Genomic DNA, 288,358 nt, shown 5'->3' with positions numbered 1-288,358 from the left:
CACTTTGTTGGTTGAACTACATGGACTTATCTTTTTAACCTGACTATGTAACTATTAAGTGGAGTATCTTTAAAGAGGGGGATTTTGACAGCTGACACCATAGTTCACTATATTGCCAGCAGTGTTGTGTCCGTAGGGTCTTAGTCCGTAGGGTTCAATATTGAGTTGGCCCACCCTTTGCAGCTATAACAGCTTCAACTCTTCTGGGAAGGCCACCCACAAGGTTTAGGATTGTGTCTATGGGAATGTTTGACCATTCTTCCAGAAGCGCACTTGTGAGGTCAGGTGGATGAGAAGGCCTGGCTCTCAGTTTCCGCTCAAATTCATCCCAAAGGTGTTCTATTGGGTTGAGGTCAGGACTCTGTGCATGCCAGTCAAGTTCCTCCACCCCAAACTCTCTCATCCATGGCTTTATCGTCCTTTCTTTGTGCCATGGTCCACATTATTTGGTGCAGGGTGGATTATGGTGTGGGGTGGTTTTTCAGAGGTTGGGCTTGACCCCTTAGTTCTGGCTTGCAGTCTCAACTATAAGTAATCCCAAAGGGGTTCTATTGGGTTGAGGTCAGGACTCTTTGCAGGCCAGTCAAGTTCCTTCATCCTCGTCCTGACCTCAACCCGATAAAACACTTTTGGGATAAATTGGAGCCGAGACTGCGAGCCAGTCCTTCTCTCCAACATCCATGCCTGACTTCACAAATGTGCTCCTGGAAGAATGGTCAAACATTCCAATAGACACACTCCTAAACCTTGTGGGCGGCCTTCCCAGAAGAGTTGAAGCTGTTATAGCTGCAAAGGTTGGGCCAACTCATTATTGAACCCTACGAACCAAGACTGGGATGCCATTTAAGTTCATGTGCGTGTAAAGGCAAGAAGCATAATACTTTTGGCCATATAGTGTAGATGTCCTCAATAGACTATTTCCCCTCTAGCTTTAGACTGTGGTAAATGTTTAGGCTGCTTTCACACTGAGGCGGTTTTCAGGCATTTTAGCATTGGAAATGGCCTCCAACGCCTGAAAACCGCCTCACCATTAATTTCAGTGTGACTTTCACACTGGGGCGGTGCGCTTGCGGGACTTTCTGAAAAGTCCTGCAAGCAGCATCTTTGTCATGGTTTGGGAGAAGTGTATACACCGCTCCCATGCTTGAAAAAGGAGCGCGCTTAGCCAATCACAAGCGCTAGCTCCGAAACGTTGTTGCATTCTAGTGACGTCATCGCGACTCACGCTGCGCTCCATGCCTCGTTCTCAACAGTGTAACTGCACCAGCAGCCTGTGCTGCTCTATGGGCGGTGCTACACAGAGTGGGGACAAGAGCAAATATCAGCCATAACATCCAGCGCGATAGGATGCCAGTCTAGGGATCAGTTACAGGATCTACATGCCGGATCTTCAATATTTTAATGTAAGTGGATGCTGTTCACCTATAAGTTATTAAAGCTTTTTTTTGTAAACTTGGAGGCGCCTTCTCTTCTGTATGTGTATCAGCTGAGGCCAGTCACTTCACTGGGTATATAAGGGTTTTAGAGACAGCTTATCAGGGCTGTATTGAAGGTGGTGGAAAACGGCAGTAAATACTGGCAAGGGATTGTTCATAGCTGGACCACACCCAAAACAGAAAAAAGCATTTTTGGTTTGCCCTTGATGAAAAGCCAGCTTTTCTTATGGAAATGTGATGATTAGATAATTGTGTGCTTAGTTTCTAGTGCAATTAAAAATCATGGACTATAGTCTGCTGCTGGGAATCCATGATGTCTCCAGAGCAGAGCAAGAGGAGGAAGAAGAGATGGACGAAGAGGATGCTGAAACGGAGGGTCCAGGACAATACGTCGCTGTTGGTTCTTATGGGACTTCCCCAGAAGGAATTGCAGGATACCTGAACTCGCATAAACCTCTGGGCCCTGGAGAATTTGACCCTTACATTGATGTATATGCAGTCAAAAGCTCTGATGGTAAGTCTGCTTTTCTTTCTGATACTCATGATTTTGGTTTTATGGGATATTTCTCTCATTAGGAGAGGGTGCCATAGGAAGTGATAAGCTGGACTTGACACCACCTTAATCCCTTGGTAGTATTTAAAAATAAAATGGGGTTCCATCCTATGCGTCTCCTGACAATGGTATGGTAAAGAAGTAGTGGTATTACTGTGTTTTCACGCCATCATTAATTGAACTATTGTGATCTAGTGAAAAAGCAGAATGCATAAGAATGAATAGATTTTTTCTCAGGTGGTGATTCAATATTGCATAATATAATTGTTTTGTATTCTATCAAGTCAGCAGTTGGAGCTGTATTTTGCTTTTCGTTTGTGAAGTATTGTATAATCATCATAGGAGCATTTCATCCATTATTAGAGGTTTTGATCGGATAAGTGAGACCTCAAAGCAAGTAGTGTCTTCTGTGTGTCTCACAAGACAGGATTGACAGCACTGCTTGGGATTTCATTGCACTGTTGTCATCCCACTAAAGAAAGTTGGGAGGTGACTAAATTTTTGGCAGGATCTCCAGTGTTTTTTTTTTTTTTAGCATGTGCAGCAATTTTAAGGCAACAACATGAGGAAATGTGCATGTAATGGAGAACTGCACACCCACACCTTAACCTTAAAACAGGATTTTGGAAGAGTTTAGAGATGAGGTATCCAATGCTCTGAGTATTGTGGAAGTTCAGGTTCTTTCACCCATTTTCTTTGCAGAGCTCGCCAGTAGCTGGAAATCTGGGGTGTTCTGCAAAGGACTTTGCAAACCAGAGCTTTCAGGGTTGCTGTGTATATACCCCTATATTTTTCTTTGCCTTTTACTTTTCTTTTTGGTGAACAGTATATGGTAAGTGACTTTGTCTACCACCATGAAGACATGGATAGTGGAAGTGTTGTGGCAACAGGGCAACCTAGCAAGCTCTAATAGCACTTTCCATTAATAGACCCTGACATTTTAAGGTGCTGTGTAAAAGGAGTTGTAAATGCAGAAGGTTTTTCATCTTCATGCATTCTGTGCATGAAGATGAGCCTTCTGTGTGTAGCAGCCTCCCCAGCACCCCCTAATACTTACCTGAGCCCCATCTCTGTCCAGCGATGTCCATGAGTCCCTCAGCCGTCTGGGACTTTCCCTCCTGATTGGCTGAGACACAGCAGCGGCATTATTGGCTCCCTCTGCTCTCGATCAGTCAGTTAGCCAATAAGTGGAGAGGGGGCGGGCCGAACGATCGCACCGTGTCTGAATGGACACCTGGAGCTGCAGCTCGGCTCGGATGCCCCCATAGCAAACTGCTTGCTGTGGGGGCACTATTAAAAAAACAAAAGAGAGACTTTACAGTCGCTTTAAGAATCTAAAATGTGTTGGTACTCAAAGATGACTGCTGTTAGAGGAAGAAAGACAAAAAGAGGGAAGCGCCTCTGAGTATACTGCTTTTAATTTAAAACATAAAAATATATATCCAGCACTTACATCATAATAATATGGTGCAGTCGTGGAGGCTGGCGTGCATCTGTAGCAGACAGTCCGCAAAGCGTCAGAGCTGGGCAGCCGGAGAGAGCCGGGGAGAGAGACGGCTGAGTCCTGGTTGTTGTGCCGCTGCTGGGCAATGGATTCGTCAGCTGTTGCGTGACGTCAGGTCGGACGGTGGCTGAGGGGGACCACAACGCGTTTCAGAGCCGGCGCACGGAAAAGACCAGCGCGCTCCTTTTTCAAGTGGCTGTTAGAGGAAGAAGACATCATTTTCAGGGTTTGACAAATTTGCTTGGAATCTAGGAGCCAGCTAAAAAAGTTAGGAGCCAGAAAACGCTCCCCGTCCCGCCAAGCTTGCGCGCAGAAGCAAACGCATACGTGAGTAGCGCCCGCATATGTAAATGATATTCAAACCACACATGTGAGGTATCGCCGCGATTGGTAGAGCGAGAGAAATAATTCTAGCCCTAGACCTCCTCTGTAACTCAAAACAAGCAACCCTTTAGAATTTTTTAAACATCGCCTATGGGGATTTCTTTATCGTACATCACGGGACACAGAGCGGCATTCATTACTATATGGGTTATATGGAGTACCTTCAGGTGTAGACACTGGCAATCTCAAACAGGAAATGCCCCTCCCTATATAACCCCCTCCCATAGGAGGAGTACCTCAGTTTTTCCGCCAGTGTCTTAGGTGTTAGTCATGGTTTAGCTTGCCTCCACATCCTTGGGATTAGGTGAGCTAACCGGTTCTGTCCAAAAAAGCCTCAGCGCTAAAGTGGTCAGTAACCGGACCCCAAACCCTTGGGGTATAGCCCATAATGCTTTTCTTTTTAGAGAGCTGGACCCTGGGCCCAGAACTTAGAAACCTTTGGGTGCCTAATGTTTCTGTTGCCAGAGTGCTATATGGGCCCAGGACAGTGGATCCTTCATAGGAACCCAGGGCCTGAAGGTCTAGACATCCCCACCGAGATGGGGGAAGATTGGGCCTCTTGCTTGGCAAAGTCCTGCGGCATGGAGCAGGTAAGTGAGGGGAAAACTTGCGGAACTTGGTTCTTAGCAGGTTTTTTCTGGGGGGTCACAGGGGACATGCCTAAAGTTATGCACTGCATCTGGCAAACTAGTCACATATCATAAAGATAGAATGGCTCTATATGTATTATTCCCCATAAGATGTGACCTCCCTTGTAGTGTTGGAAAAGCATTGAGTGGGGCCTGTGTGATATAAAAGTATATGTGTGTGTCAGAGAGCTGTGCTTACCTGCAAGCCTCCAGGCGATGCTCCATTCAGTCTTCCTCCTCACGGCCTGCAAAGCAGGCAAAACGCTGACCTCCTCATGGTTCCAGGCTGCAGGCTGCAGTTTGCTGGAGCAGAGAGGTCCCTTCCTCCCAACCCCACCCCCCCCCTGTCGGGAGGGGCATTTCCTGTTTGAGATTGCTGGGGGGGAAGGGCGGGTCAGTGGCTTAAGGAAGGGGCGGCCCTTCCTTGTTTGTTCCATATAGCTCATTCAATACTTTGGAACTGAGGAGGAAAGACCAGAACGGCAAGCACGGGGCGCCGAGGACACACAGTGGCCAGAAAGAATATTGCAGTCTTCAGAAAGACTGTTTTCAAGCCTAGGAATAGGCTGTTTCTTTTCCATCTCATAGTTTTTCTTGCAATACTACTCAGGGGGACAGAATGTTTTTTCTTTCCTAGATTTGAAAAAAAAAAAAAAAAAAAAAAAAGATTTTTTTTTTGAAAAAAAAAAAAAAAAAAAAAAAAAAAGTGTCATCTAGGGGAGAGGAAGCATTTTTTTATCCCCCAAACAGGTGTTTGGGCATTTAACTATTTATAAGTCCCAGGTACCAATAAGTAGCAGGTGTACCTCGGTATTGTACCATGGCATCAAAAAACAAGGGTACAAGAGGTGGGGATTCCCCCAGAGAGTCTGAGGTCTCGGACAAAGCTATGCCGCTGCTTTCCCCACAGGGAGCCTTGGGGCCATCGGGATCTGGGGCTGGAGCTGACGCGGGTCAGTCCAACCCTAAGATGGTCACGGAGGAGGTATTACTCACCTCTTTAAAAGAGATGCAGAAAAGCATGGGTAAAATGATAGCCGCAGCTATGCGGGGCAGTAAGCGGAATAGATCTCCGTCGCCCGAGCGCGGACCCTCAGAAGAGGAGGTCCTTTCCTCAGGGGAATTGGACGACCTCTTGGACAAGGACCAAGTAGGTTCAGGGATCGAGGATCCGGATACAGAGGAGTCTGGGGCAGTCTCCCTGAGGGAGAGCTGGTGGATTCAAGGATTGTCGGACTTGGTCCATAGGGCATTCAACTTGCCAGTACCAGATCTCCAGGTATCGACGGTTTCAGCTTTGGGCTCACTGAGGGCGCCTCAAAGCAATGCTGTGTTTCCGATCCATCCTCTATTAGAGGGAGTTTTGTTCCAAGATTGGAACAAGCCAGATAAGATCTTCTTACCACCTAAGAAGTTCTCTGTCCTATATCCTATGGAAGAAAAATTTTCCAAAAGATGGGCTACTCCTGCAGTGGACGCAGCCATCTCATGTGTTAACAAATCGTTAACATGCCCTGTAGAAAACATACAGGTGTTCAAGGATCCAGTTGATAAGCGCTTGGAAGCACTACTTAAGAACTCCTTCACTACTGCAGGGGCAGTAGTACAGCCAGCTGTGGCTGCGATTGGGGTCGCTCAAGCATTATCGGATCAATTTAAGCAGATGCTTAAACTTATTCCTGCCCAGCAGGCAGAAGAATTTTCGGATGTCCCTAAGGCCATATGTTTTACGGTAGACGCAATCAAGGATTCTATCCAGCAAGCGTCACGTTTATCGTTATCCCTTATCCATATGAGAAGACTCTTATGGTTAAAAAGCTGGGAGGCTGAGCCCCCATGCAAGAAGCTCCTGGTAGGGTTCCCCTTCCATGGAGGACGACTCTTCGGAGAAGACCTAGATAAATACATTCAGACCATTTCAAACGGCAAGAGTACTCTCTTGCCAACTAAGAAGAAGGTTCAGGGGCCTGCGTTTAAACGACAGTATTCCCCTGGGCAGGGGCCCTCTAATGCCAAGCAGTATCGACGGCCTCCTGCAAAAGCAAACTTCGGCTTCAACAGCAAATCACAAGGACAGGCTGTTAGAGGCAAAAGGCAGTGGTTTCGCAAACCAGCAAAACCAGCCCCCAAGCCAACCTTATGAAGGGGCGCCCCCACCCACGAAGGTGGGGGGAAGGCTGCGACTCTTTTCAGAGATTTGGGAAGCCAGCATTCCCGACGAGTGGGTACGGTCTTCCGTGGCCACAGGCTACAAATTAGATTTCCTAAGGTTTCCTCCTCCTCATTTCCAGAAGTCGAGGATTCCAAACGATCCGGAAAAGGGAGCCGCATTAAGATCGGCATTAGATCATCTACTTTCCCAGGAAGTAATAGTAGAGGTACCAGTCCTGGAACAGGGGCTGGGTTTCTACTCCAACCTATTCATCATCCCAAAATCCAATGGAGATGTCAGGCCAATTTTGGACCTAAAGATGGTAAATGCATATCTAAAGATCCGCTCATTTCGGATGGAATCCGTGCGGTCAGCAGCTGCCACACTCCAGAAGGACGACTTCATGGCGTCCATAGACATAAAGGATGCCTACCTTCATGTTCCAATTTATCAGCCACATCAAAGATATCTACGCTTCATGGTGGCTTCGCGTCACTTCCAATTCGTGGCGCTTCCCTTCGGGTTGGCTACGGCCCCCCGGGTGTTCACGAAGGTCCTAGCTCCGATCCTAGCCAAGCTAAGGATCCAAGGGGTCACGATCCTAGCATACCTGGACGACCTCCTAGTCATAGACCACTCGTCTCCCGGCTTGGAGCGAGCAGTGGCCCTCACGGTCCAATACCTCGAGAGGTTCGGCTGGGTCCTAAATCGAGAAAAGTCAGCTTTCCAGCCCACAAGGCAGTTGGAATATCTCGGCATTAGATTAGACACAGAACAACAAGGAGTGTTCCTACCTCTGAGGAAGGTAAAAGCCATCAAGGAATTAATCCTACTGGTTCTAAGCACTCGCATCCTACAGGCAGCCATCCTGTCAGCATGGAGCAGAAGGCCACAGGCCTTGGATATCCCGTTGCCGCTCTTATCAAGAGTCCGACAAAGTCTGTGTTGGTGGTTAGACCCTCAGAATCTACTGAAGGGGAAGTCTTTCAGCCCAGTGGCTTGGAAGATAGTGACCACAGATGCCAGCCTGACGGGCTGGGGAGCAATTTTGGATGGTTGCACTCGCCAAGGTACTTGGGCAAAGCCAGAGAAGCAGTTGCCCATCAACATCTTGGAGCTCAGAGCTGCTCGACTAGCCCTCAGGGCTTGGACGTCAAAATTGCAGGGGTTCCCGGTGAGAATTCAATCAGACAATGCCACGGCCGTGGCATACATAAATCACCAAGGGGGAACCAGGAGTCAAGCCGCTCAGAGAGAGGTGAGCTTGATTCTCCTATGGGCAGAGGCGCATGTGCCCTGCATATCGGCAATATTCATTCCAGGAGTGGACAACTTTCAGGCGGACTTCTTAAGCCGCCAGACTCTATGGCCGGGGGAATGGTCTCTGCATCCACAAGTCTTTCAAGCACTCTGCCAAAGATAGGGAGTGCCGGACGTGGATATCATGGCATCGAGACTCAACAAGAAACTAGACAGGTTCATATCCCGCTCAAGGGATCCGATGGCCTGCGGAACCGATGCGTTGGTTTGCCCTTGGCATCAGTTCAAACTTCTTTATGCGTTTCCCCCGCTCCAGTTACTACCCCGCCTGCTGCGCAGGATCCGGGTGGAACACATACCAGTCATCCTGGTAGCTCCAGCATGGCCCAGAAGGGCATGGTACTCACTCATCCTAAAGATGGTAGTGGGAGACCCTTGGACTCTTCCTCTACGGCCAGACCTGCTATCGCAAGGTCCGATCCTCCACCCTGCCTTACGGCATCTAAATTTGACGGCCTGGAAGCTGAATCCCTGATTCTCAGGGGTAGAGGTCTGTCTCAGAAAGTAGTCTCTACCCTAATCAGAGCCAGGAAACCGGTCTCTAGGGTGATTTATTACAGGGTCTGGAAGGCCTATGTAGGCTGGTGTGAGTCCAAGCGATGGCTTTCTCGCAAATTTACCATCGATAGAGTATTAAGTTTTCTCCAGCTAGGAGTGGATAAAGGATTGGCATTAAGCACAATCAAAGGACAGATTTCTGCTCTGTCAGTGTGGTTTCAGCGGCCGCTGGCCACCCACTCGCTGGTTAAGACCTTCCTTCAAGGGGTCTTACGTATTAGACCTCCAGTTAAATCCCCGCTTTGTCCGTGGGATTTAAATCTTGTTCTGTCAAGTTTACAGAAACAACCGTTTGAGCCGTTGGCTGAAATTCCTTTGGTTCTACTGACAAGGAAGTTAGTATTTTTGGTTGCCATAGTTTCCGCAAGAAGAGTTTCGGAGCTAGCGGCCTTATCCTGTAAGGAACCATATCTTGTTTTTCATAAGGACAGGGTCGTTCTCCGCCCTCATCCTTCCTACCGAAGGTCATATCCAGTTTTCATTTGAACCAGGATTTGGTATTACCATCCTTCTTCCCTAAACCTACTTCCAGAAAGGAAGGGTTGCTGCATACCTTGGATATTGTCAGGGCCATGAAGGCCTATCTTAAAGCTACAAAGAAGATCCGGAAAACAGATGTGCTGTTCATTCTACCGGATGGGCCCAAGAAGGGGCAGGCAGCTGCAAAGTCCACCATTTCTAGGTGGATTAAGCAATTAATCACTCAGGCCTACGGCTTGAAAGGGTTGCCTCCTCCAGTATCATTAAAGGCTCATTCTACTAGAGCCATGGGCGCCTCCTGGGCAGCACACCACCAGATCTCTATGGCTCAAGTTTGCAAGGCGGCAACCTGGTCTTCTGTCCACACGTTTACAAAATTCTACAAGTTGGACGTAAGAAGGAATACTGATACTGCCTTCGGGCAGGCAGTGCTGCAGGCTGCAGTTTGAGACCCTCGGATTCCGGGGGCTCCTCTTTTTTGAGTTAAATTTAAAATTTAAAATTATTTTTCTCAACTAAGTTGGATTTATTATGATTTGAGTATATCTCTAAATTAAATCCTTTTGTCTTGGAGATGTTCTCCCTCCCCTCATTGTAAGCATTGCTTTGGGACATCCCATATAGTAATGAATGCCGCTCTGTGTCCCGTGATGTACGATAAAGAAAAAGAGATTTTTAATACAGCTTACCTGTAAAATCTTTTTCTTGGAGTACATCACGGGACACAGAGCTCCCACCCCTCTTTTTTGAGGACCATTTTGGGAGGCATACTGCTTGCTACAAAACTGAGGTACTCCTCCTATGGGAGGGGGTTATATAGGGAGGGGCATTTCCTGTTTGAGATTGCCAGTGTCTACACCTGAAGGTACTCCATATAACCCATATAGTAATGAATGCCGCTCTGTGTCCCGTGATGTACTCCAAGAAAAAGATTTTACAGGTAAGCTGTATTAAAAATCTCTTTTTTATTCTCTAGAGTGTTAGAATAAAAAATATATATGTTTGGGGGCTCTAATTAGAGGGAAAGAGATGGCAGTGAAAAAATACATTAGAATTGCTGGTTTAATTGTCATGCCAACGGCCACCACAAGATGGCGCCAGATCACAGAAGGAAGCTTAGGCCTGCAGAAGGGCGCAAAGTCGTGGCCTCAATTACCGGCCAGGCGCAGGCCTGCCGTGTTCGCGCGGTGGGGGCACGGAGACACAGGATGGGGTATCCTGTGTCTCCATGCGCCCCCACCTCGCGAGCGCGTCGGGCCGCGCCGGCCGGTAATTACCGGGCGCCTGGTCACTATTTCTTGTCGCAATTGCGACCGGACGCCCGCATTTTGTCGAACCCTGATGTGTGTGTGTGTGTGTGTGTGTGTGTGTGTATATATATATATGTGTATGTGTGTGTGTGTGTGTATGTGTGTGTGTGTGTGTGTGTGTGTATGTGTGTGTGTGTGTGTGTATATATATATATATATATATATATATATATATATATATATATATATATATATATATATATATACTTAAAGGGGGCTCCCAGATTCCGATAAGCCCCCCGCCCGCAGACCCCGACGGCCAGGGTTGTCGGGAAGAGGCCCTGTCCTTATCAACATGGGGACAGGGTGCTTTGGGGTGGGGGGGCCTCAGGGCGCCCCCCTGCCCCAGAGCACCCAACCACCCATGTTGAGGGCATGCGGCCGGGCGGCGTGCTTGGATACGAGTATGGTATGGATTGTGGGGAACCCCCGCGCCGTTTTTTCGGCGTAGGGGGTTTTCCTTACAATTCATACCAGACCTAAGGGCCTTTTATGCCCCTGGGGGGGGGAACCCATGCCAGTTTTTTATTTAAAATTTGGCGTGGAGTTCCCCCTCATGATTCATACCAAATGCTGCGGCTAGAATTGGCAGGAATCCAAGTCGGATTCCCGTCCCTTCTATGACGGTTTTATCCCATCGCGGCGAGCCGGCTCGGCACTGGCTCCCGCGACGGGGCTCGTAGGTGGTCAATCTCAACGAGAAAGGGAGCGAGATTGACACAATATCGCGGTCACCTACTGTATATGAATGCCGCTGGCCTAAACTATGTACATATGAATGCTGCCGCTATTGACATATGAATTCTCCTGTTTACATATGAATGATGGTTATTTATATGTAAACACAGGGTCTGCAGGTGAGTCATCTGTACACTACAATAGGGCAGAGCTGGGCAGCATTAGTAGCGGCACTTCACACTGAGATATCAGGACACAGCGAAAGACTAAAACTTCAAGAGACAAGGGAATTTGAACTGGGATAGTTGGCAAGTATGAGGCCGCTGCTTTGGGCCCCACAACAATGACAGGGCCCAGGGCAGCTTCCCCTTTTGCCCTGCCTTAAAGCTGGCCCTGCTAAAACTGTTACCTGTGGCCTTGCACTATTATCAGAATGGCTTTGTGGATATGTTTCCTCAGATCTCCTACTTTTGAGGCTGAGAAGTCACTTTTTCCCCTCCAGTTCCAAGCCTAAAGCTGGCTATACAGTATTAAAAAAAATTCGAGCGAGGTGTGTGTGTGTGTGTGTGTGTGTGTGTGTGTGTGTGTGTGTATATATTGACAGGGAATTTGCTGTTTTTTTCAGATCTGGAAATAAAAATAATTTCCAGTCAAGAAGCAGTTGAAGACATGTAAGCATTTTTTTCGGCCTCAAAGTTCAGCAGGAAGGTAAAACGCAAGGAAAAGGGAAACCATTGTCTTTCCAGAAGCCCAAAGGTAGGAGTGGAGTGCTCTTCAAGCTTCCTCTGACTTCCGGAAAGTCGCAGTGACTCCTTCATCCTAGTCGGAGGAAGACTCCAGGAGTTTTTTCCGCAGTGGAGAGGCATTACACCAAACCAATTTATTCTAAACATGCTCTCCCAGGGAGATGTGATCGAATTCATGGAGGAACCTGCAAAAAGCTTCTTGGTGATAAACGCCCCAAGGGATCCAGCCAAGGCTCTCACCATGAAGTGAAGTCCCTAATCCATGAACGGAGATCCTTGTAGGGACCGGAACAAGGACTCTCTGGGGAGTTCTTCCAAGGGTTCTACTCACACTTTTTCCTCGTTCAGAAACCATCAGGCAAGTTCTATCTCATCCTAAATCTCAAGAAGCTAAATCGATCTGTACAGAATATTTTGGATGGATTCAATTTTCGCAGTCAAAAGCCTCCTGAACTAAGGGTGCTACATGGCATCAATAGACTTACAGGATGCCTACATGACCTTTTGCTTTCAGGTCCCAAAAAATATCTGAGGTTGGCACTGAAAGTAAGGAAAAAGGTGGTACATCTGCAGTTCAGAGCACTCCCATTTTGGTCTGTCATCGTCCCCAAGAGTGTTCACAAAGGTAATGGCCGAAGCAATGGCACCTTTGTGTCTAGAAGGAATCTCAGTGATTCCTTATCTGGACGACCTGTTTTTTTTTTCTCCAACCAGAGAAAAGCTTTAGAAAAACTTGGTCAGAGCTCGTGCCCTACCTAGAGTTCAAAAGTTGGATCTTAAACCTCCAGAAGTCAAATCTGATTCCCTCACAGGTGTTATTCTTGGGGTACCCGATCAACTCGGTGGAACAAAAGGAGAAAAAGCTGGTGTAAGTAGTGTCATTGTTGCAGTCCAATCAACTCCTGTCCATCAGGAAGGTCATGCCAGCATTGGGAACTCTGACCTCTTCCATACCTGCAATTCAGTGGACAAGACTTCACTTCAGACCCCTGCACAGTTTCTTGTTAAAAGTCTGGGATCAACAGCAAGATTCGATAGTGAGGATCCCCACCTCGGTGAAAAGAAGTCTTTGGTGGTGGAAGAACCAGACAAGGATTTTCACCAGGTCTGTTATGGTCCTTCTCGGTCCAGTTAAGGTTAACAATGGATGCTAGCTCCTGGGGTTGGGGCGCTGACATGAGAGCTCATGGTCCACAAGAGAAGCAGTAAGATCCTTGATTTGGAGGGAACTAAAAGCAATAGAAATGGCTTTGCTAACGTTTGCCAGAGAAGTGCCAGGACTTCGTATAAAGGTTCTGTCTGACAGGGGGCACCAGAAGCAGAGCTCTTCAGTGCCTAGCAGGAAGTATTCTAAGATGGGCATAGCTCCATATTCTATCCTTGTCTGTGGCCCATCTAAGAGTCTCTAAACAGGGTAGCGGACCTCCTCAGCAGAAACCAGGTGTACAAGGCAGAGTGAAGATTTAACCCAGAAATCTTCCATATGATCGTGAAGAAATGGGGGCAACCAAAAGTGTCTCTCTTCGCAACTCAGGAAAATGCCCAAGATAGCTTGGTTTACATCCCTTCCCCAGATGCAACTCGAAACGTATTGGCACCTTCCGTTGAGACAAGACCTGTTGATACAAGGTCCCTTCACCAGGAAGTAGCAAAGCTAAAGCTCACAGCTTGGCTTCTGACGAGCAGCTCCTAAGGAAGAAGGGGTTTTCCGATAGATTGGTTGCTGCCCTCCTATCTAGAAGAAAGTGTTACCAGAGAAATTTTATTCCAAAGTTTGGAAAGTTTTCAACTCCTGGTGTACTGCATCCAGCAGATCCTTAAAATTATATTTCTTCTATTTTAGAATTCCTGCAAGGAGGAGTGGATTAGGGCTTAGCAGTCAGTACCCTTAAAGTTAAGTTGTTGTGCTGGGGTTATTTTTGGAAAAATTAATCTCGTCAGTACCCCTAGTGATCAGGATCTTCAAGGCCCTTGCCTGGTCCAGACCGTTAGGGATCAGAAGCTGTCCAAAGTGGGACTTATCGATTGTTCTACAGGCCCTGACCAGGGAACCATTTAAACCCCTTAATTTGGCCTCCCTGAGACTGGTTACTTTTATAAACTGTTTTTTTTTTTTTTTTTTGCTATAACGACAGCTTGAAGAAATGGTGAGCTTCAAGCCCTGTCAATCAGGGAGCCATTTTTTTCCATTTTTGCAGGCCGAATTGTTTAAGACCGATCCTAATTTTTTACCGAAGGTCGCTTCGGTCCAAAATCGAGCTCGGGGAATACTTCATACGTTTTGCTCCATTCCATCGGGAAAGAAGAATAATTCCATACTTTGGATGTTAAAGCGGAGTTACACCCAAAATTGGAACTTCCGCTTATCCCACTCCTCACCCCCTTACATGCCACATTTGGCATGTAATTTTTTTGGGGGGGTGTGGGGGCTTCAGGAGGAGTGGGACTTCCTGTCCCACTTCCTCCTTCCACCGAGAGGCTGGTTAGGCGATTAAGCTTAATCGCCTACAGCTGCCCCTCCCTGTAGGCGATCGCCTAGGACACGTCACAGGTCCTAGGCGATCTCCTGTCCAATCAGACGGCGCCTGGCCGTGCCGCTCGCGCATGCGCAGTGGGTGCCCGGCCATGAAGCCGAAAGCTGTCACGGCCGGGTGCCCACAGTTGAAATCAAGACGCCGGCCGTGGAGGGGGGGGGGAGGAGCGGAGCCCCTGGAACGCTGGAGCAGGTAAGTGTATGTTTATTAAAAGCCAGCAGCTACACTTTTTGTAGCTGCTGACTTTTAATAAACATAAAAATTGGCTGGAACACCCCTTTAAGACTGCTTTTTTATGTTACCTGGAAGCCACTAAGGACTTTGGACGCATTATTTGTTTCATATGTTGGTAGTAAGAAAGGTAGACAAGCTACCAGAGGAACCATTGCCAGATGGTTGAGAATGGCAATCACAGAGGCCTATTCTCTTTCAGGCCAGAAGAGTCAAGTTGGTATTCGGGCTCATTCTACAAGAGCTTTGGCAGTGAGCTGGGTGCAAAGAGCTGGTACCACCCCCGAACAGATCTGTAAGGCAGCTACCTGGACGAGTCTGACAACCTTTGCCTGTCATAGGTTAGGCCTCCTGACGGCTGGGGACCAGGCAGGACAGTCATGCAGGCTGTTGTTCCCACCCTAAATGGGGAAAGTCTTGATTATCCTCTTGGGTGCTGTCCTGAAAGATGTTTTGGGAAAATTCAGTTGGACTTACTAACTTGGTTTCCCATCTTTCAGAATAGCAATAACCTGCCCTTTTTTTGTTGCTGTAAGTGTAATACTATAACTGTTTCCTACGTGTTGCAGCTGGAGCTGGAGGTTCTCTACAAACAACTAAAGGAAGCTGTGTGTAAGCCTCCTGTTAAAGCTTGGAATGATGAGGTATCTTTTCATGCAACAACACTGAAGAAATTACACTTTGCTACAATGTAAAGTAGTGAGTGTACAGCTTGTATAACAGTGTAAATTTGCTGTCCCCTCAAAATAACTCAACATACAGCCATTAATGTCTAAACCGCTGTCAACAAAAGTGAGTACAACCCTAGGTGAAAATGTCCAAATTGGGCCCAAAGTGTCAATATTTTGTGTGGCCACCATTATTTTCCAGCGCTGCCTTAACCCTCTTGGGCATGGAGTTCACCAGAGCTTCACAGGTTGCCCCTGGAGTACTCTTCCATGTCGACATCACAAAGCTGGTGGATGTTGGAGACCTTGCGCTTAGGTTTAGGTCTGGAGACATGCTTGGACAGTCACCTTTACCCTCAACTTCTTTAGCAAGGCAGTAGTCATCTTGGAGGTGTGTTTGGGGTGGTTTTGTTGGAATTCTTCCCTGCGGCCCAGTCTCCAAAGGGAGGGGATCATGTTCTGCTTCAGTATGTCACAATACATGTTGGCATTCATGGTTCCCTCAATTGTAGCTCCCCAGTGTCTGCAGCACTTATGCAGCCCCAGACCATGACACTCACTACCATACTTGACTGTAGGCAAGACACACCTGGTCTTTGTACTCCTCACCTGGTTGCCGCCACACACGCTTGTTTGTGGGCATATGGTCTGAGCGCTGACAGGCTGACCCCCCACCACCCCTTCAACCTCTGCAGCAATGCTGGCAGCACTCACACGTTTATTTCCCAAAGATAACCTCTGGATATGATATAATTTAACACACCTGGTCCCCATTCACACCTGACACCTTGTAACGCTAGCAAGTCACATGACATCGGGGAGGGAAAATGGCTAATTGGGCCCAATTTGGACATTTTCACTTAGGGGTATACTCCCTTTTGTTGCCAGCAGTTTAGAAATTAATGGCTGTGTTGAGTTATTTTGAGGGGATAGAACATTTACACTGTTATACAAGCTTTACACTCATACTACATTGTAGTAAAGTGTCATTTCAGCAGTGTTGTCACATGAAAAGATATATAATAAAATATTTACAGAAATGTGAGGGGTGTACTCACTTTTGTGAGAAACTGTGTGTGTGTGTGTGTGTGTGTGTGTGTATATATATATATGTGTGTATGTATGTATGTGTGTGTGTGTGTGTGTGTGTGTGTGTGTGTGTGTGTGTATATGTATATATATAATTCGTTTTGATTTTGTAATTGTTACTGGGGTCAAATCGATATATGTATTAAATCGTAGTGGTGAGAAAATTTAAAGGAGCAGGATGAAAGTGTTTTTTTTTTTTTTCTCTCAAATCACCAGCTCAGCTCACCACTGATGGTATTAGAAAAATATCCGGACAGCTTCACATCCTGAAAGTCTCCTTTTTATCAACAATAATTTTTATTGGTTTATATATTTCTTTTACAATACCAACAGTCGTAAAATCCAGTTAGTTAAATTTCAATATAATTATAAACCTTCTAGAAATGTAATTATCCAAATACCATGTTAAATCACTCTTAGGACCGATTCACGCTGGTGCGACATACGCTCCGACTTTGGGAGCACATGTCACATGACATGTATAAATCAATGGTCCCCTATGAGAACCGTCTTAACTGGTTTGACTTTGAAAAAGGTTCCTGCACTACTTTACTCTGACTTTGGTCCTATTTCTGCCCATTCAATATCATTGAAGTTGGATGAGTCAGATTATCATCTTAACTGATCCAACTTTGGCATGCAACTTGTACTCTGAGGATCTTGAAGGGGAGCCCCACGCCAAAATGAAAAACGTGTGGGGTTCTCCCCTGATTCCTGACCAGGCCCTTCGGTCTAGTATGGATTTTAGGGGGAACCCTAATGCCAAAAAAATATCCATACCAGACCCTAATCTGAGCACACAACCGGTAGGTCAGAAAAGGGGGGGCGAGTGAGCCCCCGCGGACCAAACTTGGCCACATGCCCTCAACATGGGGTGCATTGAAGAGCCGGCACCACTGGAAATTCAGTCTTTTATTGTCATATGACCATAGTAAAAGACCACGCACACGCATTTTGGCACACAGGCCTTGTTCACAGCACAGGCCCTCCAAAAGTGGGGGGTGCTTTGGGGCAAGTTGGCATCTGTGACCCCCACCCCAAGGCACCAGACCAGACTCCAAAGGGCCTGGTACTGTCGGTTCCTGTTTATTGAAGTAGCATGGAAGGTTGGACATGAAGTCGTAGGGCAAAGTCAGAGCGGAAGCCATCTGACTTCTATGTCGTACCAGTGTGAACCCGGCCTTGTACAAGAACAAAGAGAAAATCCAATATACATATACTAAACACTCAAACGAAGCAAAACGAGAACAAAAAACAGTCGGTGCCTTGACTTGTATTTCATACAGCCATAAACAATATAACTGTCTGATCAATACCCAAATACCCTCCAGTATAGGATACACCAGCCAGTCTCCCCCTATTTTAAACCAATTATCTATTCCGAATTAATAAAATCTGAGCTAAACCCAGGGTAGCAGGCCACCTATTCCAAATTTGCTTGGACAAATTCTGTGTTGGTAGCTTACCTTTTCTTTAGGTATAGTATGATCTATTTGTGTTTTCAGTTCTTCCAAGGTGGGGGAATTGGGGGATTTTCTGGCAGTTACATTTTCAGACTTGAAATGACACTCCAGTGATGGGGACACGGCTTATTTTCCAGATGGAACTTTTGATCTGACACTTGGCACTTTATGTTGTATTTAGCACATATTCTTATTGCACACTTCCCTTTATGAATTTTTATAATATATTAACCGCTTCCCGACCGCCGCATGGAGATATACGTCGGCAGAATGGCACGTACAGGCACATTGGCGTACCTGTACGTCCCTGCCTTTCCGGCGGGTCGGGGGTCCGTTCGGGACCCCCCCCCCCCCGCTACATGCGGCGGTCGGATTCCCGCGGGGAGCGATCTGGGACGACGGCGCGGCTATTCGTTTATAGCCGCTCCGTTGCGATCGCTCCCCGGAGCTGAAGAACGGGGAGAGCCGTATGTAAACACGACTTCCCCGTACTTCACTGTGGCGGCTGCATCGATCGAGTGATCCCTTTTATAGGGAGACTCGATCGATGATGTCAGTCCTACAGCCACACCCCCCTACAGTTGTAAACACACACTCCTAACTCCTACAGCGCCCCCTGTGGTTAACTCCCAAACTGCAACTGTCATTTTCACAATAAACAATGCAATTTAAATGCATTTTTTGCTGTGAAAATGACAATTGTCCCAAAAATGTGTCAAAATTGTCCGAAGTGTCCGCCATAATGTCGCAGTCGCGAAAAAAAACGCTGATCGCCGCCATTAGTAGTAAAAAAAAAAAAAAATGCAATAAAACTATCCCCTATTTTGTAAACGCTATAAATTTTGCGCAAACCAACCGATAAACGATTATTGCGATTTTTTTTATTTTTATTTTTTTACCAAAAATAGGTAGAAGAATACGTATCGGCCTAAACTGAGGAAAAATTTTTTTTTTATATATATATGTTTTTGGGGGATATTTATTATAGCAAAAAGTAAAAAATATTGCATTTTTTTTCAAAATTGTCGCTCTATTTTTGTTTATAGCGCAAAAAATAAAAACCGCAGAGGTGATCAAATACCACCAAAAGAAAGCTCTATTTGTGGGGAAAAGGACGCCAATTTTGTTTGGAAGCCACGTCGCACGACCGCGCAATTGTCTGTTAAAGCGACGCAGTGCCGAATTGTAAAAACCCCTTGGGTCATTTAGCAGCATATTGGTCCGGTCCTTAAGTGGTTAACTCATGCTTGTAAACTAAGGATCCTGTGTCCTGTACGCTACTCCAGAAAAGGATTTTATTGGTGCTATAGGTCAAAAATCTTATTTTACTGTTCTTTCTGCAGTATATTTGACATGGGACAAGGCGCAACATAAATCATACTTAATAAAACCACATACTGGACTTCACTTTGACATATCTGCTCTGTCTTCATTTTTACAGGTGCTCCACAGAAAGAGGTCTATTTCATGGGACTCATCGATATTTTAACACAGTATGATGCAAAGAAGAAAGCAGCTCATGCAGCGAAAACCGTAAAGCATGGGGTAATGTCTGAGTATTTCTGTTGTGTATACTGCATTAGAGAAATCTGCTGGGAATAACAAACATATATTATATACATAACACTTTTTATTACATAAGTAATTTTTTTTTTGGCACAGTTCCATTGAAATGATTCACCCAGCAGCTCACATTTTACTAGTGGGGCATATGCCTGGGTCTTTTTTTCTGACCAACCGCTGCCACTGCTGCAGGAGGTTATTGTTGTCTTGTAAATTTCTCTTTCGTTCATGGACAGACACAGCCTTAATCTTGACTTAGTGGGTATTAGCCTTCCTTTAGGAGTGACTAGGCAGAAACTTATAGAAAAGGTTAAACTTATCATACAAACCCTACAGCCTCGCCCAGGGGGCAGGCCCTCTTGGTATAACCCCTCTCTCTGCATCTCGCAGGTCAGTTTTTTTTCTGCCTAGTTTAGGAGAAGACATGGCTCCCTTCAGGCCCATAGGCTTGGAGGCTGTTAGTTCAAATTCTGTTTTTGGATTTTTTTTTTAAAGTTTTTTCCTGCGATCTTCGATCAACTGTCGACTGGGCGACAGGCTGGATCTCAGATCCTTGTATTCTTTCCAGTTTCGGCCATCGAGCGTGTGCCGACCATAGCTGCGCGCTGGGTCATCCACGACATGCCCGTCGCTCTACGGGTGGCCGGTGAGCTATACGCTTCAGGGCTTGCATAAGGACCGGTCTGCAGGGCCGAGTCGCAGTAGCCTGGCCGACAGTCACCTCCGTCACCAAGCGGTAGATGTACTGTCCAGGATGCTTCCAGCATAAATCCACAGGAGGGTAAGTAGTTTCTACCTTGCTTTAGCAGAAGACACAGCTGGGCATCCCTGGAGAGGTCAGTAAAGGGCTCCATATTCCCTTCCCCTTCCCTCCCTAGACTGCTGAGGTGGGGGTTCCCCTGGGGAGCTCCACCTGGGGGGAACCAACTTTGTTTAAGATAAATGTATAAGTGCCAAAGGAGATTGTTAACTTGTGTTTTGCTCCATACTGTCGGCATGCTGCCTTTCCTTCTTGCAATGAATAGAGCTGCATAAGAGATTCTGCTACTGTGTGTCCGCCGACCATTTTTCCTGTGACCATATTCTGGATTGTTTGTATACTTGGCGGCCATTTTCTTGTAGCCGCACTGTAATTGGCATCTACTTGACTCGATTGGCAGCCATACTTTTGGGGTCTACAGGTTTACCTACTGGCGGCCATTTTCTTGTAGTCGCCCAGGGTTCCGGAGGTGTTGCACACGCTCGGCGCCCAAGGGGGCTGTGCTGCGTCTATCGGCCGCTCAGCGGCCTGCGCGGTACGCCCCAAGGACTGGCCTTAAACGGTAACGTTTCCGGCAGCCTTACCATGAAGCTGGGGCCTCTAGCGTCCCGTTTTTTTGTAGCCTAAGCCTATCTAGATAACATTGGCGACCATGCTTTTGGGGCCTCAGTGTGGTTGGCCTCTAGCGCCTGAGTGGCGGCCATCTTCATAAATCCACAGCTAGACAGACGCGCTGCTGGCTAGCAAACAAAAGCTGATTAAAAGCAGCAGCCTTATAATAATAGCAGCCATTTCAGCAGACCGACAGACCTTAGCTCTGCTAGATTCAGCAGAAAAGAAGCAGCTCAGTACTGGTTCCTGGGTGGTGAGTCCTCTGGGGACCAACCCCTCATCTCTGCTGCAGTTAGGAGGGTGGGTTGTCGCACCTTGCTTGGAAATCCCTGTGTCAGGCGTGTGGGTGGCATGACCTCAGAAACAGACGTTTTTTTTTTCCCCCTGAAACACCTGAGCTGGCAATTGATGCCCCTGCACCCGATGTATCGGACGCTATGTCGGCAATCCTAGGTGCCAGGGTTGAAGAACGGGGGCTAGAAAGCGCCCCCTCCCCCCGCCAACTTCTGGGGACAACTCCGATGCGGAGCCGGGTCTAGCTACGGCTCAAGACCCTAACTCTGAGGTATCTGACAATGCGGACCAAGATCGGCCAGACAGTGAGGATGATTCTGGACCCAGGTCAGCACGCGAGAAGGCTCTGGTGAGTGACCTTATCACCGCAGTGCGAGATACCCTAAAGATAGAGGGGTCTGTAGAAGCAACAGAAGCGCCGCTCCCCTTTGGGTAATGTAAGGCGACCCGTACTGCTAAGGTGTTCCCTTGTGTGTCTTACTTGGACAAACTTTTATACAAGGAATGGGACAAACCACAAAAGACCTTTTTTAGTACCTAAGAACCTGGCGCTACGTTACCCACTGGAGGAGAGTTTCTTGAAGAAATGGACCTCGCCCCCCATAGTGGACCCTCCTGTGTCCAGACTAAACAAGCTAACCACCATTCCGGTGGAGGGGGCTCCTGCCTTCAAGGACCCGGCGGACAAGAAGGCTGAGGCGATATCCCATAACCTATACACTGTAGTAGGTTCGGCGGTACGCCCAACCATAGTTGGGGCGCTGGTGTCCCAGACACTCACGGAATGGGCAAAGATGCTGCTCAATGGGTTACAAACACATCACGCTTCCTCCCACAAGGTAGCCCTAGCGGAACAACTAGTACAGGGCCTAAAATGTGTTTGTGAATCAGCCTTGGACACTATTCCTCTGCTGGCCAGCGCTTCTGCTCAGGCAGTGATGTTACGCCATCTACTTTGGTTAAAGAATTGGTCGGCGGACCAAGCTTCCAAAAAGGGACTTTCTGGCATCCTTGGAAATCAGGGATGCCTATTTACATGTCCCCATATGCACAAAGCATCAGAAACGTCTGCGCTTTGCGGTCGGGGAAGACCACTATCAATTCGTGGCTCTCTCCTTTGGCCTGGCATCGGCACCAAGGGCATACCTCCCAACTTTTCAACTTCAGGATGAGGGACAAATGAGCATACCTCCCAACGAAGTTGTTGAGCTGGGGGGGGGAGGAATTCCGTGGATCGGAGTTGTTGAGGGGGGGGAGTTTATCGCCAATTGCGGGACCGTGGGATTTACCGCTAATCGGGGGTGGGGGTGCCGCGTAATCGCGGGACTCTAGCACTGATCACGGGATTTACCGTAAATCGTGGGACATTCCCGCGAAATCCGGGACGGTTGGGAGGTATGCAAGGGTGTTCACCAAGGTGCTTGCCCCAATTCTCGCCCTAAGACAATCTGGCATCGCTATCGTGGGCTACTTGGACGACCTGCTTCTGAGGGCCGCTTCAGCCTCAGAATTAGAAGTGAGCGCGTCTATAACCTGTCGGACCCTCAGATATTTTGGGTGGATACTGAACATTCAGAAGTCAGTAATGGTACCGACTCAACGCCTAGTATATCTGGGGTTGATTCTGGACTCCTGGGCCTCATGGTTGCCTCCTTCGAGGCGGTACCATATGCGCAATCTTACACGCGAGTGCTACAGAGGGAAATTCTGTCCAGATGGGACAAGTGCCCATCATCCCTGGATTATCAGATCCGGGTGAGCCACCTGGTCAGGGCCTCCCTGGTTTGGTGGCTGACCTCACCGGCACTTCTGTCCGGGAAGTCGTTCCTTCCTTATCACTGGACAGTCATCACGACGGACGCCAGCCTTACTGGGTGGGGGGGGGGGGGGAGTCTGGGAGGTTCAGTCGACCCAGGGTCACTGGTCCCCGGAGGATTCCCACTTGCCGATCAATGCCCTGCAACTTCGGGCGATCAGGCTGTGCCTCTCCTCATGGTCTCAGAGACTACAGGGGCGTCCAGTCAGGATCCAGTCGGACAACGCCACGGCGGTGGCATATGTCAACCATCAAGGAGGAACAAAAAGCTTGGCTGCAGCGTCTGAAGCCGCTCACATCCTAAGGTGGGCAGAAAGGAGCATACCGGCACTGTCGGCCATATACATTCCGGGTGTGAAATACTGGCAGGCGGACTACCTGAGTCGCCAGATGTTGGACCAGGGAGAATGGTCTCTGCACCCGGAGGTGTTTCAGCTCCTTTGCCAAAGATGGGGCACGCCAGATGTAGATCTGGCGTCTCGACTCAATCTGAAGGTATTGAGGTTTGTGGCCAGTTTGAAACACCCATTGACGGACGCCACAGATGCGTTAGTGGCGCTGTGGAGTCAGTATCGGCTAATCTATGCCTTTCTCTAAAGCTCCTGCCTCTTCTGCTTTGCAGAGTGGAGGCAGAGGGGATCCCGATGATCCTAATCGCCCCAGATTGGCATACCAAGGACGCCGAGGCCAATCTAGTGCGGCTAGTAGCAGACGTCCCTTGGCGTCTACCGCTATGCTGTCACAAGGTCCCATACTACATCCTGCTTCAGTCGCTGGCTTTAACGGCATGGCTATTGAAAGCCAGGTGCTAAGAGACCGGGGCCTATCGGATTCTGTAATTTCTACCAGGGCTAGGAAGTTATCCTTTAGGAGGATTTTTTATCTCACTTGGAGAGCTTACTTGGCGCTTTGCGAAGAAATTAAGTGGAATCCACTGACTTATTTGGTGTCCAGGGTACAACTGTTCTTACAGCGCGGGGTGGACCAAAAGCTTGCCTTAAGCACTATTAAGGGGCAGATATCTGCCCTGGCTGTTTTTTTTCAGTGACCCCTGGCGACTCACTCTCTAGTGAGAACATTTGTACAGGGGGTTCGGCATGTGGCCCCTCCGATCTGTCCTCCACTACCTCCGTGGGTCTTGAACCTGGTTCTCTCGGTGCTTCAGAAGGCACCGTTTGAAGAAATTAGGGAGTTTTCCTTGTTGACACTTTCTCAGAAGGTGGTCTTTTTGGTGGCGATCACGTCAGTTAGACAAGTCTGAGCTGGCCACCTTATCATGTAGGGCTCCCTACCTAATTTTCCACAAGGATAAGGTGGTGCTGTGTCCGCAGCCATCTTTTCTACCCAAGGTCGTCTCGGCATTCCATCTCTATGAAGACATTGTACTTCCATCCTTGTGTCCTAATCTGTCGCACCCTAGAGAGACGGCAATGCATTCCTTGGACGTTGTCCGAGCTCTGAGAGTATACTTGGCTGTCACTGCTCCGTTCCGGAGGTCAGACTCACTGTTTGTTTCGGTGGCTGGTCCCAAGAAGGGCCTAGCGGTCTCATCGGCCACCATCTCAAGGTGGATTCGACAGATGGTGATTCAGGCTTACGCCATAAGGGGTCGGACGCCCCCCTTTCCTGTCACGGCGCATTCGACCCGGGCAATAGGTGCCTTCTGGGCTTTCCCACATAAAGCGTATGTTTCTCAGGTGTGTAAAGCAGCGACTTGGTCGTCCGCTCACACTTTCACTAAATTCTATAAGATTGATGTGAGTGCATCTTCGGATGCTTCTTTCGGCCGCAAAGTTTTGCAGGCAGCTTTTTAGAGTTGCAACTCCTCAGTGGAGCAGCTCTGTTTGTTTTGGGGTGACGTTTAAGTTTATGCTGTTTCCACCCCTCATTTTTTATTACACTGCTTTGGGACGTCCCACTTTGTCAAGATTAAGGCTGTGTCCGTTTATGAACGAAAGAGAAAATAGGATTTTATGCTCACCGTAAAATCTTTTTCTCTGAGTTCATGGACTGACACAGCACCAACCCCTCCTTTTTATGTTTGTACTACTTTTTGACGAACTGACCTGCGAGATGCAGAGAGAGGGGTTATACCCAGAGGGCCCGCCCCCTGGGCGGGGCTGTAGGGTGTGTATGATAAGTTTAACCTTTTCTTTAAGTTTCTGCCTAGTCACTCCTAATAGAACGCCAATACCCACTATGTTGAGATTAAGGCTGTGTCCGTCCATGAACTCAGAGAAAAAGATTTTATCGAGAGCATAAAATCCGCTTTTTTTTTTTTTTTTTATATATATATTAACCACTTCCATACAGGGCACTTATACACCTTCCCGCCCAGACCAATTTTTAGCTTTCAGCGCTGTTGCACTTTGAGTGACAATTGCGCGGTTATGCTACACTGTACCCAAACTAAATTTTTATCATTTTGTACCCACAAATAGAGCTTTCTTTTGGTGGTATTTTGATCACCTCTGGGATATTTATTTTCTGCAAAAATAAATAAAAAATGACCGAAAATTTTGAAAAAAAAAAAACGTTTTTTTTTCTATTCTAAAACATTGTAAATACGTTTTCTCCTTCACTGATGGGCACTGATGGTACGGCACTGACGGGAACTGATAAGGCGGCACTGATGGGCACCGATGAGGTGGCACTGATGTGGTGGCATTGATGGGCACTAATGGGCGGCACGGATAGGCGGCACTGGGCAGCACGGATGGGCACTGATAGGTGGCACGGATGGGCATAGATGGGCACTATTGTATGTGTTTTACTAATGGATGCCACTCAGTGCCAAACAATGCCTGCCAATCAGTGATGCCAATTGTGGGCACTGATTGGCATCCATTGCGGCACTGATTGGCATCCATTTTTTGTGTCCTCATCCCTGGTGGTCTAGCACTTTACATATCTTTATTTTAATTTTTTTAATCCCTGGTGGTCCAGTGGGCATCCCTGGTGGTCCAGTGGGCATCCTCGGGCGGGGCTGTGCTGATAATCGATGAGCACAAACCCCCCTGTCACAGGAGCAGCCGATCGGCTCTCCTCTACTCGCGTCTGACAGATGCGAGTGAGGAAAAGCCGATTACCGGCTTTTCCTGTTTACATCGTGATCAGCCGTGATTGGACACGGCTGATCACGTGGTAAAGAGTCTCTGTGAGAGACTCTTTACCTTGATCGGTGTTGCGGGGTGTCAGACTGACGCCCTGCAACAACGATCGCCGCGATGCGCGCCCCTGGGGGTGCGCAGCGGCTCAGAATCCTGAGGACGTCATATTACGTCCAGTCAGTATTCTACAACCACTTTGCCAACGTCAATTTGTCATTGGCGGGCGGCAAGTGGTTAAAAGAAGTATGAGTTTATTAATATGTATATTTATATAATATATTAGGGTTGTCCCGATACCACTTTTTTAGGACCGAGTACGAGTACCGATACTTTTTTTCAAGTAGTCGCCGATACCGAATACCGATACTTTTTTTAAATGTGTCCCCAAATGCAGCGATGTCCCCCCACATATGCAGCCATTGTCTCCCCCCATGCAGCCATTGTCTCCCCCCATGCAGCCATTGTCTCCCCCCATGCAGCCATTGTCTCCCCCCATGCAGCCATTGTCTCCCCCCATGCAGCCATTGTCTCCCCCCATGCAGCCATTGTCTCCCCCCATGCAGCCATTGTCTCCCCCATGCAGCCATTGTCTCCCCCATGCAGCCATTGTCTCCCCCCATCCAGCCATTGTCTCCCCCCATCCAGCCATTGTCACCCCCCATCCAGCAATGTATTCCCCCCATGCAGCCATTGTCACCCCCCCATGCAGCCATTGTCACCCCCCATGCAGCCATTGTCACCCCCCATGCAGCCATTGTCACCCCCCATCCAGCCATTGTCACCCCCCATCCAGCCATTGTCTCCCCCCATCCAGCCATTGTCTCCCCCCATCCAGCGTCTCCCCCCATGCAGCCATTGTCACCCCCATGCAGCCATTGTCACCCCCATGCAGCCATTGTCACCCCCCCATCCAGCCATTGTCACCCCCCCCATCCAGCCATTGTCACCCCCCATCCAGCCATTGTCACCCCCCATCCAGCCATTGTCACCCCCCATGCAGCCATTGTCTCCCCCCATGCAGCCATTGTCTCCCCCCATGCAGCCATTGTCTCCCCCCATGCAGCCAGCGTCTCCCCCCATGTATCCAGCGTCTCCCCCCCATGTATCCAGCGTCTCCCCCCCATGTATCCAGCGTCTCCCCCCCATGTATCCAGCGTCTCCCCCCATCCAGCGTCTCCCCCCCATGTATCCAGCGTCTCCCCCCCATGTATCCATGTCCCACTTACCTGCATCCTCGCTGCCGCTGACTGTGTCATACGCCGGGAACATTACAACTTTGAATCGCTGTAATGATTGGCGCTGCGTATAGACACTCCCCCTCGCTCGGGATTGGACAGTTCACCCGAGCGAGGGGGAGTGTCTATGCGCGGCGCCAATCATTACAGCTATTCAAAGCTGTAATGTTCCCGGCGTATGACACAGTCGGCGGCAGCGGGGATGCGGCGAATGGCGGCGGGATGCGGCGTCGCGGAGGAGGGGGAGGGGGGGTTTAGTATTCTATTTGGGTATCGGGGGTATTTGCGGGAGTACGAGTACTCCCGCAAATACTCGGAATCGGTCCGGATACCGATACTAGTATCGGTATCGGGACAACCCTAATATATATATATATATATATATATATATATATATATATATATATATATATATATATATATATATATATAATTTCTTTTATTCATACTTACCTCGGTGCATGGAGCATCAGACCGATGCTCCATCTGTCCCCTGCCGTCTCTGCACTGAGAACTGAGCCACCGAACATCGCTGATGGCTCGGTTCTCACTCCTCCCAGAGAGGAAAGATGCTGTCAGTCAGCGTCTTTCCTCTCTGCTTCTCCACGCTTATTGGAGCGCTGAGCTGTGGAGGGGTGGGGATGGACTGTCTCAGCTGTTCGCTGAGATTGCCATCAATCGGGGCAACTGGCGTGTCCCAACTTGGAAGTCGTGATGATGCGCTGCCCCGACTGATGACAGTGACGTCAGCGGAGAGCGGACTTCAGACCCCTCTCCGCTGAAAACAGGTCACAGGAGTGAAGAAGAATAGATTGCACTTCTGTGACCCAGAGGAGAAGCCCAGCCTAAAAAGTTCAGGCTGGACCCCTCTCCTTTAAAAATGTAAAGGTAGAAGTGGTACAGAAAACATTTGTGGCTGTAAAAAGAAGTAAGAGTACTATGAATCTGTTTCAAAGAAGTATCTTACCAATGTTACCTCTGTTTTCTAGGCTGGAGCTGAGATTTCTACTGTTCATCCTGACCAGTATGGGAAGAGATTCCTGGAATTTGTCACAAACGTCTTTGCATAAGGCTTCAAAGTTGACAACACAGGATTAGCATCTCAGATGTATATAATCTGACAGCAGTATTGCAAATCTGTTAAGAAGACTATATCAAAACTCAATTTTAGGAGGCCAAGGATTTCTTTTTGCCTTTTAGCTTTGTTACTTTTCAAACAACATAATTTTAATTTGAAAGCATTTACCAACAAACTGGCCAATATTCATGAAGCCACTTACTGAAGTGTTTTGAAAACTACTGCTGGAGGAAATTTTGATGGACTGAATAAATAGAAAATATATATATAGAGAGAGAGGGAGTTTTTTCCCATGTTACTAATAAGCTGTTTATTTCTGGCTTAATGCAGAATTAGAAATTGGATGCTTGATCACTGGTTCAAGTCATTTAAGCTACATACAATATTATTGCTGGTCTTATCTTCAATCTTTTTGTCATATTTCCTATTTATTTAAATAGATGTTTTCTGACAACTTCTGTTTTTATAGTCTTGCCTCCACTTTCTTGTTATAGTGGTTATCCAGTGAGCATAAAGGCACCAGCGTTTGATCACTCCGTTCAGTGCGCTTTGTAGTCTTTATGTCAGATATGGTCAAATAGCCTCCTTCCTTCCCCTTTCTCAGCACTATAAAGTCAGCCATAGATGGTGTGAACCTAAGCCGGTTCAACAGGGATTGGCCAAGATTCGAGCCATGTATGGGCAGGCTGATTGTACCCAAGTCGATCCAGCATGTCAGATTTTTCATGCCGCAATAGCCACTAGCAGTAATCACTGTGTTCTCCCTGGACGGACGGATTTCCCCACCGTTAGGAAAACACAGTAGCTCCATGTTGATGGGGAAATCGAGCTATTTTCTTTTCTGCAACCTGTGGTTGTAGGAAAGAATATTGCACCATCTATGGCCGGCTTAAGTATGCATGAGGACACTTGTGATTAGAAGATGTGGAGGAGGGGGCAGGGAGGTACTTTCTACTTTCCAAGCAAATATATGAAATAACACACAGCAGTACTGGACTAAAAAGAGGTAAAAAGTGTTAAACCTTTAATATGTGCTTTTACAGTTAACAATGTAAATCCACTTCTATTGATGTGGATAGGCTGCTGACGTTAAGCTTCTGGCACATTTATAACTTGGCACGTGTGACTGGTAAATGTCTTCTTTTTTTTTTTTTTTTTCACAGGCATTTTAACAGAAGTCTTTAAACTGTTAGTGTTGCTTCTGCATAAAAACATATATTTACTCTTTTTTTTTTGCTTTGGTTTTCAATGCAGCTCCACCATGTATATCTGCTGAACAGTTTTCTGCTAACATTGGGTAGAACCAGCACCCTGGAACAGTGACAATGAGCTGCAGGAGGAGGTTTTTTTTTTTTTTGTTCTTTGCCATTTCAAGTAGATATGACATTTTTTCTTTGCATTCCTGTAAAATACTGTTTCCAGTGAGTGCTTTCATTCCGGTAGGGTAAATATGGTTTCCTTGGAGATCAACATAATAACCAATGTGCCTTGATGGTGCTCTTTGAGGTCACGTAGTACAAGGGTTATGTTATTTTTATTTTCTGGTGGGTGGTATAATTGGCTTTATTATTAAATATATCAGATTTGTAATGCTTTTCTTACGCTTTTATTTCTTTACTGTAGACAACAGGCCAAATTTAAAGCAGACAAGTCGTTAGAGTAGACTTCAAGTGAATCAGTACAAGTATGATCATTATCAAAGCATATGCATCTTTTCTGGTATGAATAAAAACACTGCATTTTAGTTTTGCAACATTACCTAAATCCTTGGTAGAGATCACATGGCCTCAGGTTACCTGTAACAGTGTATGTTTAACACTGTTAGATACTTGAGCAAGCCATTGTAAGACAGACTTGTAATGAAATAATAGGATCCGCATGACAAAACCATTGCATGGAACGCAGCCACATTAAAATGGTTGTAAACCCTTACAACACACTTTTTGCTACAGGTAAGCCTATAATGAGGCTTACCTGTAGCTACTGCACGGTTTAGCAGTTATCACCTGTGTCTGCATGTGCTGAAGTCATCGCCATATGCGCACTGAAGCAATGGCACATCGTGCCGTTGCTTCAGTTGAACTGTGCCATTACCGGCGGCTCCCGCACGCATGAAAGCGAGTGACGTCAACGCGGCTCCGGCCAATCACAGCGCCGGAGTTGCAATACCCGGAAGTAACACCCGGGAGTGATGTCAGCGGCCGGTGCTATGTACGGGCACCGCAGCGAGGGCTTTAATCTCATGTGAGTATTACATAATGAGCTAGTATGCTATGCATACTAGCTCATTATGCCTTTAATTGTCTTGCAGGTGTTAATTATTTTTTTTCCAAAGTGGCTTTACAACCACTTTTAAGTTTAATTTGAAAAATACATTGAGTGTGCAGCAAAATGGTAAGGTCTCATTTAGAAGAAACAGGATGAAATCATTGTTCTTAAACTAAATTCCAACAACAGATGTTTTTGTTTGGGAAGGCCCATTCATTCTGAAAGCAAATGTTAAAAGCAAACACAATTTTAAAGCAAACGATATCTATCAAGCCGATGGATCACATGCTTTCGCTTTAGAATTTTTTAATATTTTTTATAACCCACAATGAACCTCAATAAAATGTATTTATAAGGCCTTTTTTAGATGTAGATTTACCAACTGCACTTTTAGCACCTACCTTTCTAGTCTATGCCCATGCACTGAGGTGGGAAATATTTAAACTCTAATGAAGTTGTCACTTACATAAAACCTATGACACCGTTTATAGTGGTTCATTGGTTATATTCAAATGTTGCTTTTAAAATGTTACTGTAAGAAAAGGACTAAAATCTTTTTGTTGTGGATGCTTTTTTGGAGTTTTAGATTTTGAACACTTGTTTTTATAGAACGAGCCACATGCTTTTTTTCTTCTCGAGGTGAAGTAAAAAGGAATAACTTTAAGGTCTGCCCTTGGAACAAGACCCACGCCACTGTTGCCTGTTGTTTTCGTATTGCATGGAGGATGATAGGCAGGGCTTGGCTCTGACATCAATATCTTGGTATCAAAATGACCCTATAAAAAGTGAAACCAATTTCCGAGAAAATTGGAATTGTTTACTGCAATCAGGGTGTGCTTCAGGCTAGTGACTGTATTGTACAATTCTGCAAGCAAACATAAATAGTTGGATAGATGCACACCTATAAATTGATCACTTTTTTTTTTTTTTTGTTATCTCAAAGTTGAACCCCATTAATGTCCATACATAAATGGCAATAAAATAAGATAATACCAAGATGGTATAGGGGGGGGTTCTACATAAACACATTTGGTATTGGAATTCTGTTACTAGTAAGGACATTTGGATTGATATATTTATGTATTGCCCCCTATTGATATTGATTTTGATTTGCAACAAGTGTATTTACACTGGGGAGGCAGCTTATAATTTAAATACACCGTGCCAGGGGATGTTTGATAAAATACTAAAATGAAACTCTGTGCAAGTGGAAGCATATACAACTATATGTGTTGCTTTTAATTTCTAAATATATTTTAAGCAGTTTTGTGGGCCGTTTTTCGATTATATTTAGAGGTGTATAACGATCTAGCAGTCGATGGCAATCGGGGACTTGATGTTCTTGTGAAGGATTTTCTGACAGTGAGAGCTGCAGACAACTTATAATACTGAAAGACCGTATTTAGGCTGTACCATGTAACATATCATTTTTATTACCTCTATGCATGTCTAACCCTGTCAAATGAAGCTTTATTTAAAGTGGAGGTTCACCCTAAAAAAAAATTCTAACAATACATTGAGAAGACTGATTACACTGCGGGTATGCTGTGTTTTTTTTTCGTACATACCTCGTTATCGCCGTTTCATCCCTCGGCTTCCGGGTATGATCCTTGCTGGACTGGGCATTCCTAGTTGATTGACGTTCCTCCGACCGGCGCATACTGCGCGTCACGACTTTCTGACAGAAGCCGAACGTCATTGCGCAGGCGCCGTATAGAGTCGGCTCTATACGGCGCCTGCGCAGCGACGTTCGGCTTCTTTCGGAAAGTCGGTCGGAGGAACGTCAATCAACTAGGAACGCCCAGACCCGCAAGAATCATACCCGGAAGCCGAGGGATGAAACGGCGATAACGAGGTATGTACGAAAAAAAAAAAAAACAGCATACCCGCAGTGTAATCGGTCTTCTCAATGTATTGTTAGAAAAATTTTGTAGGGTGAACCTCCACTTTAACCTTGTGTACAGTATATAGAACTTTATTGTGATTTGCCTTTACTATTTTAGATGGTGACTTGGGTACCTGTCTCATGGGGTGGAGCTTGCCTGCTCAGTGGGGGATCTGTCCGCTGGTCCATGTACATTTCGCTTATGCAGAGCAGACACAGCCCACTCTCCTCTATGGGTGGTCGGATGTAAATGGACCACCTGTCTGTCTACACCCTACTGCCGTCTGATCTGATCCACTAGACCAGGGATATGCAATTAGCGGACCTCCAGATGTTGCAGAACTACAATTCCCATGAGGCATAGCAAGACTCTGACAGCCACAAGCATGACACCCAGAGCCAGAGGCATGATGGAACTTGTAGTTTTGCAACAGCTGGAGGTCCGCTAATTGCTTATCCCTGCACTAGACTGAAGGGGATTCCATTCTTCCTTAGGGTCGGATGTAGGTGGGTGTAAACGGACATGTGTTTACATCTGCCTCTCTATAGAGGAAAATAAAGGGTCCGCCTAAGAAACTGGCAGGTGGACCCGATTTGTCTACTAGTGTGAAAGAGGCCTTCTTAAATGGGAAACACACCACAGAGTTTTATACACTTTACACATGGTTAAATAAATTAAGTTTCACTTTGATCGGGGTATAATAAAAGATGAAAACTGATGGAAAAATAAATCTTTATAGAATATTTGTAACATGTTAAGCAAACTCCACCATCCCACTTGACACTGGGTGGGGGTTCTTCCTTGCACCAGCTCTCAATCCAACACAATTGTGTTAATCCCCCTGCATTTGTAGTCCAATAACATTTCCTCCAGCTCCCGTATCTCCGGAATGGACAGGAAGCTGAAGAAAGTGTCTGAAAGATCCTGGCATTCTGCCCACGACCCACTGATCGCAGGTGCAATGCTCCTAAAAAAAAGCTTTCTGTAAAAATGTGCATTCATTATTTTATTTTTTAATGGTGAACTTGGCCTTTTACATTTTTGGCAGGTTAGTATTAATAACCCATGTAATATCAAATACTGACCCTGCAAAAAAAAGTATAAACTTGCATTACAGCAGTGAAAAACAAACACCTGTGCTAAGAAGTTAGATAATCCTTACACCTGGCTTGTGCACTGGAGTGTGATATCATATTCCTTCTGCTGACATCCTGTGAACGCTGAGATGATGCTCCAGCGTAATGCAGAATCATCTTAAGGGATTTGTATTCTTCAGTGTTCCTAGGATTTCGTCAGAAGGATCAAAACATCACTCTTGCCTAGGCACCGCCGTCAGGAGCTGAATGTTTGTTTCCCTCGAATATTCATCTTTTCTCTTTGTGGTTACATGGCGGTAGGTGCTTGTCTTTGAAGTGAGTACATTTTTGTTCTGTTGAAATTAAGTAAAATTTAGGTATTTATACTGGTTGCATCATAAAATGTATTAATTTTGTAATGCATAAGTTCATTAATTGGCATTTTGTACCGGTTTGGAGTTCAGCTTTTACCTTTACAGTAGGCAAAAAATAAAGATTGTGTTTCTGACTGCCTACTACATTCAACTACTTTTCTGTGGGGTTACTGAAAAATAGTTTCATGTATTTTGTTAAACCATAACTTTTTCAGGGTTCCAAGAATGATTCAGGAAAGATATACTACATGCTGGTCTTTATTTTATAACTGACAATTTTCATGAAAGTGCCTTATGCTATTTTTCTGTAAATAAACTATTTTCAATGGTCTTGTTTTCATACCTTTTTGTTAACTGCATAATTCAATTTAGAGTAATAAGTACATTTACTTAAGACTATGCATTATGTTTGGACATTGTGTTGCACCAAGGACACAAGTACAGTTATAGTTTTGCAGTGTTTTAAGCTGGTTCTAGGAAAACGGTACTATGTGAATTCATGTAGTGATATGTTCAATATCTATGCAATTTGAATTAAATTGTATCAGTAGCCAGAAATGTTTTGGACAGAGTGAAGTAGGTTTAGAACTAGGGATGCACCGAAATTTCGGCCGCTGAAACATATTGGCCGAAAATTGTGTTTCTCTTGTCGTCCATGGACGGACACAGCCTCTTCATTCATGACAAAGTGGGTTATGTTCCCTGTTTACAGGAGAGGACTAGGCAGAACATGTTAGATACATATACATGTCATTTTAAAAACAGAGCTGAACAGCCCCGCCCAGGGGGCGGTCCCTCCGGACATAACCCTCCTCCCAGCAGCATGCAGCCTCAGTTTCGTTCTGCCTAGCAAAGGAGAAGGACGTATGGCTCCCTTTGGGCCCAACGCCCGAAGAAGGATTTTGTTTTATTTTTCTATTTATTTTTATTTTTCTACAACCGTCGGCTGAGAGACAGGCTGGATATTATAGATCCTTGTAGTCTTCTCAGTTCGGCCAGCGAGCGTGGGCACACCCTTGCAAAGAGGCTGGGTCTGCCACGACATGCCCCATGACTCCTGGGGTGGCCAGTGAGCTTTGCTCCGAGGTCCGCATATGACTGAGCTGTAGTGTTGTCTCACTCACAGTGGACCGGGCTGACGGCTACCTCCATTGCGGTTGTATGCCTGTCTGGAATGCACCAGTGAGTCGTCGCAAGGACGGGTAAGTACAGTCCCTTCCTCTGAGGTGGGGTGGTACGGCTGGGCATTCCTGGGGTTTGGGTATCCTCCCTTCCCTGCTCCCCCTTTTTTCCCTCTGCTGTGCATGCTGTCGGGATGGGGTGGGGGTGGGGACACCTGGTGGAGTGTACTGTGCGCCTGGCCTATGTGTCTTTTTTCTTTTTTTTTTTTTCTTTTTACTTTGGAGTGTCACTTTTTTTAAGGTTTGGGGGCTGAGCAGCCTTTCCTGGCTTTCTCCCCTTTTTAAATGCTGTGTTTGCCGCGTTCTGGCGGCGCTGGAGCCATTTTTTAGTGGGTTTTCAATTAACATTGAAAATCCCATTGGCGGCCATTTTACTGTAGCCGCACCAGGCTCCACGTGGACGCTCGGCGGCCATCTTGCTTGAGTCTATCGGCCTCTAGCGGTGGTTTTCACGGCGCGCAACGCCGTTCTCCTCACAGCATTCCACTACCTCACGACTTCTCCACACATCACACACGCTGTGTGCAGGACACGGGCAGCGGCGCGGAGCAGTTCTTCTCCGGTGGTGAGTCCCCTGTACACCTCCCCCCCCCGGTCAGCGCAGCAGGAGTGGTGGGTGGCTTTTGTGTTCATTCTGAACTGGGCCCTGGGAGCTTTTTTCCTCAGGTTTAAAGGAGTCAGTATCTAGTCCTACTTCCCCCCCAGCATGGCAGAGGCAGCTGGTACCTCTGCTTCTGCACTCACTATAGACTCCTTGTCGGCAGTCCTGGAGACATTTGTGGCCAGGGTGGAAGCGGCTTGTGGCAGTAAAGGGGGTAAAAAGCGCCCCCTCCCTCCGCTATCCCCAGGGGAATGTTCAGACTCAGACCAGGACCTGGCTGCGCAGGTGCCTGGTTCTGTTGTATCTGAAGACGTGGACCAGGACCTTCCTGAGGAAGACACTGTAACTGGGTCTGGGCATGATAAGGCACTTGTCAGGGAGCTTATCAATGCTGTAAGGGACTCCCTTAAGCTAGATAGTACAGCTGAGGTATCCGCTGAGGGCTCGGTCTCTTTTGGTTCTCACAAATTAGACCGCTCTGTTAAGGTTTTTCCTTATGTGCCCTTCTTTGATAAATTCATTGATGCGGAATGGGAAAAGCCGCAGAAGGCTTTTGTAGTCCCTCACCGCCTGGCGGTTCGATACCCCTTTGAGGAGAACGTCTTAAAGAAGTGGGCTTCTCCTCCGGTGGTGGACCCTCCGGTCGCCCGGTTAAACAAAGTGACCACTCTCCCTGTAGAGGGAGTTCCTGCTTTTAAGGATCAGACTGATAGAAGATCTGAAGCACTGACCCGCTCCATGTTTACCATGCTGGGGTCTGCCTTGCGGCCTATTGTGGCCACTGCCCTGGTGTCTCAGACACTTACTGAGTGGGCAAAGATTTTGCGCCAGGCTGCGGAAGAGCACCAGCTCCCATCCGAGGTAATTAGACTGGCTGACCAACTGGTCCAGGGCCTTGTCTATGTTTGTGACGCTTCACTAGATGCAGCACCCTTGGTATCCAGGGCCTCTGTCTCGGCGGTGGTTTTACGCCGCCTCCTTTGGCTAAAATGCTGGTCTGCGGACCAGGCCTCTAAGAAGGCCCTGGCGGATTTGCCCTTCAAGGGTGAGAGGCTTTTTGGGTCTTCTCTGGACGACATTATCAAGGATGTCACAGGAGGGAAAAGCACTTTCCTCCCTCAGTCCTCCAAGGGGAAGGGACCCCGCCGCAAGCCGGGTCCTTCTTTTCCCGCACAGAAGCGCTTTTTTCGTCAGTCAGGGCCCGCGGGTAAACCCTCCCAGCCCGACAGGGGCCCAGCTGGGGGACAGAAACGTCCCTGGGTGCGTAAGCCAAACACGCCGGCACCCAAGCCCGCAACTGCATGAAGGCCTGCCCCCGCCCGACTCATGGGTGGGGGGACGGCTTCGCAGGTTCACAGCTCGGTGGACCTCTCTGCTCTCCGACCGATGGGTCTGCGAGGTGGTCTCTTCGGGGTACAAAATAGAGTTTCTTTCCTATCCCCCAAACAGATTCTTTCCCTCAAGTCTCCCTCTCCTACCAGCTCGTCGGGCTGCCCTGTTAGGGGCAGTAAGGGACCTGCTAGGTTGCGGAGTAATTTTACCTGTTCCGCAGGACGAGAGGTTTCAGGGTTTTTACTCAAATCTGTTTGTGGTCCCGAAGAAGGACGGGTTCCGCCCGATCCTGGACCTCAAGGCTTTGAACGTCTTTGTGAAGGTCAGAAAGTTCCGCATGGAATCGATTCGCTCGGTGGTAGCTGCGCTCCACTCGGGGGACTTTCTGGCGTCCTTGGACATCAAGGACGCATACTTGCATGTCCCAATCTGCGCAAGTCACCAAAGGTTTCTGCGTTTTGCTATCGGGGAGGATCACTATCAGTTTGTGGCCCTCCCTTTTGGCCTGGCGTCAGCGCCAAGAGTTTTCACCAAGGTGCTCGCGCCGATCCTAGCTTTGCTGAGACAGCGAGGCATTGCCATCGTGGGCTACTTAGACGACCTCCTTCTGAGAGCAGCTTCTGCCTCGGAATTAAGGGAGGACGTGTCTATAACCAGCCAGACCCTCCAAGAGTTCGGGTGGGTCTTGAACATTCAGAAATCGGTCCTGGTTCCGACTCAGCGCTTGGAATACCTGGGACTGATTCTGGACTCCTCGATGGCGAGGGTTTTTCTACCCCTGGAAAAATTGCAGACGCTCCAGTCTGCTGTGAGAGTTTTGACATCCCGAAAGTGGTCGTCTCTTCGGTTTTGTATGCGGGTTCTGGGCCTCATGGTAGCCTCGTTCGAGGCGGTACCGTACGCCCAGTTCCATACCCGAGTACTACAGAGGGAGATCCTGTCCAAGTGGAACAGATCCCCATTGTCTCTGGATCGTCAGATTCAGGTCAGCAATCTGGTCAGGACTTCTCTGAATTGGTGGTTGAGGTCCCCGGCTCTTCGAGCAGGGAAGTCTTTTCTCCCCCTCCAGTGGACCGTGGTTACGACGGATGCCAGCCTCTCGGGCTGGGGGGGCGTCTGGGGGGTCCAGTCGGCCCAGGGTCGTTGGACCCTAGCAGAGTCCCGTCTACCGATCAATGTCTTGGAACTTCGGGCAATCAGGCTATGCCTCTCCTCGTGGTCAAGGAGGTTACAGGGCCGCCCGATCAGGATTCAGTCGGACAACGCTACGGCGGTGGCTTATATCAACCATCAGGGGGGAACCCGAAGCTCGACTGCAGCGTCCGAGGTCGCTCACATCCTAAGGTGGGCAGAAAGAAGCGTGCCGGCTCTGTCGGCGGTCTACATCCCAGGCGTGGAGAACTGGCAGGCAGACTACCTGAGTCGCCAGATGTTGGACCAGGGAGAATGGTCGTTGCATCAGGAGGTGTTTCAACTCATTTGCAGGAGATGGGGATATCCGGATGTGGATCTCCTGGCCTCTCGTCTCAACCGCAAGGTGTCGAGGTTCGTGGCCAGGTCCAGGGATCCCTGGGCAGATGCGTCAGACGCGTTGGTAGCTCCATGGGGTCAGTATCGATTGATCTATGCATTTCCCCCACTGAAGTTGCTGCCTCGACTGCTCCGCAGAGTGGAGGCCGAGGGGATCCCGATGATCCTAATCGCCCCGGATTGGCCCCGGCGTCCGTGGTACGCCGATCTCGTGCGCCTAGTGGCGGATACGCCCTGGCGGCTGCCAGTGCGGGAGGACCTACTGTCCCAAGGTCCTATACTCCATCCTGCTTTACAGTCGCTGGCTTTAACGGCATGGCTATTGAAAGCCAGGTTTTAAGGGACCGAGGTCTTTCCGACTCGGTCATTCCAACTATGCTGCGGGCTAGGAAGTCTTCCTCTAGGAAGATTTACCATCGCACTTGGAAGGCCTACATCTCTATGTGCGAGGAGATGGGTTGGCGTCCACGGACGTATTTGGTATCCAGAATCCTGCTGTTTTTACAGCGTGGCGTGGATCAAAAGCTCGCCTTAAGCACCATTAAGGGTCAGATTTCAGCCCTGGCTGTGTTCTTTCAGCGGCCTTTGGCGGCCCATTCGCTGGTGGGTACTTTTGTGCAGGGGGTTCGTCATATTCTTCCCCCTTTGAGACCACCTCTTCCCCCATGGGATTTGAATCTGGTGCTCTCGGTTCTTCAGAAATCTCCCTTCGAGGACATCAGAGAGATCCCTCTCTTGACGCTTTCTCAGAAGGTGGCCTTCTTGGTGGCGATTACATCTGTCAGAAGGGTTTCTGAGCTGGCGGCCTTGTCCTGCAAGTCACCATACTTAGTTCTCCATAGGGACAAGGCGGTGTTACGTCCGCGACCTTCCTTTCTTCCGAAGGTGATTTCATCTTTTCACCTTAACGAGGACATTGTACTTCCGTCCTTGTGCCCTAAGCCGGTGCATCCTAGGGAGGTTGCACTTCATTCCTTGGATGTGGTACGCGCCCTGCGGGTGTACCTGTCAGCTACGGCTCCGTTTCGGAGGTCGGACTCACTTTTTGTGTCGGTATCTGGTCCACAAAGGGGCCTGGCGGTCTCGTCAGCCACCATTTCTCGGTGGATCAGACAGATTGTCATACAGGCTTATGCTCTTAGGGGGCGGGCGCCCCCGTTTCCGGTCACGGCACATTCCACCAGGGCAATTGGTGCTTCCTGGGCTTTCCGACATCAGGCGTCTGTCTCACAGGTGTGTAAGGCGGCGACTTGGTCGTCCGTTCACACCTTCTCAAAATTTTACAAGGTTGATGTGAGTGCGTCTTCAGATGCTTCCTTCGGCCGCAAGATTTTACAGGCGGCCGTTTAAAGTTGCATCTCCTCCGTTGAGGAGCTCTGCCTGTTTGGGGTGAAGTTGTGTGTGTTTTTATTGACTGATACTGTTCCCACCCCTCATTTTTTTGACACTGCTTGGGGACGTCCCACTTTGTCATGAATGAAGAGGCTGTGTCCGTCCATGGACGACAAGAGAAAATAGGATTTTTTGTACTCACCGTAAAATCCTTTTCTTTGTCGTCCATGGACGGACACAGCACCCACCCCTCCTTTTTTTGGGTTTGTACTGCTTGTTACGAACTGAGGCTGCATGCTGCTGGGAGGAGGGTTATGTCCGGAGGGACCGCCCCCTGGGCGGGGCTGTTCAGCTCTGTTTTTAAAATGACATGTATATGTATCTAACATGTTCTGCCTAGTCCTCTCCTGTAAACAGGGAACATAACCCACTTTGTCATGAATGAAGAGGCTGTGTCCGTCCATGGACGACAAAGAAAAGGATTTTACGGTGAGTACAAAAAATCCTATTTTTCCCCACTTTGCCGAAACAGAAAATGTTACCGATAATGGTGCCGAAAAAGTTGCGGGGTCATCCCGCTGGGTTCCGCCCCTCAGAGTCTCTCCTTCTCACTCCTCAGTCTCTCCTCCTCCTCCTCCTCACTCCGTGCAGCAGCTGTAACGAGTGAGCATCGCTGGCCGCCTCTCTCCGCCGGACACAGCCCGGCGAATGAGGTGGCTGATGCTGTGACATTTCTTTTATTGGCGAGGCGGGGCCACCCGTCACATGACCCCGCCCCCTCTGACGCAAGGGGGAAGCCAGGCTTCCCCAGTGACATAGCAGAGGGGGATGGGGTCACGTGACGGGTGGCCCCGCCTCACCAATAAAAGAAATGTCACGGCTTCAGCCGCATCATTTGCCGGGCTGTGTCCGGCGGAGAGAGGCGGCTGGCGATGCTGGATCAGAGACATCGTTACAGCTGCTGCACGGAGTGAGAAGGAGGAGGAGAGAGGGGAGACTGAGGGGCGGCACCCAGCGGGATGACACGTGCGGCACCCAGTGGGATGACCCGCTGGATCAGAGACATCGTTATAGCAGCTGCTGCAGGGCAATTCAGATCCAGCTTTGACACAGTGTGACCTCATGGGCACTGATAAGCTGTACCTCATGGGCACTAGCAAGCTGCACATGATGGGCACTGGCAGGCTCCATGTCATGGGCACTGGCAGGCTCCATGTCATGGGCACTGGCAGGCTCCATGTCATGGGCACTGGCAGGCTCCATGTCATGGGCACTGGCGGGAGGCTGCATGTCATGGGCACTGGCGGGCGGCTGCATGTCATGGGCACTGGCGGGCGGCTGCATGTCATGGGCACTGGCGGGAGGCTGCATGTCATGGGCACTGGCGGGCGGCTGCATGTCATGGGCACTGGCGGGCGGCTGCATGTCATGGGCACTGGCGGGCGGCTGCATGTCATGGGCGGGCTGCTGCATCTGATGGGCACAGGCACTGGTGAGGCTGCATCTGATGGGCACAGGCACTGGTGAGGCTGCTACATATGGGCACAGGCACTGGTGAGGCTGCTACATATGGGCACAGGCACTGGTGAGGCTGCTACATATGGGCACAGGCACTGGTGAGGCTGCTACATATGGGCACAGGCACTGGTGAGGCTGCTACATATGGGCACTGGCGGGCTGCTACATATGGGCACAGGAACTGGTGAGGCTGCATGACGGGCACCGACAGGCTGCTGCATCTAATGGGCACAGACACTGGTGAGGCTGCATGAAGGGCACAGGCAGGCTGCTGCATCTGATTGGTAGGCTGCATCTGACAGGCACTGGTGAAGCTGCATTTGATGGACACGGGTGAGGCTGCATTCATCTCCTGTACCACGTCTGCAGTCTCTGACCATCTCCTCTACCACGTCGGCAGCCTCTGACCATCTCCTGTACCACGTCGGCAGTCTCTGACCATCTCCTGCATCATATCTTCTAGAGGTACACCGCATGGAAATTTTGCTAATTTAACATTAGCAATGTGTTATATAAAAATGTATACATTTTATTTAAAATATATACAGTCATTTTTGGTATGGGTCATTTTCGGTTTCGGCCTTTGTTTCGGTTCTGAAATTTCCATTTCGGTGCACCTCTATTTAGAACCCTGTCATGTTTTATTGCTGTCTGTCTTGGTAGATACCAGCTCTGTTTTTCTTGGTGACTATGGTCATGAAAGGAGAAGTACAACCAAAGCTTGTTTGGCTGTACTTCTCCTGTGGATCACAGCAGTACAGTCAGGGCCGGATTAACAATGGGGCTGATGGAGCTGCAGCTCCAGACCCCTTTCTCAAGATAGGCCCATTTGCCCAAAAAAAAAAAAAAAAGTTTTTTTTTTTTTTTTAAGAATTTTTTTTTAAGATCGAATTTGGGGGGTTGTAGCTCGATGACCAGAGGTCACAGAAACCCCACATTTGGGGGTAGGCATGGGAAGAGCTACCCCACAACTGGTTAAAATATGGGACAGCTATCATTTATGGTTCCGGAGATACGGGCCTGCTTGCACAGCCTGTCAGAAGCTACATTCAGAGCGGCCAATATAAATACAAGCTGACACACTACAGCAGACTGATAGGATCACAGTGCTTATAATAATTATTTGTATATTACTCATGGTAATTAACCCCTTGCCACCCAGGCCAATTCTGACACTTCTCTCCTACATGTAAAAATCATCAATTGTTTTTTGCTAGAAAATTACTCTATGGTGGTCTTTGCACTTTTTATGTTGCACGGTGAAGAGCTGCACGATTCTGGCTAAAATGAGAATTGCAATTTTTTTGCTTAGAAGATAGATCACGATTCTCTCACGATTGTTGCGGCGTAACATCATCTTTCACATTAAAACAACAAAAAAAAAAAAATGGGCTAACTTCACTGTTTTGTTTTTATGGTTTTTATTATTCATTGAAGTGGGAAAATGCAGTGTGACATAAAATATTGCAGCAATAGCCATTGTATTCCCTAGAGTCTCTGCTAAAATATATATAATGTTTGGCAGTTCCAAGTAATTTTCTAGCAAATAATATTGCTTTCTAACTTAAGAAACAAGTGTTGGACTTTAAGTGGTTAAATTTAGTTACAATGTTAGTTGGTTACAATGTTTCATTTTGTTTACAAACTTCGCAGACTGCCCAGATTTGTTCTTTACACACAGAAGTTCATCCCTTTGATCTAAGAAGGAAGCGTTAGTTACAATGTTTCCTGTTAAAAACTTGGCAGACTGCCCAGATATTTTCTTTTGACAGCTGAAAGTCTCTCCACTTGTTATATGAAAGAATCAGCAAACTCTGCATTGAAGATCGTCAGGGGGGTTGAATCGAGATCACGATTTTTTTAACGATTAATTGTGCAGCTCTAGCACGGTATTTGCGCAGCAATTTTTCAAACATGTTTTTTTGGAAAAAAATGTTTCATTCATTAAAAAAACAGTTAGTTAGTTAAGTTAGCACAATTTTTTTTGGTATCCTAAGCGAAGCTTTACATTTTTTTAGGTTACATGTTTAGAGTTACAGAGGAGGTCTAGTACTAGAATTATTGTTCTCGCTCTAACGATCGTGTCGTATGTAACCTGTGTGTATCTGGCTCTGATACTACCAGTGCCTACCCAGCCACTGACTAGTATCTCTCCCCAGCCTGTCCCCACACACCCTCTCACCTGCTGACCTGTGGATGGGGGAATCACTCCTGCAGTGTTATTGTGTTCTGCCAGTGCGTACAATGATCAGTGTTGCTAACTTTAGCTGGCAGCACTGATTGTTTTAAGAAAAAAAAAAAAAAACAGGCTGGTTGTACTCAAGTTGATTAATAGATTGACTTGTGTAAAACCAGCTAGCCCATACATAGATTGACTATGGCTGGTCTCTGCATAATTGGCGTAATTTCAATCCATGTATGACCCGCTTAACCACTACTCAGTCCCTAAATATCCTTCCACTCCTGTACATAGTGCTCACTGTCATACTCTCCACCAGTGGCGGCCCGTCCATAGAGGGCGCCCGGGCGCCGCCCCCCTCCCCCAATCAGTAAAAAAAAAAAAAAAAATCTAAAAAAAAAATATATATATATTTATTTAAACATGTCCCTTTAAGGAAATTTTTTTTCCAAAAAAGGTACTTAGGTGCACTGTGTCCGAGCGCCGGGCGCTGGACACAGTGTTGTGTGGGTAGCGCCACGTCTGTGCAATCACGGGATTGCAGACGAGGCGCTACATTGGCAAAAAAAAATGCCTTTGTGCCGTTCTCCATCGCGCCACTTGCTTCCGGCGCGATGGACTGTCTTGTTATGGCTTGGGTGCACACTTTCTGTGTGCACCCGCACGTCTCTGTGCTAGTCCCGACGTCTCAGGAAGAACCAGAAGTGACGTTGGGACTCAGGAGCTGAGTGCGCCTCGAAGCTATCTGCCAGCATGCCTGCAGTAACAGGTATGAACCCCCTCCCTGCCTAATTAAAGTGTGTCAGATAGCGGGCATTCAGATGATTCAGATGTTTTTTTGTCAATAGGTGGAAAGAGCAGCAGTAACGGCACCACCCAAACCAGGCTTGTTAAAAAAAAAAAAAAAAGTATTTAACATTGTTTTTATTTAATTTAACTGGTGGAAATAGCAGCTGTGACGGCACCCAACCCCCCCCCCCCCACTTATTCATTTTTTTATTTGGACCCCATCCAATCCCCCCCCCCCCCGGCTTGTTAAAAAAAAAGTATTTAACATTGTTTTTTTTTATTTAATTGGTGGAAATAGACAAACCATCCCCCCGCTTATTTATTCATTTCTTTTTGGACCTTATCCAATCCCCCCCCCCCCCCCCCTCCGGGCTTGTTAAAATGTTATATTTTTTTATTTATTTAATTGGTGGAAATAGCGGCAGGAAGGGAACCCATACTCCACCCCCCCCCCCCCGCGTATTCAATTGGTTTTTATATTTAATTGGTGGAAATAGCGACTTGGGACTGGAAAGTTGCAGGATAAGTTGGACCTGATCAGAACCGTTCTTATCTGTGCAACTTCAAGTCACAGCGACTTCGAAGTAGTCCCTGCATTACTTTTGTCCCACTTTGATGTGACTTGAGGTCCATAGACCTCCAGAATACACAGGCATTGCTTCAAGTCGCTGCAAAATCGCAGCAAAAAATTGTGGCAGAATCTTGCGACTTTCAGGCTAAAACAGTCAAAAAAGTTTGATGCGACTTAAAGCAATGCCTGTGTATTCTGGGGGTCTATGGACCTCAAGTTGCATCAAAGTGCGACCAAAGTAATGCAGGGACTACTTTGAAGTCGCTGTGACTTGAAGTCGCACAGATATGGGGTACGACTTGTCATGCAACGTTGAATTCCCAAGTCGCAGGACAAGTAATGCAGTATGTCTTCAGTCTCTGGTAATCTTGTGCAGTATGTCCGCAGTCTCTGATAATTTCGTGCAGTATGTGTGCAGTCTCTGATCATCTCGTGCAGTATGTCCGCAGTCTCTGGTAATCTCGTGCAGTATGTCCGCAGTCTCTGGTAATCTCGTGCAGTATGTCCGCAGTCTCTGGTAATCTTGTGCAGTATGTCCGCAGTCTCTGATAATCTCGTGCAGTATGTCCGCAGTCTCTGATAATCTTGTGCAGTATGTCCGCAGTCTCTGATAATCTCGTGCAGTATGTCCGCAGTCTCTGATAATCTCGTGCAGTATGTCCGCAGTCTCTGATAATCTCGTGCAGTATGTCCGCAGTCTCTGGTAATCTCGTGCAGTATGTCCGCAGTCTCTGATAATCTTGTGCAGTATGTCCGCAGTCTCTGATAATCTCATGCAGTATGTCGGCAGTCTCTGATAATCTCATGCCCATTTAGAGTCCTTCATAACTAACTGTGTAATTTTTTAGTTTGTTTGCGCCAATCTGTAAGCCTACGCTATATACCATGATTTGTGATGCTGGGGCTATATACTCTGTGCTGTGATGCTGAGCTGTATACTCCTGACACTATGAGTGGAAGCAAGTGGAATACAGGGGACGGAGTGGGTGTATTCTATAGGGGGTGTGGCTTATGAGAAGTGGGAGGGACCAAATGTGGAGGGGCAGGGTCTTGCGCCCCCCCCATCCTAAAATGTCACCAGCCGCCACTGCTCTCCACACTCCTCTCCTGTACATAGTGCCCACTGTCATACTCTCCACACTTCTCTCCTATACATAGTACCCACTGTCATACCCTACACACTCCTCTCCTGTACATAGTGCCCACTGTCATACCCTCCACACTCCTCTCCTATACATAGCGCCCACTGTCATACCCTTCACACTCCTCTCCTGTACATAGTGCCTGCTGTCATACACTTCTCTCCTGTACTTAGTGCCCACTGTCGCACCCTCCACACTCCTCTCCTGTACATACTGCTCACTGTCATACCCTCCACACTCCTCTCCTATACATAGTGCCCACTGTCATACCCTCCACACTCCTCTCCTATACATAGTGTTCACTGTCATACCCTCCACACTCCTCTCCTATACATAGAGCCCACTATCATACCGTCTACATTCCTCTCCTGTACATACTGCCCACTGTCATACCCTCCACACTCCTCTCCTGTACATACTGCCCCATCATACCCTCCACACTTCTCTCTGGTACGTACTACCCTCTGTCATACCCCCTCACTCTTCCTGTACATACTGCCCATTGTCATACCCTTCACACTCCTCTCCTGTACATAGTGCTTTTTTTCCGTACCCTTTGTACTCCTCTCCTGTACATAGTGCCCACTGTTAGACCCTCCACATTCCTCTCCCTCACCTGCACATACTTCCCACTTATTATTACCGTCCATACTCCTCCCCTATGTCGCTTAACCACAAAAACAGTTCTTTAAAATTATACTGAATATCCTCAATGTTACCAGCTCTAGAATGGACACACTTTTGTTAGTTCAACTAAAGGAAATCTCAGTTCTCATATTTGTTCAGCCCCATTATTAGTACTTTTGTGATTACTACTATGATGTATAGAGGAACATCGGGGATCTCAGCTACTCTAAATATAGCACTTATATAAAAAAGTGGCCCTGAAAATATTTTTTAAATGTTGGCAACTGTGCACTTAGGCACTGCCCAAGGGCCACCGTCCACCGGGTCAGTAGGGGGCCCCATGAGAGGCTCCTGGGATCCTGTGATAATAAAGCGGTAGTAAACTTTCCTGACATTACTACTTTTTAGAGGCCCTGGGGTAGGTTATGCCACAACGTACAAGTATGCACAGCATATTAGCACATTAGTGTACACTTACATTTTCAGACTGAGCCCTCCAGTGCTGCGATGAATCAGGCGGGGCCTGGACACTTCCATCTTCACCCGGTCTTCCTTCTGGGTTCTGTGCCTTTGGTCACTTGCCTTGGCTGGGCTGCGTTCATGTCATTCCCACGCATTTATTTATTATTTATTACACCCCATTCACACCTCTGCGACAAAACGCCCGACGCCGGCCGCTCGTGCCGCTGGAGGGGAGAATTCCCATTGCTGTCTATGAGATGGTTCACATCTCATAGACGCCGTACACCTGCGGCATGAAAAAAAAGTCCCGGACCCTTTTTTTTCAGGCGGCATTGGCGTTCGGCCATACAAAGCAATAGGAAGGATTTGTAAAAAAAAAGTTACACTATTCGCGGCAAAATACGCCGCATACGCGGCGTTACTTGTCGCGGAGGTGTGAATGCAGCCTAAAAGGCCCCACCAAAATCCTCAGCACCAGGCCCATGATGTTCTTAATCTGGCCCTGAGTACAGTTAGTTCTGCACTCCTGTGACCCGTTTTCAGCCAATGGCAGGCTAAAGTCAGAGCTGATCCAGGCTGGGAAAGATTACAACCATATGATCGAGATCCACCCAGGAGCCTGGACTGGCACCTTGGCCCAGCCTCCCAGGGAGCTGCTGAGAGACAGCTACGCCTGTCCCCTCCACATCCGAGTGCTCCAGTGAGAACAGGGGGCAGGGCAGAGAGCCAGATATTGACAGTCACCAGCTGTCTGCTCATGGAACACTGAGAACCAAGCAATTGACGATCTTTAATGTGAAGTACGGTAGCTGCGCTTTGGGGGAGGGAATGGGAAGTGAAAAGGGAATGCGAAGTAAAGGGATCATGGGTGAACTAAACGGTGAAAAAAAAAAGAGGGTATCTGATGATACTACAATGAACAATACAGATGAAAGACTGTTCTGTGGAGGAATTACTGGACTGCTAGATCTGATCTTTATTTATGGACAGGACTTTATCACATATGTGATTTTTGTTAGTTTTGCACTTTTTTCCACTTTATTTTATGCTAGTTTTGATGTTTGTATATGTAGTAGCCATTTTACTATGTATTTTCACTGTTTAATCTTTACAGGATTATAGGTGTTGGTTCACTTTCATCTGTATTATTAATTGTAGTATCAGATACCCTCTTTTTTTTGCTCACTGTTTAGTTCACCCATGATCCCTTTACTTTGCATTCCCTTTTCACTTCCCATTCCCTCCCCTACAGTGCAGCTACCATACTTCACATTATCACTTTTTCTGTTAGGATCAGATCCACAGGTGCTGCTGCAGCCCCCCCCCCCCCCCCAGTCCATCAGACAGCGCAGGAGTTCTCCATTTCTATATAATTGACCATCTTTAATCGCTCGGTTCTCGATCATAAAGCTGGCAGTGGGCAGATGCAACATCAGACCAATGCTACATCTAGGTAGGCAAGTATGATTCTTTAAAAGAGAAGTTTGGGGGGGAAAACATGTTTATCAATTTCAAAGCTTTATGATTATCAGCAGAATAGAAGACTGATATTGAAGCCAGTGGGGACCCATAGAAACTCTTTCATGTATTTATTTTTTTAACAATTCCTACCCTAACCAAAACTGAAGTCTGGGCTATAGAAACACTTTAAAGAATTGTTATCACTTTTATTTTTGTAATGATTCTAATTGAATAAAGTACCTGTAGTACTTTTCCCATCTTCCTTGGTGCCTTGCATCACTAGCTGTGATGTTGGCCAAGGCAACAGAATTCCCCCCCCCCCCCCCCCCCCAGTGCACAATCCTCCAACACCACACCTAGCAGGGAAACATTCTTTGCCAGTGAGCACCTTTCTGTGGCTCCACGCACTTACCCAAAGCAAACATCGGCAAGAGATGCAGAGGAATGGGAGGCTGACACCTCCGGCATTCTACTCCTCTACAGTTGATGCTTTGTTCCAATTGCAGTCACTGAGTAAATGGAAACATAACCTCAGAACATTCTTTCTGGTCAGGTTCTGTCATAGTATTGCATTGAGACTATTTAAAGAATGGTACTTGTCAGATTCTGTTATTCTGTTATAGTATTGCATACTAACTGAAAGGTAAAAAGAGCCCTGGAATAAAAATAATTTATAAAATGGATGCATTTCTGTGTGTATTTGCAAGAATTGTGAAAGTGTGATACATTGTGAAAGTTTTTCTAAAACCTGAGGGGCCTGGTTAAATTATGTTTGGAAATCCAGAATCCAACTGTGGATGTGATCATTTAGGGGCTTTGATGGCGTCTAAAATGTGATCTGACCTTCATCTAGGTTGCAAACCATGTATTTAAATTGTACAGTACCTAATACAGGCTAAATATCCAGACACTTTGTTATAGGCTGCTATATTCAGTTGATTGGACATTGGCCTTGGATGATGGACCTCTTCTCCCCTACTGAGAAATCATTCTATGCTAAACTAGGTTATTTTAATTCAGATTATTTAATCAACTCCTCATTGTCCTGTAATCCAGCAAAAGAAGCAGTGCCAACCTCAGTAAATCAGTGTGAGCCATATCCAGACCCCACACCATTGGGTGGCCAGTAATGTCTCTTCAGGAATTGGATCCAGCTTGGGTGCCCAACCGTGGCACTTGGTCACAGGGTGCTGATAGGATATATAGTAATAATCGGTGCAATGAAAAATATATCAACATATGTGAACATAATAAACGATATAACTCGGATAAGTAGCTCAAAATTATTTCAAAATTGTTGCACGCTAAACACTTGGTGATCTTACAACACCAAACAATTTATACCTTCATAGTGCAGTGCAGCAAGTGTGTGTGTATATGTATGTGTGTATATATATATATATATATATATACACACACACACACACCGCCTTTTGCAAACAAAACAAATATAGTGTTATTCTCTCCCAGTGTGATAGTTGCACAGAAAATAATCGCTGTGAAGCCCTTTCCGAGGGGCCTATATGCTGTCATGCTTTGCATCAGGAAAGAAAAATTACCATCAGGTAAGTATAACATTTTCCTCTTTCCTGACACAGCATATACGTATGGGATGTACAAAATCACCAAACAAGGGTGGGTACTGCTGGAGTGTTTAACCACTTTAGGACTACCGCACAACGATATATGTCGACAAAATGGCACAGCTGGGCACAGGGGCATACATGTACGTCCCCTTTTTAAGATCCCAGCCATGGGTCCTCTTCTCCGTGACCGTCCCCGCGGGAACAGCGGACCCGATCACCGCTGGTGTCCCGCGATCAGGTCACAGAGAGGAAGAACGGAGAGAGGTAAGTGTAAACAAACCTCTCCCCATGCTTCTTAGTGAGCCTGTATCTGATCGTCTGTTCCCTGTCATAGGGAACGATGATCAGTGATGTCACACGCCAAGCCACGCCTCCCCCCCCCCCACAGTAAGAATCACACATTAGGGCGCACTTAACCCCTACAGCACCCCCACCTTGTTAACCCCTTCCCTTCAGTGTAATTTTTACAGTAACCGGTGCATTTTTATAGTACTGTTCGCTGTAAAAATGACAATGGTCCCAAAATAGTATCAAAGGTGTCCGATGTGTCCATTACTAGAAAAAAAAAATTATTAATAAAAATGCAATAAAACTATCTTCTATTTGGTAGACGCTATAAATTTTGCGCCAACAAATCAATAAATGCTTATTGCGATTTTATTTTATTTTTTTACCAAAAATATGTAGAAGAATATGTATCTGCCTAAACTGAGGAAAAAACGTTTTTTTTTCCATATATATATATATATATATATATATATATTCGTGATATTTATTATAGCAAAAAGTAAAAAATATTGCATTTTTTTTCAAAATTGTCGCTCTATTTTTGTTTATAGCACAAAAAATAAAAACCGCAGAGGTGATCAAATACCACCAAAAGAAAGCTCTATTTGTGGGGAAAAAAGGACGCCAATTTTGTTTGGGAGCCACGTCGCACGACCGCTCAATTGTCAGTTAAAGCGATGCAGTGCCGAATCGCAAAAAGGGGCAAGGTCCTTAACCTGCATAATGGTCCGGGTCTTAAGTGGTTAAGCTGCATAATGGTCTGGGGCTTAAGTTGAGGATTAGATCTATCCCCACTGACGTCTGAGATGTTTTGTAGCTAAGGCTGCTGGGTCAACAAAATGGGCCCACAACGTGTTGAATGTAGACCAGGTCGTATTTGCCCTCAATTGATGGATTTGTCCTAGCCATCCAAGCCCCTTGGCTAACTTGATCCGCACCACTGCGATTGTCTTCATTGGACAGCGATTGTTTTTTTCTGATGTCATTAGGCCTGACGAGCCTATTGTTTTCTCCTTGAAGGGCCAATTCTATGTCTCTCTTCAACCTTGAATCATTTTTAATGCTTGTGGTACGTCAAACACTTTAGTTTGGCTAAGCCAGAAGGATGATGTTCTAACCCAGGCTGCAAAGATGCAGACCTCTGTATAGTGTTAAAGAGACTAGAGCCATTTTGCCTGATAATTTCAGCAACAAGGTAGTTTATGGCTTGAGACTTGGAAATCTGAGATCCTTCTAGACATATTAGCCATACAAAATACTTTTCTCTTGTCATCCATGGACGGACACAGCTCCTTAAATCTTGACAAGTGGGTTATGTTCCCTGTTTACAGTAGAGGACTAGGCAGAAACATGTTAAATACATGTTACATTAAGAATTGAATAGCCCCGCCCAGGGGGCGGTCCCTCCAGACATAACCCTCCTCACTGCAGCTTGCAGCCTCAGTTTCGTTCTGCCTAGCAAAGGAGAAGGACGTATGGCTCCCTTTGGGCCCAGCGCCCTGAGGTAGGGTTGTCCCGATACCGATACTAGTATCGGTATCGGGACCGATTCTGAGTTTTTTCGGCGGTACTCAGACGCCGATACCCTGCCCCGATACACAAATAGAATACTTAACCCCCCCGCCACCGGAGCCGCAAACCACCGCCGCGATTCGCTGCCGTTACGCCGCATCCCCGCTACCGCCGACTGTGTAATACGGGCGGGAACATTACAGCTTTGAATAGCTGTAATGATTGGCACCGCGCATAGACACTCCCCCTTGCTCGGGTGAACTGTCCAATCCCGAGCGAGGGGGAGTGTCTATACACGCAGCGTGGCTCCAATCATTAAAGCTATTCAAAGCTGTAATGTTCCTGGCCGTAGTACTGTACACAGTCGGCGGTAGCAGGTAAGCGGGCCATGGCTGCATATGGGGGGGAAACATGGCTGGATGGGGGGGAGACAGATGGCTGGATGGGGGGGAGACAGATGGCTGGATGGGGGGGGGAGACAGATGGCTGGATGGGGGGGAGACAGATGGCTGGATGGGGGGGAGACAGATGGCTGGATGGGGGGGAGACAGATGGCTGGATGGGGGGGGGAGACAGCCGCGCTTCCGTAGTGTACTTTTGCAGTTACTGTGGAGATGTAGGCATGGGCAGTAAAGCCCATTGTCACTATATCAGACCAATTGCTTTCTGGGGGAAGTGATTTATTGGAAAGTTTTATGATTACCATAGTTCCCATCAAAGAGATAATGGTGCAGGCAGTGTCTGGCCATTTCTGCATCCTCCCCTTGCATAGTTTGAAAAAAAAAAAAAAACACTTGGCCAAGTGTTTATGGAAGATCAAGATGACCACATTGCCTTAGGGTAGTTGAATGTTGACTACACATCCAAGTTTCCCTTTAAACCAAAGCTGAAGTTTTGCATATAGCTTTGTTAGCACATGGCAGACTCCTTGAGGAGCCTGCACATTGTCATTTCTCTTGTGACCATAATGCTCAAGCGCTATGATGTACACTTCCTGGTTTGATAGGTCTGTAACCTGGCCTCACTCCTTTTCACTACATAAACTTGCGTACACTACCTACTGTACCGCATTAACAGGCCACAAAGAAGCCTTAGAAAATATGTAGGAGCAAAATTCTAAATTTGACACATGGCTGGATGGGGGGGAGACACATGGCTGGATGGGGGGAGACAGATGGCTGGATGGGGGGGAGACAGATGCCTGGATGGGGGGGAGACAGATGCCTGGATGGGGGGGAGACAGATGGCTGGATGGGGGGGGGGGGAGACACATGGCTGGATGGGGGGGGGGAGACACATGGCTGGATGGGGGGGGGGAGACACATGGCTGGATGGGGGGGAGACACAAGGCTGGATGGGGGGGGAGACACATGGCTGGATGGGGGGGAGACAGATGGCTGGATGGGGGGAGACAGATGGCTGGATGGGGGGAGACAGATGGGGGGGGGGAGACACATGGCTGGATGGGGGGGAGACACAAGGCTGGATGGGGGGGAGACACATGGCTGGATGGGGGGGAGACACATGGCTGGATGGGGGGGAGACAGATGGCTGGATGGGGGGAGACAGATGGCTGGATGGGGGGGAGACAGATGGGGGGGGGGGGAGACACATGGCTGGATGGGGGGGAGACACAAGGCTGGATGGGGGGAGACAGATGGCTGGATGGGGGGGAGACACAAGGCTGGATGGGGGGGAGACACAAGGCTGGATGGGGGGGAGACACAAGGCTGAATGGGGGGGAGACACATGGCTGGATGGGGGGAGACAGATGGCTGGATGGGGGGGAGACAGATGGCTGGATGGGGGGAGACAGATGGCTGGATAATGGGGGGACATGGCTGGATATGGGGGGGACATGGCTGCATCTGTGGGGGGACATGGCTGCATTTGTGGGGAGACATGGCTGCATTTGGGGACACATTAAAAAAAAGTATCGGTATTCGGTATCGGCGACTACTTGAAAAAAAGTATCGGTACTTGTACTCAGTCCTAAAAAAGTGGTATCGGGACAACCCTACCCTGAGGAAAAGATTTTATTTTTATTTTGACTTCTATCAACTGTCGGCTGAGAGACAGGCTGGATATTATAGATCCCTGTAGTCTTCTCAGTTCGGCCAGCGAGCATGAGCACACACCCTTGCAAAGAGGCTGGGTCTGCCACGACATACCCCATGACTCCTGGGGAGGTCAGTGAGCTTTGCTCCAAGGTCCGCACATGACTGGGCTGTGGTGTTCTCATTCACAGCGGACCAGGCCGACGGCTACATCCATTGCGGTTGTTTGCCTGTCTGGAATGCGTCAGCGAGTCGTCGCGTGGACGGGTAAGTACAGTCCCCCTCCCTCTTAGGGGGGTGTTATGGCTGAGCATTCCTGGGGTTTGAGTATCCTCTCTTTTTTTCCCTCTGCTAATTGGGGGGGGGGGGGCACCTGGGTGAGGGGACTGTGCGCCTGGCCTGTGTGTATTTTACTGTGAGAGTCCGCTTTTCTGGACGTTTTGGGGTGCTGTGTAGCCTTTCTAGGTGTTCCCCCTTTTGAAATCCTGTGTTTTGCCGCCGTTCTGAGGGGCTGGCGACATTTTTTTTGTGGATTTTCAGTTTCTATTGAAACATTGTATAAAGTGAATCTCTCGCGCTACTGTGAGTATATAAATAAATGTGTAGAAGTAAAATAACAAGCTGCTGAATCTCGTGACGTTCACCGAACATAAAATAGAAATGTGTAAAAAAATGATTAGCGCTAAAGTACAAACATACATATAAATAATGCTGACACCATGTGTCGTATTGCTGATAAATCAAGCAGGCAATATAATACAAACCTGTAGAGTCAGATAGATATATAGATTATATATATATATATATATATATATATATATATATATAAATATAAAGGACATATGCAAAAGTGCTCCTGTGTCAAACAGTGACTTAAAACATAAATGTGAACTGTTGCTGTATGCAACGACTCTATAATCCAGTGCAAAACGTGAATTGTTGCTGAATGCAACTACTCTATAATAAAGTGCAGTCCGTGCCTCCTTAACCATAAATGTCCGTGATGAAAATGGTTCAATAATGCAAAAAAATTAAAAAAATAGATAATGCAATAATTCCCATGGATAAGAGGCTCAAAAACCTCCTGCCAGTCCAAATTTCAGATCCTCCCCTGGTTTAGTTGTAATATTGAACCATGCTGGTGCTCCTCTACCTGTCTCCCAAAACTCTCACCTCCTTTTTGTTGGGCACATAGGTTTAATAACCGCCTCCTTGTATCTGTGGAGTGTCCAAACGAATGGTCCACTGTACTCCGTGATCCGGTATCCTTAAATAGGTAGCTGGAATAGGGGGAGGGGGTGGCGGAGGATCGCTCCCGCCCAAGCCCAGCAAGAGGAGAAAAGGCCACTATAGTGTAGTATTATCGGTAAAAAGTTTAATGGTACAATAAAAATCGGAATCTTACAATTATAATAAATAAAGTCAGCAGGGTATAATTGCAGTGTATTCACACTGTCTTACTGTGACCTCCGGCTGCTCCTGGTCTGCGCTGTCGGCCTCGATTTCCCTACGGCGTTACGTCACACTCCACGTGACTTCTTCAGGGGACCCTTCAGCGGAGGTCACAGTAAGACAGTATGAATACACTGCAATCATACCCTGCTGACTTTATTTATTATAATTGTAAGAGTCCGATTTTTATTGTACCATTAACCACTTCCGGACCGCCGCATGTACATTTACGTCGGCAGAATGGCACGGACAGGCACATTGGCGTACCATGTACGTCCCTGCCTAGACGTGGGTCGGGGGTCCGATCGGGACCCCCCCCCGTACATGCGGCGGTTCCCGTGGCTTCAGGAGCGATCCGGGACGAGGGCTCGTTTCTAGCCGCCCCCTCGCGATCGCTCCCCGGAGCTGAAGAACGGGGAGAGCCGTATGAAAACACGGCTTCCCCGTGCTTCACAGCTGCATCGATCGAGTGATCCCTTTTATAGGGAGACTCGGTCGATGACGTCAGACCTACAGCCACACCCCCCTACAGTTGTAAACACACACTAGGTGAACCCTAACTCCTACAGCGCCCCCTGTGGTTAACTCCCAAACTGCAACTCTCATTTTCACAATAAACAATGTAATTTAAATGCATTTTTTGCTGTGGTCCCAAAAATGTGTCAAAATTGTCCGAAGTGTCCGCCATAATGTCGCAGTCACGAAAAAAATCGCTGATCGCCGCCATTAGTAGTAAAATAATAATAAAACTATCCCCTATTTTGTAAACGCTATAAATTTTGCGCAAACCAATCGATAAACGCTTATTGCGATTTTTTTTTTTTTATAACAAAAATAGGTAGAAGAATACGTATCGGCCTAAACTGAGGAAAACAAAAAATTTTATATATGTTTTTGGGGGATATTTATTATAGCAAAACGTAAAAAATATTGATTTTTTTTCAAAATTGTCGCTCTATTTTTGTTTATAGCGCAAAAAATAAAAATCACAGAGGTGATCAAATACCACCAAAAGAAAGCTCTATTTGTGGGGGAAAAAGGACGCCACGTTTACGGACTGCAATGCTTTCCAATGGGATAGCGTACGTTGGCGGATGAGCATCCGCTAACGTCCGTTAACATCCGTCTCCGTTAAGCTCCGTTTTTTTGAACGGAAGAAAACCCTATTTTTCTTCCGTCAAAAAAACAGAACGGACGAAAAACGGATGTTAGCGGACGATCCGTTTAACATCCGATCCGCTAACATCCGTTTTTCACCAAAATCTGTAATAAAAATAAAGTTCTACCAAAAAAAAAAACGGATGACAACTGTTGAAAAACGGATGTAAAACAGATCTAAAAAACGGTCTGCACGTGTGAAAGGACCCTAAACCAGGGGACGATCTGAAATTTGGACTGTCGGGAGGTTTTTGAGCCTCTTATCCATGGGAATTATTGCACTATCTATTTATTAAATTTTTTTGCATTATTGAACCATTTTCATCACGGACATTTATGGTTAAGGAGGCACGGACTGCACTTTATTATAGAGTAGTTGCATTCAGCAACAATTCACGTTCTGCACTGGATTATAGAGTCGTTGCATACAGCAACAGTTCACATTTATGTTTTAAGTCACTGTTTGACACAGGAGCACTTTTGCATATGTCTTTTATATTTATTTATTTATTTATTTATATATATCTGACTCTACACGTTTGTATTATATTGCCTGCTTGATTTATCAGCAATACGACACATGGTGTCAGCATTATTTATATGTATGTTTGTACTTTAGCGCTAAACATTTTTTTTACACATTTCTATTGAAACGTTGGCGGCCATTTTGTTGTAGCCTGCCATGATGCAGCATATTTTGGATGTGCTGCGCTCGGCGGCCATCTTGCCTGAGTCCTCGGCCTCTAGCGTTGATTCCTACGGCGTGCAGCGCCGTTATCTTCACACAGCATCTCACAGCTTCCTCACAATTTTTTTCCCCACACACACAGCAGTTGTGCGGGACACGGGCGGCGCTGGGCAGTCCCCTCTGGTGTGGTGAGTCCTGGACCCCTCTCCTTCCTCTCACCCCCCCCCCCCCCCCGGGGCAGCGCAGCAGGAGTGTGGCTGGGAGGTTTTTCTACTTAAATAGTCAGTGGTAGCTGCAGTTTGTCTGCATGGACAGGTGCTGCATGCACCTGCATGTTTGCATATGTGTCTTAAGCTACGAAGCAATATCTGGGTCCTTCCCCAACTTGATTCCCACACAGGGTTCATTATTGGTCCTGGACACTTTTGTGCCAGGGTGGGGGTGGAATGCGGACGGGGGTCAAAAGGAGTGCCCCCTCCCCCCCTTATCCCCTGGGGAATGCTCTGTAATGGAGCCGTGGACCAGATATCTGGGTCAGTGCAGGTTAATGCATTATGGGTGCGCTTCTCACTGCTGTACGGGACTCTTCGGCTGGTTAGTGCAGCTGGGTTTCCGCCAGGGGCTCTGTCTTTTTTGATTCACAATTCAGACCGCTATGTGTAGGTTTTTTCCCTTCTGTGCCCTTCTTTGATAATTTCTTAGATGCCGAAATGAGAAAAGCCGCTGAGGGCTTTTGTAGTCCCTCACCGCCGGGCAGTTCAGTGCTCCTTTGAGGGGAGCCCTTTCCAGAGGTGGGCTTCCTCTCCGGTGGTGGACTCTCCGGGCATGTATAGGTGATGCTCTCCCTATTGCACGGGACCCCCGCTTATATGGATCTGACTGATAGCAGACCCGAAGTATTGACCCTTTCCATGTTTTCATGCTGGGGTCTGACTAGCGGCCTATTGGGCCACTACTCTGGGGTCTCATTTACTCACGGACCTGTTCCTCCTTATGGAGAAACAGACATGATGAATGGAGGAGGATGAGTGCTGATTACACTATCTCTCCCACTGCCTTGAATGACAACTCAGGGTGGTGTAATTCTGATGCTAATCACTGATAATCACGATGTGGCATTTTGCACTGGACAGGGGAGGAGCGCGACTCTCTCCCGAAGTGATTAGGCTAGCGGACCAGCTGGTCCAGGGCCTCATATAGGTCTGTTTCAGAATGGTTTTACGCACACGGCGGTGTAGTGGTTAATTTCATTACTTGGCAGCAAGTGAGCCATTCGTTTGAATCGGACACTGACACCAATCTGCCTGGAGCTTGCATTGTCGCTCCCTGTATCTGCGTGCGTTTCCTACGGGCACTCCGGTTTCCTCCAAGGGTGTGTGCATGCACCTACCTAATATACATACACACTATGTGTGTGTATTAATTAGGGGCAACCCTCCCAGCCCGTCAAGGGCCCAGCTGGGGGTCTAATCTGTCCCTGGGTACGTATGCGACCACACCGGCACCCAGTAGCCGGCCAATGTATGTAGCCTTCCCACCCTGTCTCTAGGTGAGGGGGCAGCTGGCAGGTTCACAATTCGGTAAAACCTTTCTGCTCTCCGACCGGTGGGTCTGCGAGGTGGTCTCTTCGGAGTACTAGATAGGGTTTCTCCTATCCACAGAACAAAGTTCTTTCCTCGTGTCTTCCTCTCCCGGCCCATCGGTCTGCCTTGGGCAGTGTTGTTAAACTGCGGGGTAATTTTACTTTCCCTGCAGGACGAGAGGTTGGGGGTGTTTTCTAGGGGCCTCAGGCCCTGAATACCTTTGTAAACATTGGGTAGTTTTGCATGGAACCATTTGTTTGGTAGCTGCGCTCCATCCGGGGGACGTCCTGGAGTCCTCTGACATCAGGGATGCATGCATGTCCCGTTTTGCGCATGTCACAGTGTTCTTTCTGTGCTTTATGGTGAGAGAGGGTCTCTGTTGTGGCCCTCCCTGTCGATCTGGCATTAGCATCATGGGTTTCCAGCTAGGACCTCGCACTTATCCTAACTCTGTTGGGACAGCGAGGTTTTGCCTCGTTGACTACTTGGACGACCTTCTTCTGAGAGTAACTTCTGTCTCAGACTTAGTGGATGTGTTATTCCCATTTGGACCCTCCAAAGACTTGGATGGGCGTTAAACACCGGAAGGTGTAGCTCAGTGGTGGCAAGTCCGCCTTCCATGCGTGCAACCCAGGATTCAAATTCTGGGCATCCTAGGTTCCGACTCAGCATTGGTGTATCTAGGGTTGATCCGGACTCCTCAGCGGCGAAGGTCCTTCTTTCCCTGGAGAAATTGCAGACTCTTCAGTCTGCAGTGATGGTATTGAGATCATGCAATCGGTCTTCCTGCTGGTCCGGGGCCTGTGGGTAGCCTCTTTCAAGGCGGTACCGTATGCCCAGCTCCACACTCGGGTTTTCCGGGGGAAGTATTATCCAGGTGTTAAAGATCGCTTGTTTCTGAAATCATCAGATTCCGGCTTCCTTCCAGTGGTTGGTATTTACGACGGATGCCAGCCTCAAGGGTTGTGGGCCTGGGGGGGTCCCGTCGGGTCTGAGTCGATGGACTTGCGTGGATCTGCGGTCACACCTCTCTGTATGTGCCCGCTCTCGTCTGGTCTCGGTTGTTACCCAGGGTCAGCCCTGGCTAGTGCCTGGGTGGGTGTCTGCCTGGATCCACCAGGTGTTGTGGACCCTGTCTACCGGTCTTTGTCCTATTTTAGGCGATGTCGCTCCTCGTGGTCGAGGAGGTTGCAAGGTCGTCCGATCTGGTTTTGGCCAGACAATGCCAGGTAGTGACTTCCGTCTATCTTCAGGTATACCAGCAGGCGGGCTACTGGACTCGCCAGATGCTGGACCAGGATTTCTGTTCTTCGTGCGGGGCTCCCTTGCAGGTTAACCTCACAGGGCTCCTGGCCGCTCACCCCCCACCACAGGGGTGTCAAGCTAGTGGCCAGGTCTAGTGGTCTGGTACAGACGCGCCAGTCACGCTGGTGGCCCTGCAGGGTCTGTATCGGCAATTTTTTTTTGCCACCCTGCCATTGTAGTGTTTCCTCAGCTGCTCCACTAAGTGGAGGTTTAGGAGATCCCAATGCCTCTAATCGCTCCAGTTTGGCCTTGGCGTCCTTGGCTCGTCTACCCTGGCGGTTGCCAGGGCGGGAGGCACCTCTGTTCCAAGGTCCCATGGTTCGTCCTGTTGTAAAGTCACTGACTTGCTCAATATGACTATTGGAAGCCGGACTTTGAGAGACCGGGGTCTGTCAGATTCGGTCATCTCCACAATGCTGAGGGCACGGTAGTCTTCTTCCGTGGGATCTACCGTCGCGCCTGGCAGGCTTACATCTCTTGGCGCGAAGAGATGAAGTGGCGTCCACGGACGTACTCAGTGTCCAGGGTCCTGCTGTTTTTACAGCTTGGAGTGGACTAAGAGTTGCTTAAAGAAGCACCATTTGGGGCAGATTTCAGCCTTGGCTGTGTTCTGTCAGTGGCCTTTGTTTGCGGCCCGTTCCCTGGTTGGCCCCTTGTTTGTGCAGGGGGTTGTCATATATACTTTCCCCTCTCGGCTCATCTCTCCTCCCATGAGTTTTGATTCTGGTGCTCTCGGTTCTTCTGGAATCTTCCTTTTGGTATCATCAGAGAGATTCTCTCTTGACACTATCTCAGAAGGTGGTCCCTTTAGTGGCCTTTACCTCTGTTAGAGGGGTTTTTGAGGCGGCGGTCTTGTCTTGCAGGCCGCCATGCTTGATCCTCCATAAGGATTAGGTGGTGGTTTTGGCCTTTCGCAGGAATAAGGACATTGTTCTTCCATCCTTCTGTCCTCGGCCAGCGCATCCTATGGAGGTTGTCTTTCATACTTTAGTCCACAAAAGGGCCTGACGGTCTCGTCGACCACCATTTCTCGGTGTATCAGTTAGACTGTTACACAGGCCTATGCTCTTAAAGGGCAGGCTCCCTTTCTAGTCACGGCACTTTTGACCAGGGAAATTGGTGTTTCCTTGGGGGGGGGGGGTTCCGACATCATGCGGCGGTTTTACAGATACTCGAGGAGGCGACTTGGTCGTCTGTTCACGTTTTTTTTTTCAGAATTTACGTGGTTACTGTGAGTGCATCTTCTGATGCTGCTTTCGCCCGCCAGTTTTTGCAGGCGGCTGTTTGAAGTTGCACCTCCTCCGTTGAGGAGCTCTGCTTGTTTTGGGGTGAAATTAAATATGGTTTTACTGACTTATTTCCCACCCCTCGTTTTTTTGACACTGCTTGGGGACGTCCCACTTGTCAAGATTTAAGGAGCTGTGTCCGTCCATGGATGATAAGAGAAAATAGGATTTTTTGTACTCACCGTAAAATCCTTTTTCTCTGAAGTTTATGGACGGACACAGCTCCCACCCCTCATTTTTAGGTTTGTACTGCTTGTTACGAACTGAGGCTGCAAGCTGCAGTGAGGAGGGTTATGTCTGGAGGGACCGTTCAACTTTGTTAATGTAACATGTATTTAACATGTTTCTGCCTAGTCCTCTCCTGTAAACAGGGAACATAACCCACTTGTCATGATTTAAGGAGCTGTGTCCATCCATGGACTTCAGAGAAAAGGATTTTACGGTGAGTACAAAAAACCCTATTTTTCTGTGTTACTGCCCATATTGAGGATGTCTTATCCCTCCTGAATGGAGGGTGAGACAATGTGTCTTACACTATTTGGAAGTGGAAGACCCCAGGGGGTGAAGAATTATCTGCCCTGGTCTTTCAGAATTGGTTTGCCAAGATGAGCAACAGTTTCTGTATCCCAGAGAGTGAGGACATGATGAGTGTCATCTATCCGTTCAATGCCGTCTCTAGGCTTACTTGTATACATATCAATCCTTACAGCAAGGAGCAGATAATTCCATCCTTTAAATTCTGTAGGGTTTTTCCTCTGATCTAATGTACTTTAAGTCTGAAGTAGGTGCTCTGACCTCCATAGGATTTCAAACACCAACAGTGAGACCTCCATGTGAAACTTCACTTCTTGGTCTCCAGCATCTAGATAGAACGTGTCTGAATTTGTAAGGTAACGTCGGTCACGCTGTATGAGGTATTGGCTCTTGGGAAGGAGAATTGGAGGTTCTCGGATCTGAGACTGTACCGCGGCTATCATGGTGCAGGAAGCAAGTCTTTCCTTACTCCAAAACCAGTTAATACAGTTGTCAACCTTCCCTTGTGCCTTTCAAACCACATGGGTTAATACAGGCTACTTGGAATACATGGAAAACACTGTGCATGCATTTTGTGCAGGAAAAAGTCACACATAACTGAACCGAACTGCGTCTGGTGTGAAATGGCCTTTAATACACAGGACCTACGGGTCCTAAGATCAAATTTACATATAATTCTGTCAGCTGACCCTACTGGTCGTCTTGGGTAGACTTGAGTTTAGGCAGACAAATAAAGATGATTATTGATTCTTTATTCTCTATAGTTTTCTCAAGTTTAACCTGTCATTCACTCTTCATTGTGATAAAAATGGAAATAGATGTGCAACCCGATGTTAGTGCAAATGTGTGAATATTATTATTTACACACACACACACAAAAACAAACTAACAAAGGTATAAATTCTATGAAAAACAAACAAAAAGCAGTGTCCATTTTCAAATCGGCTACAAAAGTTTTGCTGTAATCAAAATCTACAAATTGTACACATACAAATCTTCATCCTATGCTTCCACCAGGCAGATGAAAAATAGTAGGTATACAAAAGGGCTGCTTACTGGATCCGTTGGATCTCTATCACGAAGATCAAATGCGCTCAGACACACGGGATGACTCTGGTAACCGCAACAGCTGGTCATGCATTCATCCAGATCCTCTCCTCCACTAGCCGTCTAAGGACTGCAACCGATCTCCTTCAGAGTTTTAGTATGGGCAGGATCGCTCAAAGGGCATAGGGGAGGAGCATGTTAAAAAGAGGAAAGAAATGCTTCATGGTGCAGTAGGTTCTTTTAAAAAAAAAATGATATTTAATAGAGCTTACCTGTAAAATCCTTTTCTTGGGAATACATCACAGGACCCAGAGCCTTAATTAATGGGTTATGTAGTCACCACAGGTGATTGGACACCCTTGAGCACAGGGATCTCTTGTTTTTGGCACAAAGCTGTCCAGCTTTGCGTTGAACCTGGAAGCCAACAGGTCCACATCCCTGGTTCCCCATTTCTGACATATGATTTGAAACATGTTGGGGTGTAGAGACCATTCAACAAAGGCCATGGGGAATGCCTAGGAAAAAACCAAGCCTACTTACTGACCAGCTCGCAGACAACCAATTAACCTGTCTAACAGTATGCGTTAAAAACGGGTTTTGTCCGCACGCATTTGCAAACGCATGCGTGAGCCACGTCATGGCACCCTGGAGTCTGTGGTCACAACACTAAACTATGAGTGTCCCCACAATGGAGGCACATTTATTCTGATGGATAGATGAGAACAGGTGGACTGAAGGGCACCCCTTCTTAAAGGTACAGGAGCACACCAAACACTCAGCATGTAGCACAGTGACTGCAAAGGTGCTGGTGCGCTGCTGGACCAATACACACACCACAGGTGAAACAGACTTGTCCACCGCCCTCATCTATAGCTGGCCATCGCAGTAAGCAGCATTGGAAGGCTGAAACAGGTATCAATAAAGGCCTGGACTCAGTTGCTGGTGGCTCAAAAAATCCACCTGCCAATTTTCTACCCCTGGAATGAAGACCGCAGATAGGCGAGGAATATACCTTTCTGCCCAGGCCAAGATGTGATTCACCTCTTTTTGGGCATCCAGACTTCTGGTGCCTCCTTGGTGATTGATATAGGCCACGGCCGTAGCATTGTCGGACTGAACCCAAACAGGCCAGCTTTGCAGTCTGTAAGACCAAACTTTGAGGGCCAAATGAATTGCCCGAATTTCCAGAACGTTGATGGGTAGGAGGTTTTCGGACGCGGACCACTTTCCCTGGGCAGATGCTTCTTCTAGCACTGCCCCCCCAGCCGAGAAGGCTGGCATCTGTGGTCACCACTTTCCAGGTAACTGGAGTAAAGGATTTTCCTTCTGACAGATTTTGGGGGAAGCAACCACCAATTGAGGCTTCGGCGAACCCCTGGAGATAATATCATAGGAAGATCCAGGGCCTGAACATCTTTGTTCCAAGCTGACAGAATTCCGCCCTGTAGCGGTCTCAAGTGAAACTGAGAATAAGGGACAGCGAATGAGGCTTCCATCTGTCCCAATAATCTCCTGCATAGACGGATGGAAGGCCTTCTTTTTGCCTTTACCACTCGGACCAAGTCTCCTATGGCTTTTGCCTTCGGCTTGGGAAGTAATACCTTGCTTTGGGACGTGTCTATAATCATGCCCAAGTACTCCAGCCTTCTTTGAGGCTGAAAGGAAGAATTTTCCAGATTGAGGATCCAGCATAGGTACTCTAAATATTCCACTGTGCACAGGGCGGAGCCAACGGCCGACATGTGAACAGCGCTGGTCCGGAGCTCCGTGCAGGGCAGACGAATCCTGGGCGATAGAGCAGCCAAACACCGCAGGCAGAGACATCCCCCGACTCCTAGTCCTGTGCTGCCCACGTAGGGATGGTCAAATACGGCCGTGCACCGATGGCAACTCCGGAACAGCGCACGGTCCACTTTGCCTGGAAGTCCCAAGATGGCGGCCGCCATGAGGCAGAGGGACAGGGCCCCAGCGCGGAGCGGCCTCCGGACGACGAATGGCCCTCACTGTCTGACACCCAGGTGAGCCAGCTACCTCCCAGAACTAAGGGGCCGAAGTGGGGCACACAGCAGGCCGGATCACAACCACAGGAGGGGGGTGATGAGGCTTCTGAAGCCGGAGGAGGGGAGCCCTCCCTGAAGCAGATCATGGAGGCCATATACACCTGCCAGGCCACCCTCACTGACCACATAGATGGCATTAAGACTGAACTGTCGTTCCTTAAACATGACGTGCAGACCATCAGGGAAAGAGCTGGGGAAGCTGAGCAGAGAATTAGTGACCTGGAGGATGTGGTGCGCCCTTTGGAGAATAAACTGCAGACCGTCCACTGTGAGGTGGGAGCTCATACAGATAAGTTATGGGACATGGAAGACCGCCAGAGAAGGAATAACATACGTTTGGTAGGCTTCCCTGAGAAGGCAGAGGGCAAGCAGCCTGAGGACTTCCTTGAGCTCTGGCTAAAAGATACTTTGGCTGACACTACTTTCTCCCGTCTGTTTGCTATAGAGAGGGCACACCGCATTCCGTCTAAACCCCCTCCACCGGGCGCCCATCCGCGTCCTATGATTGCACGTATCCTACACTTTAGAGATCGTGAAAATATTCTGAGGGCAGCTCGCACTGTAGGGGACCTCCAATTTAATGGGAATAGGATCTCTATTTATCCTGATTTCTCTGCAGCTACGCAGAAACAGAGAGCCAGTTTCCTGCATGTTAAAAAGAGACTGAGAGATATGCACATGGCCTACAGTATGATGTACCCTGCGAAGCTCAGAGTGGTCGACGAGGGCAAAGTGTTCTTTTTCAATTCCCCTACAGAGGCTTCATGATGGTTGGACACTAGGGGGCGACCTAGTCCAAGAAATGATCACTAACTGCATTACATAGGCTTGGCTCTTAATCTGGGCCGTTTGTTTCTGCCTGCGCTCTGTTTGCCGCTGGGACGGGTGTGGTCAATCCCACTGCGATTGTTTTGCTCTGAAGCCTCGGTCTTCCTGGACTGAGCCCTGCCCGGATTCACCAGCATTCTTTCTCTATCGGTTTTTGTGTGGTTTGGGTTTTTTTTTTCTCCCCCTTTTTTTTTTTTTTGCTTTTTTGGAACTTTGACTTACTGAGTCCGTGTCAACGGCAATGTCAACATAGACTCCCTGGAGGGAGTTGGTGGTTGGGGGGTGAGACTGTTATAATCCCCTGACAATTTGTTTGCTGAAGTTATGGGATACAGGCACTCGGCAGGTTGGGGCTGTGTGCAGGGTGGGGGGTGGGGTTCTGTTTCTCTCTGTGAACGTAGGTCGTGTGTCGTTGTCTCTCTTTTGTTCAATCTCCACAGGTTGATATGGTTGACCGCACCGGAGGTGTGCGGGGAGTCCCTGGGTATGCACCTGCGATTCGTTACTTTACAGGATGACGGGTAAGATAAATGTGTTGTCCTGGAATGTCTGGGGTATGAATTCAAGGATTAAGCGTTCCCTTGTCTTTGACTTCATAAAGAGGTACAAACCCCATATTATTATGTTGCAGGAGACACATCTCCAAGGTTCTAAGGTATTAGCGTTGAAAAAAGCTAACGTGATGAGGGTAATACATGCTGAGTATTCTACTTATTCTAGAGGAGTGGCCATTCTAGTCACTAAGAAGGCGGCTGCACATATTTTACAGGTTAAGAGTGACCCAAAGGGGAGGTATGCTGTTCTTGTCTGCCAAATGTTCGGGATCTGTATGACGCTGGTGTGTGTATATGTCCCTCCCCCTTTTTCCTTCCAGGTACTGGAAGAAATCCTTACAGCTGCAATACAGGTGGCCCAGGGCCCACTACTACTGTTAGGAGATTTTAATGCGGTGTCAGATGGGTCACTCGATAGACATGGGAGTGTGACTGGTCCACGCCATACTCTTTCCGCCTGGTTGGACAGCTACGCCCTCACTGATGTGTGCCGTTGTCGCAACCCTGGGGTCAGAGAATACTCATGTCACTCGGGGACGCATAGGACACTATCTAGAATTGATATGGTGCTGACCTCTGTGGATGCATTACCCCTGGTTTCAGGAGTTAGATACCTCCCCAGAGCTTTATCTGATCACTCTCCTATGGAGGTCACGCTGACTTTAGGTGTGCCTGCTGGGAGACGATTATGGCGTATGAAAACGCAGTGGTTGGAGGAGGAATATGTAAAGATCAAATGTAAGACGGCTATTGACCTATATTGGAGGGAGAATAGCTCCGGCACCTCGGTCCCGATTCAATGGGACGCTTTTAAAGCAACTTTGAGAGGGGTGTTTGCCAAGGAAACTAGGGACTTTGCAAGGGCCTTAAATTTAGATGTGAAACAGGCTGAACAGGCTACTGTAACTGCTGAACGACAGTATATTCAGGCCCCATCCCCGCATACCTATAGCTCATGGCAGGACTTAACGAGACAATATAAACTACTACTAACGGATCAGACTATGAAACTGCAACTGAAACAGGCTAGGTCCATTATTGAGTTTGGGGACAAAAGCGGCCATTTGCTGGCATTTTTGGCAAAACCCTTATATGCCCCTACATCGATACTGCAGATTAAGCGCCCGACCGGGGAATTAGTGAGCGACTCTCAGGATATCCTGTCCACGTTCCGGGACTTTTATAATGCACTATACCAGTCCCAATCTAGCTCTACAGTTCAGGACGTCTCTTCCTATCTAGACGCTATGACACTCCCATCTTTGACGCAGGGTGAAAGCGCTGCTCTTGATCAACCCATAACATCAGAAGAGGTGGCTGGTGCCATTGCTTCTTTTAAACCGGGAAAGTCGCCAGGCTTGGATGGCCTCCCGGCCGAATGGTATCAGTTGCACAAGGAGAGCTTAACCCCACGCCTCCAAACGGTGTTTAGCAACGCAGAAAAGGAGGGCATATTACCAGAGTCGATGCGTGAAGCACTGATTGTGGTAATTCCGAAACCGGGTAAGGACCCGCTGGAGTGCGAGTCGTATCGGCCAGATTTTGGCAGGTAGATTGCAGTCGGTAATACTGAAATTAATTCACTCAGACCAAACCGGCTTTATACCGGGGAGATGCACTCAGATGAATCTAAGGAGGTTGTATGTCAATTTGCAAGTGTCCCATGCTAACTGTGGTCAGAGGGTGGTGGCATCACTAGACACAAAAAAGGCATTCAACTCCGTAGAATGGACTTACCTTTTTCCCCTACTTCTAAAACTGGGCCTGGGACCGAGGTTTGTGAACTGGGTCAGGTTGCTCTATGCTGAGCCGAGGGCTAGTGTCAGGGTCAATGGCCTCATCTCGGACTCATTTCCGATCAGGCGGGGAACTAGGCAGGGTTGCCCCCTGTCACCACTTTTATTCGCACTAGCCATAGAACCTCTGGCGACTAGGCTCAGGGATCGAGCTGACATTGCCGGGCTGCTGGTGGGGGATCTGGAGGAACGTGTGTCACTATACGCGGATGATATGCTCCTATACTTGGGTGACCCCGGGGACTCCCTGGCAACCGCGTTTTCCTTGATCCGGGAGTTCGGTGATTTCTCTGGATTCCGGATCAATTGGTCCAAGTCGGCGCTCTTCTGGACCCACAGCCAGATTTAGCTCTCCCTGCTCAGTTCCCCCTGCAGGTCACGGACCGCTTTAAATACTTAGGAATAACCATAGAATTGCCTATAGAGAAATTTTCGAAGACAAATTTATGGCCAGTCATACGAGACTTCGAGGACAGGGTGAAAAAATGGAAGGACCTCCCGCTTACAATGCTGGGGAGAGCCAACCTGTTTAAAATGATCTTCCTCCCAAAATTCCTGTACATTCTTTCTAATGCCCCCTTAGGCATCCCCAGGAAGACCTTTAGATACATCGACTCCCTGCTGACCTCCTTTCTGTGGGGTAGTGGGGCAGTTCGGGTGGCGCTGGCTGTGCTGCAGTTGCCGGTGGGGAGAGGAGGTCTGGCGATTCCTGACCTCCGTCTATACTACCTGGCGTCACAGCTTGTTCATGCCCACTGGCGTATGTTCCCCCAGCTGAACAATGCCGCTGTGGCGGTGGAGGCGGCTGTGGCAACCTCATATGAGACATTGCTGAACTTTTTTCATAGAGGGGAGGTCCCGACAACAGATGGAATGGTGATCCTTAGATCAGCCAAAGCGGTGCTTGAGATATGTAGGAGACACACTCTGGACACCCCCCTGTACTTGTCCCCTAATGCTCCACTGTGGTTTAACCCCAGATTAACCGACATCTTTCTGCTGGAAGATGGACATAGGTGGGCCAAATTTGGCCTGGTTTATTTACATCAACTGTTTGACAGGGGAGAGTTGAAAACGTTTACGCACTTGAGAAGGGAGCTGGGGGTGCCCGAAACTTGGAGATTTCAGTACACAAGATTGAGACATGCCACTCAGGCGCAGTTTGGTACGGGGGTAGTGGTGTTAGAAAACACTAAGTTAGAATCATTATTGTTGAATCCTGAACATACCAAGTTAGTCTCTACCTACTATACTATGCTCATGAGTAAGATACGACCGAGGGAGGAAAAGACGAGACTTAAGTGGACTACGATAATACCAGAACTGACGGAACCCCAGTGGGAGGAAGTCCTAGTGTCATATCTCCCTACTGTGATCTCGGCAAGGGACAAACTGATACAGCTGCGATACCTGCATCAAATGTATTACACACCACACAGATTATATAGAATGGGCAGAAGAGAGAACCCTGTTTGTCATAAGTGCTTGGTGGCAGAGGGCACCTTTATGCATATGGTGTGGGACTGTAATAGGATTCGACCGTTTTGGTCGCAGGTTACGCAGTTTATTGCCGACACCTTTGATCTCCCGAACATATGCAGTCCACTCTTGTGTCTTCTGGGTATTATAGAGGATGATATCATGAGTAACAATATGCGAATTTTCCTGAGACTGCTATGCCAGGAAGCTCATTGTCTTGAACTGGATAAAGAGGGAATTCCTCACTCTCTCTGCTTGGAAGGGGTTAATCAATGCTAATATTACGATGTACAAAATGACCTATGAAGCGAGGGGAAGCAAGAAAAAATTTCATAAAGTGTGGGGTAGCTGGGTAGACTCCAGGGACACTAACTCTGGAGAAGTGTAAGGGACTCTGTTCCTCGTCCTCTGTATACAATGTATGAGACGTATTGTGCAGCTCTAGTGCGGGCGGATCTGGGGAGATGGGGAGACAACGACACACGACACTTGGGAGAGAGGGTTCTTTTTTCTATGTTTGTTTATATGCCCTAGTTTTGTGGTTTTTATTATTTTAGTTTCTGATGGGTATGGTGCTCTGAACTTATGATATATGCTATAATCTAGCTACACTGCTCAGTTTTTTTTGGTCAGGAGCCCGAAGTTTGAATAACTAGTTCTCTGTTAATAAAATAAAAGGCTATATGCACTTTAGAAGAATCCATGTTAGGATTGTTCCCTATCACTTTTACGAACATGGAAATGTACAATGGGGGAATTTTATTTTCCCTTTGATTTTTTTTTTTCTCTTCTCCTTTTGACTGTCCTACATGAGTACTTGTCATTTCTATGCAATGCTATTTCCTGTAACCGTGTATATGGCTAATAATAAAAACCTTTTAAAAAAAAAAAAAATATTCCACTGTGCTGTGCACATTGTGGTCCAAGCGTGCGGTGGACTGATCTATGATCAACAGATCGTCCAGGTAGGCTGTTACTGCTATGCCTCGTGCCCTTAGCCTTGCCAGGGTCAGGGCCAGTATTTCTGTGAACACTCGAGGTGCTGTAGCCAGCCCGGAAGGAAGGGCCACAAACTGAAAGTGGCGCTGATCTACTGCAAACCTTAGAAACTTTTGGTGGGCGGGAAATATTGGCACATGTAGATATGCATCTCTAATGTCTATTGATGCCAGGAATTCTCCTCCCTGAAGGGTGGAAACAACTGAACGGACAGACTCCATGCGGAAGGAGCGAATGTTCAGAAACTGATTCAGACTTTTCAGATCTAGAATAGGTCTGACATCCCTGTTTAGTTTTGGAACCGTAAACAGGTTTGAACAGAATCCTGATCCCTGATCCTCTAACTCCAAGATTACCCCTTGGGACAACAGGTGTTCCAAGGCCAGCAGTAAAGGCCTTCTTTTTTTTTGGATCTTTGGCAACTCCTGATCTCAGAAAACGGGGTGGCGGAGGTTCTCTGAATTCTAGCTTGTAGCCTGAGGACACTGTGGCGATGACCCACTTGTCCCGAACTTTGTTTCTCCAGGCGTTTGCAAAATGCAGCAGCCTTCCCCCCACTTGGGCCGAGCGGGGGCATCCCTTCATAGGGAAGTTTTGGGGGTCTGTTTAGACTTTGAACCCCAAGTTCTTTTCTGCCCTTGGGCTTGGCTCTGGGCTTTTCCCATGTGTACCTGCCGGAGATTCAAGCGAGATGCTTGTTTAACAGAGTCCATAATCGCATCAATCGCAAAGCACAAGGCCTTAGAAAGGTCCTCATAAACCTCAATCTCCTCTGTAGGGAGAAGGTTAATCATCTGCTTCATTTGTTCCTTGAGGAACTGACATACAACAATGGCTGCAACTGCAGGTTGTACTGCAACTGCAGCCATGGAAGAGGAGGCTTTTAATCGGGACTCCAGCTTTTTATCAGTTGGATCCTTAAAACCCTGCCCTTTTTCTAAAGGACAGGTCAGGTTTTTGTTTGCACAAGAAATAGCTGCATCAATAGCAGGTACTCCCCATTTCTTAGTGAAACCTTCCTCCATAGGATAAAGGAGGGAAAACTGCCTAGGAGGAGAAAACAGTTTATCTGGGTGAACCTAGTCATCATACACGGTTTATCCAGCAAGGGATGAACTGGAAAGGCGCATCCAGCCTGCAGGGATTTCCGGGATCCCAAAGAGGAAATAAAGGGCCTAGAAGCTTCAACAGGAGGCAATTTGTAAGTGGCACGCACCATCTCTGCATAATATTGCACCTGCATATTTAGCGACTGAGAAGTCGCAGGTTTACTTTCATCCTCTGAGTCCTCAGACTGCACATGATCCTCATCTCCAGAGAGGGATTTTTCACCCTCAGAAGGCTCATCTGAAAAGAGTGCCAGAGCAGATGAAGGGGATCTACCCCGTTTTCTGCCATCTCTCAAGAAGGTTGCGACAATATTAGCAATCCTTCCTTCTAAGCCATCCAAAGCAACTTTTAAAGCGTCCTCAGTGACGTATACAGGAGCTGCCATTGGAGAAGCTGCAAAACCAGACAGAGGCTTATCCTGTATGGCTGCTATCAGGCTGACAGAGGGGATGGTAAACTGCAGGCAAGCTCAGAATCCTTAGCCGTACGCAGGGATTTTCTGGTGCCTCTTTTACTCGCCCTAGACCATGGGTGCTCAACCTGTGGCCCTCCAGCTGTTGTGGAACTACAAGTCCCATGAGGCATTGCAAGCTGCTGACAGTTACAAGCATGACTCCCAAAGGCAGAGGCATGATGGTAGTTGTAGTTCTGCAACAGTTGGAGGGCCACAGGTTTAGCACCCATGCCCTAGACCCTCTTCTCAGGGACATAGTCCTTATTGCAAAGCAAAAGTACTATCCACAAATACAAATGCAATCACTGTTGTGCTATAGTCTTACAATACACAAAATATCAGCTCATTGCACAACCTGATGCAAAGTAGAAGTCTTATGCCGCGTGCACACGATCATTTTTCGGCATAAAAAAAAACAAAGTTTTTCGGCATGTAGAAAAAACTAAGTTTTTCGGCATGTAGAAAAAACAAAGTTTTTCCAACTTCATCATTAAAACGACGTTGCCCACACACCATCGTTTTTAAAAAATGCTCTAGCAAAGCGCGGTGACGTTCAACGCGTATGACGGCACTATTAAGGGGAAGTTCCATGCGGATGACTCCACCCTTGGGGCTGCTTTAGCTGATTCCGTGTTAGTAAAAGACGATTCACGCTTTTATGTCTGTTACAGCGTGATGAATGTGCTTACTCCATTATGAATGATAGTTTTACTAGAACGAGCGCTCCCATCTCATAACTTGCTTCTGAGCATGCGCTGGTTTTTAACGTAGTTTTAGCTCACACACGATCATTTTTTACAACCCGAAAAAACGACAAAAAAAAATGCAGCATGCTCGGGAAAAAAAATGTGTCAATTTTCAGAAGCCGAAAAATGATGTGAAGCCCACACACGATCATTTTAAATGACATTTTTTTAAAACAACGTTTTTATCATGCCGAAAAATGATCATGTGTACGCGGCATCAGGTTTGCCTGGTTCAATCCACAGGGATGCTTACAGCCCACAGCTCTGTGTCCATGCAGCTTACAGAAGGCTCTGGTGTGATGGGCTTTTGAATCAGCCTCTTGGTTCCTGCACACAGGTGTCCTGCGTTTGTGCACGGATCACTAGCAACCACTTGGCCCTCCCCCATCCATGTCTCATTCAGACAGTAAAAGCACGCTCCCGCTGTTGTCATGGCGCACTCAGGAGACGAGAAAGAGGGGGGAGAGATTACTGGGGGGCATAATTATGGACCACTGTATGCGTATTGTGGCAGAGTCTGCAACGGAAGGAGGTGAATGGTGTTATATTTGACCGACTTCACTGAGCATGTATCCTGGAAGGCTATGTAAGAAAATACCAGGTTTGCACTTACTCCTTCCAGTGGTGAGAACCAGTAAGACATCCTATTCAAAAGGAAGATAATGCATAAATAAAACTATCCTCCTCTTTCCTTATCCACGCCGCAGGAAAGCTACTAAAAGTAGTTCCAGCTTTCACCCATCACAGTGGGCAAGTTGTGCCAATCTTCAGGTTTACCAGGGGTTTTATTAGAAAAAAAACTCATACCTGGACCTGTAGAAGACTCTGCCAAAAACTTTTCCTGCCACAGATGTATTAGTACACCAAAGTCTGGATCCCGGAGCCCAGACCTCCGCAGAGAGAAATTACAGGCAAACCTTGTTTCTTCTTACATGAAGCCTGGGTACCAACCATCTTAGACCTTTGATATCAGCCAGAGGAATGGATCCGGTTAGTTATAGCTCCTAGGTCTCTGCAGCCAGACCATCAAAAGAGCATTTTTCTTCTTAGCACGTGTTGAACGGTCTGGAGTACCTTAACACTGGCGAAAAAACTGAGGTACTCTCCATTTGGGAGGGGTTATATAGGGGAGGAACTCAATTTTAATTGGGTTTGCCAGTGTCCAACCACCTGTGGTGACTACATAACCCATTAAGTAATTAAGGCTCTGTGTCCCGTGATGTATGATCAAGAAAAATGTATGATCGAGAAAAACCTTTATTCCAAGTAATGGATTACTGACATCAAGAAGCTTTTGATAAAAAAAGTTTTCAAATGAACAAACAAAAAACAAACAGCTAGCCACGGCTCAAGCCAGCCAGCTGGGGCGTGGTGACGTCAGGATCTTTGGCTCTGCCCGACGCTGTGTTTCTCCGTATGGGGCGTATACTGGGAAAGAAGACTCCTCATACAGAGAAATGCAGCTTCGGGCGGAGCCAAAGATCCTGATGTCACAACGCCCCAGCTTGCTGGCTTGAGATGCGGCTGGCTGTTTGTTTTTTGTCTGTTCATTTGAAAACTTTCTTTTATCAAAAGCTTCTTGATGTCAGTAACCAATTACTTGGAATAAAGTTTTTTCTTTTAAATAACCTACTGCACCATGAAGCATTTATTTCCTCTTTTTAACATGCTTCTCCCCTATGCCCTGTGAGCGATCCTGTCCATACTAAAACTCTGAAGGAGATGTTTGCTGTCCTGACCGCTAGTGGAGGAGAGGATCTGAATGAATGCATGACCAGCTGTTGCGGTTACCAGAGTGATCCCGTGTGTCTGAGCGCATTTGATCTCTGTGATAGAGATCCAACGGATCCGGTAAGCGGCCCTTTTGTATACCTACTATTTTTCATCCGCCTGGTGGAAGCAGAGGATGAAGATTTGTATCTCTGCTCCTTTGATTACAGCAAAACTTTTGTAGCTGATTTAAAAAATGTTGTTTGTTTTTTTCATATCATTTTTCCATTTTTTTGTTACTTCTTGTGTGTGTATATATATATATATGTTCATATTCATGCATTTTCACTTTGTCTGTACTAACACCAGGTTGCGCATCTATTTCCATTTTTATCACATTTACTGATTATTCAAGCTACCTAGTAGTTGCAGGACCGTCACATATTGGTTTAGATTTAAGATACTTATATTTCTTTTTATAAAAAAGTACAGTTGTATTCAAAATTATTCAACCCCCACTGAAATTGATTGTTTTGCCCAGTTTGACATTGATTTTGATTATTCAGTCATCCTGCTTACAATTAAATCAAAGAGGCACGTGTAGGTCAGACAAATATAACATAACATTTATAATGAAATAACCACAAATGTCTTTTCTGTGTTCACATCATTATCAGTTTTATTCAACCCCCAATTGACATTCAATCTTAGTACTTAGTACAACATCCTTTTACAGTTATAACAGCTTTTAAACTTGAAGCATAGCTTGACACAAGTGTCTTGCAGCGATCTACGGGTATCTTCGCCCATTCGTGATGGGCAAAAGCCTCCAGTTCAGTCACATTCTTAGGCTTGCGCACTGCAACTGCTTTCTTTAAGTCCCACCAGAGGTTCTCAATCGGAATTTAAGTCTGGTGACTGCGATGGCCACTCCAAAATGTTCCCGCCTTTAATCTGCAACCATGCTCTAGTGGACTTGGAGGTATGCTTGGGATCATTGTCCTGTTGAAAGGTCCAACGTCTCCCAAGCCTCAGGTTTGTGACGGACTGCATCACATTGTTATCCACTATCTCCTGGTACTGAAGAGAATTCATGGTACCTTGCACACGCTGAAGCTTCCCTGTACCTGCAGAAGCAAAACAGCCCCAAAGCATGATTGACCCCCCGCCATGCTTCACAGTAGGCAAGGTGTTCTTTTCATCATAGGCCTTGTTCTTCCTCCTCCAAACATAGCGTTGATCCATGGGCCCAAACACTTCTAATTTTGTTTCATCAGTCCACAGAACACAATCCCAAAACTTCTGTGGTTTGTCCACATGATTTTTGCATACTGCAGTCGACTCTACTTTGGAGACAGCAAGGGGGTGCGCCTGGGAGTTCTGGCATGGAGGCCTTCATTACGCAGTGTGCGCCGTATTGTCTGAGCAGAAACTTCAGTACCCACATCTGACAAATCTTTTCTCAGTTCCTCAGCAGTCACAAGGGGACTTTTCTCCACTCTACGCTTCAGGTAGCGCACAGCAGTCGAAGTCAGCATCTTCTTTCTGCCATGACCAGGTAGCGTTTCAACAGTGCCCTTTGCCTTGAATTTGTGAATGATGCTTCCTATGGTGTCTCTTGGTATGTTTAACATCTTTGCAATCTTCTTATAGCCATTGCCCTTCCTGTGAAGAGTAATCACCTCTTCTCTTGTCTTCCCCGACCATTCTCTTGACTTCACCATGTTTGTAACCACACCAGTAAATGTCTAGAAGGAGCTGAGTACCACAGTCATTTTAAAGCTGCCTGATTAGTGCTTATTAGGCTTTATTGCTGCTCCCTGACATCCACAGGTGTTTTCAATACCTGATTGAAAACACTTCAATGAACCTCTGTTCTTCAGAGTGGTAGTCGTTAAGGGGTTGAGTAATTGTGTAAATGAAGAATTCACAAAATAAACATTTACTACTGTATTACAAAACCAATTGATGTCATTTTAGTTGCATATGGTTCTTTAAGAAGTCCTTGTAGGATTTCATTCTGAATACAATTACAAATGTACACTAAATTCCCTAAAACCCTTTACAGCATTGGGGGGTTGAATAAATTTGAACACAACTGTATGTAAGATTCTTTGCACAATTGCCCTTTTTTGCATTATTGCACTTTTGCTTCTTGGGGGGATTGTCCACGCCACACATTCACTCTTCGTTACTTTGCCTTTTGGCTATCCTCTGGTCATTGGCGATAAACATAAGGGATTAATCCACTTCTAGATATCACTGGATCTGACTTGAACAGTCACCACTCTGACTTAAAGCGGTATATGTTACTTGTGGGATGAGCCATAAGGGTTAACTGACTACAACGGACTAACAGAGAAACAGCGTACAGTCTTGTATCCACAGTGGCTGAACTGCATCATTGGCTACTTAAATGTCACTCTAGGATCCGCCATCATAGATAGTTTTGCAAATAAGTAATTTTCTTCTTCACTGCTGGGCACTGATGAAGAGGCACTGATGAGGCTGCACTGATAAGGTGGCATTGATGGGCACTGATATGGTGCACTGATGGGACTGCACTGATAATTAGCTGTGATGATCACAGCTTTGATTATCAGTGTAAATGCCCCTGTTACCCAAGGAAAGCTGGTTAGCTGCTTTCCTGTTCTCAGACACTGACAGCGCTGAGGAAAAGAAATGCCGATAACTGGCATTTGTTTACATGTGATCAGCTGTAATTGGACACAGCTGATCACATGGTAAAGAGCCTACGTCATTGGCTCTTTCCCGCGATCGATGATGCCCTGTGTCCGAGGGACACAGCGCACTACTGGTCACTGCGCTGCTGCCCCCCCCCCCGGGGCATCGCACGTGTGGCAAGAATGGGAGGACGTCGTATGAGCTATCCTGCCTGGCTCTACAATATTGCGTGTGGGAAGCAGTTAAATGGCACCGTAGGGTTAGGTATTTTCACATTCTAGGGATGCATTGTAGAACAGTTCAAATCAGTGTTTTTCAACCTTTTTATAGTTAAGGCACCCTTTAAAATTATACACAATCTCAAGGCACCCTGTTTGAAAATGTTGAAACTTATTCTTCGCACCCGAGCCTTTCCCTTGTGGTCTTCGATCTATGAGACCCATGATGCTCCGTCTACCAAATTATTTTGTTATATTCAGCTGCAACACTTTATAGCCTTCCTTCGGCGCCTTGGCTCCTTCTCGTATCAAATCACTGCCCTTGAGCGCATTTGTCAGCATTGCCCAGGTGCTCGCGGCACCATCTCTATGATCTATTCTTTACTTGCTTCCGGTAGCTCTTCTACTACCCTTACTTATATGCTTAAATGGGAGCGTGATCTATCCCCTATAGATCTTGCAGACTGGAGTAAGGCCTGGTCCAGCATAGAAAAATGTTCCTTCAACACTGCCACATTGGAGGCTGCTTATAAGTTCCTCCTACACTGGTACTGGGTCCCAGCTCGCAGAGCTCTTCGTGTACTGACAGGTGCTTTCGAGGTTGTGGTCAACGAGGAGATGAACTGCACATATGATGGACCTGCCCCCGCTTAGTTAGATTTTGTTCAAGGGTCTTTGGCCTATTATCCTCCCTATTTTATATCCCCTTCCGTAAGGAGGCCAAATATGCATTACTCCATTGCCCAATCCCGGGCCTCTTCTCTCATCAGTAGAAATTAGCCACATACCTATTTATCGCTGCCAAGCAGACAATAGCGAGGGCCTGGAAAAAAACTACTGTTTCATTCCCAGAGGTCAAGAATATCCTGACGACTCTTATGATCCATGAAAAGATGTCCAGTGTCCTCCATGACTCTCATGCTAAATTTCCTAGGGTATGGGCCCTGTGGTGGTCCTATACACTCCCTAGTTTGCACCCGTCTAGTCTGGGGCTCTAAATTTAATTTGTCCTTACTTCCAGCCTGAGGGTTCTTCCTTTCTCTTTCTTTGTTTCTGAGCTTTTGCTCGCTGTTCTGCTCTTTTCTTCCCCTCTTTCTCCCTTCGTTGTGTGTGTTTTTTTTCCTCCGCCCCCTCCCCCTTTTACCTGCCTTGGCCCCTGGGTCTTCTGGCTCAGGCATAACGCACTGCCCCCCTGCCCCGGCTGGGGAGACGGTGGTAATTTATCATTTGTTCCTTTAATAGTATATATTCTATTATGTGCTTTTATGTATACTTATGTTTTATGTCCATATCCCCTGCGTGGGAACTTGTCTGTTTTTCCTCTTTTTTTTAATATATATTTTAATAAAAAATATTGTACCAGAAAATGTAGAAACTTAAATTGGTAGTTTTACATATTGCAACAGCATCCACAGACATAGAACACCCAACATCAGAGGTGATTCATTTTTTATAAAGCAACATACCTTTGCACACTGGTACAGACTAGTATTCTAGAGTTTGACGTAACCCTAGGGTGGGCAGGAAAGGGGCCAACAAGAATGTCTTCAGGTCCCAATTGGTGCCCAAAGGCCCCAAAACCTGTGGCTTTATGTAACAGAAAAAAGAAGGCTTGATCCACTTGTTGACAATTTATGTTCAATTTTGTTATTCATTTTGCCAAGGTACCCCCAAAGAATCCAAAAGGCATCCCAGGGTGACAATGACGCAATGGTTGAAATGACCTGGCTTAAGCAAACCCGCCATGTATGTTTTTGTAGTTAAAATGTTTCCTGCTGGATAACAAATGTACAAAGAATGTCTTCCCACAATCCAACAGAACCTAACCAGCCATAGATTTTTACTGTTGAAGTGGCAATCTGACAGTAAATAGAAGATTCTGTTCAACAAAGCAGCTTTCTGTAATGTTGCTTCCTAATCAGTTCACATTGCAAATGACATTTACTAAATAAAAAAAATATACAATGGAACCTTGGATTACGAGCATAATCAGTTCCAGGAGAATGCTCGTAATCCAAAGTACTTGCATATCAAAGCGAGGTCTGCCTGTGTGAAAGGGGCCCATGTCTAGGCATGGAATAAACAAGCTGGCGACATATTGCAACATCTATCTTTTTCCATTCTTCAAGAATTTTAGAGCCCGGATTCTGGATGGAGAGTGATGCTCAAGGTGTCTCTACAGAATTTCCCATAGGTATTCGATTGGGTTCAGATCAGGAGACATACTTGGCCTCTGAATTACTGTCACCCTGTTCTTCAGTAATGCAACCGTGGCCTTAGATGTGTGTTTTGGATCATTGTCATGTTGGAAAAATGCACGACAACCAAGGGCACAAAGGGAAGGTAGCATCTTCTCTTTCAATATGGAGCAGTACAACTTACCTACACTTCCATCGGATACCCTTGCTACCCTGGAAGGGGAGTTCACCACCTCAGAGATGAGCGCTGCCCTGAAAGCCATGGCCAATGGCAAGGCGCCTGGCCCTGATGGATTCATGGTAGCGTACTACCGCTCTTTTGCAGACGTCCTGCTACCACGCTTGACCTTCTATGCCAATGCGATCTCCGCTGGTGGTACCCTCCGACCTGTGACTGTCCACGTGCACATTACTGTAATACCCAAACCCGGCAAAGACCCCAGCACTTGTGGGAGTTACCGTTCCATCTCGTTGTTGAATATTGATGCTAAATTGTATGCCAAAGTTATTGCTAACAGGCTCCTCCCCCTGATCCCGCAGTGGGTCTCCAGAGACCAAACGGGATTTATCCCGGGCAGGGAGGCACTTGATAACTCCCCCCGCACCCTGTCCTTAATGGCGTATGCACATGGATCTTCCCATGGATCTTCCACCCTATCAAACGCGGAAAAGACGTTTTATAGGGTGGACTGGGAGTATCTCATGGCAGCGCTGTCTCATCTGGGTATTGGTGAGTTCCTCCTACGCCAAATTTCAGCCGTCTATAACTTCCCCACAGCCCAATTGCATGTCAATGGCACCCTCGGTGACTCTTTCACGTTATACAATGGCACTTGTCAGGGCTGCCCCCTTTCGCCTATCTTATTTGCCTTATCACTAGAGCCATTTTTGTCAACAGTCAGACACAACCCATGCATTCATGGGATTACTGTGGGAGACTCGGAACACAAATACGCTGCATATGCGGATGACATTCTGTTCTACATCTATATCCTTTCCAAACCTCATGTCGGCATTCTCAGAGTTTAGTGACATCTCCAATTTAAAAATTAACATGATGAAATCGTAAATCTTAAATGTATCGGTCCCAGGTAAATTGGTAGCCCACCTGAAAAGATCCTTCCTCTTTAACTGGCAGGCACGTAAGATGAAATACTTAGGTATATATCTCACCCCTAACCCGGCCTCCTTATTCCGCACTAATTTTATGCCCCTGTTAATGTTGGAGATGCAACAAACTACAGCTTAGACTATATCAGATGCAGTTTACAAAAAGGACACAAGATGTCGCTAATGCTTAATAATATGCTATGCTGTGTGTTCTTTATGATATGTTGTATTTTCTATCCCCAGTGATCTACTTGTTGGTTTCTTCTTCCTGCCTTGTTGTCTGTGTGTGTTCTTCTTACCATGATGTGGTGACATCTTTGTCTGTGTGATGATGTTCCAATAAAGAAGCCAGTTCCTGATTACTACACAATGTCTGATCTGAATTAGACTCCGCTGCACCTATCAATCGTACTCTGCAACAGGTTATGGGCCCAGAGTCCGGATAAAGTCTTATGACCAGGTGCGGCCTAAGCAGAACAAAGCCTTGAACGGAAGACAGCGTGGCTGATGCGGAGATCGACATAAGGAAGCTTTCCAGTGACATCTCCTATAGACAAGTACGACTGTTTATATATAAAGGAGGGATAAAATGGCCGGAAACTCAGAGCTTAAACTCTCAGTGGCAAAGCTGAACAATGATAATTATCAGCTATGGAAGTTTAAAGTGGAAATGCTGTTATCCAGAGATTACTTGTGGGAGGTTACCACTACAGAGAGGCCACAGGATAATAATCAGGACTGGGACAAGAATAACAGACAAGCACGGGCCACCATAAGCTTACTAGTGGCGGATGATCAGCTCATTCATATATGCAATGAGGACACAGCGAAAGGCATGTGGGATGTACTGAAAAGACTGAATGAAAGATCCAGTTTAAACAACAAGCTGTTTATGCTGCGGAAACTTTACAAAATGAGACTTGGCAGAGAACAGGACATGCAGGAGCATATAAACGCAATGCTGGAAGTGATTGCACAACTCGGATCAAGCGGGGAGAATATAACAGACAGTCACATTGCAGCCATGTTGTTATGCAGTTTACCCGACACATACACTGCATTAATCAATGCACTGGAGACACGACCTTAAACAGATCTGACGATAGCATTTGTAAAAACCAGGCTCATAGATGAGTATCAGAGAAGAAAGGAATTAGTGCATGACTCCTCAGAATCCGAAACCAGCACCGCTCCTAAAGCTACAGACGCAAGGTTACACAGGAAAGAGACCAGAGTGTGTTTCAGATGCCACAAACAGGGACACATAAAGAAAGACTGTACTATATGGAGAGCAGAGCAAATGAGACAACGTCCCTCTTATGCTAAACAAAAGGTCAAAACCACAATCAGTGACCCAAGAGAAGGCAACTGGAATGCCACATTTAAAGCGACAGGCAACAATAAATGCCAAGACTGGTGCATCGATTCAGGGGCAACCAGTCACATGACGAGTGATAGAAATTTCTTCACAGAACTTGATCAGAACAACAAAGAAACTATTTACCTTGCAGATGGAAGCAAAATACATGCAGAAGGATGTGGGCATGGAACCCTTGTATGCCCTGATGATGGACACAATTTAACCATACCAGTGAAAGATGTGCTTTATGTTCTTAATCTAGAAGGAGGACTCCTATCTGTGAAACGTCTAACAGCCAGAGGACTCACCGTAAAATTCCAAGGTGACAAGTGTTCCATTCTAAACGGCAAACAGACAATAGCAAGTGCCAAGCTGGATGATCATCTATATCACCTCAACACAGTGAAGGAAAAGGTGAGACTATGTACACACAAGCACAATGACTGTACACATATATGGCACAGACATCTAGGTCACAGACACCCGGAATGAAAACAGGAACTACAGAGGAGGAATCTGACAAGGGATCTGATAATATCCCCTTGTCCAGTCACTGTCAAATGTGAGTGTTGCATCAAATCCAAAGCTACAAGAGCAACACTTCCCAAAGTCAGCCAGAAGAGAGCCTCAAGACCACTTGACTTAGTTCACAGTGACGTGTGTGGTCCCCTGAACCCACCAACACCTGGAGGCAACAGGTACATAGTGAATTTCATAGACGACTATTCAAGATATACAGTCACCTACCTAATGCAACACAAGAGTGAAGTTTTCGACAAATTACAAGACTATATAACAAAGACAAGTAACAAGTTTCAGAGGAAGCCTCTCATACTTCGGAGCGATAATGGAGGTGAATTCACAGGAGGTAAGATACAAGAGGGCCATATTCTGAGTAAAGTTACGATGGAGTATCTCAGGATACTCCATCGTATCTCTCTTTTTTGGCCAGTGTATCTATGCGAGTGATTCTTAGAATCATTTTCGCATAGATACGCTGAAGATCCGACATGTGTAAGTCACTTACACTGTCGGATCTTAAATGTAATTACTCCGCCAGCCGCTAGGTGGCGTTTACGTTCAAGTCTCATTTGTTTATGCAAATGAGCCTGATACGCCGATTCCCGAACGAATTTGCGTTGCGTAACCATCTCTTACGTCGTTTGCGTAGGCGTAAGGTTACCCCTGCTATATGAGGGGTAACCTTACGCCATTCCCACGTAGGCCATGTTAAGTATGGCGTCGGGTCCGCGTCGTGTTTTCCCGTCGGGTACGTCATTTTACCAATTCGTTCTTGAATACGACTTTGGAGTGGAGTAGCTGAAACAAAGAACAGAACTCTGACCGAAATGATCACATGTATGCTGACAGACTCTGGACTACCACAAAAATACTGGGGTGAGGCAGCCATGACAGCTACATATTTGCAGAACAGACTTCTTTCCAGAACCGTGGAGAAAACCCCATATGAACTATGGCACAATGAGAAACCAAGTGTAAAACATCTAAGAGTTTTTGGATGCAAAGTATTCGTCTACATACCTGAAGAAAAACGCACCAAACTCCAAAACAGAGCATTTGAAGGTATCTTCGTTGGATACAGTGACAATGTCAAGGGTTACAGAATCCTAAATCCCAAAACAGCCAAGGTTATCATTAGCAACAGCGTAACTTTTGTTGAAGATTTAAGAGACAATGTAATGACAACAGTAGAAGCAAGAATACAAGAGAAAACTGACATTGACCAGCCCATTTCTGTAACTTCCGAAGAAACAGTTGAAGTGAGTGTAGACTCAACCAGAATTGAAGAGCAGACACAAGAAGGCTCAGACACAAAAATGAGACGGTCAACAAGAGAAAACAAAGGTAAACCACCTATACGTCTATCATACAAGGCAAGTACTGCCAGTATCAACGAACCTGTAAACTGGGAAGATATATCTCAACATTCAGAACAAGAAGCAACTAAATGGATAAAGGCTGCTGAGGAAGAGATAAAATACATGCATGACACTAAAACATGGACACTTACAGAACTACCACCCTTAAGGAAAGCCATAGGCTGTAAATGGACTTTTAAAGTGAAATACAATGCAGATGGCACAATTGAACAGTACAAAGCAAGACTAGTAGCCAAAGGCTATTCTCAAAAATATGGAGAGGACTACGATGAGACATTTGCACCAGTAGTCAAGCACACTACAATACGGACTCTACTGACAGTAGCCGTCACAAGGAAAATGCAAGTGAAACATTTTGATGTGAAAACCGCGTTTCTACATGATGATTTAACAGAAGAAATCTACATGGAACAGCCGCCAGGATTCAAAGATGAACAAAGGTCAGACCTAGTATGCAAACTTTGCAGGAGTATATATGGCCTAAAGCAAGCCGCCAGAGCGTGGAATATAAAAATAAATGAAGTGCTTACACATCAAAACTTTCAAAGGAGTAAAGCAGACCCCTGCTTATACACAAAGAGATTGGCAAACAGATGGGTCGATATGCTTATTTATGTGGATGATATCCTGATTTGTTTTGAGCAAGAAGGGGATGAAGCAGAAATACTTGAAAAACTAAATCAGCACTTTGACACCAAAGACCTCGTCAACATAAAGAATTACCTCGGCATCCAGATCGAGAGAGAGGAAGATGGCAGCTTTCTTCTGAATCAAAGACACAAAATACAAGAAATAATTGAAACTTTTGGAATGGAAGACGCCAAACCAGTGAAATCTCCCATGGAAACCAACTACCTAAAGGAGATGAATTGTCAAGATAACCCATTACCTACTAATACTCAATACAGGAAAGCAATGGGGAAATTGCTGTACCTTACCACAGCTACAATGCCTGACATTGCAGCAACAGTTGGAATCCTATGCAGAAAGGAGACTGCCTCCTTTCCCAGTTGAAGCCTGCTTTAGGAGAAACGCCGCGTAGGGTGGAGCTGTTTGTTTCAAAATGTTGCCATTATCTAGCCTGTCGGTGGACCGAGGCTGAAAGGATTTTGATATCCCCTATTTTGCTTTTTTTGTTTCTGTATTTTTTTTTTCATCTCAAAGTTGTCAAAACTGTGATGTTTTAATAAGAAACTTCTTGTATTAAAGAGGTATTACTGAAAAGTACTACACTATGAAGTCCTCCTTTTTTTCCTTTATCTCTACTTTTTAACATCCGGGAGAGAGCTGTGTATGCTGATTATCCTACAACACAGGAGTGGGCTGAAAGCGCTGCTGCACCTGGAGAGCACAGAACGCCAGACCCTATCCACCTGCAGGAACTACAGCTCCCAGATCCTTTGTGATATGCCTTTATGATCTTCTCTCTGGTAAGGGGCTATTCTGCCTGCTTTTTATCTTATTGCCTACATTGCATGGATGTTCATATATTTCCATACTGAAGAAAGACGATACATCGCTGTTGTCAAAACCAAGAATGTGATTGTGTGGACTTTCAATTGTTTCCAGGCACTCACTACCACTATCACACACTTTTTGGACGGTTTCACATAGATGGTTTTGATATAGATTTTTCTCATTTCTTGTTCAAATTTATTCCTTTTTGATATTTTTGTGTATATTTTTGTGGGTTGCGCAGATTTTTTCACTTACATACAGAAAGGTTTCAATGCCAAATCAATCATACCTTTAATTTGTTTGTGTACTGTATATAAATCTGCCAGTGTATCTATCACGCCCCTCCCCACACATTAACAATTCTGCTGACCAAAGGTGTTTCTCTTGTTCCTTCATCCAGAGTGTAGACACCCTAAGGCGGGCGGTATGTTACTGGACAGATCACCAGGTTAAAACAGAGGGGGGGGGGGGGGGTTTGCGTATAAAAAAACAAATGCAGCCAACACAACACTCACAAATATTGGTGAACTGCAATATGTTAAATTTTGGGTTTTGGGTTTAATACTGGTTTAAGAATTAAAGCCGATAGGCTACAGGAGAGATGTAAGTAAATTACTATGCATTTGTTGTTGGGGACAGTGCATTGTTTTTTTACCATGAGAAAAAAATTTAAAATCTCAGAACAGTGCAGAAAACAAAATGGTGTTTAATCTGTAACACACTGTACATAAAACAATATAGCACACATTAAACATTTAGAAATGAAAGCTGATGTGAATGCAGTTAAGCCATTTTAAAGGCATGTTTCTATAGGTACATACTTTACGTGAATTAACAGAACAGTGTTAACCCTGCCAAATCACATTATCTTAAAAATGAGCTCCAGGCTCACCCCAAAAAATACTGTAGCTGCTGACTTTTAATATAAGGACCTGTCCAAGGATCCAGCTATATCCTCACCTGAACCAGTTCTTCAATCAGCTTTGGGTGCAGGCGTTGGCATCTTGACTAAGTGAAAACAGCAGTGAAGCCTTGCGGCTTCACAACCGGCTTCTAACTGTGCATTTGCGAGCTGTGCTGCATTTTGTTAATGTTCCAGCAGTCTTCTGGGACATGTGAAGACTGCTGGGGAAAAGAGGGGGGAGGCCAAACCTATGGATCATATCAGCCTGGAAATTTGAGCCGAAGGTGGGAGCAGTTACCTGTAAAAACTAGGTACCCGCTCCCCCCAAAAAAAGTGCCTAATGTGGCAGTGGAGGGAGGGGAAGGGTGCAAACAAGCAAAACTCCCTCTTTTGGGTGGAGCTCCACTTTAAGTAAAAAAAAAATGAAAAGTAAAAAAAGCTTTCCTCAAGATCCAAAGCCTAGGAAGCACAGATCACATGGCCTCTGTCTTTCTACATCTCACACTTTCAAATATGGTGAATAACCCAACAAAAAATATTTTTTAAGCATGATGCAAAAATATTCAACATTTACTAAGGATTGACTTGTGTGGATATCGCTGTCCTCATCTGCATACAGGTATGCACAAGCCCCCCCCCCCAAAAAAAAAACACAAGCTCTGTAGTAGATCACACACTGATAATGTTCACTCCATTGGGACAACACTGTGATAAAAACAGTGTAGCCTGGGGGTGGCAAGTATTGGATATTCATTTCAACGCCTTTTACCCTTAAAAATCTCCATAGGTCAACCCTTATGCCTCGTACACATGACCAGTTTTCCCGTTGGATAAAAAAACGATGGTTTTCCAGACGGAATTCCTCTCAAGCCTGCCGTGCATACACACGGTCACACAAAAGTCCGGTAAACTTTTGACTGCCAAGAACGCGGTGACGTAAAAGACTACGACGAGCTGACAAAATGAAGTTCTATGCTTCCGAGCATGCGTCAAATTGTTTCTGAGCATGCACACTTTTTTTTCCCGTCGGAAAAGCATACAGATGAACGGTTTTCCTGCTAGGATTTTTTCCTGGCGGCAAAAAAGAGATCCTGCTCTCCTTTTTTTTTCTGGCAATTTTCTCTTCGGAAAAACTGCGATGGAGCATACACACGTTCGGAATTCCCGTCCAAAAGCTCTAATTGCAACTTTTCCGAGGGGAAAACCGGTCGTGTGTACGAGGCATTAGAATAGAAGGACACAAAATGGAGCAGTTTCCCCAAAGGTTTTTTTTTTTAGCAGCAAATTAAGTCTTTTGTTTTAGCAAAAAATACAATTCAAATTCACTATGAGTTTAGAATATGAGCTCTGGTTCATGACATGTACAAAACATAATCCATCATTCCAAGCAATAAATTGCACCGTGGAGGCAGTAGTTTACAATACATTACAACATTGCTATCCACATGTGTACCCCAACGTGGGTTGACCCCTACAGTTGTGGTCTTCTTCAGGGAATCTTTGTTCTAGGAGATATATAGGGAGAATTCTTTTTAGAAAGCATTACACATTTCATATTATAAGAAACATGTCTCCATAAGTTTGGTGATATATTTACCATTTAGTAGAAGGAAGAGAAGAAACATATCCCATAACCAGAGTTGTTTTAAAAAGTTGGATTCAGTGATCCCCAAACCTCCATGTGTCCTCTCCACCTCCTCCAGGTGGGCCTCAGCTTCGAAGAGGCTTGTAAGGAGTTACACACTAGGAATGATGGATTATGTTTTCTACATTAAAAATCAAATACATTAAAATTCAAATCCTCTACAATCCATTTGCTGTTAAAAACCCCTTGGGGAAACTGCTTCATTTTATATCCAACCTTTAGACCTGGTTCACACCTATGCAGGTTGCATATTCCAGGTGCATTCTGCATTTTTCAATACCTTCTTTTGATCTATTGAAATCTATGGAACCAAAAACCAGAAAAAAGTCCCTGGTCCTTTTCATAAAATGCACAGATGTGAACGTGACCCATAGGAAAACATGTTAAAGGGTCACCAAAGGATTTTTTTTTAGCTAAATAGCTTCCTTTACCTTACTGCAGTCCTGGTTTCATGTCCTCATTGTTTGTTTTTGCTCTGATGTTGCTGTAATTCCTCTCTGTTCTGAGCACTTCCTGGTTGTCTGTTTCCTGATGAAAAAAGCCATGGGAGCTTTCTCTCTGTGGTCACTAATCAAGGATGTGTGATTACTGTGTGTCTAAAACCCCTCAACACCAATCAGTTTCGTTTTACAAACCATCACTGCCCTGTATTGGCTCTGAGTCTCTGTACATCACAGAACCAGGAAACAGCATGCAAAAACGAAACTGAAACTGTAGGTACATTATATGATTGATTTGTATCTAGTTTTAATCATTTTTAAAAGGAATCAGTTAACTATTATGTCTCTATACCCTGTAAACGGTCATTTCAGAAAGAAACATTTTCCTTTACAACTCCTTTAACTGCTTCCATACCACGCCATAGGGAAATGACGGCGGCAGGAACCCTTCGCCGATTCGGGTGGACGTCATATGACGTCCTGTGTTCCCGGCGATCTAGGGCGCACGCGGCAGCGCTCGTGACCCGGCGGCCGCGATTGCCGCCGGGCACCCGCGATTGACGGTAATCACGGCAGGGGTGTGGATCTGTGTGTGTAAACACACAGATCCACCTCCTGTCAGCGGTGAGGAGACCAATGTGTGTTCCCAGTACAGAGGAACACACATCGGTCTCCTCCCCTTGAGAGTCCCCTCCCCCCTACAGTTATAACACATCTTAGGGAACATATTAACCCCTTCAACGCCCCCTAGTGGTTAACCCCTTCCCTGCCAGTCACATTTACACAGTAATCAATGCATATTTATAGCATTAATCGCTGTATAAATGTGAATGGTCCCAAAAACGTGTCAAAAGTGTCCAATGTGTTCGCCGCAATGTCACGGTCACAGTAAAAAAAAAATCGCAAATCGCCGCCAATACTAGTTAAAAAAATAATAAAATAAAAATGCCATAAATCTATCACCTATTTTGTAGACGCTATAACTTTTGCGCAAACCAATCAATATACGATCATTGCGTTTTTTTTTTACCAACAATATGTAGAAGAATACGTATCGGCCTAAACTGAGGGAAAAATTGTTATTTTATTTTTTAAATTGTGATATTTATTAAATAAAAAAGTAAAAAATATTGTGTTTTTTTAAAAAATTGTCGCTCTTCTTTTGTTTATAGCGCAAAAAATAAAAAACGCAGAGATGATCAAATACCACCAAACGAAAGCTCTATTTGTGGGGGGAAAAAAACATAAAGATTTAGTTTGGGTACAGTGTTGCATGACCACGCAATTGTCATTCAAAGTGCAACAGCGCTGAAAACTAAAAATTGGTCTGGGCAGGAAGGGGGTGAAAATGCCCTGTATGGAAAGGGGTTAAATTGACTGTAGTGTGTCTCTGCAAAACTAAAAACGCACAAAAAAATGCATAGGTGTGAACCAGGTCTTGTCTCTCTCACAGGAAACAGCAATTATTTCAGCTGATCAAATGTTTTATGGCCCCCTCCCCCAGCATCTCTCAAAGCCCTTCGCTAATGGTCATGGATTTTTCCTGAGTGAAAACAAAGTTTCTCTTGGCAGAGCATACCTAGAAAGATGTCCAAGTTCTATTCCAATTTATGTTATATATTAGCGTAGTTTATTCTAAATCATTACTACTATAGAGATTAAAAAAAATGTAAATGCTAGACTAGAAAATGTAGTTGATCATTTACTTTTTTATTTCACTTGACTCATGTAAGATGTGTTAATTAGCAACAAGAATGGATAAAACACTTCAATTACAATGCAGAAATGGCTTGTAATTTACAGAACGAATATCATTTTTGAACTTGCTTTTATCACACGCTGTTTTCATGGTAAATATGTTTTTGCTACTGCCAGAATTAGGATGATGTATAATAGGCAACCATCCAAGACACCATTATGAACACAGAGGGACAATGTCAGAAGTTGTTTTGTTTTTTGTTTTTAATCCATGTAGCTCAATTAAAACAACAAGTTTCGATTATAAAATGTTGTTCTATTGTATTATTCCTACATACAGCTTGTCCTTGCTTTGGGGCAAATTGCTCTCTGATAACTGGTTTACACCCATGTATGCAAAATGGATGATGCAATGTACTTGAACTGCATTAGGAGAGCAGAGAGATGAAGAAAGCACCATACGTTTAATTGTAGAGAATTTACTGTTTTAAAACTGTAAAACTTTTAATGGAACTTAAGCTATCCAATTTTGAGTTAGAGGATGCTGAAGGAGGAATGGCTTGTCTGAATTGCCTCACGGTTCTTTTGCAGTTGGTGGTCCTGGCACACACACTCAACCATCAAAAGTGCAATAAATGGCAGTAAAAGCGGCACTTAACTCTCCCTGACACTACATTTGATACCCCATAAAGTAGACAAGGTATCTTAAAATAAAAAAGATAAGTTTGCTCGCCATGCTAATCTCACGCTAAAGTGTTACAGGACCCTGCATTCACTATATCTGGTCTCCCACAGAACACGGAAATGCAATTTTAGTAAATATAAACTGCTAAATACCCTTTCTCATCAGCAGTAATGTGACGTATATCAGTTCCTAAAAAAGCTTGTAGGAGAAGTGCTGCGCTGAGCTGTCCTATCAGAATCCAGGGCCCCTGACCCTCTGTCTGGACAGTGCTGATTTTCCATGTGCTGATGCACTCTTCCAAGAAAAATAAAAAACCTCTCTAGCAATACACACCAAACTGAGCATGTGCAGCCTGACTCCAGCAGCTTTGTTTTATCTGAAGTTCTGGAGTCAGTAGAAGAAGAGGAGGATCTGTGCATACAGGATTAAACAGCCTTTTTACACAATGCAGAGGATTAACCTATTAGTTTCAAAGGTGAGTATAACAAGCATGCCATACTGCATATACAGACTGATTTTACTGTTGTGGGTTTAGTAACACTTTGAGCAGGGGCGGCTCATCCCTTAAGGGTGCACAAGTGCCGCTCCCTCTATCTACGCCGTCGCCATGCCCTATATGGTTAATAGGTTGATTCAGGTGTAGCTTGAATCTATCCAAGGCCGCGGCCATCCTCTATTCCTGCGTTTTACCCCTTTCAGGACGCCGGGCGCATGAATTACAGTGACGGGGGTGTTTTTTTGAAGCACCTGATTAGAGCCAGAGGCTCTAATAGGCTTCAAATTAGGGTGGGCTTCAGACTCAGAGCATTGCGCTCGGAGCCCACCCAGGTGTGTTAGAAAAGCAAATGAAAGATATGGGTTTGATACCCGTTTCCCGATTGGCTGAAAGGTCAGGCGATCCTATTGGATACCTAGGAGGAGGGGGATGCCTGGCTGAAGGTGCCGTGATCCACACCACAAGAGGAGGAAGAATGCCGCCGGACACGTTGCCCACCCTCTTCCTAGATGGGGTAAGTGCGGGGCTTTGATGTCCCTGCTGTCCTCTCGGGGGTCTATTTACCCCCAAAAGAAAAACACACCAGCCTCCACTGACTTTAGGGCTCTGAAACTCCAAAATGCAAAAACCAGCACCATCCAAACCACCACCAGCAAAATCAGCTTTGAAAGAAGCAGCTGCCACTCATTACCAGGCCTGCTATTAGAAATCATGGGGCTCCGTACAGCCCTCCTGACAGCCCCCCCCCCCAATATCAAAAGAATATTTTCACCAAAACATACATTACAGTCATTACTGATGGACAACAACATAACATAACTTACAAAATTCCTACTAATCCTAAAAGATAAAATTGTATTGAGTTAATAAATAAAGTTCTGTGTGTAAACGAGGTCTTGGGGCGCATTCTGTGTCCTGTATGGTGTGAATCTGCATTTTTGTCATTTGAATGTGGCTACTGCTGTGTGCAGGCAACCTATGTTACACTATGGGGATGCAGCAGCTGTATGAACAAAGCCACAGGTCCTAATTTGACAGGTGAGCGAATGCAGATGTACGGACCCAAGCACAGTATGAATTTGGGGCCACTCACCAATACCTGCGCAGTTATAAAATTAGGACCTACAGCTGAGTTCATCCCCATAGAGTCACAGATGGCAACACATCACTCATTCACACAATATGGGTCAAATAACCCATGTGAATGCACCCTTCATTTTTGCAATAATTTTTTTCAATTTTTTAAAAATAATCTTTTACCATTTTAATTTTTTTACAATTTGATATTTTTTTTATATATTCTCTTTTTAATGCTGTTGGGGGGGGGGGGGTACTGTGGTGTGAAAGACCCTTGACATCACATTTGAAACAGAGAAAGGAATTGAGGACACAGATTCTCCAATTCCTTTCTCTTTAGCTTTAGCATTGAAGATGAATGAACAGGAGACAGAGGCTCCTGTTAATTCATAAGTTGAAGCACAGTAAACACAATTTACTTTGTTCAGTTATCAATGGACACAAAAGCTATCATTACCGATCGCTCACTGTGTCCATTCAGAAAAAGAAGGGACTGGTAAATACATATTTACTGACCCCCTTCCCACTCTCTCAGTCCTGAAAGCTGACCCATCTCCCTGTCTACCCGCAGCGCCTAATGGAAGAGGAAAACTGGTGCCCCCCCATCGGCGGCCCTGCCTATTACCAACATCACTGCTATATCCTAGGCATGTTCACTTTACAAAATCTAAGCCTTTGAATCAGATCATAAGTCCAGAGTCTTGAGCAGGGCCGGATTAACAATGGGGCTGATGGAGCTGCAGCTCCAGGCCCCTTTCTCAAGATAGGCCCATTTGCCCAAAAAAAAATGATTTTTTTTTTTTTTCTAAGATCGAATTTTGGGGGTTGTAGCTCGATGACCAGAGGTCACAGAAACCCCACATTTGGGGGTAGGCATGGGAAGAGCTACCCCACAACTGGTTAAAATATGGGACGGCTATCATTTATGGTTCCGGAGATACGGGCCTGCTTGCACAGCCTGTCAGAAGCTACATTCAGAGCGGCCAATATAAATACAAGCTGACACACTACAGCAAACTGATAGGATCACAGTGCTTATAATAATTATTTGCATATTACTCATGGTAATTAACCCCTTGCCACCCAGGCCAATTCTGACACTTCTCTACTACATGTAAAAATCATCATTTGTTTTTTGCTAGAAAATTACTCTATGGTGGTCTTTGCACCTTTTATGTTGCAGGGTACAGAGCTGCACGATTCTGGCTAAAATGAGAATTGCAATTTTTTTGCTTAGAAGATAGATCACGATTCTCTCACGATTGTTGCGGCATAACATCATCTTTCACATAAAAAAAAAAAAAAAAAAATTGCAGCAATAGCCATTGTATTCCCTAGAGTCTCTGCTAAAATATATATAATGTTTGGCAGTTCCAAGTAATTTTCTAGCAAATAATATTGCTTTTTAACTTAAGAAACAAGTGTTGGACTTTAAGTGGTTAAATTTAGTTACAATGTTAGTTAGTTACAATGTTTCATTTTGTTTACAAACTTCGCAGACTGCCCAGATTTGTTCTTTACACACAGAAGTGTATCCCTTTGATCTAAGAAGGAAGTGTCAGTTACAATGTTTCCTGTTAAAAACTTGGCAGACTGCCCAGATATTTTCTTTTGACAGCTGAAAGTCTCTCCACTTGTTATATGAAAGAATCAGCAAACTCTGCATTGAAGATCGTCAGGGGGGTTGAATCGAGATCCCGATTTTTTTAACGATTAATTGTGCAGCTCTAGCACGGTATTTGCGCAGTCATTTTTCAAACATGTTTTTTTGGAAAAAAATGTTTCATTCATTAAAAAAACAGTTAGTTAGTTAAGTTAGCACAATTTTTTTTGGTATCCTAAGCGATGCTTTACATTTTTTTTGGTTACATGTTTAGAGTTACAGAGGAGGTCTAGTGCTAGAATTATTGTTCTCGCTCTAACGATCGTGGCGCATGTAACCTGTGTGTATCTGGCTCTGATACTACCAGTGCCTACCCAGCCACTGACTAGTATCTCTCCCCAGTCTGTCCCCACACACCCTCTCACCTGCTGACCTGTGGATGGGGGAATCACTCCTGCAGTGTTATTGTGTTCTGCCAGTGCGTACAATGATCAGTGTTGCTAACTTTAGCTGGCAGCACTGATTGTTTTAAGAAAAAAAAAACAGGCTGGTTGTACTCAAGTTGATTAACAGATTGACTTGTGTAAAACCAGCTAGCCCATACATAGATTGACTATGGCTGGTCTCTGCATAATTGGCGTAATTTCAATCCATGTATGACCCGCTTAACCACTACTCAGTCCCTAAATATCCTTCCACTCCTGTACATAGTGCTCACTGTCATACTCTCCACACTCCTCTCCTGTACATAGTGCCCACTGTCATACTCTCCACACTTCTCTCCTATACATATTACCCACTGTCATACTCTCCACACTCCTCTCCTGTACATAGTGCCCACTGTCATACTCTTCACACTTCTCTCCTTTACATAGTACCCACTGTCATACCCTACACACTCCTCTCCTGTACATAGTGCCCACTGTCATACCCTCCACACTCCTCTCCTATACATAGCGCCCACTGTCATACCCTTCACACTCCTCTCCTGTACATAGTGCCTGCTGTCATACACTTCTCTCCTGTACTTAGTGCCCACTGTCGCACCCTCCACACTCCTCTCCTGTACATACTGCTCACTGTCATACCCTCCACACTCCTCTCCTATACATAGTGCCCACTGTCATACCCTCCACACTCCTCTCCTATACATAGTGTTCACTGTCATACCCTCCACACTCCTCTCCTATACATAGAGCCCACTATCATACCGTCTACATTCCTCTCCTGTACATACTGCCCACTGTCATACCCTCCACACTCCTCTCCTGTACATACTGCCCCATCATACCCTCCACACTTCTCTCTGGTACGTACTACCCTGTCATACCCCCTCACTCTTCCTGTACATACTGCCCATTGTCATACCCTTCACACTCCTCTCCTGTACATAGTGCTTTTTTCCGTACCCTTTGTACTCCTCTCCTGTACATAGTGCCCACTGTTAGACCCTCCACATTCCTCTCCCTCACCTGCACATACTTCCCACTTATATACTGTCCATACTCCTCCCCTATGTCTCTTACCCACAAAAACAGTTCTTTAAAATTATACTGAATATCCTCAATGTTACCAGCTCTAGAATGGACACACTTTTGTTAGTTCAACTAAAGGAAATCTCAGTTCTCATATTTGTTCTGCCCCATTATTAGTACTCCTTTAATTTTGTGATTACTACTATGATGTATAGAGGAACATAGGGGATCTCAGCTACTCTAAATATAGCACTTATATAAAAAAGTGGCCCTGAAAATATTTTTAAATGTTGGCAACTGTGCACTTAGGCACTGCCCAAGGGCCACCGTCCACCGGGTCAGTAGGGGGCCCCATGAGAGGCTCCTGGGATCCTGTGATAATAAAGCGGTAGTAAACTTTCCTGACATTACTACTTTTTAGAGGCCCTGGGGTAGGTTATGCCACAACGTACAAGTATGCACAGCATATTAGCACATTAGTGTACACTTCAATTTTCAGACTGAGCCCTCCAGTGCTGCGATGAATCAGGCGGGGCCTGGACACTTCCATCTTCACCCGGTCTTCCTTCTGGGTTCTGTGCCTTTGGTCACTTGCCTTGGCTGGGCTGCGTTCATGTCATTCCCACGCATTTATTTATTATTTATTACACCCCATTCACACCTCCGCGACAAAATGCCTGACGCCGGCCACTCGTGCCGCTGGAGGGGAGAATTCCCATTGCTGTCTATCAGATGGTTCACATCTCATAGATGCCGTACACCTGCGGCATGAAAAAAAGTCCTGGACCCTTTTTTTCAGGCGGCATTGGCGTTCGGCCATACAAAGCAATAGGAAGGATTTGTAAAAAAAAAGTTACACTATTCGTGGCAAAATACGCCGCGTACGCGGCGTTACTTGTCGCGGAGGTGTGAATGCAGCCTAAAAGGCCCCACCAAAATCCTCAGCACCAGGCCCATGATGTTCTTAATCTGGCCCTGGTCTTGAGAATGCAGCAGAAGTTGCTAATAAGCTACTTGGGGGCATGAGAGCAAAGAAAATCTCAATGGAATGTTTTCTATTGCCTTGATCACTATTGAATGCTTGCAAGTTGTTCTATCATATGGGATCATCCCACTTATTTTTTTTAATACAAACACTTTGTAATATCAGCAAAGACCCTCAAGAAGAGTTTTGGTGGAATTGTGCACATACTGTATGCCCAGATATACACTGAGCAAATCTGTCTAAATCTGTGTTAGTGAGCACTTCTCCTTTCCCGAGAGAATCCATCTACCTCACAGGTGTGTCATATCAAGATGCTAATTAGACAGCATGATTATTGCACAGGTGTGCCTTAGGCTGGCCACAATAAAAGGCCACTCTAAAATGTGCAGTTTTGCTGTATTGGGAGGGTCGGGGGTCCAAAACCTAGTATCTGGTGGGACCACCATTTGCCTCGCGTAGTGCAGCACATTTCCTTTGCATAGTGTTAATCAGGTTGTTGATTGTGACCTGTAGAATGTTGGTCCATTCCTCTTTAATGGCTGTGCTAAGTTGCTGGATACTGGAGGACGCTGTCATATACGCCGATCCAGAGCATCCCAAACATGCTCAATGGGTGACAGGTGAGTATGCTGGCCATGCAAGAACTGGGATGTTTTCAGCTTCCAGGAATTGTGTACAGATCCTTGCAATATGGGGCCATGCATTTTCATGCTGCAACATGAGGTGATGGTCGTGGATGAATGGCACAACAATGGGCCTCAGGATCTCGTCACGGTATCTCTGTGCATTTAAAATGCACCTGTGTTCGTTTTCCATAGCATACACCTGCCCATACCATAACCCCACCACCACCATGGGCCACTCAATCCACAAAGTTGACATCAGCAAACCGCTCACCCACATGATGCCATACATCCTGTCTGCCATCTGCCTTGTGCAGTGTAAACCGGGATTCATCTGTGAAGAGAACACCTCTCCAAAGTGCCAGACACCATCGAATGTGAGCATTTTCCCACTCAAGTCGGTTACTAAGACTAACTGCATTCAGATCGAGACCCCGATGAGGATGACGAGCATGCAGATGAACTTCCCTGAGATGGTTTCTGACAATTTGTGCAGAAATTTTTGGGTTATGCAAAGCAATTGTTGCAGCAGCTGCCTGGGTAGCTGTTCTCAGATGATCTTGGCGGTGATGCTGGATGTGGAGGTGATGGGCTGGTGTGGTTAGTCTGCAGTTGTGAGGCCAGTTGGATGTACTGCCAAATTCTCTGAAGCACCTTTGGAGACGGCTTATGGTAGAGAAATGAACATTCAATTCAAGGGCAACAGCTCTGGTGGACATTCCTGCAGTCAGCATGCCAATTGTGCGCTCCCTCAAAACGTGCGACATCTGTGGCATTGTGCTAAAACTGCACTGTTAAGAATGGGCTTTCATTGTGGCCAGCCTAAGGCACACCCGTGCAATAATCATGCTGTCTAATCAGCATCTTTATATGCCACACCTATGAGGGGGATGGATTATCTCGGCAAAGGAGAAGTGCTCACTAACACAGATTTAGACAGATTTGTGAACAATATTTGAGAGAAATAGGCCTTTTGTGTACATAGAAAAAGTCATAGATTTTTACGTTCAGCTCATGATAAATAGGGGTAAACACAAAAGTGTTGCGTTTAGAATTTTGCTCAGTGTATATAGTGTGGGGTGGGGCACACGTAAAGGGTTACCTTCCCTGGGAAAGAGGCAGTCCAAGTAGCAGGTTTCTTTGACTCTGACTTGCAGTCAGTTTTATTTAAAATAAATCCTTGCTATCCAGTCACTAACTAAACAAGACAGACACCTCTCTGACCAGCCATGGGCTTCTCCATATCACTGATAAAACTGAAAAAGCTTTTTGCAAACCATTTTTTCCCTCTTGCAGAGCAATCTCCACATACAGCTCTCTCAGGCAGCTTTCCAGAGTTCCAGTTCAGAGCACCCTCTTATTCCAGGCAACGGCGGGTCCAGGGGGGGCAACAGGGCAATTGCCCCCCCGAGACAATCATGTCACATTGGCTTTTTTAAAACTGCTTTGCGGTGCCTGAAGCTGCCGCTGCCGAGTCTCTCACTCTCTCTCTCTCTCTCATCACTAGGGCTGGACTGGCCCAGCCCGGTAGGCTGCCTGTCCTGAGGCTGCTTTGAGCTGTAGCTGACTGCAGCGCTCCCCCTCTCTCCTGCATGTATGACACCGGGCATCTCTCGCTGTGTGTGAGAGCTGGGTCTGTGTTCGGCTGTGCTGCCTGTGCTAGACCTGCTTGTGTGATAGTAGATGGAGATGAAACACTGATTGAATCACACAAGCCCGTCTAGGGGGGGACCTTGCTAGAGCACATTGCCCTGCCAAACACAGACCTACAGCTCCTGTTTGTTCCATGACAAACGTCGGGAGAGGAGATACCTGCTGTGTGTGATCGAGGCAATGCCATGGTGAGTGCCATGCACAGTGGGGCTTCATTCATATACAAAAGTGGGGCTGCATTAATATACAAAGTGGGACTGCATTCATATACAAAGTGGGGCTGCATTCATATACAAAGTGGGACTGCATTCATATACAAAAGTGGGACTGCATTCATAGACAAAAGTGGGACTGCATTCATAGACAAAAGTGGGTCTGCATTCATAGACAAAAGTGGGGCTGCATTTATATACAAAAGTGGGGCTGCATTAATATACAAAAGTGGGACTGAATTTGTATACAAAAGTGGGACTGCATTCATATTCAAAAGTGGGACTGCATTCATATACAAAAGTGGGACTGCATTCATATACAAAAGTGGGGCTGTATTTATATATACAGTGGGGCTGCATTTATATACAAAAGTGGGACTGCATTTATATACAAAAGTGGGACTGAATTTATATACAAAAGTGGGGCTGCATTCATATACAAAAGTGGGGCTGCGTGTATATACAAAAGTGGGACTGCATTTATATACAAAAGTGGGGCTGCATTTATATACAAAAGTGGGACTGAATTTATTTACAAAAGTGGGACTGAATTTGTATACAAAAGTGGGACTGCATTCATATACAAAAGTGGGACTGCATTCATATACAAAAGTGGGGCTGTATTTATATATACAGTGGGGCTGCATTTATATACAAAAGTGGGACTGCATTTATATACAAAAGTGGGACTGAATTTATATACAAAAGTGGGACTGCATGTATATACAAAAGTGGGGCTGTATTAATATACAAAAGTGGGACTGCATTCATATACAAAAGTGGGACTGCATTCATATACAAAAGTGGGGCTGTATTTATATATACAGTGGGGCTGCATTTATATACAAAAGTGGGACTGCATTTATATACAAAAGTGGGACTGAATTTATATACAAAAGTGGGACTGCGTTTATATACAAAAGTGGGGCTGCATTAATATACAAAAGTGGGGCTGCATTCATATACAAAAGTGGGGCTGCATGTATATACAAAAGTGGGACTGCATTTATATACAAAAGTGGGGCTGCATTTATATACAAAAGTGGGACTGCATTCATATACAAAAGTGGGGCTGCATTTATATACAAAAGTGGGACTGAATGTATTTACAAAAGTGGGACTGAATGTATTTACAAAAGTGGGACTGAATTTATATACAAAAGTGGGGCTGCATTCATATACAAAAGTGGGACTGCATTTATATACAAAAGTGGGACTGCATTTATATACAAAAGTGGGACTGCATTTATATATAAAAGTGGGACTGAATTTATATACAAAAGTGGGACTGCATTTATATACAAAAGTGGGACTGCATTTATATACAAAAGTGGGACTGCATTTATATATAAAAGTGGGACTGAATTTATATACAAAAGTGGGACTGAATTTATATACAAAAGTGGGACTGCATTTATATACAAAAGTGGGGCTGCATTCATATACAAAAGTGGGACTGAATTTATATACAAAAGTGGGACTGCGTTCATATATACAGTGGGGCTGCATTCATATGTACAGTGAGGCTGCAATGATGGGCACTGATGAGGCTGCATTGATCTCTTGTACCATGTCTTCAGTCTCTGACCATCTCTTGTACCATGTCTCCAGTCTCTGACCATTCCTTGTACCATGGCCATCCCTTGTACCACGTCTGCAGTCTCTGACCATCCCTTGTACCATGTCTGCAGTCTCTGACCATTCCTTGTACCATGTCTGCAGTCTCTGACCATCCCTTGTACCATGTCTGTAGTCTCTGACCATCTCTTGTACCATGTCTGCAGTCTCTGACCATCCCCTGTACCATGTCTGCAGTCTCTGATCATCTCTTGTACCATGTCTGCAGTCTCTGACCATCTCTTGTACCATGTCTACAGTCTCTGACCATCTCTTGTACCATGTCTGCAGTCTCTGACCATCCCTTGTACCACGTCTGCAGTTTCTGACATCTCCTGTATCATGTCTGCAGTCTCTGACCATCTCTTGTACCACGTCTGCAGTCTCTGACCATCTCTTGTACCACGTCTGCCGTCTCTCACCATCTCTTGTACCACGTCTGCATTCTCTGACCATCTCTTGTACCACGTCTGCAGTCTCTGACCATCTCTTGTACCATGTCTGCAGTTCCTGACAATCGTCTACAAACTATGGGATAGATTTATGGCATTTATATGTAAATATTTTTTACTAGTAATGGCGGCAATCATTGATTTTTTAGCGGTACAGCAACATTGCAGCGGACACACCGAACACCTAATTAAGTTCTGTAAGCAACACCCTATTTTCTGGCAGTGCCCCTCCCGAGACTAGACTCCAGCCCACCCTTCTTTATCTCACCTGCTGCTGTTTAACCACTTCCCGACCGCCGCATGTATATGTACGTCCACAGAATGGCACGTACAGGCAAATGGGCGTACAGGTACGTCCTTGCCTTCTAGCGAGTGGGGGGTCCGATCGGGACCCCCCCGCGCTACATGCGGCGGTCGGATTCCTGCTGGGAGCTATCCGGGACGACGGCGCGGCTATTCGTTTATAGCCGCTCCGTCGCGATCGCTCCCCGGAGCTGAAGAACGGGGAGAGCCGTATGTAAACACGGCTTCCCCGTGCTTCACTGTGGCGGCGTATCGATCGAGTGTTCCCTTTTATAAGGGAGACTCGATCGATGACATCAGTCCTACAGCCACACCCCCCTACAGTTGTAAACACACACTAGCAGAACCCTAACTCCTACAGCGCCCCCTGTGGTTAACTCCCAAACTGCAACTGTCATTTTCACAATAAACAATGCAATTTAAATGCATTTTTTGCTGTGAAAATGACAATGGTCCCAAAAATGTGTCAAAATTGTCCGAAGTGTCCGCCATAATGTCGCAGTCACGAATAAAATCGCTGATCGCCGCCATTTGTAGTAAAAAAAAAATTTTTTATAAAAATGCAATAAAACTATCCCCTATTTTGTAAACGCTATACATTTTGCGCAAACCAATCGATAAACGCCTATTGCAATTTTTTTTACCAAAAATAGGTAGAAGAATACGTATCGGCCTAAACTGAGAAAATGTTTTATATATGTTTTTGGGGGATAATTATTATAGCAAAAAGTAAAAAATATTGAATTTTTTTCAAAATTGTCGCTATATTTTTGTTTATAGCGCAAAAAATAAAAACCGCAGAGGTGATCAAATACCACCAAAAGACAGCTCTATTTGTGGGGAAAAAAGGACGCCAATTTTGTTGTTGGAGCCACGTCGCACGACCGCGCAATTGTCTGTTAAAGCGACGCAGTGCCGAATCGCAAAACCTGGCCTGGGCATTTAGCTGCCTAAAGGTCCGGGGCTTAAGTGGTTAAAAATGAGAAGCAAAACCTGTCTCGGACTCCACATTACCACACATAGCTTAGCCAGGGGTATGGATTTTAGGCCGCAATTCTTCCATGAAGATAGGGTTGTCATTTCATCCTTTTAAACCCAAACACATATTAAAGCAGAGTTTTGCCCAAAAGTGGAAATTCCGCTTAATCCACTCCTTGCTCCCTTACATGCCACATTTGGCATGTAATTTGTTTGGGGGGGAGTGGGGGCTTCAGGAAGAGTGGGACTTCCTGTCCCACTACCTCCTTCCGCCCAGGGACCGCCTAGGCAATAAGTCATATCGCCTACAGCGGCCCCTCCCTGTAGGTGAACGCCTGGGACACGTGACAGGTCCCAGGCGATCGCCTGACCAATCGCAGTGCGCAGCGCCACTCGCACATGCGCAGTGAGTGCCCGGCCGTGAAGCCGAAAGCTGTCACGGCCGGGTGCCCACAATTAGAATGAAGACGCCTGCCGGAGAGGGGGGAGAGGAGCGGAGCTCCGGCCGGCGCGTCGCTGGACCGTGGAGCAGGTGAGTTTCTGTTTATTAAAAGCCAGCAGCTACACTTTTTGTAGCTGCTGACTTTTAATAATCAGTAAAAAAGACTGAAACTCCCATTTAACTACACAGGTCTGAGGCTAATATAATGAAGATAAGACACTAAGTGAGTTAAATTACCACCTTAACCAGCCTCAGAACCTGTGTAATTAATGTGTTTGTGTTTAAAGAAACTAGATGGCAAGACCACTTCTAGACAGATTTATCCGAACAACAGATGGGTGTACCAGGGTCCCACTGGTTTCCACCAGTTCTGCCCGATGGCACTCCTGGACATCTTCCAATGTGGAAGGGAAATAAACATGTTATGTATTTCATCTGCTGCATTACGTTTCCTTAGCTGACCACTATGTCCACAATCCTTAACGTTGCCCATTTCTTTCTGCTTCTTCAAAAGATTTTAAACACCACATCCTGAAACCCCAGTGTGCTTTGACATTTTTGCCTGGGAGAGACCTTGCTGATGCAGTATAATTACCTTGTGTCTTGTTGCTGTGCTCAGTCATGCCATGATTTATGACCTGTGACATGAAACTGTCTTCCACAACCTCACCTTAGTAGCAGAGTCTGGCTGTTCCTCGCCCAATTTTAAGCCTGCTACAAAGCTGTTTCTGTTTCAGTTAATGACTGTGTTTCAACCTACAAATTATGATCATTAGCACCTTATTGGTATAATTTATTAATTATACATCTGACTCTAATCGTACCAAATCTCTAAGTTTGTGTAAATGTACAGTGTGCAAGTGTAAGAATTGATGCTGGTTTGAAGTCAAAGGGTAGTCATGCCTAATATTGAATTGATTTAGAGTTTTCTTATGTTTGCTCACTTTGCATTTTGTAATTAAAAAAATATATATATATACATATTGTGACAGGAAGTCAGGTAAATCTGTGGGTGTTGTCACAGTCGGGACATACATTTCTGCCTTGTTAGACAATACACCAATCATTATTAGGCGTCGGCTGCCAGAAATAGCCAGGAAGGCTAAGGGCCGTTGGAAGACTCCAGCTGTTCAGAGTTGTAGTGATAATGTATAGAGTATATTGTGCCCAGTACTCCGGTTAGATAATTGATATCTTAGATGTTAGTATGATGACCATAAATTAAGTTGTTTCGCAGCAACACACCAGGCTCTCCAGAGAACGCAAAATTTAATTAACTTCCAATAACATACAAAGTCCAAAGTCCACAGACGATACAAAGATCCAACAGAGTACTGTGTTTATCGGCATATATCGCGCACTTTTTTGCCCTGAAAATCAGGGCAAAATCGTGGGTGCGCGATATACGCCGATACCCGCTTTCCCGCGCCGAGTTTTGAATACTGCGCCGACATATACCGAGCGCAGTACACTCGGGTATAGTCGGCCAGTCTCGGCTTCTTTCGTGCTCACGTCCTGACGTCCACGTCACGATGTACAGGACGTACAGGACGTGAGCGCGACAGTTGCCGAGCCTGCCCGAGTGTACTGCGCTCAGTATATGCTGGCGCAGTATTCAAAACTTGGCGCGGGAAACGAGCGGGGAGGACGCCGGACCCGACGAAGAGGACACCCGAAGCCGCAGACGGACGCCGGATTCGCCGATGGACGCCGCGCAAGACACCAAAACTGTAAGTACAAAAAACATTTTTTTTCCACAGGAATGGGGGCAACTTTAGGGGTGCGCGCTATACGCGGGAGGGCGCTATACCCCGATAAATACGGTATTTCAGAATCCCATCTTTTCCTAGACCTGTGCAATATTCATCATAGAGTGACAAAACTACACTACTTGAATGCCAGCTTGAGTGTTTCAAATATTGGTCTCATACTCAAGGGAGTGGTTCTCTGAATGAATGGAAACTTCCCCAAGTCTAATTACCATCAATAAATACTTCCTTATGTAAGGAAGTACCAGGCCATCTCACACAACTAGTCTTAGATAAGATTAACACATCAAAGGATCTTCAGCTGTCCCTTTGATCTGTGTTTGACCACTAACCCTTTTGGTCAGCAAACACCTTTTCATGTGTAAGCTTGAATGCCTGTATGTAAACCATGCCATATATATATATATATATATATATATATATACATATATATATATATATATATATATATAACATAATATTTTAAATACCTACACATCTATATTAATATTACAACATATTCCCCCACTTGGATCGGTTCTAACTACTAGAACTGATCCATAAATCAAGCATTATGGTTTGAGGTACTGGATGCTTTACAATGGCTCATATGAAATGTTAAGTTGAGACTGGTTTCATCTCTCTTCACCAACCTCTAAAATATCCCCATGAAACAGTTATTAGATAATATAACTTTAGACCATGACTGGAAAAGGATTCAGCAAACATTTGTGGCCAGTATAGCTGTTAGGCCTCATTTCAAAGATTGCTCCTTGTTTTGTAAATCACATCACGATCTTGAATATTGTGCAAAACCGAGCTGATGTCACTGTCCATTCTGACTTCATCACATCTCTCACCATCTCACTGAAAGTAAAGCTTGGTATGTTTTGGGAGGTCCAATCCACATAAGTCCAGGATTCTCTCATCTCCAGGCTCAAAGTTTTCATTTTTTTTTTAAAAGATGCTTTTACACAAACACCAGCAATTCCTGAAATTCTTCCATCTTCCATCTTTGTAGTAAGAAGAACCATTAATGTATCAGCAGTCCCTTTCAAGGTCAAAAAGGTTTGGAAAAATTCTGTGCTGCAAACTATTTCCTTGCACTTGAAACCTTCAATCATTAATCCACCAATCAGGACACTTGGTTTCCTTTAACATCAATATTCTGAATTTGTTGATTGCCAGCGACAATTTGCTTTTGTAATGTGCTGTAGGCCGACCCCTCTTTGCTTTTAATTGAGCTGTTTTGTATCATTCAGTCCATAATTCCACCAGAATGGTCTACCAACATACATATATATATATATATATATATATATATATATATATATATATATATATATATATATATATATATATATATATTCCCTCATCAGTGTTTATCAGATCTTCTGTGCAGACAAATCAGCAGTGGAAATTCTTGCCAGTATTTTTTATGAAAGGTAGAAAGGTCTCTTTCATCCATATGTGTCATAGCCTTCAGCATATTATAAATAACTGATTCAACAATGTTTCAAATCATGACTAGAGTGATGAATTTCACTCACCCCTCTTATAAATTTAGGAAAACCACCCAACCTACTATAATGTATGCTATGCCCAGCCATTGTGCTGCATCACCTCAGAGGTCAAATATATTGATATCAATATGCATTATGTCATATGTACAGATGTTATAAAATTATTCTAGATTTAAATGCTTCGCTCTGGTTTTAAGATTAAGTTCAAGGAATAAAACATGAATAAAAAAAACAAAATATATCTGGGAAAGGGAGAAAATTAAAAAAAAAATAGGGCGTTGGGTAAGTCCATTGAAAAGAAAATAATAAAAAAAATGAAGAGAAAAAAATTTGAATGTTCAAAAAAAAAACTCCATTGCTTGATGAATATTGAGAGAGTGTCCATGAATTCTTTATTAATATTTTAAATACCTACACATCTATATTAATATTACAACAAGAGTGAGGCAATTAAAGGCCTCTATAAAGTAGCCCAGAGGATAATCACTAATTGGCTGCGTCACTCTTAAGGCTGTGTGAACAGGAGAGCAGTGCCAGAGAGTCTCCTGATGAGGTGAGGAGACCATTGACTTTTTCCTGTGTTATAGAAAGGAAAAGACCATTGTTTGTGCTGTATGAGCAGCACTGTCTATTAGGGGTGCAACGGATCAAAAAACTCACGGATCGGATCGATCCTCGGATCAGGAGTCACGGATCGGATCATTTTCGGATCAGCAAAAAAAAAAAAAAGGGTCAGTTTTTTCATTGGTCCAAAAAAAAAAAAAAAATATATATATATATATATATAATAAAATAATATATATTTTTTTTTGGACCAATTAAAAAAAGGAACCTTTTTTTTTTTTTTTTTTTTTTGCTGATCCGAAAAAAGAGCACAATAGCAATTCACAGGGGTGGATTAAAGAGGAAGCAGGTGAGGCTGTTTGGGACTTAAAGTACAATCTTGATGTTTTTACAGCAAAATATATATATATATATATATATATATATATATATATATATATATATATATTTTTTTTTTTTGCTGTAAAAACATCAAGATTGTACTTTAAGTCCCAAACAGCCTCACCTGCTTCCTCTTTAATCCACCCCTGTGAATTGCTATTGTGCTCTTTTTTCCCCCTTCCCCCCCCCCCTCCTCTCACACCAGTGCTTCACTGCTAACATTCCAATTCAGCTTGCTAGAGCCCAGTGCACAGCGTGACACGCCTCCCCGGGGAGGCGGGGAGGCGTGTCACGCTGGGCTCTGGCAAGCAGACTGGCCGCCGCTCCGGAGCTAGGCCGAAGCCGGGGACTTTCCTAGGCCTAGGCTCCGGAGCGCTCCGCGGATCGCGGGGTGTGCCGATCCGAACGGGGTGGCCCGTTCGGATCACGGATCGGTGACGATCCGTTACACCCCTACTGTCTATCCAGCAGTAGGCTGTGTTAGACTTCATAGATAGGTTCCTGTGTGGAAGGTAGATGCTCAACGTGGCTAGAGTTTATTTTATGTTTAATTTTGTTTATGCTGTTTGGATGCTTGCAATTATTTTCCAGCAAGATGGAAAAATAAACCAGAAACGTTTTTTTCAACCGTCTTTGACTGGCAGTCTGTATAAATTCAGTGTGTGGTGAACCCATCCAAGGGGTCACACACCCCGCTACCGAGCTAACCCCTCACAATATATACCTCGCTCAATGCCTTTGCGGCAGCTTCTATGTCGGAAAAACAAAACTATGTTTCTTTAAGAGGATAAGGCCCCATGCACACGAGACGCTGGTAAATGCTGGTAAACGCATGTTCAGAGGCAGTTGGACAGCTTTTTCAACTGCCCCTGAACACATTTAATGTTATCCTATGTGTCCATGCACGCAGTCACGTTTTTCAGCGTTTTTCGGCAGTTGCGTTTATCCTAGTTTTTTCAGAAGCACAAATATGGGTTCAGACGCAAAAGTTTCCACGTTTCAGACGCAAAACACGGCAAAACGTGATACCGGCGTTTTGGCACGATTTCGTTTATAGGCATTTTTAAACGTTTTTTTTTACATTAGAAATCTCAAAAATTATGGCAAATGATGAAAAATCATTAAGAAAACATAAAAAACTGTAATTGCTTGCATTGCATTGTGGACAACCCACAACTTGTGGCAGGTGACGTGACAAGTGGACAATTCACAACTTGTGGCAAGTGGACAATCCACAACTTGTGGCAGGTGTCGTGGCAAGTGGACACTCCACAACTTGTGGCAGGAGACGTGGCAAGGTGACGTGGCAGGTGATGTGACCAGGTGACGTGGCAAGTGGATATTCCTCAACTTGTGGCCAGGTGACGTGGTCAGGTGACATGGCCAGTGGACATTCCACAACTTGTGGCAGGTGATGTGGCCAGGTGACGTGGCCAGGTGATGTGGCAAGTGGACAATCCACAACTTGTGGCAGGTGACGTGGCCAGTGGACAATCCACAACTTGTGGCCAGGTGACCTGGCAAGTGGACAATCCACAACTTGTTGCAGGTGACGTGGCCAGGTGATGTGGCAGGTGATGTGGCCAGTGGACAATCCACAACTGCCCCTGAACACATTTAATGTTATCCTATGTGTCCATGCACGCAGTCACGTTTTTCAGCGTTTTTCGGCAGTTGCGTTTATCCTAGTTTTTTCAGAAGCAAAAATATGGGTTCAGACGCAAAAGTTTCCACGTTTCAGACGCAAAACGCGGCAAAACGTGATACCGGCGTTTTGGCGCGATTTCGTTTATAGGCATTTTTAAACGTTTTTTTTACATTAGAAATCTCAAAAATGATGGCAAATTATGAAAAACCATTAAGAAAACATAAAAAACTGTAATTGCTTGCATTGCATTGTAGACAACCCACAACTTGTGGCAGGTGACGTGACAAGTGGACAATTCACAACTTGTGGCAAGTGGACAATCCACAACTTGTGGCAGGTGTTGTGGCAAGTGGACACTCCACAACTTGTGGCAGGAGACGTGGCAAGGTGATGTGGCAGGTGATGTGACCAGGTGACGTGGCAAGTGGATATTCCTCAACTTGTGGCCAGGTGACGTGGTCAGGTGACATGGCCAGTGGACATTCCACAACTTGTGGCCAGGTGACGTGGCCAGGTGATGTGGCAAGTGGACAATCCACAACTTGTGGCAGGTGACGTGGCCAGTGGACAATCCACAACTTGTGGCCAGGTGACCTGGCAAGTGGACAATCCACAACTTGTTGCAGGTGACGTGGCCAGGTGACGTGGCAGGTGACGTGACAAGTGGACAATCCACAACTTGTGGCCAGGTGACGTTTAAACCTTTTCTTTAAGTACATTTGTCTATAGGTTTTAGAGTTTACCGTTCATTCTCATCCCTAGGTTTTCATTCTCAACTTGGAATATATATTTATTTTTCCCGCTTCCCCTGTGTACCACATAATATGACCCCTCTTTTTTTGTCCAAGGGGCATTGGCCATTATTTGTCTAATGCAGCTTGGACTTAAACTATGGTATGCATGGAATATGCATTGGATTGTTTAATTTACTTATTGTGTCATTTAATATATATTTTTGTTTTGTATATTTATTTGTCTTAAAACTGTATTAAAATGCTTTATCATTCTCTTTATACATTGTTATTGAGTGTTTTGGGGTCTCTTGGTCATACAGGAGGGCTATGGCTGTGTGTGGTCTGTCAGCCATGTCCCCCTCCGTCATGCTTTCTCTGCTCTCGCTGCTCCTTATTGTTTGCCTCCACCTTGTGGTATGGTTGTGATCCCCCTGTGGAGTGCCCGACCTAGCCACATGGGTGCCTGGGGAGGCTTTTTTCATCCCCCATTAGCCTCCCTTTTTCGGCGCTGTGTGTTGTTTCTTGCTTCCGTAGGGTCTCTCTGCTAACCCAGTGGCATGTCAGTTTTCCATCTTTCTCCACCTTCTTGAGTTTTCTAACCCTTTTTCCATCCTGTGGTTGGAGCATTGTGAGAAGGGAAGAGTGTTGCCTTGGTTACCAGTGTCATCGGTATAGAGCTTGGCACCCCTCTCCTTTCTCGACACTATGCATCCTGGGTTCTGTAGTTTCAAGACCTGCCGGGATTCACGAGCATGTACAATAGCGCCTATCTGCCCGCCTTGCTCCCAGTGACGTCAGACGCTAGGTAGGACGCTATAAATACCCGCTCTCGCGGCTATGCCGTGCTGAGAGCAGGGGGACCTGTGCATGATGGTTTATAGCAACCTTTTGTTAAGTTTCCATCGATATGGCCAGGTGGAGTGTCAACTCTGTATCTGTAATGTCTCTTTCAACTTCTTTTGCAATTATTTTTCCTTTTTAAGTTGTTTTTGCCCCTTTTTATTAAAAAAAAAACGCCCTGGATACAGGGCCGGACTACATGTCACAATACAGGGGCAGAAAAGGTAGGTGACAGAGAGGGGGGGTTGCATGGTGCACCCCCCTCTCTCTGTCACTTTTGCTGCCCCTGCAAATTGTAATCTGGACTGTATAATCTCTCTCTCTCTCTCACCATTCCATGGTCAACCCCCCCTCTCTGCACCTACCTTTAAAAAATGTGTAATTTGAAAAAATAAAAAACAATAATCTGCCTGCGTTTAGGACCGTGAATTGGGCTGCTGCCCCCCTGGAAACCAATCCCCTAAGTCCTCATTCACACGAGGCAGACTCTGTCGCTACGGAGTCCGCCTTCTCCCGTCAGCTCAGCGGGAGATCTCCGCTGAGCCGACGGATGACAAGCTCCTCTCTGCTCACTGAGCGGGGAGGAGCTTGTTGGGCACCGCTGTCTCGCTATGGAGCGATCTGATGAAAACAGACAGCATGTCCGTTTTCATCAGATCTTACCCGATTTGATTCGCATGGACGGATGGGGACGTGGCCCCCATACGTCTGTTTTTAGCGGATCGGATAGGGTCGGATGTCAGCGGACATGTCTCCGCTGACATCCGATGCTTCATAGGGATGCATGGAGCTGCTGTTCAGGTCCGCCGTCAAAACTGACAGGCGGACCTGAACGGTCCATAGTGTGAATGAGGCCTTAATGGGGTAGGTGAACGTGATAGAAAATGTGTGAAGATTGGGGGTGATGGTGCTGCCTGTGCCTTATCCTCTTATACCATAAAGGGTGAGAAAAGGACCCAAATATAGGATCCAATAAGGTGAGCTACAAATAAGTGCACGAAATATAATAGAATATGTGAAAAAATTCAATGTATGAGCTTCCACAACAGCTGGCAGTGGTAACCTTGGCTAGATGTGTAAGCCTCCACATTAATTAACAGTGAGAAAATAAAACCGTTAGTGTGGGCCTGTGCCAGCTTATTAACAAATGCTATGTGCAGGTGAGAATCAAAATAATCATACAGTGAATGAAAGTATATAGTCCAATTGCAGACTCAGGTCTGAGGCTATACAATGTCTGACCGGTAATACCGCATGAAGGAGATCACATAAAAACATAAAACACAATAGTCTCTAGTGGGAGAAGTTCTATTGATTCCAGTCAGGGCTTATGGATACAGGTTCTTGCAGTGAGGAAAGGTGTTCCTATACAGCTGATACAGCATTCGCGGTGGTCCCGGTGCTCCCCCACAAGGGTCCCCACTCACCAGATCCAACTCCCCGCCAGGGGTACACAGCATGTAGTATAGGCTTCCCAGTTTTCCACTATACCTACATATACCTACTACATATACCTACTACTTTCATATCTGTCTTCTATATATATATATATATATATATATATATATATATATATATATATATAAAATACATTCTTCAAATGTGCTTTAAAATGTATGGTTTTCCCTTTCATGAACAAGAAAATAATGACGTTTGATGTTAGGCTGGTATAAAAATGCTATGGGGCTGGTATGAATTTTTTTCCAGGGCTGGATTTTATTCCCAGTCCGGCCCTGCCTGGATATTAATACTGCATCCTTATAAGGAATCAACATGGTGAGACATTTGTCCGCTATTGTCTCTAATGTTATAGAGACTTACTAGTATTTATTCTCTTGTTTTTTTCTTTCAAAGTTTGATATTCTTTTGCTTTGAAACTTAGCTAATCCTTTTATCTGACTTTATGTTTCCTTTTTATTTTGATGTACAGTTGTATTCAAAATTATTCAACCCCCACTGAAATTGATTGTTTTGGCCAGTTTGACACTGATTTTGATCATCCTGTCATCCTGCTTACAATTAAATCAAAGAGGCACGTGTAGGTCAGACAAATATAACATAACATTTATAATGAAATAACCACAAATGTCTTTTCTGTGCTCACATCATTATCAGTTTTATTCAACCCCCAATTGACATTCAATCTTAGTACTTAGTACAACATCCTTTTACAGTTATAACAGCTTTTAAACGTGAAGCATAGCTTGACACAAGTGTCTTGCAGCGATCTACGGGTATCTTCGCCCATTCGTCATGGGCAAAAGCCTCCAGTTCAGTCACATTCTTAGGCTTGCGCACTGCAACTGCTTTCTTTAAGTCCCACCAGAGGTTCTCAATCGGATTTAAGTCTGGTGACTGCGATGGCCACTCCAAAATGTTCCAGCGTTTAATCTGCAACCATGCTCTAGTGGACTTGGAGGTATGCTTGGGATCATTGTTCTGTTGAAAGGTCCAACGTCTCCCAAGCCTCAGGTTTGTGAAGGACAGCATCACATTGTTATCCACTATCTCCTGGTACTGAAGAGAATTCATGGTACCTTGCACACGCTGAAGCTTCCCTGTACCTGCAGAAGCAAAACAGCCCCAAAGCATGATTGACCCCCCGCCATGCTTCACAGTATGCAAGGTGTTCTTTTCATCATAGGCCTTGTTCTTCCTCCTCCAAACAAAGCGTTGATCCATGGGCCAAAACACTTCTAATTTTGTTTCATCAGTCCACAGAACACAATCCCAAAACTTCTGTGGTTTGTCCACATGATTTTTGCATACTGCAGTCGACTCTTCTTATTCTTTGGAGACAGCAAGGGGGTGCGCCTGGGAGTTCTGGCATGGAGGCCTTCATTACGCAGTGTGCGCCGTATTGTCTGAGCAGAAACTTCAGTACCCACATCTGACAAATCTTTTGTCAGTTCCTCAGCAGTCACAAGGGGACTTTTCTCCACTCTACGTTTCAGGTAGCGCTCAGCAGTCGAAGTCAGCATCTTCTTTCTGCCACGACCAGGTAGCGTTTCAACAGTGCCCTTTGGCTTGAATTTGAGAATGATGCTTCCTATGGTGTCTCTTGGTATGTTTAACATCTTTGCAATCTTCTTATAGCCATTGCCCTTCCTGTGAAGAGTAATCACCTCTTCTCTTGTCTTCCCGGACCATTCTCTTGACTTCACCATGTTTGTAACCACACCAGTAAATGTCTAGAAGGAGCTGAGTATCACAGTCACAGACATAAAGCTGCCTGATTGGTGCTTATTAGGCTTTATTGCTGCTCCCTGACATCCACAGGTGTTTTCAATACCTGATTGAAAACACTTCAATGAACCTCTGTTCTTCAGAGTGGTAGTCTTTAAGGGGTTGAATAATTGTGTAAATGAAGAATTCACAAAATAAACATTTACTACTGTATTACAAAACCAATTGATGTCATTTTAGTTGCATATGGTTCTTTAAGAAGTCCTTGTAGGATTTCATTCTGAATACAATTACAAATGTACACTAAATTCCCTAAAACCTTTTACAGCATTGGGGGTTGAATAATTTTGAGCACAACTGTATGCCCCTTGGAGAGAAGAGTGGCATATATAAATGTGCTTTTTCTTGTTTATTCGTTTATTCAGTGTCCAGACTGACATTCCTTGTTGATGTTTGTGACAAACTGTATTTCACTGTCCTCTGCCTTGATACAGTCTATATTTGTTTTTATGTAAGTACCATACTGAGTGTCATCACCAATACTATATTCAGCCTATCGTGCTGCATCCCTAAACTTAGATTGCTTTTATTCATAAATTTTTTGCAATTATTTTTTGTTTTTTGCCCATTCAGTCCCATTTAGTGTCCTTTGTGGTTTATTCGGGACGCTCCTCCTTTACCGGGGGTTTCACACTCTGATCCTATACTTTTGATGGTTGGTGGACAATGTGTTCCGTGAGCAGTTTGGGTAAGCGTGCATTTCCGGTTTGTTTTTTATGACACCCTAATCACTCATTACATTTATTTATGGTTATTGTCTGTATAATATTTTATTATTATTTCGTAATACTAATTGTATGTTTTTTTTCATCTGCATAGCTGTAATAGCATGATTTGGCATCGCATTCCCCTGAAGAAGCGGTGTTAGCGAAACATGTTGGGACCATGCGACTTTTTTCATCTTGGCCAAATTATAACCCGCTATATCATGACCACCATATTTTGCTATGTGAATTTATTAGGATCAGCGTTTTATTGATCTATATTTAAATAAAATAATTTTGTATTTTTATACATTATTGACTAAAGACGAGTTCTTTCTCATTGTTATACGAATATTCATAGCACCGAAAAAATCCCCTTTCCCTCCTTTCCCCCTAATTTCCTAATATATATATACAGTGATGAAAATAAGTATTTGAACACCCAGCTATTTTGCAAGTTCTCCCACTTGGAAATCATAGAGGGGTCTGAAATTGTTTTCGTAGGTGCATGTCCACTGTGAGAGACATAATTAAAAAAAAAAATCCAGAAATCACAATGTATGATTTTTTTAACTATTTATTTGTATGATACAGCTGCAAATAAGTATTTGAACACCTGAGAAAATCAATGTTAATATTTGGTACAGTAGCCTTTGTTTGCAATTACAGAGGTCAAACGTTTCTTGTAGTTTTTCACCAGGTTTGCACACACTGGAGGAGGGATTTTGGCCCACTCCTCCACACAGATCTTCTCTAGATCAGTCAGGTTTCTGGGCTGTCGCTGAGAAACACGGAGTTTGAGCTCCCTCCAAAGATTCTCTATTGGGTTTAGGTCTGGAGACTGGCTAGGCCACACCAGAACCTTGATATGCTTCTTACAGAGCCACTCCTTGGTTATCCTGGCTGTGTGCTTCGGGTCATTGTCATGTTGGAAGACTCAGCCTCGACCCATCTTCAAAGCTCTAACTGAGGGAAGGAGGTTGTTGCCCAAAATCTTGCAATACATGGCCCCGGTCATCCTCTCCTTAATACAGTGCACTCGCCCTGTCCCATGTGCAGAAAAACACCCCCAAAGCATGATGCTACCACCCCCATGCTTCACAGTAGGGATGGTGTTCTTGGGATGGTACTCATCATTCTTCTTCCTCCAAACACGGTTAGTGGAATTATGACCAAAAAGTTCTATTTTGGTCTCATCTGACCACATGACTTTCTCCCATGACTCCTCTGGATCATCCAAATGGTCATTGGCAAACTTAAGACGGGCCTTGACATGTGCTGGTTTAAGCAGGGGAACCTTCCGTGCCATGCATGATTTCAAACCATGACGTCTTAGTGTATTACCAACAGTAACCTTGGAAACGGTGGTCCCAGCTCTTTTCAGGTCATTGACCAGCTCCTCCCGTGTAGTCCTGGGCTGATTTCTCACCTTTCTTAGGATCATTGAGACCCCACGAGGTGAGATTTTGCATGGAGCCCCAGTCCGAGGGAGATTGACAGTCATGTTTAGCTTCTTCCATTTTCTAATGATTGCTCCAACAGTGGACCTTTTTTCACCAAGCTGCTTGGCAATTTCCCCGTAGCCCTTTCCAGCCTTGTGGAGGTGTACAATTTTGTCTCTAGTGTCTTTGGACAGCTCTTTGGTCTTGGCCATGTTAGTAGTTGGATTCTTACTGATTGTATGGGGTGGACAGGTGTCTTTATGCAGCTAATGACCTCAAACAGGTGCATCTAATTTAGGATAATAAATGGAGTGGAGGTGGACATTTTAAAGGTAGACTAACAGGTCTTTGAGGGTCAGAATTCTAGCTGATAGACATGTGTTCAAATACTTATTTGCAGCTGTATCATACAAATAAATAGTTAAAAAATCATAAATTGTGATTTCTGGATTTTTTTTTTTTGATTATGTCTCTCACAGTGGACATGCACCTACGATGACAATTTCAGACCCCTCCATGATTTCCAAGTGGGAGAACTTGCAAAATAGCAGGGTGTTCAAATACTTATTTTCCTCACTGTATATAGAGGTGAAAATAATTATTTGATCCCCTGCAGATTTTGTAAGTTTGCCCACTTACAAAGAAATAAAGGGTCTATAATTTTATCATAGGTGTATTTTAAATGATAGAGACAGAATATTAACCAAAAAGCCATAGAAAATACATGATACAACATATTATAAATTGAGTTGCAGTTTAATGAGTAAAATAAGTATTTGATCCCCTACCAACCAACAATAATTCTGGCTCCCACAGACTGGCTACAGTATATGCTTGTGTGGTACACAAATTAGTCATCTCAATTTAAGAAGGTGCTCCTAACGACAACTCGTTATGTGTATAAAAGACACCTATCCACAGAATCTCTTTCTTCCATTCAAATCTCACAATCATGGGCAAGACCAAGGAGCTGTCAAAGGACGTCAGGGACAATATTGTAGACCTGCAAAAGACTGCAATGAATTACAAGACCATTGGCAAGAAGCTTGGTGAGAAGGAGAAACCTATTGGAGCGATTCTTCGCAAATGGAAGAAATAGAAAATAACCATAAATCGCCCTCAGTCCGGAGTTCCATGCAAGATTTTGCCTCATGCGGTAAAGATGATCATGGGAAAAGTGAGGGATCAGCCCAGAACTACACGGGATATGCTTGTGAATGATCTTAATGCAGTTGGGACCACAGTCACAAATCAAACCATTGGTAACACAATATGCCGCCATGGATTGAAATCGTACAGGGCCCGCAAGGTCCCTTTCCTCAAGAAGGCACTTCAGGCTTGCCAATGAACATCTAAATGATTCAGAAAAGGATTAGGAAAAAGTGTTGTGGTCAGATGAGACCAAAACTGAGCTCTTTGGTATTAACTCGACTCGCCGTGTTTGGAGGAGAAAAATGCTGACTATGACCCCAAGAACACCATCCCTGCAGTCAAGCACGGAGGTGGAAACATTATGCTTTGGAGCTGTTTCTCTGCTAAAGGTACAGGTCGACTTTGCCGCATTGAGGGGCCAATGGACGGGGTCATGTATTGTAAGATCATGGATGAGAATCTTCTTTCCTCAGCCATAACACTGGAGATGGGTTTGGATGGGTCTTCCAGCATGAAAATGACCCAAAGCATATTGCCAAGGCAACAAAAGAGTGGCTCAGAGTCATGAAATGGCCTAGTCAGTCTTAAGACCTTAATCCTTTAGAAACCTTATAGGGGAAGCAGAAACTTAGAGTTGCCAAACGACAGCCAAGAAACTTTAAGGATTTAGAGAAGAAGATCTGTAAAGAAGAGTGGACCAAAATCCTTCCTGAGATGTGTGCAAACCTGGTAACCAACTACAAGAAACATCTTACCTCTGTGCTTGCTAACAAAGGGTTTTTCCACCAAGTACTAAGTCTTGTTTTGCTTGGGGATCAAATACTTGTTTTACTCACTGAACTGCAACTCAATTTATAATATTTGTATCATGTTTTTTTCTGGATTTTTGGTTAATATTCTGTCTCTATCACTTAAAATACACCTATGATAAAAATGATAGACCCTTAATTTTTTTGTAAGTGGGCAAACGTACAAAATCAATAAATAAATATTGTCACCATTATATATATAAATATATACAGGTGCATCTCATAAAATTAGAATATCATCAAAAAGTTAATTTATTTCAGTAATTTAATTCAAAAAGTGAAACTCATATATTTTATATTGCGTCATTACACACAGAGTGATATATTTCAAGCATTTCTTTATTTTCATTTTGATGATTATGGCTTACAGCTAGTGAAAAAACAAAATTCAGTATCTCTGAAAATTTGAATATTACATAAGACCAATAAGAAAAAGGAATTTTAATACAGAAATGTTGTCTTTTTGAAAAGTATGTCCATGTACAGTATAGTATGCACTCAATACTTGGTCAGGGCTCCTTTTTCATAAATTACTGCATCAATGAGGCGTGGCATAGAGGCGATCAGCCTGTGGCACTGCTGAGGGCTTATGGAAGCCCAGGTTTCTGGGTGTGGTGTCTCAATACCCAACAGATTCTCTATGGGGTTTAGGTAAGGTGAGTTTGCTGGCCAATCAAGCACAGTGATACCATGATCCTTAAACAAGCATGAAGTTCTCTAGAATTTCCTGGTAGAGAGCTGTGCTGACTTTGGACTTGATAAAACATAGTGGACCAACACCAGCAGATGACATGGCTCCCCAAATCATCACAGATTGTGGCAAATGTTGCATTTAATTTGGAAATCAAGGTCCCAGAGTTTGGAGGAAGAGTGGAGAGGCACAGAATTCAAGTTGCATGAGGTCCAGTGTGAAGTTTCCATAGTCAGTGATTTGGGGAGCCATGCTATCTGCTGGTGTTGGTCCACTGTGTTTCATCAAGACCAAAGTCAGTGCAACCCTCTACCAGGATATTCAATTGTACTTCATGCTTCCCTCTGTTGACCAGCTTTATGGAGATGCTGATTTCATTTTCCAGCAGGACTTGGCACCTTTCATTTTTTGGAAATTAACAAAATGCTTTTTTAACTAATTATATCTCACACACAGCATAGGCATACATATATTTACACCACAAAACACATTGTGCTACTCGTCTGGAGTATGAGGATACCACATGTGTGATCCATTTACAGCCTAGCCACATAGAGTCTAAAAATCCAAGGAGGACCTTTAGGCATTCTAGGTGCATAAATTACACATCTTATTTCTGGACCAGGACAGTAGAAACACCCACACATTGACCACATTTTGGATAGTAAACACTCCAAGGTATTTTCTGAAAGGCTTAGTGAGTCTTTAAAAAATGTAATTCTTTACAAGTTTTTGAAAAATGCCGTAAAGAAAATAAAAAATGTATTTTCTTACACAAAGTTAATCAATAAGATATTTCGAACACGCATAGACATACTTAGAATTACACCCCAAAACACATTCTGCTACTCCTGAGTATTGCGATACCACATATGTGAGACTTTTTAATGGCCTAGCCACATAGAGAGGCCCAAAATTCAAGGAGCACTTTCAGGCTATCTAGGGGCATAAAATATGCATCTAATAATGATCAGGGACACTTTAACTGGTGTGGCAGTGATTAGGGGACAATGTGACTGGTGTGTCAGTGATCAGTTACACTGGAACTGATGTAGTCGTGAGTAGGGGACAATTTGACTGGTGTGGCAGTGATCAGGCACACTGGGATTGGTCCCTGCTTGCCATGGGGGCACCCGCTCCCATAGCAGCTCACTGGCTGTAATTGACAGTAGAGGCGCCAATGGCTCCTGCTGTTGTCTCAACCAATGAGGAGGAAGAGACCCAGGAGAGATGCTACTCTCGTGCACATCGCTGGATCGAGATGGGGCTGAGGTAAGTATTAGGGGGACTCCTATGCACAGAAGGCTTTTTGCCTTCATGCAAATCCATGAAGGTAAAAAAACCTTGAGCCGTTACAACCATTTTAATGTTTGCATATTGTTCAAATGATGATTGTCTTTAGTTTTTTATACTTTCTGCCATATTTCAGTTTGCGAGAAAAAATGTGGCTTGTCAGTACATTTTCTGGGTTTTGTCAGTAAAAAAAGTTGTGAGTGGTTAGCAACACTAGGTGATGTCATCAATTTCAATGTTACCTTTTTTTTTTCTTAAAATGGTAATTTTTTTCAGTTCAGATATTTGATATAATTTCTATTGTGAATAAAATACAGGTTTATGAGATTTGCAAATCATTGCATTCTGTTTAATGCAGATTTTACACAGCATCCAAACTTTTTGGGAATTGGTACTGTAGTTTTTGACTTAAACCAGAAATGTAAGTTTCAGTAAAGTGTGTTTTACATTGTAATTTACTTAAAAGCCAAATGCAAAATGCTGTTTTATTTTTCTTAAATAATTGCAACAAACTATTTTTTGTAAGTGCGGCAGCATTTTTTAAAATTACACTGCCCAGTTAAAATGTGACACCTGATAGAGCTCAGAATAATATAGTTGGAGAGGTTTGACAAGCAACAACCTAAACCAACTTTTTGTTATAATGTGATCATTCAAGTTGACTGAGAGATCCATTACAATCAAATGAAGATGGCTAAAGCGATCAATAATATGTCCACTTTCAGAGGAAGAATTTCATCTAAAGTAATTAAACTGAAGAGGGCTCTGCTGTAATTCACAATTTTGCTGCCATGGATCTGTAAATTTGCACCTCAAAACATTTTTGCACAGTTTGTGCATAGAAAGGATTTACTTTATTTTTAACTCTATTTAAGTGGCTTATATATTTTCTTTTGGGCAGCCTTAGGGCCCTTTCACACGGAGCGGATCAGTAATGATCCGCTCCGTGTGTCCACAAAGCTCAGCGGGGATCCTTCGTAAAATCCCCGCTGAGCTGGCAGCTGACAAGGCGGTCCCCGCACCCTATGGGGGATCGGACAAACACGGACCGTATGTCCGTGTTCATCCAATCCGATCCAGCAGATGGAAGAAAAATAGTATTTCTTCCGTCCGCAAATGCGGATCTTTGCGGAGGCGGACAAATTACGGGTGTCAGCGGATGTTCATCCGCTGACACCCGTAATCACATAGGGACCCATGTATGTCCCGTTTTCATCCGCAAACGGACGGATGAAAATGCGGACATACGGTCCGTACGTGTGAAAGGGCCCTTAGGGCAATCTAAATGACAACTGTGTTTTAAAAAGGCACAGGGGCTATTCCTCCCACTGTGCTTGGAAGCACCACATGAGCTCAGCGACACCTTCAGGTTCTGGCAAGCATGTGGGCTGGAACTGCCATCCAGGATTAAGGCCAGCAGCTGAAACAATCAGCTTTTGTGTTTCAGATCTTGCTACACAGAGCTCTGTAGGAACGCTACCGTAGTAGCAGATCACTGTAAACACAATGCTACTGCTTTGTGTTTACATTTGAAGTGAAGTGTGTCCAGACAGGAATAGCTCACTAATAGTGTTGATTTTGGAAGTCTACATCAGGTCTCCTCTTAGCAGACGACCCATGAAGCAAAAAGTGTAATGCCTAGTACACACAACAAAAAAATTGGACAAAAAATACAGATTCCGTAGCAATTGTACAATAATCTGATCATTAGTACACAACTTTCAAGAGCTGATTATGATAGATTATGCGGAATTATTCGAAGGGACAAACACAACAATTTCTCGTACGATACCCGAATTAACAATTTTTGTTTTAATCAGTACAGTACTTGACAAGACCAAGACCACGCATGCTCGAAAACAATGGAATACAATACAATGCAATACAATATATTACATCACTTCCAAAGTTGTATTATGTCATATGAGAATGTTCGTAACCTATTGGTTTTAGATATGAGACTAGCATGCAAAAAAAAACGGACAATCATTCGTCCGAAATTCTCATTATGTGAACATGATTCGCGGCCGCGATTTTAACAAGACAGTCATACGATTGTGGATCCGACTTTGCCCCACGACTTGAAGTATGACTTCAATGAGCAGAGACACCGACTTTGATCCCCCAGTAATTAGGGGGAACTCCACGCCAATATTTTTTGAAAAAAAAAAACGCCATGGGTTCCCTCTTAATTGGCATTCCGGGCCCATCGCTCTGGTAAGGGTTTTAAGGGGAACCCCCACCAAAAAAACAGCGTGGGGTCCCCCAAAATCCATACCAGACCCTTATCCGAGCACCAGCCCGGCCAGTCAGGAGAGGGGGTGGGGACGAGCGACCGCCCCCCTCCTGAGCCGTACCAGGCCGCATGCCCTCAACATGGGGGGTGGGTGCTTTGGGGCAGGAGGGGCCCTGCGCCCCCCACCCCAAAGCACCTTCCCCCCATGTTGATGAGGACAAGGGCCTCTTCCCAACAACCCTGACTGTTGGTTGTCGTGGTCTGTGGGCGGGGGGCTTATCGAAATCTGACAGCCTCCTTTAATAAGGGGGCCCCCAGATCCCGGCCCCCCACCCTATGTGAATGAGTATGGGGTACCCCTACCTATTCACCTGGGGGGGGTGTCAAGGAAAAAAACACACTATACAGGTTTTCAAAGTAATTTATTAGGCAGCTCCGGTAGTCTCCTTCCGACTTCGGGGGTCTTCTTCTGACTCTCCAGTGACTTCTCCGCATTCTCCGGTGCTTTCTGCCTTCTGCCGGGCTCCGCTGTCTTCTTGGAGCTATTTTACCAGCGGCGGCCCAGTCTTCCCCATCGGCTTCTTCCCTCTTCTCTTGTCCCGATGTTGACACAACGTTTTCCCCCGCTGTAATGCCGTGTGTGCGGTGCGCAAAGACTTATATAGGCATGGGGCAGGGTCACCGGGTGATGTCACAGTCCCATCATTCCACGAAGCTGCCTAATAAATTACTTTAAAACCCTATGTAGTGTCTTTTTTTTCTTGACACTTCCCCCCCCCCGCCAGGTGAATGGGTAGGGGTGCGATATACCCCATACTCATTCACATAGGGTGGGGGGCCGGGATCTGGGGGCCCCCTTATTAAAGGGGGCTCCCAGATTCCGATAAGCCCCCTGCCCACAGACCCCGACAACCAATGGCCAAGGTTGTCGGGAAGGGCTCCTTGTCCTCATCAACATGGGGGCAAGGTGCTTTAGGGTGGGGGGCACAGGGCCCCCCTGCCCCAAAGCACCCACCCCCTCATGTTGAGGGCATATGGCCTGGTATGGCTCAGAAGGTGGGGGCACTCGCTCGTCCCCACCCCCTTTCCTGATCGGCCTGGGCTGGTGCTCGGATAAGGGTCTGGTATGGATTTTTGGGGGACCCCACGCCATTTTTCCGCCGTGGGGGTTCCCCTTAAAATCCATACCAGACCTATGTGCCCGGTATGCTCATGAAGGGGGAACCCATGCCGTTTTTTCTTTCCCAAAAAATTGATGTGGAGTTCCCCTTCATGCACAAGTGGCATGCCAGTCGGATCTGGTAAAACGGAATCCAACTTTGATCCGACTTCAGAAAAAATGTAGTGCAGGAACTACTTTGAAGTTGGCACGAATTAAAGTCATGCCAATATGAATGGTAGTCATTGAAAATCATGGAGAATGACTTGTCATACGATTTTGCCATCCAAACGCGTGGTACAAGTATTATATGTGTGAAAGGGGACTAAAGCTGAGTTCCACTAATTTTTGTGTTAATTTAAAGTCAGAAGCTACAAAAGTGTAGCTGCTGGCTTTTAATAAACACACACTCACCTGTTCCACGATCCAGCGATGCGGCCGCCCAAACCCTCGATTCTCTTCCTCTCCGGAAGCATTACAAGTGTGGGAAGCTTGTGGCTACACAGCCAGGTGTACACTACACATGTCTCGCAGTGCCTCCCCATTGGCAATCTTCTGGAACTTGTTATGTGTCCCAGAAAATTTCAAGGAGGGAGGGGAAGAGTAGAACTTTCATCATGGAGGAGTGGAAGAGGACTCCAGTAACAACCTGTGAAGCTCTGGTGAACTCCATGCCCAAGAGGGCTAAGGCAGTGCCGGAAAATAATGGTGGTCACACAAAATATTGACACTTTTGGGCCCAATTTGGACATTTTCACTTAGGGGTGTACTCACTTTAGTTGCCAGCGGTTTAGACATTAATGGCTGTGTATTGAGTTATTTTGAGGGGACAGCAAATTTACACTGTTATACAAGCTGTACACTCACTACTTTACATTGTAGCAAAGTGTAATTTCTTCAGTGTTGTCACATGAAAAGATATAATAAAATATTTACAAAAATGTGAGGCGTGTACTCACTTTTGTGAGATACTGTATATACAGCGAGTAAAATAATTATTGAACACGTCACCATTTTTCTAAGTATATATATTTCTCAAGGTGCTATGTACATGAAACTTTTACCACATGCCGGTAACAACCCATGCAATCCATGCATATAAAGAAACCAAAACAAATAAGTTCAGAAATGAAGTTATGTGTAATAAAATAGAATGACACAGGGAAAAGGTATTAAACAGATGAAGAAAGGGAGGGGCAAAAGGCATGGAAAGCCAAGATACCAGCTGAAATCTATCAGTAATCAGAAAGCAATCCAGCACCTTGTTCGTACAAATTAATATCAGCTAGTTCAGTCTCAACTGATGGTCTAAAAAAAGGTGTCTCATTACCAAGGTGTCACACAAGAAACATCTCATGATGGGTAAAAGCAAAGGGCTCTCTCAAGACCTTTGCAACCTTATTGTTGCAAAACATACTGATGGCATTGGTTACAGAAGGATTTCTAAACATCTGAATGTTTCAGTGAGCATTGTTGAAATAATGTTGAAATCTTCAAAATAACGAAAACCAATTTCACAAATTTTTCTGAAATTTCATAAATTCGAAAATCTGAAATAATAACTAACTAATAATAACTATTCCTTATTCACCATTTCAGGTCTGATTTCAGCCTGAATTTGTGGCTGAATTCAGACCTGAAATGGACCAGAAGACGCACAGGACTCCTGTGCAATTTGCACCGGAGAGGTGTAAACTGGCTCCATAGAAAGCCTGTCACAATCTCCTGACATGCACATTTGATTCTGGGAAACCCTTCACATATATCACTTTTTGTTTCTATGTCGTTGGAAGCAGTGACTTGGTACCTGTTAGGCCCTGTTCTTTCGGGGGTCTTATGTAAATACTGAATTCTGCAGTCAAGCTGTGGAATCTGTGCCCCAGCCCCTATCATCCTCTCATAAAGTATATTTTAGACTATTGGTCTAGAATTTAAAAATACTGCCTGTGTAATGACCCAATCCCACCCTCTTAATGTATGTTTGGGTATAAATTTGAATATATGGTGCTTCAATGTCCCATTATATCTTTCAATTAAAGCAGCTGCCTGTGGATAGTATGGGACATTGCATGGCCAGTAAACAGTGAAGTGTAAGCTGTTATCAAATTGGACCTGTTTGGAGCTTCTGGAGCAGTTGGAGTGTTGCGGCTTGACCCTGCATATTTGCAAGGATGAAAAAGAAAAAGTAATCAATCCCACTGCAGTGCAATAATATCCCAGTCCATTATTTACCGAAGGTAGAGGACCGATGTAGCTACTGCAGGCCTCTCGCTCCTCTGAATTGTCCCTGTAGACTACTTTTGCAATAACCCTTGTTGCTCGTCACCACACACTATGGTTTTCTACTACAGTCTATCATGCCCATGGATATGGGAAACTCTCTCTGCTAAGCCCATTCATATGTTGCTTTATGTAACGAATGTCCTGATTGCTTAACCAGTTGCCGACCGGGCCATAGCCTAATGATGGCTACAGCGTAGTCGGATAACTGTGGGAGGCCGTCATATGACGTCCTGCCCAGAATTGTCCGTGACCATTGGGTCCTCCGAACCTGGTGCATCACAGAACAGGGTAAAAGGCCAATGACAGCGGCCCTTTACCATGTGATCGCCTTTTCAATAATGGATCGATCAGTTGTCAACAGACCGGAGCATGTCCGGTTCAGCTCCTCCCATCGATTGGTACATTGTGCGAAGAGAGGAAGAAGCTGTTTGCAGCAGCGCTGGGTGCCAGATCTAAAGTGCCCACAGCGCTGATCTCTGCCCATCCATGCCAAGCCATGCTCATCCGTGGCTCATTCATGCTCATCTGTACCACATCAGTACTCATCCATGCCACATCAGTTCTCATCTGTGCCACTACAGTGCCCATCAGTGGCTCACAAAAGTGTAATAGGTAGTCAAATTTGAGGTGTAATTTATGCTCCTAGAACACCTGATGGTGCTCCCTGCATGTTGGCTCTGTTTGTGGCCAGGCTGTGTAAAAGTCCCACACATGTTGCATCGCCATACTCAGGAGGAGTAGCAGAATGTATTTTGGGGTGTAATTTTTTCTATGTACATGCTATGTGTTAGAAATATCTTATACCTGGACAACTTTGTGTAAAGAATATGCATTTTCATTTTCTTTACACATTTTCCAAAAACTTGTGGAAAAAACTGACAAGTTCAAAAGACTCATTATGCCTCATAGATTGCACATTTGGGTGTTTGCTCTACAAAAAGGGGTAATTTTTTGACATTTCTATTGTCCTGGTGCTCCGGGGCCTTCAAAAGTGTAAAGCCGTGTACACACGATCGGTTTGTCCGATGAAAAAAGACCATCGGTGTAAAAAAATAGAACATGTTTTAAATTTTTCCTATGGATAAAAAAACGATAGGAAATTCCGATCGTCTGTGTGGAACTCCATTGGAGAAAAATCCACGCATGCTCAGAATCAAGTCGACGTATACTCGGAAGCATTGAACTTCATTTTTTCGGCTCGTCGTAGTGTTTTAATTCACCGCGTTTTAGCACGGTCGGAATTTAGTCTGTTAGTGTATATGCAAGACTGATGAAAGTCAACTTCATCGGATATCCGACGAAAAAATCCATCGGATTTGATTCCATCAGAAATCCAATCGTGTGTACAGGGCATTAGAGGTAGCCAAGAATTGAAATGTGTAATTTATGTCCCTAGAACAGCTGATGGTGATCCCTGCATATTGGGTCCCTGTATGTGGTCAGGCTGTGTAAAAGTCTAACCGGAGAGGTCGGAAGAGACCCCCGAAGTCAGAAGAAGACCCCCGAAGCTGCCTAATAAATGACTTTAAAAACCTGTCTAATGTGTTTTTTTCCTCCAGGTGAATGGGTAGGGGTACGATGTACCCCATACTCATCCGCATAGGGTGGGGGGCCGGGATCTGGGGGCCCCCTTATTAAAGGGGGCTCCCAGATTCCAATAAGCCCACAGACCCCGACAACCAACGACCAGGAATGTTGGGAAGAGGCCCTTGTCCTCATCAACATGGGGACAAGGTGCTTTGAGGTGGGGGGGCCGCAGTGCGGGTAATTCAAAAGGGAGCATGCGTAGTAGGTCCGGCGCGGGAGCGCGCCTAATTTAAATGGCACACGCCCCTTTGAATTACGCGGGCTTACGCCGGAGGCCGCCGGCGTAGTTTTCATCGCAAGTGCTTTGTGAATCAGGCACTTGCGATGAAAACTTGCGTCGGTGTAACGTATCTACGATACGTTACGCCGCCGCACTTCTACCCGAATCTGGCCCTGTGTGCCTTCCCAAGTCCTTTTCTCATTGTAAATGATAGGATAGTACTGGGGGTCTCATATAAGAAATGATAGAAGAATAAAGCAGAGAGATTATTCCTGTGGAATGGGGTCTAGCCCTACATAAGCTCTAGAAAGGGGTCAAAGTATACAGGGTAGGTAGAGATTTTGTCAGTTGGCGAAGGAAGTGCCTAATTTGTAGATAACTGTAATATTCTCGTAGGGGAATATCATGGGAAGATCTAAGAGGTTCAAAAGACAATATTCTCATGGGGGTGAACAAAGAATGAATATCAGTGAAACCATTCTCAGTCCACCAGGAGAATTGCTTAGGATTATCGCAACTGGGAGGAAATAGCGGGCAATATGTAAGACGAAGTAGAGGTAAATGAGGTGATATTAAGCCTGCTGAAAATTTTATAGAGTCCCACAGGTGGAGAGAATGGGTCAAGCATGGTCCAAGTCTAGTCGGGCGATGTATAGGAGGAAGCCAGGGTAATGATGACACAGGAATGGGATGGGAGTCCACCAAGTGTATAGTAGCCCATAAAGGTAATTGGTATGTGTCATGGAGGGAAACATTGATTTTCACACGTGATGCGACATGAGCTTCCAATGTTGGAGCGTTTGTCGCACCAGTGTGAACCCGGCCTAAATGAGATAGGCCATCAGGTGTGATCAATTTTCAGAGATTGACACCATAGTTTGTAGAGTGTACATATGTAGCAGTATAAGGGCTCTTTCACACGGAGCGGACCGTTTCCGGGTCCGCTCCGTGTGTCTCCGTCAGCTCAGCGGGGATCCCCGCTCAGCTGTCGGCGGATAGGGCGGTCCCCGCACACAGTGCAGGGACCGCCCTGTCTCTGCTCCGCTGTCCCCTATGGGGAACCTGATGCAGACGGACCGTCTGTCCGTCTGCATCAGTTCCGCTCCGCCGAACGGAAGAAAAATAGGGTTTCTTCCGTTCGGAAAAGCGGATCCCGACTGACGCGGACGCTAGCGGATGCTCCATCCGCTAACGGACGCGTTCCCATAGGGATTCATTACAAGTCCGTTAACGGACTTGTAATGAACGGACAGGCGGAACGGACGTCTGAAAGGGGCCTAAATGTTGGCCAAAATTTATGAAGAAAAATTACTAATTTGCTAAATTTTATAACCGAAACAAAAAAAAAACAAATATGTTCACATATTCAGTGGTGATCAAATACCACCAAAAGAAAGCTCTATTTGTGGGGGAAAAAAGGGACAAAAATGGCATATGGGTACAATGTTGCATGACTGAGTTCATCAAGACAGGATCAACTGGCACAACTGCAACCGCCTTTGTGATTTCATTTTTCACTCTGTAGTTCTCAAAGTCTGGAATGAGGGGCACATGTGCATCAATATGCTCCACTTTTATGGTGCGGGAGTGGACTTCTTTCTAGATGTTAGTTCCAGATTTCTTTGCCTCTCCAGGTCACTTTTCCATAAATCATCCAGTCAATCGCCCTCCACACAGCCATTAAAGTTGCCAGTCCTTTAAACTTTTCGCTGCCAGAGTGGTTTTGCACACGTTTAAAAAATCATTTTAGATCTTAAGATTAAATAAAACCTTCAAAACATTATGAATTTTTTGAAAGCAGACACGATAAGGTTATCACACTTATTTGCCTAGCGTACTTGTTTGTAGCCTAAATAATGAAATTTGCACCTAAAAATGTAATTTAGTAACTTTTATGAAATGCCAGTAAAAACGTGGCTGTGCCAGTAAATTTCAGGTGTTGTGCCAGTAAATTTCAATCTGGTAGGTTGGCAACACTGGTCTGTGTGCATGTATGTGTGTGTGCGCCTGTGTACATGTATGTGTGCATGTGTGTGCATGTGTGTCTGTGTACATGTATGTGTGTGCACCTGTGTGTCTGTGTACATGTATGTGTGCATGTGTGTGCATGTGTGTCTGTGTACATGTATGTGTGTGCACCTGTGTGTCTGTGTACATGTATGTGCCTGTGTACACATGTGTGTGTGTGTCTGTGTACATATATGTGTGTGTGTCTGTTTACATGCGTGTGCCTGTGTGCACATGTGTGTCTGTGTACATGTATGTGTGTGCACCTGTGCGTGTACATGTGTGCGTCTGTTTACATGTGTGTGCCTGTGTACATGTGTGTGTATGCCTGTGTACATGTGTCTGTGTACGTGTGTGTGTCATATATATACACATGTGAGGGAGGATAAGACTGTACAGGTGTGAGGGGGGCTTAGAGTGTCTAGGTGTGAGGGGGGGCTTAGAGAGTACAGGTGTGAGGGGGGCTAAGAGCGTACAGGTGTAAGAGGGTCTGAGAGCGTACAGGTGTGAGGGGGGCTTGGAGCGTACAGGTGTGAGGGGGGCTGAGAGCGTACAGGTGTGAGGGGGGCTGAGAGCGTACAGGTGTGAGGGGGGCTGAGAGCGTACAGGTGTGAGGGGGGCTGAGAGTGTACAGGTGTGAGGGGGCTCAGAGCACACAGGTGTGAGGAGGGCTGAGAGCGTACAGGTGTGAGGGGGCTCAGAGCACACAGGTGTGAGGAGGGCTGAGAGCGTACAGGTGTGAGGAGGGCTGAGAGCGTACAGGGGTGAGGAGGCTTGAGAGCGTACAGGTGTGAGGAGGGCTGAGAGCGTACAGGGGTGAGGAGGCCTGAGAGCGTACAGGTGGGAGGAGGGCTGAGAGCGTACAGGTGTGAGGAGGGCTGAGAGCGTACAGGGGTGAGGAGGGCTGAGAGCGTACAGGTGTGAGGGAGGGGGCTGTGAGAGCGTACAGGGGTGAGGAGGGCTGAGAGCGTACAGGTGTGAGGGGGCTTGGAGCGTACAGGTGTGAGGGGGGCTGAGAGCGTACAGGTGTGAGGGGGGGCTGAGAGCGTACAGGGGTGAGGAGGGCTGAGAGCGTACAGGTGTGAGGGGGGGCTGAGAGCGTACAGGTGTGAGGAGGGCTGAGAGCGTACAGGTGTGAGGGGGGCTTGGAGCGTACAGGTGTGAGGGGGGCTGAGAGCGTACAGGTGTGAGGGGGGGCTGAGAGCGTACAGGTGTGAGGGGGGCTGAGAGCGTACAGGTGTGAGGGGGGGCTGAGAGCGTACAGGTGTGAGGAGGGCTGAGAGCGTACAGGTGTGAGGGAGGGCTGAGAGCATACAGGTGTGAGGGAGGGGGCTGTGAGAGCACAGCTCTCTCAGGGATTTTTTTTATACCAAAGACATGTAGCAGAATACATTTTGGCCTACATTTATGAAGACATGTTTTAAATGTTTCTAATTTGATATGTTTCGTAGCAAAAAGTAGAAAATATTGTACTTTAATTCTTGGGAGTAGGTGTGTAAATTGGGCAGGCTTGTAGGGGCCCCATAACATTACTTTGCCCAGGGGCCTATGATGCTATTAAGATGGCCCTGACTGAGGGGCCCCAGTGAGATGTGTCGGGATCCTGAGGGGCCCCAGTGAGGTGTGTCAGGATACTGAGGGGCCCCAGTGAGGTGTGTCAGGATGCTGAGGGGCCCCAATGAGGTGTGTCAGGATGCTGAGGGGCCCCAATGAGGTGTGTCAGGATGCTGAGGGGCCCCAGTGAGGTGTGTCAGGATACTGAGGGGCCCCAGTGAGGTGTGTCAGGATACTGAGGGGCCCCAATGAGGTGTGTCAGGATGCTGAGGGGCCCCAGTGAGGTGTGTGAAAATCCTGAGGGGCCCCAGTGAGGTGTGTCAGGATCCTGAGGGGTCCCAGTGAGGTGTGTCAGGATCCTGAGGGGCCCCAGTGAGGTGTGTCAGGATACTAAGGGGCCCCAGTGATTTGTGTCAGGATGCTGAGGGGCCCCAGTGAGGTGTGTGAAAATCCTGAGGGGCGTCAGGATCCTGAGGGGCCCCAGTGAGGTGTGTCAGGATACTGAGGGGTCCCAGTGAGGTGTGTCAGGATCCTGAGGGGTCCCAGTGAGGTGTGTCAGGATACTGAGGGGCCCCAGTGAGGTGTGTCAGGATACTAAGGGGCCCCAGTGAGGTGTGTCAGGATGCTGAGGGGCCCCAGTGAGGTGTGTGAAAATCCTGAGGGGCGTCAGGATCCTGAGGGGCCCCAGTGAGGTGTATTAGTATCCTGAGGGGCCCCAGTGAGGTGTGTCAGGATCCTGAGGGGCCCCAGTGAGGTGTATCAGTATCCTGAGGGGCCCCAGTGAGGTGTGTCAGGATCCTGAGGGGCCCCAGTGAGGTGTATTAGTATCCTGAGGGGCCCCAGTGAGGTGTGTCAGGATCCTGAGGGGCCCCAATGAGGTGTGTCAGGATACTGGAGCCAGGAGATGGAGGGGTCATTAAGGAGCCGTCATCTCCTCATCACTCCAGCCTTTCCCTCCAAGCCTCTTCCCTGTTGCTATGGCTATGACCATCATCCTGCAACGCAACGCCCATGTGACCTGCTCCAGAATGGCTGCTCTGAGGGGAGGTATGTACCACAACCGATGATCAGTAACGTCGCCTCTCACCGGCTTCTCCTGGCCTGATAGGGTTAGTAAAGGAAGCGAATCTAGACCGAACGTACCGCGCCTAACGGGTGACTACGGGCGGTCAGGATGAAGCGTTTATTAGAGCAGCGGGGAGCGCGCATCCCCTCATTCCTCGCTTGGGTGTGCGCGTCCACGCCGGCCACTAGGTGGCACTGCCTAGGTATAGTCCCCATAGCGCCCAGCAGATCTTTGTAATACGGGGAGCTCCCGGTTGGGGGCGTGCACGTTGGCGGATGCCGTATTCCGGGTAACACCATAGCATTGAGTCCGGGACATTGTGGCCTCGGACAGCGGCTCCGGTGAAGCTGATATCGGGGTGCGTATTGCTGTGTTGTATGGATGGGATGGTGTGCAGTGTGATGGAGAGCAGTGATCCGAGTCATGGGTGGGAGGGGGAGGATGGAGATGGAAGGAGAAAACCCATCACTTTGTGGTCAGGATGTGCCCGGTGGGTGTGTGGGGGGCAGCTGGGTGCTGAAGGACAGTTCATAGATGGGTGCCCCCCCATGTCCTGATCTGTGCTCTTTGTCTTCTCATTCCTCAATGGTCAGGATGACAGACAACAGACACTGATCTGCCCAACTGTCACTTGATGCATCTTTGCAGCACAAACAATGCCAAGGCCGATCTTCTTCTAATACAGAGGAACTTCCATAATGAATTAGCAGATTCCTCCGACACCTGACATGTGTATGGACTTTGATCCGTTGTGCCCTACAAAGAGCGACGGACGTGTCCGGCTCTGCGTATGTCACTAGACATTGACTGACGCAAATCTAACGGGTGGAAATATTTCTTATATTACACCGGTGACTTCTCACTATAAACAGATGTCTTTGTCTTCATCGTAAGGCATTTTATTGTTTGGAAATTAACCGTTACATTCAATTATTGTGAACAGAATGCCCCCCCAGGGATGTTAGATGACGATTTGTTGTCGGATGTTCTGTAATTAGCGTTCATGTAAGCAGACACTGATGGGTTAAAGAGATTTCTAATATCAATCATAAACATTGGCGTCTATCGAGGCCCAGAGGCCCTCCCGAGACCTGCTTTGTTACCGGGCTGGATGGAAAGGCAAAGTTTTATGTGAACAGAATATATAGTAAAGATTTAAGCTCTCAATGAACGAGTTGGGTCTTTGGCGAACCCTCCGTTTTTGGTAGATGTTGGCACTGGCTAGATTACAAGGTTGTTCCTTAGAGGTTTAGGAGTGTTTGTAAACCATTGTAGGCTCTGGAGATACAGGTGATGTTATTGATTCATATATTGCACTTCGTAGATCAGCCTTTCTCAACCAGGGTTCCCGAGTAAGGAGAAATTTCTTATTCTTAGATTAGTATCAGCTGATAAATACGATATATTTTAGTTATCTGTAAGGGTGGGGGTGTTATTCCCAATGAACACAAGTGTAAGGGACATTCTCCCCACTGACCATCACACTGATGATGAGCTGTTGTCTGGCCGCCATGGGAGAGACCTGTCAAAGTGGGACAGTCTGGATGAAGTCCAGGGCCAAATTTTTGTCCCAGTCTAGCCCTGACTGTAGATATAGTAATTATTTGCAAGGGTTCCCAGAGACCAGAAAGTTCTTTCAAGGGTTTCTCCATGTTAAATACACTATATTACCCAAAGTATTGGGACGCCTGCCTTTACACGCACATGAACTTTAATAGCATCCCAGTCTTAGTCTGTTGGGTTCAAGGAAAAGTGTTCCCAAAAGGTGTTCTATCAAGTTGAGGTCAGGAATCTGCAGGCCAGAAAAGTTCCTCCACCCCAAATACGCTCATCCATGTCTTTATGGACCTTGCTTTGTACACTGGTGCACAGTCATGTTGGAACAGGAAGGGGTCGCCCCCAAACTGTTCCCACAAAGTTGGGAGCATGAAATTGTCCAAAATGTCTTTGGTATGCTGACGCCTTAAGAGTTCCCTTCACTGGAACTAAGGGGCCAAGCCCAACCCCTCAAAAACAACGCCACACCATAATCCCCCCTCCACCAAATTATTTGGACCAGTGCACAAACCAAGGTCCATAAAGACATGGATGAACGAGTTTGGGTTCTGACCTGCACAGAATTCTGACTTTAACCTGATAAAACACCTTTGGGATGAATTGACGCAGAGACTGCGAGCCAGGCCTTCTTGTCCAACATCCATACATGACCTCACGAATGCTCTTCTGGAAGAAAGGTCAAACATTCCCATAGACACACTCCTAAACATTGCGGACAGCCTTCCCAGAAGAGTTGAAGCTGTTATAGCTGCAAAGGGTGGCCCAACTCAATATTGAACCCTACAGACTAAGACTGGAATGCCATTAAAGTTCACGTGTGTAAAGACAGGTGTCCCAATACTTTTGGTAATATAGTCTATCTTAACAAGGGGAATGTCGCCGCTGAGATTGAGGAGAAATCATGAGAAATGTAGGAAGATAAAACCATCTTATAGGGAAAGGCTGGTATAACTGATGGGAAAAGCAGAAGATTTGGTTTTTAGCTGATGGCAGCATAGACCTCCCTGAAGAGATGAGTTTTCAAGGATTGCTTAAAAGTGGACAGAGTAGGAGATAGCCAGACAAATTGGGGCAGTGAGTTTCAGAGGATGGGAGAGGCTCTGGATAAGTCCTGGAGATGAGCATGGGAGGAGGTGACAAGGGAGCTAGAGATTAGGAGGTCCTGGGAGGAGCAGAGAGGACGGTTTGGGTGATATTTGGAGACAAGATTGGTGATGTAGCTAGGGGGCGGGGTAGAGTTGTAAATGGCTTTGTATGTTATTGTTAGTGTTTTGAATTTTATTGAGGGATAGTAGGCATATTTGACACGCAGGTCTGCTCTTTACAGCAAAACTATTTGCAGTAATACTGAAATCAAAGAAATTATAATAATAGCCAGAAAATAAACAAATGCTGTGAAAATTGTAGAGCACCTATACAATAGTGGTCAGTGAAGTGCTCATTTGGGTTGGTGGTGAGTGACGTGTCCATTGGATTGGTGATCGGTAGAGAAGGGTCCCTTTTAGGCTTCATTCACATCATATGAAGAAATGTGTGTTTCGTTTTTGCACAAAAACAATTGTTCTCTATGTTCCCTGTTCAGACCACAACACTGGTATCACGTGCGGATTTATTTCTGCAATGTGTATAAAATGCACTGAAACACACATTAAGGTAAACTCGTATCTCTGCAAGCGAAATCTGCGTGTCAGTTTTTCTGCGGGTATGGTGTGAATGAGGCCCATTGGTGGTCAGTGGGAAGAATCCGCTTCCTACAGATAGATGAAAATATAATTGGTATAAGTAATATCTTATCTGATAGACATTGCTCAAGGAACCCCTCGCAACCTCTGCAGAGACCTTTGTGTTCCACAGAACCCTGATTGAGAGGCTTCTTCAGGAGCTCAAGCAGCATATGTAGTGGGAAAATAATCAGTAATGAAAAGGTGCATACACACAATCGGAAATTCTGACAGCAAAAGTTTGATGTGAGCTTCTGAATGGAAATTCCGACCGTGTGTATGCTCCATCGGATTTTAGCTGTCGGAATTTTCGCAAAAAACAAAAGATTGAGGGCTGGTTTTCAAATTTTCAGCCAGAAAAAATTCCTATCGAAAAATCCGATCGTCTGTAGCAATTCTGACGTGCAAAATTACGACGCATGCTCGAAAGCATTGAACTTCATTTTCTCGGCTCGTCGTAGTGTTGTACGTTACCACGTTCTTGACGGACAAAAAGTTCAGAGAACTTTTGTGTGACCGGGTGTATGCAAGCCAAGCTTGAGTGGAATTCTGGGAAAAGGCTATGAAGTTAAAGTTTAAGTTAACCCTCCTATTGTTTTTAGCCAAGGAAGCTGCCATCTTTGCCTCTGTTTGATCTACAACTGCCATGATGCCTTACATGTGATCAGTTATGACACCAGCCATTGGATGGTTTGACAGTTTGGTTGAGAGCACAACCAATGGGAGTATTACATTTCCAGCATGTGTCGTAAATAAAACTGTTTTATGGATGGGTTTACTTCCGCTTTAAGGGGCTCCAGTAGCTATTAAAATGGTGCAGCTTTGTAAAATGTTCATTAATACTATTGTCGTACAAGTAGGCCATTTGCCCCCATCCGAAAAACTCCCAGTTGCCATTCCCCACTACCTGTTGCTTTTCACTCCTGTAAAGCTGGTAATGAGCATCCAATGGTATTCAAGCCCTATCACCAAGGCAGGACATGGGGATTGCTAACTGGGAGTTTTGTGGCAAGGCTTATCTAGGACACCCAAATGGCCTGAAGGTATAGAAATCAAATTTTAGAACATTTTCTAAAGCGGCACAGTTTCGTAATGTCTACTGGGGCCCTGAACTGAATAGGCTAGTTTCTGAAAAAGGTGAACTTAGACTGGCCATACACCTATAGATTATCTGCAGATTTCCTATGGTCAGATGGAAAAAGTGGAACAGATTCCTCCATCTACGCTGAACTGTGTGGATGGAAGAATCTCCCACTGGCCCAAGCTTCCATATCTTGCTAGTCGGCCCCGCTTGCTCTCAGAATACCTGAATATTCTGATTGGGTGCAGGCATTGTTTAGGTTGAGAGCCATCTGGGCTGATTAGCAAGATACTAAAGCTTGGCCTAGTGGGAGATTTCTCCATCCACACAGTTTAGCGTACATGGAGAAATCTGTTGCACTTTTTCCATCTAACCATAGAAAATCTGCAGCTAATCTATAGGTGTATGGCCAGCTAAGCCTTTGGACAATTTTGTGAGGGACATGCATTCGGCTCGGGTTCACAAAGATAGCACACCAGGAGAAGGAGCGTTATTTTCAAATTAAGTGACAGTTATTTTCAGTTGGGTTCAATGAGATTTGAAAATTGTAGGTTAGGATAAAGATGTTTATCCTCCTGCTAAAGATTGGTTAATTGAGGCAAAGCCTACGGCTCATGTGGATACATTGTGGGAGAATTTAGAAACCAGGCGTGTTTATAGACGGCCAGGGGGATTTCTCAGAAATTGACATGCATTATGTTTAGTTGACACATTTTTTACCTGCCGTCTGAAAATTTTAAAATGAAGGTTACATCGAATCCCTACATCCTAAGGTGTAATATTGTTTAAAAAAAAATGTTTTAATGCACATCTTTACCTGTTTACCAATTTTCTGCAATTTTGTGCCTTTTCTGCTGCATTTTTAATGTTCATTGTACCACAAAATACAATATTACCTATTTCCTGAGAGCATATATTTTGTGTTATTTTATGTCATTGTTAACCTTAAAGTCATTTTTATATTTTATCTAATTTATATCAAGTTAATCTATTTATACATATCTGAAAAAAAACAACAACAAAACTATACTTTTAAAGTACCCAGGGGTCTATTTTACCTGCTAGCATTGTTAATTTTGATGTCAAGTTTCGATTTAGTCATAGTCTTTTGACTAAAATGCCATTTTAGTTTTAGTTGTATATTAGTTATCTGAATTGTGCGGTCATGCAACACTGTACCCAAATGAAATTCTTATCATTTTTTCCCACAAATAGAGCTTTCTTTTGGTGGTATTTGATCACCTCTGCGGTTTTTATCTCCTGCGCTATAAACAAAAAGAAGAGGGACAAGTTTGAAAAAAAATACCACAATATTTTTTACTTTTTGCTCTAAAATCCATTTTTTTTTTTTAACATTTTTTTTCTCAGTTTAGGCCGATACGTATTCTTCTAGATATTTTTGGTAAAAAAAATCGCAATAAGCTTATATTGATTGGTTTGCGCAAAAGTTATAGGGTCTACGAAATAGGGGATAGATTTATAGCATTTTTATTTTTTTACTAGTAATGGCGGCGATCAGCGATTTTTTTTTTTTATTTTTTTTATCGTGACTGCGATATTGAGGCGGACACATCGGACACTTTTGACACATTTTTGGGACCATTCACATTTTTTCACAGCGATCCCTGCTATAAAAATGCATTGATTATTGTATAAATGTGACTGGTAGGAAAGGGGTTAACACTAGGGGGCGATCAAGAGGTTAATGTATTCCCTAGGGAGTGATTCTTACTGTGGGGAGAGGGGTGTGACTGGTCGAGGTGACCGATGGTTGTCCCTATGTACAAGGTTCACACACACAGATCCACGGTCCTGCTCAGTTACTGGGCAATCACGGGTGCCCGGCGGCCATCGCGACCGCTGGGCACGCGCACCCTTTCCCCAGTAACGTGGCAGCTGTGCTCCCTAGTGGATTAAAAGGGCGCAACGTCATATGACGTCCACCCAGAACAATAGGGTCTGCCTCTCGCCATCATTTGACGGCGGGCGGTGGATAAGAGGTTAAACATTTCTTAATTTTTTTTTTTTTTTAATCACTTTCACATTTTTAAACTCATTATATACTCTTGGAGTAAAAATCAAATATATTATTATTATTTATGGTATTAAAGGAGTTGTAAAGGATTTTTTTTTCATAATAAGCATCCTTTACCTGCAGACATTCCTCTTTTCACTTCTTCATTGTTCGTTTTTGCTCAGAAGTTGCTCTATTTCTTCTCTGTTCTGTTCACTTCCTGCTTGTCTGATTTTTACTGACCACCGTGATGGGAGGCTTTACTGCAGTGGTCAGTAACGTGCTCACCCCCTCCTGGGAACTACATCTGTGCAGCAGGACGCTCTCTACGTGTTAGAGACTTCAAGGAGGTGTGAATTACTGGGCGTGCCGCAATGCATACTGGGAAATGTAGTTCTTACATGAATGAGCACCGCAAACCAGGAAGTGAATGAGAGAACAGAAACTAGAATGCCGAAAGTGATATAGATGAAGGAATTTAATAAACATTTACTCGTTTTTGAACAGAATCATTACACTATTCTGTCTACCTTGCAGACATTAATTTTAGGCAACATTTTTTTTTTTCCTTTACAACTCCTTTAAGGCTTGCACATGCACTACAGACACAGATTTAAGGACGTGGCAGCAGCAGGTGAGTGGTTGCCTGCTAACAGGTGCTGCCATGATGGATCTGAAATGACAGGTGCTCTTTAAACGTAAGGACTTATTCTTGCTGGTAGTTGAAATCTTTAATATTTGCAGACAACATGAAGGTTTCCTATTTAGAATAATAAGCTGTCGGGTTAGTAAAACAGCGATTCAATCATACAGTTTGTAGTGTACATAGATTTGCAAAACAATGGGATAAAGGAATATTCATGAACTTTGTTTTATCTAATGGTTACTGTAAAATTGTGTGAATGCATCAATGCAGTGCATGTTCTGAGCTTGCAGAGCTTGGGTTCATTAAACGAGTTTACCAAAAATGTAAATATTGCAGAATATACAGCCTCATGCTACTTAACTAAGCTCTATTTCATGCTGAATAGACAAAATTATTAGTGTATCTTAAATAGAAATATATCTTTAGATAGATTTTTTACTCCAAAAGCATTTTATTAAAATAAATTTGATAAAAATTGTGCGGTTGTGCGAGGCTGTACACAAACAAAATTTATGTCCTTTTTTCTCCACAAATAGAGCTTTCTTTTGGTGGTATTTAATCACCTCCTGTGGTTTTTATTTTTTTGTGCTATAAACAAAAATAGACCGACAATTTAGAAAAAATAACCAATATTTTTTACTTTTTGCTATAATATCCCCCAATTTTTTTTTAAGAAAGCAAATTTCTTTATCATTTTAGACCAATATGTATTCTTCTACATATTTTTGGTAAAAAAAAATCAAAATAAGCGTTCTAGTGATTGGTTTGCGCAAAAGTTATATCGTCTACAAAATTGGGGATATATTTATGGCATTTTTTATTATACATTTTTTTATTAGTAATGGCGGTGATCAGCGACAGACATGTTTGACATGTTTTTGGGACCAGTAACATTATTAGAGCAATCAAAGCTAAAAATAGCCACTGATCACTGTATAAATAGCACTGGCAGGAATGAGGTTAACACTAGGGGGAGATCAAGGGGTTGTGTTCCCTGGGAGGTGTTTCTCTCTCCTCCTCCAGTCATTCCCCCCCACAGTTAGATCACTGTTCCTGATCACTAGGAACAGACAGACAATCTCTCTCTACTCCCCTGTCAGAACGAGGATCTGTTTGTTTAGATTGACAGATCCCCGTTCTGGCTCTCTGTGGAACGATCGCTGGTGGCCAGAGGACATCAGATTTAAATTTAATTTTTTTTAAATTAATTTAGATTTTTTAACAAAAACATTGATTTTTAGCCACCCTGCCTGAATATATTACCAACATTAAATTTAAAAAAATAAATAAGAAAAGCCTTTCTTTTTTTTTTCTTTTAGCAGTTTAGTAGATGCCCCCTACTTATTCGTATGTGGTAGTGCAGTGTTATTTTTAATGTCAAATTTTGAATTAGTTATAGTCTTTTGATTAAAATGCAATTTTAGTTTTAGTTGTAAATTACCGTATTTATCGGCATATAACACGCACAGGCGTATAACACGCACCCTAACTTTAAGAGGGAAGTTTAAGGAAACATTTTTTTCACAGCCCCCTCACCCATTATACATCCCCCCATCCAGTACACATCCCCCCTTTCCAATATACATCCCCCCATCCATTATACAGCCCCCTCTCCAGTATACAGCCCCTGTCCATTATACATCCCCCCCATCCAGTACACATCCCCCTATCCAGTACACAGCCCCCCATCCACTATACATTCCCCCACATCCACTATACATCCCCCATGCAGTACACAGCCTCCCCATCCAGTACACATTCCCCCATCCAGTACACATTCCCCCATCCAGTACACATTCCCCCATCCAGTACACATTCCCCCATCCAGTACACATTCCCCCATCCAGTATACATTCCCCCATCCAGTACACATTCCCCCATCCAGTACACATTCCCCCATCCAGTACACATTCCCCCATCCAGTACACATTCCCCCATCCAGTACACATTCCCCCATCCAGTACACATTCCCCCATCCAGTACACATTCCCCCATCCAGTATACATTCCCCCATCCAGTATACATTCCCCCATCCAGTATACATTCCCCCATCCAGTATACATTCCCCCATCCAGTACACATTCCCCCATCCAGTACACATTCCCCCATCCAGTACACATTCCCCCATCCAGTACACATTCCCCCATCCAGTACACATCCCCCCATCCAGTACACATTCCCCCATCCAGTACACAGCCACACTGCACTCCCATTAGACCCCCAGTCTCCTGGGACAGCGCTGCCAGCATTCTCTACAGTTAAGTGAAAAAAAAATCACTGTTAGCCCCTTTCACACTGCTCCTCCTGTGTCACTCTCATTGCAAACTGAAGCTTCCATCTACCTCAATAGCTCCGTTTTTTTTTTTACTGACCTGGTCACATGACTGCTCTCCTCTGATGTTACACAGTAGGTCATGTGACTGCTCTCCTCCTCCAATCAAAGCTACACTCAGAGGAGGAGGAGAGCAGCCAGAAAAAAACGGAGCTATAAAGATATTTAAAAGCTTTGTTTTACAATGACACGGACACAGGAGGAGCGATGTAGACGGGGCTGGCAAGTGACTTTTTTTTCTCAACTTCAGACTATGCAGGGAGCATTGTCCGGGGCCAGGGGATGCGGGACAGCCAGCCTGACACCCCCCCATTGGGTGGCTCCTGGGGCGGACTGCCCGATCCCTGCCCTCTATTGGTGAAACATGATATCGGCATATAACACGCAGGCACTGTTTACCCTCTGTTTTCAGAATAAAAAAGTGTGTGTTATACGCCGATAAATACGGTAGTTATCTGAATTGTTTTAGTCATCATTTTATTTCAATATATTTTCATTAATGATGCATGAAAAAAGTTATAAAAAATATCCCAACAGGTGTGAAGGGTTGACAGAAGAAAAAATATATAGTTGTAAGTTGGCAACAAATTAGTTATATTTTAGTTAACTAAAATAGTGTTATTTTCAGCGATAAAATTAACACCATCTGATAGTTGGACTGTGGGTATAAACAAAGCTTACTTACCGACCAGCCTATGGACAACCGAATCTGTGGGAAATTGAATTATAATGGTAATTTATTAGAATCGTCAATTGACCAAATTAGAATTGATGCTCCATTGTTCTTCAAAGATAAACAAAGATAAATCAGCTACATATTCTAGGACTACATTATTCTTATAGGTTATCTACCATAGAGCGTATGGGTTCTGACATAAGAGGAATTCTAGACGATCGATTAGTGACACACACCACTGATCATGCAGTGCATTATGACCTTCTTTTAGACTTCTGGTTAATGGAGGTTGGCAGGTACACAGAATAGAGAAGAGCTTCAACTTGCCAAAACAGCATGCGTTATCTTGGCAGGGTGTGCGTGATGTCCCCTATTAATTCTAGATGTGAATGGAAGACGTTTTGATGAGTATGGTGAGCACCCGAGATAAATGATGTATAGTCAATTACTTTCTGTGTTATGCATTTTGACGCCAATACACATGAGTTAACACACCAAGTGAAACTTATTGTAGATGCTCGTTTAGCACTTCATATAGGCTCAAGTGTTTGGCGTCTTTGTGAACACTAATATAATTTAGTAAAAACTTTCTGTAACAAATAGGTAAAAAAAAAAAAAGTGATTTTTTTTTCCCCCTGAAACTTGTGGCAAAATATAAAATATTCCATGGACTCAACATGCCTCTCAGCAAATAGCTTAAAGTCTCTTGGGGGGTCATTTGGGGTGGGGGGTTTGTGCTATCTTGACATTTCATGTTCTCTGAAACTGTGATAGGTAGTGAGGAAGTGAAACCACCATTCTACACCCTTAGAAAGCCTGAAGGCGGTGATTGGATTTCAGGGTCCTGTACACGGCTAGGCTATCAAAAAGTCTTACACATGTGGTTACCCCGTACTCAGGAGAAGCAGCAGAATGTATGTTTGGGCGTAATTTCACAAACGCCCTTGGCATGTTTGAGCAATACCATATTTATCGGCGTATAACACGCACAGGCGTATAACACACACCCTAACTTTAAGATGGAAGTTTCAGGAAAAAAACTTTCCACAGCCCCCTGCGTATAACACGCAGGCACAGTTTACCCTTTATTTTCAGGGTAAAAAAAAATGAGTGTTATACGCCAATAAATACAGTATATCATTTAGTGACAATTTTGTGCAAAAAAAAAAAAGTTGTTTCCCTGCAATTTGTGTCAAAAAATTTTAATAATCCATTGACTCCACATGCCTCTCAGCAAATCGCTTGGGGTGTCTACTTTCCAAAATGGGGTCATTTGGAAAGTCAAGGGGTAGATATTAAAAATCGGTGCAGCTTTGTAAATTGATCATTAATTTTATTGTTTTACCTGTAAGCCATTTGGGTCCCTACATAATCTTGACTAAAAAACTCCTAGTTGTGGAGCTGCGGTGGCTCAACGCGATTGGCACTGCGCTGACAAGCCATTCACCTCTGCAGCTAGGGGTTCGGATCCCGGTCTCGGCTACATGTGAATTGAGTTTGGTGGTCTCAGCCCGGCTCCCGGTGGGTGTGCTATGCGAGGTAAGCCTGCGCTTAGTACGCCCACCCCCCTCCCACAAAAACCACCACACTTACACGCACTCGAAATTGGGTTAACATCACGCACTTTGACCACGCGGTCTCTAAAAAGAGAGGCAAAGGACTAACGGGGCTGGTTGAGCGGGCTAATCCTCTCACTCCCTTATAGGGAGTCCCTTTGCCCCGTTGGGCTTCAAAGCGGAGCAGGTAGGGCGGGCTGTGTGGGAGGACCCCCTCACACACCCGCCATTGCCACCCGGGGCATGGAGAAAGGTGGCAGATTGCCTCTGGGGGAGGCCTGCCTACTCCCAACTCCTGCAGTCCGGCTCCTCTCTCGAGTACACGCACAAAATACACTTTAAAAAAAAACAAAAAACTCCTAGTTAGTAATCTCTATGTCCTGCCTTGTTGAAAGGGCATGAGAACCATTGTTTTTCATTGCTGCAATACTGGGGTTGACAATCCAGCGATTTTTTTTTTTTTTTTTTCCACATCCTATTAACAAGTCAGGACCTGGGGGTTGCCAACTGGGAGTTTTTTAGTAAGGTCTCTGAGGGACCTACAGGTAAAACAATAAAATGAATGATTATTTTACAAAGCTGCACAGATTTTTAATATCTCATGGGGCCCCTTGACTGCATAGGCTATTTTCTGGAAAGGGTGAGCTTGGCCTTTAACTCATCAAAATGTTTTTGGTTTGCGTGATGAATTCATACTGCCCAGGGTAAGTCTACACAAAAAAAGAAAAAACACATACATACAAAGCCCATGCTATTAGTATTCACTGTGATAAATAAGTTCAGGGCTGTAGTACTGCCGTGTTTTTCTCTAAGTGGCCCTTCCATTATCCCTACAGCATCTATGATGCAGAATACATTTCAGGCTAGGGTTGCATTTGATTAGTTTTCCATTCTGTTTCTTTGCTCTTATAGTCTCATATAAATGAAAGAAAACCATTTTCTTACTAAAGATTATTATTATTAGACAGGATTTGTATAGTGGCAACAGTTTGCACAGTTCTTTACAAAATAAAGAGAGACCGTTCTATTACAATACAATTCAATACAGAAGGATTAGGCAGGCCTTGCTTGTAAGAGCATACAATCTGAAGGGAGGGGCAAGTGTTACAATAAGCATCAATTGTGAGGGATGAGCTGATGGAGAAAGTAAAAGTAAAGGTTTTAGTCGGTGTCGGGATAGACTTGAAGATGTGAGTTTTCAGAGTAGGAGATAGATATGGATAGATCAGGGTAGAGAGCTCCAGAGGAAGGCAGAGGCTCTGGGGAAGTCCTGGAGGTGACCAGGGAGTTAGAGAACAGAGTGAAAGGTCTCAGCGAATAGAGGACTGTTTGGGTGATATTTTGATATAAGTTTGACGTGGCAATGGGTAAAGTTGTAGCCTGGGAGAAATCCTACCAAAAACTAAGGGCCAGATTCAGGTACATTAGCGCCGGTGTAACGTAAGCCGTTTACGTTACACCGCCGCAAGTTTTCAGTTTTAGTGCCCGATCTACAAAGCACTTACCTGGAAACTTGCGGCGGTGTATCGTAAATACGTCCGGCGCAAGGCGGTCCAAATCGAATGGGCGGCTAACATTTAAATTAGGCGCACTCCCATGCCGGACCTACTGCGCATGCTCCGTTTCTTAACTCCCGCCGTGCTTTGCGCAAAGTGACGTCATTTTTTCGAACGGCGACGCGCGTAGCGTACTTCCGTATTCCCGGACATGTTACACAAACGACGTGAAATTTTAAATTTCGACGCGGGAACGACGGCCATATTTTAGACAGCAATACGATTGCTGACTAAAGTTAAGGCACCTAAAACAACGACGAACTTTGCGACGGGAAACTAGACTAGCGGCGACGTAGCGAACGCGAAAATCCGTCGTGGATCGCCGTAACTCCTAATTTGCATACCCGACGCTGGTTTACGACAGTGATCCGACAGTGTAAAACAATTACACCTGTCGGATCTTATGGATATCTATGCGTAACTGATTCTATTAATCAGTCTCATAGATAGAAACAGAGATACGACGGCGTATCAGGAGATACGCTGTCGTATCTCTTTTGTGAATCTAGCCCTCAGGACTTGACGGTGCTCTCATAAAGGTAGGTACCACAATGTGTCATCAAAAAATATCAGAAACTATTAAATATAGGGGTGCACCAAATGGAAATTTTGGCGCCCAAACTGAAAATGCAGGATGCACTTAGCTGAAAACTGAAACCGAAAATTACAGTTTAAAAAAATAATTATATTTTTGTATATATAAAGCCCCGTATCGATCGGACCTTTGTCTGACCAAAATCACATCGGAATTCCGACGGAATTCCATCACAGTAAAATAGAACATGTTCTCTATCTAAACTCTGATGGAATTCATCTGAATTTTCGATGGAATTACTCCAATGGGGCATACACACGGTCAGAATTTCCGATGGAAAAAGTCAGTCTGACTTTTTCCATCGGAAATTCCGATCGTGTATTCAGGGCTTAGTTGTATTATATTCAACTTTTTAATTAATATCATCATTTTAGGTTAATATGAATTTATTGTTACCCATTATTGGCATCTTTTAGTGCAAGAAAAGCTATACAGTCTCTGACCATGTCTTGTATCATATCTGCAATCTCTTACTTAAACTTTAACACAGTGCTAATTGTATTAGCAAAATTTCCATTCGGTGCACCTCTAGCAGACATGATGCAGGAGATGGTCAGAGACTAACGGCATGGTACAAGAGATCAATGCAGCCTCTCCAGTGTCCATCAAATGCAGCCTCACAGGTGCCTGTCCGATGCAGCCTCGCCAGTGCCTGTCCGATGCAGCCTTGCCAGTCCCTGGATCAGAAAGGCGATCTCCTACTGTTTCACAGAGCGGAATTTTAATTTCCTGGCTGCAGTAACAATGTCCCACCTCCTGTGATATGTCACATTGATTCAATGTCCCAGCTATGGATCAGTGTACCGTCTATCACAGGTGGTGGGACATTGTTACAGCAGCCGCCCAGACAATTGAGCTCTGTGACACGCGGAAATCGCCGCTCTGCGAGGAGGGAGTGAGGGAAGGAAGGACAGACGGACGGATGACACCCCCGCAATATGCGGCACCCGGTGCAGACCCTGCTCCCTTTTCGGTCTCTTTTTTGGCACCTTTTCTTCATTCGGTGCACCACTAATAAAATATTTTTCAAAACACAAAAAAAAAGTCCATGTAGATAGTCCAAAATATGATGCTCAGTGCAAATGAATCCAGAAAAGTGCTGAAAATGTGACACCAAGACACTAGTGTTCTTTCTCAGACTTTTTACATGGACTTTTTTGAAAATATTTAATGGTTTCCGGTGGCCCAAATATATCGCGCGGAAATGTTTTTTTCTGCATTTTGCCGATAAAGAAAAAGGTGGCAATAATGGCACTGAAACCGCTCAAGATTTTATGGCAATTTTGACGCGATTTTACTATGGTGTGTTTTTTATATGTCATGTGACTCAAAAAACACATCAAAAAGTAATATGGTGCGTTAATGATGCGTTCTTGCTGCGTTTTCAATGCATTTCAACGGGGAGGGGCGTTTTTGGTGTTTTTTTTTTTTTTTAACTAACCAAAACTGCAGTAAGCAAGATTTTTAACACCACAATGGAAGCGCAATGGACCAGTGTGAAGACATACAAAGAGTTGAGCTTTTCTTGCTCTAAAGGTGCCGATAATGTCCGTCAATAAATTCATATTAATTTTAATTCATAATATTGATAGAAAATTTGAAAATGATACAATTATGATTACAAATATATATATATATATATATATATATATATATATATATATATATATATATATATATATATATATATATATATTGTGATAGTCCAGTTCCCTGTCTTGGTAATGGTCGCCCAGGACTCTCAAATAGGCAGGAATCTCCAATCCTGGGACCGGGTTTTGGAAACAGCCAGGAGTCTGGCTGGTTGATTGAGCAGGTGGGTCCTGGGCTTATAGTAGAATCAAGACCAGTGTTCTGGACTCCACCCTCCCGAGGAGTCCAGGCAAGCAAGGGAGAAGCATGCATGTCTGCATGGTATAGACAGAGGACCCAAAGCTGTGGGCTGAGCAGCACAGAAGCTGAGAGAAGGTACAGTGATTGTACAGGTACTTTGGTACGTGGCCAAGAGGGCTGAAGTGTAAGCCTAGGGGCTGTATTTCTGAAGAGAGCCATGTGGCTTGGCATTTTCGTTTGACCATTTCTTTATTGCTGTAGAAACTTGAAACCCCCTGCGTGGGAAAGTCTGGATGGATGTTTTTCTTTCTTTTAATAAAAGTGGGTCAACAAACCCTTAAAAAGTACAACTGGCGTGGACTCTGCTGCTCACTGGTATGCTCTACCCAGATGCTAAATCACCCCAACATTACAATTGGTGCTCGAATGCGGGCATGGACTGAAGATCCTTGCAAATACCAGTGAGCTATTGCCAGAAACTGCATAATCTGTGTGTGTGCAGGTGAGGAGAACCTGCAAGAGAAAGGTGACTAGCCTTAAAGAGACAGTGCTCTAATTTGTTGCTGAACTGTGCAAATTTTTTTTTGGAGTGATTGTGAGTATGGGGCGATCAAGATGCCAAAAAGAAGCAAGGATGGCTGAGATGATAGATAGAGCTCTGAGGCTGGAGGGGTTGTTACCGCCTGATCGAACCCCATACATACCCGAACAGAGTTTTCCAAGGGAAAAGAGGGCTGCTGTTGTCCCTAGCAACCCTGGTGCAATGAGTGCACAGATGGCTAATGTGGAGCATCCACCAGCGTTTGAATCTGCAGTGGATTGGTGCAAGCGACACCTGGCAGGATTGGACCAAGCTAAAGTGGAAGCGAAGCCAACCTTTGATAAAAAGAGACATCTGCTAAATGTCCATGTCTGGGAGAGGGATGTTGTTGCCCCTGGCAACACTGCTGCAGTTAAACCAGCAGCTGTTGTAAAAATTGTGAAAGTGACACAGCTTGGGACAGGGTCCAGCAGATGCAGTGTGGGAAACCCTGACAAGACGGCAAACCAAGTGCGCTGTTTGCGGTGCAGCGAGTGGGGGCATGCAGTCTCCAAGTGTCCTTTGTCCCTGGCTCCAATGCAAAGTTACCTAGCAAAACAAAGGTCTGCGAATCCTATGTTATGTGCCAGAAGAGAGGCTGACCAAAAGCCAGGACGGAGAGTGGTTGCCCATAGCAACACAGAGGAGACCAGTCGGGCTGTCTGTGGACCATGGGGTGTGCTTGCCTGCAAGGGTCGTGACAAGTGGCTTCCGAAGGAGCCAATACAGCATGTTGGAGAGAACCAGCAAAGCTCTGCAGGGAGAGTGCGATCTCCCATGACAAGAGTGGAAGTTGTGCCTGGAGAGAAGAGCTGCAGGAGAGATTTGCCTCAACGTCCCCACAAAAAGCCCTGTGCGTTCTTGCCAGCTGGGAATCGCCAGGAGAGAAACGCACTGGAGAAAAGTCGTCCTGTTCCATGTCTGGAATGTGGCCAGCTGGGGCACGAAATATTGTCTTGCCCTAGATTCTGGGGTGCACCTGGAGGTAATGATGTTGAGCCAGTTTCCTGTAAAAATATATTCGCCGTCACCCCTGGCAACAAGGAGGAGTTTTCTGTTGTGTCTGCAGGGGGTGCGATTTCATCCCGTGGCCACCAGGGGGAGTTGGCCAGTAAATGTGTGGCTGAGGACTGTTTAAGACAACGTACTCAAATGAAGATGGTGACCCCAACTACTGCAGTGGGTAAGACTGTCTTTAATGAAATGATGTCTGGGACTGCTGATTGCAGGTATAAAAGAACTGGTTACGAGACTGTCCATGATGATGTGAGAGTGACCCCAGTTAGTGGGGCCACTAAATGTGTGCTTGAAGATTACTTCTCCCTACAAAGTGGGAATGCAGGGGTTAAAGTCCAAACAGAACCTGTATTGATGACTAAAAGTGTTGTGTCTAATGTCTGCCAGTCTCAAGTAGGCAGTGGGCTAGGACAGTCTGCAAAAACGAAAAATGCTATAAGTGTTATTGTTAATGAAAAGTTTGCTGCTGTTGGAAAAACCCCAGGTTCTTTCAGAGCAAAAGCTGTTGTCACAAATGGGCCGTTGCCTGTAGCAACTGATGGTAAGACCGCACAGTTGTCCCCAGAAATCTCCAGGGAACTTCATGTATTGAAGTCGGAGGTTGCCATGGACAACTGGTATGTCACTCTGGTGGGACAGAGTGGAACTGTACCGTATAATGGTAATGTGTTAGTGCAAGCTGCTAGTACTAAAAATGTGCAGGTAAATGGTGAGTTAAAACAACATGTGAAAAATGCAAAGGTGTGTGAGGCTTATGAAGCGCCGCCCGAGCAAGGTGGTGGTGGTTGTGGTGTATTGCAACCTGTGGTGCTAGAACATGTGTTACCAAAGTCTGCCATGATTTGTAATTTGGGTAATGAATCTGCAACTAAACCCATCTGTTCTAATGTGTGTCCTTGGGCGGATGGATCAGGGCTAAGGAGCGCCGATGAATGGAGCACAGCTACAACAGATTGGGATAGTTGGGGTAAAAATCTAATGTCCCTGATAGATGAGGCTTTCATGCATAAAAGTAAGGTGGACAAAGTTTCTGCTGTGCCAGCAGGAGGGATGGCAGAACAGCTTATACCTGAGGGCGCGGTGGCTGCTGCAGGGGTTAACCCTCGTGAGAAATATGGACCACATAAGGGCGAGCACACAGCAGACACTTTGTCCGCAACCTACAAAAATGATGCTGACGTGGCGTGTCAAAGTGATGTTGTCAATGGTAATGTGAAGCAGTTCATTGGTGCTGAACCTGAGAAGTTGAGTGTGAGTCAAGCACCTGGCAGCGCTCTGGTAGAGCACCAGGCTGTGGTCATCTCCAGCTGGGAGAAGGTTTCATTAAACCTTGCAACCTCTCGCGTCTCAGCAAGTGAGTCTGTCTGCATTCCCAGTGTCAGGAAAGTCCCCAGGAAGGACTTCAATCCGAAGCCAAGGGTAGGCTTTCTAACAAAAGTGTTAAAGGAGATGCTTACACTTTGGGATGTACAGCCAGTCTATACTGGGGTGTCTCCACCACAGTCAGACAGTCTGGTACTGCGGAGTACCATTAGGTGGACCCCTGAGTGGCAGGTGGTACAGCACAAAGGAAGACAAGACAAAAATGGTTTATTTATGACTGTATTACTAGTGTTAAAAGTTGCCTCTAGGTATGCTGATGGGTTACTTCCTGTACAAGAGGTTTATGGGAGAGGCTTTGGCGAAAAGAAAGTGTCTGAGGTTTCACCACCTAACAGCCAGGTAGAAGGCATTTCTGCTGCTATGGTTCAAGTTAGTACTGGTCAGTTGTCGGTGAAGGGCGTGTATACTGTACCAGTGGTACCATCACATGAGATGGAAGGGCCAAGTGTGGACCAGAAAGCAGCAGAAATCCTAACTGGGGCCCAACCGAAGGTGGTTAAAGAGACTGGGGTCCCCAGTACAATGTTTGGTTTAGGTGACAAACAGATAAGTGCAGTAAAAATTGTATGTGGATCAGAAGAGAACTTGTCTCTTCAGGTGGATAAAAATACAAATGGCATCAGAACAAGTCAAGTGGTAGGACAGCTGCCTGCAGAGAGGGTGAACCCCAGGGAGGTGACGTCCTCTGAGGTTCCCGTGGGTGATGGCAACCCTCTGGTATGTGTGCCCTCTGCAGACTCTGCCCTAGCAAATACTGAGAAAAAAGGCATTGGTGACTTTTGCAACATTGAGAGGTGTAAAGTTGGTTTGAATATGTATATCAATGATGAACCAAATAATTTGTTAAAGGTACATGACAGTGTAGTGTCCAAAGGTATTGGGAAACCTGGGAACCTGAAGCGTGGAGGCAGAAGGGTTGGTAGAAAGACCAGGGGTGCCCTGTTTAAATTTCAAAAGAGGAAGTGCTTATGGAACCCCAAAAGAAGAGGGAGAAGGCTGAGTGTAGGGAAATATAGCTGGTTAAGATCCAGGGTGGGACGTACCTGGAAGCGCACCCGGAAAAAAGGTTGGGCCTATGTGGCTGATAGCCAGCACAGAGGTGTCCCAACCATGATGATGGGTGCTGGTGTTCCTCCCTCTGGATCGAAACAAAGGGGGGGGGGGTATGTGATAGTCCAGTTCCCTGTCCTGGTAATGGTCGCCCAGGACTCTCAAATAGGCAGGAATCTCCAATCCTGGGACCGGGTTTTGGAAACAGCCAGGAGTCTGGCTGGTTGATTGAGCAGGTGGGTCCTGGGCTTATAGTAGAATCAAGACCAGTGTTCTGGACTCCACCCTCCCGAGGAGTCCAGGCAAGCAAGGGAGAAGCATGCATGTCTGCATGGTATAGACAGAGGACCCAAAGCTGTGGGCTGAGCAGCACAGAAGCTGAGAGAAGGTACAGTGATTGTACAGGTACTTTGGTACGTGGCCAAGAGGGCTGAAGTGTAAGCCTAGGGGCTGTATTTCTGAAGAGAGCCATGTGGCTTGGCATTTTCGTTTGACCATTTCTTTATTGCTGTAGAAACTTGAAACCCCCTGCGTGGGAAAGTCTGGATGGACGTTTTTCTTTCTTTTAATAAAAGTGGGTCAACAAACCCTTAAAAAGTACAACTGGCGTGGACTCTGCTGCTCACTGGTATGCTCTACCCAGATGCTAAATCACCCCAACATTACAATATATATATATATATATATATATATATATTTACTGTATTTTTTGGTTTTCGGTCACCCGAGGGGGTGACCTTGCGGGCGTGCTCCCGTGTCATACACTCGGCGTCCATAGCCGCCGAGTGTATGACTCGGCCCCGGTGGACGCATCATTGGATTTGATTGACAGCAGCGGGAGCTAATGGCTGCGCTGCTATCTATCTATCCAATCAACGCAGAGGCTCCGTGGAGAAGAGGACTCCATGGACACACAGAGCAGGTGAACGGGCTCAGGTAAGTAAAACGGGGGACTGGGGGGCCCGTGACAGCCGGGTGTTTTTTCACATTAATGCATTTCAGATGTTTTTTTCTGCAGCCAGTAAACTCCCCAGCATGTGTGTCCATGCACACATAGACTGTATCAGCATTTTTTGGCAGGGGCGTTTTCTGGCTGGAAAAAACCCCCAGAACTAGTGGGTTGTTAGAGGAGTTTTTTAGCTGTAAAAACGCTCTAATGCCCTGTACACACCATCACTTTATGTGATGAAAAACAACAACATTTTCTGTGAAGTAAAAAACGACGTTTTTGAAACTTCAATTTTCAAAGACGAAGTTGCCTACACACCATCGTTTCTCTCACAATGCTCGCTTCTGGGAATGCGCGGGTGTAAAAACGTCTTTTAAAACAACGTTTTTTGCTACACACGGTCAATTTCTGTGAAGTAAAAAACGACGTTTTGAAAAACTACACATAAAATTGAAGCATGCTTCAATTTTTTTTGGTCGTTTTTTACAAGACATAAAACTACGTTTTCCCCCACACACGGTCAATTAAAGTGACGTTTTTAAAAACGTAATTTTTTTTCATCACATAAAGTGATGGTGTGTACGGGGCATGACTGTCTGATAAAAGCCTAAAAATGCTGAAAAACGCAGCTATTCTGCATTTATCAGCATTTTTGAGCAATAAGCTGTTGGAGTATAGCTTTGTTAAAAAAAGCGCTACAGCTAAAAAATAAAAAAAAAAATCGCTACTGCAAAAAACACTGCAAAACTCATTCTACAGCTACAGCTTTCTGAAGCTAACGCTACTGACGTCCAGTGTGCATGAAGCCTTAAGGTAGACCAGCGAGGAGTAATCAAGTTAAAAGATAGAGATGGAATGAATAAGCTTTGTAGTGTCATTAGTTAAAAAGGGAGAGTTTTGGAAAAGCTGAGGTGAGCGCCGGACCGTTTTCATCGGACATGTCCGCTCGGAGATTTCTGTCTGATGGTTGTACACACCATCAAACAGAAATCCGCGCGGACAGGATACGCGGTGACGTGGCCGTGCCGTTGCCGCGACGATGACGTGCGCGACCCTGGAAGGTCAATGCTTCCACGCATGCGTCGAATCACTTTGACGCATGCGAGGGCTTTCGGCCGAGCGGACATATCCGGTGAGTCATACAGACGACCGAACATGTCCGACAGATGCATGCTAAGAAACATTTGTCCGCTGGTAACCTGTCCGCTCGGCCGGGAATCCGGTCCAGTCACCCGTACAGACGACCGAACATGTCTGCTGAAACTGGTCCGCAGACCAGTTTCAGCAGACATGTTCGGTCGTGTGTACGAGGCCTAAAAGAAAGGTCAGAGTCTAGGATTACACCTCGTATCCTGGCATGAGTGTAGGAACTGATAGTTGCTTTTGGTCTCAATGGTCAATTTGGAGGACATAGGTGGGGAAAAAATAAACAACCCATCAGGCAGGTCAGGCGGGAAGGCGGCGATCCGTGACCCTACCTTCCGATTATGAGGTGGTGCTGGATCCGGGGTAGGGCTCCTCGAAGTGGCTGTTGCTGCCCCTTGCTCAAGCTTGCCGAGGGAAGAGCCGGGGCCATTGCTTTTTCTCCTGGCCAAACAGGAAGTGGGTCCTGAGACCTGATTGGCCGGGAGTCCTAAGACTCCCTGGCCAATCGGGTCTTAGGACCCACTTTTTGGTTGTCCGGGAGAAGAAGCAGAAAGACATAAGCGAATACTATTTTGCTAATGTTGCACAACTGGGTGGGCTCAGGGAGCAGTGCTCTGCACCCCAAGCCCACTCTTTTTTTTAAGCCAATTAAAGTCTCAGGCTCTAACCATGTGCTTCTAAAAAAAAAAAAACGAAAACCATGCATTTGGTGCCCTGCATGGAGATTAGGGGCCGGGCGCATGGATTGGGGGAGGGCGCAGGGGCGCCCTTAATGGAGCGGCGACTATTGGAGGTAAACCTAATGGACTGTAAATATAATTAAAAACAGTTTTATTACAAAAGATTAACAAAATGAACATGTAGAAAGATCAATAGAATCTTTCATAAAACACATACAAGTGTTTTTATGAGGACATGTGGTCTATCCTAAGCATTGGGATTCATAAAGAAGCCAAATCTTAGAACAAGAATGCAGCTGTAGCCTGGCTGTTTTAATGTGGCAGGATTTTCAGTCCCAGCTGTGTTTCATTGCTGGTATCAGTATTTTTTCTTACACATATATAGATCCAGTTATGGACATCTAAGAGTACCTTATGGGTCCAGTTAATATGTCAGCAAAATGTCTACCCATTATATCATGGCAGAAAATTGGAGGCAGGTCAAATAGAATTGCAGCGTAGGACATCATAGAGAATTATTCTGTATGTAGTGACAGATCTTCTGCCATCTTTGCAGTCAGGCTAAAACAAACAGACAGGTGTCAGAGAAGAGTGTTGCATAATGTGCATTTCTCTGATGCTTCTCCCCTGTCTGCATTTCAGCCTTACAGTAATGGGGACAGGATATCAATCATCGCATTGAGGATATTTGTTGTCTATGCTGCCCTAATCCGCACTAAGCCGTCACGTCTCTTTCCCTGAAGTTTTGTCAAAAACATGACGAAAGTAAGCTGAAACTGTCCAATATCTGAAAGGGTGACCTGGCTCTGAGACTGGGCTTGATGGTGCATGAATTGATCATGCATTTGCCCACCCCAAATACAGTTGTGTTCATAAGTTTACATACCCTGGCATAATTTATGATTTCTTGGCCATTTTTCAAAGAATATGAATAACACAAAAACATTTCTTTCACTCATGGTTGATGTTTGGCTGAAGCCATTTATTATCAATCAACTGTTTATTCTTTTTAAATCATAATCACAACAGAAACTACCCAAATGACCCTGATCAAAAGTTTATATACACTGGTGATTTTGGCCTGATAATATGCACACAAGTTGACACAAAGGGGTTTGAATGGCTATTAAAAGGTAACCATCCTCACCTGTGATCTGTTTGCTTGTAATCGGTGTGTGTGTATAAAAGGTCAATGAGTTCGGAACTGCTGAAGGGACAATGCTGCACATCTTCTGGGATTGCCCCCAAACTCGCCTCCTTCTGGCGCGAGGTGGTCTGTACGGTCAAACACCTGACAGATGTTGACCTGGAAGGAAACCCGGTGGCCTGCCTGCTTCATCTTTCAGACAGACCGATTAAGAAATATAAGGCCTCTCTCACGATTCAGCTGCTGAACGCTGCCAAGGCATGCATCCCCCTTTGCTGGAGATCGAAAAACCCCCCCATCTAAATCTCTGTGGTTCTCTAAGATGAACGAATTAATAAATATGGAGGATCTCACCGCTACTTTGCACAACCGAGAGGAGACCTTCCGTTAGACCTGGAGGCCTTGGAATCATTTTGTGTACACTGATGCGTACCTCCAGGAGGTGACACAAATGAGCTAACCTTCCGGGCTTCACCTCCACTCCCTGGGCGACAGGCCCTCTCTGCTATCTGCTTCTTTCCCCCCTGCTTTCTCAGTTTTTTCCCCCCTTTTTTTTTCCTTCTTTCTTCCCCTCCCTTTTTTATTTTATTTTGGAATTCTTGATGGGTTATGTTTTTCAAATATATTGCATATGCTTGTCTATATTTGGGTTTTTACGTTGCCCAATCTCTGGGTTTACCAGGCCTAAGGGGAGTTCTATCTCCCACTAAGTTAATTGAAAAGTCCAACCCAATTGTCTTTGTCTTACTATGCATTTGTCTTAGTTTATTTTACTGTTTTATGCAATAAAGTGTATGCACCATGGTCTTCTTTATTAATGCACGATGGACATCCTATCTCGATGTACTGAGCATTATTTTCACAAACGTATTAGTTGTTATGGCCGCAAATTTTGAGCAATGCTGAGCTTGCTGTATTCTGACTTGACCTCTGTGAACCTATCTGTTACGTGTTTGAGTTATTGTGTATCCTGTTATTCTCGACTGTGAGGTAGTTGAACGGTATAAAACAGGAAAGGGATATAAAAAGATATCCAAGGAATTGAGAATGCCAATCAGCAGTGTTCAAACTCTAATCAAGAAGTGAAAAATTAGGGGTTCTGTTGAAACCAAACCACGGTCAGGTAGACCAACTAAAATTTTTGCCACAACTGCCAGGAAAATTGTTTGGGATGCAAAGAAAAACCCACAAATAACTTCAGGTGAAATACAGGACTCTCTGAAAACATGTGGTGTGGCTGTTTCAAGATGCACAATAAGGAGGCACTTGAAGAAAGATTAGCTGCATGGTCGAGTCGTCAGAAGAAAGCCATTACTATGCAAATGCCACAAAGTATCCCGCTTACAATACGCCAAACAACACAGAGACAAGCCACAAACATTCTGGCACAAAGTCATTTGGAATGATGAGACCAAAATTTAGCATTTTGGCCACAACCATAAGCGCCACATTTTGGAGAGGAGTCAACAAGGCCTATGATGAAAGATACACTATTCCTACTGTGAAACACAGAGGTGGATCGCTGATGTTTTGGGGATGTGTGAGCTACAAAGTCACAGGAAACTTGGTCAAAATTGATGGCAAGATGAATACAGTATTTTAGCAAAAACTACTGGAGGAACATTTGCATTCATCAGCCAGGAATCGGCACATGGAACGTACTTGGACATTCCAGCATGACAAGTAGACCTGTCATTGGCTACATCAGAATAAAGTGAAGGTTCTGGAGTGGCCATCTTAGTCTCCTAACCTCAATATCATTGAGCCACTCTTGGGACTCAAATTTTGTTTTATGCATATTCTCTGAAAAATGGCCAAGAAATCATAAATTCAGTATGTAAACTTATGAGTACAACTGTATATGAATAGTGTATATGCTTATGCCTTTTTGACTTTGTGAGTGGTGTGCTTTTGAGTAATATGCTTGCCAGAATGGTTTAAATCAGTGTTTCTCAAACTTTCTCTAGTCGGGGCACTAGAGCTGCACGATTAATTGTTAAAAAAAAAATCACAATCTCCATTCAACCCTCCTCACAATCTTAATCTGGCATTTCCATAATTCATGTAACAAGTGCAGAGCTGTAAAAAAGAAAAAAAGGCAGCCGGTGTTCTGCCAAAAACTCCTACTCGCCAAAATCTCCAACCATGTCACTTCCGGTTTCTCTCCAGCAGCAAAAACTGTAATTTCGATGAGTTTTGACAGAACACTGGCAGCGTATACACTACGGTACACCATATAATGAGTGGACATTGTTTGTTTGTCCGCTGGCTACTAACCAACAGCATGGCTGCCTCCAAGGCGGCGACAACTGTTTTCCTCTTTTCCCGGGTTCTGTCAAAACGGCCAACTTGTTGCGTACCGTAGTGTATACGCTGCCAGTGTTCTGTCAAAACGGCCCACTCATCAAAATTACAATTATTGCTGCTGAAATGAAACCGGAAGTGACATATTTGGAGATTTCACAGAGTTAAAGTTTTCGGCACAACACCAGTAAAGTTTGTCACAACATTGCTCAGCGCTGAGATAAAAAGAAACAATGTATCATTTGGTTCTTTTAGATCAAGGGGATGAACTTTGGTCTGTAAATGAGGGCAGTTTAACCACTTACCTTCATACTTACCTAGGTGGATGCTGCATCTATTTCTTGGTGCCTCTTCAATGAGAACTGAGCAATGGCTCAGTTTTCACAGCTCTACGAGTGGAATGCTGCTGACTGTCACTCACTGGAGATGTGGAGGGGCAAGGAGCGACCATCTCAGAGTCTCAACGGCTCGCTGAGAGGCTGAGACAGGTGTCAGTCCAGGCAACTGGCGGATCCAGACTCCCATTGTCAGGATGACGCAGTGCCTGGACTGACTTCAGTCTGCTCTCTTGTGAAAATGGGTCACAGGAGTGCAAAACGAATAGCACTCCTGTGGTCCATAGGAGAAGCCCAGCCTTTAGGCTGAGTTCACACCTATGCGAATTGGATGTGGTTTCCCCCGCATACAATTCACATGGCAGGAAAATGTGACCGGCTCTTTATGGTGCCGGTTCACATATCTCCGGGGCGGCTGCAGAGCGCATTGTGAGTTTTTTGGCTTAGTTTTCAGGGCTGAATTCAGGCAAAGATTTGGACCTGATTGTCCCTGAAATGGAGAACAGGGACGCACAGCGTTCCTGTGCGATCCACAGCCCGTTCCAGTATGAACTGAGCCTTATAATACTTAACCTTTTTCTGACACTTCAAGTTAAATACAGTATTTTTTGCTAGAAAATTGCTTAGAACCCCAAACATTGTGTATATATTTTTTAGCAGAGACCCTAGAGAATAAAATGGCAGTCATTGCCATTTTTTTTGTATAATTTGAAAGATGTTATGCCGAGAATCGTTATCTTTATTCTAAGTGAAAAAAGATGATTCTTCTTTTATCCGGAACCGTACAGCTCTACTGGGCACCCTTTAAAATGATGGATAATCTGGAGGCACTCATTCTAAAATGTAAGAAATCAATAGTTCTACATGTTGCAGCCACATCCACACACATAAGACACACAACATTAGAGGTGATTTATTCTTCGAAAACACATACACACTGGTCTCGACTAGTACTTCAGCATTTTTTTCTTCCTCATTTTCTTTCCCCACGCAGATAATGTGACAATTAAGTGAATAGTGCACTTCCACTAGATAGAAGGCACGCTTACCAGATGGCAAGCTTAGTAAACTCCAGCACCCCAATGGGGGTCAAACAAAGATGCTGTTCAGGTACCCAATGTCCTCCTTATCAACCAATGACATCAGTGGTTGTTAGGACACCGGCAGCTGGCCTGCCCAAAGTTGTAATGTTGCACAGTGAAAACCTGTGGCTTTGAGTAAATAGAGAGCAAACGATTCAGAATACTAAAATACGACAATCCAAAATCAGTACATTTTAGTCAACTAAAATCAAATGGGTTTAGTTAAACTGTAATGCATTATTTAGGCATTTCTCTAGAATTTCCAAACTCATTATATACTCCTGGAGTAAAAAAATCTAATAACATGTTATTATTTATGGTATTCAGGTTTGCATATGCATTACAGACACAGATTTAGCTGTTGTGATATATAAGCGATAAAATGTTGTTAGATTTTTACTCCAGGAGTAAATGAGTTTAAAAATTCTAGAGAATTGCTTAAATAATGCATTACAATTTAACTAAACCCATTTGATTTTAGTTGACTAAAATATACTGGAGACTTTAGTTGAGTAAAATAAGACTCAAACTCGAACAATTCAGATGACTACAATTTTAATTGCATGTTAAAAGCTCCCTGCTAGCCGAATAGCGCAGCTAAAATGATGGTAAAGCACCACAAAAAATAGCGGTGCTTCGCTGCCGACGCCCCCAATGCCCCAGTGTGAAAGTGCCAAAAACGAAACCAAAATTTGACTTCAACCAATTACTGACTGCCCTATAGCAGTTTTACTGCTACAGAACGTTAGCTGTGTGCAGGATTGTGTGTCTGTGCGTGTGTGTATATATGCATGATTCTGCATTTCGGCCTGCGGAGGGTGACACGCGCACCGTTTTCATCGGACATGTCTGCTGGCAGAATTTGGTCTTCGACACCATGCACGGGTTCTCGGGACAGCGGACATGTCCGATGAGTCGTACTGACCATCGGACATGTCCGACGGACAGGCTTCCAGCGGACAAGTTTCTTAGCATGCTAAGAAACTTTTGTCCGCTGGAAACCTGTCCGCTCGGCCAGGAATCCGGTCCGCTAGGCCCTACACACGGCTTGACATGTACGCGGAAACTGGTCCGCGGACCAGTTTCAGCAGACATGTTCGGTCGTGTGTACGAGGCCTGAGATACAGAGAATAGAAATGAAAAAAACTATGAGAGCTGCGCCAACCTTGGTGAATTAAATTAATAAATGTGCATAAACAAGTTAAATAATAGTCCATATAGATCAGGCATGTCCAAAGTCCGGCCCTGGGGCCAAATGCGGCCCCCCTGTTGATTTAAAATGGCCCCCTGGGGATTTGGATATATATATTGTTTGTGGCCCCCAGGGCCACAAAAGATATATACTGTATTTATTGGCGTTGCCTTGGAGGGGGCAGGACGAGCGCTGTCAGATTACATGAAGAGAATCTCCTGTTTACTCAGCGGCGTCTCTATTGGAAGTCCCGTCTCCTGGGATGACATTGGACGACTGTTCTGTCTATCATAGGAGGCGGGACTTTGTGTTAAAGAGGCCACAGGGTAAACAAGAGATTCTCCTGTTTGTAATCTGTTGGCACTTGTCCTGCACTTGTCCTGCCCCCCTCCCCTCTGCCCTCCAAGGCTGCAGATGGGCATCGTTCAGGCTGCACTGATGGAAATGGTAAGGCTTCATTCATGGCAAATGTGAGGCTGCATTTATGGCACATGTGAGGCTGCATTGATTGCAATGGTAAGGCTGCATTGGTTGCAATGGTAAGGCTGCATTGATTGCAATGGTAAGGCTGCTTTCATGGCACATGTAAGGCTACATTCATGGCACATGTAAGGCTGCATTCAGGCACATGTGAGGCTGAATTTATGGCACATGTGAGGCTGCATTGGTGGCAATGGTAAGGCTGCATTCATGGCAATGGTGAGGCTGTATTCATGGTAATGGTAAGCCTGTTCTTGTTATACGCCGATAAATACGGTATATCCAAATAACACGCCCAAGCTCATCCATAGTCCTAAGCAGCGCTCTGGTATTCGTTGGGGCCACAAAAGAAATATATACAGTATATCCAAATAACATGCCCAAGCTCTTCACCACACACAGCCACAAATGCAAGGGAATTCTTGTTGGGCAGTGTATTAGTGCTCAGACAAACACACTTAGACCGAATTTTAATGGCTCAAAGAATGTCAGGCAAAATAGTCGGCCCTCACGCATGTTCACTTAATCAAATCTGGCCCTCTTTGAAAAAAGTTTGGACACCCCTGATATAGATCATAAAATCCATCGACCAGAATATTGAAGAAATAAATATCTCTTTTTTAAATGTTCAACGTGACAATTAAGTGAATAGTGCACTTCCACCACATAGAAGGCATGCTTACTAGATGGCAAGCTTAGAAAAGCTTGCGGTTATTGCCCAGCCAAGGCCTTTATCCTGAGGATAACTCTGATGTCAGCTCATGGACAGATCGCACTCTGTACGGGATGAAGCCAAGCAGACGTCCTAAATTCTCTCAGGGACCGAGAAGTCAGCTCTGAAATAAGTGGACAATTGTGCCAGGATAACCCAAAAAGAAAGAACTCGCTATAATGTAAAACCAACTACACCTTTAATAGCAAAAATAGTATTGCACTTACAGCAAGAAGCAGAAATAAAAAGCAACGATAAAAAGCGGGCAGGCTTGCATAGACCACCCCTCCTGGGATCATAGCAACACAGTGACGTCAGCACATCCCTCCCTCGACGTGTTTCATTACAAGATGATGCCGTTATGCCATCGTTGATCACTGCCATTACATGTATAAAAAAATAATCCATAAATATACCCCAAAATAATAACAGTGCACTTCCATTGCCTAGGCACTTAAGCCCCATAGCTGTATATCTGGAGAGTGACATTGTATAAGGCAGTGGTTCTCAACCCTTTCCTCAAGTACCTCCAACAGGCCATGTTTTGGGAATTTCTTTTAGATAAAAAAGCTGTCCAAAAAACAAATCATTGACTCTGATTTAAAGCACCTGTGCACGATAAAGGAAAACCTGCAAACATGGCCTGTTGAGGATACTTAAGGACCGGGTTGAGAACCACTGATCTAAGGCACTGCTGCCAGTGACTGATAGTCTTGCCAAATTCGGAATTTGATTTGGTGATATTACTATTGTGCTGCTCACTGTTGTCCTTGCTGAAGAGAAAGCTGCACCTGATGACCTGCAGTGCAAGAATACCCCATGCTTCTGATTCATAATTTTTGTGGTTTTGAGCTTTTTTTTCACAGCTCTAAAGCCCTGTACACATGATCGGTTTGTCTGATGAAAACGGACCGATGGACAGTATTCATCGGACAAACCGATCGTGTGTGGGCCCCATCGGTTTGTTTTCCATCAGTGAAAAAAAATAGAACATGTTTTTTAAAATTGTCCTATGGATAAAAACGATCGTCTGTGTGGAAGTCCATCGGTCAAAAATCCACGTATGCTCAGAATCAACTCCACGAATGCTCGGAAGCATTGAACTTCATTTTCTCAGCACGTCGTAGTGTTTTACGTCGCCGCGTTTGGACACGATCAGATTTTTGACTGATGGTGTGTAGGCAAGACTGATGAAAGTCAGCTTCATCGGATATCCAACGAAAAAATCCACCGGATTAGATTCCATCAGATATCCGATCGTGTGTACAGGGCTTTACTGTTTTTTTGAAAATTACTCCAACAGTTATTGGATCACTAGTCATCATGGGAGCAGCTTTGATGTGTGAAATAAAATCCTACCTCTACGATGTTGGCCACCTCCATAGAGAGACAGTGCAGGGTAAGGCATTTTAGGTTGGCAATGAAGAAAATATTAGATGCAGGGGACCTAGAGGTGATACTGCTGACAAGGACTATTTCTACGATTTCAGTATCTCGTGGAACTACCCTTGCGTGCACACTGTCAACTGGCAATACAGAGCAGGCTGTTTATGTCTGAAACAACAGATCATCCCTGTGGCAATCTACACCTCCTCCTCACTCCAAGCTAGCGATTGATAAAGCTGCAATCTACACCGTCCCTTGTTCTTGGGGGACAAGAAGGGTACAAGGTACACGCTTATCTTCCCCAATTTTCAGGGGATTGGCACTGTCCGCCTGGATCTGGCATCACTGAACAACAAACCAAATGGTCACAATTATGTCCAGTGAGCGGTTAAGGAGGTTCTGTAGAATGCATCCATGAAAAAAAGGGGAGCATTTAATGCCATTTTAAATATGACCTCCTGCCTTACCTTAACAGTTGTATAGGGTCCTCTTCTGTGCAGGGCCGGATTCCAGACAAGGCCAACAAGGCCAGGCCTCGGGGCGGCAGTGGGTGCAGGGGCGGCACTGTGGCTGAGAGGAGAGGACACTTTCATTTCGGGAGTTCCCCCTGTCATGCGGATGGTGAGAGGAGAGAAAACAGAGGGAAGAGGAGGTGAGATGGTTCTCGGCAGCAGCACCCCCCCTCCCGGTTCTCAATGTCATTTTTGGCAGCAGCACCCCCCAATGCTCAATGTCATTTTTGGCAGCAACACCCCGCAGGTTCTCAGTGTCATTTTCGGCAGTACCAATCCCATTCCCCCACCCCCCCTCAGCTTCTCAATGCATCTCAGTATCCTGCCGAAAAAGTCCCCCGGCGGATAATGTCCCCCCTGTACTGTGTAGACGAGGGCGGCATTGAAGGACCCGGCCTTGGGGCGGCAAAGGGAGTAAATCCGGGCCTGCTTCTGTGCTAAATGTTTTGTCTGATTTCACTGCATACTGTAAGCTTCTCACACGTGTACATTAGAATCTACCTCTTTTCCTGGCTGGAGGACATCCAGCTTCAATATGCCCCTCCATTATTTTTTTTTTTAGCAATCCTGGCTCACCTCTTTTTTTTTTTTTGTTTATTGCAGTGGTCTCCAAACTGCAGCCCGGGAGCCTGGATCCGGCCCCTTGCTTTCCTTTATTTGGCCCTTGGGGAACTACTTTATCAACAATGGGGCAAAATTCCTGTCACTGATACCAACAGTGGGGCACAATTCTTTCCATTGACATCAACGATGGGGCACAATTTCTTCCATTGATGCAAACGCTGGGGGCACTATTCCTCCACTGACCCCAAAGATAGGGCATTATATACTCCCACTGGACGTCAGGACATTTTCTACCTCCACTGGCCCTTTCCGGCCCCCTTAAAGTCTGAAGGACAGCAAAGTGACCCTTTGTTTAGAAAGTTTGGTTTATTGGATGGCTTTTCTTCCAACCGTTGAGGCTCAGCATCATCATTACCAAGTGTGACCTGCATGCAAATGCAGTCTGCCTCGCAGCACTCAACCCGCACACTGAGATCCATCCAACAAAGTATTTTTATATTTGCATTACTACTCCCAAACTAAAAGGATTTATTTAAAATGTAACCGGAGTGTTGATGGGAAAGGACTAGGGAATGCAAGCCTTTTCACTGTCCTTTTCAAATTATTTTTCATTAACCACTTAAGGACCGCCTCCTGCACATATACGTCGGCAGAATAGCACGGCTGGGCACAAGCGCGTACCTGTACGTCCTCTTTAAGTGCCCAGCCGTGAGTTGTGGGCGCCGGTCTGAAGCTCTGTGACCGCGGGACTCCGGCGGGGATCGGGTATGCGGGTCCCGCGATCGGTCCCCGGAGTTGAAGAACGAGGAGAGCTGTGTGTAAACACAGCTTCCCCGTTCTTCACTGTGGCGCTGTCATTGATCGCCTGTTCCCTGATATGGGAAAGGCGATCAATGACATCACACATCCAGCCCCGCCCCCTACAGTTAGAAACACATATGAGGTCACACTTCACCCCTTCAGCGCCCCCTAGTGGTTAACTCCCAAACTGCAATTGTCATTTTCACAGTAAACAAAGCATTTTTATAGCATTTTTTTGCTGTGAAAATGACAATGGTCCCAAAAATTTGTCAAAATTGTCCGATGTGTCCGCCATAATGTCACAGTCACGAAAAAAATATCCCCTATTTGGTTTGCGCAAAATTTATAGCATTTACAAATCGATAAACGCTTATTTTCGATTTTTTTTTTTTTACCAAAAATAGGTAGAAGAATACGTATCGGCCTAAACTGAGGACATTTTTTTTATATATATTTTTGGGGGATATTTCTTATAGCAAAAAGTAAAAAATATTGCATTTTTTTCAAAATTGTCGCTCTATTTTTGTTTATAGCGCAAAAAATTAAAACCACAGAGGTGATCAAATACCACCAAGAGAAAGCTCTATTTGTGGTAAAAAAAGGACGCCAATTTTGTTTGGGAGCCACGATGCATGACCGCGCAATTGTCAGTTAAAGTGACCCAGTGACGAATCGCAAAAAGGGGCCTGGTCCTTTACCTGTATTTTGGTCCGGGTCTTAAGTGGTTAAAAAGCATTTTTGTATGGTGGACATCCACTGAATTTTATGAAAGGTTTACTTGTGCCCAACATACTTTATTTTCATTGAGTTATATCTACCCAAAGTTCTTCAGCTTGGAAGTCATTGAGGTCTGTGATCCTGTAGTGTCCCCGGGAACTGTATATTTCCTATGTAACATATTCTATTTTATCAGAACACCAGTGTGAAAGCTATAGTAATGAACTTTACACTAGAGCTAGAGGAGCTGCATACAGAAATTATTTACAGGCTGCTCGGAGAGCCATACTATTTCAAATGCAAAGAAAATGCTTTATTCATGATTCATAGGACTGTAGGAAGAGCAGAAATGGTATGCATAGGCTGCTAATTAGTGGGAATGCTCAATAGCATTCCCAGTATTATTTGTTTTTTATTAGTGGGAATGCTCAATAGCATTCCCAGTATTGTTATTAGTGGGAATGCTCAATAGCATTCCCAGTATTATTTGTTTTTTATTATTCTTAATTTTAATTTTATTTCGTACGTTTTTTGGCTCTGCGTAACTTCTGCATACCTTCAGCTATTAAGACCATTCAAGTTTTAAAATGTTCAGCTCTTTCAGCTAATGATGGAACTTCTTCAACTTTTTTTGTACTATTTATACTTTTAAAATATTAGGCTTTTAGTCACTTTTTTTTAACATTGAAGTTAATGAGAGCATGCTTCAAATCCTTAAAATCTTCTCCACTACCAAAAGTTTCAGCTCCTTCATACTTTCATCTACAGAAGTCAAACAAACTTTAAAATGTTCACAAGTTATTCAGCTATCTGGCTATATCTTTTCAGTTTGATATCTTTTAAAGTTTTTGTGAAAAACCTGTTTAGGTTTAGTGATCTTTTCAGGAAATGTTATCGATTAAACAGAGTGTCTATAGGGCTGGTTAGAGTGGATGATGTCATCACTACAGCACAAAGCTTTAAAAAAATATCTTTGTTCCTTCTCTATAAATTGCTCACACCCACAAGATCTACTTTTCATGCACAATTTATGCATCAACACGTAGGTACTTTTGTATAGTTTCAGGCAATGTGCTTAGTTTTGTTGCCTTTTACTTTTGGCTGGTTGAGCTTCCAAATGACAAGAGTTGTACACTTTCTTCCATTGACTGTCCTGTATAAAATTCTTCAGATTTAGACATTAATGTGTGTTGAGTTATTTTGAGGGGACGGTAAATTTGCACTGTTATACAAGCTGTACACTCACTACTTTACATTGTAGCAAAGTGTAATTTCTTCAGTGTTGTCACATGAAAAGATAGAAAAAATATTTACACAAATGCGAGGGTTATACTTATAGCCGGTCCAACACACGCCTCAAAAACATACCGGCCTTCAACCTCCTCTTATAGCCAGTCCAACACACGCCTCAAAAACATACCGGCCTTCAACCTCCCCTCATAGCCAGTCCAACACATGCCTTAAAAACATACTGGCCTCCAAACTTCACAACATTATCAATTAATTTATGTTGATCGACAATACATAGATCAAAGATATCAACTGTAAAAACGTGCTTGAGATGTTGGTGGTAAACAGCCTGCTAGGCCCGGGGGGAACCAAACCAAGTGCTCCAAAAGCTGCCTTATATCCAAAAGTTGCCAAGAGTGTAAATGTAGACATTATGCTTTAAGGTTAATCAAAAATATCACATTCTAAAGAGAAAGGTAGAACAAGGTGAGGGGGAGTATGGAAGAGGCAGAGAGGGAGGAAAGTAGGGGGGATGGAAGAATGCGGGTAAGAAAGGGGTGTGGGGGGTTCCCCCAAACCTCACCCCCTTCTTCCTCCAACCTTCCCTTCTCCCCCCTTTCCTCCCTCTCTACCTCTTCCATACTCCCCCTTTGTTCTACCTTTCCCTTTAGAGTGTTATATTTTTGATTAACCTTTAACGCTTAATGTCTACATTTACACTCTTGGCAACTTTTGGAGGGCTTGGTTCGGGCTTAGAAGGCTGTTTACCACCAACATCTCAGACACTTTTTTTTTTTTACAGGTGATTTATGTTTGGGCAATGTATTGTCGAACCTTAAAGCTTCTACAGAAGCTGCAAAAAGGTAAATGGGCTGATGGGAAGACCCTCCGGTTACTGGAGTGGCAGCCGCCACCAGTGTAGGAACCTGTGTTGATACAGCCCTACCTGGCCCCTGGGAGGGTCCCTCAAACTTTTTGTTGAGTCTTCTTCTAGGAACAGCCAATTGTCTTGTTTGTCCAACTGAATTGATAGTTGGTGGTTCAGAATCTTTTAAGAGTTTGATGACGTAGTGGATTCCCGTCATGATGGCTTGAAATGAAGATCCCCTCCCTCATTTTCACTAGCAAATCGACCTCTTCTCATCACCTAGTTTAAATTTTCTTCCAACATCTTGGCCATCTTCGAACCCAAGAAATCTGCACCCCTTCCATTTAAGTGCAATCCGTCACTACTATAAAGATGGTAACGGCTTGAAAAGTCAGTCCAGTTCCCCATGAAGCCAAACCCCTCCTCCCTGCACCAGTTTCTCAGCCACTTGTTAAGTACCATAAGCTCTTGCTGTCTCTGTGGTGTGGCTCGAGGTACAGGCAGTATTTCAGAAAATATTGCCTTGGGGGACCTTTTCTTCAATATGGCCCCCAAGTCCCTGAAATCATTTTGTAGGGCGCTCCATCTTTCTCTAACTTTGTCATTGGTACCGATATATACCATGGCAGCTGAATCCTCTCCAGCACCATCCAATAATCTGTCCATGCAATCTTTAATGTTCCGAACCCAAACACCCAGTAAACAACATACTGTTTGGCGATAATGGTCTTTGTGACAGATTGCCCTCTTTATTCTTCCAATAACTGAATCCCCTACCACTAGTATGTGCCTATCCTTTCTGGTAACCTTGCCCCCGTCTTCATCACATGCTGGTGAATTCTTTACGCGATTGTCACATTCTGGAGGGGTCTCATTGTGAACATCACATTCTGGAGGAGACGCATTGTGATCGCGAAATTCTGGAGTAGTCTCATTGTGAATATCACATTCTTCAGGGGTCTCATTATGAACATCACATTCTGGAGGAGACTGGTTGTGAATGTCACATTCTGGAGTAGTCTCATTGTGAATGTCACATTCTGGAGTAGTCTCATTGTGAATGTCACATTCTAGAGTAGTCTCATTGTGAATGTCACATTCTGGACGGGTCTCATTGTGAACATCGCATTCTGGAGGAGGCTCAATGTGAATGTCACATTCTGGACGAGACTCATTGTGAACATCACATTCTGGAGGAGACTCATTGTAAACATCACATTCTGGAGGTGACTCATTGTGAACGTCACATTCTGGAGAAGACTCTGGAGAAGACTTGTGAATGTCACATTTGGGAGGAGTCTCATTCTGAATGTCACATTCTGCCAGAGTCTCAGTGGGAAAGTTACATTCTGCCCGAGTCTCAACAGAATCGGTGCACGTTGAAGGAGTCTTGATGTGAATGACACGTGGTTGATTTAAAGAAATTCCCAACTTATGGGCTATTTTCTTTGCCAACAGAGCTGTTCATTTAAGTGCAGTCCATCCCTGCTGTAGAGCAAGTAACCAATTGAAAAGTCAGTCCAGGTCTCCGTGAAGCCAAACCCCTCCTTCCTGCACCAGTTCTTCAGCCACTTGCTAAGCTCCCTAAACTCCTGCTGCCTCCTTGGTGTGGCTCGAGGTACAGGCAGTATTTCTGAAAATGCTGCCTTGGAGGTTTTTTCTTCAGTATAGCTCCTAAGTCCCTGAAATCATTTTGTAGGGCTCTCCATTTTCTTCTAATGTTGTCGTTGGTTTCAATATGTACCATGACAGCTGGGTCCTCCCCAGCCGCATCCAACAATCCGTCCATCCGATCTGCAATGTCCCGAACTTTTGCGACCGGGAAACAATATACTGTTCGTCAATCACCGTCATTCTGACAGATTACCCTCTCTGTCCCTCTAATGACAGAATCCCCTACCACTAGGATCTGCCTATCATTTTCTGTAAGCTTGCCCTCATCTTCATGGGAGGAGATATTCTCATGGCTGCCCTGTTTTTTTTCACACGCTGGTGAAGTCTCCGTGTGAACGTCACACGCTGGTGAAGTCTCCGTGTGAAGATCACATGCTGGTGAAGTCTGCGTGTGCCCACTCTCTCTCCTCATTGGCTTACTGACTTTGACAGCAGCAGGTGCCAGTGACAAATACTGCAGCTACTGAATTTTAATATATGGACACTTACTTGTCCAGGGAGCCTGTCGGGTCCTGCCGCCGCCATTGCCGGTAAGGGAATCTGGCAGTGAAGCCTTTCGGCTCCACAGCCGGTTCTCTACTGCGCAAAGCGTGCTGTGCTTTTTAATTGGCGGAGGAAGGAGGAGGGGGCCCGAGCTTTATCGCAGCACAGTCTCCGGAAGTGGGAAAGGGGACCTGTCAAAAACAGGAGATGAATAAGTGGAAGTTCCACTTTTGGGTGGAACTCTGCGTTAAGGTAAGTATCGCATAATGTGCTAGTATACGATGCATACTAGCACATAACTTTGCCTTGCAGATTTTTTCTAAGCTGGCGGTTTACTACCGCTTTAATGCTTGTTTTTAAAGGCTAGAAGTAAAACCATCTAGTTGGTGGGAATCCTACCTGGAATTGGATAAATATACTGTATGGGGGACATTTTATAAAATGACATTAGATAGAAAAGTAAGATATTTCTGTCTTCTGTGTGTGTGTGGGTGTAGGTTTTTTCAAACGTTGTCACTTTATAATGCATTGTTGCACATTTCTATTCTTTTGTGTGAAGTATAAATTTAGCAGAGCGTTGAAAATAGAAGATTTTCATCCTGTACTGGTTTCTCCTGAAAACTGTTAGTGGTCCTTGAGGACTGGAGCTTGGAAACAGTGTGTCAGTGTATACATGTGATGTATGTATGTACTGTATGTCAGAGTTCGACAACTCCTGGGCGCCAGGTCGCAATTGCGACTAGACCTGGCGCCTGGGGTGAGCTGGGGTATCCTGCGTCTCCGTTCCCCCCCCGCCGCAAGGCCTATAATTCCTACTGTAGTATGGCGCCATCTTGTGGTCGCCGCTGGTATGACAAGAGACAACCAGCAATACTAATGGGGATTTCTGCCTGTATTTACTGCCCGCCCATCTCCTTCCCAAAGTGGAGAAGAGCAGGAAGTGATTGTGGCCGTCATCTGGCGCCTTTTGCCTAATGGTGAGTGTGGGGGGAAGCTGGTTTAAATGGCTTCATAGAGCCTTTTTTTAATAGCTTTTTTTTTAAGTAAAAACTGTTTTTTTTTCTTAAAATGATTTTATTATTTGTCATCTCTCTGCTTGGCCTCTTTCACCTCTTTTTATAAATATTTTTTATTCTAACACCGTAGAGAATAAAATTGCGGTCGTTGCAATACTTTCTGTCACACTGTATTTGCGCAGCGGTCTTACAAGCATTTTTTGGGAAAAAATACACTTTTTTAAATTGTAAAAAAAAGACAACAGTAAAGTTAGCCCAATTTTTTTTTATATTGTGAAAGATAATGTTACGTCGAGTAAATTGATACCCAACATGTCACGCTTCAAAATTGCGTTCGCTCGTGGAATGGCGACAAACCTTTACCCTTTAAAATCTCCATAGACTACGTTTAAAAAATTCTACAGGTCGAGGCGCATGTGAGGAGCCCAGAGGATGGCTGCTTGAGCCGGGAGCTCCTCATCACCCCAGTCCAGCGGTGCCTGTAAGTAAGCCAAAAACAGTCTGGAAGTCGTGCCACCGCTACACACAGCACCCCCAGACACCAGGGCACCCCCCTATATACTTGCATTAATTAAAGGGACACATTAAAGCTGTTATTTTGCTGTTTAAAAACACTGCAAAAAACGGCAGAAATCCAAGATGGCTGCTGCTGCTGCACCTCACAAGAGCAGAGCTGAGGAGATGCCTGAGGGAAGGAATATTTCAGAAGCGGCTCCCCTACTTTTTAACCCCCTGGTTCAAGTGAGTAATCAGCAAGATATACCCCCCTCAATAAATTCTGCAGAACCCCTGGTAGGCTGTAATATGGAGGACTTTGCAATTCCCCTCATGGGACCTAACATAGGAAATCAGGCTGCTCAATTCTCTGTCAGCCCCCTGACTGCAGCCTCTGCATTCTCAGTGACTGATTTATATCAGGCACTGGCTGAACTTCTGGATAGGGGACTTTCTCAAACTGCTACCAAGATAACAGGAGAATTAAAAGCAGATTTTCAGAATTTGGGCACCAGAATTGAAGCTATAGAAAACAAGCTTGATCAAACTGTGGTAGCCACAAACCAGAACTCAGAGCATATCCAAACAGTACAGGAGCAATTGGATGTGGCCCTTTCCAGGATCGACGAATTGGAGAACAGATCCAGGAGGTATAATATCCGGATCAGAGGTCTGCCTGAATCCATCACTGACATTCCAGCAGCGGTACAAAATGTGATCCAGGGTCTGATCCCTAACATTTCTCAAAACCGCCTAGAGCTTGACAGAGCCCACAGAGCCCTGGGGCCACCCAGAAAGGACGGCTTACCGCGGGACATCATCGCCAAACCTCACTTTTACGCAGTAAAGGATGAAGTCATGAGACTAGCACGTTCTGTGCCCAATGTTTTGTGTCAAGGTCATCCCGTCCAAATATACGCAGACCTTTCTCCCTCCACAATGCAGCGAAGACGGTCATTGAAACCGCTACTTCTAGTCCTGGCCCAAAAGGATATAAAATATAAATGGGCATTCCCCTTTGCGGTCAAGTTCTCAGAAAAAGGGAAGAATTACTCCTTCTCCACTTTCCCTGATGGTGAAAGATTACTTCTACGCCTTAAGCTCATATCGCAAGAACCCACCATGGATACTTCTCATAGTATTCCAAATACTTCCAAGAGACCGACCCCCACCAGTCCTCAATCCCTGCTCTGGACCAGGTCAAAGTCCAAGAAGGCTAGAGACGGCAGACCCATCTGACCTTGGTTGACACATTGGTCATATTCACCTTGAACTTTAGAGGATCTCGGATGGACCTAAGCCTGAGAATTAGACTTTCTCTGATCAGCTTAACAATTTCTTGGACATTTGCTATTACACCGTTACTTCACTTCCTTAAAAGATCGCCCCCCCCCCCTTTTTTTTTTTTTTTGCAGGGGGATGTCCCCACCTTGATTTTGGGGTCCCTCCCTCCTCGATTCCCTCAGAGGGGAGGACGGGGGGACTTTCGGGTCGGACCTAGATCCGACCGAACTGGGTCTTGACTTACTTGATTCCTTCCAGTTACTGTTTTTGAAAATTGTTTCATGCATTTTTTCAGGGGCGCCCTGGCTGGGGTTCGGCCCCATGTACCTCCGCCTTTCCCTCAGACTCCAGAAGGTATCTGGGGGCGAGGTCGCTTGTTCCCTCCTGGAGCAAGCTTGACTTGTTCTACCTTGGTAGAAGTTCTCGAGGGGCGTCTCCCAACCCCCCCCCCCCGAGAATGTATTTTCGCTTTTTTTACCTATTCTCCTTTAGTTGGATTGGGAGACCTTCCTTTCATCTCTTTTTCTCTTTCGATTCTGTTCTTTCCTTTTCTGTTCCTTGCCTTTCCCACATGTGCCTAACCTTTCATTATTTTACAGCTTGCATTACCTACGAACAAAGGGTGTTCACCTGGCTGCCTGATGTCCATCCTGACAGCTGGCAGGTTTGGGAGAGCGGAAGACATCTAAGGGTGAGTGGAGGTGGAGACAGACACAGTGACTTTTCGGATCGCCATGGCTGATCACGTACAGAGCTCCCTCAAAATAGCCACACATAATGTTCAGGGCCTGAACTCCCCCGTCAAAAGGCGAAAGATCTTTGATAGTTACAAAGCACTCGGACTTGACATTCTCATGATACAAGAGACCCACTTTCCTGGGCGGTACAGTCCCAAATTTGTCCACTCTCATTTTCCCCTTTTCTATTTGGCTAATGCTGAGAATAAAACTAAAGGGGTTGCAATCTTTCTCTCCAAATCCTGTAACTTTGAATATCTCTCTGACTTTAAAGACCCAGAGGGACGGTTTATATTGGTTAAGGGCAAAATTGAGGGTCATCTTTACTCCCTGGTCTCATACTATTCTCCCAACAAAGGGCAAGACAAGTTTTTCCAACTAATCTTGGATACTGTAACCCCCCTTATGGAAGGCACAGTCATTTGGGGGGGGGATTCCAATGTGGCTTTTGACCAAGGTTTGGACAAATCCAAACCTCCATCTGCCCAACTTACTAGACCCACTAGGGTCAGCCTGAAAATTGCCATTACTCCATGACAGGGGGATGACGGATGTCTGGCGGGAGTCTAATGCTTCAAAGAGAGACTACACCCATTACTCTCACCCGCATAATACCTATGCCAGGATTGACCATATTTTAATTCCTTCATTTGTCCTTCCGGCAGTGATCAAGGCCCAAATCAGAGACACGGTCCTGTCTGACCACTCCATGGTCATCATGTCCATACGCACTATAGCCGGTATGGCAAAGAGTGGACATTGGCGGCTAAACGAGTCCATTCTCTCCAATCCAACCACAACAACAGAAATCAATAAAGCTCTTCAAGAATATTTCACAATTAACAATGTTGAGGATATCTCCGCGGAGACCCTATGGGCAGCCCATAAAGCTTGTATTAGAGGTAAAATTATTCAGATCTCCACACGAATCAAAAGAGAACACGAAGCGGACGTTGTGCGATTGGAGAGGTCATACAGGTCCCTAAGGGCACAACACAAAAAGAAACCGTCTTTAGCCTTACTAGAGAATATTGACAAGCTGAGACTAGAACTTAATTTAGTTCTCACAACAAAAGCGGAGAGATCTCTCCGCTGGAGTGGCAATAAGTTTTACACCCAAAAAGAAAAGATAGGTCAGATGTTAGCGACCAAATTGTCCCCTAAAACAAGGTTTCATTCCTTGCCCAAGATACGCATAGCGGGTCAAGAACCTACGGCCAATCCAAAAAAGATTCTGGAAGCATTTCAAACATTCTATTCTAACCTGTATAGTGCTCCTCCACAGCTTCCCAGGGACTCGATCGACGATTTCCTGGACAGCCTATCCATCCCATCCTTAGACACAGAACATAGAGACAGGTTGGAAGCACCTTTTTCGGTTGAGGAGGTGGCGACAGTAATCAAGGGCCTCCGTAAGGGTTCAGCCCCAGGCCCAGATGGTCTATCAGTCCCCTATTATAAAACATTTGCAGATACCCTAGTCCCACATATGACAAACTTTTTTAATTTCAAGACTCAAGGCTCCCCCTTGGGTACACAACTGAATACTGCATACATTACGGTTATTCCAAAACCGGAGAAAAATCTAGAAGAAGTTTGTAATTACCGCCCCATATCCCTGATAAATAATGACCTAAAAATTCTTACAAAAATTCTTGCTGTCCGCATCTCCTCTTTCATTGGTAAATATATTCACAAGGACCAAGTTGGGTTTATCCCAGGTCGACAAGGCCCAGATCAAGTGAGAAGGGCAGTAGACATTGTCTCAATCTTGCAATCCAACTGGGACAGAGGTCCGAAACAACAAGGCTTTCTCCTAGCACTTGATCTGCAGAAGGCCTTTGATTCTGTGTCCTGGCAATATCTCCTCCCCCTACTAGAGCGATGGGGCTTTGGCCCGAGATTCCTGGGGGTGATACAAGCTCTCTATTCCAACCCCAAGGCCCTAATCCGAATCCAAGGGTACTATTCTTCCCCAATAGACATAGCTAGGGGTACCAGACAGGGATGCCCTCTCTCCCCAATCATTTTTGCAATGGCAATTGAAACCCTGGCAATAGCTATCCGACAGAACCCTGACATTCTGGGTGTATCATGCGGAGATCAAACTCATAAATGTGGGCTCTTTGCCGATGATTTACTATTATTTCTAACCTCTCCCATTACTTCCTTACCAAACCTCTACAGGGTAATTTCAGAATTCTCTAAAATCTCTGGGCTTCAGGTTAATTATGCCAAATCACAAGCCTTGAATGTGTCTCTCCCACCTTCCACAGTATCCCTCCTCCAACAGTCATTCAAATTTGAATGGTGTCCCTCATCCATCAAATATCTAGGGATTTCCTTAACAGCGCGTACAGAATCCCTATACACAAACAATTATCCTCCCCTATACCGAAAACTTACAGCAGACATGAATAACTGGGCCAAATATGAACTTTCCTGGCTAGGCAGAATTAACTATATAAAGATGACCTTGCTTCCTAGAATCTTATATCTATTTCGCTCCCTTCCCATCCCCATCAGAAAAGACCAGTTGCAGTCTTTACAAAGCAAAATACTCAAATTCATCTGGGGAAAGTCGGGTTACAGAATCCCCCAAAACACCCTATATAACCATAGGAAAAGAGGGGGGCTGGGATTACCGCATCTATATAAGTACTTCTTAGCCGCCAGGCTGGCTCAACTATCAGTAGTTTACTCCAAATTTGATAAACCGGACTGGGTCCACATAGAGAAACAGGCTGTCCCCCATCTTTCCCTAGACTACTTACTTTGGTGCCCCCAAAAGAGAAGACCACCCATTTTGTCCCCCTCCCTCTCTCAATCTTACGCCCTTTGGGATAGAATCCGTCACCTTCCAGCCCTGGTTTCAAAAGCGCAACCTCTAGCCAATATATTTCAAAACCCAAATTTTCCACCTGGAATGGACAATAAGGCCTTCAGTTGGTGGTTGGACAAGGGCCTGTACCGCATAGGACACTATTTCACAACCAAGGGCCCTCTTACCCTAGACCAGTGTTTAACCAAGTTGGATCTCCCTGACACTGAAAAATTCAGATTCAGACAGATATCACAATTCCTACACACTCTATGGACGGAGAGACCTCTACCTCCCAAATTCACAGACTACGAGCTCTGGTGCGGGCAGGCCATGGGACAAAGGGGAGGGATATCTGTCATCTACTCTTCCCTCACTCGCCCGACCGAGAAGTCTTCCTACATGATGGCATGGGAGGCCGACCTCCAACTTGAATGGGACCTGGAGACCTGGCAAGCGGCTTGCTTTGATTCATTTCAGGGTATCTTAAATACTTCCTTGATGGAAGCAAACTTAAAAGTTCTCATGAGGTGGTACATGACTCCCGCCAGACTTGCGGCCATCTACCCATCATCAGATCCCAGTTGTTTTAGAGGATGCCAACTCCTGGGTTCGATGGTGCATGTCTGGTGGGAATGCCCCCGAATTAGACCAGTCTGGAAGAAGATTTTTAACCTCATCTACACAGTCACTGAATGCTCGGTCCCCAGGTCAGCATCTGTTGCTCTCCTAAACGCTCGGATTCCGGGTATATCGAAGCCCAATCAGAAGCTGATCCGATTTATGCTCCTCGGGGCTAAAATTACCATCGCTAGGGCTTGGAAACAACCCAGGGTTTCCATTAAAGCGGTAAACCGCAAGATTTTGTGGATCATGATGCAGGAAAAGCTGGCCAGCATCCTATCTAACACGAAACAAAAATTTGAAGCTGTATGGGAACCATGGGCGTCCCACTGTGGTTTATCTCTAGATACTGGGGTACACCCTGGGCAACCTGCATACTCCAGCTCTAGTTAGGCACATGCTCCCTTCCCTTTCTTTTTCTCTTCCCCCCACTTCTCTTTCTCTTTCCTACCTCTTATCCTTTTAAGATAGTTGTTTGACTTAAGGGTAATGTTTTATATTCGCTTTTTTATAAAAAACAATTTGGCAACACTATAGGCCTAATTGAATTCGTAAGCTAGAAGTGCACTGAAGTCAAATTCGAACCCACTAATTTTCTTACGTATGCTTTTATTGGAGGGGGTGGATTGGGGGGGGGGGCCTGGCCGGGGCACAGAATGATCCCATTAGGGGTGCCCGGGGCAGGTAGGACTCCCCTGAGCGAGTGACCACTATATTCATTTTTTTCCTCCCCTTCCCCTGTTAGCAAGCTCGTATATTTCCTTTAATCAGCCTACAATCGGGCAATATGAAGTCGGTTGAGGCCTTGTTGCTGACATTTTGCCTTATTTGTTGAATGTTTTGATGTTGTAGACACGGCCTTTGGTCATACTGTAATTGTATTCTATATTTGGAAAAATAAAAATCTATTGAAAGGAAAAAATTCTACAGGTTGCATGTTTTGAGTTAGAGGAGGTCTAGGGCTAGAATTATTGCTTTCGCTCAACCAATCGCGGCGATACCTCACATGTGTGGTTTGAACACCGTTTACATATGCGGGCGCTACTCGCGTATGTGTTCGCTTCTGTGCGCGAGCTCGGCGGGACGGGGCGGGTTTTCTGGCTTTTAACTTTTTTAGCTGGCTCCTAGATTCCAAGCAAATTTGTCAAACCCTGCTGTATGTCACGTATGCACTCTTATTTGTATAAATAGTGGTGAAGTGACTTGTTGTTCCCATCTTCCATCCCTCCTTGGGCTGACATGCGTTCTTTGTACTGGGTCTTGCTTGCCTTCTCCTTGCTCTGAGTTGTCCTTTTACGCCTATAATACTTTACTTTTTTGGGGCGGTGCAGAAGCGGTGTATACACCACTTCAAAAACACCCTGCCCATTGAAATGAATGGGCAGTGCTGACGAAGCGCCTGCAAAGTGCTTCGGCAGCGCCGCAACACGGGTGCTCTTAACCCTTTCGTTCCACTGCTAGCGAGGGTTAAAAACGCACTGCTAAAACTAGCAACGCTTTAGCGCTAACGCCCGCCACCCCAATGTGAAAGTGGTCTTATGTTGAAGATAAGCAGGACAGATTTTGAGATTGATAAGCAAAAGTGGTAAGCTTTAGGTGTAGGTTGTGGTGGGGGAGGGACATTATGTAAGATGTAGACAGGGCCGTCTTTAAGGCAGGGCAAAAGGGGAGCTGCCCTGGGCCCTGTCATTGTTGTGGGGCCCAAAGCAGCTGCCTCATACTTGCCACCTATCCCAGTTTAAATTCCCTTGTCCCTTGAAGTTTTAGTCCTGTGTTGTTTCCCGATATCTCAGTGTGAAGTGCTGCTACTAATGCTGCCCAGCTCTGCCCTATTGTTGTGTAGAGATGACTCACCTCCAGACCCTGTGTTTACATGTAAATAACCGCCATTCATATGTAAATAATGGAAGCATTCATATGTAAATAGTGGCAGCATTTATATGTAAATAGCTGAGGCCAGTGACATTCATATTTAAATAAATGATGTGCTGTAACCTCAAGCAACCAATCAGTGAGCAGTATTACTGTACAGTAAACTCTGGTGACCAACCAACAAGAAATCATGTGCTGTAACCTCTAGCAACTAATCAGTGAGCCGTAATGTGTGCTATAACCTCTAGCAACCAGTCAGTAGGTGGTAATGATATGCTGTGACCTCTGGCTACCAATCGCAATTACTGCCTGATCTGATACAGTAAACTTATTTTAAGTCTAGCTAATATTTATTGTATGTTTTAGAGCAGGTGGAGAGCAAAATTACATGGGGGGGGGGGGCAAGAATTTTTCTGCCCAGGGTCCAATCAACATTAAAGACAGCCCTGGATGTAGATGGGGTTGGGGGGGAAGGAGGGCATAGAAAGAAGTAAACTTCCACCTTTGAATTTTACCTATAGGTAAGCCTATAATAAGGCTTTCTTATAGGTAGTGTAAATATCCCCCAAACATGCACTGTGACACCACTGGTGCATGCTTTCTGAAGGAACGGCCAGCCCTGTGTTCGAAATATGGGGATGGAGGGGTATGGAAGAAAGGAAGGGTAGCGCTATTGAACAACTCGGTTTATGCATCATCAGAGAAAGCATATTTAGTTCCTGGCGGCTATTGTTTGCCAACTTTTCAATTTTCAATTTTTTTTTTTATATAGGGTGTTCCAAATTGAATGATTATAAAATGAGTATTTTTTATCATACAGTAGAGCTGCACGATTCTGGCCAAAGTGAGAATCACGATTCTTTTGCTTAGAATTAAGATCACGATTCTCTCACGAATCACGATTCTCGCCGCGTACATTTTTTTACATTATACAAAAAAATTTGGGCTAACTTTACTGGTTAGTTTTTAGGTGGAGGTGTTCATGTATGAGGAGGAAGGTGGGATCTTCTCCATGCATGAGGAGGAAGGTAGGATTCCTCCTTGTGTGGAGTCTGGAGAAGTCCGGAGAGGCTGGCAATGAATGGTGCCCTGTTGTGTTACTCATCTAAGTCCAGGAACTGCTTCATAGAGTGTGAGGGGGAGAACTTGGAGTAGTAGTCCACCAGTCCCCGGGTGCTGCTGCTGGTGAGGGAGGCACTTCTCATGAGAGCCCTGAGCAACCTCATTGTGTAAGCGAACAGGGCTCTTCTCCTCTCCAGCTACCACATAGGCACACACTACCTCCCTGCCATAGGCCGCACGTCCGAGCTCCCTCCGTGTCCTCTCTCCGTTTCAAGGATGCAGCTTCTCCACTCACACACTTTCCTCTCTCGCTATCCAATCACCGAAACACAGCCAGGGGGTGTGGCTACACCAATAAACAACCACCGCCGTGTTCCTTCCCCTGGCCAATCCCGTTATCCAAAGAGGACCGTGTATTGCGTCTCTGCCAATCGCAGATTCTGAGAAAAACAGAGGTAGCTGAGTAATCAACAGTGTGTTTAACTATCCCTGCACCGCTGACAAGCAGTATCCACGCTGGTTCCAACTACTTCTCCTCCATACCAGGCTACATCCCGCTAGACCCCAAAAATCGTGGTAACCCCAAGCTGGAGTTCGCGGGGGGGTGAATCGCGATCACGATTAATATAGGATTAATCGTGCAGCTCTAAGATACAGCTCACTATAACCTTTTAAAATAAAATACATAAATGTACTTTTTTATACATATTGCCTGGTTCAATTAATCATTCATTACGATTATACACCCGTGCCTATGGTCATGTGCTAAGTAGTGCTTGTTATGTGAATAGTAATTAAATACATTTAAATTCAAGTGATTAGTGCTGCTAGCTGCTGCTATGGTACAGGGTTAAAAAACCTTAATAAATTACAAAAGACCAAGCAATGCTCTTACCATAAATCACACTGTGCTCAGAATTAAAGGGACACTAAAGGCAGAATTTTTTTTTTTTTTTTTTTAAATAACAAACATGTTATACTTACCCCCGCTGTGCAGTTCGTTTTGCACAGAGTGACCCGGATCCGTGTCTTCTGGGGTCCCTCGGCGGCTGTCTCTGCTCCTCCTCGCAAAAGCTTTCCACGTTCATGCGAGCTCCCATGGTGGAAAGCTTTTGCGAGCGCGCTCCCGTGATACATCGGCGGCCATAGCCGCCGACTGTATCACTCTGCCCGCCCCCCGGCGAGGCGCGTCATCCGCTGTGATTGACAGCAGCGCCAGCCAATCCGCCCAGCCTAGCCAATCAACGGCCAGGCTGGGAAACCAAGAACATCACATGAACGCTCCGGGGAATTTCGAACGGTCAGGTAAGTAAAACAGGGGCTCGGGGGGGGCGGTACCATCGGATGTTTTTTCACCTTAATGCATAGGATGCATTTAAGGTGAAAAAACTTTTACCTTTGCAACCCCTTTAAAGTTATTGTAAGGCTTTGTTTTTTTTTTAACCACTTCAGCCCCGGAAGGATTTACCCCCTTCCTGACCAGAGCACTTTTTGCGATTCGGCACTGTGTCGCTTTAACTGACAATTGCGTGGTCGTGCGACAAGGGCACCCAAACAAAATTGAAGTCCTTTTTTTTTCTCCCAACAAATAGAGCTTTCTTTTGGTGGTATTTGATTTTACCTCTGCGGTTTATATTTTTTGTGCTATAAACAAAAAAAGAGCGACAATTTTGGGAAAAAAAGCAATATTTTTTACTATAATAAATATCCCCAAAAAATATATAATTTTTTTTTCCCCCTCAGTTTAGGCCGATGTGTATAAACACAGGGGGCCAGATTCAGGTAGGGAGCGCGTATTTGTGTGCGGGCGTAGCGTATCCTATTTACGCTACGCCTCCACAACTTTTGACAGGCAAGTGCAGTATTCACAAAGCACTTGCTCCGTATGTTGCGGCGGCGTAGCGTAAATAGGCCGGCGTAAGCCCGCCTAATTCAAATGTGGAAGATGTGGGCGTGTTTTATGTAAATTTATTGTGACCCAACATAAATGTCGCTTTTTCCGAACGGCGCATGCGCCGTCCGTTAAAAAGTATCCCAGTGTGCATGCTCCAAATGATGCCGCAAAGACTCATTGGTTTCGACGTGAACGTAACTTACGCCCAGCCCCATTCACGGACGACTTGCGCAAACGACGTAAAGCGTGAAAAATGTGACGCAGTCCCGACGTCCATACTTAACATTGGCTGCGCCTCCTATAGCAGGGGTAACTATACGCCGGAAAAAGCCTAACGTAAACAAATGCGCCGGGCAAACGTACGTTTCTGAATCGGCGTATCTCCCTAATTTGCATATTCGACGCGTAAATATACGGAAGCGACACCTAGCGGCCAGCGTAAAATTGCAACTAAGATACGACGGCGTAAGGGACTTACGCCGGTCGGATCTTAGTCAAATCTATGCGTAACTGATTCTAAGAATCAGCCGCATAGATACGACGCCGCACACTCAGAGATACGACGGCGTATCTGGGGATACGCCGTTGTATCTCCTACCTGAATCTGGCCCAATAAGTGTATATTGATTGATTTGTTTGTACAAAAGTTATAGCATCTACAAAATAGGGGATTTTTTTTATCGTGAAGGGGACGTACTTGTATGCCCATTTGCCCACCGCTGCCATTGTGCCGACGTATATCGGCGTGCGACGGTTGGCAAGTGGTTAAATAACAAACATACTTGCCTCCACTGTGCAGTTTGTTTTGCACAGAGTGGCCCCGATTCTCGACTTCTGGGGTCCCCCGGCGGCGCTGGTAGCTTCTCCCCGCATCCTATAACCCCCTAGGAGAAGCACTCTCCCGGGGGGGGGGGGGGGTTACCTTGTGGGCGCGCTCCTGATTCCAGCATTTGCATCCATAGATGCCGAATGTAGGACTTGGCCCCGCCCCTTGGTGCCCACGTCATTGGATTTGATTGCAAGTGACAGAAGTTTTTTAACCTTAATAGGATGCATTAAGGTGAAAAAAACATGAGGGTTTACAACCCCTTTAAGGAAATGCATAAATAAATACTAAACAATTCATAAATTCTATGTTCATAACAAATTAACAGTAAAGTCCATAGTGCAAATAAAAGTGCTTGTTCAGAGGAATCTCTTAGGTGCAATATTGCACTCCTCTGTGCTCCCCGCCTGCACTCCCTATTCACTGACTCTTGTCTCCTCTAGTATTGTGGTCAGTAGCAATTGCAGCGTGTCATGAAAAATCTAAAAGAGCTCTTCATGGTATAATAACGTGTTGACTTTATTAAAATTTGTGTATAAAATAGTTACACTCACATTTGCGGCTTGCAATATAAGCATATATACAAGGGTCGGCGCCTCTGCGTGCGCTCCAAAATCCAGAAGTAATTCACTGTCTGCCCCCGCTTGACATGTTTCACCCCAACCACTGGGTGTCTTCAGAAGCTGGCGTGGCCAGTGACAAAGCTCTCTTTATGATTTTTCATGACACGCTGCAATTGCTACTGCCCACAATACCGGAGACAAGAGACATGAGATGCCATTCACTACACCAGAATATTGTCATTGATGCGTCTTTTTGACTCAGAGTGTCGGTGAGTGGGGAGTGCAGGCGGGAAGCATGGAGCAGTGCAACTTGGCACCTTATGCCTTGTACACACGATCGGAATGTCCGATGGAAAAAGTCAGATGGAATTTTTTCATCGGATATTCCGACTGTGTGTGTGTGCCCCATCTGAGTTTTTCCATTGGAAATACTGACGGACTTAGAAAGAGAGCATGTTCTCTTTTTTTCTGATGAAAAAAAATTCTATTGGAAATTCAGTTTGCCTGTATGGAACTCCGACGGAGAAAAAAAACACGCATGCTCGGAAGCATTGAACTTCATTTTTCTCAGCTCGTCGTAGGGTTGTACGTCACCGCGTTTTGGACGGTTGGAATTTGGTGTGATAGTGTGTATGCAAGACAGCTTGAATGGAATTCCATCAGAAAAATCCATCTGAGTTTAACGTGACGGAAATGCTGATTGTGTGTACGGGGCACTAGAGACTCATCTACGCGAGCACTTTGATTTACACTATGGACTTTATTTGTTATGATTGTTTTCATTAGCACTTTATTTAGCACTGTTCATTTTTGCTGTACATATAATTTATTAATTGTTTTATATATATATATATATATATATATATATATATATATATATATATATATATATATATATATATATATATATATATATATATATATATATTATATTATATATTATTATTATTCTGAGCACAGTGTAATTTATGGTAAGAGCAGCACTTTTGTCATTCATTGGTTCAATTAACAACCACAGTTGCACTTACTGGAGGAACATCATGTTCATTTACCAGGAGTGATGGTTTGGAGCAGCTTGTCAGCGCATAGATTAATTGGACTATTCTTTTTTGATGGTACTGTAAAGCCCTGTACACACGATCGGTTTGTCCATGTTTTAAATTTTTCCTATGGATAAAAAAACGATCGTCTGTGTGGAAGTCCATCGGTCAAAAATCCACACATGCTCAGAACCAAGTCGACGCATGCTCGGAAGCATTGAACTTCATTGAAAAAAAAAGCACGTCATAGTGTTTTACATTACCACGTTTTGGCACGGTCAGATTTTTGACTGATGGTGTGTAGGCAAGACTGATGAAAGTCAACTTCATCGGATATCCGACGAAAAAATCCATCGGATTAGATTCCATCAGATATCCGATCGTGTGTACGAGGCTTAACTGGTGTTTTACTTGAACTTGCTGCTGGAATCTGTCATGCCACCTATTTAAGAATATTTTGAAGATGAGGGCTTTTATTTCCAACACCACTATCATTGTGATTTAGGGGCCTACCTTGATGAGCATCAGCCAAACATGTATTGGTCGAAGAGGTTCAGTAGACCTTACGCCACTGGACTCTTTCTTATTAGGATTTCTTAAAAAATAAAGTTTATGCTACAAAACCAGCCTCCGTTGACAAATTTAGAGGACCCGTTAAAAGATGCACACAAATAGCAAATTAAATGATTCCCGATGTTTGCGATTCTATGCTTGGCCTTCTCAGCAATTCCTGGAACAGAATGGTCATCAGTTTGAGAACAGGCGCTAAGTATAAAAAAATTACATTTTATATAATTTGTTTTAAAATTTGAAAGTAAAACCTTGGTTTGTGAGCATATATCGATCCAGAAACATGCTTGTAATCCAAAGCACTTGTATATCAAAGCATTTTTTTTACAGGGTATACAAGAGAAGAGAGGCACCTCTAAAGCCTTGTACACACGATAGGTTTCACCAGAGGACAACGGTCTGAAGGACCGTTGTCATAGGTTAACCGATGAAGCTGTTGTCATAGGTTAACCGATGAAGCTGACTGATGGTCCGTCGCACCCACACACCATAGGTTAAATAACCGATCGTGTCAGAACGCGGTGACGTAAAACACAACGACGTGCTTAAAAAAACGAAGTTCAATGCGTCCAAGCATGCATCGACTTGATTCTGAGCATGCATGGATTTTTAACCGATCGTTGTGCCTACTAACGATCGGTTTTGACCTATCGGTTAGGAATCCATCGGTTAATTTTAAAGCAGGTTGGCTTTTTTTAACCGATGGTTAAATAACCTATGGGACCCGCACACGATCGGTTTTGACCGTTGAAAACGGTCCATCAGACCATTGTCCTCTGGTTAACCCAAGTGTAGCAATAAGTTGCTAAATGTTGTACCTTCATTAAATGTAACCGTATTGCTACGCTTAGAGGCTCCTCTCTTCTTTTTTATACTCAGTTGTGACATGACACTACTCTTATAGCAAGACATCGCTTGTATATCAAGGCAAAATGTATTAAAACATTTTGCTTGTCTTGCAAAACGCTCTCAAACCAAGGTTTTTCTGTACATTTTTTGGGACATCCTATATTTAATTACAGTAATTTAAATTATATTTAATGCGTAAATAATTTCATACAAGTAATAAAAAATACATAATCGGCTAGTTTAAAATCTTGTTGGCATTGAACAAAATGTTTAATTTATAAACATTTTATACAAGTTTTTAAAAAAAAAAGTACATAAACAACTAGTTTATAACCTTGTTTGTTTTGAAAGGTAAACTAAAAGTGAACAAAAACTTCCAATTGTTCTCCTCTTAACCACTTGTAGGCCAGAAGATTTGCCCCTATAATGACCAGGCCATTTTTTGCGATACGGCACTGCATCGCTTTAAGTGACAGTCGCACGATTGTGTTACATTGTACCCAAACAAAATTGACGTCCTTTTTTTCCCCCCACAAATCTAGTTTTCTTTTGGTGGTATTTGATCACCTCTGCATTTTTTTTTTTAGCTATAAACAAAACAGGAGCGACAGTTTAGAAAAATAACTATATTTTTTACTTTTCCCTATAATAAATAAAATAATAAATAATAAAATAAATGTCTTCATCAGTTTAGGCCAAAATGTATTCTACATAGTTTTGGTTAAGAAAAATCACAATAAGCATATATTGATTGGTGTGCGCAAAAGTTATAGCATCTACAAAATAGGGGATATATTTATTGCATTTTTATTATTATTATTTTTTTTATATATTGTTTTACTAGTATTGGCGGTGATCAGCGTTTTTTTTTTCTTTTAATTTGGACTGCGACATTGCAGTGGACAGATCAGATGCCTTTTTTACACTTTTTTGGGAAAAACTGACATTTATATAGCGATCAGGGCTAAAAATAGCCACTGATTACTGTATAAATGTCGCTGACAGGGAAGGAATTAACACTAAGGGGCGATCAAGGGGTTTAGTGTTCCCTAGGGAGGTGTTTCTAACTGTGGGGGCAGTGTACTGACAGGGAGTCGGTGAAAATGCAATATGGCTCACAGCTTGGGGATCCGTGAGAACCGAGCCATTGGCGATGTTCGGTGGCTCGGTTCTCAGTGAAGAGACAGCGGGGGACAGATGATTATGGGAAATTATTTTTTCCCATACTTCTCTTCTAATTACTTTTACACTTTATATTTTATTTTATAGCATTTCATATGTGGATTTGCATCTTGGCTCCTGTGTGTAACAACATAACCCTCCATCAGACTGTCAAAACTGATCAGGTCTGAACCAAGAACACCACTCCCACGCAGCATTTGCAAGTTCCCTTGGTCTGTGGACTGTAAATTAGCTATTTCTTCATTGTAGTTAATAGAGGTGAATGGGTTAATTAGTAGTATACACTGTACACATGCATACTGCTTTGGCAATTAAATGTTGGCAACTCTACAGCTACCATCAACAGCTGCCTGTGCTTTAGGTTTCTGAGTCTAAAGTATTTACGTTTCCAAGGGTATCTAATATGCACACAGTACTGCAAAATGTTATGCGCAAAATAATTGGTTAATACAATTCTTTTCTAAACTGATATTATATATTTTTTTTTTGTGTTTTTTATATATATTGGTTATATACGCTCACTGGCCACTTTATTAGGTACACCTGTTTAATTGCTTGGTAACAAAAATAGCTGATCAGCCAATCACATGGTAGCAACCCAATGCATTTAGGCAACAAGATGTGGTGAAGACTACTTGCTGAAGTTCAAACCGAGCATCAGAATGGGGAAGAAAGTGACTTTAACTGTTTTCTGGACCAGCCGCCGCAGTTATACTGTGGCAGGTTTGCTCCTCTGCACGAGCCATCATAGCTGTACATCGGCGGTTTAAGACGCATGCGTCCAAAGCGTGTTGCCCCCGGTGACAGAGCGAGAACCGAGATCTGTGTGTGTGTGTAAACACACAAATCGCAGTTCTCTCAGGGAGAGGAGACAGATTGTGTGTTAACCACTTAAGACCCAGACCATTATGCAGGTAAAGGACCTGACCCCTTTTTGCGATTCGGCACTGCGTCGCTTTAACTGACAATTGCGCGGTTGTGTGATGTGGCTCCCAAACAAAATTGGCGTCCTTTTTTCCCCACAAATAGAGCTTTCTTTTGGTGGTATTTGATCACCTCTGCGTTTTTTTGTTTTTTTTTGTTTGCGCTTTAAACAAAAATAGAGCGACAATTTTGAAAATAATTCAATATTTTTTACTTTTTTGCTATAATAAATATCACCAAAAAATATATAAATACATATTTCCTCAGTTTAGGCCGATATGTATTCTTCTACTTATTTTTGGTAAAATAAATTGCAATAAGTGTTTGATTGGTTTGTGCGAAAGTTATAGCGTTTACAAAATAGGGGATAGTTTTATGGCATTTTTATTAATATTTCTATTTTTTTTACTAGTAATGGCGGCGATCAGCGTTTATTTTTTATTTTTTTCGTGACTGCGACATTATATCGGACACTTTTGACACATTTTTGGGACCATTGTCATTTTCACAGCGAAAAGTGCTATAAAAATGCATTGTTTTCTGTGAAAATGACAATGGCAGTGAAGGGGTTAACCACTAGTGGGCACTAAGGGGTTAAGTGTGCACTAAGGGAGTGATTCTCACTGTAGGAGGGCGTGGCTGTTGGTGTGATGTCACTGATCGTCGTTCCCTATAACAGGAAACAGACGATCAGTGACACTGCCACAGAGAAGAACGGTTCCCCGTTCTTCAGCTCCTGTGACCGATCGCGGGACACCGGCGGCGATCGGGTCCCGTGGGCGCGGTCACGAAGCTTCGGACCGGGTCACGAGCGCACGCGACCCACGGCTGGACACTTAAAGGGCAACGTACCACACTGGTGTGAACTATGCCATTGAAAACCATATAACCTACTTTCCATGCATTTTTGATGCAGAAAAAAACGCACTGGACTGCATGTGGTGTGAAGTATAACTTAGGGCCAGTTCACACCAGACGCAGTTTCGTGCAGTTCCGTGTGCATTTTTTCTGCACAAAATGCATGCACAGTGTTTTTTCCATGTATTCCAATGGCTCTAGTTCACACCATGCAGTCAGTTTCTGCACCGGATACTGACTGCATGGTGTGAACTAGAGCCATTGGAATACATGGAAAACACTGTGCATGCATTTTTAGTGCAGAAAAAATGCGCACAAAACTGAATGGAACTGCGTCTGGCGTGAACTGGCCCTAAAGACAAAACTTTTTATTTTAGTTTGGATAAAGTGGAGAGGGATTAGGTTGCTTGTCAGTTTGTATTGCTGTCTGTGCCCCGGTTAAGGATACTAACCCTCTCTATTTGTCCTGTTTTTACAATTATTAAAAGTAAAAGAAAATCCTTAATTTGGGGACAATCCCCAGAAAAGTAATAGAGGGGAAACCTTGCCATGTGGACACTAGGTCTGGTGACCTGGTGCAATTCCCTTAATTTGCAGGGATTTCCTCTTACTTCCTGTTTGGCTACGTGACAGAAAGTGAAGGGAAATATTTGCAATGGGACACAAATGGCCAGTGCCGATCCTGACCTCCCTGGGGCCCTAAGCAAAATGACATGGTACATTAAAAATGAGAAGCGGGGGGCGCTGACGACAGTGAGGCCGCGTACACACGGTCGGACAAAACCGATGAGAATGGACCGAGGTTCAGTTTCATCGGTCCAAACCGACCGTGTGTATAGCCCATCGGTCTGTTGTCCTTCGGTCCAAAATTTTAAAACATGCTTCAAAATCGAACCGATGGACCGCTGCCCGATTGGTCCAAACCGATGGTTAGTACAGAAAGCATCGGTTCAAAACCCGCGCATGCTCGGAATCAAGTCGACGCATGCTTGGAAGCATTGAACTTCGTTTTATTCAGCACGTCGTGTGTTTGACGTCACCGCGTTCTGACCCGATCGGTTTTTGGAACGATGGTGTGTACGCACATCAGACCATCAGGCCACTTCAGCGGTGAACCGATGGAAATGGCCCGTCGGACCATTCTCATCTGTTTGGAACGGCCGTGTGCACGCGGCCTCACATGTCACATTAAAGAAAGTTGAGAAGTGGGGGGAGGGGGTGTTCTGCTGTCGGAAATGACATCTTACATTGAATTGAGAAGCAAGGGGTGCTGACTTCTTACCTCTTCTCCCATGCAGCCAGCGAGTTGAGAAGCGGGGTGAGGGGGCGAAAATGACTTTTCACTAGGTGGGGCCTCTAGTAATTTGGGGGGCCCTTCGCAGCTTTGCGGGGCCCTAAGCGGCTTGTATAGTGAGCCTATGGGGCGGATCGGCCCTGCAGATGGCAAAAAAAAAAAATCTGACCTGTGTTATAATCCTCCCTTGCTCTATTCAAAATGGGGGGAAAAAATTGGTATGCTCCCTCCAAGGCAATGTTTGGACCTGCTAGTAGGTAGATCAAGCACTGAAGTTTGCATTGATGGATTGGGTCGTGTTTGGGTTTGGACAGGGATGTAGTAAAAGCTGTACAGACAGCTGTCAGCTGCCTACTACAGAGGGTACTTTAGTAAAGTATACCTGGCATTCACACATAAAAAGTACCGTAACTCACTTTACTTTTTTTACAGTTCCTGCCAGCCTCCCTGATGCATTACTGCAGTTCTCCACCCCACAGTGTAATGTCCAGTGCACTGGATTGGCCTAATACCACTGTCACATTGAGTGGGAGCCATAGGAAAATATAACGTTTTAGAACTGTTGGTATTTCCATAGTATCCTTAGGGGGCTTCTTTGGTTAAGTAAAATAAGCCCTCACTGACCTTTGTAGCTGCAGGTACTTGTTTTTAAACTTACTGACCACTTTTTAAAAAAAATCTACAGTGGGGAAAAAAGTTTTTTTTTATCCCTTGCAGATTTTGTAAGTTTGCTCAAAATGAAGGGTCTTTAATTTTTATCATAAGTATATTTTAAATAATAGACCACAAATTTAGAAAAACACACACGATACAATTGTTATACATTTAGTTGCAGTTCAGTTAGTAAAGTACTTGATCCCCTACCAACCAGCAATAATTCTGTCTCTCACAGACTAGCTACAGTATGTGCTCATGTGGTACACAGATTAGTCCTGTCAATTTAGGAAGGTGCTCCTAATGGAAACTCATTATGTATGTTAAAGACAACTGTTCACACAATCTTTCTTCCATTCAAAACCTCACCATCATAGGCAAGATCATAGAGTTATCAAAGGATGCCAGGGACAAGGCTGAAATGGGCTACAAAACCATCAGCAAAAAGCTTGGCAAGAAGGAGACAACTGTTGGAGCGATTATTCACAAATGGAAGAAATACAAAATAACCATCAATCGACCTCGGTCTGGAGCTCCATGCAAGATTTTGCCTCATGGGGTAAGAAAGATCATGAGAAAAGTGAGGGATCAGCCCAGAACTGCTCACTATGACCCTAAGTACACCATCCCTACAGACAGGTTGAAACATTAGGCTTTGGGGCCGTTTCTCTGCTAAAGGTACAGGCCGACTTTGCCGCATTGGGTCAATGGACGGGGCCATGTATTGTAAAACCTTTGGATAAGGACCTTCTTCCCTCAGCCAGAACACTGAAGATGGGTCGTGGATGGGTCTTGCAGCATGACAATGACTCGAAACATACCACCAAGGCTACAAAGGAGTGTTTCAAGAAGCACATTAAAGCAGAGTTCCACTCGCACTCCGTTGCCACATTTGGCACCTTTCGTGGGGGGGTACCGGTTTTGGACAGGTACCGTACCTGTTCCTACTTCTGGGAGACCTGGCTGTGGCCAGGTCCCCCAAGAGTTTGGCCAACCTCCTTCGCTGCCGGGCCAGTTAGAAAGCGAAGCAGTAGGGAACCAGCTTCCCTTACCATGAATGGCAGTAGCACCACCCCTAAAGCCGTTTGGAACATTGGCTAGGGTGCCTACATTGAAGGGTCCTGATATTAAAAGTCAGCAGCTACAGTATTTGTGGGGGTGGGGCGCTGCACTGCACCTACTCTTTAAGATCATGGAGTGGCCTACCCAGCCAACAAATTTCAAGGAAGATCTATAAAGAAGAGTAGACCAAAATTCCTCCTGAGATGAGTGCAAACCTGGTCACCGACTACAAGAAACGTCTTGCCTCTGTGCTTGCCAACAAGGCTTTCCCCACCAAGTCACGTTTTGCTTGGGGACCAAATAATTATTTTACTCACTAAACTGCAACCCAATTTATAACATTTGTATCATGTGTTTTTCCTGGATTTTTGGATGATATTCTGTTTTTATAATTTAAAATACACCTATGATAAAAACTATTATAATTATTTTCCTCACTGTATATATTTTAATGCCCATAGCCTGGCCACAGGTTCACTTTAAAGGAAAACCCCAGCTAAGACCCAAAGTTTAAACTCTGTTATAAATAACTAATAGAGATAGTAGCTCACCTATGGCTATTTTCTATGGAAAAAACTGTATAGCAGAAAAACTAATTATCCAAGTCCGTTTTAATACTAATATATTCCCAAATGTATACTTGCAACACACAGTTTTCTGTAGGTAAGTACTACACTAAGCATGGCAGCATTTTCTTAGAATCCTCCTGTAACACAACCATCCTGCTGAGTTTTAATAATTCTACGTAATTTGTCATTAACAAAAATGTCAGAATGATTATTTATTCTATGCACCAGATTACTAATAATGAAAATGAGAAGAACCAATCCTAGTACTAATCCTCATGCTGCTAAAATCATACCCAAGCCACGTTAATGGCATTGCTGCAGTACAATTAGGAAAACAGAGCTAGTAAAGAACTTGGGATAACATAATCATAAAGTAGCAGCAGTGCCAAGCAGTAACTATAAAAGGAAATCGAATCTAGAGTTGTATAGAATGCAAATGCCATGTGGTGTTGGTGTAGTTCTCTTGTGTAGATCACTTGTAAGGCCACATATTGATCATGGGATAAGTGTTGAGCACAATACAGAAAATAAATACAATACACAAAAAAAAAATAGAAAAAATTTAGCAAGAGTACAAAAGGAGCAACTGAATCAATAAAAGGGATAGGCAGTCACCTATATAGGTTAGAAAAACTGGGTTTGTGGTCCTAGTTAGATTAAAATGTAAGATCAACATTAGAGACTAGCGAACATCAAAGAGTACATTGTCCTGGCAGTTTGCCTGAAGCGCTCTATTATTCTCTTCATTAGGTTTAGATTTGCCAAACCACTTGCTCTATTCCACCTCCTTTATTTCCTTTTTTTAAAGTAAAAAAAAAATGTAAAAGAAAGGAAAGTGTTGCGCTGTCATCAAAAAAATGCTTATATAAACTTAATTAAAAATTCCACAACATTGATTAAATAAAGTGCTGTCAAACAACCAATGATCATGAAGTGCCTGAAAAAAAACAAATAACAGTTCATCACGTGTATATAATAAATAAGTTCATCAAACGATATACCGTATTTTTCGCTCTATAAGACGCACCTGACCATAAGACGCACCTAGGTTTTAGAGGAGGAAAACAAGAAAAAAAATATTCTGAACCAAATGGTGTATTAAAATATTTGCTGCGGACATGGACAGGGGCTGCAGACATGGACATGGACATGAACAGGGACTGCGGACATGGACATGAACAGGGGCTGCGGACATGGACATGGGCGGGGGCTGCGGACATGGGCGGGGGCTGCGGACATGGACGGGGGCTGCGGACATGGACGGGGGCTGCGGACATGGACGGGGGCTGCTGACATAGTCAGCATACTTCTAATACATTTGCCGGTCATTGCTTACATGTTGCATCACTGTGACTGTCCGTCTGCTGAGCCAAGTCGACGTCAAGACCGACCGCCTGAGCATAGCCGAGAACAGCCAAAGTGAGCTGAGCAGGGACAGCTTCCTCCCACCCGAGCACAGCCGAAGTGAACTGAGCGGGGACCGCCCCCTCCCGCCCGAGTATAGCTGAGCAGGGACCGGCCCTCTTCCCGAGCATAGCTAAGCAGGGACCGCCCCCTCCTGCCCGAGTATAGCCAAGCTCAGGTGAGTGGGGACCGCCCCAGGACATTCACTCTATGCTGCTTTATGGGGGACTCTTATTTGTGCGACCGTCGGAACTCGTGGGGGGCGTTTTTAGTGTGGAGGGCGGCTTTCTTGCAGTGGCGGGGGGGAGTTACCAGCGGCAGGCGTTGCCCGCGGCGGGGGGCGGTGCCTGATGTACATTCGGACCATAAGATGGAGAGTGCGTCTTATGGTCCGGTAAATAACGATCAAATTCAAAAAGTCTGTGCTATCATACAGAACAAACAAAATGATGACATTAAAAATGGTTGCCAACACGTGCACTTCCTATTTTGCTAGTGCTGCAGGTGATCACCCAGTTGTGCTTCACGTTGAGATGTTTAAATTGGCCTCTTACTGGGTATTTAGACCTCAGTTAACCACTTAAAGGAGTTGTAAAGGAAAATGTTTTTTCACCTTAATGCAATCTATGTATTAAGGTGAAAAACCGTCTGATACTGCCGCCCCCCCCCCCCCCGAGCCCCCCTTATACTTACATGACCCCTCGAAAGTCCCGCGTGCGGTCCCACGATCCTCTTCGCCGCTCATTGGCTAGAGCGGATGGATTGAGAGCAGCACAGCCATTGGCTGGCGCTGCTGTCAATCACATCCAGTGACGCGTCGCGCCAAAGGGGCGGGGCCGAGTGATACAGCGAGCGACTATGGCCGCTCGCTGTATCACGGGAGCGCGCCCGCAATTAGTGACCACCATGCGAGCTCTCGCATGACTGTGGTGACTAATTGCGGGGGGGACCAGAGACAGCCATCGAGGGACCCCAGAAGACATGGATCGGGGCCACTCTGTGCAAAACGAACTGCACAGTGGAGGTAAGTATGACATGTTTTTGTTATTTAACCACTTAAAGACCGCCTCCTGCATATATACGTCAGCAGATTGGCACGGCTGGGCAGATGTACGTACAGGTACGTCCTGTAAATTTGCCCAGCCGTGGGAACCCCGGAACCTGCGGACCCGATCGCCGCTGGGGTCCCGCGATCGGTCCCTGGAGCTGAAGAACGGGGAGAGCCTTGTGTAAACACGGCTTCCCGTACTTTACTGTGGCGGCTGCATCGATCGTGTCATCCCCTTTATAGGGAGACACAATCGATGACGTCACTCCTACAGCCACACCCCCCTACAGTTGTAAACACACACTAGGTGAAACATAACTCCTTCAGCGCCCCCTGTGGTTAACTCCCAAACTGCAACTGTCATTTCCACAATAAACAATACATTTTAAATGCATTTTTTGCTGTGAAAATGACAATGGTCCCAAAAATGTGTCAAAATTGTCCGAAGTGTCCGCCATAATGTCGCAGTCACAAAAAAAAAACACTGATCGCCGCCATTGGTAGTAAAAAAAAAAAATTAATAAAAATGCTATAAAACTATCCCCTATTTTGTAAACGCTATAAATGTTGCGCAAACCAACCGATAAACGCTTATTGCGATTTTTTTTACCAAAAATGTGTAGAAGAATATGTATCAGCCTAAACTGAGGAAAAAAACATTTTTTTTTATATATTTTTGGGGGATATTTATTATAGCAAAAAGTAAAAAATATTGAATTTTTTCCAAAATTGTCGCTCTATTTTTGTTTATAACGCTAAAAAAAATAAAAACCGCAGAGGTGATCAAATACGACCAAAAGAAAGCTCTTTTTGTGGGAAAAAAAAGGACGCCAATTCTGTTTGGGAGCCACGTCGCACGACCGCCCAATTGTCAGTTAAAGCGACGCAGTGCCGAATCGCAAAAAGGGGCCTGGTCCTTTACCTGCATTTTGGTCCGGGGCTTAAGTGGTTAAAAAAAAAAATCCTTTAACGCTTTAAGGACCTTGCCTGTTTTTCAGACTCTGTGTTTACAAGTTTAAAACAGTTTTTTTTTTGCTAGAAAATTACTCGGAACCCCCAAACATTATATATTGTTTTTCTTCTAACACCCTAGAGCATAAAATGGCGGTCATTGCAATACTTTTTGTCACACTGTATTTGCGCAGCGGTCTTACAAGCGCACTTTTTTAATTAAAAAATAAGACAACAGTAAAGTTAGCCCAATTTTTTTTTTATATTGTGAAAGATAATGTTACGCCAAGTAAAATGATACCCAACATGTCACACTTCAAAATTGCTCCCGCTCGTGGAATGGCGTCAAACTTTTACCCTTAAAAATCTCCATAGGTGACGTTTAAAAAATTCTACAGGTGACATTTGAGTTACAGAGGAGGTCTAGGGCTAGAATTATTGCTCTCGCTCGAACGATTGCGGCGATACCTCACTTGTGCAGTTTTAACACTGTTTTCATATGCGTTTGCGTCTGCGACCCAAGCTCGTCGGGACGGGGCGCTTTAATAAAAATTATTTTTTTGTTTTCTTTTTTATTTTACTTGATTATATTTCTTTTTACACTGTTTGTTTTTTTAAATGGGTCACTTTTATTCCTATTACAAGGAATGTAAACATCCCTTGTAATAGAAAAAAGCATGACAGGTCCGCTTAAATATGAGATCTGGGGTCAAAAAGACCTCAGATCTCATATTTAGACTAAAATGTAAAAAATACATGAAAAAATTGTCATTTCAAAAAATGACAACAAAAAAATGTGTAAAGTTTTGAAGTCGCTTCCGCCCTGCTGTGCTATGGAGACGGGTGGGGGCCATCTTGCCCTCACTCGTATCCATGGCAAGCAGCAAGAAGGACTCGATCGCCTCCGCCGCTACCAACGGCTCAGGTAAGCGGCAGAGGGCGCGGGAGAAAGGGCCTTCTCCCACCGCCGATAACGGTGATCTTGTGGTGAATCCGCCATGGAGACCACCATTATCGTTCACAGGACCGGCCACGGAAAAGATGGATATCTCGGTTGTGGCAGCAGCTGCTGCTGTTACTGAGATATTCATCTTTAAAGTGCTGACGTTCAGCCAGTCCTTAAGTGGTTAAAGTGACACTAAAGGTTCAAATATATATTTTTTAAATAATAAACATGTCATACTTGCCTCGCCTGTGCAGCTCGTTTTGCACAGAGTGGCCCCAATTCTTGTCTTCTGGTGTCCCTCGGCGGCTGTCTCGGCTCCTCCCTGCTTTTTATAACCCCCTCTGGGAAGCTCTCTCCCAAGGGGGTTACCTTGCGGGCATGCTACCAAGTCCTGTATTCGGCGTCCATAGCCGCCGACTACAGGACTCGGCCCCGCCCCCTGGGCCTCGCCTTATTGGAGTTGATTGACAGCAGCACGAGCCATTGGCTGTGCTGCTAACAATCTATCCTATGAAGAGCCAAAAAGACCGAACGAAGGAAGAACGTGCTTGCGACGCTGGACTTTCCAGGGCTCAGGTAAGTAAAACGGGGGGGGGGGGGGGGAGGGCTGGGGGGCCAGTGATCATAAGATGTTATGCATCAAGGTGAAAAAATATGAACCTTTACAACCCCTTTAAGCCCCATAAACACAATCAGAAAATTGTACGAAAAATACCACTTTCTAAGCGATTGTACAATAATCTGATCGTTGGTACAGAGCTTTTGAAAGCTGATCATGACGGTTCATCTGATATTATCTGATCGGACATGCATGAATTATTTTTTTTTGTACGATACCAGATCGTATGATTTCTATTGAATCAGTACAGTTGTCTTTTAAAAATGTAATACACATTATATCACTTCCGACTTTTTATTCTGTTTCAGAATTTTGATAACTTTAGTAAACTCTTCAGTTTTGATATGAGATTAGCATGCAAAAAAAAAAAAAACGACTATCATTCGTCCGATAATCTCATTGTGTGTACCAGGCATACGGGTCTAGCCTGGCTTTAGTGAGAACACCATCACTGTAGGTATGGAACTTAACTCCCATCAGAAAGGCACTTGTGGTAATCGGTCCCTTACTAAGGGTCTCCGGAATCTCTCTGCAAAACATTAGTCGCACAAAATCATATGAAGCAGAATACGTGTGAAAAGAGGGAAAAAATGCTCATTGCGCAAATGTCCACAAATGATTATAATTTATTAAAAAGGCATGTACTCGCAAGTCTAGTAAAAACAGGCATTCAGTACAGATTGTCATTCAATGCCCCGGCGGTCGTGCTGATGTCACCTCTAAGTCCTCCGCCCGACATGTTTTGTCATATGAGATGTTGTCACTGGGGCAACAGAGAGTAAAAAAAAATATGTTTCCCCTCCCAAAAATCAACCCAGGCCTTAAAGCACATGGATCAAACCTGTTTATAGCATGAGGGCTAGCTATTGAGTCAAGCACATATCTTACTCAGCATTAAGAGTGAAAAGAAAATGTTTCCTACCTCAAAAAAACAGCTCACAAAAACCACTTATTTTTTTCCATTCTTTTCTATTGAGGGTGACAGAAATTCAGATATGTCAGGTTATACTGACCGTCCTGCTTCCACAAGTGACCCCAGCAATTATATATGACACTAACATTAATCCAGACAATGACAGGTAGCATGGAAACGTAGTACTTTGTCTTGTCTCTGTGTATAGTTTGTAATTATTCAGGTACATAGAGACAGCTATAGTAATTGTTATGTTCTCTTTTCTTGGTGCAATCTGTCAGACTGCCTAAAAATATTCCCTGCATGAGGCTAATTGATATTTTAGCAGTTTTTCAGCAAAGAGGATGATTGCAGTGCCTAAGATATAGAATGCCATTTGGAGAAACAAATACCGTATATACTCAAGTATAAGCCGACCCGAATATAAGCCGAGGCCCCTAATTTTACCACCAAAAAATGGGAAAACGTATTGACTCGAGTATAAGCTAGGGTGTCCATATTCATGCCTCACTGTGCCCATGCCTCACTGTGTCCATGACTAGACTGACATTTAACATGGGAGTCTATGGAGGGGGTGCCTGGCCTTGAAAAATTGGTGCCATAGGTCCCCCAGACACAAAAATTGAGTGAGGTAACTATTTGTTGAATAAAAAGAGATTGCACTCACATGTTGTAGAATATAAAAGTGCGTGTAAAATTGCTGTAGCCGGCCGGCTCTCACTATCCACCCGTCCTTCCGGATAGCAGCGAGGTATACTGTGGTGACGTCAGCACGCCGCTCCTCCCTAGGATAGTGAGAGCCGGCCGACTACAGCAATTTTACACGCACTTTTATATTCTACAACATGTGAGTGGCTGAGTGCAATCTGTTTTTATTCAACAAATAATTGCCTCACTCAATTTTTGATGAACCAGTGGAGCAGGGCATAGGAGGTGCCTTTCAGACCCCTTTTCGGGAGGGAAATAACACATAACATTAATTGGTACTCAGTCTGGCTAAAAACAGCCACATCAGTAGACTGTCTTAGTTGAGTTTAGAGAAGACAAAAACCTTCTACATATATGGACACAGACATGTAAAGTGTCATTAAACCCAGACTATGAAAAACTCTCATGACATGCAATATATAATGAGGGGAAAAAGGTATTTTATTCCCTTGCTGATTTTGTATGTATTAAAAAGGGGGGAATAGGGTTGGGACTTTAACCACTTCCATACAGGGCAGTTATACACACATCCATACCAGGCCTATTCTGGTACTTCTTTCCTACATGTACAAATCATATTTTTTTTGCTAGAAAATTACACAGAACCCCCAAACATTATATATGTTTTTTTAGCAGACACCCTAGGGAATAAAACGACGGTAATTGAAACATTTTATCTTGCACGCCATTTGCGCAATAATTTTTCAAACGCCTTTTTTTTGGAAAAAAATTGTTTCATGAATTAAAAAAATAACAAAACAGTAAAGTTAGCCCAATTTTTTTGTAAAATATGAAAGATGATGTTACACCGAGTAAATAGATACCTAACATGTCACGCTTTAAAATTGCGCACATTCATGGAATGGCGCCAAACTTCGGTACTTAAAAATCTCCATAGGCAACGCTTTGACATTTTTTACAGGTTACCAGTTTAGATTTACAGAGGAGATCTAGTGCTAGAATTGTTGCTGGCACTCTAACGCACGCGGCGATACCTCACATATGTGGTTTTAACGGCGTTTACATATGTCGGCAGGACTTGCGTGTGCGTTCGCTTCTGCGCGCAAGCTACTGGGGACAGGGGTGTTGAAAAAAATATTTTTTATTTCTTTTTTTTTTTTTACATATTTATTTATTTTTTTACACTTTTTTTTTTTATTTTTTTTTTTTATTATCACTTTTATTCCTATTACAAGGAATGTAAACATCCCTTGTAATAGGAATGTGTGTGACAGGTACTCTTTATGGAGAGCTGCAGGGTCAATAAGACCCCACATCTCTCCTCCAGGCTGGAAAGCATGAAATCGGTGAAAAAAAATTCACCGATCTCATGCAGACTGTTGCTTAGCAGCCGCAATTGCGGCTTTGTTTACTTACGGGGACCCGGGCGTGACGTCATCACATCGCGCCCGGGTCCTCCGACGGTCATAGAGATGACTGGTGACCATCTGGTCACCAGTCATCTCTATGCTTCCTGCCAGCGCCGGACGATTCGTTCTCCGGGCCCCCGATGGCACGGGAGAGCCCGGAGAAGCACCGGATGGCGGCGGGAGGGGGGGGATGTCCCCTCCCGCCACCTGTAAGAACGATCTAGCGGCGGAATCGCCGCTATGATCGTTCTTACGTTGTGCAGAATCGCCGGCAGGAGAAAAGGATATCTGAATGATGCCTCTAGCTGCAGGCATCATTCAGATATCCACCCGGAAAGCCCAGGACGTCACATGACGTCCTCCTGGATCGAGGAGGGGTTCCTGCCGCCGTCATTTCACAATGACGCGGTAAGGAAGTGGTTAAATGAGGCATGTGATATACACTACCACAGGCCTCCATCCCTGTAAATGTAATGGGAGAGTTGGGACTTTGAATGAGATGCGTTTTTAGCAGTATGCGATTAAGTATATATATGGAATATAAAAAATGTTTCCATAATAGCCAGGCTCAAAGTTACCAACCAAAAAAGCACTAAACCAATTTAATCTGTCTAACTGTATGTAATTAAAAACAGAGGTTTAGTTGCATGTATTTGCAAATACCTGGGTAAGCTGCAGGTCAACGTCAAGGCACTTTGTGTACTGCAGTCCTAGCTATGATTTTTAAAGCCTCCTAAAGAGGAGCACAGGCGTGCTACTCAATAGATAGGGGGCAGGTGATAACCTAAACCCGCCCCTACCTATAGTTGGTCTGGCAAAAAAGAGCACTGGAAAAACAAAATAAATGCAGGAGTGGAACCAAACATGCCTACCAAACCAAAATACCACCAGACTAGGTGCGGACCACATACAACTGGGTCAGCTATTAGCACAATCATAGCTAGGACTGCAGCACATGGAGTGCCTTGACGTTGGCCTTCAGCTTACCCAGGTATTTTCAAATACATGCAACTAAACCTCTGTTTTTAATTACATACAGTTAGACAGATTAATTTGGTTTAGTGCTTTTTTTGGTTGGTAACTTTGAGCCTGGCTATTATGGAAAAAATGTTTATATTCCATATATATACTTAATCGCATACTGCTAAAAATTCATCTCATTCAAAGTCCCAACTCTCCCCCCTTTTTATACATTTACAGGGATGGAGGCCTGTGGTAGTGTCTATCACATGCCTCATTCAAAGTTCCAACCCTATTCCCCCCTTTTTAATACTATTCAGGGATGGAGATGCGTTTTCAGGAGTGGAATAGAGTGCCTCCACCGATCTACCACCAACAGTTAACTTATGCATTGTCATTTTTTGACTAGCTGACCCAGTTTGATGTGGTCCGCACCTAGTCTGGTGGTATTTTGGTTTGGTAGGCATGTTTGGTTCCACTCCTGTATTTATTTTGTTTTTCCAATGCTCTTTTTTGCCAGACTAACTATAGGTAGGGGCGGGTTTAGGTTATCACCTGCCCCCTATCTATTGATTAGCACGCCTGTGCTCCTCTTTAGGAGGCTTTAAAAATCATAGCTAGGACTGCAGTACACAGAGTGCCTTGACGTTGGCCTGCAGCTTACCTCTGTTTTTAATTACATACAGTTAGACAGATTAATTTGGTTTAGTGCTTTTTTGGTCGGTAACTTTGAGCCTGGCTATTATGGAAACATTTTTTATATTCCATATATATACTTAAAGTGGATCTCCACCCTAAAGTGAAGTCGCGCTGATCGGCACCCTCCCCCCTCCGGTGTCACATTTGACACCTTTCAGGGGGGAGGGGGGTGCAGATACCTGTCTAAAGACAGGTATTTGCACCCACTTCCGGCCACACGTCACGGGCAAAAGACGGGTTTTTCCTGACATCCTGCCCGTCCCCCGTTGTGTGCTGGGAACACTCGGCTCCCAGCACACAGCGGGAGCCAATCGGCGGGCGCAGCGCGACTCGTGCATGCGCCGTAGGGAACCGGGCAGTGAAGCCGGAGCGCTTCACTTCCTGGTTCCCTCACCGTGAATGGAGGGGGGAGCAGCAGGGTGACGAGCGATCGCTCGTCCTCTGCTGCGGACGCCGCTGGACTCCAGGACAGGTAAGTGTCCTAATATTAAAAGTCAGCAGCTGCAGTATTTGTAGCTGCTGGCTTTTAATATTTTTTTTCCAGGGAACATCCGCTTTAATCGCATACTGCTAAAAACGCATCTCATTCAAAGTCCCAACGCTCCCCCCTTTTTTATGCTGATTTTGTATGTTTGCCCACTGATAAAGAAATAATAAGCCTATAATTTTAATGGTAGGTTTATTTTAACAGTGAGAGACAGATTAACAATGAAAATATCCAGAAAAATAGATTTGAGTTTTAGACCCCTTTCACACTGGGGTGTTTTTCAGGCTCCTTTAGCGTTAAAAAAAGCGCCTGAAAGAAGCTGCATCTGCAATCCCAATGTGAAAGCCTGAGTGCTTTCACACTAAAGCGCCTGAAAAACGCCCCAGTGTGAAAGGGGTCTTAGCGTTAAAAGAAAGTGCCTGTAAAACGCCCAAAAGAAGCTGCATCTGCAATGCCAATGTGAAAGCCTGAGTGCTTTCACACTGAGGCGCTGCGCTGGCAGGGCTTCAAAAAAAGTCTTGCAAGCAGCTTTTTTGTAGCGCTTTAAGAGCGTTGAATACACCACTCCTAAAGCGCCCCTTCTCATTGAGATGATTTTTTTTAACACCAAAGCGCCTAAAAAACGCCCCTGTGCGAAAGGGGTCTTAGCGGAGCTTTTTCCAGCGTTTTTGGGACGCTGGCAGTGTGAAAGGGCTCTGAAAGCACTCAGGCTTTCACATTAGGATTACAGATGAGGCTTCTTTCAGGCGCTTTACATGCTCTTTTTTTAACGCCAAAGCGCCTGAAAAACGCCCGAAAAATTCCTGAAAAACACCCCAGTGTGAAAGGGGCCTTAATGAGTGAAATAAGTATTTGATCCCCTATCAATCAGCAAGATTCCTACACCCCAGGTGTCTTCTATACAGGTAACAAGCTGAGATTAGGAGCACTATCTTAAAGGGAGTGCTTCTAATCTTAGCTTGTTATCTGTATAAAAGACACCTGTCCACAGAAGCAAGCAATCAATCAATCAGATTCCAACCTCAGTCTCCACCATGGCCAAGACCAAAAAGCTGTCCAAGGATGTCAAGGACTAGATTGTAGACCTGCACAAGCCTGGAATGGGCTACAAGACTATATCGCCAAGCAGCTTGGTAAGAGGGTGATAGCAGTTGGTGCGATTATTAGCAAATGGAAGAAACACAAAATACCTGTCACTCTCCCTCGGTCTGGTGCTCCATGCAAGATCTCACCTTGTGGAGTTTCAATGAACTACACGGGAGAATATTGATAATGATTACAAGGCAGCTGGGACTATAGTCACCAAGAAAACAATTGGTAACGCACTACGTCATGAAGGACTAAAATCCTGCAGCGCTTGCAAGGTCCCCCTGCTCAAGAAAACACATGTACAGACCCGTCTAAAGTTTGCTAATGAACATCTGAATCATTCAGGCCGCGTCCAAACCGATGAGAATGGTCCGACGGACCGTTTTCATTGGTTCACTGCTGAAGTGGCCTGGCGGTCTGATGTGCGTACACACCATCAGTTCAAAATCCGATCGGGTCAGAACGCGGTGACGTAAAACACACGACGTGCTGAAAAAAACAAAGTTCAATGCTTCCAAGCATGCGTCGACTTGATTCTGAGCATGCGCAGGTTTTGAACCGATGCTTTTGTGTACTAATTATCGGTTTGGACCCATCGGTCAGCGGTCCATCGGTTCGATTTTAAAGCAAGTTCTAAAATTTTTGTCCGAAGGACAACAGACCAATGGGCCGTACACACGGACGGTTTGGACCGATGAAACTGGACTTCAGGCCATTTTCATCGGTTTGGACCAACCGTGTGTACGCGGCCTCAGAGGAGAACTGGGAGAAAGTGTTGTGGTCAGATAAGACCAAACTCAAGCTTTTTGACATCAAGTCAACTCGCCATGTTTGGAGAAGGAATGCTGCCTATGACCCCAAGAACACCATCCCCACCGTCAAACATAGAGGTGGGAACAGTATGCTTTGGGGGTGTTTTTCTGCTAAGGGGACAGGACAACTTCACTGCATGAAAGGGATGATGGAAGGGGCCATGTGCCGTCAAATCTTGGGTGAGAACCTACTTCACTCAGCCCAGGGCATTAAAAATGGGTGGTGGATGGGTATTCCAGCATGACCGTGACCCAAAGCACACAGCCAAGGCAAAAAATTTGTGGCTCAAGAAAAGGCACGTTAAGGTCCTGGAGTGGCCTAGCCAGTCTCCAGACTTTAATCCCATAGAAAACATGTGGACGGAGCTGAAGGTTCGAGTTACCAAACATCAGCCTCAAAACCAAATGACTTGTAGAGGATCTGCTAAGAAGAGTGGGACAAAGTCCCTCCTGAGATGTGTGCAAACCTGGTAACCAACTACAAGAAACGTCTGACCTCTGTGATTGCCAACAAGGGTTTTGCCACAAAGTACTAAGTTATGTTTTGTGAAGAGGTCAAATACTTTTTTCACTCATTAAAATATGCAAATCAATTTATAACTTTTTTTAAATGCGTTTTTGATTATTTTGTTGTTATTCTGTCTCTCACTATTAAAATAAACCTACCATTAAAATTATAGACTCATCATTTCTTTGTCAGTGGGCAAACATACAAAATCAGCATGGGATCAAATACTTTTCCCCCCTCACAAAGCCACTAATGCTTAGTCATGTCTGTGAATGTTTTACAATGCCTCATGGGACGTGTAATTCCGCAACAGCTGGAGGGCCGTAATTTGGAGATCCCTGCTCTAGGGTACTCAGTTTGAATCCCAACCATGGCACCACCAGCATGGTGTTTACATGTTCACCCTATGCCTGTGTGGGTTTCCTCCCATATTCCAAAGACATGCTGGTAGGTTAATTGGATCCTTTCTAAATTGGACTTAGTACATGTATGAATGTGAGTTAAGCATCGTACATGCGATCAGGTTTTGCAACAGGAATTGTGTGATGACAGACTGTTGGCCTAAAATCTGACCGTTTATATGCTCCATCAGACAATTGTTTTCCAACTTTCCGCCGGCAAATGTTGGATGGCAGGCTAATAAATTTTCTGCGGACAACAGTCTGTTGTCAGATTTTCCTATCGTGTGTACACAAGTCCAAAGTACAAACATGCATGCTCGGAATCAATGCTCACCAAACATGACATTAGCAGAAGGTGCCCAAAGGGTGGAGCTCAAGAGCTGAAATGTCACGCAGTACGTCACTACGTTCGTGTTTGTTGGCCGACCATTGTGTGTAAGACAAGTTCATGGCCAACGCCCTTCGGACAAAAGTCTGACGCTTTGTCTGCGGAAAGTCTGATAGTGTGCACTAGGTTTTTGGGACCCTAGATTGTAAGCGCCTTGAGGGCAGGGACTGATGTGAATGTATAATATATACATATAGGTAAAGCACTGCGTAACTTGGCGCCGCTATATAAATACATGTAATAAATAACAGAATACATAAATGGGCATGTGCATTTCTTATTAGTGGTGCTCCAGGTGACCTTTAGTGCCGGTTCACACTACCGCGACTTGGGATCCGACTTGTGTCCCCCCAAGTTGCGTGACATGAGAAATGCAATTGAAGTCAATGAGAGCCGTCTTAAAGCGGAGGTTCACCCATACCTTACACATTTTCCCCTTCGCTTTATGCTCGTTTTGTCTAGGGGAATCGGCTATTTGTATTAAAATATGATCCGTACTTACCCGTTTTCGAGATGCATCTTCTTCCGCCACTTCCGGGTATGGGCTGCGGGAATGGGCGTTCCTTCTTGATTGACAGTCTTCCGAGAGGCTTCCGACGGTCGCATCCATCGCGTCACGATTTTCCAAAAGAAGCCGAACGTCGGTGCGCAGGCGCAGTATAGAGCCGCACCGACGTTCGGCTTCTTTCGGCTACGAGTGACGCGATGGATGCGACCGTCGGAAGCCTCTCGGAAGACTGTCAATCAAGAAGGAACGCCCGCTCCCGAAGACCCATACCCGGTAGCGACGGAAGAAGATGCATCTCGAAAACGGGTAAGTACGGATCATATTTTAATACAAATAGCCGATTCCCCTAGACCGAACGAGCAGGAAGCTAAGGGGGGAAAAAAAAAAGGAATTGGTTGAACTCCCGCTTTAATGAACACTACTGAAGTCGCTCCGACTTCAGAAAAGGTTCCTGTACTACTTCAAGGCGACTTCTACCCATTGATTTCAATGGAAGTCGGATCTCTGCCTTAAAGCCCTGCACACACAGCCCAGAATCTCGTCTGGGAAAAAAAAGTTTTTCCTGACGAGATTCTTCGCAAAAATCTCTTCCTGGCCGAGTGTATGGACAGTCCTTTCAAAAGAACCGCCATTCTTTTGAATGGCACGAACGCGGTGACGTCATTGACTACGATGAGCATGCCCTTGTTACATTCGATGCCGTCGCCACCATCTTGCTACACTCTACCTATGCCTTGGAAGCTAACGCGCATGCATCAGTCATTTCAAGCATGCGCGGGTTTCCACGGCGACAGGGAAGTATACAGATGCTTGGGTTTCTTGGCAGGAAAACACTGCCGAGAATCACAACGAGAAAATAGAGAGCAGGTTCTCTATTTTTCTCGTCGAGATTCTGGGCAGTTTTCTCGACGGGAAACCCCAAAGTCTCGTACACACGGACGGTTTACTCCGGAGTTTTCTTGCTGGGAAAACCGTGTGTGTGAACGAGGCTTTAAGGCTGCATTCACACCTGAGCGTAGGTCGTTTTTTCGGGTGTTTTTTTCTGCCGTTTTGTCACGTGTATTCATGCTTATTTGCGTGTTTGCATACAGCGTCGTCCGACGTTTTTGTACTTCGACGTTTTTTATTTTAGCTAATAGGAAAAATGATCATCTTTTCATCACTTGTTGCTATGTTGGTAGATATTTTTTATCTTCTGCTTGGGTGAAATGTTCTATTGATTAAAGCGACGAAACGCCCGTAGCAAACGCTCGTTGACGCGCTAATCGCTTGAATCGAGCATTTCCATTACTTTCTATGGGAAATGGAAACGCTCAAAAACGCCCAAACCGCCCGATTCAGGCGTTCGGCGTCGGTCGTTTTGGAGTGGAGATGTGAACCATCTCCATAGGCGACAAAACGCTCAGGTGTGAATGCAGCCTAACTGGAGCAACTTTACAGGAAGAGAAAATAGTTAACTCAGGCAAACCCCTCCCTCCCACAGAGCTGATTATTCTGTGATTGGCCACAGCCAAAGTCGCCCGTCCTGGAGGCAACTTTAAGTCGCGTTGTAAGTTGCTCCAAGTCGCGCTGAATTTGCCTTGCAAAGTCGCTCTGTAAGTCGGGTTGCCCCTGTGTGATCCGCCACTTAGGCCTCATGCACACTGACTGTTATAATAACCATAGCACACCAGTAGCTTTGTAGTACGTTTTTCAAAGTTTTGGCAAAAGCGTTCTTTAGCATTATCGTTTTTATCACCCGGCAAAAATAGGTGACAGTTGATGGAGAGTTTATTGACTGTAGAAAAAACTTCTAAAGCCAAAAACAGCTGCTGTAAAAAAATGTCTGGTGTGCATGAGTTTTTATTGGCAGTGTAGCGTAGCATTGTGTACCTGGTGCCCTTTGATTACTCAGCACTTGCTGCCCTGTTCTCCTCAGTGCTCATCTTCTATGAGGGAAGGAACACATCACGAAGGCTGGCCTTCATGGTAATATGAGCACATGACAGGAAAAGCCTTTAGAAAAGGAAATGCGGGGGCCAGGTGACAATACAGTCCCTGTCATACAATAGTCTTAGCATGGCAGGTATGGCAGGCACGGGCTGTGGCACGGTTCACATGCCCTGGCATTGTGTCTAGGAGACTAGGCGAATGTGTTTACATTGGAATGCTGTTGCTGTGTTCCGTAGATCACTTTCGGTTTAGCAGAGATCAGGTTACGTCAAGCTGGGCTGTGCATTGTGTGGAAGTCCCCCCTCCCCCAGGCTTCATCTATAAAATAGATTTGTAATGTGAAAGTCCAGAGTGTGAAAGGAAGGAATAGAAACTACTGCTGCTGGTGCTTTGATTTTCTTCCTCCTCTCATCTATTTCTATGTGTTTTCTTTCCAGTTCATCGACAGTAAGATCTGTGGGAATTTCCAGCCGTGGACGCTGCTCATGGAATCTCCAGGTAGGAAGTACACATTTATTGTCTTGTGTCCATGACATTTAGAAAGGCCTCATTTTTCCCTTTTTTTTGTAGTCGTCTATAAAGGCCCTTTCATAATTCTTGCTATGTATAATAAAATAAGGTAGCCCACTCTTTAATATAATCAGATGCAAACGGATATCTTGTAGACTCCGTTCTACGCTCTAGCTGAGCTGATCATCCAACCGTTGAAACATTTGCCAAATTTATTAAGCCCTTTTAAAGAATTATTTACCCACGCGCTCAATGGATCGAGGATCTTTGATTGCCAAACATCTGGACTTTTCCTCCTTCGATGGGAAATGAAAGTCTTATATGTTATATATTTATATGTTTAACCCCTTGTGGACCAAGGCTATAATGGGTATGCCCTGCATGATTTAAAGCAGTGGTGGTCAACTTCCTAAATACAAGGATACCTAAAAATATAGCCCCTGACATGTCCAGAGGGCCACACAATAGCTTATTTTTTGTAAATTTGAAATTCTTGCACTTTGTTTGAAAATGTGATTCCAGTAAAGCCCCCCACTCCCTTGGTGCAGTTCCCAGGATCACAATAAACAAACTTTGGATAGTGAGTGGTAGCAGATTAAATAATTTGTGCCGGTTCACATAGGGGCGACCTGTCAGCCAGATAGGTCGCGCCCCATGCAGTACAATGGAACCGTTCTAATAGGAGCGGCTCCTGTTGCTCCGACTTATAAAAAGGTTCCTGTTCTACTTTGGAGCAGCTTGCATTGACTTCTTTTAAAGCCCTGAGGTTGTGCTGTGCAGGGCAGCTTCAGATTCGGACGACTTTGAAGCCACCCCTGTGTGAACTGGCACTTACCAAACCTACAACAGTAAAATCAGTGTGTGTATGCAGAATAGCATGCTTGTTATACTCACTGTGAAAACTAAGGGGTTAATCATGTGCATTGTGTAGATGGGCTGTTTGATCATGTATGCACAGATCCTCCCTCTCCTTCACTGTCCTCATTGACAAGTCCTGATAAGACCGTGTCTGGAGTCAGGCTGCACATGCTCAGTTTGGTGTGTATTGCTAGAGTTTTTTTGGGGAGGGTGCCTGTGATCACCACAGGGCCAATTGGTACTGTCCAAACAGAGGGTCAGGGGTCTTGAAGCCTGATAGGACAATCGTGGAGGAAATGAAAACTCCTCCTACAAACATTACTAGGAACTGATAAAAGTCACAAGACTGCTATATACTGCTGATGATAGAAGGTATTTAGCAGTTTATATTTACTAAAATAATTGCATTTCCATGTTCTGTGTACTGTGGGAGACCAGATATAGTGAATGCAGAGTGCTGGGTTTAGTAACACTTTAAGCCCTAATTCGCACTGACATGATGCAGGAAACGCACAAGATTCGCTACATTTTCCCGCATCACACTTCAAAGCAATCGCACATCCTCCATGCGATCTGCTGTGGGCGTCAATGTTAGACTAACGTCACTCCGAAACAGGTTGCAAAACGCTGTGCGATTGCTAGAATCGCATCACATGAGTTTGAACACCCATGCAATGCGATTCAGGTGCAGGGAAACAAAGGGTCCAGCCTGCACCATTTTGGTGCAGATGCGATTTGAGCCATTCATATGTATGGCTCTAATCGCACTGCACAGTGTGAACCTAGGCTGAATGTGGAACTTTAATATACGCTTTGAAGTGTGGCCAGCAATATAGTGATTTTTCACATGTCATGCAGCAAATTCAAGTTTCACGTGTGATAATTGGGCAGAGTATGGTTTAATAAGGGGGTAATAATAATAATTCACAATGTTGCAGGTGTGGGAATCTCACCTGTACCCACACCCCCAACTGCCTGCAGCCAAAATGAACTGCTCTTTTAACCACTTCCATACTGGGCACTTACGCCCCTTCCTGCCCAAGCCAATTTTCAGCTTTCAGCACTGTCGCACTTTGAATGACAATTGCGCGGTCGTGCTACACTGTACCCAAACAATTTTTTTATCATTTTGTTCCCACAAATAGAGCTTTCTTTTGGTGGTATTTGATCACCTCTGCGGTTTTTATTTTTTGCGCTATAAACAAAAGAAGAGTGACAATTTTAAAAAAAAACACTTTTTTACTTTTTTATTTAATAAATATCACAATTTTTAAAAAAAAAACGTTTTTTTTCCTCAGTTTAAGCCGATATGTATTCTTCTACATATTTTTGGTAAAAAAAATCGCAATGATCATATATTGATTGGTTTGCGCAAAAGTTATAGCGTTTACAAAATAGCTGATAGATTTATGGCATTTTTATTTTATTAATTTTTTTACTAGTATTGGCGGCGATTTGCGATTTTTACTGTCACCGTGACATTGCGGCGAACACATCGGACACTTTTGACACGTTTTTGGCGCCATTCACATTTATACAGCGATTAATGCGATAAATATGCACTAATTACTGTATAAATGTGACTGGCATTCAAGGGGTTAACACTAGGGGGTGAGGGAGGGGTTAATATGTATACCTAAATTGTGTTCTAACTGTGGGGAAAGGGGGGTGACTGGGGGAGGTGACCGATGCTGTGTCCCTATGTACAAGGGACACAGATCCGTCTCCTCTCTCCCTGACAGGACGTGGAGCTCTGTGTTTACACACAGAGCTCCACGTCTTGTCCCTGTAGCCGCCGATTCCGAGTGCCTGGCGGACATCGCGACCGCCAGGCACGCGCATCGGCATCTCGGGGACGCGCCGGGCGCGCGCGCGCTGCCGCCGGCGCGCTCGCGCGCCCCCCAGTGGCCGCAAGAATACAGGACGTCAAATGACGTCCTGTTGAATTTTCAGAGTAACCGTGGAGCCGTCATTTGACGATGGCCCGGTACTCTAGTGGTTAAAATGCACAGGGCTGCCATTTATTTGTTAATGTCATTCCCACGCATCTAAAAATTCAGCGTGCTTACAGGATCCGCTGGGAAATCACACGGTGATTTCCTTGGCAATGCGTTTTAAAAATGGTGCAGGAACCTTTTTCCTATATGAAATGCAGAAACAGCAGCCCATTCCAATTGAATGGGCTGCCATGCCAACTCATACATGGCTTGCAGAGCCACAACAGTGTAAAAGGGGCCTTACTCCTGTCTCACGAATCTCAAAATGACTTTCTGTTGTCCTATGTTGCACAATTGCAACAATGTGGAGGCTGCCCTTCAGCTGCAAGGTATGTCACTGTCCCCAAACCAGTGGTAGTCATACAAGCTTTGATAAACAATCTTTTTTTTTTTCAATTAACCTTTCCTGATGGGAATAATCGGTCGATAGATGCCAACGCAATCGATTGATTTACCACACACAGGGAAGTGGAATTCGATCATCGATAGTTTGAAGATACGATAATGTATTATCCATTGTATCTCTGTTTCCAGGAAGCAGCCTCATAATCTGATTGAAGTATGTTCAAATGTATTACTGAATTATCTCGGCGCTGTCAATCAATGCAAAACGATCAATAATTTTCTGTTCTTGACAATCGTCTAAATCTATTGGAAGGAAGGTTATGGCTATTTTCCTGATTAGATTTTTTTATTTTATTTTCCATTCTATTTTGATCAAATTGTAGATTGATTGGATAATGGTTGTCAAAGCGTGTATTTCCACCATAAAATGCATGCCTGAAATTTGGAAAGACCTGTATTTACCTGCAAACACATTGGCCCGGATTCAGAAAAGAGATACGACGGCGTATCTCCGGATACGCCGTCGTATCTCTGAGTGGGGTCGGTCGTATCTATGTGCCTGATTCAGAGAATCAGTTACGCATAGATATCCCTAAGATCCGACAGGTGTAAGTGTCTTACACCGTCGTATCTTAGGCTGCAATTTCAGGCTGGCCGCTAGGTGGCGCTTCCGTATGTTTACGCAAGGAATATGCTAATTAGGTAGATACGGCGATTCAGAAACGTACGTCCCGCCGGCGCCTTTTTTTTATGTCGTTTAGGTCCGGCTTTTTTCGGCGTATAGTTACCCCTGCTATATGAGGCGTAGCTAATGTTAAGTATGGCCGTTGTTCCCGCGCCGAGTTTTGAAATTTTACGTCGTTTGCGTAAGTCGTTCGCGAATAGAGCTGGACGTAATTTACGTTCACGTCGAAAGCAATGACGTTTTGCGCCATAAATTTTTTTTTTTTAAATAAGCGGGGTCAAAGCAAATTTAAATAAAACACGCCCCCCAACATCCCCATTTGAATTAGGCGGGCTTACGCCGGCCCACATACGTTACGCCGCCGTAACTTAGGGCGCAAGTTCTTTCTGAATACGGAACTTGCGCCCAAAGTTACAGCGGCGTAACGTATCTAGGATACGTTAGGCTGGCCGGATAGATACGCTCAGGTATCTGAATCCGGCCCATTATGTTTAAACGTTTTGCAAAATCGATTAAAAAAAAAAGAATGGTCCCTTGAATCAAAAGAACACATGGCTTGTGTATCCGAACAAATAAAAAGTTGCACACAGCAAGCAACCTTTGTTTCATTTTCGTTTCTGTTCTGTAAAGATGACATTTGAAGACTGATACGTTTGCTCACACACTATGCATACATACGTCTGTAGGGTTGTTTTATTACATAGTTACATAGTTGGTTAGATTGAATAAAGACACCAGTCCATTAAGTTCAACCTGAGAGTGTGTGTGTCTACTGTTTTCCATATCCCTGTACATTGGGGGTAATCCACAAAAGGGATACGCCGGCGTATCAACTGATACGCCGTCGTATCCCTGTTTCTATCTATGGAACTGATCCACAGAAGCAGTTTACCATAGATAGGCAGAAGATCCGACATGTGTAATTGAATTACACTGTCGGATCTTAAGGATGCAATTCTAGGCCGGCCGCTAGGTGGCGAGGCCATTGCGGCCGGCCTAGAATATGCAAATGAACACTTACGGCGATCCACGAACGTTCCGACGGGCCCGTCGCGCTAAATCTACGTCGTTTACGTCGAGTTACGCCGCGTAAAAATAGGGCTGAGTCCTATTTGAGTAAGCCCTATTAAGTATGGCCGTCGTTCCCGCGTCAACATTTTCAACTCTACGTCGTTTGCGTAAGACGTTCGTGAATGGCGCTGGACGCCATTTACGTTAAGGTCTAAGCAAATGACGTCGGAGCGACGTCAGTTAGCGCAATGCACGTCGGGTAAGTTACCCGACGGAGCATGCGCAGTACGTCCGGCGCGGGAGCGTGCCTAATTTAAATGGGAATCGCCCATTTGTATTAGGAACGCCTTGCGCCGGACGGAGTTAAGTTACACCGCCGCAAATTTCCAGGTAAGTGCTTTGTGGATCGGCACCTAACTTGGGAGATTTGCGGCAGTGTAACTTAACTCTGAAAAGTTAAGTTGCGCTCGGCGGCTGTGGATCTGGCCCATTGTTCACTAAGAAACACATCTAAAAGTCTATTGAACTTACAGTTGTGTTCAAAATTATTCAACCCCCCAATGCTGTAAAGGGTTTTAGGGAATTTAGTGTACATTTGTAATTGTATTCAGAATGAAATCCTACAAGGACTTCTTAAAGAACTATATGCAACTAAAATTACATCAATTGGTTTTGTAATACTGTAGTAAATGTTTCTTTTGTGAATTCTTCATTTACACAATTATTCAACCCATTAAAGACTACCACTCTGAAGAACAGAGGTTCATTGAAGTGTATTCAATCAGGTATTGAAAACACCTGTGGATGTCAGGGAGCAGCAATAAAGCCTGATAAGTATTAATTAGGCAGCTTTAAAATGACTGTGATACTCAGCTCTTTCTAGACATTTACTGGTGTGGTTACAAACATGGTGAAGTCAAGAGAATGGTCCAGGAAGACAAGAGAAGAGGTGATTACTCTTCACAGGAAGGGCAATGGCTATAAGAAGATTGCAAAGATGTTAAACATACCAAAAAACACCATAGGAAGCATCATTCGCAAAATTCAAGGCAAAGGGCACTGTTGAAACGCTACCTGGTCATGCCAGAAAGAAGATGCTGACTTCGACTGCTGTGCGCTACCTGAAGCGTAGAGTGGAGAAAAGTCCCCGTGTGACTGCTGAGGAACTGAGAATGATTTGTCAGATGTGGGTACTGAAGTTTCTGCTCAGACAATACGGCGCACACTGCGTAATGAAGCCTTCCATGCCAGGCGCACCCCCTTGCTGTCTCCAAAGAATAAGAAGAGTCGACTGCAGTATGCCAAAATTAATGTGGACAAACCACAGAAGTTTTGGGATTGTGTTCTGTGGACTGATGAAACTGTTTGGGCCCATGGATCAACGCTATGTTTGGAGGAGGAAGAACAAGGCCTATGATGAAAAGAACGCCTTGCCCACTGTGAAGCATGGCGGGGGGTCAATCATGCTTTGGGGCTGTTTTGCTTCTGCAGGTACAGGGAAGCTTCAGCGTGTGCAAGGTACCATGAATTCTCTTCAGTACCAGGAGATATTGGATGACAATGTGATGCAGTCCGTCACAAACCTGAGGCTTGGGAGACGTTGGACCTTTCAACAGGACAATGATCCCAAGCATACCTCCAAGTCCACTAGAGCATGGTTGCAGATTAAAGGCTGGAACATTTTGGAGTGGCCATCGCAGTCACCAGACTTAAATCCGATTGAGAACCTCTGGTGGGACTTAAAGAAAGCAGTTGCAGTGTGCAAGCCTAAGAATGTGACTGAACTGGAGGCTTTTGCCCATGACGAATGGGCGAAGATACCCGTAGATCGCTGTAAGACACTTGTGTCAAGCTATGCTTCATGTTTAAAAGCTGTTGTAACTGTAAAAGGATGTTGTACTAAGTACTAAGATTGAATGTCACTTGGGGGTTGAATAAAACTGATAATGATGTGAGCACAGAAAAGACATTTGTGGTTATTTCATTATAAATGTTATGTTATATTTGTCTGACCTACACATGCCTCTTTGATTTAATTGTAAGCAGGATGACTGAATGATCAAAATCAATGTCACACTGGCCAAAACAATCAATTTCAGTGGGGGTTGAATAATTTTGAATACAACTGTATCTACAACCTTCCACATCCTTACTGCTCTAACAGTAAAGAACCTCTACACAGTTTTTAAGACTGAATAATTTCTCATAGTGTGATCGTTTGTCTTTTTTAGAGACCTAAAATTAAAAAAGTATCCTCCCAGTTCTAGAGTCACCATTTTAAGGATTTGAATATTGCCATCATATTCCCTCCCAAGTGTCTCTTCTCCAGGAAGAATAAGATTGCTTGTAGTCATTTTTATATAAATAAGGCCTTAATAGCTTTGTTGCCCTTCTCTGGACTCTCTCTCCAGTTCAAGGACATTCATCCTGAGAACTGGTGACCAGATCTGGATGGCATACTCAAGATGTGGCCGAACCAGAGTTCTGTAATGTGGTAGAATAATATTTTTTTCTCTTGAGTAGATGCCCTTTTTAATGCATGTAGTAATGCTGGCCATACACTATACGAAAATTCGGTCGTAAAGAAAGATCTTTCGTTTTTCGGCCAGTTAATGGGCACAAAATCGAAAATCGTTTGGACGTTTTTGAGCCGAAAAAACGAAGGACAAGTTTGGAAATTTTCTGCCGAACGAACGATAAATCGGAAGGTTAATGTGTTTCCCGTCCGAACTTTCTGCACTAAGTATATGTAAAAAAAAACGAACCATTTTTTTTTTTTTTATGTCCACTGAACGATTTATTGTCCATTACATGATGGCACTATCGTTTGCACTCACGAAAGAACTTTCGTTTTTCGAAAGTTCTTTCGGACGATTTTTCGTGGAGTGTATGGCCAGCATTAATTTTCTGCTGGCCTTGCTTGCTGCAACTTGGCATTGCATGCTATTGCTGAGTCCGTCATCTACTAGGACCCCCATATCTTTTTCCATCCTCGATTTCCCCCACGTGTTCTACTGAATAACTTTACATTTTCCAAAATTAAACATTGTCTGCCATATAGCTTCCCACCCCTTTATTTTATCTACGTCTTCTTGTAAAATTGCTATATGCTGTTGTGAAGTTCTTGCCCTGCCTAATTTTTTATCGTAAGCAAGCACTGAGATTTAACTATGTATTCCAACCTCTATATTGTATATGAACAAGTTAAAGAAGTGTTCAACCCAAAAAAATTAAAATGTAAAAGCCAACAGCTACACATACTGCAGATCCTGGCTTTTAATAATAGGACACTTACCTGTCCTCTAGTCCAGCGATGTCAGCACCCACAGCTAATGTTTCCATCAGCTGTCGGGTGCTGCTGCCGCCATTGCAGGTAAGGGAACCCAGCAGTGTAGCCTTTCAGCTTCACGCCGGGAACCCTACTGTGCATGCGTGAGGCCCCGCTCCTCTCTCTTACTGGCCCAGTGACAGGGGGAGGAGGAGGAGGGACCCCCCGAGTGACATCACGGGCCACGGCCCGGACTCCCGGAAGTGGGAACAGGATACAAAGACAGGTACACTGTCCCCCCTCCCCCTGAAAGTTGCCAAACAAATGAGTAGAAGTTCCACATTTGGGTGGAACTCCGCTTTAAACAGAATTGGTCCCAGTACAGAATCCTGGCGTACCCTGCTCATAACTCCAGACCATTCAGGAAATATGCTATTAATCATTACCCTCTGGACATGCTCCTGCAACCAGTTTTCTAGTAGATACCCATCGTGTCATTGTTGCCAAAAGACCTTAATGTGTAAATGAATCATTTGCGGGCTACTGTATTAAATGCCTTAGCAAAATCTACATAGGCCTTCCTCTATCCAAATTACAGCTCGCATCCTCCTAGAATATTAAAAGGTTGGTCTGTCGAGAACAAATCTTCATAAAACCATGTTGGTTACCAATAATTCTACTATTTTCATCAGCAAATTCTTGGAACTTGTCCTTTTATCATTCCTTCCAGTAGTTTACATACTATTAATGTTAGGCTGACTGGTCAAGGTATTTATATTGGCCTTTTTATGAATATTGGCACCACGTTGGCTTTTCACCAATCCATTGGTACCATTCCAGTTCGTAAGCAGCCCTTAAAAATTGGGAACAATGGTCTGGCTATAAGATGGCTAAGTTTTTTTCGAGAACTCTCAGGTGCACGGACTTGGTGATTTTCTAGGCTTTTCTGAATACTGTCTCTTGTCAGCCACAAGGGTGCAATCCATGTAATATTGGTAACATTACTGTCTTGTTTATTGTATCCCTTCTTTTCATTTGTATAAACTGAAGAGAAGAACGTATTGAAGCCAGTTGTGTTCTCCCTGTCTCTTGTGACCAACTTCCCATGATCTTCTACGGGGCTGATATTTTCTGACCATGCCCTTTTACTATTAATATATTTGAAAAAACGTAGGGGGTGTTGAGTGGGGCAGGCAGCAGGAAAGGTAACTATTTACTCCCTTTTTCATTTTTTTTTCTGCTTCAGACTTAAAATTACAGACGGGGTCGCTTTAAGACCAACTCTAGGCCACTAAATAAACATATAAAAAACATAAATGAAAGCGGTTTTACCTGCCAAAGGATTTTGAAAGTATATTGTGAACCCTTACCTTGTAAAACAACCCATTCAGGTAAAAATATAAATTAAATGCAAAACTTGTGTGTGTGACCACGCTGGAAAGGATGTGCTCCCATGCTTAGCGTGGTCAGTATGAATGAGGAGAGCAGGACAACTGGCAGGAACATCAGGTATTTCACACAAAGGAAGAAATACAAAGAGAACAGGGGGTAATAAATATATACTTTAAGTTTGCTCCATGTGTTCTGAGATTTACATCGTATTCTTGACCCCCAACCTAGTGACTGGATACGTAAAGAGCAACAGCAGACTGATTAGTTAATTTCTCTAATCACTCTTCTCATCTATGCGTGTTCATTATCAACACATTTGCAGGCAACACCCCTCATTGGCTCCCTGTCCTGCCTCTCCCTCTCACAGTCTAAGTGCTGCTGTATAGGGGATTAGAAGAGACTGCAGCCAAGTGAAATTAAAATACTTACACCAGTTGCATTTAAAAATACATTTAATGAAATCTGCATTAGTGTGTGTATTTGTATGTGCCTCGGAGTTCAGCTTTAAAAATCACATAGCTGTACCAGGTGGCAGTTTCAGGGAGAAAGCTTGTGTTCAGTGGAGATGGAATCTGCAAATAAATGACACTATGAAGATTGATAGTATAACCTAAACACTTCAACTAATACAATTACTTATTTATCTTTTAAAACTGATATGCAGGCTCTTGGGTAAATCCGAACACATGTTCTGTTCACAATAGGAGGCGTTTGTGGGCGAGTAAGACTTATTTTCCTAAATGTGTGGGTACTTTAGTGTTGGCTGTGCATATATAGCAGCCGTATAAAGGGCCATGTGATTTTTAAGGGCTTTTTATCTGTGATGGCTGCTGAGGTAGGATGCCAGAATTAAATATAGAAACCCTATACCCATACACACCCATATCACATACCATTTAGGGTTATTACAGATGAGGGCGCTTCTGCAGGGTACAGATGAGGGCGCTTCTGCAGGGTACAGATGAGGGGGCTTCTGCAGGGTACAGATGAGGGGGCTTCTGCAGGGTACAGATGAGGGGGCTTCTGCAGGGTACAGATGAGGGGGCTTCTGCAGGGTACAGATGAGGGGGCTTCTGCAGGGTACAGATGAGGGGGCTTCTGCAGGGTACAGATGAGGGGGCTTCTGCAGGGTACAGATGAGGGTGCGCTTATGCAGGGTACAGATGAGGGTGCGCTTATGCAGGGTACAGATGAGGGTGCTCTTATGCAGGGTACAGATGAGGGTCCGCTTATGCAGGGTACAGATGAGGGTCCGCTTATGCAGGGTACAGATGAGGGGGCTTCTGCAGGGTACAGATGAGGGGGATTCTGCAGGGTACATATGAGGGGGATTCTGCAGGGTACATATGAGGGGGATTCTGCAGGGTACAGATGAGGGGGATTCTGCAGGGTACAGATGAGGGGGCTTCTGCAGGGTACAGATGAGGGGGCTTCTGCAGGGTACAGATGAGGGGGCTTCTGCAGGGTACAGATGAGGGGGCTTCTGCAGGGTACAGATGAGGGTGCGCTTATGCAGGGTACAGATGAGGGTGCGCTTATGCAGGGTACAGATGAGGGTGCTCTTATGCAGGGTACAGATGAGGGTCCGCTTATGCAGGGTACAGATGAGGGTCCGCTTATGCAGGGTACAGATGAGGGGGCTTCTGCAGGGTACAGATGAGGGGGATTCTGCAGGGTACATATGAGGGGGATTCTGCAGGGTACAGATGAGGGGGATTCTGCAGGGTACAGATGAGGGGGATTCTGCAGGGTACAGATGAGGGGGCTTCTGCAGGGTACAGATGAGGGGGCTTCTGCAGGGTACAGATGAGGGGGATTCTGCAGGGTACAGATGAGGGGAATTCTGCAGGGTACAGATGAGGGGGCTTCTGCAGGGTACAGATGAGGGTGCGTTTATGTAGGGTACAGATGAGGGAGTATATACCTTCATGCACAACTTTTTTCTACCAGATTTAATATATGCAAGCCATGACTGTTTTGTGAACCGCATCCTTATAGCTCATCAAAGTGTATCTGATTTGTTTTATTGGTAACTACATTATTCAAAGGAGTCATAGAATATACATAAAGTGATGTAAAAAGTGTATTACATTCATATGTTTTGTTATATAAATAGTGTTTCTTAGAGAGACATTATCAATTTGTTGCAAAGGGTATTTATGGACCCCATTTTTCTTTCCTTCCCTACACTCCCCTAGCAGCTGCTTGCTTTCAGGTTTGTACCTCCCCTGTGACAGTGCCTGGACACAGCAGCCAATGCATTGATCTGAGCACTGTCACGTGACCAGGGGAAACAACACCCCTGCTCCCCCGAGTCGTCAGCATAACTAATATTTTTGACAGATGCAAAGGAATGGCAAGCTATGAGGGAGTGCAGTTAGGTTGAGTATAATGGGGTCAGAGGATGCCCTTTACCTTGCCCTGAATGCCCCAATAATCGCACAGGAAGTCTGACGTTTCTCTCTAAAAATAAAGCTAGCCATAGACTGATCAAAATTTGGCCAGTTCAGCAGGGACCAACTGAATTTCAATCAATGCGTGTCCGTCCCTGTTTGACAGAAAATGTTTGTCAGATCGTCATCTGTTGAACAGACAAGATGGAAAGCATTTGTCGCCAGGGGATCAAGTAAGGTCCCTTTCACGCTGGCGCAGTCTGCCTGTTCAACAGGCAATCTCTCAGCTGATCCCTGTTGAGCAGGCGGATGACAGGTCAGTGTCTGCTCCGCTGATGCAGAGCGGACACAGACATAATCCGCTGCCCTCTATGGGCTGCCGGGTGTGAACTGACCGCCTGTCTGTTTCCATCTGACTGTCATCCGATCCACCAGATGGATGGGGAGCGGATCCCTGTCTGTCTGTTTTTAGCATAACAGATCAAATGTCGGCGGGGGTCAACAGACACATGTCCGTTAACATCTACGGCCCCATACACACGGGAGGATTTATATACGGTCCAGCGGACCGTTTCCGCGGATAAATCCTCTCGAGGATTTCAGCAGATTTTAATGCGATGGAGTGTACTCACCATCGCATTGAAATCCGCGCCGAAATCCTCTGGCGATGACGTGTCGCGCCGTCGCCGCGATTATGACGCGGCGACGTGCGCGACGCTGTCATATAAGGAATTCCACGCATGCGTTGAATCATTGCGACGCATGCGGGGGATCCCTTCGGACGGATGGATTCGGTGAGTCTGTACAGACCAGCGGATCCATCCGTTGGGATGGACTCCAGCAGATGGATATGTTGTGCACGTCAGCAAATATTTGATCTGCTGGAATCCATCCCAGGGGAGATATATCCGCGGAAAAAGATCCGCTGGCGTGTACACACCATAGGATCTATCCGCTGAAACCCATTTGCTGGGATTTATCTGCGGATGGATTATATGGTGTGTATGGGGCCTACCGCTCCATAGAGAGCAATGGATGATCCGATCGGGTCTGTCTGAAAAACTCACAGGTGGACCCTATCGTCCGTCTGTGTAAAAGGGCTTTTTCCCACTCTAAACCTAAATAAGCATTTAATACTTGCATTGCAATGATAACTGAGATAAACACCATTTTATGTTTTCTGTTTTGCAGTATAATTGACATTCGTGTTCTTTGTTTGTAGACGGAGCCTTTTTGATCTCCTGAGCCTGGTTAGTTCTCTGAGTTGTGTTCGGGATTTCAGAGCGAGTGTCAGAGGTATGTGTTCTTCATATCATTATATGAGAAAATGAGATCCCTGTGTTCCACATGAAAAGGCTATGGCATGTGTTTATGTGATTTTTATTTTTTCTTCTGAATATTACCCTTCTGGCTCTTATTTTCATTCTGCAGTAAGGCGAATCTAGTAATCTTTGGCAATCAACCAAAATTCTTCTGTGTTAAAAATTTTGTATGGGTTCTCTGACCCTCCATTTATGTATTATGCCCAATGCTGGTGTCTCCTATTCATGTCTATAGACCTTGTGGTTGCGGTACCTGGATGAAATCAAATGTAAGCCATACCTAAGTGCCAGTTCACACCAGACGCAGTTCCGTTCAGTTCTGTTTTTTTTCTGCACTAAAAATGCATGCACAGGGTTTTCCATGTATTCCAATGGCTCTAGTTCACACCAGTGCAGTCAGTTTTCGGTGCAGAAACTGACCAGAACTGACCGTATTGGTGCAGAAAAATGGAACTGGTATTGGTATGAACTGCCCCTAAAAGTGGGACTGCGCTGCATCCAGGGGCGGATCCAGAGTCTAGTCTCGGGAGGGGCACTGCCAGGAAATACCTTTTTTGGGGTAAATTTGTCGGACAATGGCTGGTGTTGGCGCTTCAATCATCACGGCACCATGTTTGTTAGGATGATTGAAGGGCATTATTACTATTATTACATTCTTATAAAAAATTAAATGGTTCAACTCGCCACAATGCAGAATCGGTGGGAGCCCTGAGTGTGTCACTTGCCACTGTCACCTGCCACACGTTGCAGAATGTCACTTGCCACATGTTGTGTATTGTCACTTGCCACGTCCCATGCCACACATTGTAGATTGTGACTTGCCACGTCCCATGCCACACATTGCGGATTGTCACTTGCCAGACATTGCGGATTGTCACTTGCCACACATTGCAGATTGTCACTTGTCTGCTATAATTGTCACTTGCTGAGTCAGGCAGCAGATTACCATCTGCACAGTGGCTGCCTGCACAGTGAGGGCAGAACTGCAGGGCGGGCGCCGGGCGGAGAGAGATGTCATCGTTCTGCTCCCCTCCCGCCAGCTCCCTGATTGGGCAGCACCCATCACCGAGCCGCACAGCTGCTCAGTGCTCCCCAACCGAGCCGCCCGTCCCACCCGCTGTCTCTCACCGATGGCACCCCCGGTCCCGCCCGCTGTCTCACCAATGGAATTGCCCGTCCTGCCCCCTGTCTCTCACCAATGGAGCCGCCAGTCCCACCCACTGTCTCTGGCCAACGGAGCCGCCCGTCCTGCCCTCGCTCTCAGCTGTGGAGAGGCCGCCGGCTCTCACCCTAGCTGGCCATAGATAACATTTTAAACAATAATTCTTAGGAAAAGCCTTAAGAAATTTTGTACAAAATTTCTCAGAATATTTGAATGTCGTTCAAAATATTTAGCTTTTTAACATTTGATTTAGGTAAGAATGGACTTTTCCATACGTGTACACTGTTAGAAATCTGTTTGCTCGAGAAAAAATTTCCATTCTCCTTTGAATTTTTTTGTCACTTCAGTTGAAAACGAACATCAGTTTGACCCACTAATGATTAGAAAAACAAGCCAACTTCCTTAGAACATTATTTTCCTAAGAATGTGCGTTTGAAATTCTACCCATCTATGGCCAGCTTTACCCTTCGTCTCCTTGGTGGCCACAATCATCACATTTTTGTGAAGCTCAAGGCGCTGCAGGTTTCTAACACTTCCAGGTGTATTGGATAGCATGTTCCCCACATTTGCTGTGGTTTCTCCTGACAACCTGTAACTCTAGAAGGCACAGTTGCTGGAGGAACCACAGCGTCCAGAAGGTAAAGCTTTATCCATTACATCCAAAAGCCTTGGATAACATCGACACCCAGAACACCCACCTAAAGATTCCACTCACCACCCACCAGAAAGGCAAGTGTAAAGCCTAGTAGATATGGGTCAAATGTTAAGTGACATAGGCCGGTTCAATAAAAACTGGCTAACCTTCAGCCCGTGTGTACAACAGGTGGTCCAACAGAAGCCAGCCGTTTGGCCGGCTTCTTTCAGACGTGCGTGATTGGAAATTAACAGCCAACCGCCTCCGCTGACACCCTCAATCCCATAGGGATACACGTATGTCTGTATTTCATCCGAAAACAGATGGATGAAATACGGACATACAGAATGGGACTTGGCCCTGCCCCTCTCCCTCCTTGGCTCTGATTGACAGCAGTGGGAGCCAATATCTTCTGAGCCAATCGCTGGATCAAGATCGGGCTCAGGTATGTATTTAGGGGGGCTGTGGGGAAAGCTGCTTGCAGAAGGTTTTCTTACCTTTCTGCATAGAATTGTTTCTTTAATGTGGAAGGTTTTAGGGGTAGGGTTGGGGTGCAGAAATTCATCTTTCACTCAGTTTGCTAAAAGGTCTCATTTACTTGCCTATATGATAGAGCTGCAGGATTAATCCTGAAGAATTGAAATCACGATTTTTTTTCCATTCCCAATCTTCAAAACTGCATGTCACGATCTCTCTAACAAGTGCAGAGAGTTCTCACAGCTGGAAAAACAAAATCCAGGCAGCTTGCCAAGTTTTAATGCAGCACAAATAAGTGGAAACAAAGTATCTTTTGATTCTTTTATCAAAAGAAAGAACTCCTCATGTAGATGAAGGAAGTTTAACTATTTAAAGTCCAAACATTTTCTGACATTTGTTGCTTACAAGTAAAAAATCATTATTTTCTGCTAGAAAATTACTTGGAACACCCAAAAATTATATATATATATATATATATATATATATATATATATATATATATATATATATATATATATATATATATATATATATATATATAAATATATATATAAATATATATATAAAATGGTTTTGTGCAGCGGTTTTTCAAATGCAATAAAAAAAAAAAAAAATACACTTTAATGAATTAAAAAAAACCTCAAAGTTAGCCCTATTTTTTTGTATAATGTGAAAGAAGGTGTTACACTGAGAGAATTGTGATCTTTATTCTAAGCAAAACAAATCGTGATTCTCCTTTTAGCCAGAATCGTGCAGCTCTACCATTCGGGATACACAGGTGCTCTTGGCATTCACATGCAGGGAATCCTATTCATGCCCATTGAGCCCAAGCTCATCCCTAGTAGGGACACAGACATTAGAAAGCTGATAGACGTTCTAGTCTTCCTCTACTTTAATAACAAGGTTTTTGTTTTTTTAATTGCTGTTGTATCCTAAAGAGAGAGAGAGAGTTCTGTCACTCCCTGTGCTGGTGATAACACCCCTTCCCCCCACTTTATCTTGCAAAAAAAGAAAGTTCGGTTGGAGTTCCACTTTAACAATCTTTGAGTCACTTGCAATATGGGGGAGTTTAATGTAGGATTAAATCTCTACTGTGTACTGCTTGTCTCCTGAGATGTATGTGACCCGCATTGTGGTAGACTGTGAATGACTGTCAGTTATATTCAAAGTAAAAGGGGGGAAAGGTAATTAAATATAACGGAGAAGATGAAGAGCCAACACTAATTATGTTGTAGTTAGAGAATGCTGTAAAGGTCAACTTGCACTTCTAAAGCACTTGCTGACTCTTACATTGGGCAGACTAACGCCTGAATTTTACATTTAATTGGCCCACATCTGCTGTAATCGAGCACTGCAGTGACAGTATTGCTTTGAAGGGTAGATCATTTTTCTGCGGAGAATTTGCACTTTATTTGAAGATCATAAATATTGTTCTTTTCCACTAACAGGAAGAAACCACGGACAGTCTTGGCTAATTGTATGTAGATGTTGAGAGTGGCATTCAGGTAGCAAATTGTGGCAAAAACGATGTAATCGGCACATACTGTTCTATTGAGGAGCGAGTACTTCTAGGAGTCTGTGAAAGGCTGGTTTATGGAACCACATCCCATTGCACCTCATTTTACCCCCAAAATAGTGAACTGAGCTGTTCTAATGCACCAAAGCCTGCTGGGAGATACAGACCATGGAAGTCATCAGGGATATGCACTTAGCAGACCTCCAGCTGTTGCAAAACTACAAGTCCCATCATGCCTCTGGGTGTTATGCTTGTGGCTGTCAGAGTTTTGCTATGCCTCATGGGACTTGTAGTTCTGCAACAGCTGGAGGTCCACTAATTGCACATCCCTGGTTTAGAGAGAATGAGGAGCCGTTTAGATCTATGCATGTGAGTAAAGCATCTTTGTAGTGTTAGGCATGTGATTAGTCGGGATTCAGTGTGAGTTTCCTTTGCGCGTTGTCATGCGTTTTGATGTGCTCTTCAGTGCATTTAGAAGTTGGAGTGGATAAGGTAAACAGCCTTTGACCAAGGCTTGTCGGCACCTGTTGGCAGTGCATCTAAACCAGGGCTTGACAAATTTGCTTGGAATCTAGGAGCCAGCTAAAAAAGTTAGGAGCCAGGTTTTTTTTTTTTTTAACGACTGACAAAACTTTATTTTCAATATGAAAATTAACCAATCTTAAATTTACACAGAAAGACGACTAGAACAAAACATATATATATATATATATATATATATATATATATATATATATATATATATATATATATATATATATATATATATATATATATAAATTTATTTATTTTATTTTTTTCTTAATTAAGAAAAAAATAAACAGTTTTTGCTTAAAAGAATTAAATAAAAATAAAAGCTATTACGAAAAGAAATGCTGTGAAAACAGGCAGGGGAAGCTCCATTAGCATTGCTGGTTGTCTTGTCATACCAACGGCCACCACAAGATGGCGCCAGATTCCAGAAGGAAGCATAGAACTCCAAAAGGAAGGAGGACTGTAGAAGACCGCAAAGTCGTGGCCTCAATTACCGTCATGGCCCGAAGCGATCGCGGGGGGGCCCACAGAGACCGGATACCCCCACTGTGCCCCGCCAGGTCGCTAATTCTATACGCAGATGTGACCTGGCGCCCAGGGTTTGTCGAGCTCTGATTTAAACGCATGTTATATTTGGTTTGATTTGCTACCATGAACTTTTACGGGCTTCCCAATGCACTAAAAAGCAAAAAGAAATGAAAATGTCAGATTTTTCCAAACACACCGCACTGCAGTACTGAGATGGGAACACACAGGGAGGTTGACTTACTAAAGGCAAACATACTGTGCACTGCAAGTGTACTGCAAATGCACTTTGAAGTGCAGTCGCTGTAGATCTGAAGGGGGCATTCAAGGAAAATGCTCTAGATCTGAGGGGAAGCTCTGCTGATTTCTATCATCCAATCATGTGCTGTTTTTTTTTTTCTTGGGTGCGATTGGGTATTTTTGAAAAGTGAAGCTTTACCTAATTTACTAAGCTCTGGAGCAACTGCTCTTGCAGTGCATAGTATATTTGCCTTTAGTAAATCAACCCCGTTATATTTATTATGGTGTCACCGGAGGGGGGAGGGATCCAAAAAGCGGAGGTTCACTTTTTGTGCTTTAAGTGTCTCTTTTACTGTACTGTAAAAAACAGTAACTATAGTCACCAGCTGAGACGAGGAAACATATCTTGTGTAAACTAGTAATTTGGGTGACAGTCACTTCCCATAACACAAGAGCTGGACTTTCCCAACTTATGCAACACTAGAAGAAGGATTGTAAGCAGCCACAGAACTCGGAGAGTTTATTGTACAACCTAAATGGAGTATGATTGCAAAGCAAAGTGGGACTTTTATGTGTTTTGCGCTAAGGGCTTACACTAGATGTAAACCCAAAGCCAGCTTCCCACATATACACTATGGGCTAGATTCAGAAAGAATTTACGTCGGCGTATCTATTGATACACAGCGTAAATTCAAAGCTGCGCCGGCGTATCTTCTTTCTGTATTCAGAAAGCAAGATACGCCGAAATTAGGCTAAGATCCGACTGGCGTAAGTCTCGATTTACGCGAGGAATATGCTAATTAGGTAGATACGCCGATTCAGAAACGTACGTCTGCCCGGCGCATTTTTTTTACGTCGTTTACGTTAGGCTTAAGTTACCCCTGCTATATGAGGCGTACGCAATGTTAAGTATCGACATCATTCCCGCGTCGAATTTTGAAAATTTTACGTAGTTTGCGTAAGTCGTTCGCGAATAGGGCTGTACGTAAGTTACGTTCACGTCTAAAGCATTGACGATTTGCGGCGTCATTTCGAGCATGCGCACTGGGATTCTTTCACGAACGGCGCATGCGCCGTTCGTAAAAGACGTCAAATACGTGGGGTCACACTAAATTTATATAAAACACGCCCACATCATCCACATTTGAATTAGGCGGGCTTACGCCGGACCTCATAAGCTACGCCGCCGTAACTTAGGGCGCAAGTTCTTTATGAATACAGAACTTGCGCCCTAAGTTACGGCGGCGTAACGTATCTGAGATACGTTACGCCAGCATAAAAATACACCGGGCTATCTGAATCTAGCCCTATATTTCCAAAAGTATTGGGACACCTGCCTTTACACAGATGAACATTAATGACATCCCAGTCTTGGTCCGTAGGACTATAACGGCTTCAACTCTTCTGAGAATGCTGTGCACAAGGTTTAGGTGTGTGTCTATGGGAATATTTGACCATTCTTCCAGAAGCACATTTGTGAGGTCAGACACTGATGTTGGACGAGAAGGCCCAAAGGTGTTCTGTCGGGTTGAGGTCAGGACTCTGTGCAGGCCAGCCACGTTCCTCCACCCCAAACTCGCTCATCCATGTCTTTATGGACCTTGTTTTTTATCTCTGGCTTTGTTGACACTGGGTTGATTTTCCTCAATACTGTACTGATGATGGTGGTCTTGGACACAGGAGATCTCTCTGTTGGGGGTACATACAATAAAAAAACTTTTTTTTGTTATCTCATTCTTTAGCAGTAGACTTATGAGTGCAAGCTGTTACCTAAACTTTGCTATGTTTTTCATAGGGTGTTTTGGAACCTCTTTCAGATTTTTTTATCATTGGCTGTAATACAGATGTTTTTTTTTTTCCTTCTCTCCCTTCCTGCTGCTGTGGCAATGGTATCTCTGGCAATTGAAGATACAGTTAGCAATGGAAACCTAAGAGATGTTTTACCCTTATGATTTCAAATAAAAATCACAATTAGTTGGCATCCTCAACTTTCCCAGGAGCGAGAAGACCAGACAAGGGTGCAGGAAATGGTTAAAGTGGATGTAAACCTGATTCATGAAATTCTGACCTAGGCACATATACAGTGGGGAACGAAAGTTTGGGCACCCCAGGTAACAATTTGTATTAATGTGCATAACGAAGCCAAGGAAACATGGAAAAATCTCCAAAAGGCATCAAATTACAGATTAGACATTCTTATAATATGTCAAAAAAAGTTAGATTTTATTTCCATCATTTACACTTTCAAAATTACAGAAAACAAAAAAATGGCGTCTACAAAAGTTTGGGCACCCTGCAGAATTTCTAGCATGCACTGCCCCCTTTGCAAACCTGAGACCTGCCAGTGTCATGGATTGTTCTCAATCATTGTCTGGGAAGACCAGGTGATGTCAATCGCAAAGGTTTTAAATGCCCAGACTCATCTGACCTTGCCCCAACAATCAGCACCATGGGTTCTTCTAAGCAGTTGTCTAGTAAACTGAAACTGAAAATACTTGACGTTCACAAAGCTGGAGAAGGCTATAAGAAGATTTTCAGATGTCAATATCCTCTGTTCGAAATGTAATTAAGAAATGGCAGTCATCAGGAACAGTGGAAGTTAAAGCAAGATCTGGAAGACCAAGAAAAATATCAGACAGAACAGCTCGCAGGATTGTGAGAAAAGCAATTCAAAACCCACGTTTGACTGCACAATCCCTCCAGAAAGATCTGGCGAACACTGGAGTTGTGGTACACTATTCCACTATAAAGAGATACTTGTACAAATATGGTCTTCATGAAAGAGTCATCAGAAGAAAACCTCTTCTACGTCCCCACCACAAAAATCAGCGTTTGAACTTTGCAAATGAACATACAGACAAGCCTGATGCATTTTGGAAACAAGTTCTGTGGACCGATGAGGTTAAAATATAACTTTTTGGCCGGAATGAGCAAAGGTACGTTTAGAGAAAAAAGGGCACAGAATTTAATGAAAAGAACCTCTGTCCAACTGTTAAGCATTGGGTTGGATCAATCATGCTTTGGGGTTGTATTGCAGCCAGTGGCACAGGAAACATTTCACGAGTAGAAGGAAAAATTGATTCAATAAAATTTCAGCAAATTTTGGATGGTAACTTGATGCCATCTGTGAAAAAGCTGAAGTTAAAGAGAGGATGGCTTCTACAAATGGATAATGATCCTAAACACACCTCAAAATCCACGGGGGATTACATCAAGAGGCGTAAACTGAAGGTTTTGCCATGGCCTTCACAATCTCCTGACCTCAACATAATTGAAAATCTATGGATAGACCTTAAAAGAGCAGTGCGTGACAGACAGCCCAGAAATCTCAAAGAACTGGAAGACTTTTGTAAGGAAGAATGGGCAAAGATACCTCAAACGAGAATTGTGAAAGACTCTTGGCTGTCTACAAAAAGCGTTTACAAGCTGTGATACTTGCCAAAGGGGGCAGTACAAGATATTAACTCTGCAGGGTGCCCAAACCTTTGCAGATGCCATTTTTTTTGTTTTCTGTAATTTTGAAAGTGTAAATGATGGAAATAAAATCTAACTTTTTTTTTACATATTATTATAAGAGTGTCTAATCTGTAATTTAATGCCTTTTGGAGATTTTTCCATCTTTCCTTGGCTTCGTTATGCACATTAATACAAATTTTTACCTGGGATGCCCAAACCTTTGATCCCCACTGTATCTGTAGTGTTTTCTTTTCTCTCTCCAAATAACTAAGTCCAGTGTCTTTCTGCTGCTCTACAAGTTCTCCGACAACTGAGATAAAAGTAGCCTAAAATTTGTGTTGGGGTGGGTGCTATATATAGATATATCAGCAGAGAGCTTGTCTATTCACAGCACATTCCTTCGTTCCTCTGCCTATGTGAAGGGAGGTGCCTTTCCCTCCAATCAGCTGTCAGGCAGTGTATGCCCAGACTCTCCTCCCACTGCTGAAACAGGAAGAAAGATTTCCTACTAGATGTACAATTTCTAAAGAGTCTAGAAAGCTGAAGATCACTGGGTATATGTGAGACTTTGACACGCGTTGATGGATATATAGATATGTGTACCATACCAGTATATACTCCTGAAAATCCACAGTGGATTTGCCTTTAGTAAATAAACCCCATTATATTCAGTTTTACCACTCCTCTACCTGCTACACATAACTCTGCATGGAGACCAGTCCTTATCAGTCCTCGGTCCCGCTGCAGGTTCAGCATTAACCCGTGCTTTCCCACTATATAGGAGAACTACACAGCAGCAAGTCTCTCTTGTCAGCGGATTTCCTCACCAGACTTTCCGCCACTTCACTGGTATTATACACATAATCCGTCTCTCTTACATGTTTATTAGCAACAGTCTTACCACTCCACTTGACAGGTGTTGCAATCTTCCTTTGCGTGCGTTTCCTCAGGAACTATTCCTCTGTGGCTCTTTTACCTGGCACATTTCCCCATGCGATCACAGGGGAAACGACAGATGCCCTCCTTGGCATCACAGACTCTTGGGCCTCTTTGTGGGGATGATGAGCCACCTGCTGCATAGTAATAGCAACACAGTCTCTGGCAGCTCAGTTTTTGGTTTGCAAGGATCCAGATTCCACTGTCTTCTGGCCCCCGGCATTCCTTCACCAATGGTGTCAATTTTTTTTTTTTTTAGATCATTGGTAGTGACAAACTGAGTTTTTTTTTTTTACCAGAAAAGTACAAACACTGGGCCAGATTCATAAAGAGTTGCCCTGGCGCAGCGTATCAGAGATACGCTACGCCGCCGTATCTTACCTGGCGCATTTTCGATTCCAGGAAGATTTTGCGCCGTAAGTTACTGCGGCGTAGTGTATTTCTCGGCGCGTATTTCAAATTGGGCGGGTAGGGGCGTGAATCATTTAAATGAAGCGCGTCCCCGCGCCGATTGAAATGCGCATGCTCCGTTTCAAAATTTCCCGCCGTGCTTTGCGCGAAATGACGTCGCACCGACGTCATTTTTTGAACGTAGACGTGAGTTACGTCCTTTCCTATTCACGGACAACTTACGAAAAAAAAAAATTCAAAATTTGACGCGGGAACGACGGCCATACTTTAACATGGCAAGTCTATCTATACGCAACAGAATAGCAGCTTTAACTATACGCCGGGAAAAGCCGACTAGCGACGACGTAAGAGAATACGACGGCCACGCGTACCTTCGTGGATCGCCGGAAAAAGCTAATTAGCATACCCGACGCGGAAAACTACGCAAACTCCACCCAGCGAGCGCCAAAGTATTGCACCTACGATCCGAAGGTGTACGAAGCCGTACGCCTGTCGGATCGAAGCCAGAAGCCGTCGTATCTTGGTTTGAGGATTCAAACTAAAGATACGACGCGGCAAATTTGAAAGTACGCCGGTGTATCAGTAGATATACGCTGGCGTACTCTCACTGTAAATCTGGCCCAGTGAGTTTAGTCTACGCCAGAAGTGTCTTTTCAGTGCTTTTCCTTTTCACTTTTATTTAATTAAACAAAGGGAAAGTTCACAAATTAATATCTTCCCACACAGGGGGTCTCAACATCAATGCAGCAAAACATAGAATTCACCTCCCAGCTCTTTATCAGTCCTGTGAATCAGGCCTCGTGCCCGTCAAATACACCTCCAAGTGCTCGTGCACCAAACGTTGTACCTCAGTCAGCTTGGCTTTTCTGCAGCTTCCCAGCTACTCCGTCTCCCATAGACTGTCTTTCTCTCAGGCTCGGGCCTAGGTCTTTCCTGACCTGGACAGCATGGTGCAGACGTGCACCTCTCACTGCTCCCCTTCAAACACTGACCCCCTTGGGAGGGTGGGGCACTGACCTCTAACATGACGCCAGCGCACATCTGTGCCATTAGTGTGTTTGTTTCCTGGAAAACCTGGCCCAGACTGCCATATTAAACAGTGGCATGGCCTTGCGCTATATATATACAGTGTGTGTGTGTGTGTGTGTGTGTGTGTGTGTATATATATATATATATATATATATATATATATATATATATATATAAATATATTGGGGGGAAAAAAAACCTTCATATTGGACACATTACTTTTAAGGGTTATGCAATGCACAGCACAACACAATAAGCTTACCAGAAGCCTGGGTGTGAGGATCATATCCAAAAGTGGGTAGGGGCAGCCACACAGGCAGATCTTACATTTAAGTGCAAGGTCCGCTATAAGCTTTAAGTGCAAAAAGCTTCAGTGCCTATGTAGGTCTTGTGATTAATTTATTTTCAAGATTCATAGTATACTCTGAATAAACATCTCCAGACAATACAGATGGTTACAGTCTTTTACCCGGTGTGGATGTGTGGGATTAATGTGAAAAGCTTGAGAGCTGCACTAATGCACTGATCGTTTGTTCCCTTGTTTAATTTAAATAGAGTTTTATATTTTAGAGTAATTGTTGATTATCAAGCCTTCACTCATGGTGAGCTGTGGATGAATAAGCTTGCCATTTCTGCAGCCATTAGAGACGAAGACATGTGTTGCAGCATTAATTACAGTAAGCATTGCCATTTCCTGGTCTTGCAAGTGGAATAACCTAAATGCCTTATGCAAGCTTCACCTTATACAAAACTAGGTACAAAAGATTATTCAGACAATTTTTCAGTCCTAAAATTCATGTAAGTGTTATTGTGTTGCTCTTTCATTAACCCTTTTGTTGGAATCAGCATTTCTCGAAATTTTTCAGTCATGACACTCTCACCTGTCCAATGGTCCCTCACGAACCTTGACGTCTTCTTCTGAGTGTCAGTATTCGGGCCTCTTCATTGGCTGGTGCAAGATGGCATTACTCCTGCACATGCATAGAAGGCCGTCATCCCGGTGACTTAACATCCTTGTTCCACCATATGGGAAGTTCCACACCCAACTGCGCAGACTCCGGGCATGCGCAGTAATAGGCTATGGGCAGGCTACGGAAATAGCCGAACGAAACAGCTGATCGTCAGCTGTTAAGAGGAACACAGCTCGGCAGATCAGCGGCGGAATCATCAGCTAGCTGCTGAGAGGCGTGCACACGGCGCTTTTTGTGTCCGCGGCATTCGGGATCCCTGGGCATCGGAGAGGGGGGGGGGGGGCTGTGTGCGGCTCTATGGGGCTGACGGAGCAGGAGGAGCTCACTGACTGACAATAGAGCGGCCCATCCAGGGCACCAGTCAGCGAGCACCCGGGCGGGGGAGGCCCCATAGCTGCCTCAGGGAGGGAGGAGGAGGGGAGAAGATGACCATCTGAGAAGTTCCACAACCGACTGCGCAGACTCCGGGCATGCGTAGTAGCAGGCTACGGAAATAGCCGAACGTAACAGCTGATCATCAGCTGTTAAGAGGAACAAATACCATAGCTGGAACAAGCTTGGCAGATCACCGGCACTCATCGGAGATCGGCCTGGCTCTGTAGGTATGTGCAGCTCAGTTTGCAGCGCCGAAGAAGACCGCAAGCAGGCAGCTAGGGGCATTTTATTGCAAAAGAGACAATGCATGTCTTATCTGCAATAAATGCCTACCTGCTCACTGTTTGTTATAGTGGAACTTCAGTTAATTGTATGCAAAATCTCAAGGCACCCCAGTCTAAAATGTAATAAGTACAAATTTTACCATCAGTGGGTAAGCACAGTTCCTCTTGCTGCTAGTCAGTGGTGAAGTGGCCCCTTCATGATGGTAGGGGAGCAGTGTCACCCTTACTGCTGGTTAGTGGAGAAGTGCCCCATTACTGCTGGTAGGGGAGAAGCGCCCTGTTACTGCTGGTTAGCGGAGAAGTGTCCCCTTTACTGCTGCACCTTGGAGAAGTGTCCCCCTTGCCACTGGTCAATGGAGAAGTGCCCCTTCCTCCTGTTCACTGAACAAGTGCCCCCTTGCTGCTAGCCATTGGACAAGTCCCTTCCTGTTGATGGTCAGAGTTGTGTCCCATGAGAAACTTCTCCAGTCACTGTACCCCACTGCCTCTGTTCACTTGATACCGGTGGATGGTTGAAGGGGCTAGCATGTTCTGCAAAGCTGGGGGGGGGGGGGGGCGGGCGTGATGACGGGTGGGAGGCTGTGTGCTGACCAAATTAGGGAAGCATGCATAGTTGTAAAAAATAAATTAAAAAAAGATATGCAAATTTGCATCATAACGTTTTAAACTATATACAAGTTGGTGTGTTGGATTATGCTGTGTTTACATATAGGCTTTTTGATTCGCGGGTGGAATCGGTACAATTCTGCCCACGATTATAAACACTGTTAAAATGTAAAATCGCACATCAGCGTGTTCAGGTGCCATTCATTTCAATGAAACCTAAAAACGTAGTGCATTTGTGTCACGTCAAATCTCGCAAACCAAATCGTGTGCAACGCACGTTGATCGAAAGAAGTTCCGGAACATTTTTTGGGCGAAACGTTGCGTGATTTGGTTTGCACGATTGCAGAGCAACAGTCGCGGCATAATCCCAACACATTTTTAAGTGCCATTAAATTGAATGCCTAGGCACGCTGATGTGTGATTTGTCATTTTAACAGCACGTTTTGAAATCACAGGCCCTGTTCACACCTGAGTCATTTCCTACTCCTACAACGCTCAACAAGGCAAGTCTTATTCATGTCAATGGCCCCTGTTCACATCTGAGCGTTCTGTCACCTGAAGCTAAACACCTGTCGCTCAAAGAAGTACATGAGCTTCTTTTTAGCAGATTGGAGGCAGATTGGGTCCCATAAACTCTATGGTAATGCCTGAAAATGTGCGACATTAATCTTTTTTTGGGGCATTTGTCGCTTGATTTCTGCAGCAAAAACGCTTAAAAACTCTCAAAAATGCCTGAAAGGAGCTCTGCTCAGGTGTTAATGCAGTCTCAAGGATTTTGAGTTGTCACATCTTGGCATTTTCCATCGTTTGTCACGAAGAAAGCTTCCTGTCACTCTTTTACATATTTAACCACTTAAGCCCCGGACCATATTGCTGGTCAAAGACCAGAGCACTTTTTGCAATTCGGCACTGAGTCGCTTTAACTGACAATTGCGCGTCGTGCGACGTGGCTCCCAAACAAAATTGGCGTCCTTTTTTTCCCACAAATAGAGCTCTCTTTCGGTGGTATTTGATCACCTCTGCGGTTTGTAGTTTTTGCGCTATAAACAAAAATAGAGCGACAATTTTGAAAAAAAAATTATATTTTTTACCTTTTACCATAATAAATATCCTCCAAAAATATATAAAAAAACGATTTTTTTCCTCAGTTTAGGCCGATACGTATTCTACATTATTTTCGTAAAAAAAAATCAATAAGCATTTATTGATTGGTTTGCGCAAAAGTTATAGCGTTTACAAAATAGTTTTTTTTTACTAGTAATGGCGGCGATCAGCGTTTTTTTTTTTTTTTTTTTTTTTTCGGTACTGCGACATTATGGCTGACACTTTTGACACATTTTTGGGACCATTGGCATTTTTATAGCGATCAGTGCTATAAAAATGCATTGATTACTATAAAAATGCCACTGGCAGGGAAGGGGTTAACACTAGGGGGCAGGGAAGGGGTTAAGTATGTTCCCTGGGTATGTTCTAACTGTAGGGGGGTGGACTTACTAGGGGAAATGACTGATCGCTGTTCATACATTGTATGGCATTTCTCCCCTGACAGGACCGGGAGCTGTGTGTTTACACACACAGCTCCCGGTTCTCGCTCTGTAACGAGCGGTCGCGGGTGCCCGGCGGCGATTGCGCCCGCTGGGCACGCGAGATGACGTATAGCTACATGCTCTCGCCCAGCAGAGCCGACTTGCCGCCGTATAACTGCGGTGGCTGGTCGGCAAACAGTTAACATTGTGATGAATGCAGCCGAAGCACTGAGACTGGTACAGCCAGCAGGGTGAGTCCTTATTGTGTGTATGGGGAATTATTAGGCCACTTTCACACCGAGGCGCTTTACAGGCATTGTAGTGCTAAAAATAGCGCCTGCAAAGCGCCTCTCCCGTCAGTCCAGTGTGAACACCCGAGTGCTTTCACACTGGAGCGGTGTGTTTGCAGGACGCTAGAAAAAGTCCTGCAAGCAGCATCTTTGGGGCGGTGGAGGAGCGGTGTATACACTGCTTCTCCACCGCCCCTGCCCATTGAAATGAATAGGCAGCGCTGCCGAAGCGCCTGAAAGCGTTTTGGCAGCGGCTCAACACTAGCGGTGTTAACCTCTTCTTCGGGTGCTAGCGGGATTTAAAAACACCACTAAAATGACGGTAAAGCGCCGCTGAAACTAGTGGCGCTTTACCACTGATGCTCTCACTGCCCCAGTGTGAAAGTAGCTTTAGAGGTGGTCATAGACAGCTTGATAATTACAGGTGATGTTCCAGATTTCTGCCATTGTTATTGATGCAGCTTCTTAACTCCTGTATTTAGTGTACTGTGCTGCTTAATATATTACCACCTTTTTAATATAGGATAATAACTCCTATATGGTGATAATCAGCACTTCAAGCAATCAGAGGAGCTTGTTATAACACAAACTTTTTGAAAAATCTCCCTGCTGGCAGACCCGATATTTCTTTCTAGAACAGTCATCCTAGTGCCATGTTTGTTCTACCATTACCATCAGAAAAGAACAATGGCACGGTTGCCAACCGCTTTTTTTTTTTTTACAACTGCCAGTAAATATCAGGGGCTGATGATTTCATGCTCTGTTTTTAAGTGTAAGTCAATAAAATTACTTTGTTCTAGGTATTGTCAGTTTTTCCATATCATGTTTATATTGTTCAAATATTCACTGTGTTAGTTTTCAATAGGAGTTGTGCAATTTATCTGGTTGTCACTTACCTCATCCTTCCATTTTGCTTTTAAATGTCCTTATTTCTTCTGAGAAATCCTCACTTCCTGTTCTTCTGTCTGTAACTACACGCAGTAATGCAAGGCTTTCTCCCTGGTGTGGAGTGTCGTGCTCACCCCCTCCCTTGAGGGAGGAGGGTGCGAGCAGGAGAGTCAGGACGCCCACTAACACACAGCTCCTTTCTCTATCTGCAACATAAAGAGCGTCCTGACTCTCCTGCTCGCTCCCTCAAGGGAGGGGGCGAGCACGACACTCCACACCAGGGAGAAAGCCTTGCATTACTGTGTGTAGTTACAGACAGAAGAACAGGAAGTGAGGATTTCTCAGAAGAAATAAGGACATTTAAAAGCAAAATGGAAGGATGAGGTAAGTGAAGGAGGACTGCACTAAGGTAAAGGAAGCTATTTAGGAAAACAATTTTTTACCTTTACAACCCCTTTAAGGCCTCCATAAATATTAGAATGAGGTTGCACAATCTGACCACAATTTGGCATGTATATTGGCTACCAGGTTGTTTGTTTTTAATCTATGGAAGATAGTAAAGCATACGGTAGATATTCCCAGCACTGACTTATCATGAATAGCATTTGACAAGATTTCCCACACCTGCCATCACTTTTCCCCCAGCTAACCTCAGCCAGATCAGAAGACTGTCATCTAGTGTCTATGGGCACCTTTAGAAAATGTTCTATTCCAAAAAGACATTATAATTGCACTTCAGATGTTACCTTTATATTGCCGTGAAACATGGAATGTTTTCCTTCACTTGAACCGTTGCCATGGAGACCTTGAACTAGCGAGACCTTTTTCTGTCAGTTAAACACCTCTGCATGACACTTTCCCTACTGTTCTTAGGGTGAGAACAATTTACATATTCCTTGCCAACATTTGTTGCAGGGTGTATTTGATTTAAATCACTAGTAAAAAGGCTTGATTTAAATCAACTCGATTTTTTTAAATCATCATTTTTAACCACTTTTGCCCGCCAATGACATATTGACGTCGGCAAAGTGGTTGTAGAATCCTGACTGGACGTCATATGATGTCCTTAGGATTCTGAGCCGCTGCGCACCCCTGGGGGCGCGCATCGCGGCGATCGTTGTTGCAGGGTGTCAGTCTGACACCCCGCAACACTGATCAAGGTAAAGAGTCTCTCACGGAGACTCTTTACCACGTGATCAGCCGTGTCCAATCACGGCTGATCACGATGTAAATGGGAAAAGCCGGTAATCGGCTTTTCCGCACTCGCGTCTGTCAGACGCGAGTAGAGGAGAGCCGATCGGCTGCTCCTGTGATAGGGGGGGGTTTGTGCTAATCGACCATCAGCACAGCCCCCCCCCCCCCCGAGGATGGCCACTGGACCACCAGGGATGCCCACTGGACCACCAGGGATGGTCAAATAGACCACAAGTGAAAAAAAAAAAGGATGCCACCCTAGACCACCAGGAATGAGGAGGACACACAAAATGGATGCCAATCAGTGCCGCAATGGATGCCAATCAGTGCCCACAATGGGCATCACTGATTGGCAGGCATTGTTTGGCACTGATTGGCATCCATTAGTACAACACAAAAAATAGTGCCTATCCGTGCCACCTATCTGTGCCCATCTGTGCCACCTATCTGTGCCCATCCGTGCCGCCTATCCAAGCCCATCCATGCCGCATATTAGTGCCCATCAATGCCTCCACATCAGTGCCACCTCATCGGTGCCCATCAGTGCCGCCTTATCAGTGCCAGTCAGTGCAGTACCATCAGTGCTTATCAGTGAAGGAGAAAACGTACTTATTTACAATGTTTTATAACAGAAACAAAAAAATACTTTTTTCTAAATTTTCGGTTATTTTTTTTGCAGAAAATAAATATCCCAGAGGTGATCAAATACCACCAAAAGAAAGCTCTATTTGTGGGTACAAAATGATAAAAATTTAGTTTGGGTACAGTGTAGCATGACCGCGCAATTGTCATTCAAAGTGCAACAGCACTGAAAGCTAAAAATTGGTCTGGGTGGGAAGGTGTATACGTGCCCAGTATGGAAGTGGTTAAAGAGCAACTGTCATCTCTGTCCTGCATTGCCAGTGCTCCTCCTGTGACGCGCTGTTGACTCACCGAGAGTATCATTCACTTTAATAGGGCGGCTGGTGATGCGGCAGTGTCACAACAAGGTGAGGGACGTGGCGGCAGCAAGTGAGTGGATGCCCGCTAACAGGCGCTGCCACGATGGTTCTGAAATGACAGGTGCTCTTTAAATGTAAAGACTCATTCTTGCTGGTAGTTAGAATCTTTAATATTTGCAAACAAAATGAAGGTTTCCTATTTAGAATATTAAGCTGTCAGGTTAGTAAAACTGTGATATCAGAACTGCTTATAGGTTAATGCGGAGTTCCACCCGATTTTACGTTTATTAAAAAACAGCAGCTACATAAAGCTGCTGACTTTTATTAAACAGATACTTACCTGTCCAGTGATGGTGGCCACCTGGATCCTAGCTTCTCTCCTCTGTGCCGTCATAGCAAGCGTGGGCACCCGGCCGTGACAGCTTATAGCGCTCTGCTATTGGCCAGCCAATCTTCTGGGACCTGTGTTGTATCCCATAAGATCATGAAAAAGGAGACAAGGCGAGCCAGACTAAGTGCAGCTTGTGTTAAACTGTTTATTCAAAGGTAAAAAAGCCAAATGGCTACTCGCATAATAGAAGTGAGAATCTGGGAGAGATGTACATCGTCCCTGTGCGGTCCAGGGTAACATGAGGAGCGGTGTCCCAGCGATGTTATAGCCAAAGCTCAGGAAGATGGAACTGCAGAGCGGCCTCTATAACCAGCCTGATGGTATATCTGGACGCCATATGATCTCGGAGATGCCCAGAAACTGGAACTGGAAGTGTGTACCAGCGCGGAACGCAAACTCGAGAAGGTCCGTGAACCGGAAGTGACGTTAGGACCAATCAGATGACGCGTTTCACAGCTTTCACTGTTTGTTCAGATCTCTGAAGATCGCTGGCAGGGAGGGGCCTATGGGGAGAGGAGGAATTGCCTAGAGGCATGAGAATTGAGGAAGTGGGAGAGGAAGTCCCACTAAAAATAAGGTATCCCCCCCCCCCCCCCCCCCAAAAAATTACATGCCAAATATGGCAAGTCGGGGCGAGGAATGCTTAAAACGGAAGTTCCACTTTTGGGTGGAACACTGCTTTAATCACGCATTGTTGGGGAACTACTCAAACACTTTTATTTAATTAAAACAACATTGCCAGTGCATGTTATCTCAGCTTGCAGAGCTTGGATTCATTGAATGAGTTTACCAAAAATTTCAATATTGCAAAATATACAGCCTCATGCTACATTACTAAGCTCCATTTCATGCTGAATAAACAAAATTATTAATGTATCTTAAATAGAAAACTATCTTTTTAGATAGATTTTTACTCCAAAAGCAATTTATTAAAATACGTTTTTATAAAAAGGGGAAAAAAAACCTGACTGAAATAAAAAAAACATTTTTCATCACAACCATCAGGTCTACAATATACTGATGCATACATATCAATACCGTGCATCTGGTGTTAACCATCACTAGCTAGTTAGGGTCCACCCATAGGGCATTGCAGTAGTCTGGACATCTCACTTCTCCAGGGGTATCTAGCCATGGTGCCCAGATTCTATCGAATCTGCTAGGACTACCCCTGTGTTGATAGATATACCTTTCCATAACCTGAGTTTTCCCCTGGAAATGTTACCCAGGAGGCTACCATTGGTGGGGAGATTTCCAGCCCATCAGGATAAGAAGGCTTGCGATTTTTTTAAAGCAAATGTTGCTGTTACTTCCAGCCTAAGCAAGTAGAATCCTTGTACCATGCCTCATTCATGTTGAGCTGGTGGTTTTGGTTCGCATACAGCGCCTTCTTCAAGGCCTTCAGCCGGTTTAAGGATTTACAATAAACAAGGACCCAGTTGATTAAAAAAAAAAATATTTCCTTACATAATTTACAGCTTAATACTTCAATACTTTCTTTAGTATAAATCATAAATTGCAGATACTTACCGTATTTATCGCGGTATAACGCGCTCCCGCGTATACCGCGCACCCCTAAAGTTGCCCCGAATCCTGTGGAAAAAGTTTTTTTTTGTACTTACAGTTTTGGTGTCTTGCGCGGCGTCCATCGGTGGCCTCGTCTGGTCCGTCTGCGGCTTCGGGTGTCCTCTTCGTCGGGTCCGGCGTCCTTCTGCGGCTTCGGGTGTCCTCTTCGTCGGGCCTGGCGTCCGTCTGCGGCTTCGGGTGTCCTCTTCGTTGGGTCCGGCGTCCTTCTACGGCGTCCTCCCCGCTCGTTTCCCGCGCCGAGTTTGAATACTGCGCCGACATATACAGAGCGCAGTACACTCGTGTATTGTCGGGCAGGCTCGGCAACTCTCGCGCTGACGTCCTGTATGTCCAGGCGGAAGGAGCCGAGACTACCCGACTATACCCGAGTGTACTGCGCTCGGTATATGTCGGCGCAGTATTCAAACTCAGCGCGGGTATCGGCGTATACTGCGCACCCACGATTTTGCCCTGATTTGGTACACATTGGTACGCCGCATGTACGCCTCATATAGCAGGGGTAACTTTACTCCGGGAAAAGCCTAACGTAAACGGCGTATCTATACTGCGTCAGCCGGGCGTACGTTCGTGAATTCGCGTATCTAGCTGATTTACATATTTCTAGGCGTAAATCAGCGTACACGCCCCTAGCGGCCAGCATAAATATGCAGTTAAGATCCGACGACGTAAGAGACTTACGCCGGTCGAATCTAATACTAATCTATGCGTAACAGATTCTAAGAATCAGGCGCATAGATACGATGGCTCAGACTCAGAGATACGACGGCGTATCTGGAGATACGCCGTCGTATCTCCTTTGAGAATCTGGGCCTCAGGCGGATCTGAACGGTCCGCAGGTGTGAAACATTCCACTGATAAAGAATGTTGTAAAACTTGGCAGACTGCCCAGACTTGGCTGAGAGCAGAGAGAATTCTCTACGTACAAAAGTTCGGGAAATACTTTTTCAAGATCGCAATGGGGGAAAAAAAATCACGATAACGATTCTTGATGATTAATCGTGCAGTTCATATATATATATATATATATATATATATATATATATATATATATAATTATGTGTGCAGAGTCCCTTCCAACTGCAGATTATGATCTTGTTATCCGTTAATAATCCTTTACCAGTAGAAAACAGATCAGAACATGTTCTGATTTCCATATAAACTTGATTCTGTTTGTTTAGAATTGTGTTTTTTAGACTTTTAGTCTTCTTTTTAGACTTTTGGTTCTCTGCCATGCAATAAAAATACATTTTATTTTGGCATCTGAAAAGGCTATGGATTACTAAGCAGATCTCCCCCAACATTCACAAACGCCACACTGCATGAGCATGAGCCGCACTGTACTTTGTGAATGCCCTCACAGCCTTCTGGGACCTGTGATGTGTCCTAAAAGGTTTCAGACAGGGAGGGAAGGGGAACTTCCGATGGATCCACCGCAGCAATCCGGACAGAATTTGGTGAGGGTACCTGTCTAAAACATTAGGAGGAGGAAGGGCTGAATGTTCCTCTTTTGGGTGAGGTTCTGCTTTAATTTTTGTAGGAGAATTTTTGAACACTCAGCCCTTGGCAGAGACCAGCTATTCTGTGTAGTTCTAAAAAAAGCTGGTTGTCAGAAAAAGTGCCACAAAAAAACAGGAACTGAACTGACACTTTCTGTAAATTCGTAGAAAGTCGGTTTTGCAGAAGAACCTCTTTAAATAGCCAGGCAGCATGGCTTCCAATGGCAATAGGACAGATGTAAAAATAAAAGTTGTGCCAGACTACAAGTATTTTATTGCACAGTTGAAAATTCCAATCGATTTGATATGAGTCTCCCACACTTGTATTCACAAATGTAATATGTAGGAAAGCCTTTGTGACCCACTACAGAATTTGGGTCAGTAATATTGACATAAATAATTGTACATTGATGCATCACAAATGTACGTTTCAGCACTTAAGCAAATCCTTTGTTGTAAGACCACATGCCGGGGTCACTGCGGGTTACTGCACAAGTTTCTGGATAAATCACAGATCCTGTATTATTTGGACTGGATCAGTGAATATTTCTTTACAAAATCAAAATTTAAAATAAAAAATTATTTTTAGAAAACGTTTGTATGCTTTTTGTACTTGGGTTAAACCTTATGCCTATAGATATTATAGACTATTGTAGAGAAGGCACCATTGTTTGTGAATATATTTATACCAGTCTATTTTCTTTTTTTTTTTCTAGATATATATTTGTAAGCCACCACCCAGAGATTTTGTGCTTGCTGAGTCACAAGTATAACATAGGTAACTAAGTGTAGCATCTTTTAATTAAAATGTAGCTATAGGCAAAAATAGGCATATATGATGCAGTCTTTCATTGGCAATAAATACCACAAGAGTCCACCCTGTAACATTGTTTTATTACCTGTTTATCCTGACAGTAGATTTGTTATTTTTCCAATTCCTTTAACAGGGTGATGCTGTTGGTTTTGCAGTGAGATTTCAGAGTAGTGTTATGAACTTGCAAACAGGATAGGCATAGATTTACATATACATTTAAATAGCCTTTAAGTAAAGGTGGACATAGATGGATCAAAATGTATCCAGTTCAGCCAGGACTGGTCTGATTTCAGTCCATGTATAGGCATCCCAATTTGACAAAAGTCAATCGTTTGATCAACTTCTGTCAAGACAAGCTCGAAGACTTTTATCGATCAGCAGCTGCAGCCACTGATCAGTGTATTCTGACAGTGGAGAGTCCCACTATCAGAATACAATGTCTCGGCAGAAGGATTCCACCTCGTTTTTCTGGTTGGAAGAATCTGTTTGTGTAACAGCACTGGTGAACAGAGTGAACCACAACTGCAGTTAGCAATAATTTCAATGCGCTTCTTTATGTGAGAACTCAGTATTGGGCCCCAGGCGTCACTCCACACAAACATGAGTTTGTGGGTTCTCTACTTCATCTCTCTTTCACATAAAGAAAGGCGTTGAGCTACTAGGGATGGACGCATTACAACATGCGACCAGAACTTAGCGTTTAAAATTATATTATTTACTTTAAAGATTAAGATTCCAATACACCTCTATATGCAAGTGATTATCAGTACAGGACCCCAGGCACCACTCCACACAAACAGGAGTTTGGGGGTTCTCTACATCATATCACTTTGAACATATAGCAATGCATTAGGCCCCTAAGGGAGTTGGTATGAAATACCATCAACCCTTAGCATAGAAAGGTTAGAGCGAACATGTTCAATAATTTAGGCCTATAAGCGATTTGTACTTATGTCAAGCTCGTAATAAATAGGAATTGTAGTGACAACTAGTAGTTGTGTATGAGAGACAATATAGCTCAGGTAATAGTAGTTGCATATAAGAGACAATATAGCTCAGGTAATAGTAATTGCATATAAGAGGCAATATAGCTTAGGTAATTATAGTTGCATATAAGAGGCGAATATTGCTCAGATAATTTGGAGGTAGATGGCCTTTTAAGGTATTCCTTAGCAAACAGTCCTTAGCACAACAATAGATCCCAAATAGGAAGTTGATATCCACAAGGCATAATAAGTAATAGCAATTGTCTTAGATGGCACACAAGCAGAAGATTTTCCTATAGCACTACAAGTGACACAATAGCTACTTATCCAGTATCACCAAGAGTGAAAGTGAAAGAAAATCCTGAATTTTGATTAGTCACCAGAACAGAAATAGTTGCATAGTTAGTCAGGTTGAAAAAAAACACGTCCATCTAGTTCATGGGTGCTCAACACGTGGCCCTCCAGCTGTTGCAGAACTACAAGTCCCATCATGCCTCTGCCTTTGGGAGTCATGCTTGTAACTGCCAGCAGCTTGCAGTGCCTCATGAGACTTGTAGTTCTGCAACAGCTGGAGGGCCACAGGTTGAGCACTCATGATCTAGTTCAACCATAAAAATAAATAATATCATAACATACCGTATACACAATCCTATACCCACAGTTGATCCAGAGGAAGGCGAAAAAAAAAGAACAAAGCATGATCTAATTTGGTACAGCAGGGGAAAAAAATTCCCTCCTGATCCCCCTGAAAGGATGGAATGGAGGGGGATTTTCTAACAGGACACTAGTTCTGGTGACCCTGGGTATTTCTGCCCACTTCCTGTTTTAGCCAAGGGACAAAAAGTGAAAGGAAAGGATTCTCCCCAATGGGCCACAGATGGCAAAAAATTGACCAGAGTTATAACCCTCTCTTACTTTATCCAAAATGAAAAATACGTTTTGCCATCAGTTCTACTTTAAACCATTTGAATCTGTCCATGAATTTGGAAGAGCCCATAACATGTCTGTGAGAAGCCAAGTTCAGACTACCCCACTCTCCTGGGCCACCCTCAGCAGTGTTCTATGGTTTGTCACTGCTGAAAGGCCGATTTCACACTGAAAGCGTCGGCCATTAACGGTAAACGTGGGGCGCTTTCCCGCTGTTTAAGCGGTGCTTTTCGGTCAGTAGCGGGGCACTTTTAACCGCAAACAAGGGGTTAAAAACTCCCGTGTTGCGGTGCTCTTGTCCCTTCTCTCAAACCACCCCAAAGATGCTGCTCACAGGACTTTTTCTAACGTCTTGCAAGGGCACCCATTGCAGAGAATGGGAGGCACTTTACAGGCGCTATTTCTAGCGCTAAAATGCCTGAAAACTGCCTCAGTGTGAAAGGGGTCTGTCACTTGGCTTGTCCTGCATGAAAATGTGGAAAAAATAACTAAAAAAGGCATCTGAAAAAAAAAATCCATATGCTGACTAATATTATATTTATTAGGCCTCGTACACACGATAGGTTAACCAGAGGACAACGGTCTGATGGACTGTTTTCATCGGTCAAAACCGATCGTGTGTGGGCCCCATAGGTTATTTAACCATCGGTTAAAAAAAGCCAACTTTCTTTAAATTTAACCGATGGATTCCTAACCGATAGGTCAAAAACGATCGTTAGTAGGCACAACCATCGGTTAAAAATCCACACATGCTCAGAATCAAGTCGACGCATGCTTGGAAGCATTGAACTTCATTTTTTTTCAGCACATCGTTGTGTTTTACGTCACCTCGTTCTGACACGATCGGTTATTTAACCTATGGTGTGTGGGCGCGACGGACCTTCAGTCAGCTTCATCGGTTAACCGATGACAACGGTCCTTCAGACCGTTCTCATCGTTTGGGCTGATCGTGTGTATGAGGCTTTAGTCTCGTATAGTCACCAAAATACAATATTTTTTGCTATAGTGTTCTTTTAATTGTTTATCTCTAGAATCAATGCAGTGCTTCCTTTTGGTTGATAGCAAGCACTTTCCTACTGCAAGGATTGTTCATTATCATATACAGCGCCTCTCGCCAGTCTCTGTATGAGCTTCCATGAGAAAATCCAAATCATGGCTGATCAGGCAATGCTATACATTCACAGACAGGCTGATTATTGTTCTCAGTGAGAAATCTGCTGTCTGACCTATCGGACCTTTCTGAACTTTCCTGCCCTTCAATCTAATATCTAGAGCTGATATAAGACCATTGACTTGCCTCAGATTTCATCTAAATTTGAACAATTTTCCCTTTAATATTCCAGAAGTACCAGGTTTCTGCAAGATTCAAAAAGGACCGAGAGTTTTGTATACTTAAAGTGAAAGTAATGTCAAACAAAATGAATGTTAATTTAGATAATCAGGTAAGATGAATTTATATATAAGCATTCGCATAATAAGCTAGTAATATATGCTGACTAAACTTCAATCTTTGCTGACAGAATGAAACTGATAGAGACAGCAAAGCCCTGCTTTGAAATTTAGCCAGATATGTTTTATTTATACTACGCTACACTGTCTGGCCAAAAGTATGTGGCCACCTCTCCAAATGAAGTTTTTAGTAAAGGGTACTGTTAAACTATTGTGCACACCCAACCTTGCGGGGATAGTTTGGGGAAGACCATTTCTTGTTCTAACATAACCAAGCAATCTAACTTTGCCCCTCTGTGCCAAGTCCATAAAGACAAAGATATGATGAGTTTGGTGTGGAGGAACTTGGGTTTCCCGTAAAGAGCCCTTACCTCCACTTTGCTAAAGACCTTCGGGATTTAAAATGCCAGTTTCGAACCAAGTCTTCTCATCCACCTGACCTCTTTTGGATAAATTAATTCCTAATTACAGTTGAACCCCAAAATATTGTAGAAAACCTTCCCAGAGAAATGCAGTATGTTTTAGCGAGTGAGGAACTCCATAATAATGCCTGTTGTGTGGTTTTTTTTTTTTTTTAAGAAAAACCTAACAAGATAGGTGTGATGGTCATAAGTTCACAGACATTTGCTAATACAGTGTACTTTGTGGAGAAAGTTACACTGTTGTGAATAGCCACATATAGCACATTTGCAATGCACTCTATTCTCTGGTGTGTATAAAATGAAAAGATGTTGTGCTAGTCAAATTTTTAAATTAGATCAAGCTAAGAGCGGTTCATAATTGGATGTTTCTGCAGCATTGAAGGGAGATTTTAGTAGCAAAGTAGGCATGGCCTTCGGTAATAAATGCCCTGTTCTTACACTTATTTACATGGTTAATGGGTAACTCCAATTTCGTGGAAATAAATAAAAATAATATAACATATACAGTTGCGACACAAGTCATATTGTAATTGAATGTTATTAAAAATGACCTTTCGTTTTCAATCGGCAGCTCTGTAATTTCCTGTGAAATGCAATGCAATATGGCTACCTGGAGGTGTTCTGTACACAGATTATGTACAGAACGCCCCTCACATATGTCCTTTCCTGCTTATGTGATTGGCTCACTGATTTTCCCAGAAGTCTGCACTAAGATGCAAGTCAGAGTTCAGGCATCCACTGCAACAAAAATTTAATTTTGGTGAGATACTTCAATAGGAAATCACATCTAAAGGGATGCAGCTCTTGCAATTTTCCTCATTAAAGCTTTGCAGATGCAGCGGCTGGTTGATAATTAAGAAACCACTCCCATTAGACTCACTTTTGCACATGGGCAGAGAGAAACACACAGGGATTTCTTCAAAATAACAAAAGGTAGGAATCTGCAACAAAGTTTGTCAAAATCACTGCAATGTGTCACCCAGAGGGGAATGTTTTTTTTTCTCAACAAAAGTGGAGTCATTCTTTAACTATATATGCTAATCTTTTTTCATAGTACTTCCAGAAAATATTGAGCCCCTCTCAGCAATGTATTTTTTTCAATGTATGTAAGCATTCTCTGATTGGATGAGGTGGAGAAACAGGGAGGTGACATCACCTTCTCTAGCTCGTCCAACTGATAAAATGCAAAGCATTCTCTGAATGGTGCCTGTGCTGAGCAGCCAACCTCCTATGTTCACAATGTAGAAGGGCAGTCACTTGGCATGGGACCCAGAAACTAGTGGAGATCATTGAAGTAGCAGCATCTACTACAGTGATTTCCAGCTTCCAAAAAGATCCCACAGGTATGATATATGCATAGTTGCATTTGTCCAAGCTGGAACCGGGAACTCTTCTTTAGCATGTAGTAAGTGAGCTTTAACACTGACCTCTGTAGCTACAGACATTGTGGAGCAAGTTATCTTCAAAATGAACAGCAGAAGCAGTGACATTCTAACAAAAATGCAGCGCTAAAATAATAATAAAGGGTTCACAAAAGTTTAACCGTAAACTGAAGTTTGTAAAAACGACAAACGTAAACAGTCCATATTGTTATGGGTGTAAAATATATAAAAGTGCTACACTTAAGCTTCTACCCAATGCTTTGAAACACCTGTAGTGCCAATCTTTCACCAATGGTAAAAAATACACACTTACCAGAGGGATATGCTGTCTATTACTAGAAAAGCAGTAGCGCTTTGTGTAAATGACATCCAGCATCACCACTCTCGCTCCACAGATGGCAGGACCAGACTGCTTTATTCCACTCCACCAATGGATAGTACCAGAGATATCAGCATGGAGTCACATTTTTGCTCATAGTGTAGTAGTTTAATATCCCCAAATATGCATTAAACATCCAGTATAAAAACAAATGCTGCTTTCACACTTACATAAGGGGCAGAGAATGGTGGCACAACCTCTAGCCCTTAATAGTTTAGCTCTACGTACGTTGCACACATCTACAAGAGCTGTCTGTTTGTTTGACTATAGCGGCCATTATTGTGTATCCTTTAGCCAGAGCTCCAATACATCACTTCCTGTTTTAGCTGCATTTTGTTGTGGTCTAACCAGCTAATTCCTGGGACTGCATTACATCACTTCCTGTTTCGGCACCATTTTGTTGTAGCCAAACATTATATCACTTCCGGTTTCAGCTCCATTTGGTTGTGGTCAAACTACTTAAAGGGGATTGTAAACCCTCATGTTTTTTCACCTTAATGCATTAAGGTGAAAAACCCTCTGTAGTGCTGCAGCCCCCCCATTTTACTTACCTGAACGCTGTCATCCTCCCGCTGCTGTCAATCAAATCCAATGACGCAGCGCCGGGGGGCGAGGCCGAGTCCTGCTTTCTGTGTGAATGGACACAGATGCAGGACTCGGGAGAGCACCCGCATGGGTGTCCACTATAGGTGAGCCTTCTCCAATGTGGACACTCAATGCAGAGAGGAGCCACCAGCGCCACTGAGGGACCCAAGAAGAGGAGGACTAGTGCAAAACAAACTGCACAGTGGAGGTAAGTATTACAAAACTGCCACCATTTTATAAGGGACCAGGAAGTGAAAATATTCATAAATAGATGACATTAACCTGTAGCCACTAAGCAATAGACCTGAAAGCGATGCTAATAACTTAATTCGTTGAAGGCAGTCTATGGGGCTACAAAAAGAGTTTTATAATATAACAAGCCCAAGAATTTTCAATAGAGTCTGGCAAGGCTTCATATTACAATCTACTGTATTTGAGTTCTAAAATAATAACAATAATGTGTCACTAAACAATAAAAAACTTGGGTATATGTCATATTTCCGTTCTGTTTCTGTTCGTTGGAATTGATTTTCATCATAGTTTTCATTAATTGACAAAAATCCAGAGTAATGTTTGTTTCGTTTTCGTCTCTGGAAACATGCCGCTGACAAATTATGCCACAAATATTTTCGGCATTGACATTAGCACTGCCTCTTAGCAGTGACTTTGTAGCCTTTCGGTCTTCTAATCTGTAATGTCGACACAGAGCAAGTACTCTGGGAGGGGGACAGGGTGATCTAATTTGGACAACTTTCTGTGACTCCGAATTGCTTCACTGTGCCTGCAACTACCGAGGTTAGTGAATCTTGTTTTTGAAGCTTGTTTACTGTTTGCTAGCAATACAGTATGTAAATATGAGAATGCCCACAGCCTGGACACAGGTTTAATCTAAGGGTGAATGTATATGTTTTTTGCAGGGTATTATTAAAAAAATATCACTGATATGAAAGTGTCCCATATGTGGGGAAAAAACTGAGGACTTTGACTATGGGAGCCTATCCAGACCATGAAGTATTGCTTTATAATAGCAGTCATTTATTTATTGCTTAAATTTAGACTGTGAGAACCAAAGATGAACAGCGCAATGTTTGTCTCTCAGACTAATCCAATTTTAGACTCAGATTGGTCTTATAAGAACATTTGTCATAGAAGTTCTCTGTGCTCACAGCCTACTGTGATTTTGTACAGAACACCCTGATTTATAGAAGACATGGGGTTGATTTACTAAAGGAAAATAGGCTGTGCACCTTGCCCTAGAGCTTAATGAATGTGGTAAAATGTTACTTTGCAAAGAATACCCAATCATGTGCAAGGAAGAAAAAAAATGTTTTGCTTGTACATGATTAGGTGATGGAAGTCAGCAGAGCTTCACCTCATTCACTAAGCTCGGGGGAACATTCCCTTGCAAAGTGCAACTTCCATTGCATTTACCAATCTATTTGCTTTTAGTAAATCATCCACTGTGCCTAAAATTCCTAAAGTGAAACTGCACCTTGCTCAAAAACAGATGACTACTTCTTGTGAAGTGAACCTGTTGCCTTGCTCAAAATGTGCAGACTACTGGTTCACTTTAAGTGACTGTTACACCCCAAGGGCCCCTTTACACTGATCAGTTTTTCTTGCATACTGAAAACAGTAAAGAAACTAGTAAATCCTATGGAGCACGTCACACCAGTCAACTGCATTTAAAAAAAAAAATTTAAGTCCTGCAAAAAATGGATGTAAACTGACAAATGGTCAGTTTTTCATGCTTTTTTGCATTGGTAGTGGATGTAAAAAAAATATTATGAAAAACTGATGAGGAATACTTCATCCATTTGGCATCACTGAACTGATGAAATGAACGGTCGGCATGTGTGAAAGGGACCTAAAGGTTAGTGTATTAAATCACCCTCTAGCTTCTTGAAGTGGAACTTCACCCAAAAGGCGATGTTCTGCTTATTTATACCCTCACCAACCCCCCCCCCCCCCAATCTACCACATTTGGCCCTTTTTTGGGGGAAGAGGGGAAGTGGGTACCTAGTTTTGACAGATACTGGCTCCCACTTCTGGTGACATCACCACAGCAATCTGTGTCAAAGTTTGTCTCTTCCCCCGCAGCCTTCTGTGACACATTACAGGTCCCAGAAGACTGCAGGACCAATCGCATGCGCAGTGGGGAACTGGATAAGAAGACGCAAGGCCGGTTTCCCTTAGTTAAGATGACCGTGCCTACACCTAAAGCCGATTTCCACCCAAAATTGTCACCTTTTTTAAGGGGGAGCAGGTACTTGTTCGGACCTCCTCCTCCTTCCCCCGCTGCCGGACCATTCAGAAAGCGCAGCGTGCTTTGTGCATGCGCAGTAGGGAACCAGCTGTTAAGCCGAAAGGCTTCTTTGATAGGGTCCCTCCTTACGAATGGCGGCGGCCGCACCCGAGAGCCGATGGCTTCATCAGCTGGGATGGTAACATTGCTGGATTCCAGGAGAGGTAAGTGTCCTAATAATAAAAGTCAGCTTTTTCTAGGGGGGGGGGGGGCAACGACAACTCCTCTATAAATATGTAATTTTAATACATTCATTATTTTTCATTCTCAAGCAAAAAAGCTAATGTACCATGTTTTAATGGCTAATCAAAAATATTATGGACAGGTGTCCAGAGCTCCGAAAACTCCTTCTTTTAGGTATTATGACGGATGAAAATTTTCTTTTGGCAAATTTCTTGAAAGAGGAACTCCTAAGCTAAACAATAGTGGTGGTGCTTGAAACATTGCTCTGAACATGATGCAACATTGAAATAAACACTGATTATTCCAGAATGACGCATATAATCGTATATAATCATATATGAATAAATAGTGTGGGTGTGTGTATAATAAATATATATATATATGTGTGTGTAAAGATCTATTGCTGGCTATAATGTGTCTAGGTTAATAGAAGGCAGGAGCTCCTATAGAAAGCTAAGTACAATGATCTAAGCCCAGAAATTAACCAATTGGGATGCTGGGCCTAGTGATGAATCATGCCGGAAGATCCAGGGTCAAAGCCTACCAGGATCTGCCAGAACATCTGAGGCCAAGGTGCGTTTTGAGCACAGTGCTTGGGCAAATAGCCACTATTTTACTGACCTTGTAGGACAGTACTTGAAACTTAAGTGGTCTTTCTGGTGAGGATAAATATAAGAGTACCATATTTTCCGGCGTATAAGACGACCCGGCGTATAAGACGACCCCCTAATTTTCCAGGAAAAATTAAGATTTTGGGATATACTCACTGTATAAGACTACCCCCTTCCTTCTAGTCTTTCTGGAAGCTGAGGGGGAGCCAGAACCGCTGACAGAAACAGGCTTTTTACATGCCCAGACTGTGCCATTACATGCCCCCACATTGCCACTGTGCCATTACATGCCCTCACATTGCCACTGTGCCATTACATGCCCCCGCATTGCCACTGTGCCATTACATGCCCCCGCATTGCCATTGTGCCATTACATGCCCCCACATTGCCACTGTGCCATTACATGCCTGAACTTGTTGCCCCCCCAGTGCAATAACACTCACTTTTTTTTTCTTCCAGCGGTGACAGTCCCCCATGCTGCGAGCGTGAATGATTTCAAAGCCGCGCCTTCACTTCAGAGTGTTCTGTGATAGGCGGCACACAAATCTTCCCAGCAGCGCCTCTGTTCTGTTTCCGCCTATCACGGACGTCTTCTCATCTCGTCCGAGGATGAGAAGGCATCTGTGATGGGAGGAACACAGAACAGAGGCGCTGCTGGGAAGATTTTTGTTCCTCCTATCACAGAACACTCTGAAGAGAAGGCGCGGCTTTGAAATCATTCACGCTCGCGCTCGCCGTATGGAGACTGTCACCGCTGGGGAAAAAAAAGTGAGTACTGAGACCGTACCCGGCGTATAAGACGACCCCCGACTTTGGATGCATTTTTTTGCATCCAGAAAGTCGTCTTATACGCCGGAAAATACGGTACTAGAAAAGGAACATAAGGGCTTGATATACATAAAGTGTGTATAAACCCTAAAAATAAGCATCTCTTCATTTTTGCCTCTTGGTTTGTAATTTTCTGTTTTAAGTCCAGAAAACATTGGACACTGGATTAACACATGGGGAATCTACATGTACTATATTGCAGAGATGTACTGCATATGTTTTTTATTACTATTATACGCTTTAGGCCCGTTTCACACGGCAAGCGTGCTCGGATGCGCCTGTCCGTTTTTCAGGTTGATCCGAGCAGACCATCCATTGACTCCTATGGGGAGATGAATGTCTGCTAAAATCAGACGTATGGCAGTACGATCGCCATCTATCTTATCGGAAAACGCATATATGAACCACCACATAAATGCACCTCAAAAGAACCTCCAAAGGGTTAAATTAATCACAAAATCCTTAATGTAATTAAATAAAAAAATAAAATAAGATGCAAGTAGAATAGTTCTATAGTCCTCAGACTGTAATGGCTATCTGCCACTCTATAGCACAAAGTCTCACAGCAACTTTCTGTCAGTCCTATGTCCAAAACAAGGAAACCTTAAAAGACACTTCTGTAATGGCTGTGCTGTTGCATACATTGACACGTAGGGATCCCCCAAAAAAAACTCACTCACCAGATGGATGTCATCAAAAGGCATGGAACGCTGACTCTCAATCTGGAGTATATGATGGTTCAGCTGGATCTCTCCCCGTCCTTCTGCTACCGTCTGGTGGGCTCTGGTTGTGCTCAAATGGATGCAATCATGTAAAAGCAAGAGGGAGACTCCACATAGTGTAAAACTGTTTATTGCATTAGAGGTGAAGCTCTCTTCAATGTTATGCTTACAATTAAAATTCAAATATGGCGCTTGTGTCACAATCAATATGCTTGCTAGGCTCTCACTATGTTCTGCTGCCTGGGGATTCCTCCTCCTGAAGCCGTGAGTCCTGGGATCCCGCTCGCCTGATTGGACAGTTGAATCACGTGGCCACGCCCTGATGCGTTTCGTGATTGGATGTCACGTCTTCAGAGGGCGTGACATCCAATCATGAAATGCGTGATGCAGTTTGCTTGTGCAGTGGGTTTTTTGCTTTTTTTTTTACACTTATTTTATGCGTTTTTTGCGCCAATTTGTTGGGCAGATTAAAAAACGAATTTCCTGCTTTTCTACAGTTTCTCCATTGAGGTCTATTGAACCAAAATGTCCCTGACCCTTTCCAAAAACACAGCTGCTGGAAAAAAAGCATAGATGTAAACGTGTACCATAGGAAACCATGTTAAATGTACTGTAGTGCGTTTTTTCATAAAACGTATTGGTGTGAACCAGGCCTTACTAAATGCGAATAGACTGTGCACTTTTGCAAGTGGAGTTGCTTCAGAACACTTTAAAAAAGAACACTAATAACAAAAACAGCATTTTTGCTTGCACATGATTAGATGGAATTCATTTAACTCATTTAAATTCATTCTTTAAACACACCTGTAAAACATTAAATCTAATTTTATCAAGCACAAGAAAATGTCGTTAACCACTTCAGCCTTGGAGGATTTGGCTGTCAAATGAACGGGCCACTTTTTGCAATTCGACACTGCGTCGCTTTAACTGACAATTGCGCGGTCCTGCGACGCGGCTCGCAAACAAAATTGGCGGTCTTTCCCCCCCCCCCCCCCACAAATAGAGCTTTTTTTAGGTGGTATTTGATCACCTCTGTGTTTTTTATTTTTTGCACTATAAGCAAAAATAGAGTACATTTTTTATTTTTTTAAAAAGCAATATTTTGTACGTTTTGCTATAATAAATATGCCCATTTTTTTTTTCCTAAGTTTAGGCCGATACGTAATCTTCATGTTTTTGGTAAAAAATAAAAAAATGCCATAAGCGTAATATTGATTGGTTTGCGCAAAATTTATAACGTCTACAAAATAGAGGGTAGTTTTACAGCATTTTTATTATCATTTTTTTTTTACTAGTTATGGCGGCAATGTGTGATTTTTATTGTGACTGCGACATTATGGCGGACACATCGCATACTTTTGCTGCTATTTTGGGAGTATTCACAATTATACAGCGATCGGTGCTATAAAAATGCACTGATTACAGTATAAATGTGACTGACAGGGAAGGGGTTAACCAGTAGGGGGCAGGGAAGGGGTTTAGTGTCCTAAGGAGTGATTCTAACTGTGTGGGGGCGTGGCTTACTGTGACACATCACGGATCGCTGCTCCCGATGAGAGGGAGCAGACGATCAGTGTCCTGTCACTAGGCAGAACAGGAGATGCCTTGTTTACACAGGCATCCCCCTGTTCTGCCGTTCCGTGACCCGATCGCGGGACAACGGCAAACATTGAGTCTGCGGGTCCCGCAGGCACGGTTACGCGCCCGCTAGGTGGCAGATTCAAAGCAACGTATATATGCGTTGCTTTGCCTGCCCCTGCCATTCTGCCGACGTATAAGTGCATGAGGCAGTCGGCAAGCGGTTAAAATATAATGAAATTGTATTTTAAAGCTTTTATTCATGGTTAAATATCTCCCCCAAAAAGTGACAGTTCTGTGCTCTTCCATGGGCACTTGTGAGTGATTGAAAGGCAGTTTATGGTGAACTGCTGGGAACAATGTGATTGTATTTATTTACATTAAACTGCTTTCTGTGTCCATGTCTTATGAAATATGACAGCTCTGATCTGATAGATGGTGGATGTGTCATGGTTCACTTGACACCTCAGAGGTTTTCCGTATGTAGCAACCCTGTCGAGAACTCATAGTTGTAATGTTGTTTGACTGGCATTTTGTTTGTGCAGAATTGTTTGTTTCATAAGCTTATCTTTTTTTATTATTATTTTGCTCTTAAATCCATTTTGTAAAGTTTATCTTAAAGGTTAGTTCATCTGCCTATGCAGATAAGGAGCCTCCTTAGATGAAAACAAACTGCCGCTTGGATTTAATTTGAACAATACCCTTGGTCTATAGGGGTAGGCCATTTACATGAAAGCCTGACCTAAAAACGCCCAGGATGTTGCTAGGTTGTGGCTAAGCGAGGCCCAGCTATTACTGTTCATCTTCACCATAACAGAAATGAGCTCTTTCTCTAAATCAAACCTCTTCACATGCGCTTTCTCTCCACTCATTCAGTAGTTCTGAGCTCAGTGTTTGAGAGCTCGCTCTTGTGATGATGAAGGAGGACAGTAATGACTAAGCCTCACTTAGCAACATCCTGGGAGTTTTCAGGTCAAGCTTTATGTGGTAAGTAAATGGCCTACACCTATACCAAGGACATTATTCAACTTTAGTCAGAGCTGCACAGTTTGATTTGATCTGCATAGATAGTTTTTTTTAGTAACCCTTAACCCTACCACAAAAATGTAATATTGCAGCTTAAGGCTGCATTCACACCTGAGCGTAGCGTCTTTTTTTTTTTTTTTTTTTTTAGCTTTCCAACCGGCTTTTATTTCTTTAATTAGTATTATTCATTTATTATAAAAAAAAATTGTTAAGGTAAGGAGTTGGGGTTAGGGTGTCATGTACCTTGGTTGGAGGCTGAGTTGACGAGAGGGCTTCCCTTGCAACTCTGGTCCGAGCACCCTGAATGTGGTGACAGAGGTACAAGGCTCGCTCAAAAAAGCACTAGAGCCAGCAGCTTTATAGCAGGTGACTACTATAGTCAGGGACGTAGTCAAGGTGAGCCGGGGGCATAAACGGTAAGACAGGGTGGTCAGGAGGCGCCTACGTGTTGGTGCCCACTGGATATTGGCCTTAGCTTGTCTGCGTGCTGGTACCCCCGGCTCACCTTGACTACATCCCATTAACTGCATGGAAATGGGCAGTATCTGCAGAAGAATTCACATTGGCTGTATGAGAATTACTTTTACCTGAACTAGCTTCCTGACATAGGGTTATGCTTTTTTTGTTAGGGTGTTAATACTACTACTACTACTACTAAATACACAAATAAAAAATAATAATTTATTTATAAAAATGCTTATTGAGAGCGCAGTCTTTACCCAAGGGCCTCGATGCGCTCATAAAACCAACATATCCCATATACAGAAGAAGATATCTCAGCCTAGTACATAGTAAAACAAAACCAAATTAAAACAGAATTTAAAAGAAAATTAGACACGATACTAATGTCTAATCCTAAGTTGGGTCATAAGCTTGTAAAAATAAAAAAGTTTTTAAAAACATCCTAAACTTTAATAGATCATTCTCAAGTCTCATATATGTAAGGAATTCCAAAATGTGACTCCTTGTACATTCAACGTCCTTCCTCCGCATTTATTTTTTTGAATTTAGGAATGATCAATTTAGCCTGATTAGCAGATCTCAATGATCTGCTAGGAGCGTAGTAGGCACATTTTTCCAGCAGGTACCCTGGACCTTTCCCATGGATGGCTTTATGCACCACACAACCCACTTTAAACAAAACCTGTTCAGTAACGGGTAGCCAGTGCAGTACTTTCAAAGATGGAGTGATGTGTTCCCTATGACCCACACCCGTTAGTAGCCTCGCTGCAGCGTTTTGAATCAGCTGGAGTTTGTGCAAGATGGTTTTTGGAAGCCCCATATACAGAGCATTGCAATAGTCCAGCCGACTGCCGATAAAAGCATTGACCATGGGGACTTTATCTGCTTCGCCGATGAAATGGAATGTGGAATGCAGAATTTTCAGTTGGTAGTAACATGAACTTACCACCTGGTTTACCTGCGCCTTTAGTGTCAATTTAGAGTCTAGGATGATTACCAAGTCCCGAACCTGGGTGGCCGGAGACGGAGATGGAATAAACAAAGTCGGCCAAGAGGGAAAGTCAGTCGAACTGACTTTGCTCTGATTACTGAGGATGATATATTCAGTTTTCGAGCCATTTAGTTTTAAATAATTGGCTCCCATCCAGGACTGTATTTCCTCTAAGCAGGAAGCCAGATCCACCTTGACTTCCTCATTCTTGGGCAGCTTGAAGTAAATCTGTGTGTCGTCTGCATAGACGTGGAAGCGGAGGTTGTGGCGCCGGATGATATACAGCAGTGGCCGCATATAGATATTGAACTGCATCGGCGATAAGGCCGAACCCTGGGGGACCCCGCAAGACAGGGAACTATGAGATGAGTGAAACATCCCCAGTTTCACCCTCTGAACCCTGTCCTGCAGGAATGAGGCCATCCATGTCAATGCCAAATCGTCTAGCCCAGCCACAGACACCAGCCTCTCCAACAGTCTAGTATGGTCGATGGTATCGAATGCAGCCGACAAGTCCAGAAGTACTAGTGCTGACGCCTCATTGCTGTCCAAGGCCCAGAGGGAATCGTCCTGAACTTTAATCAGAGCAGTCTCTGGACCTCTACCAGGGCGGAATCTAGTAATAATCAGAAATTGTATTAGACTCCAAATGAGGCTGAAGTTGCCACACAATCATGAATAAATAAATTCAATAAATGAATACTAAGTAATAGTAAATAAATAATTAACCCCTAACCCTTAAAAAATAAACTAATAAATAACTAAACACCCTAACACAATATAAATTACTATTATTATTTTGGTTAATAATAAAAAATGTGTTCAGGTTTGGGTGTTCATTATTTATTATTTTATTTATAATAATTTACTTTATATATTATTTACGGTTAGGGGTTAATTATCATTTATAATTTAAATTTATTTTATTTGATTATTTTTAGTTATTTGTGAATTTGGTTTACATTTATTTCTTTATATATTATTGCTATTTTATGTTTCACCATTTTTAATTTGAGCAGAAGATCGCTCCCAAAAGCCAAAACACGCAACTGTACACAGAATGCCGCATTTCTATTAATTTCTATGGGGAAAAAAACATGCCAGAAATGCTCAAATCTGTCTTATTAGAGCTACAAAAAAAGCTCCAGAACTTTTTTGAGCTCCAGGCATTTGGCTTCAGGCGACTTGAAGTGGAGATGTGAACCAAATCCGTAGATCATAATTGATTTCTTTTTCTCCTTCAGCGTTTTGGAGCTTCAAGATTCAAGCTACAAAATGCTGAGGTGTGAATGGGACCTAACACTCCTTCAATGGGGCTTTATAAAGTGCACAATCTCAATTGTGCTACATCTACAACCATAAGTGTTTAGTGAAAATAACATTGGCTGAAAGTGAATTACATCATATAACGTAAAAACTATAATAAAGCGCTCAACGTGATTTATGTGCAAAAAAATGTCCGTCTAAAAAGCTGGATATCAATCCGTATCAAAACCAGAATGTTCCATGGTACAGGCAAAAAAATCACAGTTCATAAGTCCACATTGATGGTCTCTTTCCAAAGTGCTTAAATAATATCACTGGTGATGGTTAAGTGAAATTCCACACGTGGCCCCCTCAGATCCACACTCACCGGAAAGATGTACCCCTGCAGGGGTGAAAAGCATCACACTAGAGTCAACTCTTATCCAGAGTCTCCGCCTCCGCGGTAGATCCAGTAATAGGGTACATTTCACATAGGGATGGGTGGAATGTAAGTCCGAAAAAACACATTTATTAAAATAAACGTTTTAAAAATGCACTCCCAATGGTGCTGCAGGGTCAGGGTACTACCTGGCTCAGCAAACTTCAATTGATAAATCAAAGGAGATGGGGTGGAAAACTGTTGGTCAGACAGTGACTTTATCATCAGATGCAGTCACTGTTTGGATATTCAGACAGCTGTGAGCACTGCAGCTATCTGAATCCAACAGTCATCAGGGACACTATTCCCTCAATGCACATTATTTAGTGTGGTTAGAGGAATCTACGAGTGCTCTTTCACACGAGCATCAATAAAAACAGGTGGCGGAGCTGCAGTTTTACCACCCACTTCAATTCTAACAATACAGCTGGATGGGGCCGAACACATATTTCAAACTCGCCCTTTTAGAACAACCGTAATGTCAACATTTTGATCACAGTTACTGTGCATTTTTTTTAAATACAAAATCGCCCAGGGAATAATAAAAACAAAAAAGACTTTCATGGGGTTGGGAAAATTGCCTCCTGAATGCCTGACAGCCGCTGCTATACTGCCCTCTGCCATCTACTGCAGATCACATTTCAGATTGCTGTAGGCATTGCTGCCCATGTGAAAGAGCCCTTAGAGACAAATCTATGCATAAATGGCTAGGATTACTTATGGTAGATTTTTGTGCAGAATCCACAAAAAAACATCTCAAACTGGCCATAACCAGCTTAATTGCTTTTTTCTGCATTACAAAAAAATTGGCAGCATATCCATCATCAAACAACACAGGCAGCTTCTCTGGAGAAAATAAAATAGAGAGAAAAAAAATAGCCTGTTCTGCGCAAACTACGCAGCTCAAGTCCTTCTCTAATGGAGAAATAGATTTAAGGCCTGGTTCAAACCTATGCAAGTTGCAGTTTGTAGATTCCAGGTGCATTTTGCATTTTTCAATACATGTTTTTGATCCATTGATGTCTATGGAACCAAAAACCAGAAAATAGTCCCTGGCCCTTTCCATAAAATGCACAGATGTGAACTACATCCATAGGAAACCATGTTATATGGACTGTAGTGTGTTTCTGCAAAACTGAAAACACACTAAAAAATGCATAGGCCTAAAGCCCTGTACACACGGGCCAGAATCTCGTCAGGAAAAAAACGTTTTTCCTGACGAGATTCTTGGCAAGAATCTTTTGCTGCCCGAATGTACAGACACTCCATTCAAAAGAACCGCGGTTCTTTTGAATGGCAAGAACACGGTGACGTCAGCGTGTACGATGAGCATGCGCTCGTCACATTCGATGTTGCCGCCGCTGCACCCGACCTATGCCTAGGAAGCTACCGCGCATGCATCAAAGTCATTTCGAGCATGCGTGGGTTCCCGCGGCGACAGGTAAGTATACACACTCGGGATTCTCGGCAGGCAAACACTGCGGAGAATCACAACGAGAAAATAGAGAGCAGGTTCTCTATTTTTCTCATCAAGATTTAAGGCAGTTTTCTTGATGAGAAACCTGAAAGCCTCGTACACACGCACGGTATACGCGGCAAGAAAGCTCTGCCAGCAGTTTTCTTGCTGGTTCTTGCCAAATAAACCGAGCGTGTGTACGAGGCTTTAGTCTAACATCACAAAACCAAAGCTTTTTCCACCCACACTCTCAGCTTACGATGGGCTCCCAAGTGCTAAAACACCTGTAAAGGATAACCAAAGTAGTGGTGTAATGACACCTGATAAGAACAGATTTTTAAAAGCATACATTATCCTTTCATCACTGACCGGCTTTCTCAGGGTTTTCTCCGACAATGGTTACTCTAATTATTAACATATATGTAAACCCTAACTATGAACTTCTCTTACGGCTTCATTGTGGTCTGTTAAATATACCATTGAAAGCATTGTGTTATATTTGTTCACTAAAGGCAATAAAAAAGCCCACTGATCCTACTAGAAATCCAGTGAGCTCACAACTTCCTATAGAATCTGCATTGTTTTCTCAAGCAGTATTCTCAGCCCTGCTGATGAGTTTAGCCCAGTGGACTACAGAACACCTTCCCCTATGTTATAGAGGTCATCAGAAGGTTTTCTGTAGTGCCAACACACTTCCAGTCCCAGGAAGACCATGCTACTCCTTCATAAATACATTGTAGTGAGTGAGTATTGCTATCCTAGGAGAGAAAACATGTTACTGTAGCTAGATACTGTACATTTTACCAGTAGTATTTGGGTTTAGATACACTTTTTAAAAGTGAATTATGGGATTTTGCTTTTTTTAAAGGATAACACTTACCTAGGTGAATGCAGCTTTGGTCAAATGCTGCATCTGTCCCCTGGTGCCTCTAAGACTGAGAACTGAGCGATCAAACACCACTGATCGCTCTGTTCTCACAGCTTCCTGAGCAAAGAGCTGGTGAATGTCAGTCACCAGCTCTCTGCTCTGTCCCCTCCTCGCTCACTGGAGCGCTGGGCTGTGGATGGGGCGGGAGCGGGCCAGCTCAGGCTCTGTCTTGCTATGCATTTTAGCTCATTATGCCCTTTTCTTGCAGGGTTTTTCAGAAAGGGTTTACTTCCTCTTTAAGCAGTTAAATAAATCCAGTAGTGCTTTACTAATGTAGTATAAAAAATGATAATAAACCACACTCATAACCTCATAATCACTATATGTAAAATGATCCGAAAACCCTAAGATAATGTTGTCCAGACAGGTTATCATAAGCCAAAAGGCATTAAGTCAATTATCTATGCATTTCCTGCCAGTATATGGCATTATAACCTATTTTAAATATCACATTTTCTTAGTTGGCAAAATGCTGAGTCCATTTGTATATTTAATACTTGCATAAAAGTTAATGTGATCATTTTATTTTACAGTCTGCACTAAAGAACAAACTCTCATTGGCCCAAAAAAGCTAAGCCAGGAAACCTTTACCATGGATACATACTTATCTTAAATTTTAAGTTCTTTTCGCAAATGTGTTTGCAGTCATTAAGTAGTAAAATTGTAGAAAAGAAACACAGGGAAGACATGCACACTGCATGCAAGTGCAAAAGAGTTCAACACCGTGCTGGTACAGATTCCACTTTCATTGACCCCAGAATGCCTCAGCTATCAATATATTGCAGTTACAAGTCCATAGATGTGGTGGCTGCATTTGTTTCCTTTTTTTAGCCTTCTTTTTCTTTGTTTTCACCTGGCGATTCTGCCAGTAACTAACTTGTAGACATAAGATAACAGCGTTCATTCTACCTTCTGTATCAGGACAACAGGAACAAGATAGGACTACAGATACCCCTCCCCTTCTATTGTTGGAGATAGCTAAAACAATGTAATTGAGCACAGGAAGGTTGGCTCACAGAATATCTTAAAATATCAACAGGTATTTTTTTTTACTTCTCAAACAGATATGACAAAAGACTTTTAATAGTATATTTGAAGAGGAGCTCCAGTCGTTTCTATGTTTATTAAAAGTCAGCAGCTACAAAAATTATAGCTGCTGACTTTTAATAAACATACACTCATCTGTCCCAGGATCCAGCGATGTGCTTACCCGAGCACGTCTCTCTCTTCTCTCGTCGGCGCCGGCATTTCAACTGTGGGCACCCGGCTGTAAAAGCTTGCGGCTTCACAGCCGGGTGCGCACTGTGTGTCCTGAATGGTCCGGCAGTCATTTGGGACCTGTGACGTGTCCCAGGTGACTGCAGGGAGGGATGGGGAGAGAAGTTCCGCTCAAGTGGGGGTGGGTACCTGTTAAACCTAGGTAGCGACTCCCCCCAAAAAAAAAAATTACTTGCCAAAAGTAGCGGGGGGCAGGGGGGGGGGGGTGGGGTGTTACTTAAAGCAGAACTTCCTCTTTTGGGTGGTGCTCCGCTTTAATAGACCAAAAGTTACCAAATAAGGCTGGGTTCACACTACGATTTTCCCGTCCGTCAGCCGCATACGATTTATATGAAAAAACTTATGCGGCTGAAACGGACGTAAACGTATGGAACCGCACATATGTGCGTTTTCCATTGACATTAATGTTAAAAAAAAACGTATGCGTTTGCCATACTATTTAAAAAACGGCCGCAAAACCTTGGTTGAACATGGTTTTGCGTACGTTTAAAAAACGTTTTGCCAGCAAATCGTACGCACCCGGATTCATCTGAGTGCATACGATTTGCAATGCATTGTCTATCTATACGTTTTCCCGTCCGGGCCCGTACGTTTTCAATACTGAAATCGTATGCGGCTGACGGACGGGAAAGTCGTAGTGTGAACCCAGCCTAAGAGCAGTTTATTATAAGGGTTGACATACACTTTATATCAGTGCTTGGTATGGATTATCTTCCTATAGATATACAAAAGACAAATCAAACTGTATGCTGACAGGGTAAGGGTATAAAATCTTAAAGCACAACTCCAAGTCCTCTGGTTTTAGCCGTACCTTAGATCACCCCCTCAGCCAAATTATACCCTGACAATGTATAATTATAATGCAGCCAGGCTGCATATTCAGTATTAAATCTCAGTTTCTTTTACTCTTTATTTTAGGTAAGTGCTGCATCAATGGTTAAAATGCCCTTGATGCACCAATCTAGGCTCTGTCACAAAAAGCAGCGACTCAGCTCTCCCGTAGTTAAATACCCCTCCTTACCCAAGCAGTGTATCACTTGTGAGCTTCTCTGTTTATAAGTGCATTGATTCCAAGATCTGGGTCCCCAAAAGCATGCAAAAAAGGTGTCCAAAGGACCCCATACCAACTCAGTGTACAGTGCTCTAGTTTATTTATATATATATATGTGGGCACTTTATTAGGTACACCTGTTCAATTGCTTGGTAACACAAATTGCTAATCGGCCAATCACATGGCAGCAACTCCATGCATTTAGCATGCTAGACGCGGTGAAGACCTGCTGAAGTTCAAACCGGGAAGAAGAAAAGTAAAATGTAAGAGGTTTCATCCGACTAGGGCTCTTACACACGTTTACGGATTAAAAAGGGACATACATTGACCCCTATGAGATTGCGGGTGTCAGCGGATGAACATCTGCTGACACCCAAACTCATCCAGGTACGCAATCCTCCGATTCTGCAGATGGAGGAAAACCCTATTTTTCCATCCGTCTGCGGATCAGATTGGGTGAACACAATGTGCGGGGACCGCCCTGAAATCCGCCGACTCAGGAGGGATCAGTGGAGCGATCCCCGCTGAGCAAGCAGAGGTTCACAGGGCGGATCATCGTGGATCTGTCCCGTGTGAAAGAGCTCTTAGAGTATAACGGAGGGATACAGAATTCTAAAGATCCTACAATATATTATAAAGGAGTGATACAGAAAGTCAAACAGCCTATGACACCTGTAGGTAAAAGTTAAAGGATGTGACTGAGCATAGGTAGAATGCATGGAATGTGGTTTTATTGTTTGGGGGAACTTACCTGCTGGTTCTTCAAGTTTCAGTTAGTAATTAATGGAAGGGTTAAGGTTAAAAATACAAGGAAGTAATACATCGCAAAATCAGCTTTACCTTTGCTGTCGATATGACTGACCTGTAGTAAGCTTTCTCTGTGAAGGAGACTTCCATTTTGTAGCCTGTTCAGCTCCTAGAAAATCAGCACTCCGGCATCTCCCTGACCTTTCTCATCATACTAGCAGTAATAATGCAGCTACTACTGAAGAGATGTCATCAGAACAGAGAGCTGTCATTTTAGTTGTATAATGTTCTGGCAGCTCTCTTCTACTCAGAAAAGATATGTGTGTGCCAAAGTCTTGCCTCCATCCACACCAGATTTCGGCAGCCGCGCTCACCGGAAACAGGACGTGAGACTCTCCCTTTATATTATATTAAGCAAAGTCTTGCTTATTATTATTATTATTATTATTATTATTACTACTATTTTCTATTTTTTTTATCAGTTAAGATTCTTTTTACAACAATTTTTATTCTTTTTATAATATTTTATAATTGATTATTGTTCTTTTTTCTAGTATGCAGTGGCTTATATAGACAGAGAGAATATTACAATTTAGTGGGTGATGCTACTCTGCAAGCTCTTCATTTATAGTGGCAAATGCTGTAATTTGTCTTAAAGCGGAGTTCCGGCCACAATTTTACTTTTTAAATATAAATACCCCTGTAATACACAAGCTTAATGTATTCTAGTAAAGTTAGTCTGTAAACTAAGGTCCGTTTTGTTAGGTTGTTACAGCATTTAGACACTTTATAAAATAGAAATTGACTGGGTCCATCTTAAGTGTGGGCATCATGAAGCCAGACTGTATGACTTCCTGGATTTCAGCCTTGCAGATCTCGCACATGCTCAGTGCTGCACAAGCAGTGTCAGATCAGGTTTCAGCACCTGTGCTGTCCAAGTCACATGATTCTTTGAGACTGGGGAGTGCACAGACTCCTGGAAAGTTACACCCACTACATTCCCAGGAGTCTGTGCGGTGTAGGTTAGGAAGCATTAAGCACCTAGGTGCAGGAAGTGGGGAGATTAACTATTCTGCCTAGCAACAACACTTTGAAGGCATCTAAAAAATAAAAAAAATTTCGTAAAGGACTAATGACATTTTTTTTAAACTACTGATGTAATGTTATATTTATGGGTGGAACTCCACTTTAACTTTCTAACCCAGTCACTTGATATCTTTATTTTTTGCCTAAAGTGAGGGTCAAAGAAAATTCAAAAGGATCCCATTTATAGGTAATGGCAATGATTCAGAGGAAGTACTAGCTAGATTAAGGCCTGATTCACACCTATGCAGGTTTCAGTTTGCATTATACAGGTGCATTTTGCATTTTTCAATACACGGTTTTGAACTATTGAAGTCTATGAAGCCAAAAAAAAAAAAAATAGTCCCTGGCCCTTTCCATAAAATGCACAGATGTGAACTACATCCATAGGACTATGGACTATGTTATATGGACTGTAGTGTGTTTCTGCAAAACTGAAAACGCACTAAAAAATGCATAGGTGTGAACCAGGCCTTAAGGAATATAACTATCTCTGACTTTAGAAAATATGTATTTGTCATTTTTCTTAAAAATATATTCCAGGCCCATTAACCACTTCGTTACCGGGCCTATTTTGGCACTTTTCTCCTTTATGTAAAAATCTAAAATTTTTTGCTAGAAAATTAATCAGAACCCCCAGACATGATATATATATTTTTTAGCAGACACCCTAGGGAATAAAATGGCGGTCATTGCAACTTTTTTTCTCGCATGGTATTTGCGCAATAATTTTTCAAACGCCTTTTTTTAGGGAAAAAAACAGTTTCATGAATAAAAAAATAACAAAACAGTAAAGTTAGCCCAATTTTTTTGTATAATGTGAAAGACGATGTTACGCCGAGTAAATAGATACCTAACATGTCACGCTTTAAAATTGCGCACACTCATGGAATGGCGCCAAACTTCGGTACTTAAAAATCTCCATAGGCAACACTTTAATTTTTTTTGCAGGTTACTATTTTTGAGTTACAGAGTAGGTCTAGTGCTAGAATTGTTGCACACGCTCTAACGCACGCGATGATACCTCACATGTGGGGTTTGAACGGTGTTTACATATGTGGGCGGGACTTGCATGCGCGTTCGCTTCTGCACGCGAGCGACCGGGACAGGGGCGTTTTAAAATTTTTTTTTTATTATTTTCATTTTTTTTTTTACTTCATTTTTTTATTTTTACACTTTTTTTGACATTTTTTTTTTTTATCACTTTTATTCCTATTACAAGGAATGTAAACATCCCTTGTAATAGGAATCAGTGTGACAGGTCCTCTTTATGGAGAGGACTTATTGACCCCACATCTCTCCTACAGGCTTACAAGCATGAAATCGGTGAAAAAAATGTCACCGATTACATGCCGACAGCCGCGATAGCGGCTTTGTTTACTTCCGGGTACCGGGCGTGACGTCATAACGTCGCGCCTGGCCCTCCGATGGTCATAGAGATGACTGTGACCGTCTGGTCACCAGTCATCTCTATGGTTCACCAACGAGCGCCGGCCGATTCGCTCTCCGGGCCCCCGATGGCACGGGAGAGCCCGGAGAAGCATCGGATGGCGGCGGGAGGGGGGGAGACGTCCCCTCCCGCTGCCTAGAAGAACGATCGAGCGGCGGAAACGCCGCTTTGATCGTTCTTCTGGTGCACAGAATCGCCAGCTGAAGACGGCGATATCTGAATGATGCCTGCAGCTGCAGGCATCATTCAGATATCACCGCTCAAAGTGGAGGACGTCCCAGGACGTCCTACGGATCTGAAGTGGTTAAAGTATAGAAATGTCTATGAAAGAATCAGTACAAGAGGGCTTTGAGATACATTTATTTCTTGACACAGTTCTAATAGTTTTGACATGATGAATCCGAAGTATACAACTTGTGCAGACTGCTTAGCAGCACAAGGGCATTTTAGGACTTAAAGGATAACACTAAAATCTCTACATCTACTATCTTACACAAACCTATCTAACCCAGTAAAGAGGAAATCATTATACATACCTTTTTTTGAAGCCGATCTGGTTCGGTTTCCAGTGGCGGAAACTGCAGAGGACACAGCCAACACAGGCTGTGAAATGAATGAGGAGTGACGTCACCCATAGAGTTACTATGGATATTCCATTGTCGGCTGCCTCAGCTGATCACATGTTAAAGGGCCTGGATCGGCCCTTTACTCCGGTCTGTGATCTGCCGAGTCTCATTGACTCAGTGATCACAGAGCGTGAAGGCAGCTTATGCACAGGAGGATGTTGCATAACGACCTTGCAGCAAATTTGGCTATAGTATGGGCGTGAAGGACTTTTCACTGCCCTGCCAACGCAGGGCAGGGAACAGCGGCTTGGCTTGGGCACCCCCATGGCAAGCTGGTTGCCTTGAGGGCAGTTGGCAGGAGGGAGGGGCCAGGAGCACCGGTGGGGAACCCAAGAAGTGGAGGATCAGGGCTGCTTTGTGCAACACCACTAAACAGAGCAGGTAAGTATGACATGTTTTTTTAATTTGCAAGCAAAAGAAAAAAAAAGCCTTTATTATCACTTTAAGAGCCCTTTTACACTGGAAACGCCTATAGCGGAGCGTTAAAATAGCGGTAAAACACCGCTTTTTTTCCTGCGATTTTACCACGTTTTTACAGCGTTTTCAATTCATTTAAATGGAGGGGGCGTTTTTGGAGCGTTTTATGAGCGTTTTAATAGCGCTATTTTTACCGTGAAAACGTGGCAAAAACACTGCAAAAACGCACCAGTGTGAAAGGGCTCTAAGAGCTTCTAAGACCTAATTTAGACAGTTGTTGTGGAACTGTGTGTATTAGTATGCCCTCAGCTCGAAGGGTTGGAGAGCCATAGACTGCCTTGGTTTAGTGATTTTCTGACATTTGTGTTATTGCTATATAGTAGCAATGTTACCACATTTAATCTTTAGGATCTTTTCTTGCATTACAATGTACACATTGTTTTATTATTATTACCTGCCAAACTTCAAGATCCTCCTCTTCCTGTGTTGCACAGAGGTGGAGTCTGCAAGTTGTGCAAGAACTGGTGGGGAGCATTGAGAAAACCAGTCATCCAGTACACTGTCAGCTTGGTTCACCAGTCCCCTGTACAGGAATGCTGCCACAAGAACTTTTAGGAGACATATTTTGCTGAATAATTAGGGATCCAAGAAACCGGAGATATCTTAAAGTGATGGAAAACGCTATATTTTTTTTTTCTTTGTTTTTTTTTTTTTTAAATAACAAACGTGTTATACTTACCTCTTCTGTGCAGTGGTTTTGCACAGAGCAGCCTGAATCCTCCTCTCCTCTTCTCTGGTCCCACGCCTGCGCTCCTGGCTCCTTCCTCCTGCCAGGTGCCCCCAAAGCAAGCAGCCTGCTCTGGGGGTACCCAGGCAGGCACGCTCCTGATCAGCGGCTCTGTGTGTCCATTCACAGACAGAACCGCGGTGCAGCCGCACCCCCTCCCTCTCCTGATTGGCTCACTGGTTGTGATCGACAGCAGCGGAAGTCAATGGCTCCCCCTGCTGCCAAAAGCCAATCAGGTGTGCGAGTCCTGGGAGAGACAAGGCTCTCTTGTACAACGCTGGATCGAGAGGGGGCTCAGGTAACTATTGGGGGGGGGGGGGCTAGGGGGGCTGCGGCACACAGAAGTTTTTTTTCATCTTCTTCTTGTATAGAATGCATGAAGGTAAAAAAACCTTGTGCCTTTACAAGCACTTTAACGAATGCATTAAGGCAAACATGTTTAGGCTTTAGAACCACTTTAGAGAGAAAGTCTTAAAGTAAAGTTGGGAAACCAAGTAAAAAAGTCTTCTCAGTGAACAATTTTAAAGGGGTTTTAAAGGTTTGTTTTTTATTTTCTAAATAGGTTCCTTTAAGGTAGTGCATTGTTGGTTCACTTACCTTTTCCTTCCATTTCTCTTCTAAATGTTTTTTTTCTTTTGTCTGAATTTCTCGCTTCCTGTTTCTCCTCAGTAAGCTTCCCCCCATCATTGAGCCATTCTGGCTGGGATGATAGTCAGCCAGAACAGCTTACTGAGGAGGAACAGAAAGTGAGAAATTCAGACAAAGAAAACCAAAGAAAAAAAACATTTAGAAGGGGAATCAAACGAAAAGGTAAGTGAACCAACAATGCACTAGCTTAAAGGAACCTATTTAGAAAATAAAAAACAAACCTTTACAACCCCTTTAACTAAAAAAAACACACCGATGCTACACTACAGTGTAATGATACTAGTTAATTGTCTAATGAGGAGATAGAGACAAGAGAAGATACAAAGCTAAAACAAGATATAGTAATGTCACTTGTCTGGCAATTTACCTGCGACAAAGGTGTTTGCCTGGAGTTCCACTGTAAGCAATGCTTTCTCTCTAGTGAATTTCTAGGGTTAAATGTCTATATTAATTGCTCGTGTTCTGTTTTGTTTAAGGTTCCCTGTGTGGCCCAGAATGGCAAACTGCGGAGTGAACACAAAGAACAAAGTCACAGTTAATAAGCCAGTTTGGGAATTTCTTAACAAAGAGACTCCATCCAAACTAAACCGTCTGAGAGAAGACAGTGGAGTTCGTATTCTCATTGACGGTGAAACATCGGAGATTTATGTGTTACGATTGTCTGTTGACAGCCATGTTCCAGCAAATGCGATCTCTCTGGCTAGAAAAGCTCTAAAATCTTTGCTCAAAGACACTGAGAAAGAGTTGAAAAAATCCTACAAGCAGCACCAGCTGTCGGGTTTTTTGGCTTACACAGATAAGAACAGCGACCATACAGGTGAAACGCACAGCCGTAATACTTATGGTAGAACTCTACCAACGTTCAGTGGTCGAGGAATGATACTTGGAAGTTCTAGCGGGGGAGCTAGCAGCAGCCATGGGGGCTCTCGTGACCATAGAAGAGAAGAGGCAGAAGATGACCGAGAAAACCAGTGTCCCATTTGTCTGGGTGAAATCCAAAATATAAAGACGTTGGAGAAGTGCCAGCATTCGTTCTGTGAGGATTGTATCACCAGAGCTCTCCAGGTGAAGAAAGCCTGTCCTATGTGTGGCCGGTTCTATGGGCAACTAGTGGGAAACCAACCTGAAAATGGCAGGATGTTGGTATCCAAGGACTCTGGGCTATTGCTTCCTGGCTACGAGAAGTATGGGACTGTTATCATCCAGTATGTCTTCCCACCAGGCATCCAAGGGGTAAGGAAATGCAGCAGCTATACAGATTGCAGTACCGTCATTTTTGTCAAAGTTTTAGTACAGTGATCTCTCCTGCTGTTCCATTGTGTTCTGACAGGTGGATGATGCACGGTACAGGTCATTTATTTAGTCTCTCAATAGGTGGCTCACACATGGGCTTTTTATTGGCTAGATTAGGGCATTTTTTGTTTGTATGTAGACTACTTTTGGTCCTGCAGGATAATCTGCCACATTTTCCTGAAAGGGCGGTATAATTGTATCTGTTTGTCACTAGGGGGTTGATTTACTAAAACGTTAGAGTGCAAAATCTGGTGTAGCTCTGCATAGAAACCAATCCGCTTCCAGTTTTTTTTTGTTTTTTTGTTAAAGCTTAATTGAACAAGCTGAAGTTACAAGCTGATTGGCTACCATCCATGTACAGCTGCAGATTCTAAGTGCTCCAGTTTTAGTAAATCAAACCCTTACCATTTAGATTCCAAACTCACAGGTTCTTAAATCTTAGATCTACTGAGGTCAGTCCTAAAGCTGATCCCCAAGGAAAAGGGAACTTGCACTGCAAGTATTAAATGCCTGTTTAAGCCTAGGGTAACAGTAAAAGGACTTTTAAGCCCTATACACACGGCCGAGAATCCCGTCAGGAAAAAAACTTTGGTTTTCCTGACGGGATTCCTGGCAAGCTTGGCTTGGCAAGCCGTGCATACAGACGGCCATTCAAAAGAACCACCGTTCTTTTGAATGGCAAGAACGCAGTGACGTCATTGACTACGACAAGCTAGCGCTCGTCACATTCGATGCCATCGCTGCCATCTTGCTACACTCCACATTATCGTTGTATGCTACCGCGTATGCGTCATAGTCGTATCGAGCATGCGCGGGTTTACCATGGACAGGTAAGCATACAGACGACCGGTTTTCTCGGGAATGCCGGGAATCCCTACGAGAAAATGGAGAGCCAGGTTTTATTTTTTCCAGTTGGGAAAATGACTAGGGAGCATACACACAGCCGGGCCAAATGCCCTTTGAGGGCAACCATAATGCTTGATGTGGCCCATGATAAAATAGAGTTTGACACCCCTGCCATATGAGCAGTGTTGCTCATCTTCCTTTAAAAAAAGTAATTTAGTTACAGTTACAAATTACTGTATTTATTGGCGTATAACACTCACTTTTTTACCCTGAAAATAGAGGGTAAACTGTGCCTGCATGTTATACGCAGGGGGCTGTGGAAAGTTTTTTTCCTGAAACTTCCCTCCTAAAGTTAGGGTGCGTGTTATACGCCTGTGCGTGTTATACGCCGATTAAATACGGTACTTGTCCGAAAAAGTAATTGAGTTAGTGACTCAGTTACTTCATAGGCAAAATAACTAGTTACTCGGCAAAGTAACTGAGATTTTTTTTTTGAAGTTGAAGTCGGAGAGCACCACAGAACAGAACTGATAGTTCTTGTAAAGCTTAAAAGACTCTTTTTAAGCTAATTACAAGCAATATCAGGCAGTCAGTCAGCTCAGCCAGTAGCACAAAGTTCATATTTCGCCACACCAGGCCTAAGGCCCCATACACACGGGAGGATTTATCCGCGGATACGGTCCAGCGGACCGTTTTCGCGGATAAATCCTCTCGAGGATTTCAGCAGATTTGAATGCGATGGAGTGTACTCACCATCGCACTGAAATCCGCGCCGAAATCCTCTGGCGATGACGTGTCGCGCCGTCGCCGCGATTATGACGCGGCAACGTGCGCGACGCTGTCATATAAGGAATTCCACATATGCGTCGAATCATTACGACGCATGCGGGGGATCCCTTCGGACGGATGGATCCGGTGAGTCTATACAGACCAGCGGATCCATCCGTTGGGATGGATTCCAGCAGATGGATTTGTTTGGCATGTCAGCAAATATTCGATCTGCTGGAATCCATCCCAGGGGATAAATATCCGCGGAAACAGATCCGCTGGAGTGTACACACCATAGGATCTATCCGCTGAAACCCATTTGCTGGGATTTTTCAGCGGATGGATTCTATGGTGTGTACGGGGCCTTAGGCCTTAGTAAGGCCTTAGGCCTGGTGTGGCGAAATATGAACTTTGTGCTACTGGCTGAGCTGACTGACTGCTGATATTGCTTGTAGTTAGCTTAAAAGACTCCAATTATCTGTCTATAAATATATAACAGGCTGTTATATAGACAGATAATTGGAGTCTTTCAAGCTTTACAAGCAATATCAGGCAGTCAGTCAGCTCAGCCAGTAGCACTAGCGGCACAAAGTTCATATAATTTCGCCAACACCAGGCCTAAGGCCTTAGACTAGGCTGCTCCCCCCCCCCCCTCCCAATCCGATGCTTGGCTCCTCACCTGGTTCTGGCTGCGCAGGGGCCTGTCTCTGCTTGCGCTCTAGCCTCTCAGTCAGACTCAGGACGGAGTAAGGAGGAGGTGTCCTGGTCCCCGGAGTCCAGACCGCCGACCGGTGGTGGAGCGGAGCCTCCGCGGGGGACGGACGGGTCACGGGGGAGATGTCGGCAGCTGACTGTCGGCTGCAGGACTGGTAGTGAGAGTGAGTGACTCACTCAGTCAGGTGACAGGTCACAGGTGAGAGGACTGGAGTTGACCGCCAGACTCCCTCGGGCCTCTTCGACACTCCAGACACGAGCCGAGCGACACTGCAGGCGGCCGCGGGCGGGAGACTCCAGGCGCGTGCATGCGCCAGCGCCACCCACCCACGACGAGTCTGGAGTCCGACACACGACCCGCCGGCGACGAATTGAATCAGACAAGAAGATGATGTGCATGACCCTCACCCAATCACAAACAAATTGTTTGTGATTGGGTGAGGGTCATGCACATCATCTTTTTGTCTGATTCGATTCGTCGCCGGCGGGTCATGTGTCGGACTCCGGAATCGAAACAATCCACTGGCCGGCTCAGCTCCATCCTGCCGGCCCTGACAGTTAGTCACAGACGTGATGAAGACGACCCCAGAGTCTGCTCGGACTGTGCCCCCACCCGCGCGCTCAATGTAACTCGGTAACGCCGCCAATGTAATGGGAACGGCGTTGCCGATAGGGTAAAAGTAATCTGGTAGATTACTAATTACCCTCTGGAGGCCAATCGTTACTTACAACACTGCATATGAGTAATGAGTGGAGGATCTTTGGAAATGACCAGAATAATACAGTAAACTTCTGCAGAAGTGATTTTTATTTCATAGGAACAGGAAGTGATCCTTTCACTGTTCACATTCAGCAAACATGGTATGATGCACCAGTTGTACTTTGAACTCTGATTTATGACAAAGTTTGTTGAGGAGCGTTAATAACCTCTCTTGTTCTGTGCTATGAACTTTTGGACTATGAAATTTAAATATTTCCTCTGTCTGCCTAAGGCTTGCCTTTCCTCTGCTGACTTGTTAAGTAAAACACATTTTAAATAATAATTACCTAATCGATTGAAATCAAGAAAAATCTCCTTTGAGAATGGTCTAATGATACTTGTGTGAGTCCATTACTTCTTATAGGTGACATGCATACCTTTTCCTAAATACAAATGACTTTCCTCCCGTTTCCTCGCCACGTTAATAAACAATTTCTTCCAACTACCTCTAATCCATCTTTAAAGCTTAGCTGGAGCGCACAGACTATTTATTCAGTTACACAATGGGACATTTTATATACACCTCAACAGTAATCCATCCCAAGGAACCTATAATGTGCTTTGTGGCTTATTGCCACTAAGCTGTGACTCAAGAGTAATGGGACATACATAAGCCAAGAAAGGGATTACTCTGTATTGTATATGAAAAATGTTTGTTTGATACTGTAAAATAAGCACCCACTTCATAATATCCTGGTAATAAAACTGAAGTGTTTAGTATTTAAGAGTAAATTCTGCTTAAGAATCATACTAGTCTAAAAATAAATTGTCTGTGTGACCTATAGCAGCCAGTCAATGGAGCTGATGAATGAAAACTGCAGCAAACTGCTCGACTTTGTTGCAGTTTTCATAAATCATTTGTTGTTTTGCTTCTTAAAAGTGGTTGGTGAATACATACCTGCAGTTTAGAGATTAGTACAAACAAATGGCAACTACCTCAACCTATAACTAAGCCACTGTAGCAAGACGCACATGGAAGGGCAACGCACATCAAAAACAAGCAAAATTTCCCAGTTCACTTACCAGCTAGCCTGCAACAAATCCAAATTGACCTTGTCTAACAGGTCATGTTAAAAACAAGGGGTCTAGTCACACACATTTGCAAACGTGGGTAAGCCGTAGTGGCCACGTCAAGGCACCCCAATGTACTGCGATCCTAGCTCTATAATTTTGAGTCTCCCAAATTGCAGCAAATATATAGCAATGGATAGATTAAGAGCAGGTTTGCCCGGAGGGAGCCCACCCCTCCTTAAGGTACAGGGATGCCCTGGATACCCAGCAAGGGCACAATAGCAGCTGAAGATATCCAGTGCATCCCCACACCAATTCACTAACTGTACAAACAAATGGCAACGACTAATAACTAGCCTTTGTAGCAAGAAGCACATGGAAGGGCAATGCACATCAAAGACAACCCTAATTTCCCAGCTCATTTACCAGCTAGCCTGCAACAAAACCAAATTGACCCTGTCTTAAAGCGTAACTCTACCCTAAAGTGGAACTCCCGCTGATCGGAACCCTCCCCCCTCCGGTGTCACGTTTGACACCTTTCAGGGGGAGGGGGGTGGGGGGTGCAGATACCTGTCTAAAGACAGATATTTGCACCCACTTCCGGCCACACAGTCTCGGGTAAACTGCGGGCATGACGTCTGCTCCCAGAACACTCGGCTCCCAGAACACTCGGCTTCCTGGTTCACTCGACACTCTGGGAGTGGGGGGGCAGCAGAGTGACGAGCGATCGCTCGTCCTCTGCTGCGGACGGCGCTGGACTCCAGGACAGGTAAGTGTCCTAATATTAAAAGTCAGCAGCTGCAGTATTTGTAGCTACTGGCTTTTAATATTTTTTTTTCAGCGGACATCCGCTTTAAGCCCCATACACACTATCCGTTTTCCTGCAGGTTGTTCTCTTCAGGTTTATCAAAACCATCTAATATGAGGTCAAACCTTAACAGTTTTAATTTGTATGCAATCAGGCAGGGCCTTGCACTACATGGTTTTGGTAAACCTGAAGAGAAAAACCTGCAGGAAAACTGATAGTTTGTATGGGGCTTAACAGTTTAGAGACTAGCCTTAACCCCTTCAATGGCAATTTTTTTGCCCACATGCTAAAATGCAAATTTTTTAAAATGGAAAGGTACATAAATCCCCAAACCATATTTACAGTACATAGTTTGTAAGGTTGAATAAAGATGTGTGTTTTTGACACAACCTATTTCAATATCCATGTACATTGTGTTCGCTAAGAAACTTGTATAATATTTTCTTGAATTTATCTAAACACCCTGCTGATACCACCAATAGGGATGAGCTCCAGCGTGTTTGCATCGTACACGCGCAGAGCCCGCCAGGAAGTCTACACGGCGCTGCGCTAATCACAGCCAGGGAGACATTTCCCGATCTCTGCAGCCAAGCATTGGGACAGTGTCTCCCTGGCTGTGATTAGCGCAGCGCCGTGCAGACTTCCTGGCGGGCTCTGCGCGTGTACGCTGAAGCTCATTCCTAACCACCAACTGTGGAAAGGAGTTCCACATTCTCACCACTCTAACAGTAAAGAACCCTTCGCACAGTTTAAGATTGATCTGCTTCTCATCCAACTGTATTGTGTGGTCATGTGTCTTCTTTAGAGACCTTATATTTGTTTTCACCCAATGTCGCCGTTGACACAGACAGCAGGACTTGCCCCTACCCCTTGCTCCTGTGTCACTCACTGAATTTCATTGACAGCAGTGGGAGCCAAAGACTCTTGCTGCTATCCATCTATCCAATGAAGTCCCAAGAGAGCAGCTGGAGCTGCTGGGCTCGTGCTGCTGGGCTCGTGCTCCTCGCTGGAACGATTGGGCTCAGGTAAGTAAAAGGGGGGCTCTGTCGGGGCAGCTGAAGCACAGAAGGTTTTTCACCTTAATGCATAGAATGCATTAAGGTGAAAGGCCGTGAAGGTTTACAACTCCTTTAAATACACTTTTGATATGGCAGGGAGCTCAGCCAAGACATGATTTCACCAAAATCAGATCCTTGCAGCAGAGGAAGTATCGTTGTTGGACATTATTTTAGAGTACTTTAACCACTTCAGCGATACTGCACTGCGTTGCTTTAACTGACAAGTGTGTGGTCGTGCGACACTGTACCCAAAAAATTCCTATTTTCCCCCATGAATAGAGCTTTCTTTTGGTGGTATTTGATCACCTCTGCGGTTTTAATTTTTTGCGTTATAAACAAAAAAATACTGACCATTTCGAAAAAATATTTTTGTTTTACTTTTATGTAAAAATCGAATTTTTTCATAAATTTAGGCCAATATGTATTCTACTACATGATTTTTTGGTAAAAGAAAAAATCCCAATAAGCATATATTGATTGGTTTATGCAAATGTTATAGCGTCTACAAACTATGGGATAGATTTATGGACTTTTTATTTTTTTTATCTTTTTTTTTCTAGTAATGGCGGCGATTGGTGATTTTTAGCAGGACATTGCGGCGGACAAATCTGACACTAAGGCCCCGTACACACGATAGAATCCATCCGCAGATAAATCCCAGCAAATGGATTTCTGCGGATAGATCCTATGGTGTGTACACGCCAGCGGATCTGTTTCCGCGGAGAAATCTCCTCTGGGATGGATTCCAGCAGATCGAATATTTGTTGTGCTGCACAACATATCCATCTGCTGGAATCCATTCCAACGGATGGATCCGCTCGTCTGTACAGACTTACCGGATCCATCCGTCCAAAGGGATTCCCCGCACGCGTCGTAATGATTTGACGCATGCGTGGAATTCCTTATATGACAGCGTCGCGCCCGTCGCCGCGTCATAATAGCGGCGACGGCGCGACACGTCATCGGCAGAGGATTTCAGCGCGGATTTCAATGCGATGGTGTGTACACGCCATCGCATAGAAATCCTCTGAAATCCTCTAGAGGATTTATCCGCGGATACGGTCCGCTGGACCGTATCTGCGGATAAATCCTCTCGTGTGTATGGGGCCTAAGTGACACTTTTTGAGGACCAGTGACAACAATACAGTGAACAGTGCTAAAAAAAATGCACAGTCACTGCACTAATGACACTGGCAGGGAATGGGTTAACATCAGGGACGAAATGTGTTCCCTGGGAGTGCTTTCTTACTGAAGAAAGACAGAGATCCATGTTCCTGCTTTTTAGATACACAAGATCTCTGTCTTTGTTACTAGCAGAACGGCGATCTGCCTTGTTTACATAGACAGAGTGCCGTTCTGCCTCTTTCCGAATGATCACAGACATCCTGCTGTGTCCAATCACAGCGGGAGCGGGGCTCCAGCATCGTGCTTGTGTGCCCCAGAGCCAAATAAAGGAATTGAGCAGTTTATGTATGTGGGGCGGGCTTAAGCGATTAAATTGTAACTCTAGCCAGTGTTTTGGCTGTCTGTGGCACTCAGGAAAATTTCCTTACACTTTCTGTATGGTCACTGTTGGTCTGTCAGTCACCAGACAGGAAGTGAGGGGATATCTTCCCAAAAACGCAAACAACAAGAATACAGTCTCTTCACAATATGCAAAATGTTACAGAAATGTGGCTGATTTTCCTAAAGAATGTTTTTATTTTTATGTTTTGGGAAGAGGAGATTATTTGTGATGCATTTTAACCGGTATTAGAAAAATGACAACAGGAATTTGGCTGCTGATGCAGTTTCTTTACTTTTACATTCATGACCTTCTATACATTGTAAAGGACAGTTAATGAGCCTTTGCATTTGTATTTTTTTTTTTTAAAGCACTTACTGAAAGTCTTCCCTTCTTCATGTGGTACAATTTGTTAAATCCTACAGCAATTTTTGTGTCTGGTTTCTTCTTAGCTAAATTTTCTTTAGCATATGTGAATGTTGTGGTGACTCTTGATCGATTTGCAGTCAAATAACTGGCGGGGGGACCTACCTAATGATGTGCTTTATCGCACGCTAAAGGCTTTTCCCTTTTTTATGCCAACAGATAAAATAAACCAGATTTGTATTCTAACCTTGGGCCATATTCTGAGAGAAGTTACGATGGAGTATCTCAGGATACTCCATCGTATCTCTCTTTTTTGGCCCGTGTATCTATGCAACTGATTCTTAGAATCATTTTCGCATAGATACACTTAAGATCCGCCATGTGTAAGTCATTTACACTGTCGGATCTTAAATGTAATTACGCCGCCCGCCGCTAGATGGCATTTACGTGAAGGTCTCATTTGTTTATGCAAATGAGCCTGCTACGCCGATTCCCGAACGATTTTGCGTCGCGTACCCGTCGCTAACGTCGTTTGCGTAAGCAGAAACTTACTCCTGCTATATGAGGAGTAAGTTTCCGCATGTCCCACGTAGGCCATGTTACGGATAGCGTCGGGTCCGCGTCGTGTTTTTCCGTCGGCTACGTCGTTTCCCTAAGTCGTTCTTGAATACGACTTTACGTCAATGACGCACACGTCGGCGTCATTGACGTTTTCCGCCGAGAACTGGAGCATGCGCACTGGGCTTTTTTAAGCCCGTCGCATGCGCAGTTACTTAGAATCGGGGGCGCACTTAATTTGAATAGAAGCCGCCCCCTTGAAGATACGCGTGGCTACGCCGGGCCATTTACACTCCGCCGCCCCAAACTACGGAGCAAGTGTTTGGGGAATACAGCACTTGCTCCTGTAGTTTGGGGCGGCGGAGTGTAAATGCCTTACGCGCCGCCCGCGCACATTTACAGAGAATATGGGCCCATGCATTTATATGAGTGTTAAAGCATGTTATATACTTCTGACCTTTGTTCTGTATTTCTTTGCAGACCGAACACCCGAATCCTGGTGTTAGGTATCCAGGAACAACTCGTGTAGCTTACTTACCTGATTGCCCTGAGGGGAACAAAGTTCTGGCGCTATTTAGGAAAGCCTTTGATCAACGTTTGACCTTCACCATTGGGACTTCAATGACCACAGGACGACCTAACGTTATAACGTGGAATGACATTCACCATAAAACTAATTGCACCGGAGGACCACAACTGTAAGAGACTTTCTGTTGTCATTAAAATTTTTGCTCACTTGTGGTATATTCTCATGTGATTTACTTAAGAACTAAAGCCAGACTTGCCCAAGGTGGTCTAGTGTGGCCATTGCACATTCTATGGACAGATTATTATTCTTTGTTAGGTGAAAACAGTCAGACCAGGGGAAGAGCTTGCGATCACATTAAGATTTTTTAGATTTCTTTACCACTGATTAGTAATTTCCTGTATAGAAAATAGATGTCAGTGGCTGAGGGGTAACTAGAACCTTCAGGGCCCCGGCATAAGAAACCATGAAGGGCCCCCCTTTCCCTCTGAGCCTGGAGGATGAAACCCAGGGCCTGGTTGCAAGTAAACTTGTGACCCTTGTTGTTTGCCACTAGTGTCTGTAAAAATAATATAACAAAAATAAAAAAAATACCTTTTTTTTTTTTTTACAATTTAAAAAAAAAAATACAATTGTTTTGGAGCCCCATTGGGGGGCTTTGTTGAAATATCGGGAGTCTAAACAGACTTCTTATGTTTCACCTTTGAGACAAAAAAAGGAGATTGAGAATAGGTAAAGTTGATCCGAGGTAAATCCGATTGCCTCTTGGGGATCAGGAAGGAATTTTTTTCCCCTGCTGTAGCAAATTGGATCATGCTCTGCTGGGGTTTTTTTTGCCTTCCTCTGGATCAACTGTGGGTATGGAGTTGGGTGTATGGGATTGTACTATGTTTTTTATTTTGTTTGTTTATTTTTTTGTGGTTGAATTGGATGGACTTGTGTCTTTTTTCAACTTGACTAACTATGTAACAACCACCCCCCACCATTTTTGACTCGCAGCTGCTTGACGCCTGCGGGAGGTGAGAGAAGAAGCAGGCTTTCAGTGGCTGCAGGAGGAAAATGGAGGGGAATCGGTTTCTCAGTATGCCACCGCTCCTGTCCAGGTGCACAGGGGAGCCCTACGGACCCCCTGGAGCATGGGGCCGGGTCGCAATTTCGACCCCTAATAGTTACACCCTTGATCAGCGGCAAAGAGATGGGGCCATACGGCTGGTTTGCCCCCTGCTACCAGTTTCTGAGACATTATAAAGACTTCGCCCTGGTCTATAAGTCTGGTACTTGAAGACTACTTGATTGCCTTTAGAAGCTGTCAGATCATGTCTACAGATAGCTTAAACTAGTTTTAATTTGAACAAGAATATTTTTTTTTTAAATGCTATCATGTTTTCCCAGGAGAGAGCAGTTAGAAGCAGTGATCAAATAGCCGGTTTTAATGTTTACTTAAATCCACCGCAATGATACATGGTGGGCAGCACTGATTTTGTCAGACCATTAACTAAATCATAATACAGGGCTTCCTCCAGTCCATAAAATGAAACCCTATATTGCATTGTATCACAAATGAAAAGCTTATTTGATTATGCAAGAACAAAATTGCTTTCATGGGAGATGATAAATGGATTTTTATGGCCTTGATATGACTGTGCTTTATTACAACATTCATTCTGGATCTCAGCTCACATCTATGGCAGAGAATTTACCAGTCTAGAGAGGGAAAAGCCATGTTTTGTGCCCAAGATGAAAATGTAATCTTTTTGCTCACGTTAGAATAAAGTAACTGCCATGATTCTGACATTTAAAGTAGCAGCAAATGTATTGTCATTAATCAAATGGATTTTATTTATCAAAGCTTGGACAAGGCAGTGCAGAAGAAGCACAGTGATCATATTCCAGTACCTAGTATGAGATCATAGTTTCAATTGAAAAAGCTCCCTGCTTGATGTTGCTGAGAAATAGTAATAGGGCTAGATCAGGGATATGCAATTAGCGGACCTCCAGCTGTTGCAGAACTACAAGTCCCATTAGGCATAGCAAGACTCTGACAGACATAAGCATGTCACCTAGAGGCAGAGGCATGATGGGACTTGTAGTTTTGCAACAGCTGGAGGTCCGCTAATTGCATATCCCTGGGCTAGATCATCATGGAGCATACTTCTTACATGTGTTTGTCAGTAAATCGAAAACTCCAGACAATAGTTAAGGTTGTAAGTTCACCTTTTCACAAAAAAAAAAAGGTGAACTAACACACTACACCTCCCCCAGCCCTACCTCTACCTCTGTGGGTGAATAACTATCACTGTCCATGCAGACGGTGCAGCAGTCCAAGTCCAGATATTTGAAAGTCCTGCTCTTAACCCAGGTTCACACTGAGCTGCGGGAATGAAGCCGTGCGAGTTCAGCTGTCAGTCCCGATTTCGGCAGCAATTTCACAGACATCTGTGTGGGTCTCTGCACAGATGTCAATGGAAATCGCAAATCCGAAATCACAAAAAGTAGTACAGAAACTACTTTTTTAAATCGGCGAGGCGCCGCAAATGCAGCATCGTGCTGATTAGGATGGTGCTATTGCCGGCAATTGCCGCCGATTTGACATGTCAAATCGCATGTCAAAACGCACCAATGTGAACCAGGGCTTATTCCCTTTATTTCCTTAGGGCTTTTCATTTTTTTGTGAAAAGGTGAGCTTATGCTTTAAACAGATGTGAAATGCATATTGGGGTAAATTTACTAAAACTGGAGTGCAAAATGTATTGCAGCTGTGTATGGTAGCCAACCAGCTTCTAGCTTCAGCTTGTAAAAAGCAAATGACAATAAAACCTGGGAGCTGATTGGTTTCTGCAAAATGATTTTTCTTTTTCTTTATTCCTCAGATTTACACATACCTGCCAAATGGCATAGTGCGGCTAAAGGGCTTTATTTTTTCTACCACATTTAAAAGGCTTGTAAAGGCAGAAGGTGTTTTATCGTAATACATTCTATGCATTAGGATAAAAAAAACTTCTGTGTGCAGCAGCCCCATCTCTATCCAGCAATTTCCACGAGGCCCTCGGGCTTCCGGGACTCTGCCTCCTGAGACGTAGCAGCGGCACCATGGGCTGTTAAAGTCTGTGAACCGTGATTTATATAAAATTGCAGCTATATACCGATTAACAATCAGCACTCATGTGACCCGCTGTCTCTCTGTCCTCCTCCCCTCCTGACTGATATCAGCTCGAGATCCTTGGCTCTGCCCGCTGCAGCTGTCAGGCGGAGAGAGGAGAGAGCTGGCGTGTCATGAGAGGTGCCGATTGGTGCTCTGTAAATGGGCATATAGCTGCATTTGTTTTATAAAGCATAGTCACAGGGGGACATTACATGAATCAACTGAGAGGATAGTGTAAATGTAACCTTAATTTGAGCAGCAGGAGGAGAGGGGGCGGGCGTGGACACAGAGCTGACAGGCAGGGAAGGGAGGGGGGAGGAGAGAGCAGATGACGGAGGCACGTAAACTAACCACTGCTCGGCAGCCATGATATACCGTGGTCAGTTTACAAAGGGGAGGGCAGAAACTGACAGGATCAGTCAGGTATTTCAGGTGAAACAGGGGGCCAAATGAGACGGCACAAGCACTGTGCTCTATAACATGCTTTAAAGAAACAGGATCTTTTTTTTTTTTTTTTTGGTTAACAAACACTTTAACTTTTTTTTTTTAAAACGCATGTTTTTTTTTGTGAATGAGTTATTTTTAGGCAAAAGTTCATGTGAATTGACTCCTGGATTCAGAAAACTAATTAGAAGTGAGGCATTGAAATGCCTTACCATTGATCTGACTCCACCAGAGCTCCTTTGTTGAGCTGTCTTTGAGTTCTTTTGAAACACAATTTTAGGAAGTGCTAATGCAGGGCAGGAAACAATGCCTCCATGCTGAGGTCAAAAACTCCTTTATTTGAGATTTATATAACTTTTCTGGGAAATCGGATTAGTTGGGTCTTCACAGGACTTCACATCAGGAATTTTGAATCTTGTAAGTCAGTCTGCGTCCTGCAGCCGCCTTCCCCAAAAATTGAGCTAGACGTCCTGGGCAGAGTTGGGAATTCTTAGCCTAGAAATCCACAATCCCAAAATGTGATGTTCCCATTAAAGCTTGTTATCAGGAACCATTGAGCATTACACTACAGATAAAAAAAAAAAAAAAAGCTCTGGGTAAGTAAGCTGCATTGCATTTTTAGTTTGATTGGAGTTGTTGCTATGCTGTTCTGCATTTGCATGTATTTAACTTATGTTCTATATTTGATTTCAGATTTGGTTACCCTGACCCCACCTACTTACTGAGAGTCCAGGAGGAGCTGCGAGCCAAAGGCATCACTTCTGACTAGAGGGGGAATATTGTGCTGTATACAGGCACTGAGAAATTGGGATGGAAATAAACAATTCCCATAGAAGAAAAGCCGCCTTTGTTTCACTTTTCTTATTGTTCTCCCATTTTAGCTCCTTTGCCGATCTCACTTTTCTTGGAAACTGCAATGGGGATAGGAACTTTGACCCCACACTGGAGACTTTTCAAAGTTCTGAAAAACTTGTTAAACGTTAACTGTTCAATGAAGGTTTGCCTTAATGGTGAATTGGGAGATGATTCGACAGTTCTTATGAGACACTAAAGTATAAGAAAGAGACTTCTAGAGACATTGAGTTACCCATGGGCGGCTTAGTTTTAGCTGGCCATCCAGTCAGTAGTCATCGTGTCTGATTCCCCTGGAGAAGAAAATTGTTTGTTATCTTACAGAGCAGTCCAGGCCTTGCAGTTTACCTGGAATTCTATTTTAGGAGCTTTGTAGTTGAAAAGCCTCTAGAAAGGACCAACCTGTCAGCATCAGTGCATAATGTTTTCTGCTGGCCCGTTACCTTAGTCACACCTATAATTGCCTATTAGATGTTGCAGCACAGCACAAGGCGGTGCAATTTTTGGTTATGTTCTACTTTTCTTTTATTCTTTTTTTTTTCTCCTTCTTTCTGCTTTTTATTATTTTATTTGAAACATTGATGGGATTCATGGATATCTTCTTTAAATCCATACAATTGAGCTTTATTTTTTGCAGCGAAAAATTCAGATTGTATATTTGATATTGGCAGGAGGCATGCTATAATTCAGTCTGAAAACTAAGAGAAGACATCTATCTAGAAATGACCTATAATGCCATATGTTATGTATGTGTACAGGGTGTCTTCATCTGAGGTTTGTAGGGCAGTTGATGAAGAGAGCAGGGGAGATTGTATCTGAGCTTTTAACCTAAAGAACAGGTAAATGTTAAAGTTTTTAAATATTGTAAAAAGCCAGTAATGCTACAAACAAAATTCCATGCATTTGCCCAAACCTTGATATTCAGTATTTTACGTACATTAGCTTTAAAGGTAAGTGAATTTTGTGATCTATGTAATAAGATGTTTTAGCCTGGCAGAGGCCAGTTGCGTGTCCTTCATCTCCATTACAGAATGAAAAGTCACACACACATATGTACACTCTTGAAAATGATTTATTCTTCTGTATAAATTAACACCAAAACTTCTGCTAAAGCTGGAGAGAGGGCAGATTTCATTTACCAAATAGCTGATGCCCAGTTGTGAAATGCTGTCCACCCGATAGTATTATTGGCTGTTTGGGTTTGGACTATTATGGAGATTGTGTTTTCCTCTAAAATGCTGTTACTGTTGACCCATAATTGTGGTAAACATGTTATATACAATATAATTATCGCCTATTAGACTCTGTTATAGTTCAGTTTTTGTGGTTGAATACCTTCTGATTCCCAAATGAATGCTGAACTCCCAGCTGAAGATTGACATTAAAAACAAGCAGCCACCAACTACACTGCTCTAAATTTCTTGCATACCTAGCATCACCTAGCTGATTCCTGACACCGTTGCTATGCAGTTCTTCCATTTCTGTGTCCCTTTAGGATAGGCAGGAAAATAACACTCACTGCTTGAGTATATAACGTTCTCCTCTCTGTGCACAAAGTTAGAATTTCAAGACCAGCTTGGATAAAAGGTCATCACTTCTAAGAACACTAGCAAAAGTAGCTTACACATTATAGATGGCATAGCTCATGACTGAAAATAGGCTGACATGTTAAATGTGTAGCCCAAACTATAGAAATTCATATGGGTGTGCCAGACCAAAACAGGGATGAGAGAGTCCAAGATCATTTTAAGGGTACTTTCACACTGAGGTGCTTGGCGGTAAAGCGCCGCTATTTGTAGCAGTGTTTTATCGTTGTGTTTGCCACGATTTTTGGGTGCTAGCGAGGAGATTTTAACCCTCGCTATCGGCCGAAAAAGGGTTAAACCCGTCTGCAAAAAAGCCACTTTGCAGCGTTTTGCGGGTGGTTTGGAGGCCCTACCCCATTGATTTCAATGGGCAGGGGCGCTATAGGAGCAGTATTTTTATTGCTCCTACCGTGCCTCAAAGACGCGGCTGGCAAAGATGCGGGGCAACACCATGCTTCCATCACCAGGGCTACAAGATCAAACATTAGAAAAAGTCATAATGATAAAAAAAAAAAAATGTCAAGACGTGCATGAGTAATGTAACAAATATACGTAAGTTATGTTGAATGAAGGTAAAGCAATCTTTTGAAAATCTAGGAAAGAGGTTGTGTGTCTGTGCCAAATCACGATTCAGCTGCTGAAAATTCCTTTTTTTTTTTTACACCATCACTCTATATACATGTCTTATTGTATAAACCGAGTATGTGTGGTTGTTGTTCATCAGTCTAATCCCAGGGAAACAAGTACAATAGTGATTGGCCAGAAACATCCAACATGGCTGATTGTTGGCTCCACGAGAACAGCTCCCTGGAGTTGCTTACATGAATACCCAACTTGAGCTAGATCTGGGGGTGTACATCTTTGGTCTGTGGTTACCTTATTTTAATCTGAGCTAGAGTCCTTTTTATGTCACCACTTTGTGTAGTTTGCTCATTTTCTGCAGTGTGTTACTATGCTCAAACCCATGAGATGGCAATCAAAATGATGACCTCTGAATATCAACTCTATAGAATGATAATAGCATTAATGGGCACACTTGATAGTAGCCTTATGTTAGATAAAAGTTTGAATAGACAAAAAAATTAAGCTTGGTTAATTATTTTTGTGAGTGGCATGGAGAGTGCCCATAGGCAGTACAGTTGCTACACTATGATCGGGGCAACAATCATCTCTGAGTATTTTTACAAGTGCCAAGTGTTTTTTAAGGGGTAATGGGAGAGGGGTAGCTGAACATTAAAAACAATTTAAAGTAAACCTGTCAGCAGTATATTAAAAAATAAGTGTGCAAGCAGAGGCCATCTTGAAAATGGCATGTCGAAGTGATCAGTAACTCCTTATATATACTGTTTGTGTATATAATAGATATATTAGCAACTGATGTTAAGTGTAGATCTCATTTT

The 288,358-nt window shown here is 44.4% G+C and overlaps 2 protein-coding genes and 1 pseudogene across 9 annotated transcripts in view; all 3 read left to right on the top strand.

Annotated features, from left to right (window-relative positions):
* The window catches only part of PIP4K2C (phosphatidylinositol-5-phosphate 4-kinase type 2 gamma), a 100,847-nt gene extending 70,900 nt beyond the window's left edge, over nt 1–29,947 (top strand). For both annotated transcript variants that reach the window (XM_040340903.1, XM_040340902.1), the window contains exons 8-10: nt 1,698–1,950; nt 19,177–19,280; nt 28,115–29,947. In XM_040340903.1, the coding sequence (XP_040196837.1) occupies nt 1,698–1,950; nt 19,177–19,280; nt 28,115–28,195 (438 nt within the window). In that variant the 3' untranslated portion in view covers nt 28,196–29,947. The remainder of the gene's footprint in view (nt 1–1,697; nt 1,951–19,176; nt 19,281–28,114) is intronic.
* Nucleotides 29,948–58,252: 28,305 nt separating this feature from the next.
* On the top strand, nt 58,253–58,363 carry LOC120929759 (annotated as a pseudogene).
* Nucleotides 58,364–131,773: 73,410 nt separating this feature from the next.
* DTX3 (deltex E3 ubiquitin ligase 3) lies at nt 131,774–286,775 on the top strand. Of its 7 annotated transcripts, none has more exons than XM_040340899.1 (8): nt 131,774–131,850; nt 208,105–208,165; nt 221,349–221,422; nt 243,634–243,695; nt 246,988–247,086; nt 271,199–271,955; nt 280,889–281,106; nt 285,214–286,775. In XM_040340899.1, exons 6-8 carry the CDS (start codon nt 271,218–271,220, stop codon nt 285,287–285,289), a joined length of 1,032 nt encoding a protein of 343 aa, XP_040196833.1. In that variant the 5' UTR covers nt 131,774–131,850; nt 208,105–208,165; nt 221,349–221,422; nt 243,634–243,695; nt 246,988–247,086; nt 271,199–271,217; the 3' UTR covers nt 285,290–286,775. The 7 variants fall into 7 exon arrangements, with proteins under 7 accessions (XP_040196833.1, XP_040196832.1, XP_040196831.1 ...); XM_040340898.1 differs by lacking the exon at nt 131,774–131,850 and adding an exon at nt 132,092–132,227; XM_040340897.1 differs by lacking the exon at nt 131,774–131,850 and adding an exon at nt 207,709–207,800.
* The last annotated feature ends 1,583 nt before the right edge of the window (nt 286,776–288,358 follow it).

This window comes from Rana temporaria, chromosome 2 (assembly GCF_905171775.1).
Source record: "Rana temporaria chromosome 2, aRanTem1.1, whole genome shotgun sequence".
NCBI classification, from domain to species: Eukaryota; Metazoa; Chordata; class Amphibia; order Anura; family Ranidae; genus Rana; species Rana temporaria.
This window is presented reverse-complemented; position numbering and strand designations above follow the sequence as displayed.

Bases quoted from the DNA above. Each gene is read 5' to 3' on its own strand.
- DTX3 (XM_040340894.1), top strand. From the start codon at position 266,030: ATGTGTGTGCCAAAGTCTTGCCTCCATCCACACCAGATTTCGGCAGCC. The intron at 266,098-271,198 runs GTGAGACTCTCC...GTTTTGTTTAAG, and splicing joins GCGCTCACCGGAAACAGGAC to GTTCCCTGTGTGGCCCAGAA. The intron at 281,107-285,213 runs GTAAGAGACTTT...ATTTGATTTCAG, and splicing joins TGCACCGGAGGACCACAACT to ATTTGGTTACCCTGACCCCA.